Genomic DNA, 288,358 nt, shown 5'->3' on the forward strand with positions numbered 1-288,358 from the left:
CCAAATGTGGTAAGGAGAGTGCTCAGGACACAGAGGAGCAACGTGGCATGAGGTATCAGTGCCTAGGTGGAGTGAGAAGGGATTTCACATGGGAGAGCTGCCTGGCATGTTTGATCAGAGCCTGAGACAGGTGAGGAAAGCCTCTCCACGGAGAGAGCAGCCTGGCTTGAGGTGTCAGAGACTGAGGGTTTTTTTCTTTTCTTTTTTTTAATAAATTTATTTATTTTATTTCATTCATTTTTTAATTTTTGGCTGCATTGGGTCTTCATTGCTGCGTGCAGGCTTTTCTCTGGTTGCAGCGAGCAGGGGTTACTCTTCATTGTGGTGCGCAGGCTTCTCATTGAGGTGGCTTCTCTTGTTGTGGAGCATGGGCTCTAGGCATGCGGGCTTCAGTAGTTGTGGCACACGGGCTCGGTAGTTGTGGCTCATGGCTAGAGCACAGGCTCAGTAGTTGTGGCACACGGGCTTAGTTGCTCCATGGCATGTGGGATCTTCCCAGACCAGGGCTCGAACTTGTGTCCCCTGCATTGGCAGGAGTATTCTTAACCACTGCGTCACCAGGGAAGCCCATGAGGGGTTTTTTAACAGACCTTCAGGGGCTGTAGATAATGTGATGTCAAATATAGCCTAAAATTAACTATCTAACTCATTTAAAGACATGAGAGACAAGATTTAAAATTTCAGGAAAGAGGGACTTCCCTGGCAGTCCAGTGGTTAAGACTCCGCGCTTCCACTGCAGGGGGCACAGGTTACATCCCTGGTTGGGGAACTAAGGTCCTGCATGCCATGTGGCACGACAAAAAAAAAAAAAAAAAGAATAAAATTTCAGGAAAGAACTAGAAACTATTAAGCAAAAAAGAGCATAACAGATTTGAAAAGAAGCACATAGAAATTCTAAAATTGAAAAACACATGTACCACAATGTTCATCGCAGCTCTATTTACAATAGCCAGGACATGGAAGCAACCTAAGTGTCCATCGACAGACGAATGGATAAAAAAGATGTGGCACATATATACAATGGAATATTACTCAGCCATAAAAAGAAATGAAATTGAGTTATTTGTAGTGAGGTGGATGGACCTAGAGACTGTCATACAGAGTGAAGTGAGTCAGAAAGCGAAAAATAAATACTGTATGCTAACACATATATACAGAATCTAAAAAAAAGGAAAAATGGTTCTGATGAACATAGGGGCAGGACAGGAATAAAGACGCAGACGTAGAGAATGGACTTGAGGACACGGGGAGGGGGAAGGGTAAGCTGGGACAAAGTGAGAGAGTGGCATGGACATATATACACTACCAAATGTAAAATAGATAGCTAGTGGGAAGCAGCTGCATAGCACAGGGAGGTCAGCTCGGTGCTTTGTGTCCACCTAGAGGGGTGGGATAGGGAGGGTGGGAGGGAGATGCAAGAGGGAGGAGATACGGGGATGTATGTGTACGTATAGCTGATTCACTTTTTTATAAAGCAGAAACTAACACACCCTTGTAAAGCAATTATACTCCAATAAAGATGTTAAATAAATAAATAAATAAATAAATAAAATACAAAGAAAAAAGAAAAACACATTACGGGTAATTGAAATTGATAAGTTGATGGGTAGTTTTAATAGCAAATTAGACACAGCTGGGTAAACTGGAAAATCAAAAGAAATATCTAGAAAGAAGCACGGAGAAATAAGAAGAAAAGAAAAGATAAAGAGTACAGGGTAAGGCACATAGAGGCTGTAAAGGTCCAACATGTATTTAATTAGATTTCCAGAAGGAGAGAAGAAAGAGAATGTAGCAGAAGTAATATATGAAGAAATAATGACTGATAATTTTTGCTTTATTTCCAACAATAATCCTCAGAATCAAAGAGACCAAGTACCCCAACAAGGAAATAAAAAAGCCATACCTAAACATATCATAGTGAAACCATAGGTCACTCCATTTCTTCTGAGGTGATTCCATGACATTATCTTCTATACACAAAATATTTAGGAACTGTAATCCACATGGAAATGATCACCCTCCAACCTTCCTGCCAACAACCAGGACTTTTGGCAATGCACTAAAGAGGCATGACATTCATGATATATCCTACTGCACACTTATGAAGTTCATGCCTCCATTAAGTGCAGGAAGTGACCCTTACAAGTATCCTGAGGTTGCCATTCCTACATGGCTTTTTTTTTTTTTTCTGGCCACACTGCACGGCTTGCAGGATCTTAGTTCCCCAAGCAGGGATCAAACCCTCGCGCCCTGCAACAGATGCATGGAGTCCTAACCACTGGACCTCCAGGGACTTCCCCCTACATGGCTTTTTGAAAAGTGCTCTGCTCAACATAGATGGACGAAGAGGAAATAATGTGCGCTGATGACAAGTGTTGAAGATGCTGAGTTCAAAGCTGCTCATCACTCTCAACTGTAGCTTCAACTGTCTGCTTTATGGGTTAGCCATAGTAAGTTGGACTTTCTTCTCCTGTAATAAATTAATAACAGAAGAATATCTAAAATCTATGGAGGGGGCTTCCCTGGTGGCACAGTGGTTAAGAATCTGCCTGCCAATGCAGGGGACACAGGTTCCATCCCTGGCCCAGGAAGAGCCCACATGCCGCGGAGCAACTAAGCCCGCGTGCCACAACTACTGAGCGTGTGCTCTAGAGTCCACGAGCCACAACTACTGAAGCCTGCGTGCCTAGAGCCCGTGCTCCGCAATAAGAGAAGCCACTGCAATAAGAAGCCCGCACACCACAACGAAGAGTAGCCCCCGCTCGCCACAACTAGAGAAAGCCCACGCGCAGCAACAAAGACCCAATGCAGACATAAATAAATAAATAAATAAATAAATAAATAAATAAAATTAAAATTAATAAATAAAATAAAATCTATGGAGGGCTTAGTATGTACTAGACACTGTTCTAGGTGATGGAAATAAAGTAGGGAACAAAACAGATCAAAATCCCTGTCCTTATGGAGCAAGCCAGTGCATTGTAGTAAAATATACACACAGTATGTTAGATAGTGATAAGTTTAAGGGGGAGAATATGATGCATGGAAAATGGCATCAGGTGTTGGGGGGTACAAATTTTATATAAGATTTTTGAAGAAAATCTTGGAGAAGTTGAGGAAGCAAGCGAATGCCCTGGGGAAGACCATTCCACACCAAGCGCAAAGCGAGTGCAAAGGCAGTGAGAGGAGAACACATCTGAAAAGTTCAAGAAACAGAATAGAGGCCAATGTGCTGGAGCAGCAAGCATGAGGGGGGGCAGTGGAAGGAGATGAGGACACGGAAGTGATAGGACCCAGTTTATGAGGACTGGTAGGTCGTGGTAAGGACTAGGCTGTTCATTCTGTGTAGGGTGGTAAGCCACCAGAGTGTTGGAGTATCACGGGCTGATTGACTGCTGAACTGAGAACTGACTTCAGGGGGCCCCCAGCAGGAGTACCTTTTTGGAGAGTTGATTGGACCAAGATAGTGGTAGGTTGGGAAGACTGATTGAGAAATGATTAAATTCAGGAAATGGTAGGTGTTGCTGACAGAATTCCTAACAAGTTGGCCATGGGGTGTAAAAGGGTGAGCTACTTATGACACCAGCATTTTTGCCTTGAGAAGTTGGAAGAGGGAAGATTGGTGATGTTGCTGGTGAGGGGAGAATATCAGGAGCTTGACATTGGCCATGTAAGCCTGAGATGTCTATTAAGCATCCAAATGTAAATGTCAGTTAGTTAGACAGATGAGTGTAGAGTTAAAGAGAGGTCCGGGGACTTCCTTGGTGGCGCAGTGGTTAAGAATCCGCCTGTCAATGCAAGGGACACGGGTTCAAGCCCTGGTCCGGGAAGATCCCACATGCCGCGGAGCAACTAAGCCCGTGCGCCACAACTACTGAGTCTGTGCTCTAGAGCCCGCGAGACACAGCTACTGAGGCCCGCGCACCTAGAGCCTGTGCTCTGCAACAAGAGAAGCCACCACAATGAGAAGCCCGCGCACCGCAACGAAGAGTAGCCCCCGCTCACTGCAACTAGAGAAAGCCCGCGTGCGGCAATGAAGACCCAGCACAGCCAAAAATAAATAAATAAAATAAATAAAAGATTTATTTAAAAAAAAAAAAAAAGAGAGGTCCGGGCTTGACATAAAAATGTGGTAATCACGAATGTATCTGAGTGTCCTCACCATCCCAACTCCTGAAACCCAAACACAGGAACTGAAGAGATTCCCACTTATTTTTCAAGACTCAGAAACCAAAATGATGTTGGATAACAATGGCACCCCTCACTATCTGAAATTTCACTGTTCAAATTCGGAATTTAAGTGATTTGGCTATCAAAGGACACTTATTTTTGGATAGCAAAGGATACTTGTTGCTTGATGAGAAGATATTTATAGCCATGAGATTCTATGTCTGAATGCAGATAGAAAAGAAATTAAGTCCGTAGGGCTTTCCAATATTTCATGGTCATAAAGATGAAAAGATGCTTAAAAAAAAAAAGAGGAGTGGCCAGGGAAAAATCAGGAAAATCAGATTAATATGGTGTTGTGGAAGCAGAGATAAGAAAATTTCAAGGAAAAGAAAGTTATGAGGGGACTTCCCTGGTGGCGCAGTGGTTGAGAATCTGCCTGCCAATGCAGGGGCCACGGGTTCGAGACCTGGTCTGGGAAGATCCCACATGCCGCGGAGCAACTAAGCCCGTGCGCCACAACTACTGAGTCTGCGCTCTAGAGCCCACGAGCCACAACTACTGAAGCCTGCGTGCCACAACTACTGAAGCCTGCGTGTCTAGAGCCCATGCTCCACAGCAAGAGAAGCCACTGCAATGAGAAGCCCGTGCACTGCAATGAAGACCCAACAACAAAGACCCAATGCAGCCAAAAATAAATTAATTAATTAAAAAAAAAGAAAGTTATGATATGTATTACATACTAAGAGCAGTCAAATAAAATGAGAACTGAGAAATGACCATTGGATTTAGCAACAATGGAGGGCACTGGTGACCTTGAGAAGGGCAATTATGGTGGTTTAGTGAAAATAAAACATGATTAGTTAATCTGATGAAAACTATGAATCTTCTTCCCCTCAAAATGTCTGTGTGTGTGCATCCATAATTTCACATAGAATTTCACTGGGGTTTCATGGACTTCAGGAGCCTATTCATGGCCCCATTAGGTATCCATCAATCTCAATTTAAAAATCCTTGGAAACAATTAATTGTGGGGAGTGGAGTGTGGATTACAAAACTGGATGGAAGGGTAGATCATGGGCAGGAAAGAAACAATTTGTACCTTACACCTTTATGCTATTCAAATATTTTAAACATCGGCATATCTTACTTTTTCAATAAAAACGTTAATTAAAACAAAACTTTATTGAAGCTTCTATCAATACATCTTTAATACTTAACTGTGTGTGTGTGTGTGTGTGTGAGAGAGAGAGAGAGAGAGTTTATGTTATTTTATTTCCTCTAACACATAAAGCTCTTTAGTGCTTTAGAACCTTTGCACTAGAACCTTTGCACATTTTTTTTCTCTCTGCCTGGGATGTTTCTCCCCACCCCACCCTTGCATTGCATGCTAATTCCTTCTCCTTTAGGTCTCAGTTCAAATGTTACCAGTTTAGAGAGGTTTCCTTGTCAGACATTGTCTCCCAACAGCCATTCTCTGTTTCTGGCCTGATGACAGAACACGCATTTTGTGAGCACAGCTCCAGAAGTTCTTCCTGTTCCCCAGTCCCAGCGGATGAACCTTCATTGTTTTAAGACTGTCACGGTCATCCCTTGGGATTGGGTAAGGGGTGGTTATGTGGCCAAGTTCTGGTGAGTGAGAAGTTGGGGAAGTATGCTGGGATTTCTGGGGAAAATAATTCTCCCTGATAAAAAGGAGCAGCAGGGAGAAGACCTCCATGTGGTTGAGTTAGTTTCGGATGTCTGGAGTTGTAGCAGCCATGTAGAAAACCATGGGAATTGCAGAGAAGCCAACCAAGGTTCCAACATCCTCATAGTTAATTAAATGATCCAACCCTGCTACCACCTATGTCCAGACTTCTTTTAGGTGAGTTAATGAATGTCTTCCCTGCTTACACCATCTTTGGTGAAAAAGTTCCTACTGACCCACTCTCCCTAACCACTCAATTCAAAGGAGATTATGTTTTCCCCACTCCCTGTCTGCAGCTGGTGCTCTCTCTGACCCTTACCTGCTTCTTTTATGACACATATCATGACTTTCAATTTACATATGTACATATGCATATTTATATTCAAATATACTGTGTATATATACATATACATATTTGCCTGTCATTATCTTGTCTCTTTCTCAAGGAATACAAGTTCCTTAAGGACAGGGACTTTTCTGTCTTGTTCACCGTTGTACTCTAGCACCTAGCATGTTGCCTGGCTCAATAAACATCTGTTGAATAAATGAAAAACTGAAGGAATGATGGGATGGATGAACAAACATACCAGTCCTCCCCTGCTAACTGAACATTCCTTGAGGATGGTGTACATGTCCCATATCCTCAAAATGTAAAACACAATACCTGGCACTTAACCTATACATAATAAATCATTGTTAAATTAGTTAATACTGTCTCAGATTGCCAACAGTATCTCTATGTTGTGCAGGCTTCTGGCCTAACCAAAGAGTAGAAGGGAAGGTTTAAAAAAACAGGAAAACCAAAGATGTACAATTGATAGACCAATTTCCATTCCACTGCAGCTGTTTTCCTTTATTCCATTTGGTTATACATATTAGTGAACTTGAACTGATTCATACAACTTTAGGTAACTGGAGTATAATATACTATGATATCTAAGAAAAAAATATTTGTACTCATGCATAATCTCTTATTCTTCATTTCAGTATTTTTCTTATTTTATGTAAGGATTTTAAACTCTGTATATATAAACACTATATTTTCAAAAAAGGAAAAAAAAAAAAAAAGACAGCTACAAAGGAAGCAGAAGAAACATATACTTCTCTCCCAGGATTTTAAGATTCATGAAATGGTCTAAGTCAGCTCTATTTTAAATTTCAAACAAACGACCACACAAAACCAACCAGGTCCAATAGCAAACTGTCTATTGGTTAACAGTACAAACTCTGGGGATGGACTGACTCAATTCAAAGGCTCCACAACTAAAAATATCAGCAGCCTTCAGCAAATTACTTAACCCTGCTCTGAGCCTCAGTTTCCCCATTTGTAAAACAGAGACACTGATAGTGGATACAACTAGAATTACTGAGGAGATAAATGACATAACAAACCTACAGTACTTAGTGACAGACCCATAGTAAGAGCTCAAAAATGTGAACTGTATTATTTTTATTCAAATGTAAGTTTTTATCACTCATCAAATTTCTCCTCAAATCTAGTATATATTTTTTGTTTATATTTACCTAGAACTCTACTTAGCTAAGAAATTATTCATATTCATGAGACAAATTATCTGTAATTAACTATAATATAACTACATTTTTATGATATAAACTCTCAAGAATATCTTCAACAGTTTACCGATTACTGACCTTGTTAAAAGAATCAATAAACCTTAGATGACTCTTCCCCAATATTTATTGCAGTCAGCCAGCAGCATCATGGCCAAGCGAGGAGGTAGCTAGCACAGTCAAGTTCGAGGAAGTAGTCAGCATGCCCAAAGATTGGTTACTTACAGGGGAATGGAGCAAGTAAGTAAATATATTGAGGGTAATATAAGCCAGGTTTCTCACTGTTAGAGAAGGAAGTTACAAATATAAAAAGGGGAACCTTGTGGTGTTTGACAGGAATTGAAGGTATTGGTGTGAACACATGGCTTTCAATAGATTAAAAAAAAATTAGAGATATATAGTTGTGAGTGTGTGCATTTATATGTGTGTGTGAGTATATAGTGATAGCTCATTAGCAGTGAATACACATAGTGTCCAGATCTTGGTTTCTAAACACCAAACTCCACTAAAAGGAAGCAGAGCTCCTTGGAGAAATGGCTGGTTCCAGGGCTGGGGCATGGAAAGTACAAGATGAGAATGGTACATCTTGTTATGTTACAAAGTAAGGAAATACTCAAAGAATGATGGGAACATGTCAAAAGGACAGAGAACCCAGTCTGGAGGGGGCACCACTGGGCAAATCTGGGACAAACTGAGCATCAAATAAATAATGATGGTAATGGATCATAACCCATTGAACAAAATAGGAATCCATGGACACATAATGATATAAATACATGAATTAAGGGGAAAGTGGAGGGAAGAGAAAGTGCTTCTCTATGTCAACTATAAATGTAGAGAGAGTGATGGAATCAGAAAAATCACCATTTGACAACCACCATAGTAACAATTGATTCAAACAAGAATCATCAATAGATGCTAAAAATAGCAGAGGAGTTTTGTAGAGGACTGAGATATCCACCTGGTTTCAAAGCATCTTCCCATTAGATACCTACTAATTACAAAAGGGATAGTAATAACTTCATAGTGAAGGAAACATGCAGACACCACCTTAACCAAGTGATCAAAGGCAACAACGCCTTGGGGCTTCCCTGGTGGCGCAGTGGTTAAGAATCCGACTGCTAATGCAGGGGACACGGGTTTGAGCCCTGGTCCAAGAAGATCCCACATGCTGCGGAGCAACTAAGCCCGTGCACCACAACTACTGAGCCTGTGCTCTAGAGCCTGAGAGCCACAACTACTGAAGCCCACGTGCCTAGAACTCATGTTCCACAAGAAGAGAAGCCACCGCAATGAGAAGCCAGTGCACTGCAATGAAGAGTAGCCCCCGCTCACTACAACTAGAGAAAGCCCGTGCGCAGCAACAAAGACCCAATGCAGCCAAAAATAAATAAATAAATAAATAAATATATAAATAAATCTTGTTTTTAAAAAAAGGGCAACAATGCCAATTATGGGATAAATCAGCATGGCGTGCCACACGATGAGGATAGTTCACTTCTGTGACATTCCTGCCAAAATGCTTGACTTAAATCTGATCACGTGGAAACGTCAGACAAATCCAAGATGAGAAGCAGTCTACAAAGTCACTGGCCTGTGCTTTTAAAATCTATTCAGGTTGTGACAGATAAGGAAAGACTTAGGAACTGTTCCAGATTGAAGGAGACTAAAGAGACATGGCAAACATATGTAACACATGATCCTGTACATTATTGGGACAACTGGCAGAATTTGAATAGCGTTTGCGGATTAGATGATAGTATTACATCAATGTGAAATCAAAATTCTTCATTTTGATGGTTATGTGGAGGAGATCTTCCTTATTTTTAGGAAATACACACTGAAGTATTTAGGGGTAATTGGGCATCACATCTGCCAACTTTCAGAAGAGAAAGAAAATATAAAGTAAATGTGATAAAGTATCAACAAGAGGGGAAATTGGTAAATGACATACAGGAATTCTTTGCACTCTTTTTAAAAAATTTTATTTATTTATTACTTATTTTTGGCTGCGTTGGGTCTTCGTTGCTGGACACAGGCTTTCTCTAGTTGCGGCAAGCAGGGGCTACTCTTCATTGCGGTGCGTGGACTTCTCATTGCGGTGGCTTCTCTTGTTGTGGAGCACGGGCTCTAGGCACGCAGGCTCAGTAGTTGTGGCGCACGGGCTTAGTTGTTCCGCAGCATGTGGGATCTTCCCGGACCAGGGCTCAAACCTGTGTCCCCTGCATTGGCAGGCGGATTCTTAACCACTGCACCACCAGGGAAGCCCTGCACTCTTCTTTATACTTTTCTGTTACTGAAATTATTTCAACAATTTAAAAAACATACTTATAGTTCACACTACAGTCGAAGCCTTATGACAATTTTTTATATAACAGTAGGGATAAAGATCAAACCAGGTTTAATAATTTGTTAATTTGTTAATATGTGCTGACCAGAGTTATGACTCCAAGGTCATTTCCAGTCATTCTCTAATAAAACTACAGAGGACAGTGACATTGAAACATACACTACAATACATTCAGAAGGATAGTGGTGACATTACTTCTGGGTCCCTTGTGAGTCTTATTGAGCTGGCCAAAACGTGACTTAGGTTTCTAAGTAAAAATAAAAGACACATTTTTTATTTTCACCAAGAACTTTATTGAACAACGTATTCACCTTTTTGTTCCACTACCTTCTGCCATTTTTCAGGCAACTTCATAATTCCATCTCCCCCGAACTTTTTATCTTTTTGAGCAAAGAACTGTTCCAGGTGCCTTTTACAGTCTTCCAGGGAATTGAAATTTTTTCCATTAAGAGAATTTTGTAAAGACCGAAATAAATGGACATACGAAGGTACAATGTTTGGTGAATACAGCCGATGAATCAGAACTTCCCAGCCAAGCTGTAACAGTTTTTGCCTGGTCATCAAAGAAACATGCAGTCTTGCATTAACCTGATGAAGAGTATGTGTTTTCTGTTGACTAATTCCAGACGCTTTTCGTCAAGTGCTGCTTTCAGTTGGTCTAATTAGGAGCAGTACTTGTTGGAATTAATCATTTGGTTTTCCAGAAGGAGCTCATAATAGAGGACTGCCTTCCAATCCCACCATATACACAACATCACCTTCTTTGGATGAAGACCGGCTTTTGGTGTGGTTGGGGGTGGTTCATTTCACTTGCCCCACAATCTCTTCCATTCCACATTACTGTACAGTACCCACTTTTCATCGCCTTTCACAATTTGTTTTAAAAATGGAATGTTTTCATTACATTTAAGTAGAGAATCACGTGCGGAAATATGGTCAAGAAGGTTTTCTTTGCTTAACTTATGCAGAACCCAAACATCAAAGCAATTCACATAACCAAGCTGGTGCAAATGATTTTCAATGCTTGATTTGGATATTTTGAATATGTTGGCTATCTCCTGTGTAGTATAACGTTGATTGTTCTCAATTAATGTCCCGATGTGATTGTTATCAACTTCAACTGGTCTACCTGACAGTGAAGCACCATGCAGCGAGAAATCTCCAGCACAAAACTTCACAAACTAGTTTTGACACGTTTGATCAGTCATAGCACCTTCTCCATACACTGTATAAATCTCTTTTTGTGTTCCAGTTGCACTTTTACCTTTCTTGAAATAATAAAGCATAATATGCCAAAAATGTTGTTTTCTTCCATCTTCAATATTAAAATGGCTACACAAAAATTCACCAATTTTGATAAGTTTTTTTCTAAATGCATGCTGATATGACAGTTGTCACAATACAATCTAACAAAATTGTTTCAAATGAAGTTAAAGACAACTAAGCGCCACTAGAGCCATCTTATGGAAAACACCAAACGAACTTTTTGGCCAACTAAATAGTTGGAAGAAACTGGGGAAGACTCACTGCTCAGTAGGCCTCCTGGAACCCAAAGGAACCAAAGTCTTGACAAGACAGGCTAAAGACCAGGGACCTGGAGAAGTTTCCTTCACCTGAGGAACTTTAGGATGCAGTTTGGATTAAAGTAGAATTCAGTAAATATCAGTTTAAAAAAAATTTACTGGAGGGTGATGTACTTACAGAAATGCATATAAATTATAAGTGTAGAGCTCGCCAGATTATGCCAAAGTGGACCCCCTGTGTAACCACCACCCAGCTTATGAACTGGAGACAGCCAGAAGCTCCTCTCCACACCTTCTCCAATCATTACTGCTTCCCAGAGATTCTCTGACTTACTGCACCAGAGATTTGTTTTACCAGTTCTAATAATACTTTCAACTGCTCAGGGGTTTCAGCATTAAATTTTACTTTTAAAATTCAATTTTCTTTTGTTTTTCTGCATACAAATAATTCACACCCAAGGTAGAAATTCTGAACATTCACTATGTCTTTTAAAGCTTTAATAAATGGCATAGTTCAGTTCTGGAAAAGCCATTTAACAAGGATGAATTTCACAGCTCAACTTTAAAAGTTCTTTCCCTTGGCAGTCACTCTGGAAAGAAAAGACTCCATTAGCCAATTCATACTCATTCCATAAAGTTATTAGACATCTACAATGGGCCATAGTAATATACTAAGGTCTTAGTAGCATAAGGAAATTATTCTGTTCCCACGTGACAACATCAGCTAAATGAAGTTAAAATGAGCCATTGCCTACTTAAACACAAGTTAAACATAATTACTGGTTTCAAACTCAGCCTAAGTAACCAAGTATTATTTGCAGTCAGTGACTCTTGACTAACAGCCACTACCACTAATTAACGTAGTAAAGATGAAAATGGCAAAATTGGACAACTGGTCACAGCAGACGGGTGTTCCCACATATGAATCCCTCCTGGTTCTCTGCTTCTCCTAGGAAGGGTTAAGACAAAGCCCCATAAACTTTTGAGCAAATATAAAGGCAAGAGTCAGAAAAAGAATCCTATCTGGTAGTACACCACCAAGAGAGTGAACCAACCATATGATTTTTCAAGGTTAACTGTTAGCCAGAAAGATTCATAACAGTCTTCAACAACAGTAAAGACAATATCTTGTATAAATCTATTTGTCCTAAGATCCAGTGAAGGCTCTCTAGCTACGTATATCCTGCTCGAAGCCTCATTCTGCAGCTATACAGCCATATTCACAGAACATCTAACCAATGCCCATCAATGAAGAAGTACGATCTGTAAAAAAATCTGGCTCCCTAGATCTACCAGGCAGTTAAATACATCCTTGGCAACTATTTTGAGCAGCTGAAATTCTAAGGACCATACTTTTTTTTTTTTTTTTTAATTTGGGAATGAGCCTTAGATGAAAGATAAGTCAGGTCTAAAAGAAACGCATTCCTGCTTCGTGAGAATCTGACCGAAGTACTATAGAGAGTCCTAGGGGAAAGAAATACAGTAGTGAACGCTGCTGACCTCTAGTGCTGAATAGAAGAATTACATGTCCCACTCAAAAGACCCAAAGGGCAGAGGCCTGGCACCAAAAAACCTGAGTGGCTGGTCACTGATTTCCCCAGTGTGAGGGCAAAAAGGAGCAAAGTTTAAATCTTTTACATTCATTGTGATCATTGCTATGTTTTGATGTACTGTTATCATCTCATATATATGTATTTTTTCTGTTTACCATGCTTTTTCTTTGCTTCTCTTATACCCTGCCTTCTGTTCAATGAATAGTTTTATTTCCCTTTGACTGACTTGGAGTTATATTTACATTCCTTTTATACTCTAAATAAAAATTTCTAACAAAATCCTAAATTATTCACCTTCTTATCTTCCTCCTAAATAAGACCTTAGTCCTCCTTCTGAATCAGGGGTGGGCATTATTGCCCTAAGGGTTGGTTCATTTGCTCATGATGTGCTTATTCAATAACCGCATTTTTATTTTCTAGGATTTCTAACTGGTTCTTTAAATATCTACCTTTACCATTTCATTTCTGACCACTTTTATTTCACAATTTCTTATTCTTCTAGAAAGAAAAGTTATCCTTCCTTTATGTCTTTGAGTGTTCTAAACATATTTTAGGGTTTTTTTTAACTTTATTTTTTGGCCACACCACGAGGCATGTGGGTTCTTAGTTCCCCGATCAGTGATCGAACCCACACCCCCTGCACTGGAAGTGCAGAGTCATAGCCGCTGGACTGCCGGGGAAGTCCCTGAACATATTTATTTTAAAGTTATTATCAGTTCGCTCCATTATTTTCATTTCAATTACAGTGAATTCATCTCCTGATGCAGATTTTGTTGGTTATCTTTCTTTTGGCTAGGTTTTCTTGTATGTTTTGGAAGCTTAACTTCTAAGCTTTTCATGAATGGAAAAAGTTTCCCCATACATGTTATCTTTCCTTCCCTCATGGTTTTGTGGTAACCTCTACCCAATTCTCCAGGAACGTCAACCAGAAACAAGTCTTACATTAGTAATCTGAGACTCTGTTTGCACCATGAAATTTGGGAGACAGGAGTTTCCAGGCACTAAGTGAGAGGGTAGCTGGACTTAGGTCTGGATTCAATGTTGTGTCTGCTTCCTAAGTATTCAACTTCATATAAACTATGTCTTCATGCACAGATGGGATGTAGTTTTTTTCAATCTCTATTGAGTTTAGGGAGCCCTACCTAAATTCCTAATTGCAAGCAGCAATCCAGGCCCCAGTTAGCCACATTCCATGGTTCTACCCACCCCTTCAATCTGTTACCTTTTAAGTTACAAACTCCAGACTGCCTCTATTTCTGGATCCATAGCCCAGCAAGATTACAGCTCCTTGTTCCTGGTCAACAAAAGAGTTTATCTTGTTTTTGAATATGGATATGTAATTTCAATCTTTTCTTGTTAATTCTACCATGTGTTTGGAGCAAAGGGAGTGGCATCAAAGTGTGTACTATCTTGACCAGAAGTCAGTTTCATTCACTTTTCTGAAAAAGCCTATATGTTGGTCCTTTGACAGTACCATGGTTAACAGTGATGGCTAAAAAGCAGCCTGGGAGCTACACATTCTCTTTCTAGTTTTACCAATAAATATTTTATAAGGTTGGGGATAACTGACTTGTACAATTTGGCCAATGACATTAACTAGAGCTTCTGTCAGAAATAATTGATTTTATAACTGTGTTTACTGCATATCTAAACACGTGATACTTCATTACCCAAATTCCCCTATCTTTGCACTTTGAGGTCCAAAAAATTAACCCATGGGAAGTCAACAAATAAATAAACTACATTCATGCTTTGATGTTGCAATGACACCAAACTTAAAATATTGGTGCAAAGGACAGGGATAAGATTCAAATTTACCCAAAATAATTTATCTATAGTTAAGAATTATAAAAATTATATTAAGGATTTACCAGCTTTTTGAAAGTATGATATTTGTTTTGTGACTGTGCTGAATAAAAGGAGTCTTATAGAGGTGCACCCCGGAATTTTTACAGATGAAATGGTATAATCTGATTAAAAGAATCTGGGGTGGTGGACATTGGCTGATGGGGATTTATAGATGAAGCAGTTTTGGCCTTGGGTTAATAATTGTTAAAACTAGGTGGGAAAGATGGGGACTATGGGTGTTCATTGTACTGACAGGAACTATGCAGGTGCAGGTCTGGAATTTTAACCTACACAAGCTAAACTGGTAGCTACCCTATTACTGTTCCATTGATGATGGCAGAAGACACAAGCCCCCGGGTCAGACACAAAGGATGTTAATCACAGCAAAAGCAGTTGCCAGACATTCATATTGGTTTGCAACAGTTCTCCTGCCCCAAGTTTCCTGGGTGTGACACAAAGGGCTGACCACCTTTGTCTGCTCACATAATGGATTTCATTATCAGAGAGGAACACTGAGCTTGGTAGATTCAGTTTTTATAGCAAGTGGAAGCTAAGTCTGCCCTTTGTCATGGGGGAGGTAATACTTCTTCCCTCAAGGTTGCTTGCTGAAAACACAATCCTGAGAAATAGCCCAGGTAAAGAGCAGTCAGGGCCTTGCACTCTTGATATACCCAACAAGAACTTGCAGGGGCGCTCAGGGTCCATGGCAGATTGCCTCACCTAACACACACTATCTCTTTACTTCTGTATGTTTGAAATTATTCATAATAGAAAGTAAATTTTAAAAAGAAATGTACATCTGAGTTGAATATATTTGAAAAGGTATGCACAGCTGCCAGCATAGGTGTGTTAACAGCTACCATTATAACCACATTTCTTTCTCAGAAGCCCTACATATTCCAAATACTTCATTTCTACTTTTTATTATCATGAAAGGAATGCATACTTTTGGCTCCCCAAAAGCAAACCACATAGAAGAGTATTAACTGAAAACTGAGAGACTCTGACCTAGCTGTACAGTTAAGAATTCTGATATATCCTTTCAGAAATGTCCTGTGCTTACATAAGCATATGTATAAACATGTTTTTTTTAAAAAATGCCACTTGGTGGAATCTAAAGAAATGGTACAAATCAACTTATTTGCAAAACGGAAACAGAGTCACAGATGTAGAGAGCAGACTTACGGTTGCCAAGGGGGAAAGTGGCGGGGAGGGATGAATTGGGATACTGACATATACAAACTACTATGTAATATAAAAGAGATAACTAATAAGAACCTACTGTATAGCACAGGGAACTCAACACTCTGTAATGACCTATAATGGGAAAAGAATCTAAAAAAGAGTAGATATGTGTATGTGTATAGCTGATTCACTGTGCTGCACAGCAGAAACTGACACAGCATTGTAAATCAACTATACTCCAATAAAAATTGATAAAAAGATAAAAATAAAAAATGCACTTGAGGACTTCCCTGGTGGCGCGGTGTTAAGAATCCACCTGCCAATGCAGAGGACACGGGTTCGAGCCCTGGTCTGGGAAGATCCCACATGCCGCGGAGCAACTAAGTCCATGCGCCACAACTACTGAGCCTACGCTCTAGAGCCCGCGTGCCTAGAGCCCATGCTCCGCTACAAGAGACGCCACTGAGATGAGAAGCCCGAGCACTGCATCGAAGAGTAGCCCTCACTTGCCACAAGTAGAGAAAGCCCAAGCACAGCAACAAAGACCCAACGCACCCAAAAAAAAAAAAAATGTACTTGGAATCATAAACGTACTGGTTATAGCAGTTGCTTTTTTTACTCGACATTTCCTGTATATTTTCCATGTCTGTACACTAGATCTAACTCATCCTTTTAAACTGCTGCTTCCTCCTTCATTTAATTAATGTTATTATGGACTGAATTGTGTCCATATGTTTAAATTTATATGTTGAATACCTAACCTTCAATGTGACTGTGTTTGGATATGGGGCCTTTAGGGAGGTAACTGAGGTTAAATGAGGGCCTATGATTGGGGCCCTAATATGATAGGACTGGTGTCCTTACATGAGGAAGCAACACTGGAGACCTCTCTCTCTCCAAGCAACCACAGAAGAAAAACCATGTGAGGACACTGTCTACAGGTTGTGAGTAGAGGTCTCACCAGAAACCAACTCTGATGGCACATTGATCTTGGACCCATAGGCTCCAGAACTATGAGAAAATAAATTTCTGTTGTTTAAGTCACCCAGTCTTTGGTACTTTGCTCTGACAGCCCAAGCAGACTAATACAGATTTTTTTTTTTTTTTTTGGCCGTGCCGCACAGCATGTGGGATCTTAGTTCCCCAACCAGGGATTGAACCTGCGCCCCCTGCATTGGAAGTGTGGAGTCTTAACCACTGGACCGCCAGGGAAGTCCCAAATATATTCTATTTCATTCAATTAGTCTCCTAATAAGAGATGTGTAGGGTTTTTTTTAACATTAAATATAAGGCACCAATGATTTTCTCACACATTCATGATGATGGTTAGATACACTCTTAGAAATGAAATGGGTCAAAGGGCACGCACATCTTAAATCTGATACTGCCAAACCACCCTTTAAAAAAGTACTACCAATTTCTGTCCCCCCAATAGGACTGCTTGTTTCCCTAAACTGGAACCAGCCTCCCAGGTGAAAGTGCTCACTCATTCAACAACACTTATTCAGTACTTATTTCTAAATAGGACCAGGCACTGTGCAATTTTCTTAGTATACAGTGGTGAACAAAGGATTAAGTTCTTGCTCTCAAGGATCTGTATTCTAGGGAGAAACAGTTGGTAAGTAAGAATACACACATAAATCCACAAGGTCTGGGAAGCTGTCTCTGAGATAACATCTGAGCAGAGACCCAGATGGAGAAAGAAAACAAATCTTACCAATACTTGAAGAAAGAATGCTAAGAGTGTTTCATGGTTTTAATTGTCTTTTAAAAATAAGCAAAGTTGGGGGACTTCCCTGGCAGTTTGGTGGTTAAGACTCCGCACTTCCAGTGCAGGAGCGTGTTCTATCCCTGTTCGGGGAACTATGATCCCACACGCCACGCAGAGTGGCCAAAAACAAAAAACAAAAAACAAAAAACCCGCAAAGTTGGAGTTCCCTGGTGGGCTAGTGGTTAGGATTTGGTGCTTTCACTGCCATGGCCTGGGTTCAGTCCACGGTCCACGGTCGGGAAACTGAGATCCTGCAAGCCTGAGAGGCGCGGCCAAAAAGAAAAAAAAGCAAAGTTGCAATTCTATTCTTCAGTATACACCAAAAGAATTGGAAACAAACAGGTATTCAAATACTTGTACACCAATGTTCACAGCACCACTATTCTCAATAGGGCTACCACACACGGAAGAATAAACTGCTAATAGAAGCTCAAAGTAGCGCCTTGAAGAATGAGTAGGAAACATCAGAAGAAGTGGAGAAGTTTCTAGACAGAGATGTTAGCAAAGAATGAAATCTAGGGACTGGACAGGGATGAGAAAAATAAGGCAGTTAAAGTAATGACTAGGAAATAAGAGATGAAATATATGGGAGGGAAGGGAAAAGATAGACACTAACTGGTACTCACTTTGATATAAAATGGATCATTCTATCAGCCTCACCAGATACAGCCATTCATTAAGAAGAGTCCAAGGTTCAAGAATAGGAAAAGACCTTCAGGGACAAAACTAAAAACATAAAATGTTCAAGAAGGAAAAAGTTTAGAATGTTCTACTTGTGCCTCTTGCAGTGCCGCCTCTAGCTTTTGATTTAACACTTATTTGCATGCTTTTCTCATCCTCTCTTGCAGATTAGAACTTCCTTTGGAGCAGAGACCACGTCTTTATCACTTAACATTCACAACAGCACTTCAAACACAATCTGAATGAGGCTGAATCTATCATCTCCAACTTAATCATATTAACAGTGCATAATCCCTCCAGTCACTCGGGTACAGTCAGGTCTCCACATACCTGTGGCCAGGGACCAGCCTGGAGCTCTACAATCACCCTCTCCTTATCTTTCTTGTCTTTTTCACCGCTGAGCACAGTTCAACCCCTCATTACACTCATCTAATTAGTATCCTAGCTAATATTTTCCCAGCCAACTCTACCCTCACACTTCCAGAATAACGTCCCTAAAATACAGTATTTTACTCTCCTACTTAGAACCATAAAAATGTCTTACAAAAAATAATTGATTAAAAATAAAGTCAGGGCTTCCCCGGTGGCGCAATGGTTGAGAATCTGCCTGCCAATGCAGGGGACACGGGTTCGAGCCCTGGTCTGGGAAGATCCCACATGCCGCGGAGCAACTAGGCCCGTGAGCCACAACTACTGAGCCTGCGCATCTGGAGCCTGTGCTCTGCAACAAGAGAGGCCGCGATAGTGAGAGGCCCGCGCACCGCGATGAAGAGTGGCCCCCGCTTGCCACAACTAGAGAAAGCCCTTGCACAGAAACGAAGACCCAACACAGCCAAAAATAAATAGATAAATAAGTTAATTAAAAAAAAAAACCCTATCTGTAAAAAAATAAAAATAAAAATAAAGTCAAAATCCTAGCGTAGCGTTCCTGACTCTGCTTTTTCTGCTCTATCTCCTCTAAAGAACATTCACATACCCAGCCCTCTCCTCACACTGAACTATTGAATAGTTTTAGGATTTGCCCTTTGTTCCACCTGGATGCCTTTGCTCACATGGTTCGCTCTGCCCCTGGAATACTTTATACTTCCTCCCCAGCATTTATAACTTTCTTTTTGCTTTACGCAGGTTTTCATCTTCTCTACTAGGCCCTAAGCCCCTTGGGGGCAGGGTCTTTGCATCCTCCACACCTGCCTATCACCTGATATATATCAATATCCGTGCAGGGGTCATCCCCACACGTCATAGCACCACGCCCTGCTCAAAATAGAGAATAATTATTTAAATGAATGATGGTCCATGCTCACTTCCCTCACCCTTCTGTCCAACGCAGAAAGTAAATAACAAATACTTGTTGAATTTAATTGGACAAAAATGAAGGGATATGGCCACATCTTAAAAGCATATTCTAGGTCTTTCCAGCTGTAAAATCCTGACCCAGCTTCCGAGGTATCCCCCACCGAGATCTCTCCTTTTGAAGTTGGATTCCACTGAACGCACACAGGAGCCTCACCTGGAGGACTGTTGCATATAACGGGGATAAGGCCCTTTCTCACTTCTGAGACGCGAGGGCGGAGGGGGAGGGGGCGGGACCTCCAGACCCGCCCAGCAGCACTCCGAGCTGCAAGTGCCACCTTGTCCTTTTCCTAACGTTGTACCGTTTACGATGCGCCATCACGTAGATTTCATCCTCGTAACAATCTCGTGAGGCAGAAATTCTCATCTCCCTAAAGAAACAAAATCAGAGGGGAGATGGAGAAGAGAAGAGGCGTGGCAACGAGCCGCGGCGAGGAAGGCGGGTGGAAGCCCGGGGCGCGAGCTGGATTTCGTTCCTGGCTCAGCCCTGATCCGGCCTGCTCACTCGCAGCGGGAGGAACGGGTCACGCGCGCAGACGACCTGAAGGCCCTGCCGCTCTCACACTCCGGATGCTAACCCTCTGCGAGAGCCCAGCTGCTCAGACTCGCTCCCTCGGCACCCCCAGGGCCCCCCGCGCGCCCGCCCCATTCGCGACCCTGCCGGAAGTCCCGCCTCACCCGCCGCGGCCGTCCCCCATTGGGCCCCGCGCCGGGGTCTCGCCGCCGGTTGGCTGCCCGGCGGCGTGAGCCCTGGGCGGCCACTGCGGGCCCCACGCGAGGTACCACATCGAGACCCGCGGAGACACGGGGTCCAGCGCGGGAGGCGGGGCTGGGGCCGCGGGGCGGGGAGCGCCGCCGGCCGGCGGGACTTCCGCCACGGGACCTGGAAGGGGCCGCGCCGCCGCTGGTGGGAGTTGTAGTCCGGCCGTGGTTGGGGGGGGCCCGCGGCTCATGCGCGGTGCACCGAGGCTTGTTTCACATCTGTAACAACAGGTGAATTGGGCTTTTGATTCTCCCTTTTCGTGCCCCATTGAGGAGCTTCCCGCGGCCGGGGGTGGTCAGCGCGAGGAGGGGTCCGGGTCCGACCGCCGGCTTGGCGGAGAGTGGGGCGGAGAAGCGGGCGGGCCGGAGGAGCAGGCCGGGCATCCGAGGCCTGCCCGGGAAGCCGGCCGGGCCGAGCCGTGAGCAACCAGGCCTCGGCCTGCCGTTGCCATGGAGCCGGGGCGGGGGCGGGGGCGGGGGCCAGACCGGTCCGCCAGGGCGGGCCTCGTAGCCAGGGGCACCGCGGGGGCCGCGGGAGAGGCCGCTTCATTGGCGCAACGACGCCTCCGCCTCAGGGGATGCTCTGTTTCCCGAGGCAGGGCCTGGAGGAAGCCCCCGGAGTGCCCTGGGACCTTTGTCTGCCCCCGTGCCGCCTGGACCGTTCGTCCACAAAGAGGCCTGGTGCATTCTGGACCCCTTGGTTTGCCCCCTTTTGCACCGACCTTGTCACTGGGGGAGGCCAAGGGGTGAGGTGTTCTTTGTTTGATGGTGGTGACTTGCCCCATTTCGCAGGGGAAGACCTAATGCATGTTGGGTCCTTTGTTTGCAGTGAACTGGAGTCCCAGGGGTCCTCAGAGCCCCTGAGCCAGGAGTATGGCGTTAGCATGCTGTCTAATTAGTCATCGTAGAGCAACACTGGTCACCTTAATTGTGATTTTGCAAGGCAGAGGTTGTCCACTTTGCAACCCCCATCCACAGGGGTTTGTCATACGCTGTAGCAAGTGGACTGCAGATGGCCACTTGCAGATTCTCAACCTGTTTTTGGTTGCAACTTACTGGCCAGAGCGAAATGAGACTTTGATAGTTTCCCTTGCAGTTTCTTTAAAGGCGGTAATCCCGCCGTCATTGTGGGTCTTGACTACATTTTATAATTTACACTTAAATTTTGGAGTCTTGGAGTTTCCAGGAGGGAGAATTTTTTTTCCTGATGTAGTATTTGGGATTTATATAGTGGTCTTTATTTATGTAACTGTTTTAGGTGCAGGAAGTACATCCTTTGCTGCATTTTCTTCCTATGTAGGTTGTCCCTTTACCCAAAAGATACTTACTCTCAAAGTGTTTTAATTTATGGAATTGTGGTCCAGAGTTTATCAAAGTTCTTTCCTCTTTCAACCTTTGAAGATGTCAGTATAAAATATTATTTCAAAGAATGAATAGGCAACAGCATGATATCATGGAAATAAGTGGTATAGTATAAGCATGGAAAACTTTGGAGCTCAGTACCTTAACTGCAGGTTTGCATTCTGCCCTGGGCAGTTATAGCATCTTGGGAAAGTTGTGTAAACTCCTCTGGGAAAATCTGCTTCAATTTCCTTCTCTGGGAAGGATATTTCCTACCTCACTGGGTAGTTGCATAGGTTAAGTGAGATGAAGTCTGTGGAAGTACTTTGTAAACTATAAAAATGGTACTTAGCATTTAATTTTGTTATTTTCCCAATCTGGAAGAGCTTCTTTATCTACCTTAGATAGATTCATATTATAGTCAGATGGGAGTAGAACTCAAAACTGAAGTAAGTTTTGCTCTGGGCTTGGAGAAAATGCTTTCGGGACTACACATCCCTCTTCACCATGACATATCTTTCTTGGTATCTTACAGGTGCGGATGTAGGGCAGCTCACAATTTGATGGGTATAGAGTGGGTCATGGCAGGTCCTGAAGTGAGGCCAAAGTGTACTGTGTGTGTTTCATGCCACTAACATAATTTGTCCTTGTTGTCAGAGTTAGTAGATGAATTTCAGTGGTCCGGAGCAACTGTCTTTCCCTGCGGGGGCCGTCACTTTAGTGACCCAGCATTGTACTTCCCAGGAGGAGGCCCAGCCTCGTGATGAGGAATAGCAAAGAGAGAATTCAGCTCCAGTTCAAAAGCCCACAAAATCTGAGACTGTCACTGCCCTTGTAAGGTAAGTTGATTTATCCATGCACACAAAGCAGTGGTGGGTCTCATGCCCAGCCACACTGTAAAGCAAAAGGCATGTATTGAATCCATTTGTGACTGTCTTGGAAGAAGGGCATCATTTTAAGTTATACCCTCTCTCTGTCCTTGAATCATCTCATAGTGATTCTGTCTGGAGTTAGGTTTCATTATGCAAGAAATCTCGACATAATATTATTTAACTTATCTCTAGATTATTTTAGAGAAACTCTAAACCATAAAGGTTTCTAACATAATACTGTATAACCAGGAAGGCGGTTTTCTTTTAGATCTCTTATGAAATTTTCTAGAGCTCTGTAAAATATCTCTAAAAGATCCTATCTTGAATCTCATAGTATATTTTTTAAGACTGATACATGAAAAGATAGTATTATATGAGCCTTGGTTGGCGTGGAGAGGATCAGGGGCTTTTAAAAAAAGCAAAACCAAGAGTCTGTTTACGAGCAAATGAACTTAAAACATCTTAGCAAGAAAGTATTGTTTCTTAAATAATAATCGCTTAGATGTTTTAGATTTTATAATATTCAGAGTTTCTTTAAAATTAGAATCTCAAATTACACCCCTTTTCTTTTAATTTGGATAGAAGGAGTCTATAGAATGTAACTTATTAAAGTAAATTGTATTATTGTTGATATTGTATTGAAGTTTTCTCTCTGAGCTACCATATCCTATCGGCTGAAATTTCCGGCATCCCTGGGGGAGAGGAGGCCATCAGGGCAGACCTGCTATGGACCTGAAAGATTCGTCCCCAGGTCAGCCCTCCACCCCCACCTCCCCATGATTTGAGAATGAGAGGGAATAGCACTCAGGAACAGGAGTGTAGGCCCCATTAGACTCCTAGTAATGTTGGACATCATCATGATTTGCTAAAATGTTGTGTAGATGTTTTTAAACTAATGCCACATAGGATTACTGCACCAACCCAAGAGTACTACAGTATTAGAAACATCTGTAGGGACTTCCCTGGTGGTCCAGTGGTTAAGACTCCGTGCTTCCACTGCAGGGAGCATGGGTTCAATCCTTGGTTGGGTAACTAAGGTCCTGCATGCTGCATGGGGCAGCCAAAACAAAACAAAACAAACGAACAAAAAAATCTGTAAGTGTGCGTTGGAGTGTTTTTTAAAACAAAATTGTTAAACCAGAGGTGTTACTTATTTGTGTGTGTGTGTGTGTGTGTGTGTGTGTGTGTGTGTTTAAGTCTCTAGGTATATTCCTCACTTAAATGTACTAATGAGCAAAATGCAGCAAAATTTTTGGCCAACAGTTGAACCTTAACTTAATATTTGTTATTTCATAGAGACTCCGCCATGAAAAGCTTTTTATTTTGAATCACTCTACAGTTACTCTTTGATACTGTCAGTCAAGTCCCATTCCTAGGGGCCTGACTAGGTTTTATGAAAGCCCAGTACACCAGTTTGTCCATAAGGCAATCATCAGTCCCATTTCCTGACGCCACATGAAAAAAGGGGTCCATGTAGGATTTCATTTCTTCCTACACGTCCCAGGATAACTGCAAGTATTGTGATGAGGTGGAAATATATGTCTCTCACGATGAAATGCATCCCTTTCTGTTTAGCAGGGATCAGGGAGTTTAGGACAGAGAAAAGAAGAAAGCTCTCAATTAGAAACAAAGACATGTAATTACTTTGTAGTGGAGATGGCCCTTCCATCCTTAAGACTGGGAGCAGTTGGGGCTCATTAGTGAAGAGCTTCATTTTTCTTGTCTTCTGGACAGTGCTCTCTGTGTTATTGAAATCTTCTCTGTGGGTTCCTAGACCATGAATATTAACCATTGCCTCTCGGCCCTCCTTCTTCTTAGGATTCCAGCTTTCCCTCCTGGCCAGAAATGTTCAGCCTGGACTCATTCAGAAAAGGTAAGAATGTAATTGTGCTTGTGGCCTCAGGCCCTTCCTCCCTGTGACAGGCAGCTATGAAGGCTGTGAAAGTCCCTCACCAGTGTGTAGTCCTTGGACCCCCCGCTTTGGGTGGCTTTCCAAAGTCCTTTCTCAGCCTTCCTCTTGCATGGTGTTTTTAACCCTTGCCACCCCTTGTCTAGGCCTTTGTGTACATTTGCCACCCCTCTCCCTGAATACCCTCTCCTGCATATTCGCTGCTTATTGAAATCCTACTGTTTTTCTAGGCCAGTGTTTTACACCATTTCCTCCGTGAGCCATTCTTGATTCTGTCAACCAAAGACAATTTCTCTTCTCTCTGATTTCCTCAGCACCACATCTGTACTTTCTCGTGCTTAGTCTATCTGAATTACTCATTGCATCACTAGATTAGAAGCTCCCCGCAGCCGGGGCCTGTTGTGCTCTTTTATCATCCATGGTACCTGGCATAGCATTTTGTACACGATAGATCTCAGTAAAAGCCGGTAGAAATGGATTGAGTCATTGTTTTATATTAGTGGTTAGAGAAATTGTAGCAAGTCTTGAAATCAGTACCCTCCAGCAGCTGAGGTGAGAGGATTGCATAAGCAGTAGCAGAACTGAGCCATGGCAGGGCGAGAGGGTAGCATTCAAGGGCTGCTTACAGGAAGAGATATAGGTGGTGAAGACTTGAAGGGGCCAGATCCCAAGGGCATTGTATATCTTAGATAGGAGCAGGACTTTTCTTCTTTAAGGAAATAAAGAGTAAAAGGCCTGTGTCACCTGTATTGAAGCTGACTGTGAGCCTCCTAAGCTGGGCATATTTTACAAATAAATGAGAACCACAACAGGCCATCCATAACTGCTGATGAAAAAGATCCTCCCTGTTGTGTCTCTTCTCCAACTTATGTTCGCAGAGGCCTGGAAAACCTTGGCCAGGTGGTGCCCTATGTAAGTAACCCACTGAATGGGGCCAGAAGGAGGCTGGATGTTCCAGGTCTCAGAGCAGCCTCCTCCTGTCTCCTTCTTTCTCTTCAGCCACTCGATCTGTTTACATAGTGCATGAAAAAATTAATCTGTCATCCTCGTTGTGTTGGTTAACTGTGTCTGAAAAGGGAAACATTGAACTTGAGATTAGTGTGGATAGCGCATTTTGAGCTGAAAATTAAGTACATTTAATTGCTTTGTGTTTATCTCCTCATCAGTGGGCTTTGTTGTCCACCCAGTTGTAAAAGGATGAAGACAGGTTCTCTCCTGGTGGGAGTGTCTAAATTAACAGTACTGATTTCGTAAAGGGATGGAGAGCCCAGTAAAATCACGGTCCTCCTCCTCCCTGTGATAGGGAAATGGTACCAGATGAGAGAGTTTTCGGGACAAAATTCCTTTCTAGCATTTGTGATTTTGCTTTCTAGGCTGGAAATTGATTTGTTCAAGAGGTTTTCCTTCAGGGGTGACACTGCCAGCACTCAGCTTAGTGGGAGGCAGCAGGACCTCCCTGAGCCAAAGATGCAGACCCAGGTGCCTGGTTCACATCTCACTTCTGCCTCTCGCTGGCCAAGGAGGCTTGGGTGGTGACTGAGCCTCGCTGTGCCTCCTTCCTTACTATTTAAGTGGGCATAGGGTTGTTCCAAGGATCAGATGAGTTACTATGTGTAAAGAGCTTAGAACAGGGCCTGACACGTGGTAAATTCACAAATCCATGGTATTAAGTAGCTTCAGGACATAATAATCGGACAGAGTCTGATTTTGGACCTCGCTTTCCACACAGGTAAATGTTTTGTGTTTCTACCAAGAACCATTTTATGCTTGAAGGTCTCCGGGAAAACCATTAATCAGAAAGAGTTGCTGATTTGAATATTTTCCTTCAGGCAGAGCTGTCTTTTCATGGCTCTAAGGCTGAATGCCTTCTCCTGTCTTATGAATGCTGGTCTCTTTTGTGGTTTGCATCATGACCTTGGCAATTGGTCATGGGTGGCCTTGTGACACTTTATTGTTGTATAGGACTTCTTTATCTCTTATGGAGTTTTTATGTATTTCTTTGTTCCTCATGGTGAAATTATGAGCTCCCTAGGGCGTTGTGAATCTTGAGAGAAAATTTAACATGGTATAAAGCTTGATTCAGACTGGCTAGGGTTCGAATCGGGTCCCCACTAACACTAACAAGGTGTTAACTTACCTGTTTCCCAGTCCCTATCTTCAGGGGTATAGTGAAGTTTAGAGATGATATAGGAAAAGCACTTGGCTGTAGTCTGTCCCCAGCCCTTAGCCATGGGTTGGCAGGCCTTTAATAAATGAGAGTAGGTTGATCTATTTGGGGTACAGCCCTGTAGCCCATGTTTTTCTGGAGAGTGACAGCCTGGCCTCAACATGCAGTGTGCTGTGTGGCTGCAAAATTGAGCACCTGCTGTGTACAAGCCACTAGGGTGGAGATAGTTGTGTTTCAGAGATGCTTTCTGGCACTCAGGGCTTTACGATCTTAATGGAATGGGCCATTTGATGGTTCTGAAGGTAATGGCCCTAGCAATTCCCTGCAGCATTGTGGACTGTGGCCCACTGGGTCTTGGGGCTACCATCTTTCCTATTATGTAGTTAAACAGAGCTGCCAACGCCTCCCAACTAGAACACTTGTGTGCCTGGTAAGTAACCTGTTATTGCCTTCTCCAGCATCTTAACACAGGTTTCTTGTCTCTCAGCTGTAATGCCATCAGAATCAGGCCACAAAGAGTGAGCTGAGTCTTTTACAGTCAGCACAAAACTTTGAAAAATACTGTATCAACCACAAGAATGTGCAGTTTTCCTCCAGCTCCAGTGGTCAGAAGGGGGCTCAGTGATGTTGTTGTGGAATTGTAGCAACCTTCCCCCAGTTACTGAAAATGTTTAATGAAATAAAATAATCATCAAATCATTTATTCTCTTTTTTTTCAAGCCAGCATCCTTGGATATGAATGAAGACCTTCCTCAAACAGGAAAGGAGAGGTTGAGCTGGTCATTTACAACCTTAGCTTCAAGGCAGAGCTAGAATTAGTTCCAAGATAACCTTGATCTTAGGCACTTTGTTCCAGAAGTAACAACATTTCTGCTGTAACAGTATATATGTTTTCTGCAAAATCACACACCTGCAATGTTTTAAGAGGGCTTATGGGAAAAATAGAGTTGAGGCTGTACACCTGCAACTTTATGACCAGAAGATGACAAAAACAGTCATTGGTACCTGGGAAGGAGCTTTGGACCACCAAAGCAGGCAGCTCAGTGTGATGCTACAAATGTACATTGAGCCTTCTAATGAGAATGGAGCTGGCAGTTGCTGAGACAGCGCAGGTGGAGGTGGAGCTCTGAGCCAGTGGGGCAGCCATTAACGAGTGTGTGCAGCTGGGAATGTGGGGGAAGGGGACCTGAGTGCAAGTACATGCTTTCCCCTAACATTTTATTATGAAAAAATTTCAGAAATAGTGAAATGTTGAAGAAGTTGTATAGTGACCACCCATGTATCTACCACCTCGATTCCCTACAGGCACTTGATTTTAATTTTTTAAAAATATAGCTGAAGGGGCTTTTTCTTTTCCTGCCGAAAATTATCATTCCACTCCTGCTTTTTAGTTCCCTTGCCTTAGAAAAATCAGATTTGAACCAAGGGTTCTTATGTTTACTGATATCATTCCCCCATTTACCAATTGTACATGAGCTAATTTGCATTATAGAAAGGGGCATCATTTTAGCACTACAGGCTGTTGCTCAAGTGTGTAGAGTGTGTATGACTGTCTCTCCCTGCTCCTCTCCTGCCCCATTTATTATACCAAAACGTGTGGGGCAGAGAGAGCAGTGAGCTCTTGCACCTTTTCCCCCAGACCAGTGACTATCTGATGTTTTCACCATTTTGGTGCTTTTAAAGACCTTAAACCTTTCTTAGCCATACATTTCCACCTTCCTATGGAACACTCAGTGAGTGTCTTAATTTTAGTTCATGTATATCAAAATTTTGGAACTCCTTAAAAATGTACTTTATGTACCCACTGATGGGTAGTATTTAGTCTCCCAATGAATGGAAATATTTGGAATAGTAAATCATTAACTTTTAGAAAGAAGGAGAAGGCTGGTAAGGGTGGATCTGATATTGGCTCTTGGGGAGGACACCAGCAGTCAATTAGTCCCTATCTCACCAGTTCTTAGAGGGGGAGAATAATTTGAGATCTGGTGGCTTATCTGGGGAACCCATAGCAGATACAGGGGTAGCTTACGTAAGTGGAGGACAGATAAGTGGAAGAACCCCGGTGATGTGCATGGTACCATGAGACTGTAGAGAAGCACATGGGATGGGCGTTACACTCATGGAGGGTGGCTAAAAGAACAGGGAGAGTTTGAGGGCTTTTTTGAGAGCCAAGAAGGGATCTGTACGAGGCTGTCACATATCACGTCTGTATAAGACAATGCCTTCTTTCTGTATGGCATTGGTGGCACTGTTTCTCAGAACCTGTGACTGGCTCCAGATACGGTCCAGCAGCTCTGCTGCCCAGAGCTCCTCACGGGTGCTCTGGGGTGAGTCAGTCCAGGGGTCTGTAACTGTGAGGGGTGAGAACATGTCACCCTGATGCCCTTTCTCTTTCCCCAGATCGGGCCCAGCACAGGCAGCGTCAGTGCAAACTTCCCCCACCCCGTCTTCCACCCATGTGTGTCAACCCTGCCCCTGGAGGGACCATTTCTCGAGGTAAGGGAGGAGCCATGCCTCCAGCACCAGGTTGGTCCAGGGACTGTGGGGAGGCGGGTGGCAGCAGGACCCCAGGTGCCAGGGCCATAGGCCTCTGGAAAGTGAGTGAGGAGGAGTGGGGTTAGCAGAGCTCTCGGAGCCCTCAGGGAGACATCATTTGGAAAGGTCTGGGTTATTTCATGATGCTTGGCCACTTGGCTTAGACCCTACAGTCTCATCGGGCCTCCTGGTGTGACCAGGAATAAAGCCTAGGCTCATTCTGCGTGTCTGGCACCAGTGTGCAGAATCAGAGGGCTTGGACCTTCTAGGCAGTCTCTGGCTCAGGTGCCTCAGAAAGTTCAGGGCGCTTGTAGCAGGGCCAGAACAGAGAGCCTGACTCGGCCTAGTGCCCTCCATCTTGGAGGCTTTGGGGATGCCCGACAAATCACTTCCCTATCTCCCCCAGCACCTCAAAGCACTTTACTGACATTAGAATCTGTCTCTCAGTCCATTTGGCAAGGTAGGCTCTCCTTTTGATTGGGGAGAATGTCAGAGCTCCCCGACAGGTGACAGCTGACCTCAGATCCCACTGGTACCCAGGGATGGGGCCAGTAATAGGACCCAGGGAAGCATCTTTGCCCGTGAGTTTCTCTTCTCTTCCCTCAGACTTAGATCTTTTCCAGGTCTGCTAAGACCAGTGCTCCTGGCGGCCTCTTCCTTGTCCTGACAGCTGCTCTTCCCAACTCCATTGGCCACCTGTTCACACCCCTCCCTCAGTTTTTTAGTGGAAGAACACTATTATAGTTCATAGAGTCTTTGCCTTATTTGGAGACAGCATGTCCACTTTAGGCTCTGTCTGTAAAGTGCTTTGAAGGGCAAGAGCTCAGGAAGGGTGCGGGGAACACACAGCACCCCAGTTTCTGCAGCACACACTGCTGCCGTGTTCCCATGTGGTTTCTACATGCACTGCCCTCCTGCCGCAGTGGCCCTGACTATAGACAGCAGTATAGAAATAAGTACTTCTGGCCCCTGTGACCATTTGACTTAGGTATTAAAGAAATGCCACCCCCTACCGTTGCCAAAACAAGAGTTGATTGCCCTTTTTTCTTTCTTTCTTAAAATGCCCTGTAACTCGAAAAGGCTGAACGTTAACATTTCCAACATGGCAGGTGAGTGGCTCTGAGAGTGTCAGATGTGCTTTGGCTAAGCTTAAAGATGGTTAGTTGGGATTAACCAGGCAGCATGGCTAGGCAGTGCCTCCTTGAGCACATGCAGAGGAGAAGGCCGCTGCTCTTGGGAGGGGCAGCTGCTCCCTGTGGGGCAGCCCAACAGGCCTGCACTGTCTTCCCCAGAGGAAGACAGACACCCCCCTCCCCCTGCCCCCCAGCCTGATTGTCTCCTCACAGTTCCACCTCCAGAAGGTATCTGGGTGTATGCATCTTTGCCGTCTCTTTCTTTTTTAAGCTATAAAGCGTTCTTGCCTCTGTTCCTTTATCACAGAAGCAACAATCTCTTAGTCCACATGACTCTTGGACCTTTCTGCCATGCTTTCTGATTCCCTGCAGGCTTTGCTGGTACCTCTGTCCGGAAGAAGGAAGTGCAGGGCAGAAAAATCTCTCTGGTGTTCAAATAGGAAAACAATGCTCAGAAAATGGTGGCCACTTAAATAGGTTACAGTGCCCATCAGAGTCAGATTTGGAATTGGAAAAAAATATCATCTCCTTTCCCAATCTACCCTTCCCTCTACGGCCAACCTCTTACCAAGGCCACATTCCAAAGTAAAGGGTGAATAAATTAAGAAACTTGCCCCCAACCGTCCCCTGCGAATCTTCCCCACCCATGCAGATCTGAGATGTAGAGCAGCTAGAAAGCAACATGGGATAACACGCCTTCTGGCAGGATTCTGGGGACCACAGGACTGGTCCTGTCCATTCCCTGATATAGACGTGTCACCTCTTGGTGTGGTGGTTTTCTTCAAGGGACCTTGGGGCTATACATACGTGGATGGGAGAGCCGTGAGAATGTGTCGGGTGGTCAGGGTGGCCACCCAGCCCCTGTAGGTCCCCTTACCTTTCTTTTTCTTTTTTCTTTCTTTTTTTTTGTTCCCCTTACTTTTCTTGTTGCCAACCAGGTGGACCATTTCTTGCCATTTTGACCATCCATAAAATATCTAACTGTGATTAAGTTGACAGAACTTTGGCTGAGACGTCTGGTTTTTTCAGCTGTCAGTGGTCCCTCTCACTTTCCCTCCAGAAGTTCGCTGGTCTGCCCGAAGTCTGGACTGTCTTGGGCTTCCTCCTGTTGCTTTTTCCTGGGGCCTCCAAAGTTTAGAATCCTACAACATCCTCCTGTGTATTCAGCAGATCCTTTAACCTTAATTCCATGCTTCTAGATGTCATTGTTTAGCACTTTGAGTACCAGACATTGTGCTTGATCCAGAAGTGATGGCAAGATCTCTGAGCCAGTAAACCCTTCCTTTTTTCAGAACTTCCCTCCTTTTTCACAGGCAGAAGAGTCAACTTTCTCTCCCCAAAGAATGGAGAGTGGAAGAGAAAGCTTAATGTTGGTGGAAAGGAACCAGGAACATGCTTGAGCCTCTTTAACTTTCTTCAAGGTCCTCTAAAGCAGGAGCCAGCAAACTTTCTTTAAGGATCAGAGAGTACACATTCCAGGCTTTGCAGGCCATATGGTTTCCCTTGCAGCTACTTAACTCTGCCATTATAGCATGAAAGCAGTAATAGATAATACAGAAACAAGTGAGCATGGCTATGTTCCAATAAAACTTTATTTTTAAAAACAGGCAGTGGGTGGGTTTGGTCTTCAGGCTACACTTTGGCCACCCCTGCTCTAGACCAATGGGGAGATCACAGAACCAGAAGGGTTCCAAGAGCTGGTCTAAGAGTTGCCCTCATTTTACAAAAGGCAATGAGGTTTGCGGAGGTGAAATATATGCTCAAGGTGACACCAGCTGTTAGAACCCAGATGAAGTAAATGAATAGGAAAAGGGGACAAAGAGCTCCCAGAGAACGAACTAGTTGGTTGGCATCACCTGACCTTTTTTTTTTTTTTTTTACATAAAATCTCAAATATCTGTTTGAAATATGTTTTCTAAAATAGAGAAAATTGTATAGTAAATCCCTATGTACCTATCACCTGGCTTGAACAATGAACAGCTCATGGACAATCTTACTTTGTGTATATTTTTCCACTTTGGCCGCTTTGGAAGCAAATCCATGAAATCATAGCATTTCAACCTTAGCCTAAGTGGCTGTCAGAGCAGAGTGCTATTCTGAGGGCTTCCTGAAACACCAAGATAGACCCAGGCCCTGCTTTCCAGGTGAGGTTTAGGCTGTTGCCTCCTTCAGCTTTCAGACACCATAATTTTCAAAATTTGGCCTCAGCTACTGCTGCCACTCCCAGGCTTGCTAAGCTTCTGGATTCTTTTGAGGGAATTTGGGCTGCTAACAATCCTTGAAAAGTACTCCTGAAGCTGGGTGGATGCCTTAGGTTTTGGCAAATTAAAGTGCCACTTGGCCAAATTCAGAGCCCTTGTAAATCACGTTCTGCCCCAAGGGTCTTGCCATCCCTATATGGACGATCTGGGTAGGGGTGTTTGACATGGATGGTGATGTCCCTTTGTGACGTCAGACCATTGCTGCCGGGGCCACCTTCCCTTTTTTGCCCTTTCCTGGTTAAAAACCCACTAAGGAGGGAATGGAGGAGCAGGAGTTGAAGCTGCCCCATTTTGCCCTGGGTCTGCTTCTAAGGGACCTGTCCCCTGTTGTCTCAGATCTCAGAGGGCAGAGGCGTCTCTATCAGAGCACTCTGCAAAGCCCCCTTCCAAACATTCCCATTTTATATTAACCACAGCCATACCAAATGAGTAGAGCAAGTTTGTCCTAATTTTCCCCAGTGATAAAATGGCCCAAGGTTCACAGCTGGCACGTGGTAGACTTGGGGCTAAGCCCAAGTGTTAGGACTCAAATTCCATGTTCTTGCCATAGGCCAGCAGTTCTGAGTGTGATCCCAGACCAGCAACCTCAGTATTATCTGGAAACTTGTTAAAAATGCAGATCTTGGGCCCTATTCCAGACCTAGTGACTAAGAAACTCTGGGGGGGTGGCTCCCAGTAATGTTTTAACAAGCTCTTCAGGGGATCGTCGGAATCACATCTAGAATTATAAGACAAACAACAAACAGCCCCCCACCGCCAGCTGCACCCAAACTGCACTGCCAACCTCTGACCAAGGCCTCCTTCCAAGGGATTGAGACCTTGAGGCCCTTGCTGTCACCGCTGCTGCCCCAACATGCAGATCCAGTCTGATTCCCACCTGACCCAAAACCCTGCTCCTCAGTGCCAGAAGAGGAAGAGGAATGAGCCTGGCCAGAACCCAGGTGTAATAGTTTGGAAGCAGAATCCCATCTGGCTTTCAAACAAGCACAGAACAGCAGCTTCAGACTTTCACTGCTGGAACAGCTCAGTTCTTGGGCACAGTGTCCAAGTTGGGTACTTTACATCTTTGACTCCAGCTCTGGAGAGTAAACCTGGTTTGCTTATGTTCAAGAGGTCTTCCCTGTCCTGGCTCCAGGTTCTTCACCAGGTTTACTTTGTAAGCCATTAAATGAGGTGGCTGTGCCCCACCTTAGCAATGATCTTAGGCTCTGCTGGCCGGGAGTGCAGGCCACTTTGCAAGGGCACGTGGGAGGTATTTACCCGCAATGGGTAGGACCTAGAGGGAACTTCAAGTTCATTTCCTTGGATGGACATTAAGCTAAGGCCTGTACTATTTCCCAAGAAGCCCCCCTCTCTCTTCCTGCCTCAGCTTCAGATGACGAGTCTGTGGGTTGGATTTACTGGGGGAGTGATTTCGGCAGGGTTCCAGCCCTGGTCTGGTCGGCCCACCGGTTGACTGGAGCGTGCCGCGCTGGAGGCCCTGGGCTGCGTGGGGCGGGAGCCATCTCGGCTCGGTCCCGGGTCCGCCCGTCCGGCAGGGGGCGCCCGGCGTCCGGGCCGCCCGCTCCTGCCCTTCTACCCTGTCCCTGCCGGGATCCGGAGTCGCGGGGGCGGGCGGGAGCGAGATGGCGGCCGCCAGGAGACTCATGGCGCTGGCCGCCGGCGTCTCTCCGCGCCTGCGGCCGCTGGCTCCCTACATCCCCGGGCGACAGGGATGCCCGCGCGGCCTCTCGACAGGCTGCATCCACCCTGACAGCACGAAGGCGGCCGCCGAGGCTGAGGCGGGGGCGGCCCCCGACGGGCCTGGGGAAGGCGACGGGAGCATGGTGAACGGTGAGGGCGGGGGCGGCCAGGCTGCGACGCCCTTGACTTCGGGGGATGACAGAGCTAGAGGCGCGGGCTGGGGTCGGGTCCTCTCTTGTATGGCTGAGACCGCCATTCAGTGGCGGGCCGGAGCCCTGCTGTTGTAAAGCTCAGTGCGGCTCAGGCCCAAATGGTCTCCAAGCGCGGAGGTTCTGGGACTGGAGCGCTTGCACCTGGCAACAATAGGTGATAGGGGCGTACCCAAGGGAGTTGGGGAAAACAGGTAAACGTCCCGTTCCTGCCACGTCGGTGGTCAAGGGTTAGAGCATCAAGGTTAAGCACATCCTCGCTGTTGTGAGAAAGGCAAAGAGCTCAAAATACACCTGAGACTTCAGAATCTCGAATAGAGACAGAATGATTGCTCTAGTGGACCCCAGCGCGGTACCTCCTGAATGGTGCAGGAAATGAAACTGGTAAGAGCATCCCTGCCCATCCAGGAGGGACAGAGAGAGCCAGCCTCTGTCCTGTAGAGCTGGAGGGGGTACCAGTGCACGTCTGCTGTTACATGTGTGTCTAGTGGGCTACTTAAAGTTGGGTCCTTCTGTGGGATGGAACGCCTTTGAGTCTCCTTACATACTGTTTCTCGACTACTCGATTCTCAGTTGCTTTACAAGTTAACCTTTAGAGGGAGACAGGGCCAGGCAGAATCCTCCCTCTTGGCGAGTTGACACAGGAGTCTGCTCCAAGGAAATAGCCTCAACCCAGGCAACAGAGTTACAGCAGAACTCCTGGAGGAGCTTTTTCAAAATACAGACTTCCCTAACATCATTGCCATTCTCAAGTGCCCTGTGGGGATCAGGGTGGGCAGTGCTGTGATGAAGCTCCCCAGGTGACTTATGATTGATGCATGCAGGTGCACAGGTGCATATATGTACCCCCTACAAAATTACTTTTTGGAGCTGAATTATAATGCCAGAGACTGTGGGTGGAGAATGAAAAGGCTTCCCATCCTTTCTGCTGGTCTCCGACTGCATTTCTTGAAGGTCCACTGTGGTGCTTTGGGGCTCTTCCTTTAGTTTTCAGCCACTCTCAGCAGGCTTCTTCATGGTCTAAGTCCTGTGTTTGGCACAAGCTGCTTCTAGGTGGACATCTCACCCATTTGTGCTCTGGGATTGATCCAAAGTGCAAGTAAAAAATAGTAAGTTACCTCTCACGGTGTTTGATGCATCCTGCCTCCACTTGGTTCACTGCAGTGAACTCCCGGGAGGAATAGCTCATGCCCGTGTCTAAGCTAAGGAGGTCTCTAATCAGTGTCCCTACACATAATCTGGCTCTGGGGAGGCCTTTTGCACGGTGTTGAGGTAGAGTTGAGAACTGGGGCCTGGTATTCAGACTCCGCGGCCAATCCTCCCTGTTGTGTGTCTGTTATTTTAGGAGGGGCCTTGCATTGTCTTGATCTCCACTGTGTGTGTGTGGTTGATTTTGTTTTTTGTTTAATGCGTTCTTTCAGACATCAGATTGGGGGGGTTGTTGTCATGTAGGCTTCTGTAGCTGATGTGTTAAGTCGGGAGTTTGGGTGGGGAAGAGGATCCTGGCTGGTTCCCCTCTGTGGTGTGGGGGGCGTTGGCCCTTCTATTTCAGGAGATGATCGTGCATTGGCTCTAGCCCCACTGTCCCCTGTAAACCCTGAAGTCATCCTCCCTCCTTCTTAAGATGCTCCTGGGTGGTTTGGGATCATGAGCCAACATCCTCAGTATCCAGTCCAGGGTTGTCCTGATACACACCCCATGGAGTTTTTAGAAGAAAAAGCACAGCTATAATGCTTTTGTTCTTATTCTCTTAGCTTCTAGGGACCTATTAAAAGAGTTTCCACAGCCCAAAAATCTTCTCAACAGTGTGATTGGAAGAGCCCTTGGCATCTCACATGCAAAAGACAAATTGGTCTACGTGCACACAAATGGACCAAAGAAAAAGGTAACTCTGCTGGTGGCAAGGAGACATGTTGGTCTGATTCTCAGGAAGGAGACTGGCTGCTCTTTTTCTCTCAGATTTCTTGTCAGGGAGGCCATAGAGTGGGTTTTCTGAATTGAGAATGGTTAGCAGAGAATCTCAGAGCAAAGCTAAGTCTGGAGAAGAGCCTGGTTTAGGGAAGGGGAACACGGGCAAGTGAAGTGAGACATTCTCATCTTGTGTAAGACAGGCCTCTGTACTGGGCCCTGGATTTGGTCCCTTCCAACTAACTGGAACTGTAGAGGGTTAGAATTGATGATAATTCCTGCTCCCAGAGTCTTGTAGGTCCTGGGACCCACAGGGAGCATGCAGGCAAACCATTCTGAATGAAAATTTTTAAGGATAAAGATGGGTCCCACCTTGCCCTCTGGCTAGAACATGGCACTTTGAAGAAGCAAAACAGCTTGAGGTGGGACAGTGGCTTGAGGGTGGGGGAGTCTGAGCCTTCCAAGGAGTTAATGATGGGGTTGGGGTTCTGTCTTGCACTCAGCCCTGCTGCCATGAGGTCTACAGCTTTGCTGTTGATTCTCCATGTGGTTTGTTATATCTTTGTAGTCTAGAGAGGCAAGAGTCCTGATTCTCTCTTCTCTTCCTCAGAAAGTCACCCTCCACATAAAGTGGCCCAAGAGCGTGGAGGTAGAAGGCTATGGCAGCAAGAAGATCGACGCTGAGAGGCAGGCTGCAGCTGCGGCCTGCCAGCTGTTCAAGGTGACCCTCCCGTAGTGAAAACGATGCAGACCTCCCTCCTGAGAACTCCTTGAAGTGACGGTCTTTCTGGTGTCAGCTGCACCTAGGTTTAGGTTGGCAGGGTGTTCAACCACTCACCTGTCCTAGGCCCTTCCCACCTTGTGGTTCCTTTTTTGTTTCAGCCAGTGACGGAATAGATTAATATTATTTTCTTGCCACTGTAGTTATCTACTTTTTGTGGTTTCAAAAACCACAGAGAAGAACTCCTTTATGGAGAACAGTCCCTCTGTACAGCACCATGGTGAGACTTCTATTTTGGTTTCTGTTTTTCTTTCCCTGTTATTTCATGTATTTAGGTTTTTCCTTGTAGCCACATAGTCCTCTCTTACTTACAGTGGAAGAATAATAGTCACTCCTCTCACTTCCCAGTGGTGGGACGTGGGTTGCTTTCAGTTTTTGGTTGCGCAGCATTTCCTCGACCTTCATTGTTGCTCCCAGCCTTTCTTTCCATCCCTAATTGGCTCCCTTCATGGCTGTGCCAACCTTGAATCTTCCTCACATTCCTAGGTCTTTGCTCTTGACAAGGACAAAGCTGTATTCCTTCAGCTTCTCTCCTGCTCATGGTCTGCAGACCTTCATTGTCACTGCTTCTGTCTGAGGAGGCAAGGTCCCTCTTCCTATCCTGGGCTCCCACACGACCCTTCTCTTTTCTCTGTCCTCTCTGTCTCTCTTCTCCATCTTGTCTCCCACGCTTTTATTTAATTTTCAGATCTTTCCTCATCTGATTCTTTTCTGTAAGCATCAAAAATTCTTCAGTGTTGGGGAATTCCCTGGCAGTCCAGTGGTTAGGATGCCACACTTTCACTGCCGAGGGCACGGGTTCGATCCCTGGTTGGGGAACTAGGGTGCCGCGAGCGACGCAGCACAGCCAAAAAAAATTCTTCAGTGTTCTAATCCCTTCCCCAGGCCCTGCTTCCCTGCACACAGCTCTCCGTGCTTGTGGTTTGCATTCTTTCCACTCCAGCATCATAGCCCATGCCGTGGTTGCTGGTTCCCTTCACATCCTCATAGCGCCTGGTGATTGTTGGCTGACTGGGGCAGCTTTGCCAGGCTCACTAGCCTCTCCTCAGTCCTTTCTCTGATTGAATGGTCTGTGGCTTTGGCACTGCTGGGCATCTTTTCCTCAGCCCCTGGGTTATACCTGCTTTCCTTGTCTCTGGGTCACTCCAGGCTCCTCTTCCTCTCCCACTCTCTATAAACATCTTCTTTTTCTGTACTCCTTCTGCCTGGGGAAATCTTCTCTCTCAGAAATTCAACCATCCTTTCTGTGTTTAATGTCTTGGAAATCGCCGTCTCCCTTAGAGCACCTCTACCTCAGGGGTTCTCAATTTGGGGGGGATTTTGCCCCCCAGGGGACATTTGGTAACATCTAGAGACATTTTTGGCGGCCACAAGGAGAAGAGTGCTACCTGCTGTGACGCCAGGGATGCTGCTAAACGCCCCACAGTGCACAGGCCAGCCCCTCACCCAAAGAATTACCTGGTCCAAAATGTCTCTAGTGCCAAGGGTGAGGATACTTTTCTGCCTGGATGTAGAAGGCACTTTAAACCGAGACCATGTGAGCAAGTTGTCATCACATTCCTCCCCAGCCCGTTCTCTGTTCTCTATCTATGCTCATAGCCTTTTTTGTTTGTATGTTTGTTTAATTGTGGTAAAATACACAAAATATAAAATTTACCATCTTAGCCACTTTTAAGTGTACAGTTCAATAGTATTAAGTGCAGCCACGTTGTTGAGCACCCAGTCTCTAGAACTTCTTCATCTTGGAAAACTGAATCTCTATACCCGGTAAGCAACTCCCCATCCTCCCTTCCCCCGCAGCCCCTGGCAGCCACCATTCTGCTTTCTGTTTCTGCGAATTTGACTACTCGTCACATAAGTGAAATCACACAGTGTTTGTCCTTTTGTGACTGGTTTATGTCACTTAGCATAATGTCCTCAAGGTTCATTCATGTTGTAGCAAGTGTCAGAGTTTCTCTCTTTGTAAAGGCTGATAATATTCAATTGTATGTATGTATCACATTTTGTTTATCCATTCATCCATTGATGGACTCTTGGGTCCACTTTTTGGCCATTGTGAAATAAGGCTGCAGTGAACAAATATCTCTTCAAGACCCTGCTTTTAATCCCCAGAATTGGAATTGCTAGATCATATGGTAATTCTATTCTTAATTTTTTGAGGAACTGCCACACTGTTTCCATAGTGTACTATTATACATTCCCACCAACAGTGCACAAGTGTTCTAATTTCTCCACAGCCTCACTAACGGTTGTTGTTTTCTTTCATTTTATTTATTTATTTTATAGTAGTCATCCTAATGGGTATGAGGTCGTATCTCACTGTGGTTTTTTTTTAATTTTTTTTAAATTTTTTAAATTTTTTCAATTTTTTTTATCTTTGGCTGTGTTGGGTCTTCGTTTCTGTGCAAGGGCTTTCTCTAGTTGCGGCGAGCGGGGGCCACTCTTCATCACGGTGCGTGGGCCTGTCACTATCGTGGCCTCTCTTGTTGCGGAGCACAGGCTCCAGACGTGCAGGCTCAGTAGTTGTGGCTCACGGGCCCAGTCGCTCCGCGGCATGTGGGATCTTCCCAGACCAGGGCTCGAACCCGTGTCCCCTGCATTGGCAGGCAGATTCTCAACCACTGCGCCACCAGGGAAGCCCTCACTGTGGTTTTGATTTGCAGTTCCCTAATGATTAGAGATGTTGAGCATCTTTTCTTGTGCTTATTGGCCATTTATGTATCTTCTTTGTGGAAATGTCTGTTTAAGTCCTTTGCCCAATTTTTAGTCAGATTGTTTTGTTGTTGAGTTATGGGAGTTCTGTATATATTCTGGAGTGTATAGCCCATTCATTCCCAACATTTGTACTCAAATTTGTTCAGCTTTTTTCCTCCCAAACTAGATGTGTTTGTTAAGCATTGCCCTCAGGCTTGGTGTGAGGTGCTGGCAGCACAGAGGTGACTGAGCGTGCTCTTGGGGCAGCCACAGCCCAGAGAGGAAGCACCCACATGAGGGGAGAGGTGCACCTCAGCCTCCTGAATAAAGCAGGCTATTCTTGAAGAGTGAGTAGAAGTTTTCCAGGGACAGGGATGGAGAGGACACTCCAGATAGAGGACGCAGAGGCATGGGACCTGGGTGCACGCGAGCAACTAGAGGATGTGAACGTGGGTCTGAGTGCTTGGCGATGGTGCGAACAGCTGGGCAGGAGCCAGAACACCAAGCCCTTAGGTATCTCAGGTAGGAGTCTTGATTGATCCTGTGGATGCTAGGTCTGCTGACCGGTGGTAATTGGTGGAATGACACAGCTGAGTTTGCCTTTAGGAATAGTCCCTAATAGCAGTGGGGTCAGGCAAGACCAGAGTTGGGGGCACAGGATAGGTGAGAATGCCAGTAGCAGCAGTGCAGGAGTTTTCTTCTGGGGTTATTAAAGAGCTGGAAAAGACAGTGACTCGTCAGATGGAGGAGGGAGGAAGAGCGGGTTGGTGGGGAAGCATGAGCCAGCACGGGGAGCCCTGGAAGGGAAGCGGGTTGGGTGGGTGTTCATCATCAGGAACATCTCATGGCCTTGTTGGGGGGGGGGTGTGAGTGGGAGGCAGGGAGGTAAAGCATGCTGGCGTCCTGGGGAAGGCCAAGGGGGAGTGTGCTCTATTTGTTTTCTGTATAATCAGATCGTCCTTGTAAGCAGGCGGTGATGTGACGCAGAAGCACGGAGGCTGAGCCTTGGGCCAGGCACCCGTACTGCCCTGCCCTGGGTGGCTGTGCTTTCATGCATGTGGATGTGTGTGGCGTGCCCTTTTCACATTCTCTGTCACAGAATCCTACTGTTCTCATGCATCTGTTCTTCCACACAGATTTGACAATCAATTTGTCAAGTGCCCAGAAAGTCTATCCAGACTTTGATTGGAGTTATGTTACACGGGTTAATTTAGGAGGCTTTTGTCTCTTTACGCAAAAAAGTTTCATCATCAGGAACTCCCATATTTTGTGTTCTTTTACCAAGTTTTATACTTTAAAAAAATATGTAAATCTATTCCTTTAAGTTCATTTTAGGTAGGCTATGGTTATTGTTGCTGTTGTGAATAGAATTTTCCTGATTACATTTTATTGTTTTTTTAGATTTTTTTGATGTGGACCGTTTTTAAAGTCTTTATTGAATTTGTTACAATATTGCTTCTGTTTTATGTTTTGGTTTTTTGGCTGCGAGGCATGTGGGATCTTAGCTCCCCGACCTGGGATCAAACCCGCACGCCCTGCATTGGAAGGTGAAGTCTTAACCACTGGACTGCCAGGGAAGTCCCTTCCTGATTACTTTTTTTTTTTTTTTAACATCTTTATTAGAGTATAATTGCTTTACAATGTTGTGTTAGTTTCTGCTGTATAACAAAGTGAATCAGCTATATGTATACATATATCCCCGTATCTCCTCCCTCTTGCGTCTCCCTCCCACCCTCCCTATCCCACCACTCTAGGTGGACACAAAGCACCGAGCTGACCTCCCTGTGCTATGTGGCTGCTTCCCACTAGCTACCTGATTACATTTTAAATTACAGTTGGTTCTTTCAGAAATCTGAGGAGAGAGTTGTTGTTGTTGTTGTTTTTTAAAGATTTAATTTTATTTATTTTTGGCTGCGTTGAGTCTTCGTTGCTGCGCACGGGCTTTCTCTAGTTGCAGCGAGTGGGGGCTACTCTTTGTTGCAGTGCATGGGCTTCTCCTTACGGTGGCTTCTCGTTGCGGAGCACGGGCTCTAGGTGTGCGGGCTTCAGTAGTTGTAGCACATGGGCTCAGTAGTTGTGGCTCTTGGGCTCTAGAGCGCCAGCTCAGTAGTTGTGGTTCATGGGCTTATTTGCTCCGTGGCATACAGGATCTTCCCAGACCAGGGATTGAACCCATGTCCCCTGCATTGGCAGGCGGATTCTTAACCACTGAGCCACCAGGGAAGTCCCCGAGGAGAGAGTTTTAAGAAGTGAGTGGTCACTCCTCGGCTTGTCACGAGTCAGGTGGGGCTGAAGCCGCACTGTGGAGCAGTGCCTGGATTCTGGCACCTGCCGTCCACTGTCACATGGCTGTAATGTCTGAAACCCTCTTGATGTGCCTGGCTCACCCGTGTTGTCTTTACCACTCCCAACTTGAATTTCTTGACCTTGTGCTCTATTCACGTGCTACTCCTGTTCTTCTAGCTTCTTGCTTATTTTTTTGTTCTTTAGACTCTGTTTTTCTGCATTTTTCTTCTGCCTCTTAGATTTTGAGCTTCTTGAGGGCAGAGACCAGGTCTCATCTCTCCTGATGGTGCCCAGGGTGGCAAGCATGCTGCTTTGTACATGCTAGAGACTCGGCAAATGTCTTACTTGATTTTCTCTAGAAAAGAATGAAACTGTAATATATTTTAAAATAATATTTTTGTATAACTGGCTTTAAAAACGTTTGGTGTTATTTCTAGAGTATGTTCCCAGCATAGGATTCTTGTGTCAGAGGTATATCTGTTTTATGGTGTAGACGACATATTTCCTAATTGCTACACTCACTGAAGCTTTCTAGATCACTTTGTGAATGCATCTGCTTCCCGTTGCCCTGTGGGGTTTTTGTGGGGTTTTTCTTTGTTTTGTTTTGTTTCTTTGGTCTTTTGTCTTAATAGCTGTAAGAATTTACCTTGTCATTTTCATCTGTTGAAGCTAGACATGTTAAGTGCTCTCTCTGTGCCCAGTTCTGGACTAGGGCCTGAGGTGAGTAGACAGGTGAAAAAGCATGGCTCCCACACATGAGGGACTTACGGTGTAACTGGGCAGGTTCCGAGCAGCCTGAGGTGTGAGGGTGGTATGGGCCCTCACAACGCCCCTTTTTTCCCCAGGGCTGGGGTCTGCTGGGTCCCCGGAATGAGCTGTTTGATGCAGCCAAATACCGCGTGCTAGCCGATCGCTTTGGCTCTCCGGCTGACAGCTGGTGGCGCCCAGAACCCACCATGCCACCTACTTCCTGGCGGCAGCTGAATCCTGAGAGCATCCGGCCAGGGGGACCTGGGGGCCTATCCCGCTCCTTGGGCCGGGAAGAAGAGGAGGATGAGGAGGAAGAGCTAGAAGAGGGGACCATTGATGTCACTGAATTTTTGTCTATGACCCAGCAGGACTCCCATACCCCACTCAGGGATTCGAGGTACAGCCAGGGGCAGGGAATGCAGGGGAAGCTGGCTGCACCTTGACATGGGGTGGGGGGTGTTCCCAGGGAGTCTTCTCTGAGATGGGAGGGTCCCTGCCCCACATCTCAGTCCGTGTCTCTGTTATTCATTGGTACATCTACCTGTTCTTGGGGAAAGCCATTTGTGGCCATATACTGTATGGCTGGGCTTTTGCGAAACAGCAGCACGGACCCTCCCTCCAGCTCACACTGGGGTCCTTCAGAGGCCCAGTAACTACTCTGCCTGCCCCCTGCCCCTACCCTCCTATCTGTTTGGGGGAACTGAGTGAGCGCCAGGTGTGCTTTGTGTCTGTGAGAGGATCACAGGCCAAGTGGAAATGCCCCAGCCTCCTGGCTGCCTACTGCAACTATGCAATATATCCTAGCCCCTGGGTCTCAGAGCAGGTGAAATTGGCCCAGGAAGAGAGAGTGCTTTTTCACCTAAACTTTCGGTCCTCCCAGGGGGGGTTCCTTTGAAATGACAGATGACGACAGTGCTATTAGGGCTCTGACCCAGTTTCCACTTCCCAAGAACCTTCTGGCCAAGGTGATTCAGATAGCGACATCGTCCTCCACAGCCAAGGTGAGCTGGGTCTCCTATAAGTGTGTGTGACTGGGGAGCTGGCTTGGTCAAGGCTGGTTTTCCTCCAGACCAGGTGGGAGGGAGACTACAGGTATATGGGAGGGCCGAAGATGCCCATTCTCCAAGCCCAGCCTGGGCCAGCTGGGGGAACTCCCGGTCCTTGGAGGGTTGAAGCAGCAGGGACAGATTGGAAGTCAGAACACTGGAGCACAGGGAGGGGGCTGGGGACTGTAGGAGTGGAAGACCTATATCTGTTCAAGGGTTGCGGGCAGGAAAGGAGGGTTTGGGGAGGGGGTGGCTGACTTGCTGAGGTTTTCATCTTTGTTGTCAAGCTGAGGGGGCTTTGGTTAAGCAGAGCTTCTCTCCAGGTGCAAGGCCTTTTTGATCCCCCAGGATGTGCTTGGTTTTTAGCTTATGTTGACAGCTTCAACCCGCAGCTACCATCACACCTGTTTGCTTTGAAAGTGCTGAGAGGACAGTGGGCTAGGAGGCAGGTAGTGGCGTTGCCCAGATGCCGTTTCCTGCTGTGAAATCGTGGTACCACAGGAGAAGCAAGGCCAGGATCCGGGAGCTGCAGCCCCACAGGGCTGGCTTCTGCCTGTCCAGTGGCACTTCGTTTGTGGCTGATGCTTGGTACCTGCTCAGATGGGGGTTAAATCCATCTCTGCGTTCCTCGGCATTCTGAGAACTCCTGGATGTTTTCATTCCCTGCTTTTTTGTAACCATCTCTCTTGCCCTTTGTGTAGAACCTCATGCAGTTCCATACTGTGGGCACCAAGACCAAGCTGTCCACCCTCACCCTACTCTGGCCCTGTCCCATGACCTTTGTCGCCAAAGGGCGTCGCAAAGCAGAGGCAGAGAATAAGGCGGCAGCCCTGGCTTGTAAGAAACTGAAGGTGAGTGCGTGATCCCTGGTGTGATGCATGAGATGTCTTGGAGCTCCCTGCTACCCTTGGCAAATGGTCCACTTTTCCAGGAAATGAAATCTACCACTGCCAGGCTTTTGGCCTGGGCACATAAGTATCTGGTATCCCAGCCTTGCTTGTCAGGCTGTGGGGTGCTGTTTCCAGGGCTTCTGCACAGTCCCTGTGGAGGTGCTTTGCCCGTGAGCTCAGCCGTTTCAGCACTGTTGGCTGGAACCTGGGTGAAGCCAGGAGGAGACCTGCTCATCATTCTGAATGGTATGGAGCTGGAGAAATGCTGTCTCTGTTGAGGGACAGACTTGGTATCTAGAAAGATCTTGATAACTTGGGCTTTGTGGCCAAAGCAAACTATGCGACGTTCATCTAGGATGAAGATTGAAGGGATCAACATCCAGGTGAAGGCAGTGGGGCTTACAGCTAGCAATCATTTTATTTATTTTTATATTTATTTTTGGCTGTGTTGGGTCTTCGTTTCTGTGCGAGGGCTTTCTCTAGTTGCAGCACGCGGGGGCCACTCTTCATCGCGGTGTGCGGGCCTCTTCACTACCGCGGCCTCTCTTCTTGCGGAGCATGGGCTCCAGATGCGCAGGCTCAGTAGTTGTGGCTCACGGGCCTAGTTGCTCCGTGGCATGTGGGATCTTCCCAGACCAGGGCTCGAACCCGTGTCCCCTGCATTAGCAGGCAGATTCTCAACCACTGCGCCACCAGGGAAGCCCTACTAGCAATCATTTTGAAGCGGCTTTGGAGGTCAGCTGATACCCCAGTTGTGGGAGTTAACCTGAACCCGTGGGGGTCTGGTTTGCAGAATAAGAGAGGAAGGAGGCCCTGTTTCACTCTGAATGGTCGGATATACCTTTGGTGTACATTTGGCTCTGGGAACTGAATTTTAGATAGAGCTGATAGGGGTAACAAGATCCTGGAGAACTGAAGAGGGATGGGCTCAGGTAAATGGTGAGAGGGAATGGATGTGTCATTACCTGTGGCCCAAGAGGACAGAACTAGGGCTAACTGGGAGAACTTTGAGGAAGTCTGAATTTTAATTTGATAGACAAAAACAGTGATGAACTTGTTCCCAAGAACTCTTGTTTTAGGAGGGTATTTCCACTGTCCTGGGAGCATTTAATTCAAATTTGTGAAAACTAACGTTGGAATAAGATTGCGCCTGTCACCATTGTTCAATCTGCTAATGTCCACATTTGTCCCCAGAAAATCACTTTTCGTTGACTTATTTTATTAAGCAACCGTTAGATTGAAACTGAAAAATAAATGCATTGACAAAAAACAAAAACAAACAAAAAAGTGATGAGAAGACCCTCAGCATGGTAGAGGCCTGTCTCAGGAAGGAACAAGCTTCCAGGTGGCAGCAGTGTTCTGAGAGCAGCTGCCTGCCCCCGGTCAGAGAGGCTGTAGGTAAATTCTCACAGTCCTGGGAAAGGACAGAGGCCTCCCCTGCAGCAAGGTGGCCCTGTTGGCACCTCTTCTGTTCTGGCACGAGGAGGCCGGGGGAAGGGGATTGGTCCCTGTGCAGGTAGACTTCTTAAAGGAGGGAGTGTTTGCTCTGGGTTTTGGAGGGTGTGCGGAATCCGGACATGACAGACTATAGGGGAAAATGACTGGTTTTCCACACTTGCCCAATGTGTTGGAATGCTTTGTCTTATTTCTGGTGGGGTGGCTTTGGGCATATAGGGAAATAAAACAGAGAATTTCCCTTCCAGTGGCTTATTTTATCAAGTTGCATAAGTAGGTATTTACGGGAACTTCCATGTATGTTTGTACTGTGGACTGGGTGTCATGCAGAGACAGGTGGAGGTGTGGCAGCTGGATGTGAAATGCGGCGGGGGTGGGCAGGCAGCGAAGGCAGAGGAGCCTGCGACTGGGTTCCGGGGTGGCTCAGGGCCTGGCCCCCCTGTCTCAGGTGAGGATTCATGGAGGTGAGCCTGGGCTGCTGTGGGGACTCTGGCCGCTCGGGGAGAGGATTCTCTGTGGCGCCCGTCTGCGTGGGTGGGGGCTGTAACACTCAGACACGCCAGGTCTGGTTTTTCTTGAATCATTTTTAACTTTGTTTTTTTTTTTTTTTTTTTTTTGGTGGAGACTTAACATTTTCCTGGTTCCTAATTTCTCCCTCCTGCACCATATCGGCCCAAACCCAAAAATGTCTTAGAAAAGAGGTTGCTCTGCACGACTTCTCTCAAGCTCCTGAGCAGGTCTGGGCCAGTTCTGGGGAGACAGGCATAGACCAGCCGCCCGTGTCCCCTCTGCAGAGCCTGGGCCTGGTGGACCGGAACAACGAGCCGCTCACCCACGCCATGTATAACCTGGCCTCCTTACGCGAGCTGGGTGAGACCCAGCGCCGGCCGTGTACCATCCAGGTGCCTGAACCCATCCTCCGCAAGATAGAGACTTTCCTGAACCACGTAAGAGAAGCCCCACATTCTTCCTTACCTGCCCGCCTTCATCTACCCATACCAAAAGCTTTCACCTGCAGCAGGTGGTAGTGACTCCCCGCTTTCCCCACTGGGGATGGAGCCTGGGTGCACCCTTGCCCTGAGCAGTCCCGTCTTGCCCACGAGGGTCCCAGGGCAGTTGAGGACTGAGTTCTGCCCAGTGGGTGGGCCATAGCCTCTGGCCAAGGTGAATTGTGTGGAGGGTCTGGCTGGCTGTGGGTAAATGAGAAGAAGGTATTTCTCTTCACCATTTTGTTTGCCTCTCCCGTCCCCCAGTACCCCATGGACAGTTCATGGATCTCCCCAGAGCTCCGGCTGCAGAGTGATGACATCTTGCCCTTGGGCAAGGACTCGGGGCCGCTGGGTGACCCTATCACAGGCAAGCCCTACGTGCCCCTGTCAGAAACAGAGGAGCTGCGTCTGAGCCAGAGCCTGCTGGAGCTGTGGCGGCGGCGAGGGCCGGTCTGGCAGGAGGCCCCCCAGCTCCCTGTGGACCCTCATCGGGACACCATCCTCAGTGCCATCGAGCAGCACCCGGTGGTGGTCATCGCCGGGGACACGGGCTGTGGGAAGACCACGCGCATCCCCCAGCTGCTGCTGGAGCGCTACGTGACCGAGGGCCGAGGTGCTCGCTGCAACGTGATCATCACTCAGCCACGCCGCATCTCGGCTGTGTCCGTGGCACAGCGGGTCAGCCATGAACTGGGCCCCTCCCTGCGCCGGAACGTGGGCTTCCAGGTGCGGCTGGAAAGCAAGCCTCCAACCCGAGGCGGGGCTCTGCTCTTCTGTACAGTGGGCATCCTGCTACGGAAGCTGCAGAGCAACCCCAGCCTGGAGGGCGTGAGCCACGTCATCGTGGACGAGGTGCACGAGCGGGACGTGAACACAGACTTCCTGCTGATTCTGCTCAAGGGCCTGCAGCGGCTCAACCCGGCCCTGCGCCTGGTGCTCATGAGTGCCACAGGCGATAACGAGCGCTTCTCCCGCTACTTTGGTGGCTGCCCTGTCATCAAGGTGCCTGGCTTCATGTACCCTGTCAAGGAGCACTACCTGGAGGATATCCTGGCCAAGCTGGGCAAGCACCAGTACCCACACCGGCATCGGCACCACGAGGTGAGGGGATACGCCCGCCCCGTCCTGCCCACGGCTCCTGGCCTTTTCTCCATGGATTCCCCTCCTCCTTCCCAAGCCTTGGTTTCCTTGCTAGAAATGGGAATGATCAGGCCTGCTTGACAAGGGTGTGGTGAGGGTTGGAGGTGATGTGTCACGTGCCTTGACCTCACCAAGTCGCGGTGGCCGTGTCCTGTGCACGACCCCTGGCCCCGGGGCTGTGACTGGCCTCTCTTCCCCCACCCCAGTCTGAGGATGAATGCGCTCTCGATTTGGACCTCGTGACTGATCTGGTTCTGCACATTGATGCCCGCGGGGAACCAGGTGGGTGCTTTCTTCTCTGCCCCGTGCCCCCCCTGCTCTCCATCTGCCGGGAGCCACTAGCTCATGCCTACAGGGCCCTTTACAGGTGGGATCCTCTGCTTCCTGCCTGGGTGGCAGGAGATCAAAGGAGTGCAGCAACGCCTCCAGGAGGCCCTGGGCATGCATGAGAGCAAGTACCTCATCCTGCCAGGTGAGAGCGTGTGCGCAAGGACGGTGGCCCCCGACACCAGGCTTGCCCTCTGTCTTGGGGAGTGACTCACCTGGGGCTCAGGGCCTTGGGTTTCTTAACAGGCTGCACTAGTTTTTTGCTGGCTTTGTGACCTCTACTGGGCATATTACTGATCTGGACTTCAGTTTCATCAAAATCCTTGCCTGCCCTCATATGGGGAGGTTTTGGCTGGAGCAGTGCCCGTGACCATTGTGTTCTTGCTGCCCGCCAGTGCACTCCAACATCCCCATGATGGACCAGAAGGCCATATTCCAGCAGCCTCCCGTTGGGGTGCGCAAGATTGTCTTGGCCACCAACATCGCTGAGACCTCCATCACAATCAATGACATTGTGCACGTGGTGGACAGCGGTCTGCACAAGGAGGAACGCTACGACCTGAAGACCAAGGTGGCACCCATCTCCTGGCCCCGCCCCAGCCCAGATCTACCCTGGGTCTGTGTATCTGGAGAAGGCCACACCTCTGGGATCTCAGTGTCCCTGCTGTGGGGGGCAGTTGAGGAGCTGAGTGAGGTGAAGGCCAGGCACAGGGGAGCATGGAGGAAGGCATGTGGTCTGTGTGGCTGCTCACCTGCCCCCTCCCCCAGGTGTCCTGCCTGGAGACCGTGTGGGTGTCACGAGCCAACGTGATCCAGCGCCGGGGCCGGGCGGGCCGCTGCCAGTCAGGCTTTGCCTACCACCTCTTCCCGCGGAGCCGGCTGGAGAAGATGGCCCCTTTCCAGGTGCCGGAGATCCTGCGCACGCCCCTCGAGAACCTGGTGCTGCAAGCCAAGATCCACATGCCAGAGAAGACGGTGCGGCAGAGGTGGGCGGGGTGGGCCCTGGGAAGGTGCAGGTGGGGTGCGGGCTAACGGGCTCCGCCTTGTTCGTGCTGTAGGCAGTGGAGTTCCTCTCCAAGGCCGTGGACAGTCCAAACATCAAGGCGGTGGACGAGGCTGTGATCTTGCTCCAGGAGATCGGTGAGTGGTGCAGGGCTGGGCCGGGCTGCGGAATGGCCGTCAGGGGCGGGACTGACAGCTGAACTTGCAGGGGTGCTGGACCAGCGGGAGTACCTGACCACTCTGGGGCAGCGCCTGGCCCACATCTCCACTGACCCACGGCTGGCCAAGGCCATAGTGTTGGCTGCCATCTTCCGTTGCCTGCACCCGCTGCTAGTGGTCGTTTCCTGCCTCACCCGGGACCCCTTCAGCAGCAGCCTGCAGAACCGGGCGGAGGTGGACAAGGTCAGACCCAGTGCCTTTGCGTGGCCCTCTGCTCTCCCTTCCGGCCCTCCGCTCCCTTCGGTCCCGAGGTGGCTTCCTCTGGTCCCTGCCCTGTGACCCTGGCACCCTCCTCCCCTCCCAGGTGAAGGCACTGTTGAGCCACGACAGTGGCAGTGACCACCTGGCGTTCGTGCGGGCTGTGTCCGGCTGGGAGGAGGTGCTGCGCTGGCAGGACCGCAGCTCTCGTGAGAACTACCTGGAGGAAAACCTGCTCTATGCGCCCAGCCTGCGCTTCATCCACGGTCAGCGGGTCCCGAGCTGCCCTGAGCCCCTCCACCCTTCCCACTCGCACTGGGCCGGTGCACAGTGAGCTGTGAACCAGGGGCCCTAGGTTCACCCTGACTTTGCCTCCCCAGGACTCATCAAGCAGTTCTCAGAGAACATTTATGAGGCTTTCCTGGTGGGGAAGCCCTCGGACTGCACCCTGGCCTCTGCCCAGTGCAACGAGTACAGTGAGGAGGAGGAGCTGGTGAAGGGTGTGCTGATGGCGGGTCTCTACCCCAACCTCATCCAGGTGCTGCCTCGGGGAGGGGGCCCCAGGCCGTGACCTCTCTTTCCATCCCAGCTCCTTGCTCAACCCACCCACCTTTTCCTTCATCCTTGCAGGTGAGGCAGGGCAAGGTGACCCGGCAGGGCAAATTCAAGCCCAACAGTGTCACGTATAGGACCAAATCCGGCAACATCTTGCTGCACAAGTCGACCATTAACAGGTGGGGGACTGTCAGGCTGGGGCAGGGCAGCTGGGGTGGTTGAGCAGGGGGGCCTCACCCAGCTCTTTGTTCCCTAGGGAGGCCACCCGGCTACGGAGCCGATGGCTGACGTATTTCATGGCTGTCAAGTCCAATGGCAGCGTCTTTGTCCGGGACTCCTCCCAGGTGCACCCACTAGCTGTGCTGCTACTGACCGACGGGGACGTCCACATCCGTGGTGGGTACCTGTACACCCCCCGCCCCACCGCTCCTCCGGCTGCTCTGTCTCCTCAGGGGTCTGGCTTCACTCACCCGGGCTTCCCGCGTCTTTCCCTTCCTCTAGATGATGGGCGCCGGGCCACCATCTCCCTTAGTGACAGTGACCTGCTGCGGCTGGAGGGCGACTCACGCACCGTGCGGCTGCTGCGGGAGCTGCGCCGGGCCCTGGGCCGCATGGTGGAGCGGAGCCTGCGCAGCGAGCTGGCTGCACTGCCGCCCTGCGTGCAGGAGGAGCACGGGCAGCTGCTTGCGCTGCTGGCAGAGCTGCTGCGCGGGCCCTGTGGCAGCTTTGACGTGCGCAAGACAGCTGACGACTAAGCCCCGTCTCCGCTGGGGCCATGTACAGAGTGCAAATGTTTATTTAAAATAAAGTTCTATTTATCCCTTGTGAGCATCGCTATCCGCTGGGGCTCCCCAAACCAAGAGGAAGAGCGAAGGCTCAGAAGGGAGGGCCCCAAAGTCTTTCTTAGGAGAGCAAGGGGCTTAGAACCCAGCCCTCAGGAGCTTGAACCACTCATGCGGTTCTTGGCTTGTGCTGCTTGGCCCAGTCTAGTCGTCTTTGTCACAGCCGCGGTGGGAGGCAGTGTCCTTGCGCGTGCGGCAGGGCCCGCAGCGTGGATCCTCTCTGGCTGGCTGCCACCTCCTAACCCAGGCAAACGGGGGAGGGAGAAGTTCCACAAGCAGCCTTAAACTTTGGTCACAGCCACAGATTCACAGACTGCACGCTGCACCCCAGTCCCTCGATGCGAGGGGACAAGCTGGGGGCTGTGGGGGCCTCGGATGCTGAAGACGTAGACAACCAGGACGTATACAGAAGACAGGGCCTGCGTGGTGGGACATACGAGCTTTATTCTGGAAATCGCAACAACAATCACAGATCGACATGGTTAACGGCTGAGCCATAAGCAAATGGGGAAGTACAGAAACGTTCCAGCCCCAACGGCTGCAGAATAGAACACAGCACACGCGGCCTCTGGTCCCACCTGTCAGGGCGGCCTTAGCTTCTCTGGCTTGTGGGACCCTTCAAGGGAGCTGTGACCAAACCACCTTTCAGAACACTGATCACTCCAGCGCCCCCTAGAGTGCTCTCTGCCGGGGTCACCTCTCCCACCCCTACCTTTGGCCAACGGAGTAAAAGGACTGAGAGCTTGTCCACCCCAGCATCAACACAGGTGCAGGTACCTTTAGGCCCAGCACTGTCACCCCACTGCATCTGGCACCCCACCTCCCACTGCGTCCTCCCAGTTTCATCTCACCCTTTCTTGCAGACAAAACACGGATGCCCTGATGTCCCTGGCGCCGTTGAAGCACTGTGTGGACAGTCTCTGGCCCTGGGAGCGCTTTTTCCACAAGACCCCTGCAATTTCTTGGTATGTGCATGGGGAGCTGGGGAGATGGTGTCAAACCTCCCTGGAGAAAATGCTACCTCAGAAAGGGAGAGCACCTGCCCAGCCCAGACACCCTCCCTCTACATGGACTTCGAATCTGATCCTAGGTCAGCAGCTCCCACCTTCTCAGCGCCAAGGGATGCCAGAGGAGAAGGTGGGGAGTGTGAGGGGCCAAGTCTGCACTGCAGAAAATGCTCTTCCAGAGGAGAAGCCTTGGAAACTCCCAGGCCATTTCACTACAAACTGTTACGTTTTAATCCTTTATTAGAAACCATGCAAACTTTAATACAAAAAATACAAGTGCAATAAGAATCTTCGTGTCAATACAATTCCCGGGACTTATCATTGCAGCCATCCCAAGACCAGGCCTAACCAGGACACACCCCTTAGGCTGGCCTCGCCTCTCCTCTCTCCCCTCTCCAGTCAGGCCGCAAGGGAGCCTGGATGGGTCATCTCATGTACTTATTTTTTTTTTAATTTCCAGACTTGATTCCCCACTATCCACATGAGTTCTGAACACATCGGGCTCCCTGGCAACTGAGGGCTCGAGTGTCCTAGGTTGCAGGCTTGGAGGAATTTGACCTCCATGGCCCTTTCCAGCCCAACCTTGTCTCCCACCAGATCCCAGGGAATGAGACAGACATAGATGCCAAAACCAGCCTCTTGGTTAGAAAAGAAAAGCAGCATACACACAAAATGCCAGAACCACCAGTCCACACTCTGACCAGCCCCTAGCGGTCCCTGCCTGCCCTCTAGCCCACAGCCCCCCACTGCGCCTGCCCTGCCCACACCACCTCCGGGGCCAGGGCCCCGAGCTGCCCAAGACAGGGCAGCCTCCAATGCCTCACCTCCCAGCTGGAGGCTTCAGGATCTCCCCTCCCTGTTTCCTTTAACACCTACCAACGACTTTCATTCATACATGGCTTCAACCTGCAAAACTACTCCACTGGTTTTCAGGTTATTAAAAAAAAAAAAAAAAAAAAAAAGATAAAGTGTGACAGCAGCTAGGTAGGTACGGGAAGCAGCGGGGACAGGCAGCATTGCCCCTGACTAACTTGGGGGAGGGCAGCAAGAGGTGCCTGGCGCCACCTGCGAGGTGGGCACCACTGTGGGGTCAAAGGAAGAGGCAGTGGCTTAGCAGGCTCCAGGGTGCGCAGTCAGCGCCCAGCTGTCACGTGGACATCCACTTCCACTCTTCCCTCCAGATGGACCAACGAGGAGGGAGGGTATGTCAGTTTCTCTTGGGTTTGGTCCAAAAAACCCAAACGAACAAAGAGGAGGTTGGACTTCGGCTCCCCCCACCCAGATCCCAGGAGGTCCCAAACTAGCCTCCCTCACCCAACTTTCCACCCAACCTTCTCCGCGGAGCAGCGGCGCAATGGTGAGGATGGGAGCCAAGCAGGGAGCTGGGTCTGGGGCCAGGAATGGAGGGAGCACGGGGACGGGGCTGCTGCCACCCTGGGCAAGTGAGGCAGGAGGGAGGGAGGGAGGGAGGGGCCTAGAGGGCAGCCCAGGAGAGGGAGCTAGGGGCCCAGGTGCCTGAGCTGGGGCCGCCAGGGAAGTGGAGGGGGGCGGGAGACAATGTCGGCCCCGTGGTCGGTGCGGGCCCTGGCGTTTGCCCGGAACGTCAGCCTGTAGGTCTCAATCTGCAGTGACACGGGAGGAGGGAAGGGAGAGGGTGACGGGGGAGACAAGAGGGGGGGACACGGGGGACGGAAGACGAGACCAGAATGTCATCATTAGATGCCTGGAAAATAAAAGGTTCCTTCGTTAAAATTCAGGCCACACTCTGGTCAGGAAACAAAGGAGTTTCAATCTGCAGCCAGTGGCAGGGCCCCTGGCTGGCCCTTAGGCCGAGCCCAGCCACTTACTTGTCTCCTGGATCTGGCTGTCCAAGGTCTGGGCCTCCCTTTGGTCACCACCCCCTGCCAGGGTGGTGTGGCCACTGAGGCCACTGGCTGAAGTGGGGGCGCCAGCTTCGGGCGCTGCCTCAGGGACGGCCAGCTCCTCCCCAGCGGGGGGGCCCGGACACGGAGGGGCCTCGCTGCCACCGCCCTCAGTCTACAAATGAAACAGTGGGGAGACAGTGCAGGGTCAGTCGGGGAGGGCGTGTGATGGTGATGGTGGTGGGTTTCACACACAGTCCCCACCCCCGCTGCTGCCGCTCCCCATTGGCTCAAGGTACAGTCACCTGGGAGTCTAGACCAGGTGCCCCCCCGCCGCCCCCCCTGCCGCCCCCCCCTCCCGCCCCTGCCCCCAGACCAACTCCTGGCCTGGGTGGCAGGGTGCTGGGTAAGAACTCAGGCTCTGGAGCAGGAGAGCAGTGCAGCCTGGCCAGTGACACGCTCTGAGAGCCTCCTCTGGGAGACGAAAGGCTTCGTGAAGCCTCTGACATGAGAGGTGAAAGGTGCCTGGCTTCTCAACAAGGCTGATGCCAGATCAAAACACTTACGACAGCAGATTGTTAGCAAACAAGCTAAGGAACGATCTCAAATTGTGGGTCTGGAGCCACTAGGGCTAGGGAGCTCCGGGAGCTTGAACCAGTTCCCGAGGGGTGCAGGCCGCCACCTCAGACCTAAGGGACCCCGGGGCACTCCCTGCACGTGTGAGTGTTAGGAGAGGCTTTCTCGGCCGTTCCTGGGGCAGCCCTGCCCGTGTATCCATCATTCATGCACCCCTGACACAGGCCTCCTCTGTGCTGGGCACCTTTCTGGGGCCTGGGGACACAGAGGAGGGAAGAAGGTGTCCAAGGAGGTGTGAGGGAGACTGTGGGGGCCTGGCGAGGAAGGCCTTGAGGCGGCTGTGGACACCCAGTGTGAGTCCAGAGCACAAGAGGGAGGGCTGCTGGGAGGCACTGGCGAGCTGGCACGCCTGTGCTGGGAACGCCCAAAGGCGACAACAGGAGAAATCAGAGCAGTGAAAGAAACAGGCCTCTGTGTTAGAAAAATAGTTCCAGAAGTGATAAGAAAGGGAGGTGATGTGAGTAAAGAAAAGACTTGCGGTCAGAAAGGCCCAGGCATGAGCCCTGGTCTGCGTGCGCCTGTCGTGTGGCCTGGGACAAGTGACTACACCCAAGTTAGTGCCCGGGGGATGCTGACCAGAGAACGGCCCCTCACAAGGTGTGGAGCACGTCCTGAGAGGCTGCGACAGAGGGAGCTAGTCTGGGCTTGAACAGAGCACTGAGAGGGGTGGGACAAAGTGCGGGCTGGGATGGAGCCGCGCTGCGCGGTCAGATGCAGGGGGAAGGCCCGCAGCGCTGCTCACGTCCCCTCTCCCTCGCCCACCCTTCCCTGAGCAGCTGCAGCCGCCCTCAGGCCTGGAAGCCGGCAAGGCGCTGCCCCCACGGCCCTGCTACCCAATGACACGGAACAAAGGACAGACAGCATCTTGGCAGACAAAAGGTCTCACGGTACTGTGGAAGGAGTGCGAAGGGACGAGAGGGAGGGAAGGGAGGAGAGGCCCAACCAGGATGGGAAGCCCGCCGCCCGAGTGCTCTCCAGAGCCCGGCCGCACAGGCCTCCAGAGCGGGTGGATGCCGGGCCTGCCATCACGGGCAGCTAAAAATGCACCATTCCGCTCCCAGGACCGGAACAGAGCAGGTACCGAACACTCCCGTCTCAGGAGGTGCTGCGAGAACTGTACCACACAGACCCCGGCCTTGTGGGGACCTGCACTCCAGCCCTGTCCCTCTGAACATGGCTGAGATGGGCTCAAAAAGGCAGGCCATGGCTCTCAGGAGAACGTTCCGTCTCCAGCTGGACAGCTGAGAGGGGACCGGGCTGGGGCCTCTTCACCTCTCCTGCCTTGCTCAGGACTGATGACAGATGATGGAAACAGCAATGGTGTGGGTGAAACATGACCCCTGAAGAGACTGAGGGGCGGTGACAGGTGCCCACCTGCTGGGACCCAGACTCCAGCCGCACAACCCCACCCCCCAGCTGTGTCCCCGCCAGGACCCACTCACTACCTTCACGGCGCCTCCTGCGGGCAGGTGGCCCACGTTATCAAGGGATCCCACCTTCGCCTGGGCCTTCTCCTTGAAGTTCAGCTTCTGACTTTCGATCTTGACATCTCCTCCACCTGGAACCAAACATAAATGGGTCACTATGGGTGACAGAGAAATACCCCTACAGGCAAAGCCAGGAGGCTGGCCAAGGACTGGGATGTGCCCAGTATAGAAATGGGGAAAACGTGACCTGCTCTGAGGACAAAGGAAGAGGCACAGTGAACACATGCTTTCAGCCTCATAAACACCCTGTTGGTCAGGGTCAGGATCCTGGAATCCTGGTTTTCCAGCTGCCAGCACTGATACTGGAGGAGAGGAGTGACTTGCCCAAAGTCACCAGCGAGCCAGTGACTCACAGGATGGAGTATGGTCTAGGTGACCAGTTTAACTGAATCTCACTGCCATGAAAAGAAGGGAAGGCAAGAGGCGGGAGCAGAGGGGAGGCAGTCGGTACACAGGCAACGCTCACAGCTCAGCCAGAGTGAGGCCACGGGATCAAGGGCCAGAGCACTGTCACTGGCCACCCGGCCCCTCAGCTTGGCTTTCCCTTGAGCCCTTCTTCATTCTCCCATCTCCTCTTGGCTCATATCACCAACCTCAACACCTAGCTTCCTGTCAAATCCTCCAGGTATCCTACCCACTGGATTTCTGGCCCCTTGCAAAAACTGGACCTCAAGTCACTCAGTGTCACTAGGGAAGGAGGTTATCTCACAAGAGTGGATTTTCCAGATAGAAGGAAAAATGAAGGTTAGTTAAGGGCCAAAGTGTTTTGATCCTTTTAAACAGAACACCTTCTAAAATGGATGACACTTTTTGCTGAGAGGGAAGGGAGTTTTCTTTGCCTTCACCTTAACTGGCCCGTGGCGAATGATCTCTGAGACACCAGACCTGTCAGCCAGTGTGCCTGCCGCTACAGATACGGCCCTGCCCCAAATCTGCTGCCGACCCAGGGTCCAGGACACACGAGGCTCTTAGGGTACAGCCGAGGCAAGAACGCAGGCCCTGCTCAGACAACATTGCCAGCGGCTCAGAGGCCTCCGCGGGGGTGCCAGGCCACCTGTGCTGCTGGCAGGAGAGTCTGCATTGCTGTAATGGCAAGATCCACATGGGCAGGCCGAGGTGGCATTATTGAATGGCTCCCTATCTCCTGCTGGAGCTGCTGGTGGATGCTTCACTGCTCGGGTATACCCTTTGCTCCTGAGTCTGACAGGCAAGGCCCGGCCACCACTCTCCAGAGCTCCTTCAGCACCAGCTCCTGAACGCTTGCCTGGGAGGCCAAGAAGGGTTCTTAGCCCATAGCGCACCTTTCCCCTAGGCCTAGGTCAACAGTGCCGTGCACACGGCAGGTCCTCAAGACGCTGCTGGTGCAAATGGCAGCCCTTACACACTGTTCCTCCTCCAACTAAAAGGTTAGTGCCCAGAATCCCCCCTCCCTGACAGGGACTGAGGACTACGTTGTTTCTACTGCTATGCCCTGGGTGTGTGGCTCCAGGAATCTTCATGGAAGGACAGAGACATAGGGGTGAAACCTGGGACAAGGGAGGCACCACTCACCAGGCTTGTGCTTAATGTTAGCCTTGGACCCACACTTGGAGGAGACCTTAGAGATGTCCACCTTCTTGTTCTGAATCTGAACCTGAGGAGAAAAACACACAAAAAAATGACTGCCTCAGAGACAGAGTGTATATTGCCAGGTCCAAACCCATGCTCTCTTTATAGTCTCCAAACCCGAGCTCAGAGGCCGCCTTCTCCAAAGCCTTCCCTGGCTCTAACCTCACTCCATCTCTTCTTCATACCATCTCTTGAAAGGACCTCAGCATCAGCTCTACGCTAATCGCTTCATGTGCTCAATCATCATCTATAGCGCACCTACTACCATCAAAACAGCAGCCTCTACTCTGGCTCATCTTTCCAACAAGGCTGCAATTCTCCCTAAACAGGAGCATGGGGAAATGCACTTTTCCCAGCCACAGATCTGGCAGCTGCTAAAGCCACCACGTGGCCTCGGCAAAGGTGACAGGCTCATCTTGCGCCATGCCTGAGATGACCTGTGAGGAGTCAACAGAGGTCACTCGCCACGGCTGGGCTCTTGCCAGGCTGTGGAGCCCACACATCTGTTGACAGTGTGCCACAGCTGAACCTAGTCCCCAAAAAAAGAATAGTTGATGAGGGGAAGTTTTGCTGTATAGGTGTATTCCAGCCAATAAATGAAGAAGGGACAGGAGAATTAGAGTCTCACCACAGTGCACCTTCACTGAACTCATGGTTTTGGGCATCAACAGCCGCCAGCATCACGAGGAGCGAGACGACGAGAAGGGTGAGACATTACGTTTCCTGACAGAAACACCACCACTGCCTATGAACGTCTTGCAAAAATGTGGGGAAAAAATCGAGTCTGAATCAATCTAAAGAAAACTGTGGAACTAATGAATATGTTAAGTGAAACCATGGGGACATCCTCAGCAGAATCCAAATTCTAGGACAAACCACTCAGTTTACTCTTGAAAAATATTACCGTGAAAAAAGAAAAAATGAACAGGGAACTTGTAGAGTAAGAGAAACCTAAGATTATAAGATGCAAATCAACCAATCACAACTTACGGACCTTACTTGTTTCCTGATTAAGCAAACCTGTTTAACATGCTATGGGATTTTATATTATATACATATGTATATTAGAGTTCTTTTAAAGTTACATACTGGAATATTTGCAGATAAAAGATATAACTAGAACTGGCTTCAAAATAACTGGGGTGGGCATTTATAGATAAGACTGGCCACAAAGATAATAAATGAAGCTGGGTAAAAAAGTACATCCAGTTAACGTTACCATTTCTTCTACTTTTCTATATGTTTGAAAATTTCTATAATTAAAAGTTTTAGGGACTTCCCTGGTGGCACAGTGGTTAAGAATCCGCCTGTCAATGCAGGGGACACGGGTTCAAGCCCTGGGCCGGAAGATCCCACATGCCGCGGAGCAAGTAAGCCCGTGCACCACAACTACTGAGCCTGTGCTCTAGAGCCCGCGAGCCACAACTACTGAAGCCCGCGTGCCACAACTACTGAAGCCTGCGTGGCCTAGAGCCCACGCACCACAACGAAGAGTAGCCCCCGCTCGCCGCAACTAGAGAAAGCCCGCACACAGCAACGAAGACCCAACGCAGCCAAAAATAAATAAATAAATAAATAAATAAATAAATAAATTTATATATCTATAAAAAAGTTTTAAAAAGCTTAATTGCATCTCACTGAGTTAACAAAGCCTCTGAGACAAGGCTCTGCCTTCCCAGGCTGGTACATAGAGTAGCCACAATCTGCTTCCAAAAGATCCCCCCACCCGCTCCCCTAGCCACTGGCCTCCACTGACGGCTTCGGCTTCAGGGAGCCACGTGCTGCTGCTCTGGCCTAGGAAGTGTGTTTCTCGTGCTGGGCCCAAAGTCACCCGCAGTGACGCCCGGCAGCCAGCACCAGCCTGTTCACCACCAACCCGGCATTCCTGCACCTCGCTCCAGCCGTGTGCTCACGTGATCTGCCCCTGGCCTGCAGGCCACTGCAGGTGTCAATACTGCTACTGAAGCGACACTGCGAACAGGTCTCAGAACCCATTAGCATGCACACCCCTCCTTGCAAGGGTGAAATGGAACTAAAACTGCTGCAACATTTAAACTGGGATCAGCCACAGAAGTAGCTGCTATGTTCTCCCCCGACGGCCTCTCAGTTCTCAACAAGAGGCATGTGTATGTGTACGTGGGGACATGTGGGGAGTACTGACCAGGATCCTGTTCCAAGCCACTAATCCCTGTGGTAACCCCAGAGTTTCTCTCTGGGGGGAAGGCGGGCCCTGTGGGGGAATGGGGTTAGACGCGTACAGCTGGCAGCCACCCTTCTTACATGCAGGTATATTTATGGTGGCTTTATGGAGGGGCTGATGGAAGGCACGACAGCGCCTTAGTCCAGGCTGTTTACCCTCATCTTCCCACCTGGAAACACTGTCACAGGCATTTTCCTAATGCTCTGCTGTTTAAGGAAACCTCCTAAAATGAAAACTCTTTTAAAAAGTACATTCCCTCGCCAAAAAAATCTTGTTTGAAGTCATGTGTAGGCAGTGTGGGAAGACCATACTAGGTGACAGATAAACGAGGACTTATTTTCAGAGCTCTGACATACACCACAGAACATATATAAATGCATTTCTGTGTCACACACACACACACACACACACACACACACACACACACACACACACGCAACCCAATTCCCTCAGAATCCCTGTTCACCTTCTGTTTGCATCTAGGCCAAAGCCTGAGAGGAAAAGCTAGGGCCGGTGCCTACCTGCGCCCTTCACGGGTTGGATCTTTCTCACCTTAACCAGACACTGCCTTTAAAAGCTTCACCCACCTCTGCCTTCCCACACTGGGATGGCTGATCTCTGGCCAACTTCCAAGATGGCCAAGAACCGGCCACCCAAGTGCCAAGGATGCAGTTTCTACCCACGCCAGGAAGAGCCAGTGGTGGGGAGATGACCAGGAAGGACGTGCAGTAGGGGAGTTGTGCGGGGGGAAGAAAGAGGTGTTCTATGTTTGCACCCTCACAGCAGAACTGCAGGGTCGAGCCCTCTGTAAGCCATGGGCAGGATGACATGACCACCGAGGGGGCAGGGGGACAGAGCCTAAAAATGAAGAAGGTAAGCAGAGCGGGACTTAATCCAGGTCAGGAAAGAGAGGAGAAGGAACTGAATGAACCCAAGGGAGACCAGGACAGGGCAGCTCTCTCCCTCTTGGGGTGGGAGAGAAGCGAGGGGAGAGGCGGTGAGGGCAGGGCTCTGTCACAGGGACGTGGAAAATGCAAGTGTGTTCTCCACATGCCAGATGACAATGGTGATCTACCCGGTCTCTCCCTAGACCAGGACCTCCCTATGAGCTCCAGTCACCTGTGTCCCCAACACAGATCTAAAGGGTGGCACAGAGTAGCAGCATGATAAACAGGATGTCTGGATGGGAGAGGGAAAGAGCCAAAAAGAAAAGGAAATAGGAGGAGGAAGGGGTTGGAAAAGGGAAACAGTGGGGGAAGGAGAGCAGAAGGAAAAGCAGGGGAAGGAAGCAGGGAGAGCAGAGGAGAAAGAGCAGAGTCACAGAGATGAAGTGAGGGCACAGGAGGCGGGGGCGCATGTGGAACACAAACGCCCTGCTCTACAACAGCAAGGGCTCGAGGATGGGCTCTGGAGAAGTCCGGACATCTGTCTCCAGGTCAGGACCACTGCATCCCCAAGAGCGGACTCGAGACAGACTACGTCCCTCAGACCAGGTCTCTGAACCCCTAAGGCCTCCCACCCACAGGGGCAAAAGATGCTAAGTGGGTGTCACCCAGCTGTCATTTAGGGCTCACCAGAAACACTCAGTCTGAACACATTTGAGCATCGGGGTCCCCCCGACTCCGCTCGCCCACCAGCGCAGGGCGGCCCTCTCTCCAGGGTGCCTCAGACGCCAGCGGCCCCGAGCGCATACTTACATTACCACCTCCAGGGACATGCTTAATATTGTCCTTGGAACCACACTTGGACTGAATATGGCTGTAGCTCACTTTTTTGGAGACTATCTGGACCTGGAGTGTTAGAGAACAGAAAAAACAACACAAAGGGAGAGGGCTGGTTAGAACCGACACGGGGCAGGCAGTGAGTCCACACGTGACCACGATGAGCGGCAGGGAGTGCTGTTAAAACCCCACCTTCAGCAGAACGGCTGTGGAAAAGCACAGGCCAAGGAACTGGAAGGAGCAGGAAAGGGAGGGAAAACACGAACAAACAACACAAGGACAGAAGATGTCGCCAGAGCGCTACATGGTCATCCTCACTGCTCCTGGGGGCCGGCTGCAGTTCACAGGGTGCAGACAGCAGTGGCCCCAATGCCCACTCGGCCACGGCCCACCCCCGCCTGCTCTCTCCCCGACGCTCCTCTCTGCAAGGGTCCTGCTCATCCGGACACATCCTCACCCAAGGATGGCACTTCCCTTAAATCTGGGGCCTGGAATCGCTGCAGCCAGACCTGCTCTAGGAAGAAAAGGCTGCGTGGAGAAGCCCAGGAACGCTGGCTCACGGCCCAGATCTGACGCTGATGGGAAGGTAGGGACCAGAGGCCGCTGGACCTGCTATGCAGAACCCTGGGCACCAGGGGGCACAGGCCGAAGCCACACTTCCACACAGAGCCCACTTGTCTCAGGACTCAAGAAAGCACAGTACAATTGAGGTTTAAGTCTAGTCTTCTTTTTGATTCCAGGGTAAAACCCCTTCCACAATCCTCCAGATGTCCAATCCTGTGCCCTGTTTCATGTGTAAAGAGACTAGGCTCTGGGCAGGGCTGCAGTGAGGCACAATCTGGGGGGGCACCTGCACAGTGTGTTGTATATAAACGGCTCCCCCTGGAACGGAGCAACACAAAGGCTCAGGATCCAAGATCTGGGACAAAGAATTCTTTTTGAGCCTTCTCAAGAAGGAATAGTTGCCAGCGTCCTTCCTTCCTTTTCTTAGAGCACCTCACAAATGATGTAGCCCCCAAACTGAAGAGTTCTCCCCAGAGTAGAGAAATCTACCCTGAGAAACTCCAACTGTTTCTTGCCTTCTTTACAACATCAGTGATGAGTAACTGGTGAGCAAACCACTTTCCTAATGAACCAGAGACCTACAGGACCTCTAGAAGCTCCCAGGAACCATGGCGCAGCCTTCCCCACCTGCCAACCATACAAAGTCATTGCCCTGGCCACCTACCTGCCACAGATAAGGACAGAAGGTTCCCAGGGCAAGAGGAGGGCCCTGGCTCCAGGGTGTGGAGACAAGGGGAAAGAACCTAGCATTTCCCCGCTGCATCCAGGTGACAGTGCAATCCCTATGCTGAGTGGGTTTTCGCTGGGAATCAGCATCCTAACTTTCAGTACAGAGGTCCTTGGAGAACCAGGACAAATGAAGCTATCTCCACACCCAGAGGTGCTGAGAGGGGCCTTCAGCTGAACTTGAAGCACAGGGGCTGCAGGGTTCCTATTGCTGGAAGGTTACCAGTGCCATGTCTTACTGAGGAAGAAGCTGGGTACTCTGTGTGTGTTTGTGTACATAATGGGTGTGTTTCAGATCAAGGTCAGAGTGAAGGAAGTGACTGAAAGTGTTTGGATCCATTTTATCCAGCTAAATAAATATTCCCTAAAGGGCTAGTGGGCTCCTACCTCTGTTAACTTTCAGGTTAATAGAGAATATTTTCTGATGCCTGAGTCATCAAACACAGAGGAAGGAACACGGGGAGAAGTAGAAACTAGTTAAGGACAGGAAAAAAGTGCAATAGAAGGGAAAGTGACTGAGGCTGGAAGAAACAGTTGACCATCTTTTACCTTCAAGAGGTAAAAGTCTAAATAAAACTCACTTTCCCAGCAGGCGGTTTCTGTGCACTGCCAATTGGGCCGGCTGCTTTAGTGACTGCGTTAGGTTCAGGCTTTCGAGCTGGAGCAGCTGCCTCTGTTTTTTTCTCTATTTTGGCCTGGATGGAGATAAAGGGAGGGCAAATTTCAAACCAAGAGGACAAGAGCCCAGATACTAAGAAGGGAAGAAGGCTGAAGGGGACTCGCATCCAGGCCAGGCCACCATGCAGAAGCAGGTCACCCTTGCTCCTAGAAAAAAACCACCGATTTGCCAGGGCAGACCAAGCTGGAGGGAGAGGGGCTACAGACCAGACTTGAGACACGAGGAAGAGATCAAGACACCATTCGTGAAGAAGAGGCAAGAAGGAGGCTAAATGAGCGATTCTCTTCTGAGTGTGTACTGGGGTTTTCAAATCACAATGTCCCACCCCCATGCCCCATGTTCTGATATGCCCCAAGCAAGCAGCCATGGTCACAGGGAGCCACTACTGATGATGGGAAGTGTCACACCCTCGGGTACGTTGGAACAGAAAATACTTTCATCACCAGACTGAGTTACTCAACTCTCCACCAAGACCTCCTGCCACTTTTGCATCATGAAAACATAAGAAGAGCATGGGCAGGGGTGGGGAACGGGCAGGCCATCAGCACCACAGCCCCAGATGCCTGGCTGGGTATGTTAGAGCCATAATCTCTTGTCAAAAGCAACTCTTGGGCCCTTATCCCAGTTTTCCATCAGCACCAGGATTCTGCTTCATTTTGGACCCTCTTCAATTTTTTAGCAGCTCTGGATTGAAGCAACTTAAGTATCCTATCCTGAGTGGCGGGTGGGCGGGGGGGAGGCGCACGCCGGTGGTGGTGGTTTAAGTGCTAGAGAATGAGGCAGGAGGTGAGAAGGTTGCTGCTCCTGGGACTTTGAACTTGGACTTTTGCCACCACCTTTTCACACATAAAATCCCCGTGGTTGCTAACAGTTAACAAATAATTCTGGGGTGGATGCACCCAGAAAGTCCTTAAAGTGAAGCGCTGTGGCCAGCCATGCTTCTCCATCTCAACACTCTATCGTGGTCCTTTGTTTAGGAAAGCCAGGGGCTCGCAGCAAGTCACCCTGGCCACAAGAGGACACTAGTCCTCGTTCAGACAGACTCTCCACCCAAGACACAGCTTCGGGAACAAAGAGGCGGTCCATCTTCTGCCTATCCTGCTGTTCACAGTGCAGGGGTAAGAAACAGAACCAACCAGGTTCCCGCCCAGTGTCTCTCACCTGTTCAAGGCTCAGAGTCCTCCTCTGTTTGATTTGTAAAGCAGAACCCTTTTGCCTCCAAAAATGTAAGCCTAAACCCCAAAATGCAGAACAGGTGAGGAAAAGAGAAAGCTCAGAGCCACCTGCTTGCTGCTGCTGGGAGGCGGAGCCCAGGATGAAATTCCCTGACACTGAATCCAACGTCCTGACTGCTCCCTGCATGGTGGGCCCCTTGGGCCGATGCAAGGACATGCCTGGGAACGGAGCTTAGATGTGGCCGGGGAAGAAGCGGGGCCAGCATGCCGAGGACCCCAAGCCCCCTGGACTCACCCGGCCTCCTCCAGGCTGATGCTTGATGTTTTCCGTGGAGCCAACCTTGGAACGGACATTCTTCAGATCAGGGGCAGAAGCATTGGTAGCCACGCGGCCCAGCCTTGGGGCAGAGGAGCTGGGCTTGGCTGACGTGAGCTTCTTGTCCACGGAAGGAGTCCCAGAGGGCCGGGGAGGCGTGGCTGTGGGCTTCATGCGGCTGGGAGTCACCCCTGCTGGGGGTGCCGCCCCAGGGACGGCGGCGCTTTTCTTCACGGAACTGGTGGAGGTGCTCTTTGGGCGACTCACGTCAGCTGCAAAGGTGGGAGTGAGAGATAACAGGTGTGCAGGGGAGAAAGCAAAGGGAGCCTTAAAGCCATGGAAGAGGTGGGGGTTTAAATTTGGGATCCATGAAGCGGGGGATGGGGTCTTACCTGGTGCAGACTTCGTAGCCATCTTCTTGATGTCTGCAGGTTTCCCCTCAGTCTTGACCGCTGCACAAACGTATACTTTTTAACATCACGTTTAACAAAATAACCTACTGAATGGCTCATCCAAAACTGAGATTCATGCATTCATTCAACAATTACTAACCTGTTTGAGCCAGGGGCTGTGCTAGTATCTGAGAACAAACTAGTAAATCAGACAGCCAAGTAAAGACCACACCCTGATGTAGCGTCCAAGGCCAAGCACTGTGTCTTACTCTTTTCTACAGTCTTGACAATGCCTTCCTTCTACGTGGCCTTTCTTTGAATGGCCTATTTCTTATCATCAAAGTCCATGAACACAACGTGCTGGGTGCTGTGGAGTTACTAAGAAAGGAATAGTAAATTCTACCTTGGAATTCTTGAGAATCCCCTTCACTCAGGACTTTTCCGGATGCACATATCTACTAACCTCACATGGGGATCGAGGCTACCACTTTTCAATGGACCTCATTAAGGGCTGGTGCACAAGCAGGTCTGCACAGCTGTCTGTGATGCTGGCTGGCGCTATGGCTGGGGCAAAGAGCCAAGGCCCCACCCTCCTCCCCACTGGTTCCCATGGGAGGGAAGCGCAGTACTCACCAGTGGGCCTCTTGGGTAGCGGTGTAGAGGGGCTCCTACTGCTTGGCCCAGCTGAGGCAAGAGTGGCAGCTGCTGTGGCTTTTGGAACAGTCTGGGTGCTCTTGGAGCCAGGCCTACCGGCCAGGGCAGAAGCCACCTTGGATGGTGAGGCTGGCTTGGATGGTGAGGCCCGCTTCTCAGGAATCTTTGCCTCTGCAACAGGCTGCTAATAGGAAAGTGGGAATAAGAGCTGCAGGTCAGCAATAGGCCGAGGAATTCATGCCAAAGGATGGTTCCATATACGCTTATGCCAGAAAGCAGGGGTACTGTGGGTTTGGCACCCACTGATAGGAAATGTATGTGGCTATACAATCAAAGTCCACACAACATGGGAAATGGCCATGTAGGGTGCCATGTGATCGGGGATCAGGAAACAGGGAGTCAAACCACCTCAATCCAACCTGAACCAATGAGAATGAACAGCCCTGAAAATACACCACACCACAAACTACGTCTGCCTCAGGATCCACTGCATTAAATACTTATGTATTTAAGGTATTAATATTTGACCAGAGATCAGACAAATACATAAACAAAACAAAAAATTTAAAATGTTCAGTCAAATTCAGCCATTCTTTTTTTTTTTTGAGGAGAGAGTTTAATTATTATTATTCTTATTATTTTTTATTTATGGCTGTGTTGGGTCTTCGTTTCTGTGCGAGGGCTTTCTCCAGTTGCAGAGAGCGGGGGCCACTCTTCATCGCGGTGCGCAGGCCTCTCACTGCCGCGGCCTCTCTTGTTGCGGAGCACAGGCTCCAGACGCGCAGGCTCAGTGGTTGTGGCTCACGGGCCCAGTCGCTCCGCAACATGTGGGATCCTCCCAGACCAGGGTTCGAACCCGTGTCCCCTGCACTGGCAGGCGGATTCTCAACCACTGCGCCACCAGGGAAGCCCAAATTCAGCCATTCTTTTGGCTAAGATGCACCCAGTGAATTCTGAACAGGATGGAGCTGCAGCTGGAAACTGCATTGGCCAAATCAGTCAGGTCTAAGCTCCAGCCCCAGGCAGGCCCCCAACTCACAGTGTGATCTTGGGCAAATCACTGAGCCTCTCTGGGCTTTATTTCCTCATCTGGACAAAGGAGGCTGGAACAAAGGATCGCTACAGACCAGCTTTGATAATAAGTGACGTTAGGGACGGGAGGATGAGGATTCTGTAAGAGCACAGGGACAATGAGAAGGGGCAGTGGAGGGTGCAGGCCTGACCAACAGAGGGAATGAGCAGGCCGATGCCACAGCTCTGACTGAAAGCAAAAGGGAAAAGCCTCTCAAGTGCAGACACAGGCCATCTGGGTCACTCTAGCTCCTCTTCCATGGAGGCTGGGCATGCAGTCACTATCAAGGAAGGGAAGGAATCAATACAGCCTGGTTTCTACAGGAATAGGCAATGAACAGACTGTTTTGATAAGCAAATATACCATGTTACTCAAGAGAGTAAGCCAAACCACAGACAAAGGGGATCCAGCTCTTGTACTCCAAGAGAAATGGCCACACAGAGGGTAATATGTTGGTGGAGACAAGCAGGATATTGCTTAAATGGAAAATCAGCTAAGCAGGATCTCAGAAATTAAGGGCTGGCAGCCATTTAAATAAAATCTAACCCTGCAAATGCAGGGTAATGACCATTCCTACAAATGAAGGGCCCAAGCATGGTGTAAAGAACCCTAAGGTTGGAACCAGGGGAAGGTCCAGCTACCAGCTCTGTCTCGAGCATGACATGGGAGTCTGTGCAGAGGGACTCCTGCTCTGTTTGCTCTAAAATGTAAAGATTAAACCAGATGCTCTCTGGGGTCTCCTTCAAATTTTCAATACTGTGAGTCAGAATAATCGGGTGGGGTCTTATATTTTGCTAGTAAGAGTAATAATAATAAAATAAGTTAGAAAAAAGTTGCTTGAGATAGAAATCTCTAAAGGACGTGATGTTCTTTAGACGTCAGGCTTTTGGCCTCAGCAGGCTGCAGAACCAGCCTGCTCTCAGAGTTGGAGTCACTCTCCTGTTTTCTCAATTATATTTTCTCCTCTGCCAGAATCACAGATCTTGTTTTTTCTGAATAGTTTTTTCCCCTTTGTTTGCTCCTATAAATCTTTCTACCAAATAAGGAAAAAAACAAATTTCATTAGGCTTTAGTTTTTATCCATCTCTCAAAATGTTTCCATCTGTTTCTTATCTAAAAGATAAACAACGGTAATCATTATGAGGCACATCACCTCTTCAGGTCAGCAGTATCTCAAAATGCTGTCTAAAAGCTGCATGGCAAAAAGACAGGAAACAAGAGTGTTGATAGAGGCCCTGCGCACCAGCGTTGGAGTTAGACCCAAGTTCAAATACGGTCTCTGCCGCTTATTAGCACTGGACTACAGAAAGGTTATTTAACTGAGCTCTGAAATGAGGATACTAAGATCCACATTATGGGTTGTTGAGAGAGAGAATTAATAAGAGTTAACATCTATAAAGAAACCACTACAGTATGCTTCATTTTTGTTATTATTACAGAGTGAACTTCACTAGACAGCACCCCCTCCTTCCCATGGCCTCCTCTGTCTCCCCCAGGATTTGCTGCTAAGAAAGTGTCAGGGAGGAGCTGCTGTCACGGCTCCAGCCACCTTCCCTCCGCCCTCTTATTCAAATAAATTGTTTTCTAAACATCAAGAAAAGCAGTGTCAACTGGGTAAATGAGGATCAGAAAGCTTCATGAGATTTTATAATTCCTAGTCTATATTAGGATTTCTCAGTTTCTTGGCCAGGGCTTCAACCTAGCCTACAATTCCTAGGTTCCACCAGTTTTCTTTACAAGATTAAATGAAAACACTGACATTTTAACATGGTAAACTATTCCTCATCATGATTTTAAAGAGTAATATCAGGCTGACCTAAAGACCCTCCTCAAAGAAAACAAGATGTTAGAAAAGGCAGTCACAGATTCTACCCACCCTCTCCTCCAAGAACAATCCTGTGAAGCTACTGCTGTTCCAAACTGACCAGTTTCTAAGCAATAATGTGTGGGTGACCCGGAAAACTGAAAAACTGCAGAAGGAGCCCGGTGAGAGGTAGCCTAATGCCAAAAGCAAAGTAAGTTACCACCTGATGCTGGAATCTGCTGGAAGAGCTTATCACTAATCAACTAATGGAGGAAATTCACTTCTGCAGGATGATTAAGAAGAAAGACAAAGAATTGAATTTGACTGGGAATTTGATGGCGGAATTACACCAAAAATGAGTATATGATTGGCATGTGGAGTGGGGAAAGTGGTTAACCAGTATGTAAATAGACGAAGAGTGAGGAGGAGCTGGGAGAAAGGAGGAGCCAGAGCAGAGGCAAGAGTGCCTCCAGCCAGGGCAGAAAAGGCACAAAGGAAAACAGGCCATCGAATTTCATGGCTGCATCAAGAGCTCCCAAAATGATCTGAGTTACCCTTCCCCCTTTGCCCTTTCCTTTCCCCTAGTCCACCAGCCTGCTTCCATATCTGGAAGCAACAGAGCCTGACTACCTGACGCTCGGAGGGGAAAACTTTTCCCTGGCACGGTGCTCAGGTGACTACTTACCTTGGGCTTCCCGTCTTTTGAAGGTAAGGTGGAAGGCCTGGCAGTGGCAGCAGCTGGGCGTTTGGGTGGGGCAGCCGGTGCTGAGCCTGAAGCAAGGCTCATGGGTTTTTTATTCAACCCACCAAAGGTGGTGGGAGCTGGCTGCTTAGGGAGAGAAGTGGGCTGTGTTTTGGCTTTCGATGTTGAAGTCTTTGCAGGTTGAGTGGTGGCCAAAGGCTTTAAGTTGATTTGTTGGTTTTTTTTAAAGGTCAACATCAAACACACAGACAGAATAAAAACAAATTAAAAAAAAAGTATAAATTGCACAATTCAAAGTAAAATTATAAGCAATGAGGGTAGATGCAACTGAAAATTTGCACTCCTTTCTTCTGAGCTCAGTAAATAGTGGAAAGACATCAGGATGCAGATAAAGAAAACTGGGAATTGTTTCTTAATGACAGTGTCACAAATTCCAGCAGTTTGGCACCTGAAGATTTAAATTCAGTAATAACTTTAAACAATTAACTAACTTTTGAAGCCTGCAATAATTCTGTGAAGAAAGTCACCAGCAGGTGATTAGGCTATTTATTATCTGCACCTCTATGAGGCAATATCAACGTCCTGTTTTAAGCCCACACTAAAATGTGGCATTTGTACTTTGCAATAAGTACCAATAAATGTCTGGAGCTATGATCCACCTTAAAAATCTGTGCTCCTTTTTCATTAACAGAGACTTCAGAATGGATTTCTGAATAATTCTGTAATTCCCTTTATTATTGTTGTTAAGGGAAGCAGAAACAACATCTACAGAACAGATATTCAAGACAATACGGTCAAAAGCAAAGATTTAAAGGATTGAGTTAGGCCACCATAGTAAAATGGGAATATAAAATATTTTCTAAGCATGTCCAAACTTGAGGAAGGACTAATAGCTCAGAAAAAAGAAATTTCATTTGCATGATTCAAGCAATAATAAGCAGAAGATAGTTTTTAAAAAGTACAGCAGAAGACAACCCACCATTCTGGCACCTACCTTTGTTTTCTTCTCTGGGCTTGGTGGGAGCTCCTTGTTTGGAGGGGCGGTGATGTCATTTCCGGTCACACTCCCAGTAAGCCGTCCTTCTTCTAGTTTGGCTATTCCTAAAGGGGGAAAAGTTATGCTAAGCAAATGTTTTTCACACCCATTGAGAAAATGCAAGTCTTTGCAGAGACACACCACTAACTAGCACTCCATTCTGAGAAAATCCAGAGCTATGCTGCTGAAAGTAGACAAGACTCCCAAGTCCCCCTCACTGTGACAAAGGACAGTTTTAGACTCCAGAGATTCAAGCAGCCTGTCCCTGTGGAGAAGCAACTTAACTAGGATTTGCACGAATGATCAGTGGAAGGAAATGGCCCTTGAAGTTTGGTTTCCCTTCCCTGGAGACCGGCAAAGGGGTTCTGTCACCCAACCACTAACTCCCAGAGCACATAGGGGACAAAAACCACTTCTACTAGAGTTTATCTCTTGGAATAAAGGTTGCTGAGAGATGGGATAAGAGCCAGAAGATCATCCAATGTCCTCCCCTTCCTTCCTTTCCCTGTAAAGAACCACTTTATGGAGGATGTGAGATGAACTTGATCTGGTTCTAGCAGTGACCCAGATTTCCAACAAGGCCGAGGAGACCCATGAAATCAGATCCAGGGCCAGAAATAAAGTCTACAGCCTAAGGCTACGCCCAGCAGCACCACTGGGAGGTGACTCCAGATTTCAGTAGGGCTGTACCAGAAAGCACTAAAATACCATGAAATTTATAACCTGGTTGTGGGGAACAACTTTCTAACTGGCACAAAATCTAGAAGTCACAAAAGATAAGTTGGACTACAGAAAAATAAAAAGTTTCCATGTGCCCCAAAAAACAATACGAAAAGTCAAAAGGCAAATGATAAACAGGAAAAAAGTACTGAACCTCACATCAAAGACACAGAGCTTATTACATAAACTACTCCTACAAATCAACCAACTCCTATAAAGGCCAAAAAGAAAATGAACAGGAAAAATGGCCAAAAGAATATGAACACAGTTTACAGAAAAAGAAATACAAATCACTTTTGAAAATATGAAAAGATACTATTACTAACCTAACATATTGTCAAAAAGTCCTAAAATCTCAAAGTAGCTGCTGGGGATAATGTGAGGACATACACTGCTGGGAAGTGTGTGAAATGGTACAAATCAGATGCAGGGCAGTCTAGCAGTATCTCCAAAAATTACAAGTGCAGATAAATTCTAATCCAGAATTACAATTTCTGGAAATTTATCTTAGAGATATATTCATATACCTGCAAAATAGCAAATGTGTATGGTCTTTTACCAGAGCATTGTTTCTAAAAGCAAAGGACTGAACCCAGAAGTCTGTTAACTGAAAACTGGTTAAAGCATATGGCAGAAATATCAATGTTATCTCTGAATTTGAAAAAATAAACCATGACTGATAGGGAACGATCTCTACTCTGTGAAAAGAAAAGCAAGGCACAGAACAGTAGGTATAACATGAAACCATTGTCTAGAAAAGACAATACACTTGTACATGCATTTTTTAAAAGTCTTTGGAAGAACGATGATGAAACAAAACAATGGTGACTTAATTTTGGGATGGGGTGGAGGACCAGGCACAAAACTAGGGAGAGTTAGGAGGCTTTATTTTAAAACTGCTTGTTTTGAAGTAAAGATTCAGAGGAAGTTACAAAGAAATGTACAGGGAGGTTCTGTGTACCCTTTACCCAGTCTCCCCCAATGACACCCTGCATAACTAAAGTACACCGGGAAACTGATATTGGTACAATCCAGAGAGCTTATCAGACTTTTCCAGTTTTACATGCATTCATTTGTGTGTGTGTGTGTGTGCACGCACATGCAGGTGTGCAGGTATGTAAGCAGTTCTATGACATTTTATCACATGTGTAGCTTTATGTAACCACTACTAAGAATCAAAACACATTAATTGTTCCATCACCACAGAGCTCCCTCATGTTACCCTTTTTTTTTTATAGCCACCCCACTCCCTCTGCCTTTCCAATCCCTTAATCTCTGGCAGCTATTAATCTGCTTGCCATCTCTAAAATATTATTTCAAGAATATTATATAAGTGGAATCACACAGTGTCCGTCCTACTTTCTGTAGCTGGCCTCTTTCACCGAGCAACACGCTTCTGAGGTGCATCCATGCTGTACGTGGGAAGTCCATGGTGTGGCTGTACCACAGGTCAACTGTTCACCTACTGTAGGACATTTTGGTTGTTTCTGGCTGTTTGCCATTATAAGTAAAGCTGCTACGAATATTTATTACAGGATTTTGAATAAAATAGTTTCATTGTTACTAAATGGAAATGCAATTAATTGTTTCTTACATGTTGATAGTGTATCCTGTGACACTGATAAACTCACTAATTAGTTCTAGGGGTTGTGAGGGTAGATTCCTTGGAATTTTCTACATAAACAATCATGTCATCTACAAATACAGCCAGATTTTTTTCTTCCTTTCCAATCTATATGCCTTTTATTTCCTTCTCTTGCTTTACTGTGCTAACCAGAACCTCTAGTACTATGTTAAATAAGAGTGATGACAGCAAGTATCCTTGCCTTGTTCCCAACTTTAGGGTGAAAACATGAGTCTTTCACTATTAACTATGATGTCAGCTGTAGGTTTTTTGTAGATGTTCTTCATCAAGTTGAGGAAGTTCTCCCTCTATTCTTTGATGAGTTTATCATAAACGGGTGTTGGATTTTGTTGAATGAATTTTACGTGTTTATGATTTTTCTTCTTTAGACTTTTGATATGGATTACAGTGATTGGTTTTTGATTATTGAACCAGCCTTGCATACCTGGAATAAATTCCACTTGGCTGTTGTGTATAATCATCTTAATATACTGCTGGGTGTGATTTGTTAGTACTTTGTTAAAAATTTTTGCATCTAAGTTCATGGGAGATATCAGTCTGTAGTTTGTTTGGTACTGTCTTTGCCTGATTTTGGTTATCAGGATAATACAGACATCATATAATGAGCTAGGAAGTGTTCCTTCCTCTTACATTTCTGGCAAAGAATGTGTAAAACTGGTGTTAATTATTCTTTAAATGTATGGTAAAATTCTCCACTGAAACCATCAGAAGCTTTTTAATTAAAAAATTCAATTTCCTGGGCATATACCCAGACAAAACTATAATTTGAAAAGATATATGCACCCCTATGTTCATAGCAGCACTATTTACAATAGCCAAGACATGGAAACAACCTATATGTCCATCAACAGATGAATGGATAAAGAAGATGTGGTGTGTATATATACAACAGAATATTACTCAGCCATAAAAAAGAATGAAATAATGCCATTTGCAGCAACATGGATGGACCTAGAGATGATCATACTAAGTGAAGTCAGTCAGAAAGAGAACGACAAATATCATGATATCACTTATATGTGAAATCTAAAATATGACCCAAATGAACATATCTACAAAATATAAACAGACTCACAAACACAGAGAACAGACCTGTGATGGCCAAAGGGGAGGGAAGGATTGGGAATTTGGGATTAGCAGATGCAAACTCATATATTTGGGATGAATAAACAAGGCCCTACTGTATAGCACAGGGAACTACATTCAATATCCTATGATAAACCATAATGGAAAAGAATATTAAAAAAAGAATATATGTATATATATGTATAATGGAATCACTTTGCTGTACAGCAGAAATTAAAACAACATTGTAAGTCAACTATACTTCAATAAAATAAAAAATTTCAGTTTCATTAATGGCTCTTCAGGTTACCTATTTCATCGTGGTTGAGTTATGGTAATTTGTGGGGTTTAAGGAATTGGTACATTTCTTTGACGTTACTGAATTTATGAGGGTAAAGGTGCTCCTAGTATTCCCCTATTATACTTTTAATGTCTGTAGTGATATCCCGTGTTCCTGTTATTGGTTGGCTGTGTCTCTTTTTCACCTTTGTCAGTTTTGTTAAAAGTTTATCAGCTGTGTTGGTTTTAAGAACCAGCTTTTGGTTTAATAAATTTTCTTTTCTGTTTTATTGTTTATAATTTCACTGATCTCTGCCTGTTTTGGATTTATTTCGTTCTTTTTTTAGTTTCAGAGTATTGATTTGAGACCTTTTCTCTTTTCTAATGTAAGCACTTAGTGCCACAAATTCCCCTCTCAGTACTGCTATAGCTGCATTCGACAAATTTTGACATGTTCCTTTTTCTTTTTCTTTTTCTTTGGCTGTGCCACAAGGCTTGTGGGATCATCCCCCAACCAGGGATGGAACCCCGGCCCTGGCAGTGAAATCGCCGAGTCCTAACCACTGTACCGCCAGGGAACTCCTGATATGTTCATTTTCATTCAGTTCATTGTATTTTTAAAATGTCCTCTGAAAACTTCCTCTCTGACCCATGGATTATTTAGAAGTATACTGTTTAATTTCCAAGTGATTGAAGATTTTCCTGTGGTCTTTCTATTATTGGTTTCTCATTTGTTCCATTATGGTCAGACAATATATTCTGCATCATTTCAATCGTTTAAATGTATTGAAGTTTGTTTTATGACCCAGGATCCATCTTGATGCATGTTCCACGGGCACTTGAAAAGAATCTACAAACAATAAATGCCGGAGAGGGTGTGGAGAAGAGGGAACCCTCTTGCACTGTTGGTAGGAATGTAAATTGATACAGCCACTATGGAGAACAGTATGGACATTCATTAAAAAACTAAAAATAGAATTACCATATGACCCAGCAAGCCCACTACGGGGCATATACCCTGAAAAAACCATAATTCAAAAAGAGACATGGGGCTTCCCTGGTGGCGCAGTGGTTAAGAATCCGCCTGCCAATGCAGGGGACATGGGTTCGAGCCCTGGTCCGGGAAGATCCCACATGTCACGGAGCAACTAAGCCCGTGCGCCACAACTACTGAGCCTGTGCTCTAGAGCCCGCGAACCACAACTACTGAGCCTGCATGCAACAACTACTGAAGCCCACGCACCTAGAGCCGGTGCTCTGCAACAAGAGAAGCCACCTCAGTGAGAAGCCCGCACACCGCAACAAAGAGTAGCCCCCGCTCACCGCAACGATGAGTAGCCCCCACTCCCCACAACTAGAGAAAAGCCTGCGCACAGCAACGAAGATCCAACGCAGCCAAAAAAAAAAAAAAAAAAAAAGACACATGTACCGAAATGTTCACTGCAGCTCTATTCATTACAGCCAGGACATGGAAGCATCCTAAATGTCCACTGACAGATGAATGGATAAAGATGATGTGGTACATACATCACACACTGTGGTACATATATACCACATCCATATATGGCTGGAATATTACTCAGCCATAAAAAGGAATGAAATTCGGTCATTTGTAGAGATGTGGATGGACCTAGAGTTGGTCATACAGAGTGAAGTAAGTCAGAAAGAGAAAAACAAATATTGTATATTACCGCATATATGTGGTATCTAGAAAAATGGTACAGATGAACGTATTTGCTGGGCAGGAATAGAGAACGGGAGGGTGGGATGAACTGGGAGATTAGGATGGACATATATACACTACCATGTGTAAAATAAATAGCTGGTGGGAACCTGCTGTATAGCACAGGGAGCTCAGCTCGGTGCTCTATGATGACCTGGATGAGTAGGAAGGGTGGGGCGGTGGTGGGGGGGGTGGTTGGGAGAGAGGTCCAAAAGGGAGGGGATATATGTATACATATAGCTGATTCACTTTGTTGTACAGCAGAAACTAACACAACATTGTAAAGCAATTATATTCCAATAAAAAAAAAAGAATATTCTGCTGTTGTTAGGTGGAATTTCTATAAATGTCAATTGGATGCTGTTGTTTGATATTACTGTTAAATTCTTCTTTACCTTTACTAATATTCTGTCCAGTAGTTCTATCAATTGCTTAGAGTGGGATGTAGAAGTCCCCAACTACAACTGTGGATTTGTCTATTTCTTCTTTCAGCTCTACCAGTTTTTGTTCATTGTAGTGTGTGTGTGTGTGTGTGTGTGTGTGTGTGTGTGTGCGCGCGCGCGCGCGCGCGCGTGCTGTGTTGGGTCTTTGTTGCGGTGCGCGGGCTTCTCATTGTGGTGGCTTCTCTTGTTGTGGAGCGTGGGCTCTAGGGTGCATGGGCTTCAGTAGTTGCAGCAGGCAGGCTCAGTAGTTGTGGCTCACAGACTCTAGAGTGCAGGCTCAGTAGCTGTGGTGCACGGGCTTAGTTGCTCCACGGCATGTGGGATCTTCCAGGACCAGGGCTCGAACCCATGTCCCCTGCATTGGCAGGCAGATTCGTAACAACTGTGCCACCAGGGAAGCCCATAACTTCTATTTCTTTGCTGAGATTTTCTAGTTCCATTTGTTTCAAGAGAATTCATAACTTCTTCTTGAAACAGTTTTATGATGGATTTTAAAAAGGGATTTTAAAATCCTTTTTGTATGTTAGCAGGTAATCACTGTTTAAATTTAGTGTGCAGGTAGTTTCAATAACAATTTAGTTCCCAGGGCCCTTGTAATGCAATACAGGCCTGCTGTGTTCTTCTGGTTCCATGAGGCTGTCACTCAATCCCTGCTGGTATTGCCTGCAAGGGCTCAAGGCATTTCCCTGGGACAGATGGTTTCACTGGGTGGGGGATGAGTGATGCTGGACCCACGGAATGAAGACTTTCTCCTGGCCTGTTTTCTGGCTGCCTGATGCTGGCGGACTTCCTGTTTTGATGCCACTGGGAGCAGGAAGCACCTAACTGGCCTGATGATGGAGGAAAGAGTGTAGCAGGAAACCTACCTACCTTTCCTTCTGCTACTGGGTAGAAGGCTGGTGCCGCTGGTGCTGTCACCTAGTGGGGACAGGGGATGAGCTTCCCTGCCACTGTGGGTGGATCAGGCCTGCAACTGCTGCCAGGTGTGAAGTGCACAACAGGTAGGCCCTGATGACCTCTGCTGACACTGTACCTGCAAGAGGTATCCACCACCACTGCTGGATATGGGGATGGAAATAGGGCTTCCCCGTTCCTGGTCTTTGGTCAAAAGAGAACAGATTTTTCTTTCTTTCTTTTAGCCTTTTCTTCTTCTTTTATCTATGCTTGTTGGTGATTCCAGGTTGTAGACACTCTCCAGTGCCCAGACCAGGACACATGGGAGATTAAAAAGAAAAGCCAGGGAACTCACTGCACTGTCCTTCCTCAAGTCCTGAGCCCTACCCAGCCTGCCCTCTCCCTTCTACCTTTCAGATTCCTTTTCTGATTATCTGGCACATTCTTTCCAGAGTATTTAGCTGTATTTAGAAGAGAGGAACAGGAAAAAGTGAATCAACGTCACCTTCTCTTGGAAGGAGATTTTCTAATGTATAGCATTTTGTACTTTTTGATGCTTGAAACCATATGCATTTCTAGTTGAAAACGGAATTTTTTTAGTTTTAAAAATATGAAGAAAGAAAACCACCCCCACCATGCAAGGTATTGGTAACACCTCTGTTCTAGAGCAAGCTGAAAGAATATCTCACCAAATGTCTGACTTGTTGCCACTGGCCACTGGCTTCAGACCACCAAGAACATTTTTCAATAAGCACAGGATTTTTCAGCAAACAACATGAACACTTCATGAAGTCTCACTGCTTATGATATAAACATGCAACATCTCAACCTGCACAAGTAAGTGTCACCCAGTGAAAAACGCCTGACCGCCACATAAGCAGAAACCACAGTCTTCCTCCCAGATGGTGCTTCTCACCATGACCCTCCTCCTTTGCTTCCGGGGTATATGCCAGCCAACTGCTAGAGACCCCCCACCCAAATGTCCCTACAGTTCCACAGAAGAATGTTCAAAAAGAACACAACACTGCTCTACAAAACTGCTCCCTTCTGTTGCATCTTTCCATTATTTGTACTACTACTTGCTGGAAAACCCAGGCTCAAAATCACAGCATAATTTTCAACTCCCCTCTCTCTCTCCCTCTCCCTCTCCCTCTCCTTCTCCGCCCCCCTCTCCCTCCCCCTCCCCCCCTCACCTTCCACACCCAGTTTTCAAGTCCAGTTGATTTCGCCTCAGGTATACTTCCCCTATCACGTCCTCAGTAGTTCACCTTTTACTATTAAATGAATCCAATTGTCATCATGGGAGTTTTTGCCTTCAATCCTCCGTCTTCCAGTTTATCTTTTCTACGAGAACAGGTGACTCTTCTCAAAGCCAAATTTGGGCCACTTTATTTATTGTCATAGGCAGTCAGGACAGTTTTTTGAAAATGGGAGTAAGGTTTAAACAACTCAGGCAACAACTAAGCTTGGGTTCCAAACAACTTTCTAGATTTGTTATCCCATTATTTCTGGCCACAGATGTACAGATGGCTTTGGCATATTTGCTCAACCCACATCCTTCTCCAGAGGAGCCCCAGATGAAGTGGGCAGCTCAAAATGGCCAAGACTGGTGAAGAAGGCTTTGGTACCTGGCACACAGGTGACTGGACCAAGCTGAGACAACAAGATATATTTACTCATTCTTTCCCTAAAAGAAAGAAAATATGAAAACTATAGCCAAGCAACCTTGGGTTCCTGAGATACAAAGTAGGGCACAGAACCCAAAACCATGGCAACCAATGTCCTGTGCAGACCAGAGACACAAACGAAGCAAAAAGTAAGAGACGGCAGAGAACAGTTTCCAAAAGGGAAGAGAATGGAACACATGTTTAGGGCAAAGCAGAGGTCCTAAGAGAGACACACAATGGCTGTAGCTGGGCTACACTTCCTGCAATAGGATTCCATGAGATTGTCAACAAATAGCTTTTTACAAATTTGAGTTCCTATGAGTGTGTTTCTGTTCTTTGAAACTAAATAATCATTAAGAGAAGCCCCACAAATACTCGTCATTGTTCTTTTACCTAATGTGAGCTGTCTGAGCTTCATACCTTTGCCTGGACGGCTTTCCCTCCACGTTGTTAGGCTTCCAAGGCCACCTCCTCCCGAAAGTTTTCATGATTCACAATCCTCTCATACAACCCCCACCCCCTGACCCCTGCCACCCCAACTAGAGCACAAGTCGCTCGAGGATAAGGACAATATCCAGGGCCTAGGTAGTGGCATATGATAGGTATGGTGAACAATGAATCCTTATATAGCTTTATCTACATAGAGTTTAGCAGTCAGCATTCAAACATTTATTAGGTGAACAGATCAGTGAGGTTTGTCAGTCATCTGACATTTTTTTCCTACCAGCGTGAAATTCTCTTAGTGTGAACTAGGACAAACTTGTTCTGAAATAAACAAAAATCTTCACTCATTACCACTTAGAAGGTATATGGCACTGAACTGGGCACCTGGGGATCAAGCAAAAAAAGATGAGACAATCCTATCCAGGAGGACCTTACAGTTCTGCTACAGTTAGAAGGAAGTGACAGCATAGAACACCTGAGTCTTATCATCTTGGAGTCATAAGAAGTCAGAGGAAATATGACGCTTTTTTGCCCACCTCTATTTAAAAAACAACAAAAAAAACACACGCCACACACCTGCCGGTCTTCAAGGGTCCTTTCCACTTACCCTTACCCCTAGAAAATACCACTTCTAATATTAAGAAAAAATGAGTAAAACATTTTTGTAAAAATGTACTGAGAGGTATAAATACTAGAGGAAACGGTTCCTAGGAAAAGAGGCTATTTTTATAACAAACAAAACACATATTGTAAATCTCCATTAACTAGCTTGTGAATCATGGTCCTTTGTGCACAAACTGGACTCAGAGGAAAACAAGCTTTTGTAAGACCACCAACAATAAGACCCGTGGAGGGCTGGGGGTGGGGAAGAGAAGAAAGGGCCAGGAAGAAAGACAAAGGGGCAGCCGCAAGGACCGCAACATTTAGCTGTTTATTAACCACAAGTCTTTCCACTGTCCACTTTCCCCTTCTTCCCCTTCTCCCCACAAATCCTCCTAACACACATACACAGAGAGGAAACTAGAAGCAAGACCGGGTCAAACATGAAGAACAGCAAAAGAATATTAAATAGCCAGCTTTAAAAGGCTCTTTTTCAGCTTGAACAAAAGTAAAACGTTCTCAAAAGCAAAACGGAAAACAGAGCTTGCACCCAGACTGCGCTACTTAATGAGAGGAGGTTAGTGCTGATAAAGCCATTGTGAATCCACACAGCGACAGATTTTCAAGCAAGGAAATCAATCAGTTGTGATTGGATGATTTAGGGCTCGGGAATCATCTGGTTCAAACCAACAGGGAGCTGAGGGGTGGGAGGATGGGGGGGGTGGGCAGGGTGACATGAGGTCAAGTGAGGGGCTCTATGTCTTATGCCCACCCCTCTCTGACGGGATTCGGCCCACGCCCTCAGCCCACACCATCTGTCACACCAGCAGACGTGCAGGCTGACCCAGCTAGAGTCACTTTGTGCACTCTCTCGCTTCACTCTCCTCAACCTTCCGATGCAAGGGAATTCAGCTTTCCCTGGGCAGTCACAGACTCCAAGCAGGAACGAGCCGCCTAACGCTCCTGCCGGTTATCTGTCACTTTGGTTCCTTCCTTGCTGTCTGCTTGTTCCCCATGGAGGCAAAATTTAGAAACATACCATCACGTGGGGTCTCTTCACACAGGAACGATGGAGTGCTCTGGGTTGTGGTGACCTCAATTTCCTTCTTCCCTGCCAGAACTGTCTGTCCTGGCCGTTTCTCACCTCCCCGGCAGACTTGGAAGCATGAATCCGCTCTAGTTTCACTAGTATCTTCTTGTCCTTTTTCCTTGCTGCTTACTTCAGGAATCTGCTCCAGCTTACCATGGAGATAGAACCCAGCAGTGCCCAGTTCCCTCTTCCCAGAGCTGCTGCTGCTGCTGTTGTTGTTGAAGTGGGTCAATTCTTCTCTCCTCTTGGCCACTGGTTCCTCGCAGTTGAAAGGAGGTATCTCTTCAGTAGACAGAATGGGCCGTTCTCCAGGGTTCAATTTGTGGCTGGCTGTCTGTTCCTCAGCCACTGTCATGGAGCGCCTAATGGCAGGAGCCCCCAGTTTTCTGGGTGTGGGACTCAGCATTGGGCTACTGGTGAGGAGTAGCAGGCCAGAAGAAAGCTCTTCTTGGGTGGGAAGTTCAGGATATTTATCTGCAAGGTTGACAGCTGGGGGGACTGAGAGATGAGAGCACTCAGACAGGGCCCGGCGCATTGCCTTTTTCTGCTGGGGGGCTTGGTCAAGCAAAGCCCCCTCCTCCGTAGAACTCAATTTCTCCAACTCCTTATCATGGTCTTTGATATGAGAGCTGGCATTCAAATAGTCCGGGGTGAACTCGACCCTAGTGATTGGTGGAATGGCAGTGGGTGAGTGCTCAACAGTGGGGGCTGGGTGGGCTACAGCCACCACTAGGGAGGACGCATATTCGAGCTGCCCAGAGCTATCACTCACCACCCCAATCACCCGGCAGCCAGCAGGGATGCCACCTTGAGCCACTGACAATGGATGAAAGTTGGGGTCCCAAACACTGGTTTCCTGCTCCTTAACATACTGGGTGGGCATGTCAGCAGCCCCAGGGAAATGCAGATCTGGCTGGCTCTCTATCTCCGGCACATTCTTCCCTGCCACCGTCCCCGGAACTATAGTGGCTTTGTTTTTGTCTGGCCCCTCTCTGGGTCCCAGATGTAATTCGGCCGTCTTCTGGTGCAATGAGTTCCCCTCCAAGGGATGGCAGCTGTCTGCAATCACATACCTGCTCGCAAGGTGACCCGAGGTGGCTTGATACTCCTTGTCCTGCGCTTCAATGCCGAGCTCTTTGTCTAGCTTCCCCTCAAAGAAGCAGAGCTTATTCTGCTCCAGGAAGCTGGCATTCTTCACAAGCCCGTCTTTCAGCTGCCCTTCCATGCTGACATTCAGCCCGATCTCATTCAGCTTGCCCTCTGTCCTCTGCCACTCAAACCCAGCTTGGCTCATTTCTTTTGTGGAATCCACCCAGCACTGTGCAGGCTGGCCCTGACAGAGCTGGCCGGGAACGGCAGTGCATGAGGCTGGCTGCCTGTGTGAGAGCGACATCGCCTCTTCCACGGCTCTCCCCGCCGCTCCTGGAGCTCTAACACCACCTATGATCACAGAGCTGGCAGTGACATCACACCAAGTCCCCAGCATTCATGACTAAACCTGTCTTTCGCCCAACACTCCTCTCTCCTCAAGCAGTTGGATGATAAATGTATTTACTAGTGTGAAAGGAACCAAGGAAGAAAGAAGGAATGAATGAAAAAGAAAGAGAAAGCAAGGAACCTGCTCCTTTCTGCACAATCGAATGCCACTGTTAAACTGAAAATGTAATTTCCTGTTAACTGGCACCGTGTTTAGATCTGCAATTTAAAACACGGGATGGTGCTAATCTGGGTACTGAGGATAGTAATGATGCCAGCTTTCACCAGTATAGACACGTGTGTACCCACACACTCGCTTATGTGACACTATGCCCACACTTCCACAGTCACCTACTCAAAAAACTGTTTTAAAAATAAGACTCATTTGCCAATCCTAAGCCATAACCCTTAAAGAACAATGACTCCAAAAAATTGCTCAAAATTTCACTTAAAAAAAAGAACCTTAATGTAATATCAAAATTGGAGGCATTCATTTCTCAGAGGAAGAGTAGGTTTGCTGTCATAACAACTTATCAAATTCACTTGAAAACTGACTTGACCGAGTCCCCAAAGCCCAATGAGAGCTCCACCTTGTAGCTCTGCATTGTGCAAGAGTCTAATAAGTGGTTCATTTAAAGGTTTCAGTGATCAGCACTTTGGGGACATGTATCCAAGTTGTAAGACACTTGTGTGACAATACATCCTCGTACTTTTACTCCTGCTCCTGATCCCTCTTAGTTTCTTGGACAAGATGTGTCTCTCCCTCCTGCACCAGCCCTGCCTGCTCTTTCCAGCCTGCTGATCACTTAGTTGCCACGGGAACACACTGCAGCAGTTCATCTTCCTCCGACCTCTAGGACTTAGGGACCTTGGCTATCTGTGGCTTGGGGTTTTAGCCGCCCACCAGAGCCCACTGCCCCCATTTAATTCAGCATAGTCCTTTGCTGCCCTGAGCTTTGAGTTTACAAACTGTACTTTCAGGATTGAGGGACCCACGAGAGAAAATTCTTGAAAAAAAAGTTACACTGAAAGGATAGGAAAAACTCTGCCTTGAACAAAGCTGATTTTTGTTGCCTAGCTTGAAAGTCACTAATTGAAGTAACATAGCATATTGTGAAGTAGTCTATCAAGAATACAAGAGATGGATTTCCCTCGTGGCACAGTGGTTAAGAATCCGCCTGCCAATGCAGGGGACACAGGTTCGAGCCCTGGTCCAGGAAGATCCCACATGCCGCGGAGCAACTAAGCCCGTACGCTACAATTACTGAGCCCGCGAGCCACAACTACTGAAGCCCGCGTGCCTAGAGCCCGTGCTCCGCAACAAGAGAAGCCACCGGAATGAGAAGCCCGCACACCTTGCCGCAACTAGAGAAAGTCCACGTGCAGCAATGAAGACCCAATGCAGCCAAAAAAAAAAAAAAAGTGAAGAGATTACCAAGGCCCAGCCCAAGAAAGCTTCCTTAACTGGAGCCTCTGTCCCCATTACTCACCTTCTCTACTTGCTATTCATACCCTTCACATAATTTTCTCAAGTTCCCAACTAGAGCGCAAGAACCAACCCTAATATGTTTCCTGCGTTAGCATTAGTACCTAACACAGAGCTATGTTCATGGTCAGGAGTGGCAGTGTTGCAATGCTGGAAAAAATGTGAACTTAACCTCTGTCCTGAACGTTAACTGAACTCGTATATATCTCTCCTTCCCCTTGACCTTAAGTAGCTTAGCAGCAATACATGCGAAAGCACAATAAAGGTTCATTAGCAAGAAACTAGGGCTACCTTACTCTACAGCAAAGCTCTCACCAAGGAAAAGCAAGGAAGGATGTATAATAAAATGAAAAATGAAGGTGGTGCCAGGAGGGTCATGATTCTAATTAGTAATGGGAAAAAATAAGAGATGAGCCTTGGGTATATAAAGGCTTGGTGATAAAACATGGTCAAATTCTGGCTTTCAAAGAATGAGGAAGGTGTGTCTTATTCCTTAGCAACTGTCTGCTACTGTTTTCCATTCTCAAGTGGACTTGCATTTATGCTGGTGTCCTGTTACAGTGCTCAGCACTGTGGGCATCCTTCACTGCTGCTTCTGAGTGGGCAAGCAGGTCCTCCTGCTTCACTAAGAAAACATGGAGATCCAGAGGCTTTTACAGAGGGGAGGGGACAGAGTGGCTTAGAGTTTGATTACACTATTGCTTTGCAACACATACCACGGAAGAGATCACATGGAACAAGAATTAATGTGTTTATTTCTCTCCCAATGAGGTGACTGCTACCTGGATGACAAACAATGAGAAAAATCTAGTACAGAATAATTAGTAAAACCTGAGGATGACCGTGTCAGTGCCCTAGTCCAATTCAGAATTACAAACACAATCTCACTCAGGAATGCACATTCACCCACGGGAGAGAGCTGCATCAAGGAACTCAAACGCCACCCCCCCCAGTCACTGTGATATTTTATCAAGTTGGCGGATGAGGAACTTACATGAAGTCTTAGAAAGTTGAGCATGCCCAGGTAAAAAGAAATGTACTTAAGAACCCGAAGACTTAAATTCTAGACTCAGTTGCCACTAGAATTCCTTGCCTCTGGGTTCTGCTTCTACTCATTCAGAACTCACAGAAATGTCACCTCCTCTGTAAAGTCTCCTAGACCCCCAACTCCCAAACTGAATCCTTAATGTTTACACAGAACTATACTTGTTCTACTTCTTCTTAGGATTTGGAAACTACACCATAATCTTTTCTGTATGTGCCTTTCCTGGAAGCTTCTAGAAGGCAGGAATAAGACCTGTCCACCTCTGCTATGCAGATGCCCAGCACACTGCTTGAAACAGTGCTTAAGTAGGCTCTCAAAAAAGTTCTGCTCAAGTTGGATTCCTTTCACGGACTTCTATCATTTGACCTGATCTCTCCCATCGTTAAACTCATGTAGACAGGTGCCGATTTGGAATGTCCTTTGCGCTGAAGGTTTTTAAGTTCCATTCTGTCTGAGTCTGAGGAAAGTGCATGGACTCCCATGTGTCTGGTCAGAAGGCGACCTCTCTTTTATCAGACTGTATAACAACTTGTCAAGCTTCCAAGGGCTCTGGCACAGCTTGCAGGTCTCTGATCTCAGCAGATGCACTGGCAGATGTTTCTGTTTTTGCCTTGTGCCTTGAGCTAGTACTCAACCTGTTCAGGGCCTTGGTTTTGATACGCTCCACAACTGGTTTCTCTGCATTCTTTCAGTTACCGAGGCAACAAAGCTACTTTCCAGATTGACCAAATGTTCCCTGTTACTGTGTCTAGGAAACAATTTCTAATAGATTATCATTACAATGAAAGTCGATAAGTCTACTGATTACAATGATGGATGACACTCTACTAATAAAAGCTGAAGACTATGAAGCTGCAATCTAGTTTCTTACCTGGAAGAAAATGATGTTTGTTTATATACAAATATACATGTATGCAAAAACATTTCAAAACCATATTCTACTAAATCTTAGAAAAATTTCTTAGTACATGTTTAACTCAAGAAAATCGTGATTCTTCCTGATAAACTTTCAAAAGTTGGGAGGCAGACAGAATGAAAAAACTGAAGCTAGTAATCTGATTTATGTGACCCTTGATAAAGGTAATTCATTTACCAGGACTCACAAAATGGAGGCCGCCCCAGTGGCTTGGCCCACAAATCTAAGTCAGCCTGCACTTTACTGTCAAGGAAAGCACCTCACTGTCAAGGAAACCTAAAACACACCAAACAATCCTACGACTCAGCTTCAGCTAGCTCACCTTACCCCAGAAAATTGGACCTGTTAGCCTTATAAGGAAACCCCAGGCCTTCTAGCCAGTCATGCCTTATTTCCCCCAGTTGCCACTTATAACGCTCTATAAAACTCGCTCTTGCCCAGAATCCCTCGGTAAGAGCGGTCCACTGCTCTCTGCTGTACTCCCCTAATCCGTGGATTGTTCTCCCTTAAGTAAAGGACATCACACTCATTACTAAATTGCATTATTTTTGTCATTTAACAGGCAAAAGCATTAAAATGCTTACAGATGAAAAGTCCCCCAAGAAGTACAACTTGGAAATTCCAGGCCTTTTGAGTATTGAGCCTAGCATAGCCTCCCTGAAAAAGATAAGAGATTCATGCAAGGAAACTAGGTAAAAGCCTAACTCCCTCCACCAATTACCTCCAGTGTAAAGTTTAAGATCCTCTGCTCATGGAGGTACACACGACTCTCAGGACCCTTGAAGAGCTTACCTTCTTTTCTCCCCAGTCTTGTCTCAGAATGTTTCTCCCTGCTCCCCACATGATGTATATACCAGTCACACCCAAATGTTTGCTAGTCCTCAAATATTCCATGCACTTGCACTTCACTGTGCCTCTATGCAGTCTATCCCCTAGAATGCCTTACCCTGCTTATCAGCTCTTCAAACTTCCAGACCCACCAAATGTCACCTCCTCCAGTAAGCTTTCTTTTGCTCTCCTAAGAGGACTTAGTTACTTTCTGCTCTGTATTCCCATGGCATATAGCTCATCCTTCTATTATAGAACTTCTCTCACTAGAGTAAAATTATCTGTTTATGTGTTTATCTCCCTACTCTGGAATCCTTGAGGAGTAAAAGCTATGGCTTCTTGATCTACCCTTAGAATGTGGGAATAATGTTACCTGGTGTTTGCTGAATGAATGAATGAATGAACTAAATACTAAAAAATCCAAATCATGTTGAGTGTTCACTATCTGCAGAGCAATAGAAAATGTTTATAATTACATCATTGCTGAACAGTTTAAAAACTAGCAATTTCAATCTGCTCACAGCTGAGATGACCTACTCAATGTCACAGGTAAAAATAAGCACAGAAGTCCCCTCTACTGTCCACTTCATCTTTTTTTTTTTTTTTTTGTCCACTTCATCTTTTAGAGTAAAAATTTCTGCAACACCAAAAGTAAGAAGCAAGTTGCTTTTGCTTTTCATTTGCTTTCTTAATCTTCCAATGCTGTCAGCCAGAGGGTAAAAGTGAGGTAGTGTCAGGGGAAGAAATTCCTTTTAAAGTAGAACAACCAATATTTGCTGGACTTGTTTCACAGAACATTTAGATGCTCTGGCTCAAATAAGGTGAACAGTAGCACAGAACTGTTTGAGGGTTAAGAGTTTAAGAGAGTGCTGAGCGTATAGTAAGTTTCAATAAACAATGACTGTTTTCAGTTATTGAACATATAGAATCTCCCAATAAATTTCATTAATATACAGCTAGTAAGAAGAAAACAAGCCAGAGAATGAGAGGGTAAGTGGGAAGAAAGCAATTAGGAAACTTCACAAATGGCACTACATTTAAGATGTGGCGCAGTGGTTAAGAATCCGCCTGCCAATGCAGGGGACACGGGTTCAAGCCCTGTTCCGGGAAGATCCCACATGCCACGGAGCAACTAAGCCCAATCACCATAACTACGGAGCCTGCGCTCTAGAGCCCGCGCACCTAGAGCCCGAGCTCCGCAACAAGAGAAGCCACCGCGATGAGAAGCCCGCTCACCCCAACGAAGAGTAGCCCCTGCTCGCCGCAACTAGAAAAAAGCCCGCGCGCAGCAACAAAGGCCCAACGCAGCCAAAAATAAATAAATAAATAGATAAATTTTTTAAAAAAGGATATTACCAAATGGGCACTTCTCCAGTTGTAAGACTGTAGTGAGCTCTAAGATTACAAATGATTTTTTCATCTGCTGAGCATATTTTATTTATGTACAAGGGCCTTGAAACTGCTAGCATTTGAGGTTTATAAATTACTCCAAGTTTCACACCAAAAGAATTTCCCACCATAAACTGATATCCCCAGCTGTTGGAAGACTGTTGATGGGCTCAAGAAAACTGAAGAAAAAGAAATGAAGCCAGATAAAAGGGAGAAATGGCTCTCACTACGGCAAAGGGAAGGGCTTATCTATGGAGACCCATGATAACTGTCCCTCCCACAGAACAACATGCCAAGTGCACTGCCACTCACAGCTCTCCTTGGCTTCCTTCCAGGGGAGCGACTACTGTGGAGCCATCGCATATACCAGAGTCCAGTAAGGATCGCCCTTTCAACCTTGCTCTTCCCTGCACAAAACACACGGTCCCAAAAGAAGTCCTTTTCGGACTAGTTGAGCTCAGATTTCCTGAAGTATCTCAATGTTCCCTAGTTAGAACAATAGCATAATATGTGAAGAAACCTTCTGCTAAAGCTTCCCTAAACTTTAGACATGAAAAAAATAACAGGAGAGGAATCATTAAGTTGGAAGAGACTTTAGCAGTATATTCACTTTCCCTTCTTCCAAAGAAGATAAGCGTAGCAAAAGGTAACTCATTTATAATTTAAAAACTGTCATCAGACATCATATACAGTAAAGCTCTATGCTGGGTGGTAGGGAGAACACAGGAATAAATCAAACACAGTCTCTGCCTAGAGAATAAAATGCTAGACAGACTTAAAAGACCTAGATTCTAATCCTAAATTAGCCTCTGATTAGTTTATGTCCTCATGATGTGTCTCCATTTTCCAACTAGAAAAGTGCTTAGTTATAGAACTTGGATATTAAAAATTTTAAAATATAATTATTAATCATCGACCTTCATCTTTTTCTTTTTAAGAACCTAAAACTTCTGGAAGGTTCCTCTGAGGCAAGAATGAGGAAAGCATGGGCCTTAGAGTCAGAAAGACTTGGGTTTAAATTCTATTTCTGCCACTTCACTATCAGTGTGACCTTAACACGGAGAGCCTCCATTTCCTCACGTGTAAAATGGAGAGAATCCTTCAAAGTACTGTTGTGTGTGTGTGTGTGTGTGTGTGTGTGTGTGTACACGACTATCCACCTACCTATCTACAGACAACTAGACACTGAGTATTCACTCAATAGGTGGCAGATGCTATTATTTTTATGGACACCACTAATAATATCTTTACTGTCCAAACACTGAAAACCATGGGTAACACCATCCGACCACAGGAGAGTTAACATGAATGATTCGAAGTGAGGAACAAAAATAAAATTTACCAAGGCCAGGTCTATTACCAGTCATGCATGAAACATCAGAGCCCATATGAATCCATAAGGGGTCACCCTGCCTAGTTCCCTATCACAAATCCAGGCACTCCCCATTCCACTCAGTCCCCTGCCTCAGAGCCCAGGCTTGCCTAAAGCTCTGCATCTGCACATTCGCCTGCCTTCTGAACATCTCTGAATAAGCATTATTAGAAACACAAGATCTTGGGAATTCCCTGGCGGTCCAGTGGTTAGGACTCCGCATTTTCACTGCCGAGGGCGGGGGTTCAATCCCTAGTCAGGGAACTAAGATCCCACAAGCCGTGAGGCCAAAGAAAAGAGAAGAAACATATAAGATCTGCACAAAGAAAACACCAGCGAGGGACTAAGACATGTAAACCTGAACATGTGATGTTATTGAATATGGCATGTATTACATATTGGACAGAAAAACTCAACATACGCAACAACTCTCCCTAGGGTAATCTATACATTTAACGTGATTTCAAGAACAAGACTGACTGGATTTTCCCCCCGCAAACCTATGAGCCAACTGTCAAGTTTATATGAAATAATAAACAAGCAAGAATAGTCAGGAAAACTCTGAAAAATAGGGTGACATGTGGGGCAAAACCTATTAGATATTAAAATATATTATTAAGCCATACTGTGTTACTTAGAGCATGACAAAGGTGGCATTTCAGAGGGAGACAGAATATACAAATATAGTGAGACAATCAAGTAATCATATCTCACATTTCATAAACAAAGTACACACACACACACACACACAAATAAGCAAATTCTAGACTGATCAAAGATTAAAAAAGTGAAAAATTTAAAATATTTTTATAAACTCAGAGCAAGGATGGCTTTTATAAACTGGATAATAAAGGAAGTCACTTAAGAAGTAAAACACAAAATACATTTATACCAAGTAATAATTTTTTACCTATTAGATCAGCACACCTTAACAAAAAAGAAAAACCACACTAGTAGGAGAAAGTACAGGGGAACAGGTACTGGTCTACGCTCAGGGTGGGAGTATAGTTCTGATGCATCTCTGTGCCCCTATGAGGAACAATTTGGCAACACCTATCAAAAAGATAAACATATATTCTTCAAACCAGAGGTTCTAATTCAGAGCCCCTTTTTATTATACAGATGTATTTGTATAAGTATGTACGTACGTAAGTATGACATTCTGTATATACAAGATTAGTTTATGCACCTTGTTTCTAATAGAGAAAAAAAGGAAAACACCTGAACATCCATCAATAAAGAAGTGGTAAAATACATTAGGGTATCTCCATACAATGAAATACTATACAGCTATTTAAAAAGACTGAGGCCCCTTTCTTTGTACTGATTTGTAAAGAGCTCTAAAATAATTAGGTTTACAAATCAAGGTACACACCAGTATGTATGATATGTCTCACTTTTATAAAATCAGGAAATATATATATCATTGATTCTTTATGCATAAATTGTCTGGAAGGACGTGTAAGACTTTGTTAACACTGGTTGCTTGTGGAGAGGGAAACCTGGATGGGGGTTAACAGAGGGAGGCAGACTTACATTTTACTGCATATCTCGTTCTACCATGTGAATGTATTAACCTATTCAAAAATTAATTTTTGAACATTTTAATTTTACCTACCAAAATAAAAAAAGTATAGATTGTCCTTAGGAAAAGGGTGTGATAGAATTTAGAGAAGATATTTTCTAATATCTTAGAAATGATATGTCTAAGATACATTACTCCCTCCTCAGCCACTCTACAAGGCTACTCCTAACACATGTCGCTGAGGGTGGCCTGGCCAAGGCAGGAGCCCAAAAGTTCTACAGCACCTGGACTGCTTCCTCAAGAATCAGAATAAATCCTCTTCCTACATTTTTCAGTAATACTGAGCTAAAAGAGATGCCTAAGTTTCAGAAAACTTACATGTTATACTTTAATTACCACTGAAACCAAAGGACTGGTCTAGAACCTAAAACTAATGAACTGGAGAGAGGGCTGGGAATCTTAATGAAAGCTGGAAAGCACTTTACATACAACATCATTTTCTGCCTTGGCAACAGGGTAGCTAATGGAAGATAAAAACAGAAAAGATCAGAATGTCTTATGCAAATAATAGCTTCTAGCATTCTCTACTCACATGACACACGTTCCTTACTGGGTACATATTCATGCATAGCACAAGCTTTACCCAAAACAAGTCCATACCATGCAGAACACCATCTCATGATGAAGCCTCTCCAAAAGCCTAACTGGCTACACCAAGGCCAACCAGTGTTTTTTCATTTCTGGAGTTAGTAGCTGCATCATGCAAGCTGGGAAACAGTGATTAAGAAATAGCATCATTTGTAGGCTGTGAACACCTCAAAGGGCATGATTAGATGTATACTTTTCAGGGGAAAAGAAAAACTTAACATTTCTAAATCTTAAAGAAATCATCATCTTCTCAGTCGCCTCTCAATTACTTCACTGATTAGAGGCAAAAAGGGCAAAATTATGAGGAATCCTATATGGGCAAGTTTTACAGACTTGCCCATGGATATGGACTATGTTTCATGGGCACAGGCTATGCCCAAACTCTAACCCCTGTGAAACTGTGGGCCAATGGCTGCAAGCAACAAACTGGTAAAAGATAGAGCTGCACCACTGAAAGATCATTTCCCACTTCTAGAAACACAAATAAAGTCTGTGCCTAACAATCTGGGTGGAGGCTACCATAAGGGATCCATTTTCATTCAATCCAAAAGCAATTTGGATATTTAGTCCCACCAGCACAAGTTACATACGTATACTGGAAAAAAAAAAAAATCCCACACACACAGCTGGACATGAAATGTTTTCTTTCCTCTTGTGAATCCTTATACAAAATAATGATATGATTAAAATTTGGCTGTAAACTTTACACATAGGAGGCACACTTTTTTTTTTTTTTTTAAATTTAAGAATATCGTGGATGGTGATAGGCTTTCTGCTAAACAATTTATTGTTTGAAATTCAACTTCCCCTGAAAGTCAAGGTTCAGTGCTGGCTAAAAAGGCATGCAACCAAGTCACCAGCCTCCCAAGCTGGACACAAGGCGTGCCTTCGCTGCAGAAAACACATAATTAGCAGTTACAGGTCTTCATGCCAACAAACCAATGGTTAACAAGAATGATTAGAGTCTGGATGGAACCAAAGCACAAGCTCTTTGCCTTTCTGATGCTGACCAAAAGCCACAAGCACACACATTTCCCCACGGCAGGTTCATACCACTGGACTTGAGTTGCTTGGATCGCTCTCGTTCCTGGACTGTAGATTTTGGTAAAAGTGGAGTGAGTCCTCGGGACTTGGTGGGTCTCATGTAGCCTTTCATGGGTTCTGCCGCTCTGCTTTTATCTTCCTTCTTCCCTTGTCCCAGTGCCTTTGGTTCAGATTTTTCTGTCATTTTCTCAGGTGCCTCCAAGATCTTGTCTTTGGGTTCTGGGAGCTGAAGAGCCTTGGAAGCCATCACTACTAACTCATCTACCACCCTTGAAGGAGTCACTTCAAGTTTGCTATCTAAGACACCTGACTGGAGTTCTGGTGGTGCCAAGGAAACACATGCCATTGCTCTGATTTCAGAATCCAGACTGATTTCTTCCAATTTATCCTTTTCACTTTCTGGAGGCAAAAGAGTCGTATCTACCTCCTTATTCAAACTATCTGGGCCCTGGGAATCTCTATTTTCAGCACGTTGGTCCTCACAGAAACTGGGCTTTTGTGCTTTGTCTCCCATTAGGTCAAGAATTGGAACTGGAGCAGAACCTTCCTCAGACTCTTTCTGCTTGTTTACTGGACATGTTGGAAAATTACTGCTATCTGCACATGCTTCTAGGACTCTGACCTCACCTGCCAGGTTTTGGTCTTCTATGAGCACGCCAGAAAGAAGGTGCCCCCCTGCTGGCTCTGTGGTTTTCTCTACTGAGTGCTTTGATGCACCACTGGGCACTGACTCAGATTCTCCTATCACATGCCCTTCGTCTATCCCTGCTTCGTTTTTCATGGGACCAGCAAGCTCACCTTTATTCTGAAGACAGCTACCTCCATGGTTGTTAACTGTTTCTATGGCTGCTGTCAGAGTTGGGGCAACTCCTCCTGTGCTCGTAGAGGGCATTACAGCACAGGGAGCCTTGGGTCTTTCTTCATCTGGGACTCCATCTTTGCTGCAATTATCTACCTCTAATACTTCGGAAATCTGGGCTGGAGCTGTCCCTTGCCCACTTTCTGCCAAGGTGTCTGGAAATGAATCACTTTCCTTTACTACTTGAGAAGTAGAAGGGGGCAGTTTTTCACAGGCTGCTGATTCCTGAGCCTCTAGGGGGGCTGTCTTATTCATCAACCCTGGTGGTGTTCTAGGGCAGGTAAATGTAATATTTCTATTTTCATCCACATAGCCCATTCCTTCAATTCTGTGGTCCCCTATGGTTTCCATGGGAACATGTATTTTTGTTGCATCTATCTTATTCCCCAGAATGTGCTTCTCAGGGAAACTATTTTTAATCTTTTTGCTTTTTCCATCATTACTCCTTTTATTTGGTTTGTCAGCAACTGCAGTATGCCCCTTGGCCACATCTGTCTTATTCTGCTCAGACGGTACTGAAGGAACAAATCCTGCCCCCTGGATTTGGTCTTGGCAGCTCACATCTGTCACCTTGGTAGCTGGTTCAGTAACAGCAAAATCCTTGCCTGCGTTTGTTTTGATCCTGCCAAGAGCCTCAAGCTTAGAAGAATTAACCTCAACATTTCTACCCTTTTGGCCAACTCCTTCCATTGTGGGTGTATCTGATATACGTGAGAACAAAGGGTCACGATTTACGGGGAAAGTAAGTTCTAATTCTCTGTTTTGATGGGGAGTGCTACCAATATCCCCACCCTTCCCTAGAAAAGGTGGGTTGATGATTTCTTCCTTCCTCTCCATTCTAGCAGGCTGTGTGGAATAACTATTTTTAAACTTTTTGTTTTTGTCTTCACTGCCTCTTTTTGTAGGCTTTTCAGAAAACCAGGGAGCTGCCTCATGATCCATCCAAGGACATTTTTCCTCCTCGCTCTGGTTGCCGACACGCATGTCTATGGCTACAGCTCCTCTTTCTGTTCTAGCACCGGAAGTCTGAATCATGCCTGACCCATTTCCCAAAGGAATCAATGCCTGCAAGGTGCCTGCCACCCTCAGGTCAGTCATCTCCTTAGGGTCCCGCATCACCACTGCCTCAGTGAGTTCAGCCACGGTCCCTGGTTGCTCTGAAGAACCCAGCCCCAGCTCCTCACTTTTATCCATTCTTTCCATTTTAGGCGCTGGCTCACTTGGCACAAGAACAGCTCTGCTGTCCTTCTGGCTGTCCGCAAGCAACAGCAGCTCAGACCTTGCTCTCACCTTCCCAGAACTTGCTCTCATCTTCCCAGAACTTCCCTTTCCCTTCCTGATTCTGCCATCACCTGCCATTCTCTTAAATGGTTCATTCCCTAGTCCAGGAACCTGAGCTAACACCGTGTCCTGCGGCTGCTCAGAAGCAAAGATACTGTTCTCCTGTCTTTCCTTGGGAATACTTTCCTTTTTTAGTTCTTTAACCTCTTCAGCTCCCTCAGAAAACTCTTTCTGTTTGTCATTTTGCAGTTTAGTCATTTTACTTTCATCATTCCCTTCTTTTAGACTACTTACTAATGGATTACCTGTTGTCAAAGTGGGTATGGAATTAGGCAGTTCTTTTGCTGCTTTGGGTTTTGAAACTCCACCCACAGCCTCTTGGTCCAAGACAGGAGAGCAACCCTCTTTGGGTCTGATCTCCAAAGGAATTTCTACTTTGTGTGAAAAAACTTCTGTCAGGGGTCCTTTCAGATTGAGGGAGCCTACTGTCTGGCTTTTATCCACAGGAGTCTTGAGGTGGGGTGCAGGCTGTGGTCTGCACTCATCTTGCTGCAGCAATTTCTTGTCTTGGCTCTGGGGTGCTGACTTGTTACCTTTCACCTCTGCCTCTACTCTCAGTTTGGGCTGAGAATTTACTGCAGTTTTCGGGGGTTCTTCCAAAGGACACAAAGGAATGCTGAGACCCTCTGAGAAAAAGTTCTCAGCTACCAGTTTGGCTGCTCTGGAGTCAATTTCACACCCCTTTTTCAAGTTTTCTCTGGATACCAGTCCACGTTCTGTGCCCACAGTGGTAGGCTGGCTGGGGGGAACACCTGACTTTTCTGGGTCAGTGGCAAAGGGATGACCTTTAGGCTCATCTGCATTGTCATCATCCCAAGGTCCCCCAGCCCGGGGCTGAGAGTATCTCTTTTGCTTTGGTTTCTTCTTTTTTTTCTTCATCATCATTGGTGTTCTTTCTATATCCCAGGACTCCCTGCCAAGATCCCTCTGGGGTTCAAGGAAGTCACCATGAATAGTTTTCCTCTGGTTCCCAGGCTCACCACAGGAAGACGAACCAGAAACCCAACCCAACTCAGACAAAGGGCAGGGGCCCAGCCCAGGATCAAGAGTCTTCCGTGGAGAAGAGCCTCCCAGCAGCTCAGGAGGAACCCTGGCAAGCCTGGGTCGGGCAGGCCGGGCGGACCTGCGATCACTGGGTCTGCACGCTTTTTTGGCTTGTGTGGGAGGGGTACCTGTAATACATGAAGTTGGCCAAAATTCCAAACAGAAAACCCCTTGTTATTGTTTCTTTAAAAAAGTGTCCATTTAGTGACTCATTTAAGTAGTCTGTTTTCACCAACCCACATACTGATTCATTTAGGAAAACAGTTTTTTTCCAAAACATCTCTCACTCTTAACTGGGATTAGTAAATATTTAACAAAGATCAGAGATCATCACCTTGGGTAAAGACTTTTTTTTTACAAAACGTATTTACAAAATATTCGAAACTTAATAAAAGAAATTCAAACAGAGATCTTCTAATCTGTATCATAAGCACCTACTGCCTATAAATCTCCTCTGATACTTATTTATATTTGTTATTATTTTTAATAGGTACATAATTCCCAGGATAGTAACAAGATGGTAAGCTCCTCTTTTTGGTGACATTGATTAATTGATTCATTGAAATATGTATGATTTTACAATTCTAAGAGTCTGTCACCAATATTATACTAATTACTTATCAATATTATACCAATTACTTGTGAAACAGACCAGAAGGACAGAATTATACTGCTTTTTAAAAAAAAGAAAAGATACTGAATTAGTATTTTGTCCAGAGAAAAAGTCACATTATTTCAGAACCAGAGCCTCCTACTTTGAAACACAAATGTGCTAGATTTCAATGTTCTGTTGCTAAAGGTACTTCCCAAAAGACAGAGAAATATACACAATGCCAAGTATAGGATAATGAATTAAAACAATCAGGATGAGCACCCTTGGAAAAGTTTCAGGAAGTCAATTAGTCCAACCTCCTGCCTCTAAGTCAATGAATGCAGTATGGATCCAAGATCCTGGAAAAAGACACGGTGAGAGCAGGTCTAGGACAACTCTTGTCAAGTTTGATGTAATAAATGACCTCACAGAATATTAAAATACTCAAATAGTGACTTTTGTCCTTATCTTTATCCCTCCAATATCCTCCAAATCCTACCCTTTACTTAATACCTCAGGCCAATTATTGTTTTTCCTGAAAAACTGCTAGGTTTTAGCAACCCACAGCATTTATAACATTTAACTTGGCAATTAATCAGCAGCTATTTGGTGCCATCTCTAATACTATTTAATTCAATTATTATATAAATCTTTGGTTCCAGAGTTCACGCCTGGGAACTTCTCTCACCATCCAGGCTAGAAAAGGACCAGGATCCAGGCCTAAGTATGTGTGTGCCTTAGCGTGGTGTATACACAATAAGGACTTGAGAAATCTTTAATGATATGTTGAGTCACTAAAACAACATTTTAAAAATCATACATTTATTTAGCTCCCACTTGGTGCTAGACAGTGTTCAAAGCAGTAGAGATTCCAAGTGTAGTAAATCTTGGTCCCTGCCCTCAAGTTCACGATCTCACCACAATCACAGAAAAGGAGGCAGAGAATCACTAAGTTGATAATCACGTGCACGTGCTTCTGGCTTACCATCAAAAATGTGTAAAGCTCACTGAAATCTGTTTAAGAAAGAGAGCTGACTTCGTAAACGGTCCTGCTGATCACTACCTTATAACCAGGAACAATGTCTTCCACCATCTCCCCATCTTTCCCAGTTTAAGCGGTTTCAAACAGGCCACTTTGTTTTCCTGACTTACCTGAGGTCTCTGAAGGAAGTTCAGAAGGTTGACTACTGAACAGTTTCTTTTGCTCTAGTTCCTCTGACACAGAATCCTCATCTGTTGGCAAGTTGTGCTTTTGGCTCATGGCTGTGACTGCTTCTAAAGGTAAAAGTAAAAACCACACAGGTTTCAGAGAAGCACCATTTCAGCTGCTTCTACACCTTCCAGAAATTGGAAACGGACACAGTTTCTGAGGAATGAGGGACGCTCCTATGAGGGCAGAAGAGAAATGGAGTGGCAGTTGGAAGGGGGAGGGAAGGGGGAGTTGGGAGGGTTGTTTTTTTTTTTTTTTTTAAAAGAAGGGAAAGGGCTTCCCTGGTGGCGCAGCGGTTGGGAGTCTGCCTGCCAATGCAGAGGACGCGGGTTCGAGCCCTGGTCTGGGAAGATCCCACGCGTCGCGGAGCAACTGGGCCCGTGAGCCACAACTACTGAGCCTGCGCGTCTGGAGCCTGTGCTCCGCAACAGGAGGGGCCGCGAGAGTGAGAGGCCCGCGCACCGCGATGAAGAGTGGCCCCCGCTTGCCGGGACTGGAGGGGGCCCTCGCACAGAGGCGAAGACCCAACACAGCCAGGGATGGGTAAATAAATTAATTAAAAAAAAAAAAAAAAAAAAAAGAAGGGAAAAATAACAAATGTTTTTATGGTGGTGGGAATGATCCAATGTAAAGGGGAAAAAACATGGTGAGAGGCAGGAGAAGAGAATGGCCAGGGCAATGTATGTAAGTAGACAAGAGAAGACGGGATCTAGTGCAAGACAAAGATGCTGCCCCTCATGACTAGGAGGAGGGACTGTTTGCTGATGGCAACAGGAGGGAAGGCAGAGTCTATGGATAAAGATACAAGTAGTTAGGTAGACGAGCGAGTGGAAGTTTGTGAATGTTCTCTTGCTTCAATCATCTGTAAGAAAAACAGGAAGATGAGCAGAGAACAAGGATGGAGAAGGTGTTGGTGGTTGGAGGAGGGTAAAGGTGAGAAAGAACTGTTTAGGGGAGCAGGAATGTGTATAGACTTGCAAAGTACAGTGTGACTGTCTTTATTTTACCTGGCATGACATTTGTCCCTTACCCTTCTGGAGACTACACCCTTGTAGACAAATACTACCAGTAAGCGTAAGCCCATACCTGCTGAAATCATGAGAGGAGGTACAGCTGACTGTCCTTCATCCTGGAGAGATTCTAACTGGGAATCCTCACTTGTTTCTTCCTGTGTCCGTGCAGTTTCCATGTCATTAACAGGAACTGGTGCCACCTCTGCTTCTGAGGATGCTGCAACATCCTTGGCTGGAGCCACACTATTGGCCAGGGTCACCTCCGTTTCTGGGGGTAGATTCACATTCTTGCCCAGGGCCATCTCTGTTTCTGGAGATGAAACCACGTCCTTGCCCAGGGCCACCTCTGTTTCTTGAGGTGGAGCCACGTCCTTGCTCAGGGCCATCTCTACTTCTGGGGGTGGAGCCATGTCCTTGACTGGGGTGACTTCTGTTTCTGGAGGTGCAGCCATGTTCTTGACTAGGGCCACCTCTGTTTCTGGGGGTAGTACCATATCCCCAGTCAGGGCCACCTCTGTTTCTGAGGACAGGGCTACCTCCTTGGCTGAGGATATTTCTGTGGATGACACAACGTCCTCATCCAGTGGCGCCTCTATTTCTGAAAGTGATGCTACACCCTTGGGTGGGGCCACCTCTCGGTCTGTAGGTGGTACCATGCCCTCAGCTGGGGCCAAATCCATTTTCACAGGTGGTGTCCTCTCTGTTTCTTTGAATAGTAGTATGTCCTTGGCTGGGGTTACCTCTGTATCTGTGGGCAGTACCATGTCCTTGGCCAAAGACACATCTGTTTCTGCGGGCAATACATCATCCTTAACTGGGATTGCCTCTGTTTCTAGGGGTAGTACAATGTCCTTGACTAAGGCCATATCTGGTTCGATGGATGATTCCATGTCCTTGGCCAGTGCCACATCTGGTTCGGTAGGTGGTTCCGTGTCTTTAGCCAATGCCACCTCTGTTTCTGTGGCTGGCGCCATACCCTTGGCCAGGACCATCTCTGATTCTCGAGATGGTGCCATGTTAGCAGCCTTCAGTCCCATCATCATTTCCAATGTTTTTGTTGGTGCTCTCTCTTCTGCTGATGCCATTTCTACCTCCTCAGCAGGCTCTAAGGGAAATAAATTGGACATATAGGATCCATCACTGTCTGCTCATAGCTCTTCATTCAAAACTTACTTTCTTAGGGCACGAGAGTATCTGGCTTTTGTGACCATAACATCCTAAACATAACTAAAAAGCTGTCCACTTAATGCATTTGTGCCTACTCTTCGACAGTCCTAATACTTAGAAGAACAGAATACTGGCAGAACAAAGAGTGGAGGAGGAAAGGCAAAGGAGAGAAAAAAACACAGGTCCAAAAAATCAACACAGGTACACAATTAGTGTCAGAAAGGGAACCTGTGGGACATCAAGAAAACCCCCCCGAGTTCTAAATCTGCCCTGAATTACAGAGGGATTGTCTTTGCCCATTGGCCCTTAAGTGTTGTATTTCAACTACAACTTAATTCCTCCAGCTTTGAAATCAGTAATTTAAATTTAAAAACATCTGTGACAGTTGTGAAAATTTTACCTACCTATACTGCTGCACAAGGCTCAAAAATGTCTGATGCTTTATACTGATTATTGATACTGTAACTATTAAGTGATAAACAGGGATCCTAATAACATACCTGCTGTAGGCTGCAGAGGCTGTGTAATGGCCTCAGGGGAAATGAAGGATTCTGAATGTGGAGGGTTTGGAGCTTCCACAGACCACCCATGAGGAACAAGAGCTGCAGGAGCGAATGTGTCACAGGGAAACACACCTAATATTGTAACACAAATACATTTTTCAGACTCAGTCAACATTGGGGAAAAAAGACATTTGATATTTAAAACCAGCTTTATATATTGCCATAAAGACACAGGCCAAAAGGACCAATGAGAAACAAAGCAAGAAAGTTTTAAAGTAAAAACCGTTGACATTCTCCAGGTTTTGGCTAATTGTTAGGCTGTTGCGCTGCTGATTGACACTGACTGGCCACCTTCTACAATGTTTTACAAAGATTCAAAAACACCAAAGGATAGGGAGGGTGGGAGGGAGACGCAAGAGGGAGGAGATATGGGGATATATGTATTTGTATAGCTGATTCACTTTGTTATAAAGCAGAAACTAACACACCATTGTAAAGCAATTATACTCCAATAAAGATATTTTAAAAATAAATAAATAAAAAAATACCAAAGGACGAGCTCTTGCTCCTACATTACAACCGATAGAACGTAACATACAGTAAGGGACAGTGAATCAATTTCCTCATCTGTACAGTGAGATTAACATACAACCCTTTCCAACATTAGAAGACACTTTTGTGAAAATGCTTTGTAAATTATTAAGAACTAGACAGATGTAAAAGCATTATTATTATGCTGTCCTCTGCCAGATCTAATATCACATGGGATTTAGTATCGCCTGGTCCTTGCCATCAAGATTATTACAATTTAGCTAGAGAGGCAAGATAGACATATATCAAATAAGGTAAACTGTGTAGTATGGACTAAATGCTATAAGAATTTCAAAAGAACCATGAGACCAGCACAGTCACAGAAGGCTTCAGAGGAGAAGCAAGGGCAGGAAGAGAGGAGAGAGTACTCAATTTCAAGGATGGAGAGCTCACTGAGCAAAGAAAAGAACGAGGATGCCAACAGGACAAGAATGTTTCTGGGACTATGAGATTAGTCTGATTCAAACAGATCTTGTATACCAGAGAGGGAAAATGGGATTAGAACAAACAGTAGAAGAAAGAATCCAGAAAACCAGAGAATTTAGAGAAAAAAAAGGGGGGGGGGGTTGCTGTCTTAAGGTCTTAATCATAAAAATGAGACAATGAATACAGAACAGGGAGTCAGGTGATCAGGTATATTCAGAATTAATTTTAAAGGGGAGCAGGAAGTCTGATAGGCGGCTATTGAGGTGGTCTAGGTATGAAGTGATAGGGGCTTGCACTGGGGTAAAGCAGAGGGAGCACAAAGGAAGAGAAGAAAGATGCTGTAAAGAAAGAAGTCAATGCAACTAAGTGACTGCCTAGGTAGTGAGCTGAAAAAACAGGAGTCAAAGCCAAAATCAAATCAGGAGACTAGATGGATAGCATCAAAGTCAACTCATTTAACATCCTTCTTGCAAGAGATCAACAGGCCAAAGAAAAGCATAAATGAAACATATTACTACTAGCCAGGATCTTTACAAATACAAAATTATAAGCATTATTTGAAGTGGGACTTACTGATGATGGGTACTGAAGGAAACCAGAACATGTTACCCCAAAATATGCCTCTTTGACATAAAAATTTTGAGCTGAAGGCAATTAAGCAAACAGCAAATTGAGAAAAAGCTCCTCCCTGTCTGCTTAAAGGCAGGATATAAATTTTCTTTTCACTGGCAAGAGACGCTTATCAGGCCAGAGGGGGCACCAGAGGAATATGCAAACAAACCTGACTCCATTAGTTCCCTCCCATATACTTACCTTCGCGAAGTATGACTCTTGGAAGTGTAAAATTGCTTTCCTTTATCCTGTCATTTCTCTACAAATTTAATATTCTTTGTTGAGGATGCTACACAAACTGAATTTCTTTCTTTTTTTAAATAAATTTATTTATTTTGTTTTTTTATTTATATATTTTTGACTGCGTTGGGTCTTTGTTGCTGCACGCGGACTTTCTCTAGTTGCAGCGAGCAGGGGCTACTCTTTGTTGAGGTGCGCCGGCTTCTCACTGCGAAGCATGGGCTCTAGGCACGTGGGCTTCAGTAGTTGTGGCATGCGGGCTCAGTAGTTGTGGCTCGCAGGCTCTAGAGCGCAGGGTCAGTGATTGTGGTGCAAGGGCTTAGCTGCTCCGCGGCATGCGGGATCTTCCCAGACCAGGGCTTGAACCCGTGTCCCCTGCATTGGCAGGCGGATTCTCAACCACTGTGCCACCAGAGAAGTCCCAAACTGAATTTCTAAGCTACACCTTTGAGTTACTTTCCTCCCATGTGATGTATGTTGCATGCGTTAATAAACTATTTGTTTTTTTCTTATTAACCTGGCTATAGAGTCTCAACTGAACACCAAAGACGGGTAGAAGTAAAGTTTTGCCTGCCCTACAGTACCTTGGCCACATTCATGTTAAGTTATACAAAACCAGGAATGAGGAAACTACTAATTGATAACTAAGATCTGTTTAACATTTAGTTTACCATGTACCAGAAACTATGTGAAGTACTTTTACATGAATTTTATTTAATCAACACCACATCTTTAAGGTAAGAACAAGTGGTGGCCCCATTTTATAAAGAAACCAAAGTTTAGGGAGGACATAACTTGCATAAGGCCATGAGCTAATAAAAATGTGGACACAGAACCTGGCCCTAGGATATAGGATTCAAGATCCCATGAGAGGAGGTGAGCTGACCCTGAGCAGCCCAACTGTGAATTCTCTGTGACTAATCTAGAAGGAGCCTTGTCAGAGCCAGAGCCCCTAAACATGACTTTGCCTAGCGATTCACTTCAAAGGTGATGGGTGAAAGGCCAAATTAACTGATGGAGTTAAGAAATAAATCCAGCTGGAGAAGTCATACCATAACTGTCTTTCAGGGGATCATTTTGTTCTTCAGATGCTGAAGCACTGGTTGTTCCACTGGGGAGAAAGAGCAAATCTTCCAGGCTGTCATCATGGTGCATCTTAAAGGGATCTGGAATAAAGAAGGAATTTAAAACTCATTCCCAGTGAACACAACTAGAAAGATTACCATTCCTTATTATCCTCTGATGAATACTGACTAGCTACATGTGTGTCGTCAACAGTGAGTTAAATATGTTGAGATAATATGTGACTGAATGTGGTAGGGAATCAAATATTCACTAATTCATTTGTGACAAGTTAAAAATACATAATCTCATATTCTCTAAGATTTAATTATCTAAATCAGACAGCCAACAAATACATAAAACTAAAACTACAACTAATGCTCGAGTCTATAATATATTAGGAGATGAGAGTACAAATATAATTAAACTTTCAATATGTATTTACAGAGCAGACATTCATTTTAGGTTATTAAAAAAGAAAACAAAACACAGAACAAGTAAAAGAGACATTTTCACCTCCTGTGGAGAGCGTGAAGAAAACTGCATTTCAAAAGCTGTCTGGAAAAAAAAAAAAAAAAAAAGCTGTCTGAATGAGACAAGGTGAACTGCTGGCACCTGGAAAGAACGAACTCTAGACTCAGGAGTTGGCGTGAGTAAAGGCACTGAAAACATCAGGTAAACTCTGTACCTTCTTACATGAAAAAAGAGCAAAGCCATTCAGGCCAAGCAAGAATTCTGCTCTCTAAGGAGGCCATCTCGAAATGCAACACACATCTGAATTAGCCTGAAAGCTTATAAAAACAGACTGCTGGGCCCTAAGAATCTGCATTTCTAACTAGTTTCTCAGGGAATGCTAATTCCCTTCAGGCACTTCCATTGTCAGAGGCAGCTGCACTGAAGTCCAGGCTTTAAGTGAATGTTCGTTCCTGTGGCTCTGAGGCAGCTGCCCCTCCCTCTTCTAGTAAGGGATTTCAGGCTTAGGGGAGAGCGCGGCACTGCAGAATATGAACGAGCAGAAAGGAAACTGAGACATTGCTGTGGCTGGAGGAGGCCCCAGTGCTGCTGCTTCAGAACAGCAGAGGAGCTAGAATCTAGACAGATTAGAAAGCTTCATTCTCCCCAGTCTTAACTTGGTTTGGGGTACCTGATGCTTGCTCTGCCTCTCACACTTCCGCTGAAGGAAAACAGGACACTTAAACCAGCAACGAGAATAACTGTTGTATGGTTCACACATTAGGAGGGGAAGAATGCTAAATCACATGTAAAAATCAAAGATTTCTACAAAGTTCTGTCATGTATTCATTACTATTTTACTGGGTGCGTATGATATGGCAGACCCTGTGTGCTCTAAAAACCCAAAGATGTATAAGATCAGGGTTGAAAACATTTAGGAGATGGATATACCTTAGTTCAAGTCAAGGAAGGTCTTCACTTGACAAATATTTAAGCTGAGCACTAAAGAACTGAGTGGCTGCGGGATGGAGGAAGACCTTTTCTTTCTCTACCTACATTCCCTCTCTTAGTGATCTCATCCAGTCTCACAGTTTAAAATTCCATCTATAAGATGATGACACTCGAATGTGTATCTTCAGTCACCTCGACCTCTCCCTTTATTTCCTGACTTTTGTATCAAACTGCCAACACTTAATGTATAAAATAAAGCCCAAATGTAACCTGTTTCCCAAATCACTCCTCCTACAGTCTTCCCATCTCTGATGGCATTCTATCTTTTGAGTCCAAAACCCTGAAGTCATCCTTGATTTCTCTCTTTCATACACCACATCCAAGTCGTCAGGAAATCCAGCTGACTTGACCTTCAAAATGTCCCCCAGGGGGCTTCCCTGGTGGCGCAGTGGATAAGAATCTGCCTACCAATGCAGGGGACACAGGTTCGAGCCCTGGCCCAGGAAGATCCTACATGCCGTGGAGCAACTAAGCCCATGAGCCACAACTGCTGAGCCCGCATGCCACAACTACTGAAGCCTGAGCTCCACAACAAGAGAAGCCACCGCAATGAGAAGCCCGCACACCGCAACAAAGAGTAGCCCCCGTTTGCCGCAACTAGAGAAAGCCCGTGTGCGGCAACGAAGACCCAACACAGCCAAAAAATAAATAAATAAAATGAAAAAAAAAATGTCCCCCAGAATCTATTTCTTCCCCACCTCCACTACAGTTTCTCACAAGGCTGCAGTGAAGGCACTGCCCAGGGCTTTGATCATTTGGAGACTTGACTGGGGCTGGAGAACCTGCCTACATGATGATGGCTTACTCACATGGCTGTTAACTGGAGGCTTCTGTTCCTCCCCACGTGTGCCTCTCCACAGCAGCAGCTATCGCCAGGGTGAGTAAACCCAGTGTGACCAAGACAGAAACTGTAGTGTCTTTTGTAATTTAATCTTAGAAATGGCATACCATTATTTCTGCCATCTATTCTATTGGTCACATAGCCCAAGCATGGTACAATGTGGAAGGTGACTACACAAGGGTGTGAACACTAGGAGGTGGGGATCACTGGAGCCATCGCCCTGAATTAGTAATTAAAAACTACTCACAAAAAAACGCCCTGGCTGAGACGGCTTCCCTGATGAAATCTACCAAACATTTAAAGAAGAATGAAAATCAATTCTTCACAAACACTTTCAAAAATATTCAAGAGAGGAGGATACTTCCCAACTCATTGTATGAGACTAATATAAAACTAGACAAAGACATCTCAAGAAAAGAAAACTACTGACCAGTATCTTTTCTGAATATGGATGCAAAAATCCTCAACAAATGTTTACATATGTGCCAGCATATAAAACTCATTATATACCATGACCAAATGGGATCCATCTCAGGAATGCAACATTGGTTTAACATCCAAAAATCAATTAATGGAATACATACATAACAACAGAATTAAAAAAATAAAACCACATGATCATCAATAGATGCAGAAAAATCACTTGGCAAAATCCAACACCCTTTCACGATAAATCAAACACTCAACAAATTAGGAAGAGAAGGCATTTTCCTTAATCTGATAAACGACATCAACAAAAACCGCACAGCTAAGACCATGCTTAATGGTAAAAGACTGGATGCTTTTCCCTAACTAAGACCAGGAACAAACAAGGAAGTCTGCTCTTCCACTTCTATTTAACATTGTACTGAAGGTTCTAGTCAGGACAATTAAGCAAGGAAAAGAAATAAAAGGCACCCTGATTAGAAAGGAAGAAGTAAAACTTTATTGTAGAGGACATGGTCTTATATGCAGAAAATCCTACGGAATCAGCTAAAAAGCTATTAGAACTAATGAGTTCAGCAAGGTTGGAAGATACAAGATCAATACACAAAAACCAATTCAGATTCAGAACAAACTGAAAATGAAATTAAGAAAACAATTCCATTCATAAGAATAAAGAAGAATAAAATATTAGGAATAAATGTTACAAAAGGGAGTATAAAACTTACACTCTGAAAACTACAAAAATATTGCTGAAAGAAGATATAAACACATGGAAAAACATTCTAAGTTTAAGGATTGGAAGACTTAATATTGTTGAGATGGCAAAACTCCCCAAATTGATCTACAGATTTAACACAATTCCTATCAAAAATCCCAGCTGATTTCTTTTTTTAAAAAAATTAATTAATTAATTAATTAATTTTTGGCTGCATTGGGTCTTCATTGCTGCGTGCGGGTTTTCTCTAGTTGCGGTGAGCAGGGTCTACTCTTTGCAGCGGTGAGCAGGCTTCTCATTGCGGTGGCTTCTCTTTTGCAGAACACAGGCTCTAGGTGTGTGGGCTTCAGTAGTTGTGGCACGAGGGCTCAGCAGTTGTGGCTCGCGGGCTCTAGAGCGCAGGCTCAGTAGTTGTGGTGCACAGGCTTAGTAGTTCCATGGCATGTGGGATCTTCCCAGACCAGGGATCGAACCCATGTCCCCTGAATTGGCAGACAGATTCTTAACCACTGCGCCACAGGGAAGTCCCCCAGCTGATTTCTTTATAGAAATTCACAAGCTGACTCTAAAATTAATATGGAATTGCAAAGGATACAAAATAGCCAAAACAATCACCAAAAAGAAGACCAAAGTAGGTAGACTCATACTACCGAACTGCAAAACTTACCACAAAGGAACAGGAACTATGACAGTGTAGCACTGGCATAAGGACAGACATACAGAACAATGGAACAGAACTAAGAGCTGAGAAACAAAACTGTATATCTATGGTCAACAAATTTTCAACAAGGGTGCCAAGACAATTCAATGGGGAAAGAATAGACTTTTCAAAAAATGGAGCTGGGACAACTGGATATCCACATGAAGAACAATGAATCTGGATCCCTACACCTTTCACCATACACAAAAATTAACCCACAGTGGATCAAAGACCTCAATATAAGAGCTAAAACTATATAAAATTTTTAGAAGAAAACATAAGGATTTAAATCTTCAGGACGTCAGATTTGGCGATGGATTCTTAGATATGACACCAAAGCTTGAGCAACAAAAGAAAAACTAGATAAACTGGACATCATCAAAATTAAAAACTGGGCTTCCCTGGTGGCACAGTGGTTGAGAATCCGCCTGCCGATGCAGGGGATACGGGTTCGAGCCCTGGTCTGGGAGGATCCCACGTCCCGCGGAGCAGCTGAGCCTGTGCGCCACAACTACTGAGCCCACATGCCACAGCTACTGAGGCCCGCGCACCTGGAGCCCGTGCTCCACAACGGAAGAAGCCACTGCAATGAGAGGCCTGCGCACCGCAGCCAGGAGCGGCCCCCGCTCGCTGCAGCTGGAGAAGGCCCATGCGCAACAACAAAGACCCAACGCAGCCAAAAATAAATAAATTTAATTAATTAATTATTAAAAACTTTTGTGCTCCAAGGACACTACCAAGAAAATCAGAAGACAACCCACAAAATGGGAGAAAATATTTGCAAATCATAAATCTGATAAGCGTCTAGTATGTGGAATATATAAAGAATTCTTACAGCACAACAAAAAGATCAACCAATTAGAAAATGGTCAAAGGATCTGAATACACATTTCTCCAAGGAAGATACACAAATAGCCAATAAGCACATGAAAAGATAAAAAGATAATCAACATCATCAGCCATTAGGAAAATGCAAATCAAAATCACCACAAGATACCATTTCACACCCATTAGGTTAGCTATAATTGTTTAAAAAGGGACAAGTGTTGTCAAGGATGTAGTGATTACAAACCTCATAGGTTACTGGTGGGAATATAAAATGTTGCAGTTGCTTTGGAAAACAGCTTGGCAATTCCTCAAATGATTAAACAGTTACCATATGATCAGCAATTCCAATCCAGGTTACATTCCTTCATCTACACAAAATCTTGCACACGAATGCTTTAGAAAGCATTATTTACAATAGTTTGAAAAAAAAAAAAAGGGGGTGACTAACCCAAATGTCCGTCGACTGATGAATAAACAAAATGCAGTGTATCCATACAAAATATTACATGCCCATTTAAAGAACGAAGCTCTAATCCATGCCAAAAAATGCATGTACCTTGTAAACACTGGGCCAAATGAAAAAAGCCAGTCACAAAAGACCACATATTAACATGATGATTCCATTTATACGAAATGTCCTGAATAGGTAAATTTATAGAGACAGAAAGTAGATTTAGTGGTTGCTTAGGACTGGGGTGGATAAGGAGATGGGGGTGAAATCTAAGGAGTACTGAGTTTCTTTATGAGGTGACAAAAAATATTCTAAAATGGACTCTGGTGATGGCTGTACATATATGTAAATATACTAAAATCCACTCAATTGTACATTTTAAATGGGTGAATTGTATGGTATGTGAATTACATCTCATTAAAGCTTTCTTGGGCTTCCCTGGTGGAGCAGTGGTTGGGAGTCTGCCTGCTAGTGCAGGGGACACGGGTTCGAGCCCTGGTCTGGGAAGATCCCACATGCCGCGGAGCAACTGGGCCCGTGAGCCACAACTACTGAGCCTGCGCGTCTGGAGCCTGTGCTCCGCAGCAAGAGAGGCCGCAATAGTGAGAGGCCCGCGCACCGCGATGAAGAGTGGTCCCCGCTTGCCACAACTGGAAGAAGCCCTCGCACAGAAACGAAGACCCAACACAGCCAAAATAAATAAATAAATAATAATTAAAAATGAATAATACACAAAATTGAAAAAAAAAATTTAAAAAAAAAAAAAAAAGCTTTCTTTAAAAATTACGGACATCTGGGACAGCCAATGACTGGAGAGTGGTACAGAACATCAAGTACTAGATCATCTGGAACCAGTTATGGGCATCTTATAAGTTAGATAGCAAAAAAGAAACCATATATAAGTGGAAACAAATAACATGAGCTCTCAACCTGATTAACTCTGACATGGAGGTATCGACTACTGCTTTGAGGTGCTTCTGCAGTCCATCCCTCCCACCACTTCCAGCTCTAGGCAACTACAAATACGCTTTTTTTGTCTCTATAAATTAGTTTGAATTTTATACAAATTGGGTAAAAGTTATAGTTTTCTTTTTTTTTGTCAAATGAGGATAATATATACTTGGCAGAGTTAGGTAAGAAATGCAGATAATATGTATATTGAGGCTCTAGTACTGTGCCTGGCACAAAATAGGCATTTGACAAATGGTGCTATTAGTACTATAATAATTCCTTTTGGAAGAATTAAGGTTCTAAGGTACTATTGATCATTTAGTCCTCAATGAATATGAATTTCAGCTTATTTACTCAAAACAGGTTTTGAAGGGGAGAAAAGAAAGGGGCACCTGCCTCAGAAGAAGGGATAAATAGAGAGGAGAAAGGGTCAACTAAATGTTCAGGGGAAATAATTATACCTTGGTTGTGCTTTACAAGCTATATTTAGGCTGAAATGTTTTATCTGAGTGGTGATTGTGGCTTTTCCATGTTTATGTCATAGTTCACATTCAGCAGTCACAAGCAAGCCTTGCACTTACCAGTCTGGATAGGATTCACCACTTGCTCGGGTTCAAAGCAAAAGTTTGTATTTTCTGGCCAGTTCTGGCTGTTCTGATATCCCTGGTAGGCCATTTTCTCTTCAAGGAATTCAGCTGGAGACCCTTCAAATAGAAACAGGAAACAAAAGTTATAAGGTACCACTGTTGACATCTGATTATTTTTGGCTTTTGTAAATAATGCTGCTATGAACATTCAAGTACAGGTTTTTGTGTGGACATACGTTTTCAATTCTATTGGGTATATATGCTCAGCAGTTGAACTGCTAGGTGATACAGCAATTCTATGTTTAACATTTTGAGGATCTGCCAAACTTTTCCATAAATGTATATAAATGGCTGCACCAGTTTATAATCTCAACAGTAATGTCTGAGGGCTTCAATTTCTCCACATCTTCACCAACACCTGCTATTATCTTTTTTTATTTCAGCCATTCTAGATATGGGTGTGATGTGGTATCTCATCATGGTTTTGATTTGCATTTCCCTGATGACTAATGATGTTATGTATTATTTCATGTGCTTATCTAAGGTCACTTTTATGTTTTTTTTTCCCCCAAAGAAAGGTTTATTCAAATAATTTACCCAATTTTAAATTAAGCCACTTGGTTTTTTTTATTACTGAAATGTAAGATTCACTTTCTTGATGATGTCCTTGGAACACAAAAGTTTTTAATTTCAATGAAGTCCAGTTTATCTACTTTTTTGGTCATCTGTGCTTTCGGTGTCATATCTAAGAAACCACTGACTAATCTAAGGTTACAAAGATTTATGCCCATGTTTTCTTGTAAGAGTCTTATAGTTTTACCTCTTACATATACGTATATGATCCATTTTGGGTTAATTTTTTATATGGTGTTACGTAGGGGGCTTAACTTCACTCCTTTGCATACAGCTATCCAGTTTTCCCAGCACCATTTCTTGGAAAGACTGTGCTTCCCCCATTAATTTATCTTGGCACCCTTGCTGAAAAATGTAAGAGTTTACATCTAGACTTTGACAGTTTCTTAAAATGTTAGACTTAGACTTATCACACGACCCAGCAATTCCACTCCTAGGTGTCTACCCGAGAGAAAAGAAACAAATATCTATACAAAGACTAATATATGAATGTTCACAGCCATGTTATTCATAATAGCTAAAGACTGGAAACAAACCCAAAATTCATCAACTGATGAATGGATAAACAAAATATGGTACATATACTGGAATATTATTCAGCTGTAAACGGGAATGAAATACTGATAAACACCTCAACATGGATGGATGAACTTTACAAGCATTAAGCTAAGTAAGAAAAGCACGACATGAAAGACTATATGCTGTATGATTCTGTTTATATGAGTTTTCTAGAAAAGATAACTATAAAGATAAGAAGCAACTCAGTGGTTGCTTAGACTGTAAATAGAGATGGGGACTGAATGTAAATGGACTCAAGATAACTTTAAGGGTGGTAAAAAATATTTTTGAAAAATGGATTGTGGTGATGAATGCACAACTCTATAAATTTACAATGGGTGAATTTTATAGTATGTAAATTATATCTCAATAAAGTGGTTAAAAAAAAAATCTAGGACTCCCAGGTATGTGCCTTTAGCGTATACTTCCCCTGTTGGGGGTTATGAATTTTTGTGGAGAAGGGTATGGAAGTGAGTGAGCAAAGAAGTTTTGAAAGGCTGAATAGCTACAGTACAAACACGGTTGAAGTTTCCCTACTGCCCTGTTTCTGGAAAAAAGACTAGGACTTTAAAAAGATGTACCTGGGAGAAGGAGAAGGCTCAGCCACAGGGTACTTCAAAAAAATCCACATACCTGCTGCTAATCTCAAGACAAACTTCGAGGGTAAGTGGCAGAACTGTCCCTCCTTTATTACTAGCTAACTCATCAGGTTGCCTTGAAGTGCAAATTTTCCCCTTCAAGACTGTCCTTTATTTTCATGTTTCACAGAATCACCTAAATCTGATTTCAACTACATGAAGCGTTTGAGGGAAGAGGAGGAAGAGGAATGAAACAAAAAAATTTATCCTAGATTACATTCCCTGAAATGTTTCTTCAGGAACACATCCCAAGAGAATGTTAGATATCTGAGGCTATTTCTTTTTCTATAAACATTTTTACTTAAGCATAATAAATCTGTGGACTTTAAGTTATCTTCCATGCCTGCGAGAATGGAAGGGGGATAATATACTGTATTTGTACTTAAGATATTTCAATTATAATTTTATAATTAAAACTCTTCTTATGTAAGTGAAATGCCTAATCTCTGAGAAACTTATCTACTGAAGGTAGAGTGTACATGACAAAGCCTCCCAAGTTCTACCTGTCAAAGAGAGCCTCTAGCAGTTGTTCTTCTCTGAAGGTTCCAGGCCTCCAGACCTGCACACAACTAAGAAACTTCTGCTATAAGTTATAAGAGAAGGGAGCAAATCAATTCTTCAGGAGAGACTTTTTCTAAAATTTAGGCAGTATCTGTCATGAATATCTTTTTAAGACGGAAACTGATCATCATAATCATCTTTCATCAATAACAGTTTACAATGGATGTAGAGGATGTTCCACACATAGCTATTCCCTAGGTCAACTATCAATAAATGACAAAGGTACAGAAGTAAATACACCATTAGTTATGGTACAACCTGGGGACAGGGAGAAGAGAAAAACTCAGCAATACAGCTCAGCTATGGCATCTAGTACCAGAAGGGACTTAAAACATCCTGCAATGTGGCCCTGGCAAACTCATGTCTAAGACCTCCAGAGGTTGAAATGCAACCTCTCCATCCCCTCAAAACACTCCCTCCCTCCCCATTTTGGTCTCTCCCCAGGATTCTTTCTCTTTTCTGTCCCTCCTTTGGCTTTAAGAGAGCCAACTTTAAATGGCATTTCAACACAAGGAAGTTCTCCAGAGCTGACTATAGTCCAACTGGGTTAACTGTGTGATTTAATATTCTGTAGTAGCTTATATGTACTCATCATTATTTCAGCAGATATATAGGGCCAGTTTGATAACTGCCACATTCTGATTTTTAGATGGTGCTGGAGAAAAAGTCTCAAGCCTGACGGAAACAAAAGACGTAAAATCTTCAGGAGAGCAATAAGACAGCAAGAATGAATCAACTGGTGATTATGCAGCTCCGAATTAACAGCACCAAGAAATATGAAATATTAAAGAAAAAAACAGAGATTGAGGTTCTCCACTTCAGTTTTCCCCAGGCAAACTTCCCACCTTTTCAATACTTTCTGATCTCTTTCCCTATCTTCTGTACACTGCTGGTGTACATGATTTGGGTTATTTACAGGGAGTCCAAAAAAAGAAATAGAAAAACAAGAAGCACCAATAAGAATTATTTTACTCTGAATTATTAATTGACAGATAGATTTCTTATAAACAGTATTAGTGGTCATAATTTGCATATTACTAACAAAAAAAACAAATCTGTGACTGCTTCTATTTCATGTCCTTGGCTCTTTCCTTATCCGTCCCCCCTCCCCTGCCCCAGCAGCAACCTTAGAATTTTAGAGAAGAAGGCACCTAGGAGATCACCTAGTCCAAGCCCCTGAAGTTTAAACCATATCTCATTCAATTATCTATTTAAGCACCTGTTATGTGCCAGTCACTGTTCTAGGTATTAGTGATACAGCAGCAAAACCAAACGGTGAAAGGTCTTGCTCTCACGGACACTGATCACTATCATCACCATTACACTGTACTTGGGCACGACAAAAACTGAGCAGCAAGTATTAGTCTAGCTGAGGGTTTAAGATATACCCAACAATGCAAATCTCTGCAAGCCTCAGTTTTCACATCTGGTACCTGCCTTACTTACTTCATAAGGCTGAGGGAGGATATGTGAAAGTGCTTAGAAAACTATGAAGAACATGATAGTCCCACAACTATAATGGGTCATATAGGATAAGTGTCTACAATAACACGTACTAAGTGTTGCTACCGGAGTTTAAAGGTCACATAATATGGTCATGGGATGATCTGGAATATTTTCCACAGGAGATTAGAATTTAACTGGACCTGGAAGGATAGTTAGGAGGATATAATTAAGTGGAGCTGGGAGACTGAGAAAGAGACAAAGTGGAGAAGATATCCAGCAGAGGAAAATATGAGTTAAGACCACAGGCAAGAATGGGAAAGTAAGGAGCACACCAATTTGGCTGTAACACACTTACTGGGGGCAGCAGTTCTCCATAGAGGGCAGCTAGAGAATAGCTAGGGTGTCAAAGGCCAAACAGAGTGGCATCCAAGAGTTGTCTGCCTGTATCCCATCTAAAGGGAACCACCCCCAGTCCCTTCCAGGTGATCCTGGTATGGCTGCCCATCGTGGTACTTTGCTTTCCTGGCCAAACGAGTATACTTGTGATTCAGGCAGACCCAAAGTCCTTTGGGGAAATCTGATATACAGACATTTTGGATCTTGAGCCATAAGGCTACACTACACCTGGGCTGCCAGTAATCATTCTTCCCACCTTGAAAGAGTCTGCCTGAGAATGAAGCCAAAGAGGGGGCAGGGATGACAGAGGGAGAGAAGGAAGAATGGAAAAGAGGGAGGAAGAGTGGGAGAGAGGAGAAAATGGAGGAGTAAGGGAGAAAGAGAGGTAGAGGAAGAGAGAAAAAAGGGGGAGGTGAGGAAAGCAAGAGAGAAGAAAGAGACTTTTGAGCCAAATACGTTATTATAAAAGCTTTACATGTTTAAAAAACAACAACTAGCTGTAGGCAGCCAACAAAGATGTAAATGCAATGCCCAGTTCCTTTAATTGAGAAAAAGTCTAAAAAGTAAGAAATACGTATTTTGCCTAGAGCTGTCTAAAGGTTTCTTCACATGCTAGAAATCTAAATCAGAAAGAAATATGATATTAAAGAAAGAAAACTGGACTGCAAATCAGGAGATCTAGATTCCAGTCCTGGCTCTGTCACTTAACTTTGGGTGTGACCTTGAGACTTTTAGAACCACAAACCATTCATCTATAGTAAAACACCAAACCAAACCAAAACAAATCCACAAAAAAAACATGAAACACAATAGGGTTGTGCTATATAATTTTTAAAATGCATTTTAATTCTAAAATTAAATTTTAAGACCTTTGATTTATCTATTCATTTTTATATTCCCCCAAAACCTGGCAAGATATAATTTGTGCATAAGTACTCAGCAGGAAGTACTGGTCATTTGCTTAAGCCAGAAAAATTACAATGAATCAAAGAACAAACCACAGTGTCATTGGGAAGGTTCACAAGCATATGGAGGAGGGAAGAAGAAAAAGTGGTAAAAACTTGGATAAATAAAGGGGAAGGGGGGGAAGGGATAAATTAGGAGGTTGGGATTAACATATACACACTACTGTATAGCAAAGGGAGCTATACTTAGTATTTTGTAATAAACTATAAGGGAAAAGAATCTGAAAAAGAATATATATCCGTGTGTGTGTGTGTGTGTGTGTGTGTGTGTGTGTGTGTGTGTATATATATATATATACACACACACACACACACACACACATATGTATAAACTGAATCACTGTGCTGTACGCTGGAAACTAACACAACACTGTAAATCAATTATACTTCAATTAAAAAAAAAAAAAAGAAGATTCTCTGTTGGTTTGATTTCTCCCAAGTCCCTGGTGTTTTAATAGAATATATGCTTAATAATTCTCTTTGGAAAAAAAAAACTTGGATAAATAAATAGTTCTTAAAATTAGTAAAAACAGGGACTTCCGGGGGCTTCCCTGGTGGCGCAGTGGTTGAGAATCTGCCTGCCAATGCAGGGGACACGGGTTCGAGCCCTGGTCTGGGAAGATCCCACATGCCGCGGAGCAACTAGGCCCGTGAGCCACAATTACTGAGCCTGCGCGTCTGGAGCCTGTGCTCCGCAACAAGAGAGGCCACGATAGTGAGAGGCCCGCGCACCGCGATGAAGAGCGGCCCCCACTTGCCGCAACTAGAGAAAGCCCTCGCACAGAAACGAAGACCCAGCACAGCCATGAATAAATAAATAAATAAAATAAATAAACCCAAAGTTTAAAAAAAAAACAAAACAGGGACTTCCCTGGTGGTGCAGTGGATAAGAATCCGCATGCCAACGCAGGGGACACGGGTTCAATCCCTGGTCCGAGAAGATCCCACATGCCGCGGAGCAACTAAGCCCATGCGCCACAGCTACTGAGTCTGCGCTCTACAGCCTGTGAGCCACAACTACTGAGCCCACATGCCACAACTACTGAAGCCCGCGTGCCTAGAGCTCATGCTCCGCAACGAGAGAAGCCAACACAATGAGAAGCCCGCTACAATTAAGAGTAGCCCTCGCTCACCGCAACTAGAGAAAGTCTGCGCGCAGCAGTGAAGACCCAACGCAGCCATAATAAATTTAAAAAATATTTATTTAAAAAACTTTTTAAAAATTAGTAAAAATATTTTTAAAACAGTAAGATTTCATAGGATTAATTTATCTCAGTTCTAAAATAAACTTTAAAAGGCTGTGATTCTCCTTACATTTCTTACCCTTTTGGAAAAAAGTAGTTTTTAATCAGAGAAGTGGGTACATTTTGCCAGCACATTCTGGAGAAGGAACATGCAACTCTGGTTATCTCCCCTCCACACTGGTGCCGCAGCACAGCCTAGAGAGGCTCTTCTGGGAGCAACATTCAGAACAGCCTCCGGCCAACAGTGTTATTTTTAAACAGCATGTTTGACAGAGGCTCACTTCCACATCTTCATTCAGTGTTACTGACCTAGATTTCCTTCTTAAAACTCAAGCAAAAGCAGGAAAACTCCCTTGCACGAACAACAGCCTTCAGAATAAACGTGGTGGTTTTTCTTTTAGCATAATTGCAATCTACTCAGAGAGTCTATTTCAGTAAAAGAATGAAAAATGAAATTCAAAACAAGAAGCAATTTACTTAATGCAGTGGAAACAACCCTAGATACCTTGGTTCTCCTATAAACGTAGAATGGGAAAAAATAGTGGCCAGTTTCTATTTCTGTGAAATTGGAAGCATTTAACAGAAGGGGCAAATGGCTAAATATTTTAAAAGTATCAATTAATCAAGTAGTAGTATCTGTATATATATCAAAGCCAGAATAATTCTATCAGGTAACACCCATTCCAAGTCTAAGACAGACCAAGAGATCTTAATGTTTAAGAGAATATAAAAAGTTCATTGATATGGTTTCAGATTCTACATTGCAAATAACTTTTAAGAAACTACCACTTGTCCAGTTTTGATGTCAAATCAAAGAATATCCACAGTTATCGGAAAAAAAAACTATCTTTCTCTTAGCTTACATATATATGTGAAATGGATTTTCTTCATATACTTCAACTCAAACAACATATTGTGACAGATTGAATGCAGCTGTCTTCTATTAAACCAGACAGTTCACCAGAACTAAACTTCTTAAAAGAACTATACTTACTAAACTTTTTAAAAGAAGTATACTTATTAAACTTACTAAACTTACTAAACTTTTACTAAAGTTTTACTTACTAACTTTAAGTTAGTAAGTTTTTACTAAACTTTTTTTAAAGAAGTATACTTATTAAAAACATTGGGAGGGGAGAATGTTAACATTAACGTATAATGAATTTATTGTTATTTTAACGAATACTTTTTTAAAGTTTCTCAGTTGTAATATCTAATTTGAAAAATATTGATAGATATAACCCATATAAACAAAAGCTCTTTGGGGTCCTTAAAAATTCTGTAAATAGCTTTACTGAGGTACAATTAACATACAACAAGCTCCACATATTTAAACTGTATACTTTGATTAGTCTTGACTATGTATGCCATCACCACAAGAGAGAGAACCTATTCATCACCCTCAAAAGTTTCCCAATTTTTAAGAGTGAAAAGTGGTCTTGATACCAAAAAGTTTGAGAGCTGATGCCTTAAGAGTATTTAGAGACATTCTCCCTCTGGAGAATTCTGCTATTTACCTGGAGAGTCAAGTAAAAAGATAAAGAAGCAAAAAAGAGCATAGATTGGGGCAGTAGACTAAGGTTCTAGTCCAGCTCTTTGGAGAGACCTTAGTTATTAACTCATTTAATTCCTTCAAACCTCAATGTTCTCACCCATATCACCAAAACATTGTACCAATATCTGGTATCTAAGCTCCTTTCCACTTATAAAAGTCTATTATATTAGTCCACACCTCTCCATACTACACTGTAGGCTTATGTATTACCACTATCATTCTTCTAGCCCCCTCCCCCAACACCTCCCCCCTCTCTCCCCCCAGAGTCAAGAAGTCGAAGAAAAAGTTCAGGCTTCACTATGTTTTTGTGATAGAAATTAAGCCATCTGAGAAATGAGAAAATAATACAATATCTCACTAAGGGCTAAACTGTACGATGAAGATGTTTAAAGTACACACGTAAAGAGAAGTAAGAAAATTAATGCTGGCAAGAGGGCTTCACAGATAAGACAGGAGGCAATCTTTGAATATGCTATTTTCAATTACTGTTGACACTATAACACATGTGAGAATGTCTTAGATTATTATTACAAATATAAAACAAAATTGGCCAGGGAAATAATGTGTATATCCATACATACATTGATTGTAGAAAGACAAAGCAGTCGTGGCAAAATGCTATTGATTGGTGAATCTGGAAAAACATACAAAAGTTCTTTGTTTTATTTGTTCTTTTCTTTCATTTGTCTGTATATTTGCAATTATTTCAAAATAAAAATTTAAGTACTTCTATTTTCTAAAAATAGAAAAAAAAGTGACAGAAGAAAGCTAACTCCTTTCTCAGATTTTCCACCAACTCTACTTTCTTTAATAAAATAGATTTAAATGCTCATATCCAACTATATTAGGATGTCTTTCTCCTCTGTACTAAACAGGTAAAAAGCCCACCAACCTTCCTGATTTGAATAATATTTGACCATCCCTAAAATGGCCGGAGACTTTTTTTAAAGACTTCCAGAGCTCTAACAATATTTGAAAACAATGAAGCATTGAAGGTCTCAAGCAGGAAAGAGATGATGACTTTGAGTTAACAGTTTCTTTTCGGTTTGCTGTAAAACAAACCAGCATGCTTGTCTTGGAAATGTCATTAAAAAAAAAGCCACACAGTATGCTCGTTTTGCTTAAACCGGAAATCCTGCAGGATGCTCCCCAGAGTGGGCTCAGGTGAAGGATACCACCATGAGGCCACAATACACCTTAAGTTAGCAATAGTTTAGCTATAAACACTACACTGTTTTCAGCTGTTCCTTTTACCTCCCATGACACTCGACTATCATACTGAATGTACACTGTTCCTATAAAAACATGTATCTCTACACAACTTCCTTTCTTGTTCTCCAAAGAGGTTGTTACATATACTCTCTTCTCCAGCATTTTCCATCCCAACATATAAACTCTTACTTTATAGAAAATAATATTCTTCCACTGCCCTGTCCTCTATTGCAAACTTACCTACATGAGTCCACCATTACTCCTTTCCTTCCTATTTATGAGGGAGGTATAATCTTCCACCTTTTTTTTAATTAAAAAAAAAAAAAACCTGCCCAACCAGAGAATATAAGAAATGCATTCTTATATTCTCCTTTCCAAGGACAGCATTTATGCAAGTACACCTTTCATACTGTCCCTTGCCATTCAGTCCTCCAGCCTCCTGGACTTGCTTTTTAATCTCTACTCTCCTCCTCTGGTTATAAGCACAATTAAATCTCAAGCATCTTTAAAACATAAAATCCAAACTGTATTAAAGAAAAAAAATCCCCTATAGAAGAATCTATGGATTAAAAGAAATTTAGATTCTAATTCTAACAAACCAGTCATTAAAAAACAAACAAATGAGATAACTGGGCAAAATACTGGTGAACTGAATACTGACTGGACATCTGATGTTATGAATTGGGGTGTGTGTGTGAATGGGTAATTATGTTTTAAAAAGGAATCGATTTTTAGAGATACAGACAGGTATAAAGATAGGATAATATGATGCCTGGAATTTGCTTCCAAAAAACATCTAGGGTTGGGTGGAGGGACAGATTGTCCATCTGTTTGAAAAGCTGAACAACCAACTAAAGAGTCTCTGCCTCTAGTCTGACGCTCCTCTTCTTAGCATAAAACATGTTCATATTAGTCCCTGGTTTAAAACCCTTTAATGTTTCCCCATAACCTAGAGATTACAGAGCAAATTTATCACATAAGATCCTATATAAGCCAGTCTTAATGTTTCAGTGTCGTTCCCAGCTAACCATACTATTCCTTACCCACATCCCTCTACTCTTTCACATGAGCTGCTCTATCCATCTAGAATACTTTACTTTGCTCCCCCATACTGTCTGCCTGCCCTAAGCTTACTCATCCTCCCAGGGTCACTCTCTAGGAAACATCTGCGTGTACCACTCCTCTTAAACACAGGGACTTCTTTCCTCAGTGTTTGCATGGCAGCCTGTGCTTACACTAAACACGTGATACAAGACATTGCTCAATGGCTCTGTGGCTGGCCAACTGAGAGCAAGGAGTGTGTCTTCCCATTCAGTATTCCCAGCCCCATATGCTGTGCCTGACACCTAGATGGTGCCCAATAAATGGTTGTTGAATGAACAAATGACTGCAATTTGGAGGGGAAAAAAGTAATCTGGACATAAAAATACTGATAACTCTGGTGGGCTTTTCTTAAGAGATACAACCTGCAAATTAAGATTCTACTTTTTGCAATACCTTTGTTCCATTTAATTTTATTCACATTATATTTTTTGCTGAATACTAAAATATAATCAGTATATAATTTACTTTTTCTAAATGTTCAGGGCTATTAAACAATAGAAATTTATGTTTAAATCAGCCTATTCAAACACTTAAGTCTGCCTGGTCAGAGCAGATTAATACACTTGAGAGTAAAAACAGTACAATTAATTATGTCAGGGCAACAGACATCATAAACCATGACTGTTGTGTACCTGTGACATGACAGACAGCTACCCTAAGTACAGAGAGATAAAAACTAGGCTCTTTCTTCAGACAACATAGGAATTAAAATATTCCCTCAAAATAGCAGTAACTCATAATAAGCCCCATTTCTATTTTCACATTCTGCTAAACAGGGTATATAAATGGAAGTATTTAAATTATTTTGGTTTACAGCCAGAAAACATTTTACAAGTAGCCATAATCAAAATTCAACTGTGGTAGAAATCACATGTGAACATTAAACTGCATTCATGTCCATAGCCCATATTTCACTGACTTCTACTCATTCTGCCAATTTGTTCCAGACAACTATGGATACTTGACATTCCAGCTCTAAACTGAGAATGAAAAAACACTTTCCCAAGTAGGGCAAATTATTCATGGATATTTAACATTCTCATTATAGAATATGATCTGGAACACTACAACACACACGAATCAAGAAGGAAATTAATGTCCAAACAATTTACTCTCTTACTGTTTCTGGTTCCCTCAGATTCAAAAAGATTTCTTCATACTCTGATAACAAGTCTGTCAGCAGTGTGGGGTCTTGGAAGGGTTTGGTTTCCCACGACTTTTGTACCCCTTCCTCTTCCGGACATAGAGCTAACATGTAGTGAGATCTTCTATCGGGGCAGCACAGAGAGGCAGCCAGTTAGGTGCAGGGTGAGGTTTCAATCCCCCTCCCCTCCACACACAACCGGAGGCACGTTTCTTTCCTACTCTGCCTAACTACCATACAACGACAACATACAACGACAACATCGAGGGAGGCAAGGCCAAATAATCTGCCAGAATCCTCCTAGACCCAACACACCTCTGTTTCTTTGGTTTACTAATGCCTGATAAAAGGATTATGACTGCAGGCACTTGATGCGGTAGCTTCCTCTCTGCTCTGAAAAAAATGCAACGAAAACTCACTTTTGTGCCCTCAAGTCGTAACCGTGGCCCATTCTTCTAAAGAAGGGTGTGTTAACAGTGCATGCAAACACACACCAAATCTTCAGAAGAGGGGTCCATCAGTGCCCTAGCAGGTGATCAATTTTCTTTAAGCCAAATGAAGGTATCCTTTAACTCAGCCATTCAGAATTTCACATTTAACAATTTCAATTGGTGGACCAGGTCAAATTACAATTTTTCTTTAAGTTGAATGAATCAAACGTAACAAAGGTACCAACAATTTAATGTTATCTTGAGCTGTACTCGTTTATTCCTTCAACAACCATTTAAGTATCCATACTATGTTCCAGGGATAAAGCAATGAATAAAATGTGCCTGGTTCCAATGTGTTTTCTTCTCTTTTTGTTCCCGCGGTGCTCTGCTGCTGTGTGGGACACTGAATGGTGCTCACCCCCACGAGTTTCAGTGTCACCCCACAGGTTACTTCGCATTAGTTCAGCTGTCACCCCGGCCAACTCCTAGTGAGTTTCCTAGAGAGTTTTGTTGGTACCCCAGCAAGTGGTAGTCCTCAGCCTGTGGCATCTCAGGAACTTCTCCACGCTCCAGTGGACTTCAAAGATATCTGAATCTCAGCCTTGGGTGGGCTCTCTTTTACATATATCCCTTTCTTATATACCCTGCCTCAGTTCCCATATCTGCTATTCCTCTATTCTTCAGAGTTCTCTTTACCCTTTCGTGGGTAATCTCTATGTGTTAGTAATTCTTCATATTAACTTTCCCTTGTTCAAATTACTATGTTTCTGTTTCCTGACTGGACCTAACACAGAATTGGTACCAAAAGCAGGGTAATTCCAGAAGACAGACTTACAAACATGGGATGTGGGAACTGATTTTTGTCACACCTTTGGGTTTAAGTGCAATGCTAACAAGCACATTACCAATGGGAAATAGGATGCTAGTAATCCATGGCACACAGTGGCAATACAATTAGTTGAGCTATCAGCTGTGATTGTGTTGAAGTATAAACTAAAGCAAGTACCTGGGGAGCCCAAGCAGCTGTTGTACTTGAATGTTATGGTGGCAACGATGACTACAATAACTGTAGTATGGATAGATCCTACTGAACACACCGAGTGCTCACAGAAAGAAAATGACACACTCAGGTCTCTCAAGCCCTGAGAGTTAGCCTGAAAACCAGAGAGTATATATCACAGCCCCAAAGAATCTCTTATTTCCTGTAGCCACAGGTCTAAAATTGTTTACAATAAATTTTTTTTCATTACAAAATTTGTTGAACTCACAGTCTCACCAAGTTTCTCATGTGAAGTTAGGACACTGACTGGAAAAGAATGGAATAATGACACTTGGAATGGAGACAACTAGTTATAGCTAGATGAAATTTATAATCTTGATGCCCCAAGTCACTCTGGGCCACACCAGAGAAGGAGCTGGCCCTTTGGTGCCTGAGATACCAGCCTTCCTGATTAAAATCCTTGAGAAAACTTCACCCGGGGCAGATGCTTTGAAAGAGGATGCTTATTTCCCTCGTCGCCCACCACAACCACCCTCTGTTGCCGGAGACCCATAACCAGGTCAAATCTCAGCATGCTCTAGGGCAGGGTTTGGTAAGCTACAGTCCATGGGCCAAATCCACCCAGCCACCTGTTTTTGTACAGCTCACAACCCAAGACTTTAGACTAGTTTTAGGTTCACAGCAAAACTGAACAGAGGGTACACAGATTTCCCAAATACCCCCTGTACCACCATCCACCCCCCTGCATCAACATCCACACCACTGTGGTACACTTTGTTACAATCAATGAACCTACACTAACACATAGGGTTATTACATTTTTTAATGGTTTAAAAAAATTAAAAGAGGATAGGGTTATTACATTTTTTAATGGTTTAAAAAATTAAAAGAGGAAAGAAAATTTGTGAAATTCACATTTCAGTGTCCACAAACAAATGGACACAGACACACTCGTTTGCTTACGTACTGTCTAGGGCTGCTTTGTTGCTACAGCAGCAGAGTTGAGTATTTGTGACAGAGACCAAATGCCAACCCAGGTCTAGGGGAACAGGTACACACTATGATCCTGAAGGAAATAGCTTGCACAGCAAAAAAAGACTCTGGTAATAATATATTGGCAGAAACCTGGGGAACATGTGTAGACATAGATTCTAAGGACATCTGACCAAGGAGGGTAGACTATAATTCTATATTGGGCCTACTTTATTGATACAGGTTCACCTACTAGATATTCCAAATTTAATTAACTTATGCAGCTAGAAGTGGCTCTAACAGCTCACTCAGTTGGCTGACTAAAATTTGGACTCAACAGTGACCTACGTTTAATGAGAGAGAGATGCCAAAGTTTCCACGGCAGGGAATCCAAAGGCTTAGGAAGACGGAAATGTTCAATAGATTTTTCATCTGTGATCTAAGTTGTACAAGAATTCCCAGGAGGCACTGAGAAATACATTAGTCAGGGGGAGCACCTGCATCCTTGAAAAGCTCTGTGGTTGTTCTCCTGTGCAGTATGTACCTGTTCCCCTAGACCTGGGTTGGCAAACTTTATCTGTAAAGGGCCAGATGTAAATATTTATGCTTTGCAGTCCATCAGGCTCTGTCACAACCCCCAGGTATGACCATGGGGGATGTCATCACTGAAGTGGATTCTCTGATTCCAACAGGGATCATGGGATCCTAGAATAGCAGAGGCCAAGTGGCAGCACTTACTTGCCAAAGACAAGGTGGGTACATCTGCCATAAAAGGCAGCAGGGCTGTATTAGTAATCAGAATGCCTTGGCCCACCAGGAGCTTTAGTTGTAGTTAATTGATTTCAGTGTTCCATAGGGAGCTTGCTAGAAAGTTTTTTCCTGTTGTATAGATCGATCTGTATAATAGGAAAAAACTTTACCCCTGGTAGTAAAAACTGTTCTTGATAAGTCAGAATCAAGATCTCTCATCCAGTTTCCAGACCCAAGTCAATTCACAAACCCAGGACCCCTTACGGAAGGATCCTGCATTGTTCCCACAAGTACATACTGTGAATCCTACCTGTACGCTTCCCCAAAGGCCACTTACAAGAGTGACTATTGATTAGAGAAAAGGAAATGCCCAGACCTTTTAGGGATAACTAATTCCTGAGGTTCCAAAGTGCCACTGTGGCCGACCAGTCAAAGTGAGGGCTTATGGTAGTCAGGTAACAGATGGAGTGCTTAACTCAAGTCCAACTCACAGTGGACCCAATTGTTCCATGGACCCATTTTGCGGTTATTTCCTTAGTTCCTAGATGAATAATTGAGAACAGACATAATTGACAAGGGTCTTTAAAATAGGGAGAGCTGAGTGGGAATCACCTAGAACATCCCCTCCCTACTAAGATATTAAACCAGAAACAATACTCCGTACCTAGGAGATTTAAAGAGATTAATACCACTACCACAGACCTGAAAGAAACAAAGGTGGGTGATATCTACCACATTCCCATTTAACTCATCAGTTTGGCCAGTGCAGAGGTTGGATGGATCTTGGAGAATGACTATGGATAATCCTAAACTTAATTAGATTTTTCCATCTGGCAGCTGATACACCAGCATCTTTACTGGAGTAAATTAACATGGTCCTGGCACTTGGCATACTGCTACTGACCCAGCTAGTGTCTTTTTTTTCTATACTCATTTGCAAGGACCACCAGAAGCACTTTGCTTTTACCTGCCCTTTATATGCCTCTGAGTCTTGCCTCGGGCCTACATCAGTTCTCCTATAATATAGCCCACAGTGATGCTGAACAAAAAATATCACACAGGCCCACTATATATTGTTGGCATTATGCTAATTGGGTCTGATTAGTAGGACATAGCAAATATATGATCCAGTAGGTCCAATGATAGTTGAAGTGTCCATGGCAAATAGGGATGCTGAATAGGGCCTCTAGCAATCAAAAATAACAGAATTAGAGAGCCCAAACCTCTATATTTTGGGAGAAAATCTATACTCTATTCTGCAGACAACTATTCACCTTTAAAAAAAAAATAGCTTCACGCTTGCTATTGGGCCTTGCTAGAGACTAAATGCCTAACCATGGGGCATAATGTGATCACACGACCATGAGCTACTTATCATGAACTAGATGTTGTCTAACTCACGCAACCATAATGGTGGGCATGTGCAATACCAACCCATCATCAGGAGGAAACATGTAAGAGACCAAATTCAAGCAGGTCCAAAGATATGAGTAAGTTACCTAAGCAGGTGGCTCAGACTCCCTCAACTCTGACTCCTGTTGCAAAGCCCCCCCTCCCTTAACCCAAGCCAAGAGCCTCCTAAGAGTTCCATATGACCAGCTGAATGGGGAAGTCTGGTTTACATATGGATCTGCACAATATGCTGGTACAGATGCAGCACTACAGACCCACTTAAAGGTAACCCTGAAGGACAGTGTTGACAGAAAATCCTCCAAGCGGGTGGAACTTTGAGCAGCACATCTGGTTGCCCCTCTGCCTGCAGTGAGAGATGGTCAGAGCACAGATTTACATTGTTTATACTAACATATTTGTGCCCCATGTGACTAATCATTAAAGAGCACTCATTGTAAAGGAAGCCCTTAATAAGCAGGTTGACAAAATGACATGCTCTATGGATATCAGTCAGCCTCTTGCCCCAGCCACCAGAGTGCTTCCTCAATGGCAGGGAGAGAGGCTATGTATTGGATCAACAACATGGACTTCCCCTAAACAAGGCTGATCTGGCTAAAGTTACTGCCAAGTGTGTCTAATCTGCCAATAGAACAGACCCAAACTCAGCCTCCTATAGGGTACCATTCCCAGAGAGACCAGCTAGTTGATTACACTAAACTTACATCATGGGGGGACTGTGGGAGCAGCTAGGGAGGGGCAGAGATTTGTCCTCAGTGGACTAGACATGTATTCTGGATATAGATTTGCCTTCTCTGCCTACCTTGCTTCTGCCAGTGCTCATAAAATGCCTGATCCACCATCATAACATTCCACACAGCACTGCTTCCAATCAATAGTCATTTCACAGCAAAGTGAAAAAAAAAAAAAAGGGCTCAAGCCCATGGAATTAACTGGTATTGTCACACCCCATCACCCAGGATGGCTGGCCTAATTAAAAGATGGAATAATCACCTACTGAAGACTCAGTTACAGTTTCAGCTGGGAGAAAACACCCTAAAAGAATGGGGTAATGCTTTGCATCAGAGACCCTTATAGGGTGCTATCTCCCCAACAGCCATAATATGTGAGTCTGGGAATCAAGAGGAATCAGTACAATATCCAATAATCCACTCATCAAATTTTCACTTCAACTCCTGACAACTTTGAGTTCTGCTAGTTTGAAGGTCTTAGTCCCCAAGGAGGAAATATACCTACCAGCATATACAACGGTTCAACCAAATTAGAAAATGAGACTCCTACATGGCCATTTGGGACTCCTTATTCCACTGAACTAACAGGCAGAAGAAAGAGGGTTACTTTACTGGCTGGGATGATTGAGCCTCATTATCAAGGGAAAACTGGGTTGCTGCAACACAATAAAAAGCAAGGAGGACTATATCTGGAACCCAAGGGATTCTCTGAGGTACCTCTTAATACTTCCATGCCAATAATAAAGGTTCATGGAAATCTAGGGCAACTAAAAAAAGGGCCAGACTACTGAAGAAATGAAAATTTGAAATTCTGGATCATTTCACCAGGTAAAGAATTTCTACCAGCTGAGGTTCTGGCTGAGGGCAAGGGAAACATAAAATGGGTAGCTGAAGAAAGAACTCACAGATATCAATTCTGGTCTTGTGACTAATTACAGAAATGAGAACTCTGATGGCTTTGTATATTTTCTCTTTGTTATATTCTGTTTATTTGTACATTCTAACCATTTTCTTTTCCTCCTTCTTCCCATTATTATAAGTTGTCAAAGGTTAACTTTACAAGCAGTCTCTTGACAAAAGAATATTCAGTGGGACTGTGATTTGAGGAGTGATTAATATATCCAGCAATGAATACCATGACTACAGGTACTGAGCATCTCATTTTGGGGAAAGGATGAAAGCTGCTTCATCATATGAGAGACAGCTATATCTTGTTAGATGTAAACAAAAGAGTTGTTCTGTTGATATGTGAAAGCTCAAATATATGTAGACAAGTACATAGGGATGCTAAGTAGCCAAAGGGGTAGATTGTGTCAGTTATCAATTTATTGCTTCTCAGCTCCAAATCGCCCCTTCACTGCCCTGCTTGTGATAATGGAGCTGGACCCTGTAAACGTTTCTCCTTTGCCAGTTGGCATGATACTAAGGTTACTAGAGGGTGATGGAGGCAGGGGCTTCTCTTCCTGCTTCCAGGGTGCTTTTCCATCTTCTTGCTCCTGTGGTGCTCCGCTGGCATGCAGAACACCCAATGGTACTCATCCCAACATGTTTTAGTGGGCACTCCTGTGAGCATCTTCTCAGGCAAGTTCTGCCAGTGCCCCAAGCTGGCTTCCCGGTGATTCAGCAGCACCTCCATGTACAGTTTCCTGTTTGCCAACCTTGGTCTACATCTCCTCAGCAAACATCCAGTGAAGATATCCAAGATAAGAAACTGGCTTTGGAGGAGGAGGGTATTCTTCCAAATTTTTCTTTCCTTTGTACTCTGCCTCAGTCCTGGGGTAGTAACTGCTCCCCTATATCTGCCATTCTTGTATTCTTTAGAGTTCTCTCTACCCCTCAGTAGTTAATTCCCTGTTCAAACTACTGTGTGGTTTCTGTCTCCTGACTAGGCCCTGATTGATACAGATACTGAGAATAAATCAGCGAGATGGCTAAAAGAGTAAAAAGTTCTCATCACAAGGAAAAAAAAAACTCTGTAACTAAGTGTGGTGATGGATATTAACTAGACTTTTTGTGGTGATCATTTCACAACATGTACAAATACCAAATCATTATGTTGTACACCTGAAACTAATAGTGTTTTATGTCAATTATACCTCAATAAAAAATAAATAAATAACCAACGCGTGAGATGGCTTAAATCCATATTATAGGAAAAAATGGGGAAAAGAATGAGCGACGTTTAACGCAAAAAAAATAAATCATAAGGCACGTGCTAAGCTCTAGTTAAAAGGCTATCATGTGCACGAGAGAACACACTGCAACTTTGCTGCTCACGACCAACAACTACAGCAGCTGCAACAGCAGACTAGCTCTTTATTTTACACGGAAAAGCAAAGACCAGAAATATTAACTTTTACTAACCAGAGAGCAGAACTCTTCAGTGAAGATCTCTAAGAAGTCTAATGTCAATACTTAAATTTGTAATTTACACATCTTTGCATCTTCTCAGCACATTTCAAACTGCTGTAATCCCCATTGGAGGATCAGCTGTCCCAGGTTTTTGCAGTAACAAAGTCCTAAGTTAATTTTCTCACAAGAAACAAAACAAAGGCTCTTCCTTCAGTTTGCCTGGAGTCTTTTTAAAGTTTCGCCTTCAATTCTGTCCTCTAGAAATAGAGAATCTCCAAAGACAAAGGACACCAAATGCGCTCTAGTTACATCCAATTAAAATACTGTTATACACTCATTTAAATAGGAAAAGGGGCTGATGGCCAAACAAAGAATGATTTACTGGCAGAACTATTTACTAGGATGAACCTGTAAGAACTTTCTATGTGGACATTAATCATTATCCCAATATCATTTTACATTTATTAACCCCTTCAACCAGGTTACAAAGCACTGAAAATATTTTCTGTCCCTTAACACAAACAATTCTTTTATTACTAGTTCTCCTTTTATAGAGGAAGAACTTTGGGCTTAAAGAGGGCAAATAACTTGCCTAAGATACCAAAGCTAGCAGGTGGTAGATCTAGGCTTGCTCTTTACACAGCTTTCTCAAATTTAAACAAACCACTAAGGGGATTTATTTCCAGAAAGACATGTACCAATAACCTGTCAAAAATTACTGCAATTATATCTGACCTTGCTCTTAACGTTCTTTGCCTACATGAGGCCTGAAACAAACAGAAAGAACCACCTACTCAGAGAAAAATGCTGGTGAAGAGAAAGGAAGAAAACATAATCAAACTGCTTATGCAACTTCACAATATACAAAAATTTAAGCTAGATTATCTGTTTATACACAAGATAGCAAGGTGGCCCACTCCTCTTCAACGTTAAACAAAACAGCTGTTATGGTCTAGGACAGAAGTTTGTAATTTTCTCAATAGCACAAAAAGATCATAGCGCAAGTCTTTATTTAAAAAGTTTTTGTTTTGTTTTTTTACCTCAGTAAAATGTTATAGCCATGAAAATGTATTAGGTAAAGAGGGAGATGGAAAACCATAATAGACTTAACACTGTCAGGGATACGAGAGTAACATCAGAGCAAATGGGCTGAATGGCACATGCTCAGGCTTTGCCACGGGAGAGGGGAAAGGATATGTCTGTTCCAAGGATGAATGTAAAATTCCCTGCCACGTCTCTTAAATGCTACAGAAACACAGCAAGGGATCTATGGGCCAAAGTCTTGATATGCTTTAGAATGACCCAGAAATCCCCTCCTTCACTGCTAGAGGGGCTCTGCCATGGCTCCTCCCCCAGAGCTCCCCTCTCTGCTCCCATCAGTGCCTCCTCCCAGCCTTTCACCTACCTAACTTCCATCTTAGCAGACATAACACTGCCAGTTTAGAACAGACTCCTTCCTTAGAACCCCATTTCTTTCCTCCACCTTTTTTTTTTTTAAACACATTCAACAAGATTATTCATTCAATAGCTACTGTGCATCTACTCTATGCCAGACACTGGTCTAGGTGCTGGGCCACAGCAGTGACCAAAACAAAAGCCCCACCTTCTCATAACATTTATCTTCTAGTGGGGAAAGTCAGACAGTAAACAAGATAAATAACGTGTACAAATAATAAAGCGACAGGTGCCATGGAGAAAAATTAAAGCAGAGAAGTAGGAGAGAAAATTGGAAGGGGTACAATTTTAGGTAAGATAGAAAAGACCTCGCTGAGAGGGTGGAGAGCGAACTACGAATATATATGAGGGAAGAGTATTCCAGACAGAGAAAACAGCTAGTGCTCAGAGCCCAAGGCAGAGGCCCACCTGGCTTGTCCAGGAACAGTGGTGAGAACACCAGTGAAGCAAAGTTAGCAAAGGGGAAAATCAGGAGATGTGGTCAGAGAGGTGACAGGGGTATCATATGGCCTTATGATATCTGGTAAGGACTTTGGCTCTTAGTCTGAAATAGGAAACTACTGGAAGACTCTGAGCAAAAGAATAACATGATCTATGTGCAGGACCACTCTGGATACTTTTGAGAATATACTATAAGGAGCAAATGAATGCAAGGAGGGAGACTAATTTGGGAAGTTACTGCAATAGTCACAGTGAGAGCTGGTGGCTCAAATCAGAGAGAGAGCAGGGGGTTGGTGAGGAGTGGTCAGGTTCCAGATCTATTTTTCTGACAACATAGATGTGGGATGCAAGAGAAAGAAAGGATAGGGGAAGGCAAACATTTAGCCTGAGCAACTAGAAGAACATTCTATTTCTATTTAATGAGCTGGAGAAGGTTTTAGTTTTTTTGGTTGTTTTAGTTGCAGGGGTGGGATCAGAAGTACAGTTTAGGACACCTCAAATTTGAGATGTCAACTCTACATCTAAATGGAGATTTCAAGCTCTAATTTCAAATTTTCTTAGTTCTCATCCAACCTCCTCATGGAATTTAGCTAATATTACATATGTTCTTACAAAATGTTCCTTTAAACTCTGGTTCGCATTTAAATAATGTTTATAAATTTGTGCATTTCTCTCTGCAACTGGAAAAATTAGAACAAACCCACAAGGCAGCTAACATACAAAGCAACACTTTAATTCTAAAGAGGTCTGTACATGCACGATGGTTAATTTGAAAGTCACCTTTTTTTTATTTTAAATGAGCTAGCTTTATTTATTTATGTTTACCATTTTAAACGTGCAGTTCAGTGGCATTAGGTACATTCACACTGTTAGGCAAACATCACGGCCATCCATCTCCAGAACTTTTTTTCATCTTGCAAAACTGAAACTCTGTACCCATTGAAAAATAACTTCCCATTCCCCCCACTCCCAATTCCTGTCAACCACCATTCTACTTTCTGTCTCTATGAATTTGATTACTTATATGCAGTACCTCATATAAATGGAATCATATAAGTGGCATCAGCATTTGTCCGTTTGTGACTGGCTTATTTCACTTAGCATAATGTCTTCAAGGCTCATCCAGGTTGGAGCACATGTTGGAATTTCCTTCCTTTTTAAGGCTGAATAACACTCCATTGTATGTATATATAACTTAGGTTGCTTCCACCTTTTGACTATTGTGAATAATGCTGCTATAAACAAGGTTGTACAAAGTCCCTGCTTTCATTTGGGTACATATCCAAAAGTGGGACTGCTGGATTACACAGTAATTCTATTTTTAATTTTTTGAGGACCTCCCATACTGTTTCCTATAATGGTTGCACCATTTTACATTCCTACCAGCAGTGCGCAAGAGTTCCAATTTTTCCACATCCTCACCAATACTTGTTATTTTCTGTTTGTTTGTTTTAAAATAATAGCCTAGATCCTAATGGGTGTGAAGTAGTATCTCATTGTGCTTTTGATTTGCCTTTTCCTAATGATTAGTGATGTTAAGCATCTTTTCATGTGCTTATTGGCTTATATATCTTCTTTGGAGAAGTATCTATTGAAGTCCCTTGCTCTTTTTTAATCAAGTTGTTTGTTTTCATGTGGCTGAAATGTAGGAGTGCTTTATATAATCTGGATATTAACCCCTTGTCAGATGCATGTTTTGCAAATATCTTTTCCCATTCCATGAGTTGCCTTTTTACTCTATTGATAGTGCCTTTTGATGCACAAAAGTTTTTAACTTTGGTGGAGTCCAATTTATCTATTTTTACTTTTGTTGCCTGTGCTTTTGGTGTCACATCCAACAAATCATTGCCAAATCTAATTTCATGAAGATTTTGCCCTATGTTGTCTTCTAAGAGTTTTACAGTTTTAGCTCTTACATTTAGGTCCTTGATCCATTTTGAGTTAATTTTTGTATATGGTGTAAAGTAAGGATCCACCTTCATCCTAACACCAAGACTATCTTTTCCCCACTGGACGGTCTTAGCGCCTTTGTCTAAAATCATTTGACCATATATACAAGGGTTTATTTCTGGGCTCCCTGTTCTATTCCTTAGTCTATATGTCTGTCTTTATGCCAGTATCACCACTGTTTTAATTACTGTAGCATTTTGTAAATTCTGAAATCAGGAAGACTGAGAGCTCTAACTTTATCTTTTTCAAGATTGCTTTGACTATTCGGGATCCTCTGAGATTCCATATGAGTTTTAGGACAGATTTTTCTATTTCTACAAAAAAAGGTAGTTGATATTTTAAGGGAAAAAATCCTTTGAAAAAGCATTTTTTTTCTTTTCCATAATGGTTCATTATAGGATATTGAATATAGTTCCCTATGCTATACAGTAGGACCTTGTTGTTTATCCATTCTATATATAATAGTTTGCATCTGCTAATCCCAAACTCCCAATCCATCCCTTCCCCCGCCCCCCCTTGGCAACCATAGTCTGTTCTCTATGTCTGTGAGTCTGTTTCTATTTCATAGGTAAGTTCATTTGTGTCATATTTTAGATTCCACATATAAATGAGATCATATGGCATTTGTGTTTCTCTTTCCGACTTACTTCACTTACTATGATCATCTCTAGGTCCATCCATGTTGCTGCAAATGGCATGATTTCGTTCTCTTTTACGGCTCAGTAATATTCCATTGTATATATGTACCACATCTTTATCCATTCATGTGTCAATGGACATTTAGGTTGTTTCCATGTCTTGGCTATTGTAAACAGTGCTGCTATAAACACAGGGGTGCATGTATCTTTTTGAATTACAGTTTTGTCTGGATACATGCCCAGGAATGGGACTGCTGGATCATATGGCAACTCTATTTTTAGTTCTTTAAAGAGCCTCCATACTGTTTTCCATAGTGGCTGCAGCAACTTACATTCCCACCAACAGTGTAGGAAGGTTCCCTTTTCCCCCATACCCTCTCCAGCATTTGTTATTTGTTGACTTTTCAACGATAGCCATTCTGACCAATGGGAGGTGGTAACCTCAACTGTAGTTTTGATTTGTGATAATTAGCAATGATGAGCATCCTGAAAAAGCACTTTGAATCTTCTACCAGTGACTGATATTTCCCTACCGTTGCTGGAAGCTCATAGTTGGAATAATCATTTGTATACATCCTCTTATCCACACCCCAGAATTTTTCACAAGGCATTAATCCTTGAACAATGTAAAAAGCATATAAAAATTAGTATTATTCAAATTTCTCCTTAAAACATTACAATGGGAGCCCTAAAATATATGAAACAAAAACTAACAAAATTGAGAAATAGATAATTCATCAGTGATTGTTGGAGACTTCAATACACCACTTTTAATACTGGATAGAACAACTAGTAAGAATACCAACAAGAAACAGAAGAACCGAACAATATTATAAACCAAGCAGACCTACCAGACATTTTTAGAACACTCCACCCAACAACAGAAGAACATACATACACATGGAACATTCTCTAGGACAGACCATATGTTAGGCAATAAAACAAGCCTGAATATATTCAAAAGGATTGAAATTACACAAAGTATGTTCTCCAACCACCATGAAATGAAATTAGGAAATGACAACAGTAAGTAATTTGGCAAATTCATAAATATGTGGAAATTAACAACACCCTCCTAAATCACCAATAGGTCAAAGAAATCACAAAGGATATTAGAAAATACTTTGAGACGAATGAAAGTGAAAACACAACACTTAGGAAAACCAAAACTTATGAGATGCAGCTAAAGCACTGCTCAGAGGGAAATTTATACCTGTAAATACCTACAATAACAGGGAAGGAAAAAAAAAATCCCAAGTCAATAACATAACCTTCCACCTTAAAGAACTAGAAAAAGAAGAGCAAACCAAACCCAAAGCAAGCAGAAGGAAAGAAATAACACAGATTAGAGAGGAAATAAATGAAATAGAGAAATGAAATAAAAAAGAGAAAAACAGAGAAAACCAAAGTTGACTCTTTGAAAGGCTCAATGAAACTGACAAATCTTTAGCTAGACTGATCAAGAGAGATGACTCAAATTACTCAATTCAGGAATAAAAGAGAAGACATCAACGCCAATGTTACAGAAATAAAAAGGTTTCTAAAGGAACACCAAGAACTACAGTATGTCAACAAAATACATAACCTAATTGAAATGGACAAACATTCTAGAAAGACAGAAATTACTGAAACTGATTCATAAAGAAAACATTAGGATGGAAAATTCCAAAACTAAAATTGTGGTTGGTTACACAGTTTCTAACAATTAGGCTTGGAAATTAGTTCCATGATAGATGGAGTTGAGTCAAATTTCCCAGTATAGAACTCAAAGATCTCATATTCCATGATAAAGTACAGGCAGACAAATCTTTTGTTGAATTAACCTCTTGGTTAATTGGACACCACTTGTGGCCCCTGCCTCTCAACCTTTAAATCCCACCCAATAGGACTAAGCTCTCTTTGTCCACAGCAGTGACTAAGTTAGTAATACTTTACTGTATTGGTTTTTCATCTTTCCGTTTTCACTTTTTTCAGTCTCCCACTCTTGTTTCCTGAGATCACTTCTCAAAATAAACTACCTACATGCAAAACCCTTGCCTCAGCCTAGATTTTCTCCCAGAAAATAGTGCCTAAGAAAGGCTTTAAATAGGCCTTCAAACTTCCGTTCCTTCCGACTACCTTTCTGATGATTAGTTAGCACTTAAGAAGATCCACTGAGACATGACACTGTGGTAGAAAGAGCACAGCACTTCTTCCCAGACTGGGTACAGCCTGGAGCTCTCTTATTAACCTAAGTTCAACCTCTTCAAATGAAAAATGGATACTGTTATCCATTCAAAAGCACTTTACAAACGCTAATGTGTTATACAAATGACAGTTACCCTTATTACCAATGAGATGTATCAGGCAGAAGAACCTGTTCATGTCTAGATTCAGGTAAAAATACAAGATCAACTTATAGTAGCTTTGTGTGAATGTTAGTTCTATGAGTAAAAATCTTCTGATCTCTGATAGAGTGTGGCTCTATCTACAATGCTTTAGTTTTTCTTAGAAAGGAGAATGTATTCGTATATTACTTACAGAATTACAAATAAAAATAGAAAATATTCTATATCAACAAATGCCTTTTGACATAGGGTAGAGTATCATTCCACAAAGAGAAGCAAATCATATAAACGAGGTTACCGTTTAAAAGTATTTCAGAATTATGGACTCACTCAAAGCTCAGGAAGAAGCTATTTTGTTTCATTTAACACAAAACTCCAACAGAAATAGAAATCGAATGGCTCACAGTATAATTAAATGCTTTGCTTAGATGAAGGTTCTTAAGCTCAGTCCCTGAGCTGGTTTCAAGGGAGTCCTAAACACCCTAGAAGTAAATATAACATGTTGCGTTAATGGGTACATGTGGATTTTTCTGAGAAGTTTTATATTTTTACCAGAAAACAATAAACCAAAAAAAAAAAAAAAACTTTAATGGTATTTTACTGATATATTTCCAAAATGCAATGCATATCTGAAAAAAGAAAGGAAAAAAAAAACTAAAGCTTTGTTTTCAGGATTTGAGGAGGGGCAGGGGGAATGGCTGCCTTGCTGTGTCTACATCTAGGAACACAGTGTGCAGCTTTATATGTTCAGGCTTCATTTACGAGCTATAATGTCAGCATATGGGTTGGTTACAATAGCTGTTCAGAAACTCTAACATTACAGATTTTTCTGTTAAGATTTCACATTTTTGACACCTTAAATTTTGCCTAATACAAAATCCTTTGCATACCATCTGATGATACAAGTGACAGGGATGAAACACATAGGATACTTTCTGTGTCATGACATTCTAACAAAGCAGTTTTACTGTTTCACTGCTGTGCTGACCTGAGGGAATGATAACACATCCCATTCAGAAGAGTTATCACAATAAAAAGCCATCGACTCTGATCACAATGGAAACCACTAGTAACACTGCCATTTGTGGAGCACTTAGTGTATTGCATCTAGCCCCAGTGTAAATAACAGCAATTTGGCTCCATGGCAGCAGAGAGGTTTATTTGTGGTTAAGTCTTGTTAAGCCTTCACTGTAATGAAAACAGCATCAAAATAAAATGGAGGATAATCCAGTTTTACGCATGACTTAGAAATAAAACTAACACTCTGTTCCTGCCCCACCAGTCCTGTGTCTTTGTCCAGAACCCTCTCTAGCCTCCCAGCCCCACCATATTACCAGGCCAACAAGGAGGAAGAATCCACCTGAAGCCGGGTTTCATCTCACTTTCACCAAAATGAATACACTAATAAAACCCAACAGTTGTTCCCATCACCAAAGGTTTAATCCTAGGGTAACTATAAGGTTAGTCAAGATTGAGAATTATTCTTTACAGTACTTAAATTATTGCGCTTCAAACCTAAGAATAGATTATTGAGCTCTCTTAATGAAAAGAAACCTAAGAACATTTAATAGAGCTTTCTTAATAAAAAGAAATGTTTGCCAAGCTAAAAAAGTTCTTTATGCCATGCAAATTACCTTAGGTATTCAGTCTTTTCAACATCTTAATTCAGTCAACATACTGCGTTTGCAAATCTATCTACTGTAAAGACACACTAACCCAGAATGGCTAGGAAATTGGGCATTCCATTGAATTCTTCCCAGATACAGCCTACTGGATTATCAAACAATAAGGTTACAAAATTAAAATGTTATTGAATGTAACACATTTTATATTAATTCAAAAGGCATTTTAGGAAGACTGTGAATGTGAATTTTAATTGGACTAAACAAAACATAAGTGTAGTGTTAGAAAGTATCTAACAGTAATTGATAGGCCATGGAAACTGTCTTGGAATAACTTCTTATTGCTACTCTGCCAACTGTCTTTCTCATCAGATGCTATAAAATATCAAATAGTCATTTGGGCTTCTTAACTCTTACAGATTCCAGATAAAAGGGAGTTCACTCTGATAATCCAAAGTGACAACGTAAGTGAAGGTGCCTGGCAAAAAGTAAAAAGCCCATATAATTATGGAATTACTATGAATCGTATTAGAAGCTTTGTTAGACCAAGAGCTCATGTCTCAAGGGTCTTTATTTAGAAAACTCATGTTTTGGTCACATTATACTTCAATAATTAAGACCCCAACCAAAATCCAGTCCATACGGTGTTGGTGTAAGATGTTTATTAGTGTAATTTATTTAGCACAATGATCACATTAAAATGTCCCAATATACAAAACTGTTGAAATCTAAAGTCACAAAAAATACAAACTTAGGTGAGTGAATAAAGTTATAAAAATATTATTTAAAAACAAAGTTCTACATCTTCAACATTGGGCCAAAGAAGGAAAAAAACAAGAGAGAGAGAGTGAAAGAGAAAGAGAGAGATTGCATATAAGAAACAACACATTTTCAATAAAGCAACCCTGACCGGTCTTGGCTGCCTCACCAGTGAGATCCTGGGCCACTGGGTGTGACCATGATGGCAATACAGCATTTCACTGCAGGACTGGCTACTTCATATGAAGCTCTATGTGAAACGTTACATTTATTTCCTTCAAAATGAAACATCCAAGTGAAACAGAGCTAACAATATACACTAAATTTTAGCTGGCTGATAGTAGAAATTTTCAAAAATTCCATAAATTCAAAAAGAAACATATTTGGAAAAAAACAAATTTCAAAGAGAAATAAACAAGACAAAATGGAAATTAAAATGGAATAAATCAATGTCAATAATGAAGTGTGAGTGTATGTTTCTGACCACAGCTATACCACAGGGGTCACACCCAGGCTTTTCTACCCACCTGTCACCTAGACAAGCTGCAGAGATTAGTTAGAAGTGATAGAAAGATGTCAAGCATGATTTTTTAAAGTTAGCACTAACAGCTGTGAAAAGTTCCTTGGCTAGAAAAAAAAAAGGCACAAAAAAACATATGAAACAACTACATACCAAATGAAAAGAGCTATGTTTTATTTGATGGTGTGCTCTCCTATGGTATTTTTCATATTTTTCTCCTTTGCTAAGAGTTTTCATATTTACCAACTGCTTAGAATGTTAGCATAAGCACTTCCCTCTAAAATGTGCCTCCCTTAGTGTCTTCTCTCCAGAACCCACAGAAGGAATTCCCGGCAGACAAACAAACCCTTGTTACCACAGGAGGGAACGCTTCCTAAATTCCAGAAGTCATTGCAGGGTCTTGGTTTAAACTTTCATAATATTCTAACTTTCCCATCCCCAAAGTAGTTTTGTATCAGGGGATCTAAAACAATGTACATCTCAAATCTTCCTCATAACATGGTGGCAAATATTTAATCTGAAATAATCAGTAGCTTAGTGATTATACAAACCTGCAAAGTCAGTAAGAGGATAGAAACTTTTAAAGAGTATCTCACATTCCAGATCTTAAACCAGAACTCCTCTACAATTTCAAAACACGGCCCATGTTTTATATTCTATTTCTAAAAATCCAATCAAAGCTTATCATTTGAAAAGTTCCACAGTATTTGTCCCAGATGGTTTCAGATTTTTTTAGCTTTTAGTTTGGGAAAATGAGAAATGAGAAAAACAAAGTCCTACTGGGACAATCCTCAGAATGTGTGAAAGTAAATCCCAAGGTTCGTGGTAAAGGACTTGACACACAGGTATTTATATGTGACCCACCAATCCCACCTCAGGCTGCACAAAGGCACCTCCACAGTTCATAGGGAGGCTAACACTGAACAGAGCTCCAGGAGTCCAGTCAGATAATCATTTCATTAGAAACCTAATAATTGGTTGTAGTTCTTCAATGTGTTGCAATTTAACTTCATTCTCAGGTTGCTACAGAAAAAGTTATTTTCTATCTGTATCAACATCCCAGTATTTAACAATACAGGATTCCATTTTCCTTAACTTCCCAATTATTACCTTGATAGTTCATGATCATGTTAAGAAATTTGGGATATGAAATTCCACACACAATAATAAGGCTGTCAAATTTTCAGAATCTAAGCCTGGAAAAATAGATCATAATTTCGTAATAGAAACAATTTCAGCCCAAGTTGCAAATAACAAAGGATGATTTCATTTTGGGAAATATTTTTCAAAGTTTAATCAGAACTACTCTAAATTAGAAAACTTTAAATTAAAATAGCTATCATTATTCAGATGTTAGTAAGGTAGAGAGAAACACAGGTAGCCTGAAAGATGAATCTACCCTAAAAGCGAGCTCACAGAGGGAGGGAGGAGGGAGAGAAGAAGGGAGGTTCACGGCAGTGCTGGTGGCCTCGATCCCTTTATGAAAGCACACCTTCTCATTTGCTGCTACATTACCCTGATTCAGGTTGAAGATCTGAAAACCAAATGAAAAAGGCCAACTAAAAATGTTTAAAGAAAAGAAAAATGTGAGACTGAACTAAATAAAAAAATGAGTTTTAAAAGAGAACAAGAAATAAAAGACATTAGATGACCTTTATAAAAATACTAAAATTAAAAAGAATTCATCTGGTACTTTGTGCTCACAAAGGGAAACGAGATTCCATCAAGCCCTGCGGAGCACAAAAGGAAGCAGGTGGTTTGCTCAGGCATCGGCAGAAATGGGCCCCGAAGAACTACCCTCAGCTTCTTCTATATCGTGTCCAGGAAGGAAAGCAAAGCTCTGCAAAATGCTGAAGGTTTTACAAGTGTAACGGTGCTTAGGAAAGATCACTGGTCTGGTGTTGCAGCAGCCCCAGTGTTGAGAGACACGCTAGGCTTCTAGGAGGAGAAAAATAGAAAGAGAGGAAGAAGTAGGAAAGGGAAGGAAAGGGTGGAAAAGCACAGATCATTAGTAAACAGCAAGTTCAACATTGCAAGATGCTCATAAACCCTTTATACACTGTCAGCAGAGCGGGTCTGCTCTTACGACTATAGATAACACCCTGAAGGAAACAGAAGTGGGAATTTTCAAAAGAGCACGGAGCTACGTGCTCCAGTTAGTGATGGCCAAATTAGAATGATGTCACAACATGCTCTGAAAACATGCACTCTTGGCCCCCTCCCTACTCCTTTCCACCCCCAATGAAACATGCATATTTTCAGTAAAGCACCTGCTTTAATATAGTCAAGAGGTCAGGTTGGGAACACAACATTTCCCCAGGTGTGCAAACTATATTCTACACGATGGTGGAGAGGTGTCCAAGAGCAGAAAGACCTGCTCTCATAATGGCACTGGGCAGTTCATAAACAGCTGGGTTCTTTTTTGCAGCCAGAGAACTGAAGTCTTCAAACAGTAAGGGCCAGGCTGCATGTTCTTCCTGTTCTTTTTTCCTGCACAATTAAGCTGTGGCAGTGGGAAACAATTGCTACATAAAGTCTGAGTCTCCTCTGGTCAGACCTGACATCCTGCTGGAGAAGAAACCTACTCTAGTGTGGTAGTCGTTTCCTTCCCGGATGAAAATGGCATTCATTCTTCCAAATGGCTAACCAAATCAATCCCTTCAAGCCTTTCCTTCCCCTAGCACTGCCTCCTCATTAAAGAAAGCTGAATTTATTCATTTTTCAAAAGTTTGTGTTCAAGCTTCTTCTCCTTTCATCATGGGGATATTTCTACAAATATTTTCTTAAAACCAAAATTATATAGACCTTTGTTTTCAAAGCAGAAACAGTGAACACTACATACGAACTAAGATTACCAAAAAAACCAAAAAAAACAAAAAAATTTCAGTTCACAAAACTGGAAGATAAATAAGGTCACACTTCAGGTTGTTTCTAGCCTTTGAAGTAAAGAGTTCCTAATTAATGAGTTGCTAATAAGGATTTATTGTCACTGGGTAAAACTAACATTCACAACTAATAGAACCTAGTCATCAGTAAACCTAACATACAAAGATATATACAACATTTCTAAAGGTCACAGAATAAAGAGTAAATCCTGGAATAACTGCTATTGCTAACAGAAGGCTTTTTGGAAGCCTTAGAAACCGAGAAATCCTATGGTGGCTCAAGGAAAGGCTTCTCAAGGCTGAGGTATGCGTGAAAGAAGAGGAACACAGACATGGCTAGCACTTGCCTCCCTGCAGTAATGTGAAGCAAACGTTATGCCCAGTTAAAAGTCTTTTCAGTTGGGTCAACAGTATCAGCCTGATTGTGCACTTAAGCTAATTAAGTGCAGTTATTTTTAAAAATTCAACATGGCTCTCATATTAGCTACCTAAACAAAGATTTACATAGTATTGTACATCCCTGTGGACCCTGCTACTGCTTCAAGAATTTTGCTCACTACAAAGACACTGGGGGAACCCACAGGAGCTCAGTGTTAGCCCTGGTAATGGGCTAGGCATCAGAGACAGATTTCAAAAGTAACAGTTAAGGGAAAAATAAAGGAAAAACAGACTGAGGGCACAACAGAAAGGAAAGAACTTTTAATTTCCAGCTCACAAGTTTCCTAACATTGAGCCATGAAAAGCAAACTGAGTGCAGTGTGCATTCAGGGATGAGACCTGCCCAAAGAAATGTAGCAGCCAAAGGACTCCATTATAACATTTTTTTGATGGTCATTCTGCATCAAAAGCATATTGTTAAGATTGATCCAGCTCCTATGTGGTACAACTACAAAAGATATTCAAGGAATATCAAATGAAATTCTCTCTTTCCATTGTTGGAAATGTTATGGGGCAGATGCCCTGGGTTTAAATACAACCACCAAGAACAAGAGTACCCTCAGAAATAATCTATATGCTTCCACTAACAATCCTCCTCAAAGGAGCTGATCAAGGTGTTTACTGTGACTGTTTCACCCACACATTTGGGGACTCCTGGGAATCACTTACCAGTGGCATCATTCCCTTCTATTCCGTGGTCACCGTTGGCAAGCACTGTTGCTTGAGAAGATGAAGTACCTGCAATGACCACAAAGAATAATTACCCGCTGTGACAGATAGAAAAATGAAAAACAGACGCAATTACTGTCTAACTAGTAGAATTTTTGTCACTCTTCATAGTATTAGCTTAAAGCAGATAAAATCTGTCCAAAATTTAAAGATCCAATAAAAGGAAATCCAGGGCTTCCCTGGTGGCACAGTGGTTGAGAGTCTGCCTGCCAATGCAGGGGACACAGGTTCGAGCCCTGGTCTGGGAGGGTCCCACATGCCGCGGAGCAGCTGGGCCCGTGAGCCATAATTACTGAGCCTGTGCGTCTGGAGCCTGTGCTCCGCAACAAGAGAGGCTGCGATAGTGAGAGGCCCGAGCACCGCGATGAAGAGTGGCCCCTACTTGCCGCAACCAGAGAAAGCCCTCGCACAGAAACGAAGACCCAACACAGCCATAAAGAAAAATAAATAAATAAATAATTTTAAAAAATGTTATTAAAAAAAAAAAAAAAGGAAATCCAGAAACACAGAACAGAACTGAGTCATTGATTTCTATGGCATCCAAACTCTGATAAGCACCACGACTACAGGAGAAGCTTTCCTAATACCAAGTCTAAGTCTTTCCTGCTCTGTACATTGTCAAAGGTTACTATTATACTCAATAAAACCATCATGAAGCACCACAGGTTTAGAACCTGTGATTCAAACCAAATGGTCCAAGGATACAGAGCCGCTTAAAACAACCCCCATGTGGGACTTCGCTGGTGGTCCAGTGGTTGGGAATCCACCTTCCAATGCAGGGGATGCGAGTTCAATCCCTGGTCGGGGAACCAGGATCCCACATGCCGTGGGACAACTAAGCCCACGCACCACAACTAGAGAGCCCATGAGCTCTGGAGCCTGAGTGCCACAACTAGAGAGAAGCCCGCGTGCTGCAACAAAAGATCCCGCATACTGCAACACAGCCAAATAAATAAATATTAAAAAAAAAAGAAAACCAACAACCACCACCCATGTAGAAAGTCCAGGGCACCATCACTGCTCCTGTACATGAGGATTACCTGGAAGTCACCAGCAGCACTTCTGGAAGCAGAGGGCTTTTTTTTTTTTTTTTTTTTAAAGCTATCCTAATAGACTATAGTTGTATCTTATTTCCTAATAACTAAGGATGTTGAGCAACTTTTCATTTGTTTACTTGCCATTCTTTTATTTTCTTTGGTGAATTGAATGGTCAAATTTTTTGAACTATTTTTTTTAATTGGGTTATGTATTTTCTTATTATTGAATTTTGAAGATTCTTTATTGTTCTGAATACCAACCCTTATCAGATGAGTTCTGCAAATATATTCTCCCATAAATGTATTTTCCAAGAAAATACATCCAAGAAATGTATTTTTGTTTTCTTAACTGTCTTTTGAACAGCAAAAGCTTTCGATTTTGATAAAGTCTAATTTATCATTTTTTCCTTCATGCTTCCATGCTTTTGGTGGGATATCTAAGAAATTTCTGCCTAACCCAAGGTCACAGGATTTTCTCCTATGTTTTCCTCTAGAAGTTTTATAGTTTTCATTTAGGTTTCCCATTGAGGTCTATGACATATTTGGAGTTAAATTTTTTACGTGGTATAAGATATGGGTCTATTCATATTTTTGTACATTGACATCTAATTGTTCCTTTACTCCACTGATTCCTTTGCACCTTTCTTGAAAATCAACTGACCATATTACGTGTAGGTGTTTCTGGACTCTCCTGTTCCATCAACCTATAAATCTATCCATTTTGCCAGTACCACAATATTTGGATTACTGTATTTGCATAAAGTCTTGAAATGATGTCACACAAGTCTTACAAATTAGGTCTTTTCCAAAATTGTCTTGGTTATATTTTAGTGTCTTTGCTTTTCCATATAAGTTTTAGAATCAGTTGTTGATTTATACAAAAAAATCCTGATGGGATCTTGACTGCACTGACTGTATAGGTCAATTTGAGGACATATAACCTTTTCTGAAAGGCTCTGACGATATCTAACATTTCAGCAACCTGCCTAGCTCTGCAGTCAGCCTGCCAACCCAAGAGGTTCCTACAAATCACTCTTACTTAACAACCTCACAGGGATTTCCCTAGTGGCGAAGTGGTTAAGAATCCGCCTGCCAATGCAGGGGACATGGGTTTGAGCTCTGGTACAGGAAGATCCCACATGCTGTGGAGCAACAAAGCCTGTGCGCCACAACTACTGAGCCTGCGCTTCTAGAGCCTGCGAGCCACAACTACTGAAGCCCGCGTGCCTAGAGCCCATGCTCCGCAACAAGAGAAGCCACCACAATGATAAGCCTGTGCACTGCAACGAAGAGTAGCCCCCGCTCTCTGCAACTAGAGAAAGCCCGCGCACAGCAACAAAGACCCAATGCAGCCAAAAATAAATAAATTAATTAATTAATTAATTAATTTTAAAACAGATTAGGGAACTAAGTCAAATAATGCTGGGCTTCCCTGGTGGCGCAGTGGTTGAGAATCTGCCTGCCAACGCAGGGGACACAGGTTCGAGCCCTGGTCTGGGAAGATCCCACATGCCGTGGAGCAACTGGGCCCGTGAGCCACAACTACGGAGCCTGCGCATCTGGAGCCTGTGCTCTGCAATAAGAGAGGCCGCGACAGTGAGAGGCTTGCGCACCGCGATGAAGAGTGGCCCCCACTCGCTGCAACTAGAGAAAGACTTTGCACAGAAACGAAGACCCAACACAGCCAAAAATAAATAAATAAATAAAGTAGGTGACTTTTTTAAAAAATAAATAAATAAATAATGCTTAGTTCCCTTAGTAGGAAAAAAAAAAAAAAACCTCACAGACATATTTTTCATAAGACAAGTAAAAATCTAGAACATATGCTACTAAAATATAAAATGCAAGATTTTACTTTGGAAGACAGCAAACTACAATGTCCAAGCTTCTGGGTCCCACAAATCCAAGGCAGAAATCTTTCATATAAACTCACTGAAAAGATCATTCATTCTGTAATCTCAGGTAACAGAGGAACAACTAAAGAGAACCACCTAAAAGAACAAGGCAGACTGAAAAGAAAATATCAAGTAACTGTTAGAAGAGAGGAAAATAAAGGAATGAAAGATAACAGACTTTTATTAAATACCCAGTATGCACCATGCACCATGCTAGGGTTTCACATATTGTTTTACTTATCCAGAGAGATAGAACAAATATGAGCTAGAACATATTTGGCTTAAATAAATTCCCTTTTACCCTCACACAGTAAGCTTATAAAATTTATTCTTCCTAGCTCAAGAAAGAATGCATATTTTCAAAAATCTGCCTCACATGAAAATGCAAATTGCAAAAAAATAAAATAAAATGCAGACTATAGGAAAATGCGAATTACAAAAATGATACCGTCTTCTGGCCATGAGAGTAATAAAATCTTTTTTTAAATTTGATAATAGCCTGTGTTGGCAAAGGTGTAGAAAAATGGGTAATCTGATACTCCACTGGAGGAATATAAATTGAAACAACTTTTTAATGAGAAAATCTGGCAGTCTATCAAATTTTGAAATACCAGCTTAACTCAAGAATCCATTTTAGGTGCTGGAGAGGGTGTGGAGAAAAGGGAACCCTCTTGCACTGTTGGTGGGAATGTAACTTGATACAGCCACTATGGAGAACAATATGGAGCTTCCTTAAAAAACTAAAAATAGAACTACCATATGACCCAGCAATCCCACTACTGGCCATATACCCTGAGAAAACCATAATTCAAAAAGAGTCATGTACCACAATGTTCATTGCAGCACTATTTACAATAGCCAGGACATGGAAGCAACCTAAGTGTCCATCGACAGATGAATGGATAAAGAAGATGTGGCACATATATACAATGGAATATTACTCAGCCATAAAAAGAAATGAAATTGAGTTATTTGTAGTGAGGTGGATGGACCTAGAGTCTGTCATACAGAGTGAAGTAAGTCAAAAAAAGAAAAACAAATACCATATGCTAACACATATATTTGGAATCTAAAAAAAAAAATGGTTCTGATGAACATAGGGGCAGGACAGGAATAAAGACGCAGAGGTAGAGAATGGACTTGAGGACACGGGGCGGGGGAAGGGTAAGCTGGGACAAAGTGATAGAGTAACACTGACATATATACACTACCAAATGTAAGACAGATAGCTAGTGGGAAGCAGCTGTACAGCACAAGGGAGATCAGCCCCATGCTTTGCAACCACCTAGAGGGGTGGGATAAGGAGGGTAGGAGGGAGACGCAAAAGGGAGGAGTTATGGGGATATACGTATGCATATAGTTGATTCACTTTGTTATACAGCAGAAACTAACACAATATTGTAAAGCAATTATACTCCAATAAAGATGTTAAAAAAAAAAAAGAATCCATTTTAGGTATGTAGTTCACAAAAAGACATACAACACACACAAATAGTAAGAAAAGGTGTGGGGAAAAAAATATACCAAACACCACTGGTAACTGCTAAGGAATGTAGTGCAGGGAAACAGAGATGGGGATAAAAAGGAAGATTTTCACAGATGTAAAGTCCTGTTTTAACTGAGCACCTTAAATAGTGGATAGATAGCCAACTGAAGCACACAGGCCAGCTTCAACATACTATCACAAGCAGTTAGAAGCAGCAGGAAAGACTGCTAAAAAAATTAATAAAAGATCTATAAATCAAGAAGGGTACCCCCTTCTGTAATTTCTGGAAGAGAAATTACAACGAATATCCAAGAAAATGAAGCAAATAGACCACACTAAGGAGAAACCCCAGCCCAAAGAAGGCATAGGAAAACAGGACTCCAAGATACTCTAGGCTTAGAGACAGCAGCGATGATGGGACTCAGTTAAAAGCTGTCAGGTGAGCCCTCACTTCCCCTATGCTTTCCTTCCCTCACCCCACAACAGTCAGCTTTGTGCCAAACCCAAGATGGGAACAGAGACTGAATGCTTTGGCACAAGAGGAAGCCAACGGGTGAATGGTGATACCCAGAGGAGCTGGGGGGGAGCCCTACACCACACCTGGCAGCACTGTCACACCCCTGCCAGAGGCAGGTGGTAGAAAAGTCATGTTATCACAGGGACTCTCAAGTATTGCCAAATAACTGAGGAAAACTACTACCAAAAAAGAAAGGCATCACGTTCAAAGAGAATAAATGTCACCCAGCGAAACAATGTTGATACGGCAAATAGGAGACTTTTAAAAAGAAATATGCCATTTTCCTCATACGGATGAAAGAAAATATCACACATCTGTGAAACAAAAGCAAACCCCTAAACAAAGTGAATTATCTAATGACTAACAAATCCTTTCCAGGTTAGGTAGTTTTCAATTCTTTGCTTTTCCAAAATTCAAAGAGGTCATAATGTTTAATAATACTGAGTAATGGAATGCTTAGCATGTAACTCAAAGATCTGAAGACATTACCATAATAAAGCTTCCATTCCCACATACTTAGCTGAGTGAATAAGGTTTTTTGGCTATTATTAGCTATAAAAACAATAGGACTAAATATTGTTAAAACCTTTCCATCCTAACAAAAAATAGTTATCCAGATTTATGGTCTAATCAAGGAAAATAATAGCCCCCATAATCTCATTAGAAAAACATTTCCAATCAGATTCAACTTTTATGGTTGTTAATAATTTGTCAAAAACAACTGTGATAAATGTGATCAACTGGGTACTACTAATATCGATAATTGTGATGATAAATCTCCTAATATCGATAATTGTGATGATAAATCTCCTCTGGACCAAGTTAATGCGTAGGAGCCTTTGGTTACAGAAACTTTTTAAATTAAAATTTAAGTGTTTTTTTTTGATGTGGACCATTTTTATTTATTTATTTTTTATCTATCTATCTATCTTTGGCTGCATTGGGTCTTCATTGCTGTGTACGGGCTTTCTCTAGCTGCGGCGAGTGGGTGCTACTCTTTGTTGTGGTGCGCGGGCTTCTCATTGCGGTGGCTTCTCTTGTTGTGGAGCACGGGCTCTAGGCACGCGGGCTTTAGTAGTTGTGGCTCGTGGACTCTAGAACGCAGGCTCAGTAGTTGTGGTGCACCGGCTTAGTTGTTTCGTGGCATGTGGGATCTTCCCAGACCAGAGATCGAACCCATGTCCCCTGCATTGGCAAGTGGATTTTTTTTTTTTAAACATCTGTATTAGAGTATAATTGCTTTACAATGCTGTGTTAGTTTCTGCGGTATTACAAAATGAATCAGCTATATATCCCCATATCCCCTCCCTCCTGCGTCTCCCTCCCACCCTTCCTATGTCTAGGTGATCACAAAGCTCCAAGCTGATCTCCCTGTGCTATGCAGATGCTTCCCACTAGCTATCTATCTTACATTTGGTAGTGTATATATGTCAATGCCACTCTCTCACTACATCCCAGCTTACCCTTCCCCCTCCCCGTGTCCTCAAGTCCATTCTCTACATCTGCGTCTTTATTCCTGTCCTGCCCCTACGTTCATCAGAACCTTTTTTTTCTTTTTTTTTAGATTCCATATATATGTGTTAGCATACGATATTTGTTTTTCTCTTTCTGACTTATTCACTCTGTATGACAGACTCTAGGTCCATCCTCCTCACTACAAATAACTCAATTTCATTTCTTTTTATGGCTGAGTAATATTCCATTGTATATATGTGCCACATCTTCTTTATCCATTCATCTGTCGATGGACACTTAGGTTGCTTCCATGTCCTGGCTATTGTAAATAGTGCTGCAATGAACATTGTGGTACATGACTCTTTTTGAATTATGGTTTTCTCAGGGTATATGGCCAGTAGTGGGATTGCTGGGTCATATGGTAGTTCTATTTTTAGTTTTTTAAGGAACCTCCATACTGTTCTCCATAGTGGCTGTATCAATTTACATTCCCACCAACAGTGCAAGAGGGTTCCCTTTTCTCCACACCCTCTCCAGCATTTATTGTTTGTAGATTTTTTGATGATGGCCATTCTGACCGGTGTGAGGTGATACCTCCTTGTAGTTTTGATTTGCATTTCTCTAATGATTAGTGATGTTGAGCATTGGCAGGCGGATTCTTAACCACTGCGCCACCAGGGAAGTCCCAAGACCTACCACTTTAGTTTGCAGACATTCATTACTTGTTAGTCTGCATATTAACATAACCCAAACCTGAACGAAATGATTCTAGTTCAATAACAGATAAAATGACTTCAATTCAGTTTACCGAGCAATGATTGTATATCTACCATGTGCCAAGAGCAGTGATCTCTCTTTAACGCATATCTGACCAAGTTTCCCAGTCCCACCTTATCTCCCCACAGACTGTGAGACTCTGCATGATGTCACTGGATGTGCTTCTCCATGGTTCCACCCTGTCACTTGTTTCACTTGTCATTGTGACCTCTGGTTTCTTATCACTGAGCAACTTGAGGTTGCTGGTACACTTTGAACTATTCTGTGCCTCTTTGCTTTTCCTAAATGTGTCATTCTGCAGGAATATAGAAATAAACAAAACACTATCCCTCCTCTAGAGTAGCTTAAGTGTGAGACAACAGATAGCTTAACTATGACCTTACAAGTGCCATGAGAAAGGAAGGTTCAAGGAAGAAAGGCACTTACCAAGGGGAAAACGAAAAGATAAAGGGGGTTGTGGGAGAAGATGGGAGAGGGAAGTCAGGGAATGTTCTTGGAAGATTACATCTAAACCCATTCGTAAAGGATTTTTTGTAGAAGACCACTTTTAGCCAATGCTTTATCATCAACCTCCAGATGTGTATCTTTAGCCCAGAACTCTCCTCTCAGTTCCAGACTCTTTTATCTAGCTGCCTACTGCTCTTGACTAGGTATCTTCTCCACTATCAGATAAGCTGAAATTCTTACCTTTCCCTCAAAATCTACTCCTTTTACAGCCTTCCCAATCTCACAAGATGATAATTCCTTCCTTTCAGTTGCTCAGGCCAAAACCTTGAGTCATCCTGGATTCATCCTTGGCAATGTAAAGTCTTATACCTTCAAAGGAGCAGTTGGGTGACATGGTGTGGGTTAAAGTCAGATGGGAGTGGGTTCAAGGGAGAATGAAAGGGGGGCTTCCCTGGTGGTGCAGTGGTTAAGACTCCGCGTTCCCAATGCAGGCGACCCAGGTTCAATCCCTGGTCAGGGAACTAGATCCCACATGCATGCCACAACTAAGAGTTCGCATGCCACAACTAAGAGTTCGCATGCCACAATTAAGACTCCGCATGCCACAACTAAGACCCGGCAAAACCAAATAAATAAATAAATATTTTTTTTAAAAAAAGAGAGAATGAGAGGAAAGGAATTGGGATTAGGGAGTAGATACACCTTTTTCAAAGAAGGAGCAGAATAAAAGAAAGTAAATGAGATGGACATAGATTGAGATAGGATTTTTTATGAAGGAAAAAATTATGGTACGTTTGATGCTGATGAATGGCCCAGTTGAAGAGAGGAACTGATGATGCAGGAGACGAGACAATTGCTATAGCAGTACCCTTGAGTGAGAGCATGAGCAGTTCACTGATGACAATAAAAGTAATACCAGAGTAAAGGGCACAGATAAAAGTAGTTTAGGAGATGGGGGGGTGCATAAACTCTCTTTTGATTGAGTTTACTGATTATCTGTTCTAAAAGTCATCAACTGAGAATATGAACAGGAAAGCAAGTGCTGGAGCTTTGAACAGAGAGAAGATGTGAAACAGCTGTCTAGGAAAGCGGAAGGTTTTATAAATTCATATGAATTAGTAGCAGAGTCCTCAAGTACATGCTCTTTATGCAAATAAGACTCTCATTTACATTTCCTGAACATAATGTTTATAGGTCTAATAATTCTACCTTTTGATCTAAATAAGTGAACCTTTAGTTTTGAAAAACAGTTATCTATGAGACATTAAATCAATCAGAAAGTATGCATTCATGAAGATGGTAAGGGTTCACAGAAAGAACACGGGGTTTAAAAATCATAAGATCTGGGTTCAGGTTGTGGTTCTGTCACTATAAACTAAATGATCAAATGCAATTCCCTTGTGCTCCCTAAGCCTGAATAGCCTCACCTGAAAGACGGGATAATATCTACTTCCCATGGTCACCAAGAGGACTAAACACAGTAACACTGGAGGCAGCACCCGTGGCAATTGCACAGTGTTAAGTACATGTTAACTATTATTATTCTCATTGTTGTTTAACTGTAGATTGATCAACTATATTGACTTACCTATAGAACAACTATAGATTGTTGACTGTAGATTGATCACTAAACTACAAAGTAACCTCAAGAGAACACTGAAATTAATTTACTTTTGCCTTATATAAAACTCATTTACATGACATTACCAGACTAGGTAATAACTGCAAGACTAAGAAATAAGCAATTTACCAGAATAAAATAAAAGCAACACAAGGTTAGAAGAAAATAAAAGGGAGACGGAGATTCTACCATACACATAACACCTAACGATCTCAAAATCTACGCTCAGAAGAGAAGAATAAAAACACTACAACACAAAAACAAATAGGTTTTAGAGTAGGAAAAAGCTTTGCATACTTCTCTGGAGATAAGGCTTGGGCTCTAATCATTGGAAATGATTAGACGTACCCTACTGGACGTACCCAGTAGGGTACGTCCTCATTCGAAAGGTGCTATACTGTCTTCTTTCTGATTTCCCAGAGGGACAGACTCCCATTTCACGAAGTGAAAACTTTCTCAGCTAAATACATACAGCACTGAAAACAACACAAGTTTTTTAAACTAATCACATGCTCTGAGATATAAGGATATTGAAATTTACTGTTTTTTTTATCTCTTCTCCTGCAATCTCTTCTCTTTCCCAGCAGTGGGATTTCAGAGTCCCACTGCTGACAAATCAATTTGGCAGAGAAGGGAAGTAGCAAGAAGGTGAGTGGGCGTGTGTGCTGTGAAGAAGAGACCCACAGTGAGTGCGCTTTGGGCAAAATGGGGAGGATTCAGCATGGTCTCAATGCATGGCCTTCTTGTGTAAAAGTCAGGCTTGTGCCAACATCGCCCTCTGGTGGCCAATGAAGGTAGTTACAAAGCTCCACAATAGAAAGCCCCAGTCAGTTGAACAATGAAAAGTTCTGTAGTATCTAGTTATCATCCTTCCCAGGACTTACTTAGGCCCTTTCTCCAGGATCAATGTTTCTCAGTCATGGACGTGCATCCAAGTCACTTCCAAAAAGGGCTTGTTAAAAAACAGATTGCTGGGACTTCCCTGGTGGCTCAGTGGTTAAGAATCCGCCTGCCAACGCAGGGGACGCCGGTTCGAGTCCTGGTCCAGCAAGATCCCACATGCCGCGGAGCAACTAAGCCCGAGCACCATAATTAGGGAGCCTGTGCTCTAGAGCCCGCGCGCCACAACTACTGAGCCCATGTGCCACAACTACTGAAGCCCACGCACCTAGAGCCCGAGCTCCACAACGAGAAGCCACCGCGATGAGAAGCCTGCGCACAGCAACGAAGAGTAGCCCCCTGCTCTCCGCAATTAGAGAAAGCCCGCGTGCAGCAATGAAGAACCAACGCAGCCGTAAATAAATAAATAAATATAAATTTAAAAAATAAAAAGCCAATTGCTGAGTCCTATCCCCAGCGTTTGCCTAAGAATTGCATTTTGAACAAGGTCCCAAGTGATACTGCTGGTCCAAGAACCACACTTTGAGAACCACTGTCTTAAGATTAAAACATTCTGTAGAAATAAGTTCTTAGCCTCCTCTCAATATCATAAGTGCTCTATCTAAGCACATGGAGTACAGAAAAATTAAGTGGCTTACCCACAAATTTGCCAACTATTTGTGTTTAAGGGTCAACAATATGTTAGATGTTCATTCAAACATCTGTGACAATGTTTTGAATGAACAAGAGTGACAGAAGTTATATTGTTACATCTAAGAGAAAGCTTCTGTCTTTTGTCTTCCTAGCCTTGAAAATAGAGCCATATAGAGCTGATATTGAACAAGTATTAGGAAGACAACATTTTTGAAGGAAAGAAAAAAAGTAATACATATGTTCTGAAAAAGTATCTTGAGAGTTGTTTCCCAAGGAGACAGGCATTTTAGAAGAAGTTTAAAAACAGTTTCATTTCTAGGTATTTGGTTATTTAGGTATTTTATGGAGGCAATGCTATGGGAAAATACTTGTAGACGCACAACTAAATGGGGGTAAAATGGGAAAGAGTATAGTACAGAAAAGGTATCCCTAGCACCCACACTGTGAACTTGAAATACCATAGTTTCTTGGAGAAATCATTTTTTCCAGATTTGGGGCAAGAACTATACCTGGGGGGAAAAAAGCAACATTTCCTACTTTGTGCTAAGTGCCATAAAGGCAGTCTCACTTTCCTTCCCCCTCATTTTAAAGCTAAGGGCAATTACAGTAGGTGTATAATAATTAAAAGAAATAAAAACACCATTGCCCAGAGAGTTCCATTATGTGTAACCCACTTAACTAACCTTTCTATATCTAGATGCAGGAAGCTGGTTGATAAATTTCCAGTAGTTGGCCTAAGTTAGCCTGCTGTAAAATCATATCAAGAGCACCAGTGATGGGGCTTCCCTGGTGGCGCAGTGGTTAAGAAGGTTAATTACAGGTTATTCAAATATTTAAAATATCAGCAGGAAAAATTTAATAATTTTTATAAGCAAAACAGTTTCTTAAAAACTCTCCTCCTCTTGGGTCAAGTTCATGGTACATAGATCAAGTCACCCAAGATGAACCACAAGAAAATCTACTGCTACCATCTCATTATCCTCACCCACCTAAGCTGAGTCCCAGGTGGTAGGAGCCACGCACAGCTAAAGGAAGATTTTAAATGAAAAGCAGCAAGCTTCCTCCACCTATGACTGATGAGGGTAAGTTAATGCGGATGGGAAGAGTATCTTAGCCATGACTCAAGTTATTAAAATATTTACTCTGTACCATTTCCTTTCTTCCAACTAAAATGTTCCTTTTAGGTTAATCAAAGGACAAATAACTCCACTGACCGTTATGGATTAAAAGAGAACAGACATTTCCATTTTCCATTAACGAATCCAATTTTTTTCTGGGAGTAAATATTTATACGGATATAATTTGATTTTAAACTCTCAATAATATTTCTTTTGATCATTTGTGGTTACCCTCCCACCCCCCAAATAAAGCACATATACAAAAAGCAGGAGTTCCTCTTCCACTCAGGCTACAGAAAGCCAGAAGAAATGTCACTCCCACCCTATCAACAACAAAAAACCCAGATCAACTACAAAATCGAACTCAACTACAACAACTCAACTACAAAAACAAACTCACCAGAGAGCTGAGGTTTTAGGGCAACCAAGTAGTGTGGAATCCAAAGAAAGACATTCCCCTCAAGGAGATATGGGAGGTAAGCAATAGTTCTCCTGTGTCTCACGTGCCATGCAAGCAGGTGAGAAGAATTCAACTAAAGAGTTTAACGATTTGCTAAAGGCTAAGTGAAGGCTAGCGTGAGAGTAAAGGGTCCCTGGGATCCACAGACACAAAAGGAGTTCATACCCACTCGCAGGTTAGAAAGACTGGAGGCAGAGGGGGGACCAGAGAGCTGCTCTAGGTGGTGCAGACCTGGAAAAAGCTGCCACTAAAAGCAAAGGCAAGAAGCCCTGACCCCCAGGACTCCTCTCTCCTACGCAAACAGAAGCTTTAAGCTGCTGGGGGAGGAGTATCAAACCCTGTCAGCCCCAGGGCCCGGGTGAAGACCCACCGCAGCTGGGGAAGAAGTTAACAAGAAAACCCCCTCTTACCCTAGGGGAGGAGCCAGAAAGAGTCCTAGCCCAGGATCCTATGCCAATACCTTTAGAAAACGCTATCCATGTAAGAGGGATAGTGTGACTGAGAAAAAGACTCAACCACAAGACGCATGCACACAGGCCTGAGCCTAAACCAAGACCAAAAAACAAAAATAAAATAACTCCTGCCCGCTACCAGGCTATCCCTCTTCTGATAAGGGAGGGGAGAGCATGGAGAGAGATCCTTCTGAGACACAGGTGCACAGCAGGGCCAAAAGCTGGGAGTGGAACAAGAACTTTGAGAAAAGAACTTTTGAGAAAAGCTTTCCAGCACCTCAGTCCCTACTCTACACACCAGAAATGGAAGAATTTGAAGCCAGTAGTGCACTGAAGATCATCATAGCAACAACAAAGCCCAACCCTAGCTCAGCCCTGGCCTAAATTGACTCAACCCTTTCAACCCTTTGAAAGTATTAATTAACTAGTAAAAGAAGAGAGTTGCCCATTGTTGGGTTGTACCCCGCAGGCCTACAAGGTCTGTGCTTGCCCAGCTCTAAAACTGAAGAAAGAGCCCAGAGTCAGCAACAGAGACATCAACGGTGTAATGGATGGGGGACCTTACACAGCTGAAGCAAGGTCCTGGAGCGACACCCCACCGTGTGCAGCAGACAGCAGGCAGGACATGGCAGCAGTCTTCACTGCCGGCGGGGGGTGGGGGGGACTACCAGTTATAGGAGAATTACGTCAGGTGGGTTCATTAGTTACCAGGGAAACCAGCAGAGGTGCACGCCCCTCACTACCCCTTTGATAAAAATAGTCACCAGCTGGGGCGGGGGCAAGAGTGTAGGAAGGTCGGGCATGTGAGTAGGGTACAGGTGAAGCAGGCACTGGTCAAGAAGGGGATGTACAGAGAGCAAGAGAACAGCCATCTTGAGTGGCCTGACCATACACTCATTTCCAGGCATAAATATTTTATTTCAGTCTCTACTGCTTTACATGTGAGGTCCAGCATTCACTCAAAAATTAAGATACACATAAAAAGTACCAGAAAAAAACAGTAAAGAGACAAAATAATCAGACTGAGAGATGACCCAGATGTTCAAATTACCAGACAGACATTTAAAATAATTATGATTAATGTGTTAAAGTCTATAGTGGAAGAGATAGAAATATGCATTAACAGATGGATAATTTCAGCAGAGAGATGGAAACTCTAAAAGTCAAACAGAAATGCTAGAAGTTAAAAACAGTAAAGATATTAAAGATAAAGAATGCCACTGAGTGCTCATCATTAGACTCAACGCAACCAGGAAAAAAATCGGGGAATTTGAAGATAGATGAAAAGAAAGTACCCAAAATGAAACACAGAGCATCCAAGGACTGTGGGACAATACTCAAAAATCTAACAAAAATGTAACTGGAATCCCAGAAGGAGAAGAGAGAAAGAAAGAGGCAAAGCGCAGATCAAGCTCAGAGAAGCCAAGAAGGACAAATAACAAAATATCACCTAAACACAAGACATTCAAACTGAACAAAATATCACCTAAACACAACACGTTCAAACTGCTAAAAACCCAAGATAAAGATAGCCTTGAAGGTGGGGGGGTGGGGCAGAACAGTGATCAAGATTGTAACAGATTTCCCATAGGAAACCATGCAAGTAGGACAACTAATTTTCTTTTAAATTACTGAAAGAAAAAAGTAACACAGAATAGACACGTAGCAAAAAGTACCTTCCAAAACTTAAGGTTTGTTTTTCAAATAAAACAAAGCTGAGATAATTCACTGCTAAGCAGATTTGTACTATAAGAGAAGAAGTGTTACAAGTTTTTCAGGCAGAAGGACTATGGTGCTAGACAGAAATTTGGGTCTATACAAAGAAATGAAGAATGCCCAAAACGGTAAAAATTAGAGTAAAGGTATATTTTTCCCGTATTTTTATTCATTCTAAAAGGTAATTGACAAGCTAAAGCAAAAATAGTAACAAGGTAGGTAACTAACATAAGTCCAATTATGTGTATGACAATAATACAAAAAATGAAAGAGGAATTGGACATTTACTATCTTGCATGGAATTTTACAGTATACATGAAATGGTAGACTATTACTGGAAGGCAAACTGAAAGAAATTAACATACACAGTAAATTCTAGGTCAAATATAAAACAATTTTTAAAAGAAATATACATAATAAGCCAATGTTGGAGTTAAAACAATATTATAAAAAATATTCAGGGACTTCCCTGGCAGCACAGTGATTAGGAATCCACCTGCCAATGCAGGGGACATGAGTTCAAGCCCTGGTCTGGGAAGATACCACGTGCCGCAGAGCAACTAAGCCCGTGCGCCACAACTACTGAGCCTGAGCTCTAGAGCCCGCAAGCCACAACTACTGAGCCCACATGCTGCAACTACTGAAGCCCGCGCACCTAGAGTCCGAGCTCTGCAACAAGAGAAGCCACCGCAACGAGAAGCCGGCGCACTGCAACTAGAGAAAGCCCGTGCACCACAACGAACACCCAACACAGACAAAAATAAAATAAATAAAATAAGTAAATTTTTTTAAAAAAAGCCTATTTTAGGTGGTTGCCAAAGGTGAGGGGTGGGCAAATGGGTGAAAGGAGTCAAAATAAATAAGATAAAAAATTTATAAAATAAGTCCTGAGGATACACTGTATGGCGTGGTGTGTATAGTTAATAATAACACTGTACTATATTTGAAAGTTGCTAAGAGAGAGGATATTAGCAATTCTCATCACAAGAGGAAAAAAATTCAAACTATATGTGGTGATGGATGTTAACTAGACTTGTGTCATCATTTCACAATATATACAAATATTGAATCATTATGTTGTATACCTGAAACTAATATAATGTTTTATGTCAATTATATCTCAATTTTAAAAAAATGCTTATTTTAGAAAAGAAATGTTTCAAATCAATGATCTAAGCTGCCACCTTAAAAAACTAGAAAAAGAGCAAATCAACTAAAAGTAAGCAGAATGAAGGAAATATTAAAAGATACAAGCAGGCATTGAAAACAGAGAGGACATGACAAGAGATCCTACAGACATTAAAAGAATAAGGTAATATTATAATTTTATCTCCATTAATTCGATGACTTAAAGGAAATAGACCAATTCCTTGAAAGATACAAAACACCAAAGCTCACTTGAAAAGATAGAAAACTTGAACAGTTCTGTATCTCTTAAACGAACAGAATTCCCAGTTAAAAACTTGACAGAGAAAACTCCAGATCCAGATGACTTCACTGACAAAGTCTGTCACACATTAAAGAAAAAAACATCAATTCAACACAAACTGTTCTAGAAAACAGAACAGGAGGGAACACTTCACAACTCATTCTATGATGTCAGCATGACCTCAGTTCTAAAACCGGACAAAGGCCTCACAAGAAAACAACAGACCAATATCCCACATGCACATAGATGCAAAAATCCTCAATCAAATGTTAGCAAATCTGACCCAGCAATATATAAAGACAGCAAATCTCCTTTAAAGGATTTAACCCATTTTTTAATCCTGACCTAGGATTACTCTCAAAGACAGGTGGCATCTGACTCTGTTCCAAATTGTCTTGGTATAAATACAGAATTTAAAGTATCTAACTTTACAAAGCTACTTTCAAAGAAAAGGCACAGCAGACAGTTTAATTTAGGAAATTAAGAGGCAAATTATATAGCAGTTGAGACATTATAGAAGAAACTTTAGGGTTAAGAGTAATCTACAGCTTCAAGAACACATACTCTACTGAAGGGTAATGAACCTACCTCCTTGGTTTCCAAGAAATTTAGATAAAGAGAAAGTTGCTAGCCTATACTAAAAAACTCAGTTCAGTTTCCTCAAAGGTTTCTAAGATTATGACCCAAAGCGTAATCCCTTATCTACTTTCTGAACCTATCTATCCAGTCTGGCTTAATTACTTACCTTCAGCCTGGCTAGTGTCTGAGCATGGTTTCTTCTTTGACTCCGAATTCCCGGTTTTCTCATCAACATCCAGGAGAGGAATATAGTCTGTTTTTCCAACAGTTTCTCCCACAACATCATCAAAGGCCTCTGCCTCCAGTGTGGCAATAAAGTCCCGTTTTATCTCTTCCTCAATTTCTGGAGGTGGCTCTGTTAATGCATCTGCAAGACTGAGGTCTGCCATTCTGCACCACTGCAACTGCCTGGTTAAGGGGGAAAAAAATGTTTCATATGATGAGAACTGCAAAGGGAAAAACATTCCTAGAAACTCTTGTCATCATTTTTAACAAAAAAGGAATTAAAATCTAAAATTTTAGAGCTAAAAGAGACTCCCCCATTTTATAGATTAGAAAATCACAGCTCCGTAACAGTCTTACCCAAGGTAAACACTTTTTCTTGCATCTCTGGGAGGTAAACAGAGCAAGTGCCATTTTGTCCTTTTCAATAATAAGAAAAATGAAGTGCAAAAAAACCCCTCAATTTATCCAAGGTTACAGCCAGTAAGATTCAAATCAGTCTTTTGATTTCAAGCCTTAAAACCCTTTCAACTATTCCATTTATCTTAATTTCCAAATAATGTCACAGAATAATTCTTAAAAATATATACAAAAGGAGGTCAGATTAGGTTATATTCCCATTTTTTAAAAAAACGGTTAATTACTATCAGGCAAATGAAGTCACTTTTCTTTACCAGGGACTAGGAATATGGACCTTATCTTGTAGGGGTAAGTAGTGCTTCATGAATCACTTGGACATGGCTCTGTCAACCGAACTACACTTACTAGTTCCCTGCTGGCATGAAAATACAGAAAATGTTCCCTGAATTAGCTAGGGGAGGCAGTCCCTCTCTGTGGTCATGTACATTAGCATCTTTGCAGAACACCAGGCTTTCCATTTTTAAACATAACCTGAAATTAAAAACTATATGGGGGACTTCCCTGGTGGCGCAGTGGTCAAGAATCTGTCTGCCAATGCAGGGGACACGGGTCCAAGCCCTGGTCCGGGAAGATCCCACATGCCACGGAGCAATTAAGCCCGTGCGCCACAACTACTGAGCCTGCACTCTAGAGCCCGTGAGCCACAACTACTGAGCCTGCGCTCTAGAGCCCGTGAGCCACAACTACTGAAGCCCACGCGCCTAGAGCCCGTGCTCTGCAACAAAAGAAGCCACCGCAATGAGAAGTCCGTACGCTGCAACGAAGAGTAGCCCCCACCTGCCGCAACTAGAGAAAGCCCGTGCGCGGCAACGAAGACCCAATGCAGCCAAAAATAAATAAATAATTTATATTAAAAGAATAAATAAATAAATAAAATAATAAAACACATGCAAGAGAACTGGTAGAAATAAAAGGAGGAACAAATTACACAAAGCTTGCAACCTCTTGTCTCAGTAATCACTACAACAAACTTTCTTCCTTAGTATTAGCGTTTGTCTTGTGCAAGTAGTCCATTATGGTGGGAAAATGCATAACTGTAAAAGTTAAAAGCACTGTAGGTTTTTACAGCTTAGTAAAATCAATCTTTCAAGAGAAAAACTTAAGATTATTCTTAGGAATTTACTACAAATTACATGGATTTAAGCATGCAGTAAGAAAAATAGGAAGCTATGAAATATTGATTCATTTAAAGTTTTATTGGGACTTCCCTGGCGGTCCAGTGGTTAGGACTTGGCACTTTCCGTGCCGGGGCCTGGGTTTGACCTCTGATCGGGGAACTAAGATCCCACAAGCCGCGCGATGAAATAAAAAAAAAAAAAAGACTCATTTAAAGAACTTTGGGGCTTCCCTGGTGGCACAGTGGTTAAGAATCTGCCTGCCAATGCAGGAGAAGCGGGTTCGAGCCCTGGTCCAGGAAGATCCTACATGCCACGGAGCAACTAAGCCCGTGCGCCACAACTACTGAGCCTGCGCTCTAGAGCCCGCGAGCCACAACTACTGAGCCTGTGTGCCACAACTACTGAAGCCCACGTGCCTAGAGCCTGTGCTCCGCGACAAGAGAAGCCACCGCAATGAGAAGCCCGCGCATCACAACTAAGAGTAGCCCCAGCTCGCTGCAACCAGAGAAGAGCCCGCACGCAGAAACGAAGACCCAACGCAGCCAAAAATAAAATAAATAAAATAAAAATAAAGAACTTTGTAAAGGCCTGACATATGTCAAAGGGTTCCATAAAAAGGAACTGCTTTTCCCTTTTCTATCTATGATAGCTATCATTACCAGTTAGCCTTTGAAAGCTGTTATGAACAAAAACCAGTAATGTCTATAATTAAGCAGTTTCATTGTCAAAGAGAACTTGTAAGGACACCTGTACCATCTTTAACAACATACAATAAGAGCCCAACAGATTTATTTTTCCTGGAAATATGTAATTATGACACTTACTTCATGCAATCTTCTCAGACTTTTCCTAATTTAGGACACTGGTGAAAATACAGACAAAACCAGCAATACATTTTAAACCTCATTTATCTGAGTGCGGATTCTCAAAGGGCAACTTTTTATTCACTGTAATCTTTCCCCTCCTCCCCGCCTCCCAACCTCCCAAACCATTTTCTGGGCTGACATGTGTTTCATGGAATGTGAACAGCAGCTTAAATTCAGCCTAAGAGGGTAAAATTGATAGAAAATTAGACAGCTGGAAGTGGGAAGGTCACTTGACTCCCAGTACACGCAACCAACCACCCAGCATCTGCATCTCAAAACAGTTTAGCTATTCTTTTCATGTCATCACATATAAATAGAAGTATGATTTAAACACACACACACACACACACACACACACACACACACACAATCTACTTACGGAAAATGACCCTGTAAAAGCAATACTAGCTAGTGGAAGTGAAAGTACTGGCTTTTAGCCAAAAAGCCCCAGTTTTCAATAAATTAAAGAGAAGACTACTCAATTTTATAGTTATTCTATTCTAAAATATGTGTAAGTATAATAAATTCCTTAGGTGCTCTGCAGATCTGTTAAGCTGGTTCTGCAAGTGCTCCAGAATTGATCTTAATAACTTCATGACTGAATGTCATCCCACACTTAACAGAATCATTTAAGGTCACAATATTTATTCATGCCTTAAAACATTTAGTTATGTATTTTATGGACAAATGGATCTGACACAGTGTTCTTCTCAAATCTGGATATACAGGAAAATTCAAAAACATATCCTTGTGAATGAGAAGTATCTACTTTAAAAAAAATTCTCTCATTGACTATTTATGCTTTTCCTCCTCTATTTGTATAGATAATAGAGAAAATTAACTGAGTTTGGATTTTTTTAATTTAGTACAGTTGATTTACAATGTTTCAGGTGTACAGCAAAGTGATTCAGTTATATACATATTCTTTTTCAGATTCTTTTCCGTTATAGGTTATTACAAGATATTGAATATAGTTCCCTGTTCTGTTAACTTTAAATGGATTTGTTGATAGGAGGCAAGAAACGAAAGCTGGTTAAAGAAGTTTCCATGCTTCACTAGTTCAGTCTGATTCTCACTATGGCTTTGAGTGAGTCACCTTCCAGGGCTGAGTTCCCTAAGCTGTAAAATGAGAGTGGTATGTTAAATGATTCCTGAGGTTGACTATTCTATAAGCTACTTATAATTTAGTTTCATCACTTAAATTAGAAATAAACAAACAAACTTCATATAGATCCTCTGTGTGACTATTATTTTATACATCAAGTACTCTCAATTATAACTGGGTTCAGGTTTATTAAAAGGTAAAAAGCCTTTCGGCAAAGGGAGAGACTAAAAGCCAACTACCCAGTGCACAGTGCCTGCTTGAGCAAATCTGACTAGAGCTTAAGAAACTCCACCCAGTTCTGGCTAACATCAAAGGAGACTTGACACCACTCTGCCAGAAAATAAGCCCCATATTATTTAACCAGGCACCAAGAGCGTACCGTTTTCAAGCATAGCACTCTGGACATCTGATCTTTCATTCTGACTTCATGCCTGATGTGAAACTATCTGGTGAGAGCATTTTGAAAATACCTAGGTAAACCAAGGCAAGAGGAAATGACAGGACATGATGATGAAGCACAGAAGAGAATTTTGGCCTCTTGACTATTCTTTTACTATTAATAGCTATGTGCTCATAAAGAGTAAATAAGAATACATAATGAGATCACAAGTGCCTTCTCTGTTGTATGGTTTTCTTCAGATCACAAACTCTGGAATTAATTACTGAACTAAAAATATTTTCTAGGTCTATACAGATTAAATAGTGTTCATATCTAACGTAAATGCACAGAAGTATGGGCAAGTTTTCAAGCTCCCAGAAGTCCTTGTGAAAATTTTAGGTCAGTCATATCTATAGTCACTCAGTTGGGATCTGTGCTCATTCTGGCTGATGAGAAATTAGCATTCTAGTTTGCAAATGGCCTGTTGTTGCCTCTGTCCTCCCTTACTAACCTCCCCCCATCCCCACCCCTGACCAAAGGTGCTGCTTTGAAACTAAACTGGAGGAAGAAAACTCATGAGAAGGAAGAACACAAGCCTAATTCCCACCAACATACTCAAACGCTTTTCATAACCACTGTAATATTTTCATTTCACTCGGTCACATTAGTCAAACTTCTACCAAGATTCAAACTTCTACCAAGATTCATTCAATGCGGCAGCCAGCATTCTCTTTTAAAGCACAGAATCCTATTTCACAATTTAAAGGGGGGTAATAAGGGGACATACACCCCTTGAAGGACCATCATTCCACCTTATGTGAGTTTAGTTAGCAAGTAGCTTTCCTCCTAACCCCAGAGATAAATTCCATTGAAAGTGTCTGAATTTCTGGTTTTAGGGTAAAAAGGAAGAAACATAATTTAGCAACATGGAATATTTCAGGGAACAAAGCAGATCTGGATAAGGTACCAAAGTAGGGAGAAGGTATGTGGGCCCAGAGACCCTAGGAGGTAAGAGAAAGGGAGGTGACACAACGCCAAAGGCAAGCTCAACACCTTTCAAAACACTGCCTGTCAGTTTTAGAAAAAAGAAAGAAACTTTCTTCTCAGTAATTGGGACTAGTTTAGAACCAAAATTATCATTTATAACATTGTTTATCTAAGGAAAATGTATTCTGAGTTCCAAATAACCAATTTAAAAAAGAAACATTTAATAATAATTCTTAAAGGTAGGAGACTGTTCATAATACTCACTTAAATTGTACCCATGATGGATATTCTGTCCTGTCTGGGGGGTGGGGGTGGGGTGGAGGGGTGAGTTATGGACAAGACACAGAACTGTAAAGATATGTGGGCTAATATTTTCTTCTACACTTTTTTTTTCCATGACAGAGAATTCTGAAGCCAGCACTAAGCTGCTATCCCAGGAGAGTGCTGTGGCCAAAATGCAGGGCTTGTTCCTCAAGCTTGGAAGAAACCCAGCATCCCAGACAGTCCCAGAGACCATTTATAATCTAACATGCTTAAAGGTATAGTCTGCATCATAAAGATTTCATATTCAACATGAGATTTTTTTAGTTTGCCTAGCAAGCTTTCAGTTACTAAATGGGGACTTTATTCCTCAGATTTGTTTTAATGAATTTCTTTCAGAGGCCTATTACGTATCAAGCTGAACCTTATTTGTCTGGAGGCTGTGTTCTGTTTTCAATTTATTTAACTAGAAAACCTTGATTTATACTTTCAATTGAAACAGTATTTCACTCGAAGTAAAACCAAATATTTATTAAGGACCTCTAGAGGTCCTTATACAGCTCACAGGCACTTATGATCCCTGAAGCTAAGCTAAATTTCTCCTGCTCCTCCCCAGAACCAGACTGGAAACAGCAACAGACAGCTCAGCAACATCTTGACTGTCCTGAGCAATAAACTCCAAACCCCCTGTGGAATATATTAACTTTCCACCCCCAGGTGCCTCCCTACCCACTACAAGGACAACAGCTGTACTATGACCAAGTGATGGAATTTCCAGGCTCGGCGGGGTTCTGTTCATCACCACCATTTGTCCTGCTCATCATAGGATTAGCAACAGGAGAGAGCCCTTGATTACTAGAATAGCTGAGGCCATCAACCAGTGACATTCCTATATGAAAGAACACAGTGATACACATTTCTTCCATGTAGTCCCCAAAGCAAAGTGTTCCTTTTCCCACTGCTAGTTTAGGAAGCCCTGTCCTGTAAGTATAAAAACACTGCACACACATGCACACACATATTCACATACCTAAGACCTTGCAGCACAAGGCTTAAAGCCTAGCTTACTTACTTACAGGGACTATCCAGGCAGCTTAGATTCAGTCCTGACTGAATGCATTTTGCATCTCTAAACAAGCACCTGCCACATTTCTATCCAAGTGAATTTGAATCTATTTCCCCAAGAAGAAGAATCTACACTAGATACCTCCCACTGTTAGCCATGTGATACAGATGGCATGATGTCTGCTGAAGTCCGGTTATATGCGCCAAAACAAGAGATGACAATGACACAGCACTTACATTTCTGTTATAACTGTCCTCAAGACCAAATCTTCAATTTTATCTCAATTTTTTTAAAAGAAGAACGAACCTTAAGATGATTCTCAATACCTAATGCCCCCAAATTTTGAAAAAAGAAAGTATTTTTTAATACTTTCATCCCAGTTAGTCTAACCTCAGTCTAACAGACAAAAAAACATTCAGAGTTTGCTTACTCTTATCCATAAATTATTTCTAAGCACTTAAGATCTCTAAAGGCTTTTTAAAAAACACCAGTTCAAATAATCTAGGATTCAATTCCCTCACTTTAACAGATGACAAAAAAGGAATCAGAGAAAATGAATCACTTATAAATGAAACCAGGATTGAGGATCAGGCTAAGAGGAGACCCAGAGGACACCAGACACAGATGCAGGGTGTGACAAAACTGGCAAAATCTTGGAATTTTACAGTCTCTGCTTTAACCTGACACAATGATATCACTATACTTCAAAATCAATTTTTTTGCTCTACCTTTTCTTCTTAAAAGATGAAGGCAGTTGGGAAGAGTCCTGAATATCAGGAAAACATATCAGTTGATTTAAAAGGACCCCAATGCCTATTTAAAAACAAAACAAAACTCCTTAGTGTGATATCAAGGCCACACAATCCTAGAAGACCCAGTCCTACCACCTACTACAACCATCAGCAGTTTTCCACTTGGGGCTCCCTATATTTTAGTCACATGGGACCAGCTGCCATTTTACAAGCAGACCATTGACTTCATTACTGTATACTCTTGCTCATATTGCTCTCCACACTTCAAATTCTCTTTACTTCCTCCTTGTTAGTCTTGAAATTGAGGTCCACATCCTATCACCTTTTCTCTGATTCCTTTTTAGAATCTGTTCTCCCAGTACTATTCAGAACTAATACATCGTCTATACTTCTATTGTAACAAACAGTACAGTCTGATCTATACTGTAGTGAGCTGTATATACTAGCAGCTCCTGTAACCTACTAGGTCCCAAAGGGGAAAGACCATGTCTAAGTGATGTGTATATCTTCTCTTAGTGGATTACTTTATACAGAAGATGGGCCAAAACAGCAAAAGCCAACAAAACGAAGGGGCTAACTAAACAGACAGTTCTAAAATGGTAAATGGAAGTTAATTAAAACCATGTCTAATCTGAAATTAATCAGAGATGCCAAAGCTACAAAAAGTCAGAACTGGAAAAAGAATCAACAGCGACTTCCCTGGTGGCGCAGTGGTTAAGAATCCGCCTGCCAATGCAGGGCACACGGGTACGAGCCCTGGTCCAGGAAGATCCCACATACCTTGGAGCAACTAACCCTGTGAGCCACAACTACTGAGCCTGTGCTCTAGAGCCTGTGAGCCACAACTACTGAGCCCGCGTGCCACAACTACTGAAGCCCACATGCCTAGAGCCCACGCTCTGCAACAAGAGAAGCCACTGCAATGAGAAGCACATGCACCACAATGAAGAGTAGACCCCGCTCACCGCAACTAGAGAAAGCCCGCATGCAGCAACGAAGACCCAACACAGCCAAAAATAAATTAATAAAAATTAATTAATAAAAAAAAAAAACCTCAAAGAAAAAAAGAATAAACAGATTAAAGGTGGAAGGTCATCAGTAATTAAGAATATTCACCTCATTTCTCCTACTTTCTAAACATGGCCTGTGCCAGAGCAATCATGAAAAGAAAGCCAACAGGGAGTAACCAGACAAGCCAGCTCTCCGTGCTGGTCATCTTATCATTATTAGGCAGGGCAACAAAAATAGCTCTCTGCTTTTAGAAAAGCACAACAACATGATGCAATGTGACAAAAACAAATCGTTTTTTGTTCAAGAGATCAGCTACCACCATCATGTTACTATCACTTTTATAATTATTGCAATGTTAAATCTCTATAGTATCAGCTCACATGTCTCTGTCAAGGAGTAACAAATATATTATGGAATTTTAAGCTACTTAGGCTTGGGGAAATTGGATGAAGTAATCACAATTGATCAGCTCTTAGCTTTTTTTTTTTTTTTTAAAGATACCCTTGTTTTTTATTTATTATTATTATTTTTTTTTGGTTGCGTTGAGTCTTCGTTTCTGTGCGAGGCCTTTCTCTAGTTGTGGCAAGCGGGGGCCACTCTTCATCGCGGTGCGCGGGCCTCTCACTATCGCAGCCTCTCTTGTCGCGGAGCACAGGCTCCAGAGGCGCAGGCTCAGTAATTGTGGCTCACAGGCCTAGTTGCTCCGCGGCATGTGGGATCTTCCCAAAGCAGGGCTTGAACCCGTGTCCCCTGCATTGGCAGGCAGATTCTCAACCACTGCGCCACCAGGGAAGCCCTGGGGTCGACATTTGTCCAGCTAAAGGAGCCTGCTGGCTCTTCCTTCCACTGTTGGTCCTAGGCATGGAATCAGCATTGGGGCACAGTAGCTCAGCTCTTCTGAGCAGGAAAGAAGATGGCATAAACTCTATGGGAGTACTTAGTAGGCATTTTGTAGAACAACCTTAGTGGTGGTAAATGTCTTACCTTTAACATAAAAGTACCTTACAGATGCGTTCAAAAAGAGGGGGGAAAAAGCCTATAAGTAAAAAATAAAAACAATACTTTTAAGTGAAAACTGAACAAGCAAAGTAAAAAGTCAAAGGAATCTTTCAAGTTATTATTTACCATAACTTTGAACATTTTACCTGAAATAGAGGAAAAGATCTGAGTTAAAAGTGAAAAGCCACTGGAACAGAATCAATCAGAGACAGAGTTGAGCAATTTCAGTTTTTAAGAGTTAATTCTGAAGGACACCCACAATTGAGAGCTACTGAATTAAGCAATAGTCTACCTAATACACTAAAGATAAAGTTCATCAAAATGAAACATAAAACAGGATCTGTAAAACTTAACACTAGAAAGAGATAAAGTTCTCCCCTGTCGGGAGGGTAGATGCTTTAGATCCAGTTTACTAGAAGCAGAGCCTGAAACAGGGATTTTTATACGTAGAAGGAAGGGAGCCAGCACTGGTTTCAGCCGAGTCCCCCTCTCTGCCTCTTCCCTGGGAAGCTGTGGAGCACAAGAGCAGCACTGAGTCAGTGCCGCCATGAAGGAAAGGGGCCAGGTTTCTGTAACCCTCGTCAAGGCAGTCATTGGCTGAGGGACACACTGGCTGGTTAAGGGGATCCAGACAGGGCACCAGTAGCATCTACTGCAGAACGTTCAACTGTGTAACAAAAAGGCATACCAGATCGGTGTATATAAATATCAAGCAAAATCAACTCTAAGCAAAAAACCATTAGTAGAAATAAAATGACAAAAAGTTTAATTCACTAAGTTATCAATATTAAATATCAAACTTATACATACCTAACAACACAGATGTGCAAAAATACATAAAACTGATAGTAATGAGGAGAAATAGATGAATCCTCCTTCATAGGGGGATACTGTAATATACCTCTCCCAGCAAGTGACACATCAAGTAGACAAAAATCAGCAAATACAATATAAGCTTTGAGCAACTCAGTATACAGGTTTCAACTACTGGACTACAGAGTACACTGGAGAAGACACTTTCTCTTCTGGCACACATGAAACTTTCTTTTTAAAATAAATGTATCCAGGAAATAAAGTCTCATATTTTAAAAATTATTATACAATCCATTTATGAAACATATAAATAAGTTAGAAATAAAAACCTGAATTTTTTAATGTATTTAGGAAATTTTAAAACACTACAAATAACCCATGAGTTAAACCGTAATAGAAATGAAAAAATACTAGAACTGAATAATACCAAAAATATTATATAGCAAAGTTTGTGGAATACACCTAAAGAGGGAATTTAAGAATGTCTCCAGCCTTAAGTGCTTATATTAGAAAAAGAAGAACAAAATTAATTAGTTTACATCTTAAGAGTTAGATAAAAATAAATCTGAATAAAATCAAAGGAAGGGAATAAAATCATGAACAAAAGTAAAGCACAAAGAAACAGAAGAGGATGGACTTCCCTGGTGGCACAGTGGTTGAGAATCCACCTGCCAATGCAGGGGACATGGGTTTGAGCCCTGGTCCGGGAAGATCCCACATGCCGCGGAGCAACTAAGCCTGTGTGCCACAACTACTGAGCCTGTGCTCTAGAGCCTGTGTGCCACAACTACTGAGCCTGCGTGCCACAACTACTGAAGCCCGCGCGCCTAGAACCAGTGCTATGTAGCAGAACCTACCGCAATGAGAGGCCTGTGCACCGCAATGAAGATTAGCCCCCGCTTGCCGCAACTAGAAAAAGCCCGCGTTCAGCAACGAAGACCCAATGCAGCCAAATAAATAAATAAATACATTAAAAAAAAAAAAAAAAGATTGATCCTTTAAAAAAAAAAAAAAAAACAGAAGAGGAGATCAGCAAAGCAAAAGTCCTCTTTGAGGACTGATAAAGTTAACAAACCACTGGGAAGACTGACAAAAAAAGAAGAGAAGGCACAAATGAACAATTTTAGGAAGGAAAAAGAATAATGCCACAAATGCAGGAGAGAGAAAAAAAGAGAATATAAAACTATGCCAACAAATTTGAAGATCAGATAAAAAACATCAATTCCTAAAAGAGTATATATCACAAAAACTGATCCAAAATATAATAAATAGAAAACCTAAACAGTACAAAATCAATTAAAGAAATTGAAACAGTATTTTTAAATCTTCCAAATACACACACACACACGCACATACACACACAAACACACACACATCCCACAAAGGGTTTTATAGGAATTCTACTAAATATTTAAGGTGCTGATCTAACACAAACTCTAGAAATTAGAAAAAGAATGCTCCCCAACTCATTTTATGAGACTAATATCAATATAAGTATAATGTAGTAGAGGCCGGGATCCACACTGGACCACCAGAGGTTCAAATTTGGGTTCTACCATTTAGTATCTATGTGACCTTGGGCAAGTTTCTTAACTTCTTTACTTCAGCTTCCTCAAATGTAAGTTGGGGATAATAGAATTAACTACTTCTGGATCTGTTAATATTTAAAATGTTAGAACAGTGCCTGGAACACTGTATGTGCTTTAGGTATTTGCTAGTGATTACTATATGATTATTGGTAATATACCCCAATATCAAAACCAGACAAGAATACAGTAATGGAAAATTATAAGCAAAAGTAAACTTATGAACTTAGATCGCAGGTCAGCAAATATTTTCTGTAAAGAGCCAGATAATAAATTGTTTAAACTTTGAGGCCCATATAATCTGTGTCACAGATACAGGCAGTCCTTGCTTTGCAAGGTTCTAATATCCACAAATTTCAATTACCATAGTTTAGCTAAATAACACCAGTCCTTCAACAACCTGGTTCAAGTTCCAGTTACCACGGTATATTAACTGTGAGTAATTGCATAAAGCACAAAATTTGCTGCTAGCTCTTCAGTCTACAAATCACTACATAAATAACAGGTGTGCATCAAGATCAGTGACCTATCACATCACAAAGTATGTTAGTGACTGGTCACTGAGCATCTGTTATTCAGTTCATGCACAAACAGTTGTGCTGCCTCATCTCCCAGTGATAAACCGCTGTGACATTTTATAAAAAGGATAGTTGTAAGAGGGAACTGGTCAACAAAAACAAAAGTGCAGCAAAGAACTAAAAAGGAGTAACATTGGAAGTGAAATCCAAATCGAATATGAATGGAGTTACAGAAGTAACAGCTACGCTGTGGGATGTTGACTCTACCGTCATTCAAAAGACTCTGGATATGGTTAAGAATCCACCTGCCAATGCAGGGGACATGGGTTCGATCCCTGGTCCGGGAAGATCCCACATGCCATGGAGCCACTAAGCCCATGTGCCACAACTACTGAAGCCCGCGCACCTAGGGCCCGTGCTCCACAACAAGAGAAGCCACTGCAATGAGAAGCCTGCGCTCCTCAACGAAGAGTAGCCCCCGCTCACCACAACTAGAGAAAGCCCGTGCGCAGCAACAAAGACCCGACGCAGCCAAAAATAAATAAATAAAATAAATTAAAAAAAAAAAAAAAGACTCTGGATATGCAGCCGGAGGAATTTAGTGAAGGTGAGCTTATCTATGTGTGTTCGGTGAAAAAGATGAGGATATCCCGGAAGAAGTGATTTGGGCAAGAAACTTCACATTAAAAGAATTCTCAAAGATATTTTGTGACACTGAAAACCCAAACGATAAAATCCTGGAAGCAGATCCAAACTTAGAAAGGAGTATGACAACTTGTCAAGGCAGAGAAAAGATGCCCATTCCACATCATAAGTCACAAGAAGAGAAGAAACTACTCTTGATAAGTTTTTTACTAAGAAATAAAACATTTTCATTCTCAAAGTTTCTAATGTTTTAAATTAGTGTACTAAATATTAATCTTCCTATTTTTTTCATTTCCCTATGCATTTATAACAGGCAACAAGAGAACTTTTAAAGTTTCTGAGGACTTCCCTGGTGGCACAGTGGTTAAGAATCCGCCTGCCCATACAGGGCACACAGGTTCAAGCCCTGGTCCAGGAAGAACACACATGCCGCAGAGCAAGTAAGCCCGTGCGCCGCAACTACTGAGCCTGAGCTCTAGAGCCCACGAGCTACAACTACTGAGCCCACGGGCCACAACTACTGAAACCCGCACGACTAGAGCCCAAGCTCTGCAACAAGAGAAGCCACCGCAATGAGAAGCCCGCGCACCGCAACGAAGAGTAGCCCCCACTCGCGGCAGCTAGAGAAAGCCCACACGCAGCAACAAAGACCCAACGCAGCCAAAAAAACAAAAACAAAAAAAACCACTGTCATTATTTGCAGGAAACATAACTATAAAAATATAGAGAAAATCAAATAAACTATTAGAATCAGTAAACGAATTTATTTAGCAAGGTTGTTGAACTCCAGGTAAATTGCTAAAACTCCAACTGTATTTCCACATACAGCAAAAATAATTGGAAAACAAATTTTTCAAAAATACCACTGACAATGGTATTTTTGAAAAAAACTAAGAATAACTTTAATGAAAGATACCCATGACCACTAGAAAACATATAAAAAAAAAGAGAGAAATTAAAGACCTAAATAAATGGCAGGAGATATCACAATTATGTACTATATACTGGAAGACTCAGTATTTTTTAAAATGTCAACTATTTCCAAACTGATCTACAGAATGAACATTTCCAAGCAAAATTCCAATAGCTTTTTCTTTTTAATTCAAACTCAAAAGCCAATTCTAAATTTTATATAAAAATGCAAAAAGCCAAGAATAGCCAAGACAATGTTAGAGAACAAACTTAGAAGAACTTAAGGTACTGTATATCAAAACTTACTACTGGGTTGAATCATATGAAATTGCTAAAAACTGATGAACTAAAAATGTGCCCATTTCATATGTTTCAACCTACTACACATAAATACAATAATGAAGACACTGTGGTACTGGCACAACCACCAAGAAAGAGCCCAATACAAGAGAACAGTTTCAAAACAGAACCACTACATATGGACATGTAACTTATGACAAATGTGACAATGCAGAGCAGTAGGGAAAGAACTGTCTTTTCAATAAGTGGTGTTGAGTCGACTGGATATCCAACTATTGGGGGAAATATATCTTGAGTTCTACCTCACACCATACACAAAAATCAATTCCAGATGGATAGCAGGTCTAAATGTGAAAGATAAAACAATAGGGCTACCAGTCAGAATGGTCATCATCAAAGAATCTACAAACAATAAGTGCTGGAGAGGGTGTGGAGAAAAGGGAACCCTCTTGCACTGTTGGTGGGAATGCAAACTGATACAGCCACTATGGAGAACAGTATGGAGGTTCCTCAAAAACCTAAAAATAGAACTACCATACGACCCAGCAATCCCACTACTGGGCATATACCCTGAGAAAACCATAATTCAAAAAGAGTCATGTACCACAATGTTCGTTGCAGCTCTATTTACAATAGCCAGGACATGGAAGCAACTTAAGTGTCCATCAACAGATGAATGGATAAAGAAGATGTGGCACATATAGACAATGGAATATTACTCAGCCATAAAAAGAAACGAAAATGAGTTATTTGTAGTGAGGTGGATGGACCTAGAGACTGTCATACAGAGTGAAGTAAGTCAGAAAGAGAAAAACAAGTACCGTATGCTAACACATATATATGGAATTAAAAAAAAAAAAAAAAAAAGGTTCTGAAGAACCTAGAGGCAGGACAGGAATAAAGACGCAGACATAGAGAATGGACTTGAGGACACGGGGAGGGGAAACGGTAAGCTGGGACGAAGTGAGAGAGTGGCATGGACATATATACACTACCAAATGTAAAAGAGATAGCTAGTGGGAAGCAGCCGCATAGCACAGGGAGATCAGCTCCATGCTTTGTGTCCACCTAGAGGGGTGGAATAGGGAGGGTGGGAGGGAGACGCAAGAGGGAGGAGATATGGGATATATGTATATGTATAGCTGATTTACTTTGTTATACAGCAGAAACTAACACACCATTGTAAAGCAATTATACTCCAATAAAGATGTTAAAAAAAAAATAAGGCTTCTAGAAGATAATAGGAAGAGTATCTTCATGCTCATGTGGTAATAAGCAAAGATTTCTTAAACAGGTCACACAATTCACTAACCATAAAGGGCTAGAAATGATAAATTGGACAACATTAAAGGTAAGAATTTATATCCATCCAAATGTACCATTAAGAGAGTGAAAGCAAACCACAGAGTTGAAGATGATATCTGCAATATGTAAAAAGAAAGAACTCATATATGGGACATATTAAGAACTTCTACAAATAAAAAGCACAACAAAACATAACAGTCGCCTCTTATAGGAGCCTATCCAAAAATCCAATAAACATCAAAGGTGCTTACTTTTACTAATCACCAGGGATAGGTAAATTAAAACTACTCTGAGATCCAATAAATACTTGCCAGAATTGCTAAAATGAAAAAGTCAGACAATATCAAGCGTTAGGAAGGATGACCAGCAACTAGGCCTCTCCTGCACTGCTGTAAATTGATACAATCATTTTACACAACAGTATATCATTGTTTATAAGAATTTGTATATAAACTCTTGCATTCATGTACAAGAATGTCAAAGCAGTATTATTCATAATAACAAGAACCTGATAACAACCCAAATGTACATCAACAGAGAACAGATTAAATTTTACATTAATACATATAATAAAATCAATACAGCACTGAAAATGAATTAACTACAGATATAAATATCAACATGGTTGAATTTCAACACATAGTGTTAATGGAATCATACATTTGTACTCTATATTAAAATAAACACAAAGATTAATTCCTAGTGATATGTATATTGTAAGATATGAATTCAGCGTGAAAGGAGTTATAATGTGTGACACACTACAAGACGCATTCTTATAATCTTCTATGCATTTTATTTTGAATCTACTGTATTTAGCACAGAGTCTGGATGTGGCAGGAACATAATAAAACATTTATTAAATAAACAATAAAATAAACACAAAGAGAGGCACAAATTCAGAACAGCAATACTCTCTGGTGTGGAGAAAATCAAAAAGGAAGAGACAACAAGGGGTTTAGAAAAGTCCAATTTTGTAAGTTGGGTGGTAGATTCACAGATATTTATCTTTTTATTATCTTTAAATTTTGCACATATTTTACACACAAAAAGGTACATATAACATATCACAGCAAAAAAGGGGGTGGGGGAGACAGGGATGATGGAGGGAGCAGAGAGACAGGGACCCAAGGGAGAAAGGAGAAGAAAAGAAAATTCCCCAAGCAGTGTCTACCAAGTTATGAGAAACAGATTTGCTTCTGACTTCTAATAGCAACACTGGATGCTAGAAAGCAATGGAGTGATGCCTTGAGAACTGAGAGAAATTATTTTGAACCTAGAGTTTTATACCTGACCCATCTATGCAGTCAGGACCAAAGCAGGAAATTCAAACATGCAGTAAATCCAAAAAGTTTACTTTCCAGACACCCTTTCTAAAAATGAACTTCCAGCACAGACTCCAGGAAAATGACAAATGAACAAAGCATCCTAGGAAAGCCACAGTATCAAAGTAATAGCACAATTAACCTATGAGAAACAACAAGAAATCCCAGGATGATGGTTATGCACTAGGATCTAGAAACAACTCTGTACAAAATTAATCTTTCCAAAAACAGCATAATTTTTGTACTTTTTTTTTGGCCGCACCCTTGAGAATGCGAGATCTTAGTTCCTCGGCCAGGGATCAAACCCATGCCTGCTGCAGTGGAAGAGCAGAGTCTTAACCACTGGACCACCAGGGAAGTCCCCAAAAGCAGTATAATTTTTAAAAGCTAAAAGACTTAGACATTTGGTACAGATAGCATATATTTTTCTGCCAACAACAAAAAAAGGCAACTGGGATTTCCCTGGCGGTCCAGTGGTTAGGACTCTGCGCTTTCACTGCCAAGGGCCCGGGTTCAATCCTTGGTCCGGGAACTAAAAAAAGAAAAAAATACGGCAACTGCAGCGGGAGGGGCGGGTGTGATTTACCAGAGGGGTAACTACACAAGAAAGTATTGATTCAAATACAATGCAAACTGAACTGTGGCATTATTTTGAGATAATTATATATTTTAAGAAAAAAATGAATTTAATACTTAAGGCTTACAACATTCTCATCAGCTTTACTAACATAGGATGGATCCATGAGGAATGATATGTTTTGGTCTTAAGGACAAAATGGTATATATAATGGATCACAGAAAGGGGGTTGGGGGGATAACTAAAACAGCAGCTGAAATCAAAGCTGAAAGGCTTTTGCTGACTCTAAGTTTAATCTTAAGTGGGCAGAAGGCAAAGAGAACTTTGCCTCCTCACTGGAATGTGCTTCTTTATTGGTCTGCAAGTCTGCATGTGCTGACCTTTAAAAGACAGTGTAAGGTTTCTCTGTTCTCCCTTCTGCTAGTGGGCTGACAGACTGAACATGGGTGGACAATGACTTGGTGGCTCTGGTGTTGGCTGTGTTCAATATTCTAGTCTATTTCTTGTATAAGCAATGGGAGATTTTTGCCATAGATGCATTTTTAATCCTTCAAAAATAAGCAAGGCATAATGAGGTTTAAAAAAAGTTTAAGCAGAAATGAAATTACAAAAGAAAATAACATGATATAACCATCTTGGGGTAAAAAAACAAAAAACAAACAAACAAAAAAACTTTCCTAAATATAGCAAGCACCAAAGAGTTTACAAACTAAACTAACAAAGACTCCCAAACTAAATTTCTTCTAAGAAAATTTGGAAGTAAATTCTGAGTAATCAAAGGTACAAAAAGTAGCACGCAATAGGAGATTTTTGTGGTGAATATAGAATCTAAGAATGTATTATACAAACTGAATGGGAGTACAGCACAGATGCTCAATGCTCAACCAATCCGCTTTCTTCTTCCTAGGCACTCAGAAAAACATCTCCCACCCACCTCCCTTGCAGTTGAGACCATACTAGGTTCCAGACAGCGGGATTCCAGCTGAAGTAATATGCTTCCCCACAAAACATTCAACGAGAGATCTTTCTTGCTGGTGCTCTTTGTTGTCAACCAAATGAATGCAAAGGAGCTGGAATTCTTCAATCACCACATGAAGCAAGAAATAAACTTTGTGTTAAAGCACTGAAATGCTAGATATATTAGACAGCATTAATTACACTAATACAGGGATCTTACATATCTAACATCCTCATTTTACAAATAAAATGAGAAAGAGACTTTCCAAAAATTACTCTAGTTGTTGAAAGAACCAGGTTCTTCTTTTGTTACAAGACCACAGAAAAGGCAGCAAGATAAACAGTTGCTCGCATAAACATGAGGGGTCTTAAACTTTTTAAAAATGTTTGTGAAAAAAAAAAAAAAAATGTTTGTGAAAATCTCAGAGGCATCCATCCCAAACAGTATGATTGACAATGGCTCTCACATCTGACTTGTATCTTAAAATATGGTTGAAATTATTAAAAACTTTGTATACCACAACAGACTAATAAATTACATAAAACATTATATAATTTGTTACTCTATTACCTCATTTTCTTTTTTTTACTAAATTTATTTATTTTATTTATTTATTTTGGCTGTGTTGGGTCTTTGTTGCTGCGCGGGCTTTCTCTAGTTGCAGCATGTGGGCTTCTCATTGCGGTGGCCTCTCTTGTTGCAGAGCACGGGCTCTAGGCGCGTGGGCTTCAGCAGTTGTGGCTCACGGGCTCTAGAGCACAGGCTCAGTAGTTGTGGCACACGGGCTTAGCTGCTCTGCAGCATGTGGGATCCTCCCGGACCAGGGCTCAAACCCGTGTCCCCTACATTGGCAGGCATATTCTTAACCACTGCACCACCAGGGAAGCCCCTTATTTTCTAAGAAGTAATTTTAATGTATTATAATATGTAAATAGACATCATGTGAAAACAGTATTTGTGATCATTTCTATGAAGTACCATGGGCCCTAGGTCTACGGTCAAATACATAGCTTCAGGTTATGCCTTTATTTCTACAGGAGAAAGAAAAAAAATCCAAGCTTTTAACAGTATCTCAAGTTAAATTTAAAATAATTTGCCATTGGCAGATCATCTGGCCTCTCTTTACCTCAGCCATAAACTGGATAAAAGGTCTCGGGCAAATCACCTCACTTTATTTGTAAAAAGAACTATCCAGGACTTCCCTGGTGGCGCAGTGGTTAAGAATCCGCCTGTCAATTCAGGGGACATGGGTTCAAGCCCTGGTCCGGGAAGATCCCACATGCCATGGAGCAACTAAGCCCATGCGCCACAACTACTGAGCCTGTGCTCTAGAGCCCACAAGCCACAACTACTGAAGCCCACACGCCTAGATCTCGTGCTCCGCAACAAAGAGAAGCCACCACAATGAGATGCCCACGCACCGCAATGAAGAGTAGCCCCTGCTCGCCACAACTAGAGAAAGCCCGCGCGCAGCAACGAAGACCCAACGCAGCCCCAACGTAGCCAAAAAATAAATAAATATATTAAAAAAAAAAAAAAAAAAAGAATTATCCAGAAGTCCTTTTTAAGCCTACCATTTTGACTATGATCTCACTCTGTTCAGGTCAACAAAATGTATTGAATATTTATTAAGTGGAACGACATAAAATTATTGATATTTGATTGGTTTTGGGGGGGTTTTAAATAAATTTATTTATTTATTTTTGGCTACGTTGGGTCTTCGCTGCAGTGCGCGGCCTTCTCATTGTGGTGACTTCTCTTGTTGTGGAGCATGGGCTCTAGGTGCGTGGGCTTCAGTAGTTGTGGCACACGGGCTCAGTAGTTGTGGCTCACAGGTTCTAGAGCGCAGGCTCAGTAGTTGCAGCGCACAGGCTTAGTTGCTCCGCGGCATGTGGGATCTTCCCGGGTCAGGGACGGAACCCGTGTCACCTGCACTGGCAGGCGGATTCTTAAGCACTGCGCCACCAGGGAAGCCCAATATTTGGTTGTTTTCGACCTAGAAAAACTGCATTTATGTATGGCTTAACCTAATACTAAGCGTTATGCACTATGTTAAAAAATACTAATTTTTTTAGGTATGTATACAAACATACATTTTTTTAGAAAAAAACTAGTATGTTGATTTAGGGGGCTCCTGACTGCTGTCATTAGATCTAAAGAGCAAAGTCTATACATCTGAGGAGAAAAACCTTTCACATACTCTCTTCTCCTGAGTACTTATAGCTATGTGCTATTTACAAAGAAGGGACACAATTTCTGTTAATTAGTATACTGTATCAGAATACTAATTCAAATGTTTTGGCCAAAATTGCTGCAGTAACTGGGTAAACATAAATCCCACCTGTCTATTATGCCATCAGTTTAGACTGCTACTTAAAGATTTAGGATTAAGTTCGCCTTGTGAGGCTCACAGAGGATTAAATTACTTGTAAATAGCCATTCTCATGAAAGACTAAGTCATGAATGCTCATGTTACAACCTAATCAAATACAAAAACTTTGGCAATCCATACAAAACAGGAATTTAGACTGGCCCTTAGGATAGAGGTATGTTTGTTAACCAAATCGCCTAACATCAAGATACTTTATTCCAAAGACAACACTTAGAGCCAAATGAACATATTTTTACAAAAATCCTACAGCTGGGGACTTCCCTGGTGGCACAGTGGTTCAGAATCCACCTGCCAATGCAGGGGACACGGGTTTGAGCCCTGGTCCGGGAAGATCCCACATGCCGCGGAGCAGCTAAGCCCATGAGCCACAACTACTGAGCCTGCATTCTAGAGCCCGCGAGCCACAACTACTGAGCCCACGTGCCACAACTACTGAAGCCCGCACGCCTAGAGCCCATGCTCTACAACAAGAGAAGCTATCACAATGAGAAGCCCACGCACCACAACGAGGAGTAGCCCCCGCTCGCCGCAACTAGAGACAGCCCGCGTGCAGCAACAAAGACCCAACGCAGCCAATAATAAATAAAATAAATTTTTTAAAAAATGTCTTACTTTCCTAGAAGTAACAACCACTAACTCCTTTGAAGAGATTTAATCAGTGACATGAAAAGCTCTGTCCTGATACCTCTGCTTTAAGGAAAGAGCAAGAATGCATACCCCTATTTCCTAAGGCAGTAATCTAATGGTTTAAAATTCTATATATTACAGCTACAGACCACTAGTTTAGTGGTATTTTACATGATACATATTTTAAGATTTAGTACTATATTGCAATAAAACCACAGCAAAAGGAGGTAGACAGAAAAGAGAAAAGAATGGGAGAAAGAAGTCTAAATTAGGAACAAGCCTAAATATTTTCCCATAAATATGACATTTCCATTCCGTTCAAATGGATAGAGACTTCCCTGGTGGCGCGGTGGTTAAGAATCCACCTGCCAATTCAGGGGACACGGGTTTGAGCCCTCGTCGGGGAAGATCCCACATGCCACGAAGCAACTAAGCCTGTGTGCCACAACTACTGAGCCTGCGCTCTAGAACCTGTGAGCCACAACTACTGAGCCCGTGTGCCACAACTACTGAAGCTCATGCGCCCTAGAGCCCACACGCCCCAACTATTGAGCCCACACATCGCAACTACTGAAGCCTGCGCACTCTAGGGCCCATGTACTGCAACTACTGAAGCCCACACACCCTAGAGCCCGCGCACCACAACTACTGAAGCCCACGCACCTAGAGCCCGTGCCCCGCAGCAAGAGAAGCCACTACAGTGAGAAGCTCACGCACCGCAACCAAGAGTAGCCCCCGCTCGCCGCAACTAGAGAAAAAGCCCATGTGCAGCAATGAAGACACAATGCAGCCAAAAATAAATAAATTAATTAATTTTTTAAAAACACAGATAAAGTTTAATTAAAATCTTCAGGGGCATTCCAGTAAGCAACAAGCACACCTGGTGTCCAGGGCTTGGTTTCTAATACCACCTTTTACACAGGAAACAGGGCTCCTTGGAGAAATGACTAATTCTAGGACCAGGACAGAAAATATACAAGCAAAGCCTGGGACATCTTGTAATGCCAGAAAGTTAGGAAATGCCATAAAAATAATAATTAATTAATTAATGAGGGAATGTGAAAGGCACACAGGGGTCAAATGAAAGAGCTTCCAATGACCAAAGCTGGAACAATTTGAGCAACAAAATACAGTATTGGATTGTAACCCAAAATACAAAATAAGTATTCATGAATCCATACTGGTATAAATAATGATTGAATAAATTAGTGATGGAGCATAAATAAATCTACCATGAAGAAGAATTCCAAAGAATTAGTCTAGACATTCCAGCTTCTAGGTGGTAGAACTTAACCCTGATTCCTTAAGTGTGGGTGGGTCACATAGTGACCTCCTTCCAAAGAGTACAATATGAAAAGGGAGACAAAAGAGAAACCTGACAAACACTACCTAAACCAGGTGATCAAGATTAACATTAACAGTGATGAGTTGTGTTGATAGTATGTGCCCTTGCTATGTGATAAGAATGGCATTTTACCTCTATAATCTTCCTCTCAAAAACTGTAGCCCTGGTCTAGTCATAAGAAAAAGATCAGATAAATCCCAGTTGAAGGCATTCTACAAAATATCAGACTAGTACTCCTCAAAACTGTCAAGATCATGAAAAAAAAATCATCAAAAATCAAGTCTGAGAAAGTGTCCTAGCCAACAGAAGCCTAAGCATAACAACTAAATGCAATACGGTATCCTGGATGAGACCCAGAACAGAAAAGGGCTGTTAGGTAAAAACTAAATCCAAACAAAGTATGAACTTTAATTAATAATAATGTATCAAAATTGGTTCATTAATTGTAACAAATATACCATACTAATGTAAGATGTTAATAATAATAGGAGGAGATCCTAACAACTTTTCTGTAAATCTAAATCTATTTTCCATAAGTTACAAAATTAATTTTAAAAATACTTAGATGGGCTTATTTACATAAATTTATAAGTTGTCTTTATTTCTGAACATGGTCAAAATGTACACTTCCAAAGTGATCAGGGAGTTTGCTCTACGACTGTAGGTAAGCACTTGAATGGCTAGTGCCGTTTTAGTATTTAACATTGTTTAAGCATCAAAAATCATGAACCTGGGCCTTATTTACAGAAATTTCTGAAATACAGAAAAATATAAATTGCCCACAATATATCCCCTATTTTCCCCAGGACAGGTATTCAGAAACAGATCTAAAGAAAAGAACAGTACAGTACTACACAATCCACGGTCGGCTGAATCCATGGACGTGGAACCATGGATATGGAGGGCTGGCTACGGAACTTAAGCACCAGGGGATTTTGGAATCTGAAGTGGGTCCTAGAACAAATCCCCTATGAATACCGAGGGACAACTGTATACAACGTCTGTCTTTAACATTCTAGTAACAAACTGTATTCACTTCCAACTTAAATCTGACCCATGACCAAAAACTGCACTCTCACACAATCTACAATTCCATGGAGAAACTTACTATGGAAGAAAGTCTGTATAAGTAACGTCCAAGTCTCTAATCACTGAAAACTAGCTGGCTCTCCATTAAAGCTTCAAATCTGAAGTTCTACCACTGGTACTACTGAAACAGGAGAGAAGGGAGCAGGGCATAACCTCTGAAAGAATGACATAGCCTGAGGACATGACATAAACGGATTAGAACCAAATGGGTCCAAGATGGTGGACAAGTCGACTCCCACTAGACCTTGAACCTCAGTATATGCTCACTGTAACACATCAGCAAGCTAAATGACACACCCACAGGCACCATGACAGTTCTAAGGCAACCATAAGGATCAAAAAGTGGGCTGTGGCCCAATTCCTGAAAATCCCTGCCCCTTCCTGAAATAGCTGCAATACTCCTCCCACTCACTAGCCTATGAAATTACCCACCACTATAAAAACTGACAACCCCATACCCTGATTCCTTTCTCACCTTCTGAGATGGCCCACTCTCTCTGTCTGTGGAGTGTGTTTCTCTCTAAATAAATCCACTTATTACCTATCACTTTGTCTCTCACTGAATTCTTTCTGTGATGAGACATCAAGAACCTGAGCTTCATTAAGTCCTGAAACCAGGTGTGTGATCTCAGTTGGAAGACTGTGGGTTTTGGCCACGTTCGAGTCCCAGCCACGTGGGTTCAAGTCCCAGTCAGGGTTTTGGCCGGGTTCGAGTCCCTGCCACATGGGTTCAAGTCCCAATCTGGGTTTTGGCTGGGTTCGAGTGCCAGCTGTGTGCGTTCAAGTCCCAATCTGAGGTGCACGGTTTCACTATTAACTCTAACTTAATTTTGTAGATTCACAGTGACCAACTCAATAAGGACTTATTTATTACACTCAGAGAAACAAAACAAAATAATTTAGCAATGTGTGTCTGATATTTCCAACCAAATCACAAAAAAGGAGCATTTGAATCCAAACTCCTTATTTTATAAGTGAGAAAAGAGCCAAGGGGATTAACAAAGATACTTATTCAAGGCTATCTTGAATCTCAACTAGAACCAGGATTTCCTCTCAGCCCTATACTATTCCAAAGAAGGAAACAAGGGCAAGATAAAGGGTATTATAATTCTGACCATTTCCTAGCTAGGTTAGAAAGCTTTAGTTTTCTCAGAGGTCAACAAAATAAGCCAGCCTACCTACTGGAAATAGCACCAAATAGCTATCCTTTTTTTAAGTGACATGCCCTCCTGACACAGTTTCTTGTCTCCTATTTATCAATTCTTGAATTGTGCCACTATTCAATATCCATGATGTGAAAGTTGAAGCCTTGGTTAAAGCTTGTAAGTGTTCAATTTAATTTGGTACAAACAGAAGAGTGAGTATATTAGTTTTCCTCCCAGTTATCCTTAATAATTTTTCTTTTTCTTTTGTTATTGAGATAAAATTTACAGAACATACACTTAAGCATTTTATTTAAAAAAAAAATTTTTTAAAGCATTTTGAAGTATACAATTCCATGGCATCAACCTTTCTTTAGTTTCAAAATGCCAAATATTTTTCATTAGAGATGCACTAATCCAAATGTAGAAGGACTACTGTTTTCAATTAATTCATCACATCTCAAGGAAAGCCTAAACCCAGGTTCCAACCTTAAGTGTGGCCTGAGCCCCTTTATCATTCTAATCTCTTTCCACACGTGGCCAGCCACAGTGCAGAGGTATTGTGCCAAGCACCTTTCACCTTCTTCCACATATTAGTAGTATTCTGTCACACTCTCCTGCCCTGAACATACCCACAAAGTCAGGCTTATTGTGTGGTTAGCCAACCCGGCAGGCTTTTGTTTCAGCAAATACTTCAAACTTTGCAAACTAGTTAGGAAGGAATGATCTCATCCCACTGACCCAACAGCCAACTTTATCAAAAAAGCTTTTTGTTACAAGCTGTGATAACCTAGGAAACCAGATCTATTTTTACTGTACAGGCATGGAAAAGGAAAAGAAGAAATCATAAGGAAAAAAACAGCTCACATGTTGACCATTTTTAAAAAATCACTTATTCTCCAGAATTTCCCCCATTCTTTGATATCTGGCTGCAAGTGAACAAAAAGAAAGACTTTTAGAATTTTTCAATGCCCCCCAAAAAATCATCATTGTGACAATTAAAAAGCAAACTTCATATTCTAGACCAAATATTGAACCTACGCTGGGTCAGATTTGTAAGAAAAAATAAGGATTCCTCTCCAGCATCACCTCAACATTTACTGAGTGCTTATGTTCCAGGTACTATTCTAATCACTTTACATATATCAATTCAATGAATATGTTGAGGACTTCCCTGATGGCGCAGTGGTTAAGAATCCGCCTGCCAATGCAGGGGACATGGGTTCGAGCCCTGGTCTGGGAAGACCCCACATGCCATGAAGCAACTAAGCCCGTGCGCCACAACTACTGAGCCTGCGCTCTAGAGCCCGCAAGCCACAACTACTGAGGCCTCATGCCACAATTACTGAAGCCTGCGCGCCTAGAGCCCGTTCTCCGCAACAAGAGAAGCTACCGCAACAAGAAGCCTGTGCACTGCAACAAAGAGTAACCCCTGCTTGCAGCAACTAGAGAAAGCCCACACACAGCAACAAAGACCCAACGCAGCCAAAAATAAATAAATTAAATAAATTAAAAAAAAAAAAAAAAGAATATGTTGAACAATTCTAGTATGTAGGTATATTATTATCCCCATTTAAAATATGGACACTATGGTACTTAGAGGTTAAGTAACTTGCCTGAGGTCACTCGCCTAGTAAAGTAGTGGACCCCAACTCTTAACTGTTACCCCACACTGTCTCTCCCAGCAACTTTTTAAAAAATAAATAAATTTATTTATTTATTTATTTATTTATGGCTGCGTTGGGTCTTCGTTGCTGTGCACGGGCTTTCTCTAGTTGCAGCGAGCGGGGGCTACTCTTTCATTGCAGTGCATGGGCTCCTCAATGCGGTGGTTTCTCTTGTTACAGAGCACGGGCTTTAGGCGTGCAGGCTTCAGTAGTTGCAGCCCACGGGCTTAGTTGCTCCGTGGCATGTGGGATCTTCCTGGACCAGAGCTCGAACCCGTGTCCCCTGCATTGGCAGGTGGATTCTTAACCACTGCGCCACGAGGGAAGTCCCTATTTTTTTAATTCTTAAAAAAAGTTGTGATTCATCATCTACTATACAGCTGGGTATTCAAATCACATGGATGTGCCCTTTCTCTGCTTGGTCTCCAAGCAGCATACTGTCACAGGTGGAGCTATGGCCAAATGCTGTGACACAGGGTGCGCACCTCTAGAGCCTTGCCCAGGCAGTTCCTTCTGCTTAGGTAGTAGGTGATCAGCCTCTACTCTAAAACATTCAAGAAAAACAAATTAGATCAAGAGCACTATTTAGAGTGAATCGTCCTAAATCTGTATGTGTCAGTATGAATGTGAGAATCAGGTGACTAAAGGTGGCTGATGTAAACAAAGGATTCTACAGCAGACAACTATAAGGAACAAAAGCTAACAATCTCTGATAGTTTGTGGAGCAGCTGTGGGACATTCTAAAGGTGAATGTTGGCCTACCTTAAGATAAAACAAAAAAAAAGGTTATAAAGTCTACTGAGAGATAAAGGCTAAAGCTAGATTACTGGCCTAGAGCCTGAAGACAGAAGTACACACAGTTTACCCTTCTGAAATGCATAAAGCTTTCCCCAGGTCTCAACTAGACCTCCCCCACTGTCCTCGACTCTTAGTGGGTCCAAGTACATCTAATGAGGACAGTAATACAAGCACTAACATGAAATAAAATTTGAAAAGGAAACAAGTAAACTCCAGTAAAGAAAGTTCCAAGAGCAGGAAAGAAAGAGTGCCTCCAGAAAAGAGGAAAGCTGTGACAAGAGCTATAGAACCTCCCTTAAGCTCCTCCCTTAAGCTCCCTTAAGATCCCCATGCACTCGTGTGCTACACCAGAATGAGTGTAGGCAGTATATGAATAAGAGTGGATAAGTACATCACTGCACTGAATTAGAAATAATTTACACAGATATACAGATATAGATATCAATTCTTCCTCTTCAATCCTAAAATCATTCTCTCTCACTTAATAACTAAAATGTCATTTTTCTTTTCCACCTTTTCAAGGCCTACCTCTACTCTCTCAGTCCGTCTCTATGAAAGCCTCTGTGGCTTCCAGAGCACTCTAGCTATATGATGTGTGCTACTAGTACACCACCGACCAACTTTATTATTTATATGCCTATTACCCACTATAAACTGTGAGCTCAAGAGCAATAATGTTCAGTAATCTCTGGTTATTCTCTAGCACCTATCCCAGTTCCATGAACATGGTAGATACAAAATAATGCAAAATATGTTGCACATTTTTCTAATTCTGAGGACTTCAATCTTTTTCTCTTTATATCACAACCCATGCGGGAAAATTCATTTCATAAAATGACCCATATTCACACACATACAGTTACACACACACACATACACATAAATGAAACCGAAGTATGTAAAATGTACTGATATCTTCTGTTCCTGTTTTTTAAGGGCTTCCTGTGAAAATTTCAATTTCTGGTAAAAATAATCTCTTAAGAGAAGGAGGTACACAATTAAAAGCAGTTTTCAAACTTTAATGTGGACATCCCTTGGGAAGATGGTTTAAAATAGATTACAGAGAACTATACCCAGAATCTGATTTAGTAAGTCTGGGTAGAAGCCCAGGAATCTGCCTTTCAAATTACCCCAAATCATTCTGATGTAGATGATAAAACTATACTTATCAGACACATGCCCATATAATTTAAGATTTAATCTCAAAAGACATAGTTTCAACTCTTCTTACACTAGCTACGGGTTAACCAAACTATCTGCAAGAGGTTCCTGCCTTGCTAATAGACTGGTTTTTCATCTGAAAGCTGTCTGGCTCAACAATCCTTTTATAGACTTTCTCTAACGCAATTGGTAAACCACTAAAATCTAACTGTTCTCTTAACTACAGCTCTTCGCAGCAAGAAAATGAAAGGCATTTCTGTTGCCAAGTCATTTGCTTTATAACTGAAAGGGCTTTTGAAAACCAGTCACATTGGCCATACAAGTGGCATACGTAGTCATCAGTTTGGAACTCCTAAGTACAAGTGGCCTATAGCTCAAAAGTGATCACTAAATAACTCAAAGTCTGACCACAAACTGCTTGAAAGCTACAATACAAGCCTCCATGTCTTGTAATTATAAGCCAATAAGAAGACCCTTGATTCCTGAAAGTTTTAAATTCAACAAAGTCAATATTAAAACAGCACCAAACACTTGCAATGAACAATCCAAAAATGAAATTAAGAAAACAATTCCATTTACAACAGCATCAAAAAGAACACTTAACAATAAATTTAACAAAAGAAGCACAAAACTTATAGTACACCGAAAAAAACAAAAAATGGAGAAAGAAGATCTTCCAAATTCATGGATGGGAAGACTTAACATTGTTAAGAAGAGGGAATTCCCCATCGGTACAATGGAAGAAGGCAATACTCCTCCCAAACTCATCTACAGATTCGATGCAATCCCCATCAAAATCCCAATTAGCTTCTTTGCAGAAATTGACAAGCTAAATCTAAAAGTCATATGGAGGGACTTCCCTGGTGGTGCAGTTGTTAAGAATCCACCTGCCAATGCAGGGAACATGGGTTCAATCCCTGGTCTGGGAAGATCCCACATGCCATGGAGCAACTAAGCCCGTGTGCCACAACTACTGAGCCTGCGCTCTAGAGCCCACAAGCCACAACTACTGAGCCCGCGTGCCTAGAGCCCGTGCTCCACAACAACAGAAGCCACAGCAATGAGACCCCAGCACACCACGATGAAGAGTAGCCCCCGCTCACCGCAACTAGAGAAAGCCTGCGCACAGCAATGAAGACCCAATGCAGCCAAAAATAAATAAATGAATAAATAAATTTATAAAAAATTTAAAAATAAAAGTCATAGGGAAATTCAAAGGACCCAGAACAGCCAAAACAATCTTGAAATAAGAACAACACAGTTGGAAGACTCACACTTCCTCATTTCAAAACATACTACAAAGTCATAGCAATCAAGACAATGTGGTACTAGTACGAGCACAGACATAAAGATCAATGGAACAGAATAGAAAGTTCAAAAATAAATCTTCACATTTAGTCAATGTTCAAGAAAGGTGCCAATACAATTCAATAGGGAAAGAACAGTCTTTTTGACAAATGGTGCTGGGACAACTGGATATCCAGAAGCAAAAAAGTGAAGTCAGACCCCCTACTCACACCATATACAAAAATTAACTCAAGATGGAACAAAGGGGGCTTCCCTGGTGGCGCAGCGGTTAAGAATCCACCTGCCAATGCAGAGGACACGTGTTCGAGCCCTGGTCCAGGAAGATCCCACATGCCGCAGGGCAACTAAGCCCGTGTGCCACAACTACTGAGCTTGTGCTCTAGAGCCCACGAGCCGCACCTACTGAGCCCATGTGCCACAACTACTGAAGCCCGTGCATCTAGAGCCCGTGCTCCACAACAAGAGAAGCCACCTTAATGAGAGGCCTGCGCACCGCAACAAAGAGTAGCCCCCGCTCACCGCAACTAGAGAAAGTCCGCACACAGCAATAAAGACCCAACACAGCCAAAAATAAATAAATAAATTTTAAAAAAAAAAAGATGGAACAAAGACCTAATCCAACTGCTAAAACTATAAATCTCTTAGAGGAAAACATGGGATAAATCTTCATGACCCTGGATTTGGCAATAGTTTCTTAAATTTAGCACCAAAAGTGCAAGCAACAAGGGAAGTAGATTAAACTGGACTTTATCAAAATTTTAAATTTTTTGGCTTCAAAGGACACCATCAAGAAAGTGAAAAGACAGACACAATCCAACACATAGACTAGGAGAAAATATTTACAAATCATATATCTATGATAAGGAACTTATATCTAGACTATATTAAAAAAAAAAAAAAACTCTTACAAAGCAGTCATAAGAAGACAAAATAACCTAATTTTTAAATAGGCAGGGACTTCCCTGGCAGTCCAGTGGTTAAGACTCCGCACTTCCAATGCAGGGGGTGTGGGCTCGATCCCTGGTCAGAGAATTAAGTTCCCACATGCCGCAGGGTGCAACCAAAAAAAGAAAAAAATGGGCAAATAATCTGAACAGACATTTCTCCAAAGATGATATACAAATAGCTAGTAAGTACATTAGTCATCAGGGAAATGAAAGTCAATACCACAATGAGATACCACTTCATACCCACTAGGATGATGATAATCACAAGGACAGAAATTGGAACCCTCATATAGTGCTAATGGAAATGTAAAATGGTGTGGCCATTTTATTAATAGAAAACAGTATGGCAGTTCCTCAACAGGTTAAACATACGACCCAACAATTCCACTCCTAGGTATAAACCCAAGAGAAGTGAAACCCTATGTCCACACAAAAACTTGAACACAAATGTTCACAGCGGCATTATTCATAATAGCGAAAAAGTGGAAACATAAATGTCCATCTACAGATGAATGAATAAACAAAATGTGGTCTATCCAAACTGTAGAATGTTATATGTCCATAAAAAGGAATGAAGTAGTAATAAAAGCTACAAGACAGATGAACCTTGAAAATATTATGCTAAGTGAAAGAAACCAGTCACAAAAGACTACATACTGTATCACTCCATTTATATGAAATGTCCAGAACAGGCAAATCTAGAGGGACAGAAAGATTAGTGGTTCTCAAGGGCTTGGGAAGAAGGGGTGCTGAAAAGATTAGGGAGTCATGGCTATAGAGTATGGGGTTTCTTTTGGGAGTGATGAAAATGTTCTAAAACTGTGGTAATAGTGACACATATCTGTGAATATACTAAAAACCATTGATTTCTATACTTTAAATGGGTGAACTGTATGGTATGTGAATAATACCTCAATAAAACTGTTACCCCCCAAAAAAGAGAGACAGAGCACCAAACACATGAAACTAACATTTTCTTTCCTATGAGATTGCCCTTAATACCAACTTAAAGGATATTTCCTTTCTTGTTATCACAAGATAGATATGTTATTTCTTTTCCAGTAAGTACAATTTTTTTTTAAAAAAAAGCAAAGCTCGCTCAAAGAAACATGCTTTGTTGTTAGATGCATATAAAAACTTCTGCAAGAAAAGGCTAGAGGGAGCCACTAGAAGATGAAGAGAAAAACTAAACTTTCAACAGTTAAGTATAGGCAGTCTTCGTTTTGCATAGTGGTGTGAGACCAAAAAAGTGACAATGCAAGTTGAAACCATGCAAAATGATAGTAATAATAAATGGGGAAAATTACAATTGTTCTGTTATCTTTAAAAATTTTTGTTGACACATTAAAAATTCTGTCATTTATAATTGTATAAGAATAAAAAAACAGGAAAACTAACATTTATTTAGTATGCTGTAAAAGATTGGAAACATTGAAAATTATTTATAATTTCTTTGAAAAAACTTAGCAAGAGTAGTTAACTTATGATGTGGAATGGATCAGCTTCCAGCATTTTATCCTTTGTGTTTTCAATGTCACAAAGTATCTTTGAGAATTCTTTTAATAAAAGTGAAATTTCTTGCCCATGTCACTTTCGCCTCTGGGATATCTTCATCTTTTTCACCAAACCATTTTCCTCATTTACATAGATAAGCTCACCTTCACTGAGCTTCTCTAGCTGCATATCCAGAGTCTTTTGAATGACAGTAGTGTCAACATTCCCACAGTGAAGTTATTTCTTCTGTAACTCCATTCACATATGATTTGCATATGATTTTTGGTTCTTTGCTGCACCTTCTTCTTTGTTCTTTCTTTCTTTCAATTATCCATTTTTGTAAAATGTCACATGGGTTTACCACTGGGTGACATGGAGGCAACGGAACTGCATGCTTTGCTATCTGTGCATGAACTGAATAACAGATGTGCAGTGAACAGTCACCAACAGGCTTTGAAAGAAGTGAGATGACAGATCACTGATACTGATGTACACCTGTTATTTACACAGTAATTTGTAGACAGAAGAGCTAGCAGCAATTTTGTCGTTTATGCAATTACAGGTAGTATATGTTATTAGGGAATGGGTGTTATTTAACTGAATCATGGTAAGTAAAATTTGTGCATATCAGAACCATGCAAACCAAGGAGTCCCTGTATATCAAATCACAGAATCTTGGCATTTCTAGAAAGCTCCCTCAGGGTAATCTAACCAAACCACCCTTGATGTAGATGATTGATGACCATCACATGACACACATTATGTCAAAGGGTAGCTCTTCCACCAATGAACAGCTCTAATGATTAGAAAAATAAACCCCCAAGCAGTCAAGAGCACAGGTTCTAGAATCAGACTGCCTGACTTCCCATCCTGGCTTTTCCTTTTGTAGAGCTAGGTAAACTTGGGCAAGTTATGTAATCTCTCCGTGACTCAGTTTCCTCATTTGTAAAATAAAAATGTTATGACCTGCAATCATGGGACTGTTATGAGAGTTAAATGAGAATTAAATTCATAGAGAGTACTTACTAATTCTAGCACATAGTAAGTGTTCAATAAATGGTAGCCTCTATAATTAATCATATGACCATCATGAACTGTACAGTGCTTGACCTTCCTCATTCAAACCCTTTCCCTCACCTGGACTCTGCAGCAGCCTCTTAACAGAGCCCTCGGACACAGTCTCTCACCCAACTCTCCATATGGTCATAAGAATTATACCCCTCAAAATCGAATCTGACCCTCTTCCTCTTGCCAAACAATTCAGCCTAAAGCATCAGGTAGGGCAGAGCAAAGTCAGAGTCCTTGTTTTGGGGTGGGGAGGGAGCCATAGTGGCCCAGAGCAGGGTGTCAAAGACCAAGTTAGGGTAAGGCAGGAATTCACATGGTGAGGTGGCCTGGCCCAATTTATTTAACTTATAAGGGGTCAGAAGATAGCTACCATTTTAGAAGTTCAAATGAATTTCAAAACTGAGGAAACATAAATAATAGTCCAAAAGGGAATAATTAAGCTTAACTTTAAAAAGAAAACAACTTATCGCAAGTAGACATAATGACAATACACAACTGGTAACCCTGATTCCTTGGAAGTAGGTTGGCATTTCAATGTTTGTTCATTATTTTCTCAGTGCCAATGTTCACTGCATTCACTTTCAAAATAAAATTTCATTTGGAATGGTGGTCTCTCTTGAAGTTGTTAACAAAAGGAAACTCCTGGTGAAGCCTACTCATCAAGTACATAAATATTAGGTATTTGAAAATATGCTAGGTCTTCAACAACACATCCCTGGTTTCCTGTCTCTTAAAAGCAAAGAGAGAGAAAGGAAAAAGTTAAAACAAAAGGATGAAGGAGAAAAGAAAAAAACAAGGACAAAGAACAAGGCAGACAATAATAACTCTGAAACTAAAATAGGTTGTAGAGTTGCTCCTGAGCTGTAAACTGATCATGATGCACTGATCCTCTCCCATTACACCAACACACGAAAGCCACAGGATAACAGAGCAAGCCATCACCTCCTTGTATTACAATCTCATACACTTGCTTTTGATGCTGTGCCTCCTAATCACACCTAGTTTAAGTAGCATCATATATCTGGCAACATCTAGTATTTAAGAACCAAGTAAAAACCTGAAAGGAATTACCAAGCAAGGCTGCATGGTACTATGCAAGAACACACACTCTATCGTCAAAAAGATTGAGATTTGAACCTGTCTTTTTACTGTCTGTGCAACCTTGGGCCTTACCTTCTCTAACGTCTATCATTCCCAACTTTATAGATAAGGAAAGTGTCTACACAGAAGTATCATAAGGACTGAATGAAACAATACATGAAACACCCAGTACAAGCCTGCCTTGGACCAGACAAAAGTATGTCATTAAACCCCTCAAACTCAATTCTAAAATCTGGTTTCCTAAACCACAGCAGCTTATAAGAAAAAAATTAGAAAAGAAAAATAAAGATTTTTTCCCCCCACAAAATAAAGTGCAGAGACAGAAGCACTACAAAGCAAGCACTCAAAATCATAGCCATGTGAGGCACTTAGGGGTAAAACCTACACGATTCAGCAAGTGTGAAGGATATGATTCTACATTATGAGCCATCATATTTGTTGTACGAAATGATGACTAACAAGTCACTGGAAAATATTATATTTAGGTTATAATAATCACTTGCTATATATGAATTCCTTTTATGCAAAGTTCAAATATACATAGATTACATTTTACTTGATAAAATGGATTCAACTTAAGCATAAGAAATTCCTAAGTCACTCCTACTAGGATACATAAAAATAGGGAACTGGGCAATTGGGTAAAGAAAATGAACATAAATGGACAACACAGCTAAAGACATATTTGTAATGCAGTCTTAGAAGAGATGGAGACAGCTGGCTGTGGAACTGCAGTTATATAGGAAGAAGAGGTGAATAAATAGGGTAAACAATGCCAGATCAGTGTTATTACCTTCTTGTGAACATGAAATTAGTATGGATCATAATCCTTATATACTATATTAAGTGGGGGGGACTTCCCTGGTGGTCCAGCAGTAAAGAATCCACCTTGCAATGCAGGGGACGTGGGTTCAATACCTGGTCAGGGAACTAAGATCCCACATGCCGCAGAGCAACTAAGCCCGCGTGCCACAACTACTGAGCCTGCGTGCCTCAGCTAGAGACCCTGCGTGCCACAAACCACAGAGCCCACGTGCTCTGGAACCCACTCGCCACAACTACAGAGCCCACGCACCCAAGCCTGTGCACCATTACTAGAGAAGAGAAAACCTGCACGCCACAACTAGAGAGAAACCCACCTGTCACAACGAAAGATCCCGCATGCCTCAACGAAGATCCCACACGCCGCAACTAAGACCTGATGCAGCACCCCCCCAAAAAAATAATAATAAATAAATAAATAAATATATTAAATGGGGAAAGTTGAGAAATTATCCCAGAATACATGTGGATTTGCTCAGTAATGGGTTTAACTTATGTTTTATCCATCTCAAGAATCCAGGTCACTTTGCATCTCCCTATCAATTTGATCCAGGATAGACCGTAGTAGTTAAAAAACAACAAATTTTAGGGGGATTTCCATGGTGGCACAGTGGTTAAGAATCTGCCTGACAATGCAGGGGACACGGGTTCGAGCCCTGGTCCGGGAAGATCCCCCATGCCGCGGAGCAACTAAGCCTGCGCGCCACAACTACTGAGCCTCTGCTCTAGAGCCCACGCACCACAACTACTGAAGCCCACGTGCCTAGAGCCCGTGCTCCACAACAAGAGAAGCCACCACAATGAGAAGCCCGCGCACCGCAACGAAGAGTAGCCCCCACTTGCCGCAACTAGAGAAAGCCCGCACACAGCAACGAAGACCCAATGCAGCCAAAAAATAATTAATTAATTAATTAATTTTAAAAAGAAACAACAAATTTTAAAAGTAATTAAATATAATTAAATGAAAGACCATACAGAAAATAGTGTTAGTATGCACACATGCAATAAAAACATGCAACATGCAATAAAACATTGAAATTTTAAATGCAAATACAGAAAGTACAAACAACTGAAAGTAAAAAATTATGAATTTAAGGTATTTGAAGTTCTTTTATTATGAGCTGTCTGCTCTTTTTTTTGAAGAAACTATAAAAAATAAAGGCACAGCGGGGCAACTGGGCCCGTGTGCCACAATTACTGAGCCTGCGCGTCTGGAGCCTGTGCTCCGCAACAAGAGAGGCCGCGACAGTGAGAGGCCCGCGCACCGTGATGAAGAGTGGCCCCCGCTTGCCACAACTCTTGCCCTCGCACAGAAACGAAGACCCAACACAGCCATAAATAAATAAAAATAAATAATAAATTGCCATATCTTTAAAAAATAAAATAAAAATTAAAAAAAATAAAGGCACATCTATTAAAGGAGCTAAAATAAAAATACTGACTGTACCAAATGCCGGTGAAGATGCAGAAAAACTGGACCTCTCCTACAATGCTGGTTGGAATGTAATGGAACTGCCAATCCAGAAAACAGTTGGACAGTTTCTTGAAAAATCAAACATACTCTTACCATACAACCCAGCAATCACACTCTTGGGTATTTATTCCAAAGAAAAGAAAACACATGTTCACTCAAAAACCTATACACAAATGTGCATAGCAGCTTTATTCACAACAAAACATGAGCCAACCCAAATAACTGTCAACAGTGTAAAGCTAAACACATGACATCCATACCATCTAACATTACTTAGCTATAAAAAGGAACAAATTATTGATACATACAATGGGCCACAAGGGCATTATGCTTAGTAAAAAAGGCTAATCTCCAAAGATCACATACTGTATGATTCCAATTTGATGTCATTCTCAAAATGACAGAGAGAGAACAAATTAGTGGTTGCCAGAGGACCAAGACAGGTTGAAGAAAGGGGTTCACAAAAACTACACACACATGCACACGCACACACACACACACACAAATGCAGGTTAAAAAAATTAGGGAAAACTGAAAAAGGTCTGCAGTGTAGTTAACAGTAATGTACCAATCAATGTCAGTTTCCTGGTTTTGATATTATACTACAGCTATTTAAGACGTCACTATTGGGGGAAGCTGGGTGAAGGGTACACAAGACTACTATTTTCAACTTTCTGTGAGTTCAAAATATTTACAAATAAAAAGTTAAAAAATAGGACTTCCCTGGTGGCGCAGTGGTTAAGAATCCGCCTGCCAATGCAGGCGACACGGGTTCGAGCCCTGGGCCGGGAAGATCCCACATGCCGCGGAGCAACTGAGCCCGTGTGCCACAGCTACTGAGCCTGCGCTCTAGAGCTCGCGAGCCACAACTACTGAAGCCCATGTGCCACAACTACTGAAGCCTGCATGCCTAGAGCCCATGCTCCGCAACGGGAGAGGCCACCGCAGTGGGAGGCCCGCGCACCGTAATGAAGAGTGGCCCCCACTCGCTGCAACTAGAGAAAGCCCGCGCGTAGCAACAAAGACCCAACGCAGCCATAAATAAATAAATAAATATTTAAAAAAAAAAAAAAAAAAAGTTAAAAAATAAAATAAGGGCCTTCATGGATTCATTTTTTCATGGATTCACTTTCAAGTTCTACTGAAAAGCATTACACAGTGGCTAAAAGCATGAAGTGACCACCATTTACTGTTTGGTGATCTCTTGATACCTCAGTTTCCTCATCGATATAAAGAAGATAATTATTAAAATCTTACTAAATTTCTCACATGCAAACTTCCCTATCAAGAAGGCTCTCCAGGGCTTCCCTGGTGGCGCAGTGGTTGAGAATCTGCCTCCCAATGCAGGGGACACGGGTTCGAGCCCTGGTCTGGGAAGATCCCACATGCCGCGGAGCAACTAGGCCCGTGAGCCACAACTACTGAGCCTGCGCCTCTGCAGCCTGTGCTCCGCAACAAGAGAGGCCACGACAGTGAGAGGCCCGCGCACCGCGATGAAGAGTGGCCCCCACTCGCCGCAACTAGAGAAAGCCCTCGCACAGAAACGAAGACCCAACACAGCCAAAAATAATAAATAAATAAATAAAAATTAAAAAAAAAAAAAAAGAAGGCTCTCCAGGACTTATTACCTTTGTGTATATGGAGGAAATACTTTATTACTAAAGTTCAAAAGCCCAGAAATCAAAGTAAAATATTGAAATCTCATTTTAAAAACTAACTTAAGTCAAAAGGCAAACAACACACAAGGGGAAAAATATCTGTATTACAAATAATACATAAAGGGCTAATTTTTATAATATACTAAGAGCTCTCACAAATAAATAAGAAAAATATCAACAACCCAATAGAAAAATAAGCCCAGGATACAAACTCTTCACAGAAATTCAAATGATTAATAAATTTATGAAAAGATATTCAGACTCTCTCACATTACAAAAAATACAAATTAAACAATGAGAAACCAATTTTCACTTGCCAGGAAGAAAGTTTTGGTTTTCATTTAATACTCCTGTACTAAATTTTCTTAGTATTGTTTGTCTTAATTTATTATAAACTTTTTAAAAAACACTCAACATGTGCCACATTCTAGAAAATTTTTTTTAAATTTGGAAAACTCCACATTTGTGAAGACTTTAAAAAGAGTTTAACTGAAAAATTCACTTCAATTAATCACTGTATTTTCTCTACAAGAAAAAAGTTGTTAGAATATCCACAAATTACATGTCTGATTTTTCTCAAAAATATTATATTACATGTCCGATTTTCCTCAAAAATATTATATTACATGTCTGATTTTCCTCAAAAATATTATACATTTAAGGGGCTTCCCTGGTGGCACAGTGGTTAAGAATACTCCTGCCAATGCAGGAGACAGGGGTTTGAGCCCTGGTCTGGGAAGATCCCACATGCCACAGAGCCACTAAGCCTGTGCGCCACAACTACTGAGCCTGCGCTCTAGAGCCCGCGAGCCACAACTACTGAAGCCCATGCACCTAGAGAACCCGTGCACCGGAACAAGAGAAGCCCCCGCTCACTGCAACTAGAGAAAGCCCATGCGCAGCAATGAAGACCCAATCAGCTAATAAATTAATTAATTAATAATTAAAAAAAAATAATAATATAATACATTTAAGAGAGGGATTACCTTTCTTTAATCCTTCATATCACCAAACATAATACAGGACAAAAAATGACAAACACGGAGGAAAAAAAATGGAGACATAAGGGGAGAGAAGACAAACAGATCTTGGATTCACGTTTAGTCTCATTAAATAGCACCACCTCTGGAAAGCACAAGATTTCAAAATACACACACATATCCTCTGCCAGTAAGCCATACCACAGCCAGTCTCTAATTTCATTTATAGGGCTATTGAGACTTTTAAAATGACTTCCATTAAAATATTTTCTTTGAAACAAACTATAAAATCAGACCCTATGTACACTCTTTTATGCAATCATTGATTTTGGTAGGGTAGAGGAATTCAAGAGAGGAAACACAGTCAATATAGCTACGTGGAGGCTACCAATCTAGACATTCATTATAAAATAACTAAGAATAATTTTAGTTCAAACTACCACCACATATCTTTTCATTCAACAAATACATACCAAATCAGGCTCTGGGCTAGGACCCACTGCTCTCAGTGAGCACATATTATACTAAACTAGACTGAGGCTCTTAGGTCCCTAAGGTTCCCTTTTCTAGATTTGATATACAGATCTTGCATGGAAAATAATGTCCTACTGCCAATATGTGGGCTAAAAATTTGATCTGTAATTGTTTAATTCTCTTCTGGACCAGAGTTTCTCAACCCATGTCCTATTCACATTTTGTACCGGATCATTCTTTGTAGTGGGGTGTTATCCTGTGCATAGCAGCATCCCTGGCCTCTACCTACTAGATGCCACAAGTACCCTCCCAGTTGTGACAATGAAAAACATCTCCATACATTGTCAAATGTCCCCTAGGGGGCAAAACCACATCTCTACCCCAACCCCCACTGAGAACTACTATTCTATAGACCACCAAAATCATTTGAGAAACTTTTGTTTTTAAATTCAGATTCTGCAACTTCACACCCACTAGGATAGATATAACCAAAAGACAGATTAAGTGTTGACGAGAATATGGAGAAACACGAAGCCTCATATGTTGTTAAAGGGACTGAAAAATGGTACAGACACTTTGGAAAACCAATATAGCAGCTCCCCAGAAGGTTACACCTAGAGTTACCATTAGACCCAGCAATTCCACCCCTAAGCACATACCCAAGAAAAATTAAAACAAATGTCCACACAAAAACGTGTACTCAAATGTTCACAGTAGTATAATTCATAACAGCCAAAAAGTACAAACAACCCTAATGTCCATCAACTTATGAATGTATAAACAAAATACAGTATATTCATACAATATTATGTGTCCATAAAAAGGAATGAAGTACTGATACATGCTATAATACAGATTAACCTTAAAAACATTATGCTAAATGAAAGAGGCCAGTCACAAAAGACTATATGTTGTATGATTCTATTTATATGAAACATCCAGAATAGGCAAATCTATAGAGATAGAAAGTAGATTAGTGGTTGCCTAGGGCTGGGGCACAGGGGTTGCGGGGTAGATAGAGGAATTAAGGGGGTAATGGCTAAGAGGGGCAGGGGTTTTGTACGGTCTAACAAAACCATCTAAAATCGACTGTGGTGATAAATACACAACTCTGAAAATACTAAAAACCACTGAAATGTACACTTTCAATGGCTGAATTGTAAGGTTCTAGACTCCACCTCAGATCTAATAAATGAGAATAAAAGGCAGAAAGCCAAAACTATTTTAAAAGACCCTCCAGGTGATCCCAATGAAGCTGGTGTGGGACATTTGGGGTTCACTACCAGATAGTGATGAACATCGCAAACCACAAGCTGCAGAGACTGGCAAAGAGGAAACAGCTTCCTGAGCACTTCTCAATGGTAAACTGCTTGTAAAAGAATATGAAAACTAGTAACTTGGTAACTTTTTTTCCTTTTTCTAAATTTATATTTTTTTTCATAGCATTACTTATCCCTTTTGGAAAGGAAAAAGTAAATAAATATGATTATTAAGTTTTAAAAATATGATCAATAACATCTCAATTTCATGTCTAATTAATGACTCCATGTTAAGTTGAAAGATTGCTTGCTAAACAAATTATGACATATGCACCTTCATATTTCAAGAAATAGAATCTAAAACAACTATATATTACATACTTCTACATCTATGCTCATTTGTAAAGTGATTTTATAATTATTAGTTTCAGTTTGACACACAGTGCAACTATTCACATGATACTAAGAAAAAGATTATATAAAGTGGAAAAAAATGAAAGAGTAATAATTTTTAATTAGATCCGCTACATGAACCTGGACATCTAATACTAAAAATTCCAATCTATGAAATTTAAACTTCCCAATAAATCTGAACATCTGGAATTATACTGCACAGCAATTATAAAAAGTTGCACTATGGAAAACGATTTAAATCATTCTGGTTTATGTTTTGCAAACTCCAGCAGAAAACTAATGCTAGGGTTCACTGAAACAAACACTGCTGGTATCTCCTATTTCCTCCAAGAAAAAACAAGAAAGCCATTATTATCTCTGATTTTCTCCTGAAAAGTATAATGACCCCTCTTATGACATAATGGAAAATATGAACAAGAATTTTAATCAAAATAGCATTTATAAAGACATGTGGATACTTTTAAACTTTAAAATATAAATATCTACCCATACACCCAGAGTTTCTAAAACTAATGGCTAAATCTGGTTTACTTCAGACTCCCTTTTGTAAAAAAGCAATGTCTAAACACTGAGATTCACGTGAAACAGTACATCCTTTATTTGTACAGGAACTCTCTCTCAGGTACTTAACCTAGCAGAGTAATACATACGGATCACCTCCTGAATGTGATTACATTACAACTTAATTGATACCACAAAAAATGGCATTATACATAAGTATTTATTGACAAGGAATGATGCTTATAATAGTTAAGTGGAAAGTTCTTAAATAGTATAAACAGTTCATACTTTAGCAAGGAAAATATGTATGCATATTCACAGAAAACAGCTGAAAGAATATATGTCAAAATGTTATTCTTTTATAATTTTTGTATGTTCTAAATTTTCTACATTATATATATATTCTCATCAACAGAAAAATAAATGTCATTTTAAAAACAATATAAAAACTTTTCTGCTTTTATGAAAATAGAGAAGATCTACTTTTTCCTCTTCCTTCCACTAGATACAACTAAAAACCCTGGACATGATACATACATAAAACAAACGTTAAGACTCTGAAAGGTGGAGAGAATAAGTTAGAAAGGCAAGGGACCTTGGGAACCTGAGGAACAAAAAAGTGACGAGTTCCCTGGGGTTTCCTTTTTGCCTTATAGATCTCAATATTGGAAATGACGAGCCTGGCAACCTAGAAACACCTAAGAGTACAGACAAGAAAAACTCCAACAAAAGCCTGCTCACTTTAGCCAAAGGACCAGGAAAGGGGCAGCTTAGTAAGACAGAAAACTTTTAGACAATAACCATTTTACTCCAGCCAAACACCACAGAAAACACAGTGGGCCCAACACCACCCATACAGTAAAGGCCAAGCCCTCTCCAGGCTGGAATGAGGCACCCAACACCCTCTCCAGGGTGGAGTCAGCGGCCAAGGAGGGGAGCCAGGACTTCACCCCTGCAGTCGGCAAAGGCACCGCAGTGTCAGTGAAGACCACTTGCAGAGCCTGGACTACCACCATATTATATCAATGTAAATGGCGTTTCTCTAAAAAGTAAACATGCAACTACCATATGACCCAGCAATTACACTCTCAGGCAAACTGCCAAACTGTTTTCCAGAGGAGCTGTACCATTTACTGTTAACTGTTTCTATGTCAATACCCTGGTTGTTATACGGTTTTGCAAAATACTACCACAGCGGGGACACTGGACAAGGGGTACAAGGGATCTCTCTGTATTGTTTTCTTACAACTGCATATGTATCTACAATTATCTCCAAGTTAAAAGTTTAATTGAAAAACAGAATTTAAAAATTATATAAAAAACTACTATTGATACTATGTATAAAATAGATAACTAATGAGAACCTACCGTATAGCACAGGGAACTCTACTCAATGCTCTGTGGTGACCTAAATGGGAAGGAAATCCAAATAAGAAAGGATATGTGTATATGTATAGCTGATTCATTTTGCTGTACAGTACAAACTAACACAACATTGTAAAGCAACTATACTCCAATAAAAATTAATTTTTAAAAAAACCTGACAAACATACTAAATATTTGGACTTCTTAAGGCAGGACTTAACATAGTCTTATAGCCATAGCACCTAAACTGAACCTAGAACATATCAAATACTCAAGAAACACTTATTGGGGAGTTCCCTGGTGGCCTAGTGGATTAGGATTCTCAGCCTTCACCACTGTGGCCTAGGTTCAATCCCTGGTCATGGAACTGAGATCCCACAAGCTACACGGCACAGCCAAAAAAAAAAAGGAAAGAAAAAAAATAAAAGAAACACTTATTGAATTAGATTGAATAATATAAGCAACATTTCAAAAATAAGATGCTTAAAAAACCCAACAGCTCCATATCATTGGCTTTAAACAAAACAACCTTAAAACAAGTGCCAAAAAAAAAAAAGTCTCTTTCAAGAAAATAAAGTATCCCGGAATTTTTCCACAAAGAGAACAGTAACTCAGACTTAGACTACAATGAGCTAGAAAGATATTACCTCATCATTTTAGTCAATTTATCACTGGCTTGTTAGGGAAAATAAAAACAAAGAAGAAGAAAGAGAAAGAAAGCTTTCAGGGCTTAAAAGTACCATGTATGTCCACCCCAATGCTCATAGCAACACTATTTACAATAGCCAAGGGACTTCCCTGGTGGTCCAGTGGGTAAGACACCATGCTCCCAATGCAGGGGGCCAGGTTCGATCCCTGGTCGGGGAACTAGGTCCCACATGCATGCTGCAACTAAGAAGCCCGCTGCCACTACTAAGATCTGGAGCAGCCAAATTAAAAAAAAAAAAAAAACAGCCAAGACATGGAAGCAACCTAAACGTCCATCGACAGATGAATGGATAAAGTAGATGCGGTACATATATACAATGGAATATTACTCAGCCATAAGAAAAAGAATGAAATAATGTTATTTGCAGCAACATGGATGGACCTAGAGATTATCATACTAAGTGAAGTAAGTCAGAAAGACAAATACCATATGATATCATTTATATGTGGAATCTAAAATATGATGCAGGGCTTCCCTGGTGGTGCAGTGGTTAAGAATCCACCTGCCAATGCAGGGGACACAGATTCGAACCCTGGTCTGGGAAGATCCCACGTGCCGCAGAGCAACTAAGTCCATGTGCCACAACTACTGAGCCTGTGCTCTAGAGCCCGCGAGCCACAACTACTGAGCCTGCGTGCTGCAACTACTGAAGCCCACGCACCTAAAGCCCGTGCTCTGCAACGAGAGAAGCCACCGCAATGAGAAGCCTGTGCACCTCAACAAAGAGTAGCCCCAGCTCGCCACAACTAGAGAAAGCCCGCGTGCAGCAATGAAGATCCAACACAGCCAAAAATAAATAAATTAAATAAATAAATTTTAAAAATAATATATGATACAAATGAACTTATTTAAGAAACAGAAACAGACTCACAGACATAGAAAACAAACTTATGGTTACCAAAGGGGAAAGGGGGAAGGGGAGAGAACAATTAGGAGTTTGGGATTAGCAGATACAAAGAACTATATATAAAACAGATCAACAACAAGATCCTACTGTGTAGCACAGGGAAACTATATTCAATATCCTGTTTAAACCATAATGGAAGAGAATATGGAAAAGAATATATATATATATTTATGTATAACTAAATCACTTTGCTATACACTAGAGACTAACACAACATTGTAAATCAAGTATACTTCAATAAAAATAATAAAATATAAACCTAAATTGAAAAAAAGAGTACCACATATGAAATTTGAAATTACCATATAGCAGAGATTCTTTAGAAACCAAGACGCACACATAAATACTATGTATACCCACCCACTTTCAAATGTCCTTAGGCCAAAAATCTTATATTCTACTCGCCTAACTCTTCGTCAGTATGTCTGATTTTAACTGGGTCTGGCTAAATGGGATGTATCTTGAACAGAATGTCTTTAAGATTAACTGTCACAATTGGTGACCATCTCCTTTTACCTGACAAAACCTTTTACCTGACAAAACCGTCATTCAATAACAAGACAGTCTCTTATTCTACCAGAAAGACCCAATCAATTCATTAATGAAAGGAAAAAAATGTATACAGGGACCTGTGTTGTCACTTCACTTAAAACCAATAAAACAGCCGTCTTTTCTGACATAAGTTCCCCTGCATGGACACCTGATCTGAAAATAAAGGTGCAGCATCAGCAGCCTTCATGATTAGTAATGAAAGTGAAAGTAGAGTTAACAGCCAATTAACAGACTTCGTGACTGAATAATGCAAGTAAAAGTACAGGGTTACAGCCAAAACTACATAAACTAAGTTGATAATGATAAAAACTACCCAGGATATCAACTTTAGAATAATGGCCAACTATCCTTACTTTGATTCTTTATGGTCCATTAAATCTATGGACATATGAAGCCTTAATTATTTCAGAATTAAACTACTCTTGAATAGCTCTCTTAAACCTCTGGTCTTTAAAATCCCAATCATACAGCCTTTTTTCTTTTTTCCCCCAATCATATAGTTTTTAATATACACAGGTTCAGGAAGTGTCAGTTTGCAGCAGAACTCTGCAGTAAACAATAAACAGTTCCATCACCAAAAGGTACCTGGGTCACATCCCAACTAGTACAAACTCAGGCATTCATAACATTACTAATCCATTTTCTTTGGAATGTTATATAACACAAGGCAAGTCATTATGCTGACCTTTCTTGCCTACTAAAAAGTCTTAACAGTTATGCTCCTGAATGCTGCAGAAACTGCAACAGAACAAAGTCCTAGAGAACCCATCAAAACTAAGGAAGACTAGGGAATTCCCTGGCAGTCCAGTGGTTAGGACTTTGCGCTTTCACTGCCGCGAGCCCAGGTTCAATCCCTGGTCAGGGAACTAAGATCCCACAAGCCGTGCAGCACAGCCAAAGAAATTTTAAAAATAAATAAAAATAAAATTAAAACTTCTCATTTGTAAAATGCGCCGTTAAGAAAATGAAAAGACAAGTTACAGACTGGGAGAAAATATTTGCAAAACACAAATCTGATAAAGGACTGGTACCCAAAATATACAAAAAACTCTTAAAACTCAACAATGAGAAATGAACAGGACTTCCCTGGTGGCGCAGTGGTTAAGAATCCACCTGCCAATGCAGGGGACACGGGTTCGATACCTGGTCCGGGAAGATCCCACATGCCGCAGAGCAACCAGCCCGTGCGCCACAACTACTGAGCCTGTGCTCTGGAGCCCGCGAGCCACAACTACTGAAGCCCATGTGCCACAACTACTGAAGCCCAGGCACCTAAAGGCCGTGCTCCACAACAAGAGAAGCCGCCTCAATGAGAAGCCTGTGCACCGCAACAAAGAGTAGCCCCCGCTCACCGCAACTAGAGAAAGCCCACGTGCAGCAACAAAGACCAAATGTAGCCAAAAATAATATATAAATAAATAAATTTATAAAAATTTTTTAAACAAGAAAGAAAAAGATGAACAAATAGATTTTTTTAAATGGGCAAAAGATCTGAACAGACACCTCACAAGAGAAGAAACATAATGGCAAATAAGAAACATAATGGCAAATAAGAGTATGAAAAGATGCTCAACATCATGTCATTAGGGAATTGCAAATTAAAACAATGAGATAGCACCAAATATCTATTAGAAAGGCCAAAATCCAAAACACTGACATCATCAAATGCCGACTAGGATGTGGAGCAACAGGAACTTTGATTCATTGCTAATGGGAATATTAAATGGTACAGCCACTTTGGAAAACAATTTGGCAGCTTCTTACAAAACACAGTCTTACCATCCAATCCAGCAATCGTGGTCTCTGGTATTTACCCAAATGAGTTGAAAACTTACGTCCATGCAGAAACCTGCCCGTTAGTGTTTATAGCAGCTTTATTCATAATTGTCAAAACTTGGAAGCAACCAAGATATTCTTCAATAGGTGAATTTGGTTCCTCAGAATCAGAATCTCCATTATAACCAGATCCTCTACATACACACTAAAATCTGAGAAGCCCTAAACTAGAGCTTCAGTTCAAGGGCCACACAGAGCAAGGCAGACAGAAATCAGGGCCCTCCCAAGGTTAAGTCTTATAAAGAGACACCCCACTTTACCTCTGAAAGTGAACCAGATTTAAACCAAGACCCAATTTTCCACAACCCCAGGGGACACAAAGAAGCCTGCGGTAGTGGCAAAAGAACCAAAAATTCCTGAGAAATTACTGCCACAGAATATCCCTTATGTGCACTGGCACCCAAGGTTCTCATAATCTGGATAAGCCAAGTACCCTCAAATTGTACACAGTTTTAGGTAATCAACTACTAGGACTGCCATAGAATACTTGACAGAAACGAACACCAAGAGTAACTTCCCAACAGTAATAGTGTAAGCCAAAAGATAATGGAATGACTAATTCAATATGAAAGAAAATATAAGCAAACATACAATTCTATACCCAGAAAAAGTACTTTTCAAGGATGAGAGCAAAATAGACATATGCATACATAGAAGGTGTTAGATTCTCAAAGGGATCTGTACTCAATAATATTAAAAACCACTTACAAAGACCTTGAAGGTGATTCAACCTAACCACCTTCTCAGTATCTCTAGACCACGACCCAGGCTCTGCTCTAACATTAGTAGTCAAAGGAAACTCACTGTCTTCTAAGGAAGTTTCATTCCACTTTTCTCCTTAACTTGACTTGATGGTTCTGTTCTGCCAAAGCAACAAAATACTAAATCTAATCCCTCTTCCACTTGCCAGATCTTGATATATTTGAAAATAGTTGCCCCCACCTATTTCTTCTCCAAAGGAAATAGCTCTAATTCCTTAAATAGTACGTCAAATCATTTGATGTCTACCTTCATCACAAGCCAGACTGCTTTCTTCTGGATAGGCTCTAGATCATCCATGTCTCTGAAAATGTGGTTCTTAAAACTGAACACAATACCTAAGGTATGGTGTATTACATTCCTCTCTAAGGGTCCTTATATTTTTAATCCTAAGAATCTATAATCTTTATGCTTCTGATTGCCTGAATAATACCATCTCTTCATTACCACCTCAAGGCCAAGAAAGAAGCATTTGAAGAACTGTTTTAAAGAACAGTATATTTAACTGTATGATATCACTTATATGTGGAATCTAAAAAATACAACAGGCTAGTGAATATAACAAAAAAGCAGACTCACAGATATAGAGAACAAACTAGTGGTTACCAGTGGGGAGAGGGAAGTGGGGAGGGGCAAAATAGGGGTAGGGGATTAAGTGGCACAAACTATTACATATAAAATAAGCTACAAGGATATATTGTACAACACAGGGAATACAGCCAATATCTTATAGTAACTAAAAATGGACTATAAGCTTTAAAAATTGTGGGAAGAAAAAAGTGTAACAACATAGCAAAAAAAAAAAAAAAAAGGAAATTCCCTGGCAGTCCAGCGGTTAGGACTCAGTGCTTTCACCACTGTGGCCCCGGGGTTCAATCCCTGGTCGGGAACTAAGAGCCCTCAAGCTGCAAGCTGTGGCCAAAAACAAACAAACAAACAAAACAAAACAAAAGGGCTTCCCTGGTGGCGCAGTGGTTGAGAATCTGCCTGCCAATCTGGGAAGATCCCACATGTTGCAGGGCAACTGGGCCCATGAGCCACAACTACTGAGCCTGCGCGTCTGGAGCCTGTGCTCCGTAACAAGAGAGGCCGCGATAGTGAGAGGCCCGCGCACGATGAAGAGTGGCCCCCGCTTGCCGCAACTGGAGAAAGCCCTCGCACAGAAACGAAGACCCAACACAGCCAAAAATAAATAAATAAATAATTTTTAATTAAAAAAAAAAAAAAAAAGTTTGAAGCAAATGTAGGATAATATATGAGCACTACTGGTATAATTTTCTAAAAAAACAAAACCAAACAAAACCAAACAAATAAATAAAATTAAAATTAAAAATTAAAAAATCACCTGCAGCACTTATCACAGTGCTATGCACAAAGAAGATAACAGAAGTACCTGTGGTATTAAGCTGAACATAGTAAAAAGAATGCTAGAGATTAAACTTCAAGTCCTGACTCAGCTACAAATGTGGCATGTGACCTCAAAGAAGACAATTATTCTGGGCCTCAAAGTGGTTTCATGAGTCCATGAATTTCACGTTTCATAGCCAATTTACTATATATATGATAAAAATGAAACTTAGAGACAATGCAATTTCCATTGAAAACACCAATACACCACCAATTCCATATCCACCAAGACTATACTTTGATATGGATCACTAGGCAATATCTCGCTAGCATTTTAAAGAGTACTTTCCCATTCACATATCTCTTAATTCTCACAACAGCCCTGTGAGACAGATTAGTTGAAAGGCACCCCTATTCCTGACTGATGAACTGGCTTGTTTGCCCCTGAGGCATTTCAGCAAGCCTCAGCTACACTATGCATATAAAATTGTTCAGAATATCCTTCAAACATTTATTTTGTCTCCGTTATTAATGTTACCCCCATTTTAGTTTGCTAAAGAACAGCTGTCTGGGTAGCCTGCTGACATTCACTTTAAATTATACCCAACCCAAGAGACTCACGCTAAAATGGACAGTGATTGAGTACTAGGCAACCAGCTATTTCAGAGAACCTCATTCTTAGTGATCCAATCTTACCCTTGATTATTAGGTATATGACTATGCAATACTTTTTCTGTCACCGTTTAAAAAAAAGACAGATGTGAGATTTTTTTTCCTATTTAACCTATTAAATCAGCAATTTTTAATGTACAATTTTTTAATGATAAAATTTTCTTAATGATAATTCTCAATGCTACCAAGGGTATGATGAAATGGGCGTTGGTAAGAATGTACAATCTTCCAGAAAGCAATTTTGCAAAATGTATCAAAAGCCTTAAATTTACACACTGTCTGACTCAGTAATTAAATATATATTTAAGAATCTAGGGCTTCCCTGGTGGCGCAGTGGTTAAGAATCCGCCTGCCAATGCAGGGGACATGGGCTCGAGCCTTGGTCCGGGAAGATCCCACATGCCGCGGAGCAACTAAGCCCATGCGCCACAACTACTGAGCCTGCGCTCTAGAGCCCGCGAGCCACAACTACTGAAGCCCACGAGCCACAACTACCGAAGCCCGCGCACTAGAGCCCGTGCTCCACAAGAGAAGCCACTGCAATGAGAAGCCCGTGCACCACAAGGAAGAGTAGCCCCCGCTCATCGCAACTAGAGAAAGCCCGCGCGCAACAACAAAGACACAACGCAGCCAAAAATAATAAATAAAATAAATGAATTTGAAAAAAAAAAAAGAATCTATCATAATATTTTTTTTTTTTTTTTTTTTTTTTTACCATATTGTGCAGCTTGCAGGATCTGAATTCCCCGACCAGGGATTGAACCAGGGCCCTCTGCAGTGACAGCGTGGAGTCTTAACCACTGGACCACCAGGGAATTCCCCCAAGGATGCTTTTTTAAAAGAATTTCTTGCGAGTTCCCTGGCGATCCAGTGGTTAAGACTCTGAGATCCCATTAAAGGGGGTTTGGGTTCAATCCCTGGTCAGGGAACTAAGATTCCACATGCCAGGCAGCATGGCCAAAAAAAAAAAAAATTTCTTCATGTCTGGTAATGAAAGGTAGACAAAACAATAACAAAAGAACAGGGGACTTCCCTGGTGGTCCAGTGGCTAAGACTCCCAATATTGGAGGCCCAGGTTCGATCCCTGGTCAGGGAACTAGATCCCACATGCATGCCGCAACTAAGGGTTTGCATGACACAACTAAGGAGCCCATGGACCACAACTGAGAAGCCCACCTGCCACAACTAAGGAGCCCGCCTGCCACAATTAAGACCCGGTGCAACCAAATAAGTAAATAATTTTTTTTTTAGGTTCCGTCCCCGCTGGGCTGTCGCCCCCGTTGGGCTGCCACAATGGAACTCAGCGCCGAGTATCTCCGGGAGAAGCTGCAGCGGGACCTGGAGGCGGAACACGTGGAAGTGGAGGACACGACTCCCAACCGTTGCGCATCCAGCTTCCGAGTCCTCGTGGTGTCGGCCAAGTTTGAGGGAAAGCCGCTGCTTCAGAGACACCGGCTTGTGAACAGTTGCCTAGCAGAAGAGCTCCTGCACATCCATGCCTTTGAGCAGAAAACCCTGACTCCAGAGCAGTGGACCCGTGAGCAGCAGAAATAAGGGACCCGGACCTATACACCTATTAAATTATGAGTCAGGCCCAAAAAAAAAAAAAAGAAGTAAGGAGAAAATAAAGCACGAAGTTTTATTTCTAATTACCTACTACTAGGATCTGATCTTGGCATTCTCTAGGTGAATATTTTCTTAATCTATTCAAGGAAAAATAAAGAAAGAACATATCAAAGTTATAGACATAGAAAGGATAACAAAGGCAAAGGATAACAGAATCAGGATTCCCCTTTGGAACAATGGACAGAAATCAGGAGTTACAGAAGGAATATAGGAGTGTAAAAAAGTCCAACACATAGATTCAAAAAACCAACCAGGGGCTTCCCTGGTGGCGCAGTGGTTAAGAATCCGCCTGCCAGTGCAGGGGACATAGGTTCGAGCCCTGGGCCAGATCCCACATGCCGCGGAGCAACTAAGCCCGTGTGCCACAACTACTGAGCCTGCGCTCTAGAGCCCACGAGCCACAACTACTGAAGCCTACGTGCCACAACTACTGAAGGCTGCATGCCTAGAGCCTGTGCTCTGCAACAAGAGAAGCCACCGCAATGAGAGGCTGACGCACCACAAGGAAGAGTAGTCTCCGCCCTCCGCAACTAGAGAAAGCCCGCGCACAGCACCAGACGCAGCCAAAAATTATTTATTTATTTATTTATTTATTCATTTTTAAATGGGTTTTACGGTGAGAAGATTAACTTTTCAACCTGTAAAGAATCACAAAAGTAAATTCGGTTGACTTTCAAGCTTAAAATTTTAATGACATACAAAGTAGTTCCCCTAAGGTCTGCGTTGAGAAATTAGCCTACAATGCTCTAAGAAGGTAGTGTGTACAAACCCCTCATATATATCAGTTTGCTCTATCCCCTTTCTTGACCCTAACTGTCCTCAACATACTCACTCCTAGCAATAAGGCCACAGTAACCTGGTTCTAAGAGCGCCATTTAGAAGGACAAAGTGAAATCAGTTGATATCTACTCGGTTTCCTTTTCACACTGAGCAAGTCAAATGAACTACACCAAGATGACTTCAAAATGTTCCTCTCAGATTTTCTCGCTTTTTAAAGAAAAATAAAACCTACATGTCAACGACTGATGCTTAATATTTAAAAAGGAGGAGGAGAAGGAGGAGGAGGAAAATAGTGATGTCAAAAATTTGAAGTATCGAGGCTTCCCTGGTGGCGCAGTGGTTGAGAATCTGCCTGCCAATGCAGAGGACACGGGTTCTGAGCCCTGGTCTGGGAAGATCCCACATACCGCGGAGCAACTAGGCCCGTGAGCCACAACTACTGAGCCTGCGCGTCTGGAGCCTGTGCTCCGCAACAAGAGAGGCCGCGACAATGAGAGGCCCGCGCACCGAGATGAAGAGTGGCCCCCACTCGCCGCAACTAGAGAAAGCCCTCGCACAGAAACGAAGACCCAACACAGCCAAAAATAAATAAATAAATAAATAAATAAATTTATAAAAAAAAAAATTTGAAGTATCAACAGCAAAAGTTTACGAAGCCAAAGGATGGACCACCAAATTCAGAAACAAGATTAGGAAAAAGAACAAGACCCTAAGATCAATAGGAACCATATCTCTAAAACTAAGCAACCTATCTTGATGCAGGTGGGACATTCAAACCACACAAGGGAACACTCACTCCCACCCCCCACCCTACAACCAAAATTAAAACTGCAAGCAAGTATCTTTCCTTGTTCTCAAGCCATTTTGAAAAAGTATGACAAACTTGTCCTACTCTCCCCTGAAAGCCAATTAATTAATAAAAGTTTTCATACCCTCTAAAAAGTAAAGCTAAGCCACTAGGCATAAGAAAGACAGGTGTTTCCTTCACTGTCAGCAAACAATGGAAAATGACTTTTTAAATATGTAATATAAACTTATTTATAAATTTGGGAATTTTAACTCAAGTAAGTATATGCTGGTATGACAAATATATGAAGAGACGACTTAAAAAACTGAGACAGTGGGGAAATGTGTTAGAATCTCCCCAGCACTGTCCAACATACGTATTCCATAAGTTACGGAAAAAAACCCAAAGGAACTTTTTGGCCAACCCAATAGGAGTTTGCACAGTGGAGAAAGAAGGCAGACCCACTAGGCTTCTGTGACTTGATTAAAACATCCCCTAAGAACATCCTGTGCCCTTAGTTTCAATTCTATAATCAACCGCATCCTTATTACTGATTTGGCTGCCCAGAAACAAAGGAGGTGCCCTGGCCAGTGGATAATTAATTCCCATGTGCATATGGCACTTAAAACTTTGGACATAAATTTCTTAAATTTTTAAATATTTATTTATAAAAACTTTGGACATAAATTTTTTAAATTTTTAAATATTTATTTATTTATTTATTTCGGCTGCACTGGGTCTTCGCTGTGGCATGCGGGATCTTCATTGCGGCATGTGGACTCTTAGTTGTGGCATGCATGCATACAGAATCTAGTTCCCCAACCAGGGATTGAACCCGGGCCCCCTGCATTGGGAGCACAGAGTCTTACCCATGGACCACCAGGGAAGTCCCTGATGTAAATAAACTGATATCTGGCTTATCAGTCTCCAGTGAGATTACTCTGCATGAATAAATTCTTAAGTGCTTAAATCACCCCTGTGTGAACCAAAAATGTCCAGTTTCTGAAATGTCCAGTTTCTGAACTACTGTGGGAGTCAGAGGGACCTTGGTGTGGATGACACTTTATCTGTGTGACCTTGATTCCTGTCAGTCTAAATTTCCTCATCTGTAAATAAACACCAACAGCTAGTGCCTGGAAGATGGCAAGTGCTCAAAAAGTGATAGCTTTACTATATTTAAGGCAAATTTGAAAGGAAGTGTATAATTGAGGTAAAAACATTTCATTTAAAAAGCAGCGGTATGGGGCTTCCCTGGTGGCACAGTGGTTAAGAATCCGCCTGCCAATGCCGGGGACACGGGTTGGAGCCCTGGTCCGGGAAGATCCCACATGCCGCGGAGCAACTAAACCTGTGCACCACAACTACTGAGCCTGTGCTCTAGAGCCCGTGAGCCACAATTACTGAAGCCCGCACGCCTAGAGCCCGTGCTCCACAACAAGAGAAGCCACCGCAACGAGAAGCCTGCGCACCGCCATGAAGAGTAGCTCCTGCTCGCTGCAACTAGAGAAAGCCCGCACGCAGCAACGAAGATCCAACGCAGCCAAAAATAAATAAATTCATTAAAAAAAAAAAGCAGCGGTATGGACCATCAAACCACATCAATTTAAAAGACATCCCCTGACAAGAGATGTCCCATGCAAGAGAGTTGAGAAGCGCAGTTAAAATGCTACAAGTACCCCCTGCACTGTACAGATGGAGTCTCTTGCTTAGCAACTCTAGTGTTGTCTACCAAACACCCAGCCCATAATAGTTAGAGCATGACAACTGTTCACTCTAAATCCATGTGCTCAGCTTGGATTCAGAACTGATTTATAAAAATAGCTGCTGCTGCCGCTCTTTGAATCTCTTTGAGCTGATGACTGGGCAGTGTTACCCTATAGGCCTAGAGCAGCTGTATTCCCTCACCACACCCATTTCTCTGTCTGCCCAGCCGAGCTGACGGCACACCCCCCCCCCACCCCACCCCCATCTCTGCAGCATACTATTCTCCCTCTTCCCGGGCTGAGTGAGCAAATTACAAGCACAAATATCCCCTGATGCAATGCCACAACCATCCCTGGGAAAGAGCAGAGGCAGTTGCCAAAAGCGCAGCAGCAGGAAAATGGGCGGGAGACACAGACACGCAGAGCAAGAAACACTGCAATCCTAGGGAGCCAGGGAGAGGGAATCGAGAGGCCCTGGGGAGCAATACTGTAACTGGACCGAGGAGGGTGAGGAGAAAAGGGGGTTCCCAGGAGAAAGCTGGGTAACACTAACCATCCCGAGAAGTACGTTTCACTCTGGGTCTGGGTCCTAAAACACAGACCTAAGCGTAATCACTGTCTCCTCCCCAAAGCAGTAAATGCATTTAATTTACCCATTCCTGGATGCAAGCAAAACCCTAACATCCCCCGCCACCCCCGCCACCTCCCCCCCACGGGGTAATTTCACCGAAGAGCTCAAGCAACATACCAGCGGAGAACCTGGTCCATGTGCTAAATCACAATCTCTGTTCTGGGTAACATTTCCAACTGCCCCCCAGGTGCCTGTCCTATCCTCGCATCCCCACCCTTTACAGCGACCCTGAGCACTCCCGCAGCCAGAAACATGCTTAGTCCCCAAACAGTGCTAGGGCCACGCACGCAGGGAGAGCCCTGCCTGGGGCCCCGTTCTCCCGACCACCCTGCAGCCCCTCCCGTAACCCCTGACCCTGCACCCTCTCTAAGGCTCGCCTCAGCCCCACCTCAACTGACCCCCCAAAGCCTCACGGGACAACCTTTGAGTTCTCCTACGTCCCCGAGCCCCACCCAGGGCCCCAGGCTGCAGCCGACCCTCGCTCCCCAGGCTCAGCCCCATCCCGCGCCCAAGGCGTGCCTCTCGGCCCCACCGCTCCAGACCCCAGCAGCTGGACCTCTCAGCCCGCCCCGCCCGGCGGGTCCCCGGATCGCGCCTCGAAGACTTGGAAGATCACGCCCGCAGGCCCCCCGCCCGGCCGCCCCCGCGTCCCGAAGCCGGCGGCCACCGCCCTTCCCCGCCTCGGGCGGGCCTGGTGGGGTCCCGGGCGGCCGCGGGGCGAGGCTCGGGCAGTCCCGGGGGCACTAGGAAGGCCACCCCTCTGACCGGGCCCCGCCTGCCGCTGCACCTACCCGCCGCCGCCGCCGCCACGCCGGAGCCTGAGCCGGAGCCGGAGGGAGCCGGGAGAGGGCCGAGAGCAGCCGGGAGGAGCCGGGAGCCAGCGAGCGAGCCCGAGGGGCGGGACGCAGGGAGAGGCCGCTTCCTCGTCGCCCTCTTGAGGGCCGGCGTGAGGGAGGGACGCCGCCACCGCCTATCCCGCGGGCGCCGCGGCTCCGGCCAATAAGCGCGGTGAGGGGGCGGGCGGACGACAGCGGCGGACCAATAGGCGCCGGCCCCGCCGCCTCGACCCCGCTGGGGTAGCGGCCAAGCGGAGGGCCGTTGGGGGTGAGGTACGCATGGGGGCTTCAGACGCCCGCCTCCCGCCCGCCTGCTGCCGCCAGAGCGGCGGGAGGACAGACTGGCCTACTCCGCTGCTCTGTGCATTGGTCGTCGCTTCCTTTTAGAACTTGGTGCCTGGAGCAGGGAGGATGCGAGCGGCGGGGAACACGCGGCCGGGCCTGTGGCTCTATGACGTAAACTGGGAGGGGCGCGGGGCGGGGCCTGGGGCGCTGGCCAGCTGGTCGCTGGAAAGAACCCTAGCGGGATGAGGACGCAGCTGGGGGGCCTCTCCTGGGCTGCTCTGCCACCAGCCACAAGTGACGTGGCTGTTCCAAGTTGAGATACTTTATAAGTGTAGAATACACACCGAATTTCCGAGACTTAAAAAATATATAAGATAGCTCATTCATAATCATTGATTACAATTTGGGTCATTACAAAATTGATTGCAGGTTTGAATATCTTTGGTTAAATAAAATATATTTAAAACAATTTCATGTTTCTTTTTTACTACTTTTTAAATGTAACTACTAGAGGGACTTCCCTGGTGGCGCAGTGGTTAAGAATCCGCCTGCCAATGCAGGGGACACGGGTTCGATCCCTGCAGAGCAACTAAGCCCGCGAGCCACACGACTGAGCCCATGTGCCACAACTACTGAAGCCCGCGCGCCTAGAGCCTGTGCTCTGCAACAAGAGAAACCACCGCAATGAGAAGCCCGCGCACCGCAACGAAGAGTAGCCCCTGCTTGCTGCAACTAGAGAAAGCCCGCGCGCAGCAACAAAGACCCAATACAGCCAAATAAAGAAAATAAATTAAAAAAATAAAATGTAACTACCAGAAAAAGAATTACTGTTTGGTTCACGTTGTATTTCTGCTGGATAACGCTGGTCCAGAAGTTAAAAGTGATAGCTGACACTGTATTGAATGCTCACTATATTCCAGGCACTCTCTAAGTATGTGATACCTAATAACTCATTTAAATCATCACAACAATCCTATATGGTTGGTATTCATGTTCTTATTATCATTTTATAGATGAGAAAACAAACAGAACCTTAGTGACTTACCTAACTGGTGGTTGCTTGAGAGGAGGAGGGTGAGGAGTTGGGCAAAATAGGTGAAGGGGGTTAAGAGGTACAAACTTCCAATTATAAGTAAGTCACAGGGATGTAATATACAGCATAAAGAATATAGTTGATAATACTAAATACTGTAATAATTTTGTATGGTGACATGGTTACTAGACATTGTGGTGATCATTTTGTAATGTATTTAAATGTTGAATCACTGTGAATTCTCTGGTGGTCCAGTGGTTAGGACTCTACACTTTCACTGCTGAGGACGCGGGTTCAATCCCTGGTCGGGGAACTAAGATCCCACAAGCGTTGGGGTGCGGCCATAAATAAATAAATAAATAAATATTGACTCACTATGTTGTACACTTGAAACTAACATAATATTGCATATCAACTGTACTTAATAAAATTAAAGAAATTAAAGGATAAGTGGAAAAGGGATAGCACTGTGAATTTGGAGCCCTGGAAAGGACTTTAAGCCAATCACAGAAAACTGAAATGACTGATCTGGATCACACACCAATTAATAAGACAGGTGTCTTGGCCCAAACCCAGAGATTTCCCCCTCTCACCTTACCCAGACTCCAAAGTAGGAGAACTACCATTGCAAGCCTGAATTCATTCATCCAACAGATGTTGACTGAGTACTTGCACATCAGGAAGGGCCACACAGTGAGGGGCACATGTACAAAGATAAAAAAGATAGGTTTCCTGTCTGGTGAAATTAGCATTACTTCACACCAAAGCCCACTGACTTGGTCTAAGCATGAACTTACTATTGAAGAAAAACACACAGGTGGGAGCTAAAAAAGTTACTTTGCTCCTTCTCCCTGCTGCCTGGAATAACCAGCCCCTAGGCCTGTCCCAGGCTTTATGAATAGAATTGGCTTTGAAATCCTTAGAAGACAGATGGCTAGGAAGATTCAGAAGTGTTGGAATCCTCCACTTCTTCCTTAATGTAATAGAATCACCAAGTTCTGTGTATCCCAAGCTAGACAACCATCTCAGTTATTCCCTTCCTCCTCCCTTCTCAGGCCTACCAGATGCCCCTTCTGCCTCAGAAACATCTCCATCAACACGGATGCTGTTCCCTGTTCTCTTTCCTGTGTACTGCCACGGCTACTTCCAAGCCCTCTGCCAAGCTTGACAACCTTCTGGACCGCCCCCCCCTCCAATTCATATACACCCTCCTGCACCCCTTATATACCTCTCTATTAACAGCACTCACCACATATGTGGTAATTATTTGTGTAAACACAGATCTGCCCTAATTGTTTCTCAAGGTATAGGTACTTTCTGTTTTCCCACCTGCAATAGGAAAGAACATTCCCTTCAGTTCCAGGGTACCCAGGATGAAAACATAGAGCCCCAGGGAATTCCCTGGCCATCCAGTGGTTAGGACTCTGAGGTTCCACTGCTGGAGGCTGGGGGTTCCATCCCTGGTTGGGGAACTAAGATCCTGCAAGCCACATGGAATGGCCAAAAAAAACAAAAAAACAAAAACAAAACAAAACATAGATCCCCAGCATCTCAGAGTTGGAAGGGAATCTTAGCAAACATCTAGTCCCATGTCTAAGGATATATTCTTGAAGCTCTACAAGTTCACAAGAAGACATTTTAGGGTTATCCAATATATTTATTACCCATGAAAAGCCTGCTTTATATTTATTCATCCAGTTTTTTTTTAAGGCGGAGCCAGGTGGCACGTGGGCACGTGGGATCTTAGTTCCCCGACCAAGGATCGAACCCAGCCCCCTGCATTGGAAGCGTGGCATCTGAATCACTGGACCTCCAGGGAAGGCCCTATTCATCCAAATTTTGATCAAAATGTTGGCCAGGACACAAACATGGGCAGAGTCCAATGGCTTACCATAGAGCCTTCCCTCTAGTTTTAACCTAAACTACTTCAGTAGCTTTCCTTTGCATTACAATCCTGAAAATGGCGTCCAAGATCCTGTGCAATGATGCTGTCTCTGTTACCCCTCATCATCGGCCTTGTTTCTCAATATGTCCAGCATTATCTGCCTTCTTTGTTTCCTGAACTTTCCCCTCTCAGGACCTTCCTCAGGCTGTTTTCTCTGCCTATCCTGATTTGTAGGTAATATGAATTTCTGCATAGAAAATTAGGGAAGATCTACAAACTATTAGAATTAATAAGAATTCAGCAAGGTTACTGGATACGAAGTTAATATACAAAAAGAATAGCTTTCCTAAATACCAATAATCACCAATTACAAAATGGGATAGAAAAAAAATCTCATTCATCACAGTGAAACAATAAAATTGTTATGGAACCTAGGAATAAACCTAACAACAGAATTGTAAGACCCCGATAGAAAAATGTTATAAAACTTTACAACTTTTAGTAGAAAATATAGAGAGATATCTTGATGCTCTCAAGGTAGGAATCTCTGGCTGAAATTTCTTGGTACCAACACTTGTCAGATAAATACACAATTTTTACATACCAGTTTTTATCATAATTTATGATGTGTATGTTAGAATTCCATGAAGAGAGGGAAATATAATTACGTGGATTCAAATTCAGATAGGATAGAGAAATAGAACTTAAGAGCCAGAAGGGTCTTTTGGGGTCATTTAGCCCAAACCTTATTCAGATGAGGTAATTGGAACATGCCAAAGACCCACAAAAAAGTGGCAGAATCCAGACTTAAACCAATTTTCCGACTCTCAGGCGGGTGCTTTTTGCCCCCACCCCTTCTTTCATCTTTAAAATGGTGTAGCATAGTGATTCAGCAAATATATGTATGTATGTGTGTATATATATATATTTAAAACATGTATATGTACATACATATATACTCATTAATCTATATTACATGCTATATATAATACAACATATTAATATGTAACATAGAATATTTTATATATGTATTATATATATTATATGGAGTTTTCAGGTAAGCCTTTATAAAAAGACAAACTCAGCTGCATTTCTTCCACCTGTCCAGAATATGGACACAATGCCTAGAGGTAAAGCAGCCATCTTATGACAATAAAGACAAAAGCTATGGGCTATGGGCTGAGGGTGAAAATAGGAAGATAGGAGGAGACTAGGTCCTTAACATCTTCCAGCAGCTACACTAATCTTTGACTGCCCACCTCCGGACTTCCTATGAAGTGAGAAAAGTAACCCCTATCTCTTAAAGTCATCATTAGTCAATAAATCTCCATTGGTGTTAGCCACCATTGGTCTCTGCCATTTGCAGTGAAATGCAACCCCAAATGGCACATGGAGTAAAAGCCCTGGACTTCAAATTGAGAAACCCCGTTACAGTCCCAGCTCTGCCAGGAACAAGCTGTATGGCCTTGGGCAAGCCATTTCCCATCCCTGGGCCTCAGGTTGCTCATCTCTATCAGGGGAAGTAGAACAAGATGGCCTCACCTCTCTCTTCACTCACTTGCATGCTGTGTAATGTACAGGGTGGGACTTCCTCTCCCTTGAAATAAGACTACTTCTTTCAAGGTTCACTAAGTGTTTCCTTGTTCCTGTGACCTCTGGAGTAATTACAAGGGCCTATTCCTTTTGAGTGCATGTGATACAACACGCAACTTTGGGGTATTCCCTGAACACAAAGTCCCCCTAGCTAGGTCCTCGCTCTCTCTTCCTTTGGTGAGTTTCATTTACCTACACCTAGAGGGAGCACAAAGGGGGTTTTATTCTGAAACTAATGGAGCACTGTGCCCACCTCTGCCCTACAGTTGCTGTGTAATTTCTCCTCTTGGGGTCTCAAATTCATCGTTTGTGAAATGAGAGGGTTGCAGATGTTCAAAGGGCCCTTCGAGCCCTGACATTCTAAGACTGTATTACACCTTCTGAATTTCATCTCACATTGGGATGGTACTTCCCTGGTTGCTAAATGATTTGCTCTCTGGTATTACAGTTAAGCTTTCTATAACTCTGAGATAGGCAGGGCTAGTATTATCATCCCTATTTGGAAACTGAGGAAACAGATGCAGGGATGTGGAGTGATATGCCCACCATCAAACACTTAGTAAGTGGTAGATCTGGAACTAGAAGCCCCATCCTTTGATTCCTTGCTCAGTGCTCTTTCCACTACACCTTGATTATTTTGTTTCCTCTTTCCTTTTTCTCTCCAGGATCCACTTCCTAGCTACAAGTCAAAACTGCTCTCAACTGTGACCCTATCACTGTGACTGCTCAGAGTAATGCCCTCAGTTCCAGGCACTTGGCCAGCTCAGCAGACACCTGGCTTTCCCCCAATTCTTCTTCCATTTTCCATTCTGAACCCTCAGTCTCAATAAAACCTCCTAGCTTCTCCCCAACTCTGACTCCAAGCATCACATCCCATCTAGAGCTCCACTGGATATATCACCATGTTGAACCAGAATCTGGCCCTTTGTCTCAATATGCTTGAGACAACTCTCATCCTGGTTCTGTTATTGCTTCTTCAGCTCGCTTTTCACTCCATCCAACCTCTTGTTCAGCATCTGAAGTCCCTAAAGAGATAAGCCATGGTCAGAGAAGATGTGAACTGGAAGGCCCTTAGAGATCTTCCAGTCCAAAGGCCCAGCAGAAGTTGAAAATGAGGAAATTGATTAGTCACAATATAAAAGAGTGGGGTGGGGGCCGTGAGGAGCAGGAGGGCGCTGACCCCAACTCCAGCCAGTTCCTGGAAATGTGGGCCCAGTGTGGTCACACTGGAGCCAAACGTTTATGTACAGTATCCTGGGTGTTGAGTGTCGACAACTAATTAAGCCTTTTTGAAAATACTGTCTAGGCCAAACACAGCTCTGGACCAGTGGCTCTTGGGTTGCCAATTTGCAACCTGTGCTCTGGTCCAAATCCTTCACCCACAGATAAGAGGCCAACATCATGCACCAGATCAGCAGGAGAGGAGGAGGCAGGACCCAGACTTCAGACCCTCTATTCAGAGCTCACCATCCGTCACTCTGAAGCCAGAAAGCAGATTTGGCCAATTTAACAAGGCTCTGGTGAGAGTCTGCTCTAGAAAGATGTTCTGAGAGGAGACAAAGATGAAGGGATTCTTTTAAAAGATGCCTGCCTTAGCTCCATGGCACTTCTTCACTTAGCTTGGGATCAAAGATTTGGCAGGTTGGGACAAACTAACTTATATTTAGGAAAGAGCTGCCCACGTTCATGGAATTCCTGTGGGCACAGTCCACACTGATTGAATTAGGATTCCAGGGACTTTGCGGGGGAGCATTTTCTAAAATTTTTATTTGGAAATAATTTCAAACATACGAAGTTGCAAGGATAAAAATAGTGCATAGCACTCTCATGTACCCTTTACCAAAATTCACCTCTTTTTCAGATTTTTCCCAGTTGCTTGATTATGTGCTGCACACACACACACCACACACAAATAATATATTTGGAGTTTGAGTGTAGATCACATGCATCATAGCTTTTTACCCCTAAATAGTTCAGCATGTGTTCCTAATGATGCTATTTCTTATAACCACAATACAGATTTAAACCTCAGCAAATTTATTTATTTATTTATTATTTTTAGTTGCGGCATGCGGGCTCATAGTTGTGGCATGCAGGCTTCTTAGTTGCAGCATGTGGACTTCTTAGTTGTGGCATGTGCACTCTTAGTTGCGGCGTGAATGCAGGATCTAGTTCCCTGACCAGGGATCGAACCCGGGCCCCCTGCATTGGGAGTGCAGAGTCTTAACTACTACTGCACTACCAGGGAAGTCCCAACCTCAGTAAATTTACATTGACTCAGTTCTATCTAATCTACCGTTCATATTCCAGTTTTGTCAATTGACCCAGTAATGTCCCTTAAAGTATTTTTTTTCTTCCTCCAAAACAGGACCCAGTCCAGGATCAAACGTCACATTTCATTGTCATGTCTCTTTAGTTTCCTTTAATGTGGAATATTTTCACAGCCTTTGTGTGTGTGTATATGTGTATTTTTTTTATGACATTAACATTTTTGAAGAATACAAATTCTTCAAAATTCCCCCTTTTTTTTAATTAGAATGTATCTCATCTGGGGAGTCTGATGTTTTCTTGTGGTTAGATTCAGCTTATATCAATACATCCCAGTCAGAATACTGCATGAACAATGGCATGTCCTCAGAATATCATACTAGGAGGCATGCCGTGGCCATCTGCCCATCACTGGTGATGTTAATTTTGATCATTGAGACAAGATGTGTTCTGATTTCTCCGGTGTACTGTTACTATTTTTTCCCTTGCAACTAATATGCAATCTGTGGAGAGATGCTTTACCACATGCTCAGATCCTGCTCCTCATCAAAGTTATTCCCCAGATTTGTCATCCATTGATGATTCTTGCCTAAACCAACCTTTCCTATGATGACTGCACAGTGCTGTATTTTCCATTCCACCTCTCCTTCCACAGTTACCTGTTGACACTCAGCATTTTGTTGTCAACTATATCCCTCCCTCCTGGAGGGGTGCAGTGTTGATCTCTATCAAGGTAAGCGAGATCTGGAGTTCCACTAGAAAACAATCATTCATGTCGAATGGAGGGAAAGGAGATAGCCAACATTGCCCATCCCCTAAGAGCAGATAAAGGTGAACTGGAACAGTAACTCCAAGGGTTTCAGCTAAAGGAGCTGAGACCCTCAGAGAAGTAAAGTGGCACAGAGATTCCTCTATGGAGGGGCTTTACACAAACAGTGTCTGTTTCAGGACTTCCCTGGTGATCCAGTGGGTAAGACTCCACACTCCCAATGCAGGGGGCCTGGGTTCAGTCCCTGGTCAGGGAACTAGATCCCACATGCATGCCACAACTAAGAGTCTGCGTGCTGCAACTAAGACCCAGCGCAGCCTAAATAAATAAATATTTTTTAAAAAATTATAAAACAAAACAAAACAAAACAAAAAAACAGTGTCTCTTTCAAATTCTGTCTCTGTCTCTTCCCCTCACCTGCTCTGTGACCTCCAACAGCTCACCTAACTTCTTTCAGCCTCTGGTTCCTAATTCTTACCTTAGAGGCTCATTGGGAAGATTAAGAAACAATGCTCATCTTACTGGGCCCGTAGAGTGCTAAATGAGAGGTACATATTATACAGAATATAGGAAAATTAGGTTGTGCTTGAATTATGTTTCATTTCAACAAACATCTGCTGAGACTCTACCACGTACCAAGGCACTATGGTGGAGACTAAAGACTAGCCTATAGGTAGAGACTAAATACATCAGCCCTCAAAAAGCTCACAATCTGGGGCTTCCCTGGTGGCGCAGTGGTTGAGAATCTGCCTGCTAATGCAGCGGACATGAGTTCGAGCCCTGGTCCGGGAATATCCCACATGCCACGGAGCAACTAAGCCCATGTGCCACAACTACTGAGCCTGCACGTCTGGAGCTTGTGCTCCACAACAAGAGAGGCCGCGACAGTGAGAGGCCCGCGCACCACGATGAAGAGTGGCTCCCGCTTGCCGCAACTAGAGAAAGCCCTCGCACAGAAACGAAGACCCAACACAGCTAAAAATAAATAAATAAATAAATAATTTTTTTTTAAAAAAGCTCACAATCTAGAGGAAGAAAAAGACAAACTTAATTCCACTCCTAGTACTTACCCCTCCCCAAATTAAAACATACATTCACACAAAGATTTCTTCAAGAATGTTTATGGCAGGACTTCCCTGGTGGCTCAGTGGTTAAGAATCCGCCTGCCAACGCAGGGGACACCGGTTCGAGCCCTGGTCCGGGAAGATTCCCACATGCCGCGGAGCAACTAAGCCCGTGCACCACAGCTACTGAGCCTGCGCTCTAGAGCCCACGAGCCACAGCTACTGAGCCCAAGGGCCACAACTACTGAAGCCCACGCGCCTAGAGCCCACACTCCTCAACAAGAGAAGCCACCGCAATGAGAAGCCCGTGCACCACAATGAAGACCCAGGACAGCCAAAAATAAAATAAATTAATAAAAAAAAAATGTTTATGGCAACTATATTCTTAATAGCCCCAAACTGGAAATAGCCCAGGCATTCATCAACAGATTCATAGATAAACAAAAATTACAGTACATCCACACAATGGAATACTACTCAGCAATAAAGAGGAACAAACAACTGATTTTATGTAACCTGTCTGAATCTCAAAAACACGCTGAGTGGAAGAAGTCTTACCCAAGAGTACATATTCTATGATGTCATTTATATGAAGTTCCAAGACAGGAAAAACAGGAAAAACCATCAGAAGAGTGGTTGCCTAGGACAGAGGCAGGGCAGGAGGTTGCTGGGAAGGGGCAGGAGGGAACATTCTGAGTGATGATCGTGTGCTATATGTTGATAGGGGTCAGATTGCACAGGTGCATGCACATGTCCAAATTCAGTAATTGTTCACTTAAGATTTGTGTATTTCATTGTATATAAATTTCACATCAAAATAGAAAAAAAATTGTAAAAAACAATTGAACTCTGATTAATGGTATACTTCTAGGGGTATTTAGGGAGAAGTGTACTGATGTCTAGAATTTACTTTGAAATGTATCAAAAATAATATGGATTAATAGATGGATAGCAGGGCTTCCCTGGTGGCGCAGTGGTTAAGAATCCGCCTGCCAATGCAGGGGACACGGGTTTGAGCCCTGGTCCGGGAAGATCTCACATGCTGCGGAGCAACTAATCCCGTGTGCCACAACTACTGAGCCTGCGCTCTAGAGCCTGCGAGCCACAACTACTGAGCCTGCGTGCCGCAACTATTGAAGCTTGCATGCCTAGAGCCCATGCTTCACAACAAGAGAAGCCACCACAATGAGAAGCCCACGCACCGCAACAAAGAGTAGCCCCCGCTCGCCGCAGCTAGAGAAAGCTCGTATGCAGCAACGAAGACCCAATGCAGCCAAATATAAATAAAATAAAATAAATAAATTTATTTTTAAAAATAGATGGATAGCAGCATGGAGAGATGGACAGATATGTGATAAAACAAGGATGATAAAGTGTTAACGGTAGAAACAAGATGTCAGAGAAATGGGAGTTAACTGGAAAATTCTCTCAGCTTTGCTGTACATGTGAAATATTTCATAATAAAATGTTGGAGTGGAAAGCCAGTACTGTACAGTGCAAGTCAGAGTTTGATAAATGATGTGGTTGAGAAATAACCAGCTTTCTCTGCTGTGGGAGTGGAGAGGAGAAAGTGATTACTTCTGCTGGGGATGGATGGTGGCAGGGGTCAAGCAGAGTCTCAGAGAGGAGGAGCCCTAGGAAATGGGCCTAAAAGATAAGATTTTAAAGGCAGAAGAGGGAAAGGGGGAAAAGGGCATCCCAGTAGATAAAACAGGGCAGCGTGAAAATGCTAGGCTCTTTTGGGAAGCTGCAAGGGAGCAGAGAGACTTTGGGGGCAGAATGGCAAGAGAGGAGGCCGATGAGTTGAACTGTGCTCAGGCTGGGATGGGAATTAAAAGACAGACAAGAGCATGTGGTTTTGACTCAGTAAACAATGGGGAGCCACTGAGTGTGTGTATGTGTCAGGCTTTGACATCTGACAGCCAGAGTAGAGGAAGGCAGTGGAGAGAGCCAGCAATGTGAAGAACGGCCAGCAGTGGGGAGAACAGCAACTCAAAGTTTTCTATTGCTTTTATTAGCCAGCTGACAAGGAGGGCAATTTTTGTGACAGAAAAGTGGTCAAGACATGACCTTCCCGGAGGTGAGAAGTCTGAAAGTGAATCAGGGAGATAATTCAGTTTGTCTTAATTCCCAGCTCTCTAGTCACTTTGATCTCCCTGAAGACTTCCTGTTCCCTTTGAAGGTCTAGGCTGCCCGTTGACCTCTCCTCTGGCCCTCAGCCACAGCCCAGAAGCTGCAGCTCACCCTCAGCACCCTCCGGAATGAACACACTGGGAGTCGGGAAGCCTGCTTTCCAGTCCTGCTGTTGCCACCATCCCTCTCTGCGGCCCAGATTCCTCATCTGTAAATCAGTTGTGCTGGCCCCAGTTCCCTGTGGTTCCTTCCAGTTTTGAGACTTCTCTACTCCAGTCTTTTTCTTTTCTTTCTTTTTTTTTTTTTTGGCTTTGCCACACAGCTTGCAGGATCTCAGTTGCCCGACCAGGGATCAAACCCATGCCCCCTGCTGTGGAAGCGCGGAGTCCTAACCACTGGACCACCAGGGAATTCCCTACTCCAGGCTTCTTGCAACCAGCCTGCCAGGCTCTCTCTCAAATGTTAATTTTCCCCTTGACGTGCAGGTGTCTTTCTGATCACAGCCCCCACTGTCTTTTTCCCATCTTCCTCTTTCCTCCCCTGTCAGGGGTGTCACTGTGGTGTCCAGCTCCAGCTCCTGGCTGATCTGGGCTGAGGCTTGAAAGAGCCCTGCTGGCAGGTCAGGAGTCTCTGAGCTTCAGGGGCTGAAAGTGTGAAAGGGGTAACAATTCCCACTGCCCTGGTTGTAAGAATAACAAGAAAGTGATGTGTGAATGCACAGACTGGGGACTCATCCTCTCTCCTTCACACCTTCCCTCCATTTCCCCAAGTTCACAGAGGACAGGTAGTGATTTACCTGAAAAGGATACAGGACAGTCACAGCCCTCCTTGGTCCAGCACCCACGACACCTGTTTCCAATCGTCACACCAGCCCTGCAAGCAAGACAGGACAGAAATGCCCCATTTCCCCAACCCTTACTGAGTTCTAGGAAAAGCTCAAAGTTTCACACACATAATCTCCTTTAATTCTCACAGTGAGGCTGGTATCTGTTCCCCTTCTGACAGTTAAGGAACTGAAGGCTCAGAGAAGCTACATAACTTGTCCAAGGTCACACAGCCAAATCCCAGAAATTCACAACCAAAGTATCAAAAGGAAGAGTTACTTGGTGTCCTATATGCCCAGCACTGACTTTTAAAAATATATACTATAATCCCCACAGCTAGAGTCCACTCAGGCCCTGAGAAGCCTGCCCTGGGGTCCTGGCGCACACATGGGAAGGTGGAGGTGGGCAGGGTTGCTCACCAGTCTTGGGTGGCAAAAGGAAAAGGCCTAGAGGTGGCATTTGCTGCTTCCTGAGGGACAGTAGGAGTTCCCCAGACTCATCCTTTCACTGAGCTAATCCTGAAGCTTCACCTGAGAGTCAACTGGTGGGAAAGAGGCAAGGGAGGGCCTTCCAGGGTCTCTCAAAGATGCAGTCAGGAAGCTGAGAAATGGCAAGGCACATGCAGGGCGGGCATGTTCAGAGAAGTAGGAGCAGAGAGGAGAGTAGACTCCTTTTGGTGGGTAGAGGTCCCTCTAGGCCTCGGCTCCCAGGAGCAGCTTCCCATGCTATCTGAGCAGGCAGGCCATGTGCAGTCAACCTTCCACGGATACCCCCAGCACCACACTTGTGGGCTCAATAAAAGCTTTGGAAGAATGCAGCTCAGATGCCACCCCTGGCAGCCCTTCCCTGACTCTACTCGGGGGAAGAGGTTCATGTCCTCGGGTTATGTGTTCACCAGATGATGAGCACCTTCTGCCCTGGTCCAAGCCACTTCTGATTCCTCCATCCACAGCAAGCGGTGCTGTGTCTTCACTGGGTTGTGTACTTATACTGCCTCAACTACTGCCAGGGTTCATGGTCCCCTAAATAGATGACATGGGGGCAGGACTGCTGGATCCCCATGGGAGGCTGGGTCCCTTGGAGTCCCACTCAGCTCGGAGAGCCCATGACTTCTGAACAGACAAACCTTCCCATCCTCATTATCTGTGGTTACTTAAAAATATGTCCAAAAATTCTTAGACACTTTTCCCTTTCAAAGGTGAAGCCTCATTCTTCTCCCCTTGAATGCGGGCCATACTTAGCGACTTGCTTCTACTGCATAGAATGTGGCAGAAGCAGTGCTCTGACTTTGGAGGCCAACACATAAAAAGTTATAGCTTCCTCCTGGTTCCTTCCTCTCGGACCGCTCACTCTGGAGGACGTCAGTCACCATGTCTTTAGGACACTTATGCAGCTCTGTGGAGGACCCCTGCGGGAAGGAAAGGAGGTCTCCCACCACCAAAGCCAGCACCAGCTGGCCAGGTGAATGAGTGAGCCCCGTGGAAGGGGATGCCCCAGCCTTAGTCAAGCCTTCTTGACTACAGCCCCTGCCCATGCATGACCACAATGCTTGAGACTTCAAGCCAGGACTGGCCAGCCAAGCCATTCTCGAATTCCTGATCCACAGCAAATGTGAGAGATAATGAATGTTTCTTGCTGAATTAAGCCACTAAGTTTTGGGTAATTTGTTGCACAGCAGTGGATAACTAAGACATTATCCTCCTCCCCATTGCCTCTCAGAAAGCTCCCTCTGCTCCAGCCATACTGAACCACTCAATGTTCAAAGCAACACATTTCTGCTGAGTACCTTGTGTGCCAGCCCAGGCCAGACACTGGGGATAGGGCAGTGAACCGGCTAGATCAGCATGGCCACTGTCCTGAGGAGCTTAAGGGGTCACGCACTCCAAACATTTACAGATCCTGCTTTGGCCCACATTGTGCCCTCACCCAGAAAGCTTGCCCCAGCCCACCCCTTATAGCTAGATCCTGAACATTTTTGAATTGACCATTCTCCTTCAGCCCTGAACCTCCTCCATGAAGCCTTTTCTGATTGCCCCATTGGAAATGAGCTTTCTCATCTCTGAACTCCTATAAGGCTTTATCTCAACCTTAGCTTGACCACTTAACATCTTCCTTGTACTATGATTATTCATGTTTATTACCTCTCAGGTTAGCTGCTGTAGTCCCCTTGGGGAAGATGTCTTATATGTGTCTGTATTCCCCACATAACTAGTATACAAAGTGTCATGTGCATAGTTATCATTCAAGAAATGTACATTATGCAAATGAACACGTGAATGAAGCTTTCCAAACCTCTCCTTTAGAATTTTTATGGAGGCTGCTTTACACAGATGGGATCTATTAAATCTCTGGCGATTGATTCAACCTCCAGCCCCTCTGCCCTCCCCAGAGGTCAAGGGGGTGGGATGAAAGTTCCAACCTCCAATCACCTGGTTAGTTTCCCTGGCAACCAGCCTCCATCCTTAGGTGCTTTCCAAAAGTCACTAGGTTAACATAAACTTGGGTGTGGTTGACCAGAGTTTGTTATGAATATCAAGATATCTTTATTGATCTTTCCGCTTAGGAAATTTCAAGAGATTTAGGAATTCTGTGCCAGGAATGGAGATGAAGGCCAAATATATATTTATTATAAATCACAATATCACAGTGAAAAGTCTCATTGGGCGGTGGGATTTCAAACAAGTACAGAGCAGCATTTTACTTGCCAAACTTACTTGACGAAGTAACAGCTTATCTTCCTGAACTTTCTCAGTGGTAGAGTTTGGATTCAAGCATTAAGCTCTCTTAACACTTTTTTTTTAAGTTATTGTAAAATACATGTAGCATAAAACTTAGCATTTTAATAATTTTTACGTGTACAGTTCAGTGGCATTAAGTACCCTCACATTCTTCTGCAATCCACACCACCATCCATCTCCAGAACTTTTTCATCATCCCATATTGGAATTCTCTACCCATTGAACACTAACTCCCCAGTCTCCCTGCCCCAGTCCCTGGTAACCATTGTTCTATCTTCTATCTATGAATTTGACTACTCTAGGTATCACATATAAGTAGAATCATACAGTATTTGTTTTTTATGGCTGGCTTATTTCAGTTAGCATAATGTCTTTCAATGTTCATCCATGTTGTAGCATACAACAGAACTGCATTCTTTTTTTTTTAATGTCTTTTTTAAAAGAATATATCTATTTATTTATTTATTTGGCTGCACCAGGTCTTAGTTGCAGCACTTGGGATCTTCGGTGCAGCATGCAGGATCTTTCAGTTGCGGCATGCGGGATCTAGTTCCCCGACTAGGGATCAAACCCGAGCCCCCGGCAGTGGAAGCATGGAGTCCTAACCACTGGACCACCAGGGAAGTCTCAAATGCTTTTTGATAAAAATGATTGTGTTATGAGCATCCTTACTTTGAGCATAATGAGTGTTTGTTGATGCTTCAGCATTGACATGCTAAATCCTTCTACCTCTGTCAGTGCCTGTTTCTCTCTACAATGAAAGGGCTCACTTGGGTCTTCTTTATAGCTATGACTGTGGCTTTTGCCTTCCTTGAAGTCTTGGGCCCTGACTCCATCTGTCCCTTGGGCAGGAGTGAGTGGACTGTGTGTTCTCTAGACAGAGGAGGGATATGACCTTGGTCAGCACACTTTCTTGGCCTGGAAAGCCCATCGTAAGGGGCGGGTAAGCACAGTATAATAAATATAAACAAGAATATTGTACTATCATTATAAATGAGATAAATATTGCTGTATCAGCAGTCATATCACAATATCTAAATGTATCAAAGTAACACCTTGTATACCTTAAAATTATACAATGTTACACAACAAATTTATTCAACTAAAATTGTTTTTAATAATAAAAATAAAAGGGGGCACAAGTAAGTCAAAGGAGATGAACTCAGGGAGTCTGAAGCCATAGCTAGGAACACACATCTGACTCTTGCATCATGACAGGCCACACCCCTCTCTGCTCAAGCAGGTTGGTGAAAACCACCTCCAGGCATTTCTCCTGGCACATATCACCCCAGAACCCAGCCAGAGATCAGTACTGATGTCAATGGGGAATCCCAGGCAATCGGCACTCATGTCCAACACCCAGCCTGAAGAGAGGGACATGGCAGCCTAGTCTGGCTCGTCAGGACACCCAGGTGAGAAAAACACTGCCTAGAGGCATGGTTAACAGTTTATGTATGGAAGGAAGTCTCTGCCCCAGAGAACTTCTCTGAGATCCCACAAGGGGATACAGCACCCACATCCTGTACCTGCCTGCCCCAGACCTGAGACTCATGGGTGTGTTCAGCATCCTTCCTTAAAAGCATGGGAGAGAAGTATGATGCTGTATGATACATGCCAGCATCACCCTGTTTCTGGGCTCCAGTCCTGGCTCCTTCATAATGAGCTGTGAGGACTTTAGATGATGTATAAAAGTACCAGAACCCAGCATGCCCTTGGTAAGTGGAATCAAGGCTCATCATCATCATGTTTCAGCTCTGTTGGAGGGGAGAGTAGGTTGACCATGAGAGGTTGTGGGTTTTGTCATCTACAGCATGCGAAAAACCAGAGAAGACCGATGGAAAGGAACACAGTGGGCAGGAGCAGAGGGCTGTTTCCAGGCTGCCATGGACCTGGGGGGCAGGTCACACACTCACCAGTCCAGTCTCATTCTCAGCAGTCAGAAGAAGCTCTTGCCCAGGTCACTTGCTCAAGCTGGGGACTCACCTGCCCAGTTTAGACTGGAAAGTCACTGGAGAAGACCCTGTTCAGCCAATGGGCAAGAAAAAGACCCACACTTTGTTCCAAGAGAGACCCTAAGGGGCTGTGCTTCATGCGACTCCCCTGGCTCTTCCCTGGGCGCTGCTGGTGTTGCTCACATCATCAGGAATGAAGCGCTGCACAAATCATTTGGGGCCAAAGCACCTGGCTATGAGCGCTGGCTTTGTCACTCAACAGGGAGTGATCTTGGGCAAGTCAGTTAAGTTCCATAAACCCCAAGTTGCTCATCTATAAATCAAGCACAGTGTTAGTGAGAGGGTCAAGGGAGATAGATAACACATGAAAGTGCTTTGTAAATGATCAAACTCTACACAAATGATAGGTATTATTATTATTAAATAACTCCATGGCCAGAGATTCTGGATTCTGGTATTGGCCCTGCCTTTACCTAGAATAAGTCCCTAGCCTCTCTGCCCATTTAAATAGTTGGGCTAAGGACTTCCCTGGTGGCGCAGTGGTTAAGATTCTGTGCTGCCAATGCAGGGGGCCTGGGTTCAATCCCTGGTCTAGAAACTAGATCCCACATGCATGCTGCAACTAAGAGTTCGCATGCCACAACTAAGGAACCCTCCTACCGCAACTAAGACCCGGCAAAACCAAAAAAATAATTGGGCTAGAAGAGTTTCTCTATTTGATTCAGTCTAACAGTCAACAGGATCAGAGTAGGAAAGGCAGGGGTTGTGAACCTTGCGTGGGAGGGCCATGCAAAGGCAAACGGACAGCAGCAACAAGCACTGAAAGACCACAGGAAGAGACCTCATGTGGGGTGGCCTAAAGTAGGGCACTGAGCCAAGCTTCTGGCAGTGCTGGGTTTAAACAGGGAGGCCTCAGCTCAACCTCAGTTTCCTGAGCAGCTCCAGGACAAAGTTGGCACCACTGTTTGGAAGGGCCACTCCGTGCAGGACTGGTGTCTGCAGGCCAGGCAGACATGATGTCATCTGTGCATCTGGAAACCACAGACCAGCCCTCCTGGGTCTCCAGCGGCTCTCATGTTCTCTGGCCAGGATCCCCAAGTTCCGTTCTCTCTATATCCCCAACCCTGTGCATTCCAGGCTCCCAAGGAACTGAGCTAGGACCTCCTGGGCTTCCATCCAAGCATCTAGTTCCAAATTCCCCCACCCCTTCGTCCCTTGGGAGTAAACAATATAACTTTAAACAAAGACTGCTGCCTCAGCCTTGAGGAAAATACTGGGCCAATTTCAGTGCTCTGCTGACTGTTTATTTCTTCATACCCACACTTAGTGCCAAGATAGAACCTGAGGGGCTGTGTTTATTGCGATTCTCCTGTCTCCTCCCTGGGCTTCCAGGTGCTGGGAAAGGTGCTCACATTCACAAGGTCCACACAAGTGCAGCAGGTGTGTTTCAAGTCAGAAACTTGGTTGTTTGATCCCACTTCTGTCCTTTAGTTAACTGGCAAGTCTGTCAGCCTCTCTGAACCTTAGTTTCTTTGTCTGAAAAATGGGGCCAATAATATTGATGTCACACGGCTGCTGTGAGGATGGTATCACTCCGGGCATGTCCGGTGGCTGCACACAGTGGGTGCTCAACATCAATGACCTTTCTGCTCTCCTCTCCCCCTTCCATTAGACCATGGTTCTCACTCCCCTGGAGGGGAGTTCAAGTTCCCATTTCTGGGCCTCACCACCACAGTATCTGATTCAGCAGTTCTGAGATTTGCATTGCTAACAAGCCCCCAGAGGCTGCTGCTCCGGTGGTCCAGAGGCTACTCTTGGAGAACCCTCATCTCCCTTGTGAGGAGGAGGTGGAGGGTCTCTACTCCCAGCCTGGCACACAGGGGAGCTCCAGGATGGACTTGTCAAAAGTGAAAGACCTCAAGTATTTATTATATTATAATTGACATATCAAAAAATTCACCCATTTTAAGGTGTACGGTTTGATAAGCTTTAGTAAATTTACAGAACTGTGCAACCATCTCCACAATCCAGTTTTCCAATATTCCCACCACTCCAAAAAGTTCCCTTGGGCCATCTGCGGTCAATCCATGTCCGCTCCAAGCTCCAGGCAACCACTGTTCTGCTTTCTGTCTCTAAGTTTTGTTTTTACAAGACATTTCACATACATGGACTCATATAATTTGTGGTCTTTTGTGGCCAGCTTCTTCTGGTCAGCATAATGTTTTTGAAGTTCATCCATGTCGTAGCATGTGTCGGGAGTTCATTCCTCTTTACTGCTGAGTACTATTCCATCGTGTGGGTGCATCACAATTGGTTTATCCACTCGCCAACGATGGACACCTGAATTGTTTCCAGTTTTTGGTATTATGAATAATGTTGTTATGAACATTCACATACATGCCCTTGTGTGGACATGTGTTTCCAAATGGTTTACCTTCTTTAAAGGTAAACCGTAATTTACCAAGTCTCTCCTCCCCAGTCCTTGGAGCGTCTGCAGCCAATACTGTTAGCGACTAAGGGCTAATGGGAGGCCCAGGCTCAGCTCAGCAGCTAAGATCAAACTCAGACCCCTCCCCAGGCCCTGTCTCCCTGCAGCCTCACCTTACCCACTGGTCACGGCCCTCCCCCCCTCCATTACCCCAAATGTCATGCCTTGATTTAGAGCTGGTGATTAAAGGATTTTGCCTTTCAGTGAAATTAAACTGCTCAAAGCAGCCAGCAGGGAAGAGAATGAAAACAGGATTGACCCAGATCTCTTAAAAGTCCTGGGGTTTCTCATCTCTCCTGAGCATCACTAGGCCTAGATGTCCCCATGGATGCAGCACTGTCTGGTCCAAAAGTAGCATCCTCTGTATGTGCACAGCGGTCAGAGCAAACCGAGGACCCAGACACTGGCCTTCCACCCCAACGCCCCTGATTCTTGCTGCTATTCGGCTCCCCTTGGTTTGGCTGACTTCATGTCTGACACACCTAGACTCTGTTCCTTCTCTCCCAGGGACATCCCAGCCGCTGTATGGGAAAGTATTTTTCCTGCTCCACTTCCGAGTCCTTCCATCAGCCACACGAGGGAGGCACCAAAGCTGTTATCCTGGACACACATACTGTCCCTTGCAAGGGCCCCAAAAGAATCGATTGAGCAAAGGCTGACTGCCTAAGACCCTTTGCCCTGAGCCAGTTCCCCTCTCCCATTCCAATAAACCTCTCCCATGCCCAGGTAGTTTCCGGGCTCAAATCTTAAGCCATGCCATTTGGTAGAGGAGGTTCTGGCCTCAGAGCTCAAAGATCTGAGTTTGCATACCTGTGCGGACTTGCGGCAGCAGTGACCTCGGGCTCTTTACCACGAGGAAGGTGATGTTTTTCATCCCGCCGGCCTCTGGGTGCAGATGAGATAACAGGAAGAGATTTTTTGGGTGCACCGCTCTGGAAACCCGTGGGGCACACGTAGGCCCCAGGTCAAAAGGATTCAGAGAGCAGGAAAGACTTCACTCCTGTCACCAGTGAGTGTAGAAACAAGGACCTTTTCAGAGAAATGGCCTCTCAGGAACTGCCATCCTTGACTTGCTGTCCGGATTTGCCAAGTCAAATGGTGGCCCTGACAGGAGTTAAAGAGGTGCATCAAAGTGGTGGATTATAGTTGTGTTTTTATCTAGTAATGAGAGGTTGGGTGACTTAGGTTGGGAAATGTCTGTGCGTATACTGCAGAAGGGATTATAACGACTAGCTGAGAACGAAGGCCTGGAGTGTGAATCCTAGCCCTGCTACCTACTAGCTGTATGACCTTAGGCAAATTACTTAACATCTCTGGGCCTCAGTTTCCTCATCTATAAAATGGGAGTAGGGCTTCCCTGGTGGCGCAGTGGTTAAGAATCCACCTGCCAATGCAGGGGACACGGGTTCAAGCCCCGGTCCAGGAAGATCCCACATGCTGCAGAGCAAATAAGCCCGTGCACAACTACTGAGCCTGCGCTCTAGAGCCCAAGAGCCACAACTACTGAAGCCCACGTGCCACAATTACTGAAGGCTGCGTGCCTAGAGCCTGTGCTCTGCAACAAGAGAAGCCACTGCAATGAGAAGCCCATGCACCGCAACGAAGAGTAGCTCCTGCTCGCCGCAACTAGAGAAAGCCCGCGCGCAGCAACAAAGACCCAATGCAGCCAAAAATAAATAAATTAATTAATTAATTTTAAAAAAAATGGGAGTAATCATCTTACAAGGTTACTGTGAAAATTAAGTGAGGGAATGTGTGTGAAATTCTCAGCTCATTAGCTAATAGTAAGTATGTCAAGAGTGGCAATTTTCTTGTTTATGTTTTATTTTTAATAAAGCATTTCCTGAGTGCCTCTTATCCATTCGGTCATCCATTCGTTTGTTCATTCATTTGTTTGTTCATCTAGTCAACAGAAACCTTCAAGTGCCAACAGTGTGCCAGAATCTATGAAATGCACTGGAAAAAAAAATAATACAGTGCTTGACCATTTTTAAAGCTCTTTTACATGCATTGCCTTGTTTTACCTTCCCACTACCTTCAGGGCGACATTAAGAGAACAGAGGCTCTGAGGATGTGGTGATTTGCCTAAGATAGCAACTAAACAGTGGCACAACTCCCTCCAACTCATGTTTTCATTTCTTTTTTTCAATTAAAAACATTTTTTAAAAAAATATTTATTTATTTATTTATTTACTTTGGCTGCACCAGGTCTTCGTTGTGGCATGCATGTGGGATCTAGTTCCCTGACCGGGGATCGAACCCAGGCCCCCTGCATTGGGAGCATTGGGAGCTTGGTGTCTTACTCACTGGACCACCAGGGAAGTCCCCCAACTCATGTTTTCAGACATTCAATCCAGTTTAGTTTATAGGACACCTCACTGCCAGAAGGACAGGGTCATTAATAAATGAGTAAGACGGGGCCTCTCCCTGCCAGTCTCCATAGTCTCTGCTCCCAGAACTCAGGACACCTCCCCTCACTGTAGTCTTTTCCCCAGGGCTCTATTAGAGTTGCTTGTTCTGATTCATCTCCGGACACCAGGAGTCTGCCCAGAACACAGTATGGCATCTGGATGATGCCTGTGTCCATCTGGGTTCTCAGTTGCCAACAATGGGGCAGCGCCCAGGGCCCAGGCGGTGCCCCAGCTGTAAAGAGGCTGGTAAAGCTTAGGTCTGGCTTCTACCTGGAGGAGTGGGACTCAGAGTGGGGGAGTCCACAACACAGGAGAATGTTCAAAGTTTCTGGGAAGCCAAAGAGAATCCACTTGTGCTGTGTCCTGGCCTGAAACTGAATCTGGGTGGCTGGGGAGACCTATATACGTTTACCCTAATTAAAGAGTAAGGAATCCTTCCAGCAGAGCCTCAGTGCCTCTACGGGGGTTTAGGGCCAGGATCCAAGACTTCTGATGGCCAAAGGTACTCAGACGGATTCCTGGCCAAGGAGGCCTCACGCTGCACAGGCTCAGAGACACACAGCCTCTTGGCCTTGCCCCACCCACGTTCAGGGGCAGGATTCACTGGCATGTGGCCACTCCCAGGCGAGGTGGGAACCTCAATACTGAGGGGCCCGATGCAGCTCCTTCCTGGACACCAGCTTTGGGAGCAGTCATCGAGTCTGACACTGAGCATTCCACAAACTGCGTCCAGCTGAGCTATGGGTTCCAGGGGTGATCCCGTTCTCCATGCTCTGATACCCTATGATACCCTAAAAAGTACACAACTCCTCTACCCAGCTCAGTTTCTCTAAGGCCAACTCTGTTGAGAATAGGGAGAGCCAGAGAAACACGAAGAGAATAAGAGAAATGGCAGCTAAGATAAACATGAAATAAGCGCATGGAAAAGCCCCTGGGAGAGCAGAGGAAGAGGTGATTAATGCTGCCTGTGGGGCCTGAGAACGCTGGGGAGGAGGACCGAACCCAGTGAAAAGGATCGGCAAAGCGGGGGAAGGAAAGGTGTTTCACGCGAGGGAACAGAGTTCAGGGACACAGAGCTGTGAACAGGCAAATCACTGAGGCTCACTGAGGATGCATGGGAGGCAGGAAGCAGGGAGGAAAGGCCAGCAGGGCAAACCGGAACGTGAGACCTTGCTGTGACCTTCAGACAGAGACCAAACTGCTTGGGAAGTTGAGGCATTTTGCATTTGAAAGGAAAATGAACATTTGGGCTGAGAAATAAAGCTGTGTATGGAGTGCCTCCTCTGTGCCCAGTGGCTTACAGGCATTTTCTCCACATCACGCAATGTGCACATTTTATAGGGGCAGACACGACAGAGCCATGGTTTTTCTACGGTATAAGCCCTGTTCGAGGAGGGGGCAGGGCAGAAGGGAGCTCGGCAGAGCCATAGCAGCTCCTTAAGGGTGACGACCCCCCTTACACGGAAGGAAGCAAGTTGGAGCTTATTTAAGAGTTCACTATTCTGATCTTAAGACCTGAAACCTGGGTCCGCACTCTGGGCCACCATAGCGCCGTCCAAGGTCACCACGCCCAACACCATGAATGAGCCACCTGTCAAGGAACACCCACACTGAGGTTTCTCAGTGGCAGGGCCCACGTGCCTGGTGCCTGGCAGGTGCTCAGTGATAGCTGTTGGATGAAGCTTTCTGTAAAGAATTCTTTTGGTTGTCTCCTGGCTTTGGCCAACACCTCAGGAAGTAACTCCCAGTCTCTCTGGTTCACCAAAGTCATTCAGAAGAGGAAGGGGCCCCTCCACTTCCACGGGGCCGCCCAGCGTGGGAGTGCCGCCAGAGCCCTGCAGGCAGCTGAGTCAGGGTGGGGGAAAACTTCCTGGAGCAGGAGAGGCCTAGGTGACCCCACCGGGGTGGGGACGGGGTAAGTGGAGGGGGCAGTGGGAGGTGGGCTCAGGAGTGAGGACCGGTCTGGTGGAAGCCACCTGGGGAGGCCTCTTGGAGGAAGGAATGTCGGCGCCGCCCCACCTCTCAGGGCTTCGTTTCCCTCTGTGAACGGCAGCTTCTGCCTCAGCAGCCTTCTCCAAGGTGTTGGGTTTAAGGAGAGGGTGGAGGGAGGGAAGGAACCAGCTGAGCTGGGGTATGGACCAGGTCCTCTTGCTATGTGCCAGCCTCAGGTGTTATCTGTGGTGACTCACAGCCCCTCCAGGCCTGTTTACCCATCTACAAAATGGGCTCCATTATGGGGTTTCCTGAGGACTTGGTGTTAGGTGATTTTGTTGCTCTCTTGATTTTGTCTGTTGTTTTTGAGTTCTGTGGAGGATAAGAGATGAACTAACTGGACCCTCTGTGTTGGACTCACCATAGTCAGACCTGGCATTTTTGAGTACTTGCTAGAAATATTCTAAGTTCCTTATATGTATTGTCATTTCATTCTCAAACCACCCTGCTATTATCCGCATTTTGCAGATAATGAATGTGAGCTTTCCATCCACCCATTCCCTCACCCAGCACTGCTCATCAGGTGCCTAGTGGCCTGGGCTCCAGGTCAGCCCACACTTGTCAGCACACCCGGCCTCCCGAGACAGCCAGATGTCTGGGCAGGACTTGCAACTCTTAGACCTGTCGCCACACCCTGTTTCAGCCCCGACTGGCCTCCTTCCCTACCTGCCTGGATAGCTCGGCAGCTGCCAAGGCTTGTCATGCTTCCCCCCCAACCCAGTTGTTTGGGTGCCGGCAAATGCCAGGCAGGTGAGGAGCACCAGCTTCCACCGGCCCAGCTGCCCTCACCTTCCAGGTGCAGGGTAGGTGTGGGGCAGGGAGTAGGGGAGAGACAGGGTATCTCCCAGGCTCAGAATTGCTGAGATGGAACCTCAACTGAATCACAGCATTAACTCATCTAGAACTGGGGCTCAGGAAAACAAAACACCTGTGCGTGTCCAGGGAGAGACCCGGCATCCTTGGAACATGAGTGGCCAGGAGGTGTCCTCCGCCCAGGTGCAGGCGCAATTTACTTTCCTCTTCAAACTTAAATCAAGTGGTCCCAACTTCTCCCTTTTTTCAGAACCATTTGTTCAGGACCCATCACGAGCCCAGGAAAGAGAGGGAAAGTGGGGCTTCCTGCATAAATTAGGAAATTAAGTCTCACAGGAATTCAGCAATGTTGCAATCACCCAGAGGTGGCTTCTGGGCTCAAGAAGCTGAAGCCCAGATCCAGAACTGATGGTCTTAGGAAGGGGGCTTGGACGTAGTAGGAGAAAGTCAGGAAAGAGTCTTGGACTTGGAACCTGAAGCACAAACGTCTACTCCCACCTCTGCTGTTTGGTGGCCAAGTAAGCGAAAATGACTCACCCATCGATGAGCACGAGTGTCCGCATCCCTGAAATGGGGGCAACCCCACCTCATGAGAATCTAGCGAGAATGGCCACACAGGAGAGAAACCAGCGTCCACAAAGCCAGTCCTCAGGAACCCAGCTCCATGGAAGAAGGGCTCTGTGGGCAAATAGGTTTGGAAAATGCTCTCTCCTCTCCTGAAATGTGTGCCACAGGTGAAGGATTCGGAGAAGCCCTGCAATAAGGAAAGCAGGTGGAAATTGTTTAACACAGCGTTTCCCAAACTTGGCCCAGGAAAGAAGTGTTCTGTGGGGTGGTGCTGTGAGTGCCCTGAACGCGAACATTAAGTGGCTGTGGTGTTTGGAAAACGGCAAGTAGCCCACTTTCTTGGGGGAGAGGATTCAACCAAGAGAAGGATGACAGCAACCTGGAAACCAGGTAGGCCTTCAACACGCTCCTAAACAGTGGGTGGAAGTGGACATGAACATGGCTGCGTTGAAGACAGTTCGACTACACTGATTAAAATGTCAAAGTCTCTACCGCTTGATCTGGTAATTCCACTTCTAGGAAATTATCTTGCATAAGTACTTGCACTTAATTATATGTACAAGAATGTTCACTGAAGCATCACATGTAAATATAAAAAGAAAAAAGAAAAGAAGTAAACAATCTAGACATCCAGCCCTAGGGGAGCATTTGAGTGATGACTGTTCTGTGCATATGGCAGCCTGGGCCGCTACCACGGATAAAGCGTGGCTGAGCACTCTGACATGCAAGACCTCCTAGATATGCGTTTCAGCAGAAAAATAACTTTGTTTTCCTCTCTCTCTCTCTCTATGTATATACACATAGATATAATATATGTCTGGCTTTTTATATTTATGAATAACACTTCAGTGGACATTCTTGTACATATAGCCCATGTAAGTATTTATATAGGATAAATTCCTAGAAGTGAAATTGCCATATCAAAAAAATTTTAAGATATATATATATAGAGAGAGAGAGAGACAGACAGAGAGACAGAGAGAGATACAGACATATAGATACAGATGCATGTATGTATCCATATATCTACACATATTTATTTGTGTAATATGTATATATACACATATGTAATATATATGTAAATACACATATACACATGCAAATATGTATATATACATATATTTATACAAAGATATATGTGTGTATATGTATCTAAATAGAAATGACACATCCATATCCATATGTACCATATATCATATATTATAAATACATAGAAAAGTGTCCAGAAAGGGACATGACAAAGTTAACAGGGGCTTTCTCTTCAGAGGGATGTGGGATTAGGAAGAAGGGTGGGAAGGACAATGAGACTTACCAGCATTTCCATGCTGTTTTTATTTTTTACAGTGAACGTGCATTACTTTTGAAATTTTGAAAAATATGTCTTTTATTTTTTATTTTTTTTAAAATTAATTAATTTATTTATTTTTGGCTGCATTGGGTCTTCGTTGCTGCACGAGGGCTTTCTCTCATTGCGGCGAGCGGGGGCTTCTCTTCATTGCAATGCATGGGCTTCTCAATGCGGTGGCTTCTCTTGTTGCAGAGCAAGGGCTCTAGGTGCGGGGGCTTCTCTTCATTGCAATGTGTGGGCTTCTCAATGCGGTGGCTTCTCTTGTTGCAGAGCAAGGGCTCTAGGTGCGCGGGCTTCAGTAGTTGTGGCACGAGGGCTCAGTAGTTGTGGTTCATGGGCTCTAGAGCGCAGGCTCAGTAGTTGTGGCACACGGGCTTAGCTGCTCTGTGGCATGTGGGATCTTCCCGGACCAGGGCTCGAACCCGTGTCCCCTGTACTGGCAGGCGGATTCTCAACCACTGCGCCACCAGGGAAGTCCAGATGTCTTTTAATTGGTAGAAAAAAACACTAAAACAAGGCTCAGGAGGATAGCTTTTCTTTTGTAGCCAACTCAAAACCTTTGTGTTTTTGTAACCTGAAGCCATGGGTGTTTGTTATGAATATAAGCACTGAATGACTGTTGGATCCCCAGATTCACTGCTTTTGGTTTCAAAATAAAAACACTTTTTTTTGCTTGTTTGTATTTGAAAAATACTGAAGATTGCAATAATGTATAACACACCACTTAAAAAATATCTTGAAAGAAAGATGTCAGAGCTACCTTCGTTAACCTGACCAGTCCTCTCTCTGGAAATAACCCTAGTAATAATCTCCAGTGAATAGGGTGGCGCAGATTCTGCAGTGGATTTTGAATGGAAGTATTGTGATGCTGTGGGGCACCCTCAGAGTCAGTTTGTCTGTTTTTCATTCATAGTCCCCGGTCTCTGGAGCACACAGCCTAGAGGGGGCGTGTGAGCCAGCAATGCCCACCTACCCTGTTCCCACACTCACATCTGTATGTTTATTATTGTGCTTTTCCTCGGCCCCTGTTGCATTACTGACCTTCTGGGATCCTTTCCCATGCTTTTGAAGTGTATCCTTTAGAAGTTCACCTAGTTCAGTTCTCTTGGTGGGGAACTCATTTCTTTTGTTTATCTGTGATTCTCTTTGTTTTACTCTCATTCTTGCAAGGTGGTTTTGCCAGTTACACCATTCTAACTTGACTTTCAACAGGTTGTGCACAGCCTCCCAGAGTCTTAAGTCTCCCATTGTTGCTGGTGAGCAGCTGCTGAGTTGTCCCTGTGTTAAGGGCTCTAGTCTTCGATTCAGTGTGTGCTTAAGATCCTTTGTCTTTGGTATTCTGCCCACATTACATGCCCAGCAGCGGATTTCTTCTTATTTACTCTGCTTAGGATTCATGGGGTTTTCTTGATTTTGTGGATTCCAATTTTTCATCAGGCACTCTTTCTTTAAAAATTAACATTCCTCCATTTTCTCTCTTCTTTCCTTCTGGGACTCAAATTTGATGTAGAGAGACCTTTCCATTATGTTTTATTTCTTCTCTTTCCACCTCTTTCCTACTCTCCTGATCAGTGTAAGTATGATAAATACCTGTTTTACAGTTACATTCTAAATAATTTCCTAGCACATTTCTCCAGTGCATTATCTTTTCAATTGGGTCTAATCTGTAGCTTAACCCATCAATTGAGTTTTAAATTTCAATGATTATATTACTCATTTTTACAAAAATAAATGAATTCTCTGGAAAAAGAAGGGCATTCCCCAGAGGTGTCAGCAAAGGTGAGAACATGAGTGCAAGAATGGGAGAGGAGTCCTGGGTTGGAGCGATGGGGGTGCTATCCAAGCCCATTCTTTATTGATAAGACCTCTGAAGTCCAGAGAGTCACACAGGGGTCACACAGCTAGCTAAGGGCAGAGCCAGGATTGGAACATAGGCCTTGTTCTTTCTTTCTTTCTTTCTTTGGCTGCATCAGGTCTTAATTGCAGCATGCGGGATCTTCGTTGTGGCATTTGGGATCTTTTGTTGCGGCACGCGGGCTTCTCTCTACTTGTGAGCTTCTCTAGCTGCCACGCGCAGGCTCTAGAGCACACGGGGTCAGTAGTAGCGGCACCCAGGCTTAGTTGCATGTGGGATCTTAGTTCCCCCACCAGGAATCGAACTTGCATCCCCTGCATTGGAAGGCGGACTCTTAACCACTGGACCACCAGGGAAGTTCCCGCCTTCTTATTTCTTGATTAGAGTCTAGCAATTGGTCAGAACCATCCAAGAGGGAAGGAATTAGGTATTGAAAAGACTGAGATGGATTCCACCCTGTGTCGTCCAAAATAAACTACGAATGAAGTATAGAGAAACGCAACAAAAGTCAGTTGTTCTTCCATGATAACTACTTTGACGTATTTATTAAAAATATACACTGATAGGGCTTCCCTGGTGGCGCAGTGGTTGAGAGTCTGCCTGCCAATGCGGGGGACATGGGTTCGAGCCCTGGTCCGGGAGGATCCCACATGCCGCGGAGCAACTGGGCCCGTGAGCCACAATTACTGAGCCTGCGCGTCTGGAGCCTGTGCTCTGCAACGAGAGGCCACGATAGTGAGAGGCCCGCGCACCGCGATGAAGAGTGGCCCCCGCTTGCCGCAACTAGAGAAAGCCCTAGCACAGAAACGAAGACCCAACATAGCAATCAATCAATCAATAAATAAATAAATCTTAAAAAAAAAAAAATACACTGATAAACCACCCGAATCCTCCTCTTTTTGTTTCCCTTTTTGGTGCCCCTGCTGTGTGGTACATGAAACACACGCTTAAACTAGGCTACTGGGAACTGCAGCCTGAAAAAGAAGCCACAGCTTTGCCTGCACTGGGACAGGCAGGATGTCCTTGAATGCAGCTGTAAGGCAGGGCGCGGTGCGGGGCTCCGGGGGACACCCCCAACTCCTCCCAGTTGCTGATTCCGGGAAGAGAGGCTGGAGGGCAGATGCTTGAGGAGGCTAACATTGGGGCACCGTCGCCACCTGGTGACGTACTCCGGTTCTTGCAGTGGTCGCGCCTGCAAGCGAAAGGCAGAGAACAAAGAAAGGCGAAAGGAGAGAACAGAGGCGAAAGGAGAGAACAAAGAAAATGTGGGCGGAGGGGCCAGGGTGGGCTATTTGACTTTGCCCGAAGACCTGACCCGCTTTGTCCATCACTGGAAGGTGATGCGCCCCCCGGAAGGGCTGAGCTCCCTGTCCTGAGAGTGTGCAAACAGGGAGCCCTAGACTGGGCTTTACACTACTTCCAGGAGTCATCACTTGGAAATTAGAAAGGCCAAAGTCTTAAGATCTTAGAATCATCGAGGAGGTAATCCCCACTCCCACCCCTGCTGCCAGGTCACAGTCACTGAGAACTGCCCGAGATCACTCAGCTCCTGCTGTTCCTCCGCCCCCGCCCCAGTGTGGGCAGCCTTTGTTCATCAAGGTCTCAGAGACATTCCGGCCACAGGCAGCAGAGTTTACCTTATCTCTGTGATCCTCCCTGGGGCACTTGGCCTGCAGCTCCACGCCCTCTCCTTCCCCCTCTCCCTGAGATCTGACCTCCCTCCCGCCTCCGGCTCCCCTTCCCTCGGGTCCCCGCCCTCACTGGGACCTCTCTCCACCTGTCCCTTCAACTGCCATTTGCATGCCTGGGACAAGTTGCTGTCACCAGCCTGGATATTTCTCCAGAGGAATCCCCGCACGTTCACCCCCTGACCACCCAGGAATCTGGACAGTCCACTGTCCAAATCTGCCCTGTCCACATAGGAGGAGCTCAGCACTGCTGTCCCCTCCTCCTAAAATGTTTTCTTTTGAAATATAGTACTTACAGAAAAGCTGCAAGAGTAGTACAAAGAACTCCCCTACCCACTTACCAAGTCATTTATTTTTTAACATTTGCCTCATTTGCTTTCTCCTCTCTCTGTTCTTGTCTCTATACCCCACACACACACACACACACACACACACACACACACACAGAGTTTCTTTTGTGAAACCATTTGGAAGTAGGTTACATCATAGTCCTTAACCTTAACCTCAGTGTGTTATTTCCTGAAAATAAGGATATCCTTCTATAATTATCAAATTCAGGAAATTTAACATCGAGACAATATTTTAACCTAATCAATAGTCCATATTTCCACTTGGTCAGTTGTCCCCAAAATGTCCTATCTAGCACTTTTTGCTTTTTTGTTTGGTCCCAGATCCCATCCAGGATCACGTATTTCATTTACTTGTCATGTCTCTTGAGTCTCCTTAATCTGAACAGTTCCTTAGCCTCTCCGTTGTGTATGACACTGACATGTGTGAAGAATCTAGGCTGGTAATTTTATATAGTTCCTCAGTGCAGATACTTCCTTTCCTCCTGCATTTTTCTGCTCTAAGTGCCAAGGGTCTACCCAGTTCCTCAGGTTAGGAACCTAGGTCCCTCCCTCCCTCCCGCCCAGCCCTCATCAGGTCCTCATGCCCACTGCCCTTCTCTTCATCGCCCTCATCCTTCCTCACCAACCAGCCATCCTCCACCCTGCCATCAGCGACTGTACTGCTTCACACAAGCTGGCTGTTTAAAGTGTGGTCCAAGGACCTGCAGCATCAGGAGCTTGTTAGAAATGCAGAATCTCAGGCCCCAGCCCTACAGAATCAGAACCTGCATTTTAACATGTTCCCCAAGTGTTTCTTCTGCTAAGTCTGAGAAGTCCTGCTCTCAGAGATCCCTGAAGCAGACCCCTCAGCTCCATATTGAAGGAGTGTCCCTCTCTACCACCCCTGACCCCCAAACTTCATTCTTACCTCACCTACGTTCATGAGGGTATGCTGTCACCTTTGTACCATTTAGTCCTTCTTCCTGGAATGCCCTCTCTCTCCTGAGACTTCTACTCGAGATTAGGCTTAATGGTCACTTCTGTGGTGTGCTTCCTGCCACTCCTCTTGGGCGCCATTTCCTCTGAACCTGTCTCTTATCCTAGCTTCAGTTACATGCAAGTGTTACTCCCAAGGGCTCCTAATCTTTAAGGAGCTCCTCCTCCCATTAGTTGGTGAGCTCCTTGAGGGAAAGCCTGCATCTCACACACCTACTTATCTGCAGTGGTGGGAACAATTTGAATGTCTGTTGAATGGGCATGTAAAAAACCAGCTCTTCTTCCACAGAGGTACTTCTTCCCAGTAGATCCTGAAGTGGGTACTGGGGTATCCAAAGGGCCATCCAAATACCTGAGCCACAGAATGTTGGGACAGGGGTGGCCACAGGGAAACATCTACTTCAAATGCCCTTTGTGATCCATGAGAAAAGGCCCCAGAGAAGGAGAAGTGGCTTACTTGCAGTTTCATCCCCTGGAGTGGTTGGCCCAGCGAGTCACTATTGACCCATGTTTTGACCTTCCTGGAGCAAAGTGCCCTCATGTGGTTTAGTGTGAGAAGCAGAGTAGTAAAAACCAGAGTTGCAGATGAATGCGCACAAAATGGAGAGACTTATGTATAAGTTTTAAACATGAAAAACTATTCTGTATCTTCTTGCTTAGGAAACAGTCATGCCAGTGAAGGATAATGGTTACCTTGAGGAGGATGCAGGAAGACTAGAGGGTTTATAACCAAGCTGGGGTAGGCAGGGGGGGGGGCGGGCTTCAGCCATGCTGTTTACTCCTAAGCTGTGTGCGGAATATGAGTGTTTAATTATTTTTTATACATCCTTATGTCCTTTAAAAATTCTTATCTGAACCAAGGGATCACGCCTTGCACACAGTTGTCCTCAAATTTTTTAATGAGTTTTTTTGCTGAAGGTTTTCAGTTAACCAGCCCATAACCTTGTGGGTGCCCATTAGGTTTTTTTTTTTTTTTAATAGTAAATGTAAACTTTCTGCATGGCAGGCTTCCAGCTCTAACAAGCAAGGTTCAGAGGGCAGGGTGCATTCTGGAAAACAGAATACCACCCTGTTATTGGAGCTTAATATGAACACAGATAAGGCTGGGGTTATATCTTAGCACATGGGCTAGAGTTCAGGTTTCATTTTATAGGCAAAGAAACACTAAATTCTCAAGGAAGAATGGTTTGAACGAATTATTCATTTTAGCAAGGTGACTGTGGCAACAACGGGCCAGACAGGAGACCAGCTAGCTTTGGCAACAATCCAGAAGTATTACTGTGTGGCTTGCGGGATCTTAGTTCTCCAACCAGGGATCGTACCCCTGACCCCTGCAGTGGAAATGCGGAGCCCTAACCACTGGACCACCAGGGAATTCCCTCAAAGTAAATTTAAAAAGCAAAATGGGGTGAGGTGAAGAAGAGAAACAAGACTTGCTCTGAGTAGATGTTGAAGCTGTGTGATGCGCAGAAAAGGGGCTTCTTATTCTACTTTTATGTTTGAAATTCCTCATGATTAAAAAAGGTAGTGATCTTGTAGAAATCATAAATATACACTGACGTGACAAATGAAAAAACCCTAATTACAAGAAAGGATAGTTGGTTTTGGCATAAAGTTTTTCATAAATGAATTAGAAAAGTACTGTATCACCTCAAATACACGATACAGAAATAGCCCATGATACAGAAATAGATGTTGAAGAGTTTAAATAACAATTCATTCTGAAAGATTGAGAAAAAGCAGCATATCTAAATTAACATTTATATGCTTTTAAATGTGTACAAATAATATATTTATAGCTATAGTAAATATTTAGCTATTTCCGCCATGAAACTTAGTTTGTGGTCTAACTAATCAAAACTTTCGAATCTTCTCATTAGGAATATGGAGTCTTGTCTTTGGGAAGGTACTGTGATATGGGATGGGTTAAACAGAGTACAGCCATGTGATTTTATATGCAGTTGAAAATCACCTCTAGATATTGTACATAACTCTCTTTATATATGTACATGTATATATACCTACATATATATACTGTTTAAAAAAATGGTGTGACGAAAGTTGAGTGGAGAGTAGGGTGGCCGTGCTTAGACATGCAGTGTCTCTTTGGAAGGGTTAATAAACCATCTGGGAGAGGAAGTGGGGAGATGAGGGAGATAGTGCTCTCCCCTCCAAATCTTTATGAGCACGTTAACAGTAACACTCACTGGAGGTTGGTATCACAGGGGACTTCCTTTCTTCACACATTGTCTTATAATTTTTTTTAAAGGCTGGAATAATGCCTCTACTATAGAGGCAAATCAGAAGGGGACTATGTCTAAATGAAGCTTGAGGGAATTCCCTGGTGTCCAGTGGTTAGGACTCCACGCTTTCACTGCTGAGGGCCTGTGTTCCATCCCTGGTCGGGAAACTAAGATCGCACAAGCCTCGTGGTACAGCCCCCCCCAAAAAAAAGAACACAAATTACTTGCTATCTCGGCACCACTCTATTTTGTAATAGACTTTTGCTCCAGCTGGTATCCACTCTGGCAATAGCCCCCAGCATTACAGGTCCAAGTTTCTCTGGTTGCATGTGGGCCCGTGACTCACCATCTGCCTGATTTCCTTCTGCAGTATCCTCTCTGGCTCCTTCAGAACACAACTGAAACTCCTATGTCCTTTACAGTGGTCCCTCCTTTGGTCTGTTGCTCAATCCTATGAATTAATACATCTTGTAAGAGAATGTCAGAGGTTCAGGCAGGCTTTTCATGTCCCTACTGCATCTTGTAAATCAACCTGAATCACAAGTTTGTTTTTGGACTCAAGAGTAATAAGTGAAGGTCATCTGGCCATCCCTGACGCCAGGCCACATGACAGCTCTTTGGCCTCTTAAGGAAATGTCGCTGCCCCAGCCTCTGGTTTTAGTCAAGTGTGGTCCCAGAACTTTTAAAGGGACTCACAATTCCCTTTAAATACATTATGAAGTAGGCAGAGAGCATGGGTTCAAGATTGTTTTTATTTTCAGAGCCTGCAACAGTTGGTTACCAATGTTACTAAGCTGGTACATTCTAAAGGCCATCCCACCTCCCTTTTCAGGCATTCAACCAACAGAATCCTTACAATAAAGATTACAGACTAATTAAGATGTGTCTCAATGTGTGTGGGGGAAGAGGCCTTCTCCCCCTGCTCCCCTCCTTCCCACATACTTTTTCTAACAAGATTGTTTTATAGTCAAATGCAACTCAAACCCATAACACAGCAACCAGTCATCTCCAGTATCACTGAGTCTCTCCCCGCCCCCAGAACAGGAAGCCGGGGCAAGAGGGGAGACTGAATCTGCTATATAAGAAAAACTTCGCTATACCCCAATGGAACAAAGATGGTGAGGAAGCCAGCACCTAAGGGTGCGGATGAAAAGGAACCAAACAGGCCTGTCTATAATCAATCAACTCAGCCCCAGCTCCCTGGGAGGTGTTCCTTTGAGACCCCCACTTCTGTGGGATGAGATGAGGGGCAACTGGTGATGATCCATCTCTCCCTGTCCCTCAAATTGAAACATGATAAACTCAAAGTTTTACCTTCAAAATCCACCACACTGCCTCCTGAGAAACACATTCTATAGTCATCTCTGCCAGCACCCACTCCCTTCTAATGCCCAGGGCTTCCAGCCCCTCTCCCCAGCCTTGGGTGGCCCAGCCAACACTGATTTGATACTCCTTGATCATAAAATGACTATTTTTAAAAAATTAAAATAGAAGCGATCAAAGAGTATCAGAGTAATAGAAGAAAGACACTCAATATATACTCCCTTCCCTTATAGGGCAGAGCCCCCCATCCCTGCCCGCCTACACTGGGATCCCTGCTCTACCATGTTCCAACACTGACCTGGGGGTGGCCCAATGGAAGCCGCCTCAAGTGCTTTCCTGACCGTGACTCCTAGACCAGCAACATCACAGCGAGCAGGGTCACCCAGTAGATCTCAGGGGCCTTCGAGGTAGGTCTGGGAGGTTTAGCTTATGTCCTGTAGCCAAGCCTGAGTCTGGGGCCTGCTCCCACCAGTGTCTCAGTCCTTGGCTGTAAATAGCAGCAGCCCCAGTACTGCAGCGCCTCCTGGGGGTGACAGAGTGCCTAGTTCTCTGTCCCACAACTCATGTCCCTCTTCTTCCCCCTCCCTTTTTCTTTTTTTTTTAAAAATTAAAGGCAGAGGTAGTCCCTGGGATGATAAAACCCCACCTAGGATGGCAGTATTGTAACTTAAAGAAGCAGTTAAATAAAAGTCTCCAGGAGTTGATTACAAAAAAAGAAAGAAAAGAAAGTGACTGATGAAGTTGAATAAATTAATGATATGGGTTATCCCACAAAGACCTTTCCTTCACAGGCCGTCTTTGGTATTTGGCCAGCAGCATTTGTGAGTCTTCTCTCCACTCAGACTCTCCTACCCCTCCCCTCAGGAGAGAAGGCCAGTACCCAACGAGGCCCAGGCAGCTCATCCAGCTGTGGGGGATGAGGAGTCAGAACATCTTGACTTGGTGCTTGGAACTGTGCTGTGGCACGTGACAGCCTTGGCAGACCGTCCTGTTGCAGAAGGAGGACGACTTACAGGGACAGAAGAGCCAGCAGGATGCTCTGGGCTCCAACCCTGGGAGAGTGGGAGGTAGGTTTAAGACATGGAAGCCTCAGGCCTTCTCTCCAAATGTCACACGGCTGGCCCCTTTGCTCAAGTTTCTCTGCAGCAAAGAGGGGAGGGGGGTAGGGAGGGAGGCTCAGGCTGCTGCTGTCTGGCACTGAGACCTTCAGAGCTTCTTCAGACGGCTATACATCTCTCTCTTGCTCTTTTCCCCGGCCCAGGTCCGGCTCTTGGTGCGAAACTTCTTCAGGTCTTCTTTAAAGTCCTCGTGGTGCATGGGCCGGTAACTGGGGGGCTCGCAGTGAGACTGGCGGGAAGACAGGACGAAGTCAGGGCACACCTGCTTCATACGCACACTCCTGCTCCCTCCCTGAGGGGGGCTGCAAGGCTCTGCTCAGCAAGTTCTAGGGCCCTTCTGTGTGCAGGGCAAATCCCCAGACCCCTGGCAAGAAACACCCATGACCACCAGACATCTGGGTGGAGGGGCGGCCACTGCCCTCCAGAGAGTCCATCTTACCTGGCATTTCAGGAAGAACTCCTTATATCCGCCCTTCAGGACATACAGCTCCGGGTAGTGGAGTTTGGGGTACTCGTTACCAAGCCTATCTCTCTCTCTCACATATCGGCACCTATAAAGGGGAAGGAAAGCCAAAGCATGGTTAGCTCTACACAGTGAAAGCAGTGTTCCTTACACACATCTCCCCAACTTTACCTTCATTCTTGGAAACAATCAGTGTCGACTTGTGATTTCCTGGCCACCTGTTATCTTCAGGAATAGTGTTCACAGCCAGTGCCACTGCCTCGTATTGGCAGGTAGATGGTCTCTTCCCAACTTTTCAAGTTAAACAGCCCTAGCAACTGATCTCTGCCCAGCATCTTCCCTGCCACCACCAGCACCTAATCTTCGGTGACAGCTTCTCAGCCAGCTTCCCTCTGCATTCTCCACCCTCCACGACCAGTGTCTCTCCCTTACCTCCTTCTGAGCTTTGCTCCTGTCTCAGGGCGCCTACTTGCATCCTGTACTAAAATGGACTATTGTGTAGTGTACTGTATACTCCTATAGTTATATGTGTGCAAATGCAGCAAAATATCACCAGTCGATGAAATCAGGGGAAGCATGCACTCTTTCTGAGCTTGAAATGGTTCCAAAAAAGGTGGCACAAGAACTTGAACCATGAGAAAAGTCTCTCTTGGACCCTCCTAGTGAAGCTGCGCTGCTCCCTGCCACCTCTGTCCCCGTTTGCTCAGCATTTGTCACAACCATCTTCCGTCTCTCCACTGGGACCTCCCCTGCGGCAGGTCAGTCCTGTTTGCTCACTGCTGTACCTTCATTGCCTCAATAGCCCCTGACACGTCCAGGCTGGCAGTCCTTTCTGAAGGGACCTAGCACAGATGGGCAGCTGTTTGGCCTTCCCCCTAGTTTTTTAATACCACCACTCACTTCTGACCACATTTTCAGAACCAGTCCTGTCACCATTAGTGAGAGTGTGGAAAGATGTTGTTAGAGCATCAGAGTATTATTTTAAATCTGAAGTGATGTTGTTTTATTGTAATTATACTTTCACTTATTTTGGTATAAAACTTATCTTTGTAGTAAACTATAACAGGGCCTTAGTCACCAAAACCCTAACAGAAGTTCTTATTAATAAGGGGTGGGGATGGGGGGGCGGGCGGCATTTCTTTTCACCTCTAATGTGGCGATAATGTGAAGGTAACATAACCCACTCCTTTGCAAACGTGGATTTGACAAGTGTTCGAGAGCATCACATCAAGTTTTGCAGAGAGGACATCACACTTTTCTGGCATTTGCATAAGGAGCAACCACACTGTACCTGAAGGATGTCACCTGAGAACAGTAGCCCCATAGGTAGAAATAAGGACAGTGGGGGAAACTGGAAGAGCCAGAGTTTAATTCAATACAAAGGAAGGATGGACAGTGAGCCATGCCCAGCAGTAGCCAGGACTAACTCAGGAGTGGGGGTGATGAAGCAGAGGCCAGATCCTCGGGGGATGTTGCACAGGGAACACCTGTGTCACAGGCTGGACTGGGGAAGCCAGAAAGCCCTCCACGACGACTACTGTGAAACTGTTAGGGCAAGCCTATAAACTACACTCCAGGAAGCTGTTCATGAAATCAATTGACTGCAAAACAGGTTAAGGATTTGAGAGAATACCTGTTACACGTGAATTGATACTTTTACAAAACTAGGTATTTACACACCATGTGTGTAGGCTAAGGCATGGAAATGACTTTCGATGTGCAACAGGCTGTCCCACAAAAGTATGGGGGCCATGCCCTGGAGCCCACTCACATGCGAGGGCCTCGCTCAGAAGAAAACTCGCAGTGGAACACCACGATGACACGCTTGCCATCCGTAGGTACGATGGGCTTCTTGAGTAAGAAGTCTTCAACCTCCTCTTCCATGTGCAAGTTCACTGCACCCTGTGAAGGCACCAGAGACTCACGTTTCACACTCGCAGTAATGATTCTTCAAGAGTGGTCTTCAAATGGGCACCTCAAATTCTGTTATGACTGTGTGCACTGTATAAGTGATATTTGTGAATGCCCGGGACTTTCACGGCCATGACAGTGGCAAACACTAACACTGTATTTAAAGTACCTCCTTACCGTATTTCAACACTATATTATTGGTTAAAAGATTAAAAGGGCACAACCAATTACTTTCTTCCTGGGAAAGTATGTTCCAACACCCACCTAACCAGGCAACTATAAATGTAAGAGGCATCACTAGGCTTGGCACAGACTGGGACATGTTGCCAGAGACTGGCTTCTCCTCATGGCTTCATGTCCAGGCATGGCTTAGAAGTCAGTGGGTACCATTTAGAAATGCCCCTGATGGTGATGGTGATGGCCTGAGGGACAGAACAGGAAGCAGTTGCTGTACAGTGTGGTAGAGATTAGTGCAGACCAGGGAACATTCTTTCAGTGTACCAGGAGTCAAATGCCTTTCATGCCCACTGCTGCTTTTTACAATTCTCATAACCAGCATGTGAGCATTATAATGAGCAGCCAGGTGTCACCTCCCCCTTTAAAAAAAAAAAATCACAGATGCTGTCCAGGGCTCCTGCTATGCCTCCCACAACAGCAGGGCTCGCCCACAAGCCTCAGGAATCCATACCTTGATGTGGCCTCCCTCATATTCATATGGGTATCGGCAGTCAATGATAACAAACTCTTTAATGAGGTTGGCAAACTTGCCACTCAAAACAGACGCTATCTGTGGAGAGAGAGCCAAGGAGAATCAACTCTGGCTGCCAGGAACATGGAGATTCCATGTGTGGCAGGTTCCAAAAGGATGACTTACAATTTCTGGAGAGATGTATTTTAAATCCTGATGCTTTCCAGCAACTGTATGAAAGAGGTAACACTTAAAAAAAAGAGAGAGAGAGAGAGAGAAATACTTAGCAAATCCAAAAGCTTAAAAATGCAACATTTTTATATTGCTTGCCTTCCTGGTAAGAGTCAGCTTAAAAACAAAAACCAAACATTAATCTAATAGAATATGTTGGTTACTTGTCTAGGCACTTCATTAATATCCTGACATTGAATTTTCACACAGACCTATAAGGCACATTATCCCCATTTCTATATGTCAAAGCCAGGTACCTTGTCCAAGGTTAGCCAGCTAGTAAGCCAGACTTGAATACAGAAACCTCAGGTGATTTCCTTTTTCTCCCGCTTTTGGAAGGAACCCTCACCTCAGCAGCCAGACTGTGTGCAGCACATAAAGGACACAGAGAGGAATGACTTCATTGTTTACTGAGCACCTGCTATGTCCAGCATGGTGCTAGACATTGGAGGTGGAATGAGTGAGGCTGGGCCTAGCCTTGAGGGGGAAGGACGGGCACATCAGTAATTACTCACTAGGGCGGACTGGCCGAGTCAAGTGCTCACCCAATCCCGTGGCCATGTGTGGGGTCATTATGACAAACACAACCAACAGCTTCAATTCAGGTGCAAGCTTCTACTAGCAAGGACACACCACACCCAGGTCTTGGCTTGCTCTTCCCTTCAGACTAGAACTGTCTTCTATTTTTTTTTTAAATTTTATTTAATTTTATTTTTTAACATCTTTATTGGAGTATAATTGCCTTACAATGGTGTGTTAGTTTCTGCTGTACAATGAAGTGAATCAGCTATATGTATACATATATCCCCACATCCCCTCCCTCCTGCGTCTCCTTCCCACACTCCCTATCCCACCCCTCTAGGTGGTCACAAAGCACCAAGCTGATCTCCCTGTGCTATGCGGCTGCTTCCCACTAGCTATCTATTTTACATTTGGTAGTGTATATATGTCAGTGCTACTCTCTCACTTCATCCCAGCTTACCCTTCCCCCTCCCCGTTGTCTTCTATTTTTAATCCACTTATTTCTCCCACCTGGTTGAAATATCTAGCCCAGATCCAAACCTTCCCCAATCGCCTAGCTGAGACTGAGACAACCCTTTTATTTCTTAGTCTGCTGCTTTCATTGCACTGATGTTTACTTCAATCTACCATGTGATACATGTGGTACATGTCCATGTGGCATGATGTCTTACTGACCATACGTTAAGTGTTTTGAGGGAAGGAACTGTGTCTCATTTTGGAATCTTTGCCTTACACATAATAAGTGATTCCATAAATGTTAGCTACATTAATACGTAAAAGACTGGTCTGGGGACCTTCAAGTCATATGTGGCTAAACAAGCTACTACTGACACAGGAATGTGTCACATTTCACCACAGCTCAAAGGCAGCCAACCTGTATCAGGCCATCAGCAGACCTTCCTCTGGACCTCCCTGAGGGCCTTTTCCCTCGAGGGCCATGCTCCTCTGGACAATGGAGAAATTTAGTCTCAATCCTGGACATTCTAAGAGGACCTTTTGATATACAGACTTATATACAGTGAGGCTAGAGGTTTATTTCTGCTTCTTTACACTTTTCTGCAGTACTGCTTTTATAATCACAAACACAGTTCCCAGAGAGCCTGGTCTTTGGGTTGGTGTCAAGGTGGCTGGCGGGTGGCTCCCTACTTGAAACCTCTGACCAGCACCAGTAAGTTCTACAGTCCCACAGAGACTGAGATACACCTGATCATGAATGTGTTTCCTTATCTTAAAAAAAAATTTCAAACTGCGTCCCCTTGGCGGGGTGGGGTGGGGTGGGGGGAACCCCAGGAGCCACTTCAGGGAGGGAGGAAGGCTGAGCGGGGGCGTTTTAGGTACCCCCCTGCCAATCCTGCATCACAGAGCAGTTCTGCGTGCAATTACCTTGGAGAAGTCTCCTATAAGGTCCCTTGGGTCATTATCCAAAATATTCTCAATGGTCCCTTTTGGGGAAGATACCAGGGATAAAGACTGATGTAGAATCTGTAACAAATCAAAGGTGGAGAATGAGGCCAGGCTTCTGAACAGAACTTCTGAAAACATTCACCTGGAACATGTCAGGAAGAAGAGACTGAAATGTTAAAGTCCATATTTAGCAAAAAGATACCTTTCTTATTTGACTGACTCTAGAGTGAAGAAAAGAATATGGGTTACTGACTAGGTATACTATTATTTGAACTGAATTCAATTCTAACTGAATTGCTCTGAAACTTCCTTTTTTTTTTTTAAAAAAAAAGGAGGGTTAAAACTAGGGCTAAGTCTAAAAGAAGTATTTCTTAGCTCTACCCACTGAGAAGCTCCAGGGTTGCAGTAAGTAGCCCCTCGGTCAGTGTGCTCTCTAAATAATACAGCTGACCCCTGAACAACACGGGGGTTAGGGCCACCATCTCACATCCCCGAATTCAACCAACCACAGATCGTGCAGTACCACAGTATGTATTTATTGAAAAAAATCTGCGTATAAGGGGACCTTCACAGTTCAAACCCATGTTGTTCAAGGGTCAACTGTATTTTCCACTAAAAGAAACCAGAGCTTTTTGATTGACTCCAGGCTGGGACAAGAAATGTACAAGATAAACCTGGAACACTTTGTCATTAGTCAAGGAAGCACTCGTATTTCAAAGGACACGTCAAAAGGGCTAATCGGGGGGAAGTAAGGATTTCTTTTATACACTTAGTGTATTTTATATTTATTTATTTGGCTGCACCAGGTCTTAGTTGTGGCATGCAAACTCTTGGCTGCGGCATGTGGGATCTAGCTGCCTGACCAAGGATCGAACCCAGGCCCCCCGCATTGGGAACGTGGAGTCCTAGCCACTGGACCACCAGGGAAGTCCCAGGATTTCTTAAGCAGTACACAAAAAACACTAAACATAAAAAGACTGATAAATTAAAACATGTTTAAAAAAAAAAAAATCAAGAAATTCTGTTCATCAAAACAAGATTAGGTAAGAACAGGCAAGCCAGAGTGGGCAGATATGCATTCATCTCAATAAAAGATTCATCTCTGAATATATAAAACATTCCCACAAATAAGAGACAACCCAATAGAAATATGGGCTAGAAACTTGGCTGAGTAATAGAGAAGAAAATCTAAGACCAAGAAAAATAACTATCAGGGAAATGCAAGTTAGAATCAGATACTACACACTCACCAGAATGGCTAAAGTTAAAGGGATGAACAACACCGGATACTACTGGTAAGGATGTGGCAGAACTGGAACTCTCACACACTGTTGTGAGTACAGCCAGCCCTCGGTATCTGTGAGATTGGTTTCAGGACACCCAAGGATGCTCATGTAAAATGACACGTAGAACAGCTAGTGCTCAGTAAGAATGCATTGCAAAGTTGGTTAAATCCACGGATGCAGAGCCCCCAGATACAGAGAGCCGACTGGACAACCACTTTGGAAAGCTATATGGCAGTGTCTGCTAAAGCTAAACACATGTCTAGCCTAGGACCCAGCAAGTCCACAAGAAAAGTGAAAGTGCATGTTTACAAAATAAATTGTATAAATACCATCAACTAGTATTTGACAAGGGAGCTAAGAATGCTCAATGAAGAGAAGATCAGTCTTTTCAATAATAAATCATGCTGGAAAAATGGAATATAAACATGTGAAAGAATGAAATTAGACCCCTATCTTACACTACTCACAAAAAATAACTTGAAATGGCTTAAAGACTTACATGTGAGACAGGAAACCATAAAACTCCTAGAAGAAAACACAGGAAAAAAGCTCCTTGACATGGGTCTTGGCAATGATTTTTTTAGATTTGACCCCTAAGGCACAAGTAACAAAATAAAAAATAATTGAGACTACATCAAACTAAAAAGCTTCTGCCCATTAAAAGAAATCAACAAAATGCAAAGACAACTTACAGAAGTGGAAAAAATATTTGCAAACCATATTATCTGATAAGGGGTTAATATCCAAAATATATAAGGAATCCATACAACTTAATAGTGAAAACACAATCTTTTTTTTTTAACATCTTTATTGGAGTGTAATTGCTTTATAATGTTGTGTTAGTTTCTGCTGTACAACGAAGTGAATCAGCTATAGGTATACATATATCCCCATATCCCCTCCCTCTTGCGTCTCCCTCCCACCCTCCCTATCCCACCCCTCTAGGTGGTCACAAAGCACCGAGCTGATCTCCCTGTGCTATGCAGCTGCTTCCCACTAGCTAGCTATTTTACATTTGGTAGTGTATATATGTCAATGCTTGTCTCTCACTACATCCCAGCTTATCCTTCTCCTCCCCAGGTCAAGTCCATTCTCTACATCTGCATCTTTAAAATAATCTGGTTTTAAAAAGTAGGCAAAGGGGGCTTCCCTGGTGGCGCAGTGGTTGAGAATCTGCCTGCTAATGCAGGGGACACGGGTTCGAGCCCTGGTCTGGGAAGATCCCACATGCCAAGGAGCAACTGGGCCCGTGAGCCACAACTACTGAGCCTGCGCATCTGGAGCTTGTGCTCCGCAACAAGAGAGGCCGCGATAGTGAGAGGCCCGCGCACCGCGATGAAGAGTGGCACCCGCTTGCCGCAACTAGAGAAAGCCCTCGCACAGAAACGAAGACCCAACACAGCCAAAAATAAATAAATAAATAAATAAATAAAAAAAAAAAAAAAAAAAAAAGTAGGCAAAGGACCTGAATAGACATTTCCCCAAAGATACACAAATGGCCAACAGGTACATGAAAAGATGATCAATATCACTAATCACTTAGGGAAATGAAAATCAAACTATTGTACAATGAGATATCACTTCATGACTATAAGAATGGCTATCATCAAAAAGACAAGAGGGGGACTTCCCTGGTGCTGCAGTGGTTAAGAATCCACCTGCCAGTGCAGGGTACACAGGTTCGAGCCCTGGTCCAGGAAGAACACACAAGCCGCAGAGCAACTAAGCCCGTGTGCCACAACTACTGAGCCTGCGCTCCAGAGCCTGAGAGCCACAACTACTGAAGCCCGCGGGCCTAGAGCCTGTGCTCTGCAACAAGAGAAGCTACCGCAATGAGAAGCCCGAGCACCACAATGAAGAGTAGCCCCCACTTGACGCAACTAGAGAAAGCCTGCGCACATCAACAAAGACCCAACGGAGCCATAAATAAATAAATAAGTAAATAAATAAAAATGAAAAAAAAAAGAGGGAACTCCCTGGTGGTCCAGTGATTAGGACTCCGCACTTTCACTGCTGCGGGTCCGGGTTCAATCCGTGGTCAGGAACTAAGATCCCGCAGTCCCCGCGGTCATGCCAAAAACAAAAAACAACAACAACAAAAACAAGGAACAAGTGTTGGCAAGGATGTGAAGAAAAGGGAACCTTTGTACAATATTGGTGGGAATGTAAAGTGGGATGGCCACTATGGGAAACAGTATGGATGTTCCTCAAAAAAATTGAAAATAGGGACTTCCCTGGAGGTCTAGTGGTTAAGAATCTGCACTTCCAATGCAGGGGGCATGGGTTTGATCCCTGGTCAAGGAACTAACAGCCCACCTGCCGCGCGGTGCAGCAAACAGAAAAAAAAGAAAAAAAAAAAAATCAAAAACAGAACTAACTAGGAGCCAACAATTCCACATCTGGGAATATATTAGAAGGAAACGAAAACACTATGTCAGAGAGATATCTGCACCCCCATGTTTAGAGCAGCATTATTTATAATAGCCAAGAAGTGGAAATAACCTAAGTGTTCATTGACGGATGAATGGATTACAAAGCTGTGATACACACACACACACACACACACACACACACACACAATGGATTATTACTCAGCCTTACAAAAAGAAGGAAATCCTGCCATTTTCGACAACATGAATGGACCTTGAGGGCATTATGCCAAGTGAAACTGAAATAAGTCAGACAGAGAAAGACAAATAACTATGTGACATCACTTATATGGGGAATGAAAAAACTTAAAAAACACAATACAAACCATCACCACAACCACCAAAACAAAAACCAGACTCATAGAAAAAGAGGTCAGATTTGTGGTTACCAGAGGCAGGCAGTGGGGGAGGGGGATTGGATGAAGGTGGTCAAAACGTACAAACTTCCGGTTATAATATAAATAAGTACCAGGGATGTAATGTACAACATGATGACTATAGTTAAGCCTGCTGTATGGTATATATGAAAGTTGTTGAGAATAAATCCTAAGAGTTCTCATCACAAGGAAATAAAAGAACTAAAATACCTAGAACTAAATGACAATGAGAAACACTTCAAAGTTGTGAGACAAACCTAAAGTAGTGGGAATTTATAGATCTACATAGAACAGGACACAAAAAAAATTAAAACTAACACCAAGGAAAAAAATTTATGGCCCTACTCCATGGCCCGACAAGTAGGGAGCTTAGACTTCCACCCCTGCCCAGCTGTACTTAAGTGTCCCAATCTCTACTCCACTGGGATGGTGTCAGCGGAGGCCTAGAAGGGAGCCTGAACTCCGAATCCTGCCCAGCAAACATGAGGCTTGCCCCACCCTAGGTGGCATATCAAGGGAAACTGAACTTCCATCCCCACCTTCCTGCAGTACCAGAGGACTAACTGCTAAAACAGAAGAGTTACATAGCCTCATAATACCCAAAGAATATAGATATAATTGAAAAATCACTTGTCATACCAAGAACCAGGAAAATCTCAGCTTGAATAGGAAACGACAATCAACAGAAAGCCACACCAGAAACAGACGCTGGAATTGCCTGACAAGGATTTTAAAGTGGCCATTATAAAAATGCTTCAACAGGCAATTATGAACATGATTGAAACAAATGAGAAACAAGAACAGCAAGTCTCAGCAAAGAAAAAGAATCAAATGAACATTTTAGAACTGAAAGATACAATATCACAGTCCTTGAGCAAAAAAGAACCCACATAACTAACCTCCTGGGGCTTCTTTGGACTAGCTGCCTCTTCGGGACTGGCCCCAGCCACGCTCTTCCTCCGCTTCCTATTTCCACGTGGGGACTCCTCTTGCGATCGGTCTGTTCTTTTCAACGTTGACAGGATGGTGGAGCTACACGTGGAAGGGGAGTCAAACAGCTTGCAACGATTGCCCTTGGTGGGGGTGGGGGGGAAAGAGACCCATTTAATGTATTTCCTTAACATACACTCACTTGAATGGTAAAGAGAATAGACCAAGGACTTCCTGGGATGGTTTAAGACTGATCCATCCTAAATTAGGAAACAGACACTGTCCATTTATCTAGTCTCTGGCACATTGTAGACACCAAGTCCCTGGTGTTCAATGAACATGTTCTAAAGCTGACATTATATGGAAATGAGGAAGACTATCCATGCCCTCAAAAGCCTACTGTCTGCACAGGGTCCTAAGAGTCAAATAACTGTTACCTTCCAGCCAGGGACACATTTTTGGCTTCCTCTTCCCTTCTAGTTTATTACTTGCACTTTGCTCGAGCAGCTTGAACAGGCTTTAACAGCCCACCTTAATCCAGAAGGGTGTGAGGTAGCTGGATTATACTATAAATCAGAGCCAGTTAAGGTGGTAAAATAGAGTTGAGTCTAAGTTTGCAGGGGGCGGGGGTGCCTTCAAAACTGTGTTCAAAAGTCGTTCTCTCTACTTGGTTGTTTTTCTTTCTGGATTGTACCAGAGCATTTTAATTCAAGACTTACAAAGCCAAAGGAAATACAGGAAGATGTGCTATAGTACTTATCTTTTAAAGACTAATTTCTCAGTTTGAGGGCAGCCCACCTGACTAGTGGTAGAGACAGTCTGACTTCAGCTCTCTAAACTCATCTCAGCCCGTTCACAACACAGTGTTCCTTGGCAGGGCTTTTCCTTCTGTGCTGAATGCCCTTTCATACCCTGTAAACCACTCCCTTTCAAGCTGATACTAAAATTTCAGTGTTGCCTCTTCTTTGAAATGTTCCTGATAGTCCCCCAGCAAGTATGTCACTCCCACACTGGCTCTCCTAGAGACCAAGGATTTTCCCCTTATTTTTCTGAAGTTTATTTTAACAGAAGTTTATTTTAACAGTATGTTGTTCAGAAAAGTAAGGTCAGTTTTGTCTTGTTGTTGTTGTTTTTTACCTAGGAGAGCTGGAAGCATTTTTGGGAAGAGGGCCTACTGCTTTTAATAGGATCTCAGAGGAACTGTAAGCTCCTCAAGGGCAGAAACCCCAGTTCCAGCTCAGCCCCTGGCAATTGTAAGTCTACTATGATTGTGAAAGGAAACCCCCCACTGTGAAGGGCCCACACATACTATTCATGATTTTTAAATCCAACTTATAAAACTGATAGCCATTTCCTAAGCATTCTCACACTGTATATAATTTTGTCTTTCAAAAGGACCTAGTAAATTTCATCCTAACATTTGTATTGGGGTAGCCTATTCCCTCAAAGCTTTGCACATTAATCTACTATAATGTGTAAGTGGCTTCAAGACTGTAGTTCATTTGTTCCATATTTATAGTTCAGGGGCACTGATACTTAAAAATATACTTATCAATTTATATGTATACCTAAGGGTGTATAACTGTATTTGTATTGTGATACTATCTCACTTTCCCTAGGTGTTTGTATAAATGAGGATATGTTCCTGTACAGGCACAGCCTTGCGTCTGACTTTGTTTGAAAGTGTCCCTGATGGAAACAGAAGTCTATAGTCTATATAGATAGGTGGGTATTTAAAAAAATATATATATATATAGAGAGAGAGAAAGAGACATTTTGTGAGTTACTGTTGTTTGCCAAGTGTGCTGATGCTAAGGAATGTAAATAAATGAGAAGGATATAAAAAAGTAAACAAACAAACAACAAGAAAAAAAGTAAACAGTCTTCAGACTAAAGGCTTCAGATTGAGAAGGTTTTTTCAGGGAATTCCCTGGCAGTCTAGTGGTTAGGATTCGGCGCTTTCAATCCCTGGTCGGGGAACTAAGATCCTGCAAGCCGCGCAGCGAGGCCAAAAAAAAAGACTAATTAATTCCTCTTCAAACGAAGCCTTTCTGTCCCAACTTTTTCAACCAGTCCATAATATCTATCACAGTCTGAGTCTCCTCCTTCTACTGGGTGTTCTCTGAATGTGCTCCAGTCTCTCCACATTCTCTCAGCTGTGGAAAGTAAAACAATATGGTAGTCCAGTGTGTTCTCTCCTTCCCCATCAGAATAGGGCAGGGCTAGCATCTCCTTTTTCTGTTCTGGGCCAGGGTTCTCCAGTCAACACTCTTAAGGAAGGATAGCACTATCTGCTACAGAGCCATCGGCTGGGTGGGTACAGATGGTACCTGTAGCAGAAGTCTTTCTATTCCTGCTGCCTGAGATCAAATTCCTTGTCAGATACAAACTGCTCACCCATGAAGCTGTCAGTTAAAATCTAAGCTGATACCAAATCTGACAGAGTTTGAGAATAACTGAGTCTCTTAAGTTCAATTTAGCAGATATTTGCCAGCATTATCCAGTGATCTTAAAGAAGTTAATAGAGAGGTCAGAGTTGTATAGAAAAGACATTAACTGACCAAGAACAGTTGAGATGAACTAGAAATTATAAAAACAAGAACTGCATGCATTTTATATTACCCAGACTTCCTCACACACCAATGAGGACAAAAACAAAAACAAAAAAACTCCAAACAAACAAACTTGAAAAAACAGTGTGCATTAACACCAGGAAACACTAGCGACCAGTCAAGGGAAAGGCCCATAGACCCAACCACAGGATCTCAAAAGAAACAATTTTGATTCCTGTGGCTCCCTCTAGACACACCAGGACTTACCAGGTTTGTAGTTCTTCTCATGACAAGGGGAGCTGTCCAGAGGCTTGCCATGCAGGACGGCGTCTCTTCATCATTCTAAACAAAGAAAAACTGTCACAAAGGTCCAGCAGAGACAACATTAGTTTAAATGCTTTAGAATTCTTCCTGCAGAATACCAGAAAGACCTGGATAGGAAGCATTCTAATGTTCACCCCCTTCCCCGTCCCCAACATTTTAAGGTCAGAAAAGAGTAACACTTAACAGTCCCGGTATCTGAGCATAGCTAAAGGTATGCTCCTGAGGGGCCGTGAGGAGGCACCCTGTTCTCCTCAGCTTTACACCACGTGGCAGCTATTCTTCCACTGTTCCTGATTCATATCTCTTGCCAGAAAAATGGATTGTCAGCTCCTTCAGGGTAAGAAGGATCACATCAGTGTCTTCATTTGAACTCCTCCATAGGATTTAATCAGGCTAGAAGCAGAGTCTCAATAAATTCCCAACAAATGAATAAAAATATCCGCCAGTTGGGGGATCACTGTTCTTTTTCAGATGACTTCTCTCCAGGGTAGTTGTAAAATGGATGGGAAAACACACACACATAGTACCTTCAGATTCTCTCCATCGAGAAGATCCATGAAGCCATCATCCTCATCAGACAAAGTGGCAGTCACAGGTGACTGGGGCATAAAAAAAGGAGTGAAATGCCCTGGTTCACTGGCATCTCTTTCGTTTGAGGAAAGCTACAAGACAGAATTCATGGCTTGTTAATAAATAATCAGCTTTGATTTCCTTGGATGGGTCACTAGTTTTTAGAAGGAAAACATATTTCTTGTAAGAAGTTTTAGCAGCTCTAATCAAAGGAAAATGAAACCTAAGATTATAAATGAATTGATGTCCACACACAGTTCTGAGTAGAGTCAGGCCAAGTAGTCTTCACAAAGAACTCTCCCCAGGAGCAATTCACCTTACAGTGAGATCTGGGGCTAGCCTCTTGTGAAGGGCAAGGTTTGTTTTTTCTGAGGATTATAATTGGTGAACAGGGATCAGCATGGGGGTTGTGACAAAGTGATAATCTGCTAAAATGAGGAAGGGTGAGAAGATACCAAGTCTCTATGGAAACCACAAAATGGACTAGAGAATGCTTCTGTAACTCCAGTTCTGACAGAGGGATATAGAGTCAAGAAAGTTCTAGAAAGTCCATCCTAGGGACTTCTCTGGTGGTCCAGTGGTTAAGAATCCACCTTCCAATGCAGGGGATGCAAGTTCGATCCCTGGTTGGGGAACTAAGATCCCACATGCCATGGGGCAACTAAGCCCGAACACCACAACTAGAGAGCCCACGTCTCGCAAACTACAGAGCCCACGCGCTCTGGAGCCTGTGTGCTGCAACTAGAGAGAAGCCTGCAAGCTGCAACGAAAGATCCCACATGCCGCAACAAAGAAAGTCCATCCTAGACTTGGAACTGGAATTTAAATGACAGCTGCTCAGTTTTAACTGAGGAATTACTTGTGCCAGACACTAGGATATAACCTTTTATGTATAATCCCATTTAAGCCTCACAATACACTAAGGGTAGTTAATCCTTTTCTTTTTATTTAACAAATCAGGAAACCGATGCTTAAGAGAGGTTACCAAGATCACACAGCTCACCTGTTTGACCACAAAGCCCAAGCTTTTCTCCCCACTATACCCTCCCTAGGAGAGACCATTCCTGGAGTCAAAATATAGAGTATATCTCATTAGGCAACCCTATCTTGTTTTTCAGGTAAAACCCCCATTATAAAATGAATATATATTTAGTATAGAAAATTTATAAAAACCACTCAAAAATCTACCATCTAGAGATAAACACTGCTAATACAAACATTGATGATAATGAATTATTTCTTTTCCAGGTACTTCCCAAAGCCAGGAAAAAAGTTCAGAGATAGATTTTTTTCTCTCCCATAGCAACGAATCTCTTTGGGGTATGAATGCATTAATCCTCAAGCAGCCCTCTGGTTTTCTGAGTAGATACCTCACCTAGAGGTCCTCTCTGCAGCTGGCCTACTCTGGGTTCAGGCACTAGCTTTGCTTCACAATATAAAACAGTTCTGGGTTGCCTCTCATCCTCCACAAGTGTACCTGAGCACACCTTGGGCACACTGGCAGTTTTTCAGCGAGCAGAGCCTAGGAGCAGATAACTCTATCATGGGGCAGCATCCACTGAAGGCTCACACTATGGTATAATACCAATTTTTGTAACCCAGCTTCTGGCGTCCCCAGGTGCAGATATGCTATAGAAAATGACAATCTCTGGACAGGAACTAATTCTTTCTCCATGATTCCTACACCAAGAAGCCATTATGAGGAAATATAGATGGTGCTTGGAGACTAAAAGCAAGGATACAAAAGAACTACCCTCTGGGACTTCCCTGGTGGTCCAGTGGTTAAGAATCCACCTTCTAATGCAGGGGACTCAGGTTCAATGCCTGGTCCGGGAACTAACATCCCACATGCCACGGGGCAACTAACCCCGTACGCTCTAGAGCCCACGTGCCACAACTAGAGAGCTCACGTGCTACAACTACTGAGCTCACACACTCTGGAGCCTGTGTACCACAACTAGAGAGCCCACGTGCCGCAACTAGAGAGCCCACGTGCCATAACTAGAGAGTCTGTGCGCTGCAACTACTGAGCCCGCATGCCACAACTAGAGAGAAGCCCCGTGTGCCGCAACAAAAGATCCCACACGCCACAACAAAGATACTATATGTCGCAACTAAGACCCAATGCAGCCAAATGAATAAATACATATTTTTAAAAGAAGAAAGAAAGAAAGAAATACCCTCTGACATGATCAAAAGCCAAACCATTGAGCTTAGCACTGGCTTTCTTTCAGTTTGTACCTTCAGCACCTACAATTAGGGATGGCCAAGTGATCACAGGAAACCCTGGTGCTGTGTTCTTCAGGTGTACACTAGAGATATTTAGTTTTGGACACCCAGCTCTCAGAGGGTTACTGTGTACTTGGGAATCAGCAGACTGTTTAATTCTGGTCTTCATTTATCTGTGTCCTTTGGAAAATTACCCAACCTCCCTGACCACACTTTCCCAATCTGTAAAGTGGGGTAATTCCAGGTACTTCACAGGCTTATGAAGATTAAAGACAAGAAGACATAAATTGCTTTGTGCAAATGCTAGACAGAGTAGCAATACTAGCTGAACCTGAACCTCAGACCATAAGCCAGACTGGAAAGCTGTATTTTCAGATGCAAGTTCCCAGGAAAACCTGGAAACCGAATGTGGTCATTTTGCTCAAGTTGGGCCTCTCTAGTCCATAGCTGTCTGTCAGATCATCAGTAGGAAATTAGGAAGTAATGACAGTCTCTGGCAAGTAAATAACTGTGGGACAAGTGGCCCCAAATACTGTCAAGGAGCCTTATAGGCAATGGGTTCACTGGAATACATAATAGTTCTTAATAAACCAAGTTTGGAAGAAGACAAGTGCTCTCTCCAAACAAAATCACTCTGGGAAGTACCTCTCAGCATTCAGGACGCATCGTAAAAGACAAGTTTGAAGTAAGACGTATAATCCCACCATACATACATTCAGAAGAATGACCCAGGACGCCTGCAGAATTCCCATAATTGACAAGGTCAAATATTCCTTGCTCAAGTCCAATATTTCAAACATATCACCTCTCACTCTGCTCCTGCCTGTCTGCTCTCCAGACACAGCAGAAACACCAAAAATGTGAGTCTAGTTTCAAAAAACAAAGTCAAGGTAAAGACAGCAAGAGCTGCTGCTTCAACTCCAGGTTAAAGAGGGTGCTTTCATCTCTTCCCATCAGGAACTCCCAGGACTGTGAAAGCCAGAGCACGTACCATCCGAGCTGGGGCAGAGTTCTGCCTCTGTGTGAAGAGATCTTTACCCTCCTGCAGTCCATGAGCATGCAGGCAGCCTCGAGATGCAGGTCTTACTGGCTTCTTAAACTCAAAGGCTTCCTGCAAGACAGTATAAGTTGAGACATCATCCACTGTCTACGAAAACCAGCTCTAGGGTCTCGGCTATAGCTTCAGGAGACAAGCAAGGGAGTGGGTATTGATCACCTGCCTCCAAACCCATTTCTGATCTAATTCCAATACTGGATCTGTGTAATTAAGAATTTCAAAGATTCTGTCAAAAGCTAACTTCTAATACAGCACTTTTTTCTCTTACCACAAACACTTTATTTCCTAATAAACACATGAGTATCTGCCAGGTACACAAAACACTATGAGTTAAAAACTAAATCAACAACTTCCTATCAACTATACTTCAATTTAAAAAAACTTTCTAAAATCGAAAGCAATTTCATTTCAATATAATTGAATAGGAATAAAAACTTTTCAGTCTAAACTTAAAAGAGGCCTTTATATTTTCCATCTTCTTTCTACCAATAGGAGATAATTAAGTGGAAAACACTTAAAGTTACTGCTTTCCATACTAAAAGCAATGGGGAAAAAAACTAACGACAACATCATGACTATAGCTAACACTTCTGGGTGATAAGAGAGTAAATCCTAAGAGTCCTCATCACAAGGAGAAAAGTTTCCCTTTTTCCTTTCTTTTCCTTTTACTGTATCTATATGAGAAGATGGATGTTAGTTGAACCTACTGTGGTAATCATTTCGCAATACATGTAAATCAAGCCATCATACTGTATGCCTTAAATTTACAGTGATACATGTCAATTATTTCTCAATAAAATGAGAAAAAAAACCCAAAAACGCTTCTGGTTTATTCAACCACATGGATGAATCTCACATAATGTTGAGTGAAAGCCAGAAGTGATAGAATACATACTGTATGATTTCATTTACTTAAAGTTTAGCACTAATAATTCCCCCACCCTAAAATATCCACTGAAGAACTTGTTAAGCACAGCTAACATCAGAGTATTTACATGCCCATACAGTGCTTTCAGTGCATTAACTCATTTATCCATCCGATCATCCCCACTTTACAGATGAGGAAACTAGGCCCATAGGTTAAGTGATGTGCCAAGAGATCTGGCTTCGTAACCCGACTGGACAACTCCAGAGCAAGAGCTCTTTAACCTATGCTGTTTCCCCTCCAGAATGAAGCTCCAAGCAGGCAACCCTGGGAGAAGCCAACCTGGGGTTGTGGGGAGAGACCAGGCATGGGTACAATAGCGTTGGACTGTTTGGTTAAATGTACTACACAGAAGGAGACGTAGTGTTCTAAGCACTCAAGGCAGGAACTCATTTCTGTACTTCCCTCAGGACATCTTGCAAGTTGCCAAAGGAATCACTGGGAGAGTTCACGGAAGCAGTAGGTTCTGGAAGTATTAAGTCCAGAAGATTACAAGAAGTATGAAATGTGGCATTTTAGCAGGGGATGAAGAAGGGGAGAAAATAGATATGGAAATACAGTGAGAAAGAAGACTGGGAAAGTTGAGCTGATTCACTGAATTCTTTTGGTGCCTACTCTGTGCAAGGGGCCCCGCCAGGTGTGAGAAAAGCCAGGCCAGGGTGTTCTTGGACTTTTGGCTGCACTACCCCAACTCACCCTCTAAGCTACCATTTCAGTTACTCTGAGATCCCCTGGGACTTGTTGGCTCTGTTCTTTCAAATACTGTCAAGAAGCCTTTCCCTAAACTTCTAACTCATCCCAGGGTCAGCACAAAGAAGCAAGGAAGGCCTGGCCAGACCCTTCCAGATAAAGTGTTCATGGATATAATTCCTCCTCAGAGCTACCTTCTGAGCAACTCCTACCTGCCAGGAACCATTTGAAATGCTTTATCTACATTATCCTTATTTAATTCCCACAATAATCCTACAAGGGACTGTTACTCCTATTTCACAAAGAAACAAAGAAGCCTAAAAAAAAGCCAAGGTCACAGCTAGCAAGCAGTAGGATTCAAATCTAGGTTTTTCTGACTCCAAAGACCATCATGACTTTGGTGAAGGTTTAGTCTCCCAGGAAGCAGCCAGCCCAGCTACTTCTCCATAAGCCACAGACACTTGTGGGTTTGACCTCTGCCCCCAGGGGAGTAGATTAATGCCACACTCACGTTTTCCTTGTTCTCATCCTGGTCAATTAGCTGAAAGACATCATGGTCAAGAGAATCAGAATGGCTCCTCTTCAGAGCTGGGCTACACCCCAAGAGCTTCTGCTATCAAAGTGAAAAGAGGAATTAGGGTACATAAATGAAAATTCAATGGAAACTCAGTTCTAAAAGAAAAAACATATGGTGGTGGTGGGTTGGGGAGACCTAGCCCCTCATACACTGCAGTGGGTAACCAGTAAATGTGGCTAGGGCTCCACCTTGCGAGAACACAAGATAGAAGTTCCCACTACATGGATTTACACCTAACTTCACAACGTCTACAGCCCTCTCAGCAAGGACTTAGGTACCAAATCAACCCCAAAATAACATCACTTACATAAAAAGAACCCCCTTCCTGGTTGGATAAAACTCTAATAGTTAGAGATGGAAGAAAAAGCCCTCAAGAGTTAGCCACTATTGAAGTTGCTTTAGGTAGAGTGTTTTGAATGTTTATGAGACAAAGTAAGGAAAAGCAGTCTGTATAAATTAAGGTCTACTATCAAGGTTATACTGGTAGCTAAGGGGCAGATAATAGGTATTGGCTCAAAATAAACAAGGGAACTAACTTACAGGCAGGGAATTTATTCTCCTCATGGAATTTTCAAGGCTGCAATGAAATCAGAAAGTAAATAATGAGAACAAAGCAAGTAAAGAGGTATATATATTAGCAGATGCAAACCTACAGTTTGGTGGGGTGAGGGGAGAGTCAAACATTCCCATTTTAGGCAAGATGGAAGAATAGATTTCTGAAGCTGTCCTGTTCTCATAAGCATCCCCACTGCTGGGTTTCTAGTGAAAAAAGCAAGCCCAGGTCTTCTCTTAAAATATACACGTTCTAGGGCGTTCCCTGGTGGCCTAGTGGTTAGGATTCCGGGCTTTCACTGCCATGGTCCGGGTTCAATCCCTGGTCAGGAAACTGAGATCCAGCAAGCCCTGTGGCGCAGCAAAACAAAACAAAACAAAAAACAAACAAACAAAAGGTTCTCTTAAGACAATGATGTCAGAAGGCGGAGCAAGGATGTGGGTGAGACTGGAACAGAACACCAAAATTACAGCTAAAATAAAGGAAGGGAAGTTCTGAAAACCGCTGACACAAACTACTCATTCTCAAAAGATACCAGACTGTTTATAGAATCCAGGGGTCTTACTAGGGATAGCTAAATCCAGAGCTCCAGTCCAGAGCATGAAGAATTTCCTTAAAAAAATTAAACTTTCTCTAAGTACAAATATTTAAAAGCAGTAAATACATACTTTTCTTTACTATCCAAGGGCCCAGGAGAATCCAGACAGAAGCCTGTGGGAAATTAAAACAAACAAACAAACAAACAAACAAAAAACCTCTCAGGATTTAATACATGATACACCACTTTGTCATTGAAATAAATAAATAAAACTACTAGTACTGTTTCTTTAAGGCCATCAACAAAGGCTCATGGCTTGGACTTTTGCCAGAATTGAAGTTGAGTCTCCATGATTGCCAAAACTTCGTATTTGTAAAAGTCTAAATTTTCATAGTATATCTACTCATCCTTTCCTACTTGCAAATACCATCATGGAAAATAGAATTTGAGGAGAGTGAATTAAACCAAACCTCATGACTTATTTACAAAACAGAAACAGACTCACAGATGTAGAAAACAAACTTATGGTTACCAAAGAGGAAAGGAGGAGGTGGAGGGGATAAATTAGGAGTTTGGGATTAGCAGATACAAACTACATATAAAATAGATAAACAACAAGGTCCTACTGTATAGCACAGGGAACTATATACATTCAATATCTTGTAATAACCTATAATGAAAAAGAACTATATATATGTATAACTAAATCACTTTGCTGTACACCAGAAACTAACACAACATTGTAAATCAACTATACTTCAATCAAAAAAAAAAAAAAAAAGTTCCTAAACCAAACCTCATGATTGCTTCGTTATTCAGATAGAGGTTACCCAAGCTAACTTTCTGTGAGTTCCAACCATGGAAAGAATAGGTACCCGTTTTCTGGAATAGTTTTGATTTCAAATATCTTATATCCTGTCAGATCATGTGCACAACTCAGGGGGTTGGAAAATACAATTATGTCCTCTGACAAGCAAGGCAAGTATTTATTGCCTTCAACAAAATAACATCAAGTGAGGTGCTCAACTCACCAACAGCAGCAGAATAGAGGAGACACTGCTCAGCGTGGCCCAGAGCCACCAGGGCCTGCCTAGCGCACACCTTTCCTCCATGATGTCTAAATAATTGTACAGGAAGTTAGGTGTTACCGCTCCTGACATTCTCCCTTGCCACACTGCCACAATCCTATCCCTGGCTCTTAAGAAGCCTACATTTTAAGACTTTTGCTCTTGCAGTTCCCTAACCTAAAGCATCTGTGCAAATATACCTTGCAGTAACATGAACTTACAAATTACAATAAAATGCACTGGCACAGTTTCTCCATAGAAGGCTCAATGAAATAATTTCATTATACTTCCAATAATTTGACGCAGCATTTTAACCAATAAGATTTCCTGAATGCCACGTCGAGTGGTATGGTTAATTTCACACTACTACTTATCCTCAACACCAAGCACAAACCACCTCCTTGTGGCCACTTGACACGTTTCTTCTCTTCATAAACTGCCACAGGGGCTCCTTTGTACTGTTGTTAAGGGTGTTTGTCACTCAATGCCGGACTTTTCTGTTTACTATCTCAACTCACCAAACTAAGTTTCTAGGTGAAAGCGCACATTTCAGCAAATTCCAGTATTGCTTCCCACACGGCAGACACATGATAAAAATGTTTAAGACTAAAAGAATACCTGAATCAGTTGATTCGGAGGAGCCCATTCTCTGCAGATTGCTATTCCTCACCTCCAGTGGCTGTTCATACTCACTGAAAACAAGAAAAGTAACTCTCTCTATAGCTCTAGGACATAATTAAAAGGTTACATACAGGAGACAGGCCATGACATGGCAAGTGGCCATGCTGCCATCAACCATCATTACTTTTAGGCCACACCACGGAACACTTGGACACCCAGAACACCCAGTTAGCACTTGAGCATAAAAGGAGATGAGAAAAGAGTGGGTTGGCATGGCCTGGGTCACACTATAGGACAGGACGACAAAGATGACTATTGGAGTATTTCCTGAAATGAGAGCATGTGTTCTAGGTACTGAGCTAGCAGCAGGGGTGAATGGGACAAGTTCCTGCTTTTCAGAGATTGGAAAAGACATGTGCTTATTTAGAAAATGTGACGTCCAAGATTGAAGAGAAAGCAGTTTCACCAGAAAAACAGTGGGATGCATTTTTTGCAATAAGGAAAAGAGCAGGGAGATTTTGGGCATGGAAAGTTGAATAAAAAGACCTGGTCTTAGGAAAGCATCGGGGTGGACATCAGGAAGGTGCACGGGGCGAGGGATTGCGACGATTTTGCAAACGCCAGGAAAGAAAATGCCACGTCCCTTTGCTGAAAAGGAAACAAAGCTCACAGGAAACTAAGCTTCTACGAGGTGGTTCAGCAAAGGGTGGAAGTGAGCGCCTAGGAGGGCCTGCTCTTCCCGCGTGGAGGGAGATTTCAAAGAGCTTCCTGGGATAGGGACAGAAGAGCACAGGGCAATCTGAAAGGGGTGGCGAAGGTGGGGAGTCGGGGCCGACCCCACCCCCTACCGGGCCCGGCTCGGGGCTGAGGGCGGCCCTGGAGGGTCCGAACGGCCTCTCCCGCCCAACATTCGGCCTGGGCGGGGGGGGGGGGGGGGGGGCGGGTGCACATGGCAGGCCCCCGCCGGTGGGGCCGCCCCCAAGCGGCGGAAAGGCAGGTCTCGCTCTTCTCCCGGCCGGTTTCCCGGCCCGATCTACCCGAAAGCCGTCTGGGAGGCCAGAGGCCTGAGGCACCGCTCGTCGGTCCCTCCTCACCTGCCCAGTCCCTGCAGCTGGTCCATGGTGACCGTCAGGTTGGTGACAGGCGACAGGCCCCCGGCGGCTGGCGTGCTGAACAGCGCCTTCACGACGGGCTGAGGTGCGGGAGGGGGGCTGCAGGCGAAGAGCAGGCGACGGCGGTGCGGGGGCTCCGGGCCCAGTTCCATGGCGGCGCCCTGCCTCCCAGGGATCCTGCTCCCTCTTCCTCCGCCTCCGCCGCGCCCGCCCCGCCCCGCCCCGCCGGCACTGGCCTCGGCCGCGCGCCCCGCTGCCGGCGCCCGCGAGTCAAACACAAACACGACCCCGCGGTTCAGGGACGCGGCTGCCGCGGGCAAGCGAAGAGGACGGGTGGTGTCCGGACTCGGCAGGCACCAGCCACAGGCTCGGGTGCTTCCCCTCACTCCGCGAGGCCGGCGGGCGGGCGCCGGCAACCTGAAGATTAAATCCAAACAAGCGGGGCAGGTCGGGGAGGGAGAGCGGCTAGAGCCGCGAGGCAATGGCCCGGTCTCACACTCTCTTCACTCTTCTTTCACTCTCTTGCCCAGCCCGGGAGTGCAGAAAACCAGGCCGACCTTCACCTCCCTCCCGGGCTGTCGCTGCCGAGGTGGCCTTTCGCGGTAATAGCTGCTCACTGGGGCCTGCCAATGCCCCGCCCTCCCTTTCCTAGTTGGCGCCAAACGGAATCCACCAATCAGTAACCAGTTCTCCTCCTCGCACAGGAATGGCAGCTAGGCTGGACCAATCAGAGCGGAAGAAGGAAACAGCTCGCGGGACTCCGCGAGGTCACCCCTCCTCAGAAAGGGGAGGGGCCTAGAGGGCACCTGAGCTCCTCCGAACCAGAGGGGCTCGGAGGTCAATGAAAACTCCCAGCTGAACCTGCGAGGCTCCGGGGGAGACCGGAAGGCCCCTCTTGACCCATTGCATGCTGGGAAGCGTAGTTTCCACAGCCAGTGGCAGTCCAGTCACTTCTTACCGCCGTTAAGCCAAAGCTGTATCGGCCTCCCCGTCCCGTGCTCCACAAGCTGAGGAAATGTGGAGGGTGGAGAAGGCCGTCCGGGCCCCTCTCCCACCCTGGGCCTCCAAGTCTAATTTTATCACGAGAGAGGGAAGTGAATGACCCAAGGACTGGGCTCTGCCTCCTGAACACCAGGGCCCAACTCTGGACCGCTGACTCCTGTCCAGCCAGTAGTTCTGGCCATGAGCCGCTGACCACAAGACTTAACCCTACGGCCTGGACTGTGGGCCTCGGCACTGTTTGCTCACCTCCATTTTAGCTCTTGTATATTTTCTCAGAATCATTTCCTTCTCTCCCACCCTTTCTTACCTCATTGGGATAGCAATACCGTAAATATAATAATAGCTAACGCTTATGTAGTGCTTAGGTCCCCGTGTTCCAAGGGCTTTATCTATTAATTTGTTTAATCCTTTTAAAAACAATTTTTTTTATTTTTGGCTGCATTGAGTCTTCGTTGCTGCACGCGGGCTTTCTCTAGTTGTGGGGAGTGGGGGCTACTCTTCGTTGCGGTGCACAGGCTTCTCACTGCAGTGGCTTCTCTTGTTGCTCTAGAGCGCAGGCTCAGTAGTTGTGGCGCACGGGCTCAGTAGTTGTGGCTCATGGGCTCTAGAGCGCAGGCTCAGTAGTTGTGGCGCATGTGCTTAGTTGCTTCGCGGCATGTGGGATCTTCCTGGACCAGGGCTCGTACCCATGTCCCCTGCATTGGCAGACAGATTCTTAACCACTCTGCCACCAGGGAAGCCCTAATTCGTTTAATTCTTACAACAGTTCTATGAGAGAGGAATTGTCCCCATTTTATAGATGACCAGATTTGTTGTTATATCCCCTGTACCAGTGGCGACTCCTAGAATGAATGATTTTATGAGAGAGGCAGAGGTACAGCAATCAGTCCTTAAGAAGACTTGTCTTTAGATAGCATGTTTAGAGCAAATACTCTGCTTATTTAGATTGTATATTTATTTTAGGTGTCTGGTTGAGATTATGACCACTACCTCTGTTTTGGGCCTACCGTTAAATTCATTAAATATTTAAAAAGCTTTTGCTGGGGTGGAGGGATAAATTAGGAGGATGGGATTAACATATATATACTACTATATGTAAAATAGATAACCAACAAGGACCTACTGTATAGCACAGGAAACTATACTCAATATTTTGTAATAACCTGTAAGGGAAAAGAATATGAAAAAGAATATACATATGTGTAACTAAATCACTGTGCTGTACATCTGAAACTAACATAACATTGTAAATCAACTATACTTCAACTAAAAAAATAAAAAGCTTTTACTTTCAAAGTTTTGTATTATGCAAATAATACAAAATAATTACAGCCTTAGAAAATACAGATAGTTATAATTTTAAAAAATCATCCATAATTCTACCATCTTCAAAGAAACAATGGTCAACATTTTGAACTTTTTGTATGGACATACATTATAATTATACAGTCAATATTTGTTTCATGGTTAAAGGAATGGAAAGTCCTTGCCTGAGCAGACATTTCCTGAATGGGATTTGCCCAAGTAGGTTGACATACTGAAGCATTTCCACCAGCAATCCAAGTATTGGAATGAAAACAGTGTCAGAAATGTTAGAGAACCTTTTTTTTTTTTCCTTTTTAAATGTTGTTGGGGGCTTCCCTGGTGGCCCAGTGGCTAAGACTCCGTGCTCCCAACGCAGGGGGCCCAGGTTCGATCCCTGGTCAGGGAACTAGATCCCACATGCCACAACTAAGAGTTCACATGCCGAAACTAAAGATCCCGCACACAGCAACAAAGATCCCGTTTGCCGCAACTAACACCCAGTGCAGCCAAATAAATAAATAAATATATAAATATTAAAAAAAAAAAAGTTGATGAAGTGCTGAGGATGACTTTTTTTTTTTTTTTTTTTTTTTTAATGTTTGGGTCCATGGATTGTGAAATAAAAGCAAAAGAAAAGGAATAATTTAACCAAACCCTTTCCCCCATTCACTCAGGAATGCTCTCCAAAGTCCTGGAGCAGCTCTGGGGGGAAGGGAAGAGCCCTGCGCTGTGAATTGAGAGGTCTGAATTCTAATCTAGCTCTGCTTTGGGGCAAGTCAATTTTTGTTCACTCGTTCATTCAGTCTCTACTGTGAGCCTACCAATTTGCCAGATCCAAACAGACAGGGTTAATGCTTCCTTGGAGATTTGCCTGGAATACTCTTCTTCACTCAGCTAACACCCACCCTTTCGAGAAAGCTCTACCCTCAGATACCCTCACTGACACATTCCCCTGTTACCATCCACATTCCAGGCACCACGTGTTTACACTGGTTTCTGTGATAATTTAATCCCCCCCAAAAAAAGATTATAAACTCAAAAGGATAGGGACCCCCGCCTTTCCTTTTCTCTACTCTAGTGCCTGATTCAGGGAAACCCTCAGTACATATAGATCGAATACATGCTATGAAGAAAAAGTGTGACTGCTTTGCGAGTGTTTAAGAAGGGAATCTAATCTGGTCTGGTACTGTCAGGGAATTACCGAGGAAGTGTCCGGGAGGATAAGTCCTTAGGAGGTGGAAGAAAGCGTGTTCTGGGCAGAGGGACAGACCCTAAGCAAAGTCTCTGAGGCTGGGAGGAGGTCGCCCCCCACAACCTTGTGGCAGAGAACAAGTGGGAGGGGATGTTGCAGAGGGCGCAGACTCTGCAGGGGCTTGTAGACCACATTCTGCAAATTTATCTCAAGGGCAATGGGAAATAATTGAAAGGTTTACATTTATATTTGAAAAAGATAACCCTGGCTGATTTAATGTTTTACATGTGCCCATTCTTCTTTCACCCACCTGTGCTGTTAGCCAGATTGGATTTATTCTGCATGGTTACCTGAGTCAGCGTGAGCCTCCCTGGAGGCTACAAGGTTTCAGATTAACACTAAAAAGGAAAGTCAGAACTAACAAAGCTTTCCAAGATGGAATGAGCAGTCCACAAGTCTGTATAACCAGGGTCTTAGATGCTGTGGGGGTGAGGAGTACCTAGCATCGAGGGTTCCCAGATCCTAGTTCTACATTACAGTTATCTGGGGAGCTTTGACTTTTATTTAGTTATATATTTACTGAGTTCGCAATTCATTTACATGGGACAAATTCAAATGATACCAAAAAAGGCCTAGACTAAATCTCCCTCCCATCCCTGTCTACCCTGTTTCCTCCCCATTGGTCATCACTGGCCAGTTTTGTGTGTGTGTGTCTCCTAGACCCTGTGTCTGTGCTAACAAGTGCATGTACATATTCCGCCACACATACTTTTTATTTTTCACAGACGGTAACAACATGTTATAAACACTGTCCTGAATCTCGCTTTTTTCCACTTCATATATCTTGGAGTTGGTTCCATATTAGCAGATAAATTTCCTCTTTTTTTTTTTTTTTAATGGCTACCAGTTTGGGGAGCTTGTTTGAAAATAGAGATTCTCTGGTCTCCCTTGGATATTTTGATTTCATAGGCTTGGTGTAGGGCCCTGCCTGGAATCTGTATAATCAGAAAGCTCTATGAATTGTTCTGAAACACAGTTTTGGGAACCACTTAACTGAATGACTTTTAACGCCACTGAATTCCAGAGATCCCACACATTATTCTAATACATAATTTGTGTTTATCCTGGTTTGTGCTGGGTAACAAGCTCTGTAGGATGGTATTCTGAGCACAGGCTAAATCTTGTGGTTAAATGTCTGCTCTGGGATAACAAACTTTTCTAGCAGAAACCGCCCCCCCACCCCCATTCTTTCACGGGTGCTTCCCGAACAGTGAAACCCACCCCCAGTACTTTTTCGGCCTCCTGTCTTATGGCAGAGAACTCCCAAATTCCCGTTACTGATAGGAATATCTCGCCTGAATTCCTGCCCCACATCTGAATTCACCTAGAATGGCCCGCCGGCAAATCACAACTCTACTTACCTCAAGTCCACTTACTTCTCTCTCTTTCCTTCCTAACCGGACTTGTGACCCTCCCTAGTGCCCTTGGCAGGAAAAGGCACCGGCACCTTCACCTGCCTGTTTCCGCCCCCCCCCCCCCCCCCCCCCGCTGCTGACCTGATCTGGCTGGACTCCCAAGCCCTTGACTTGTAAATGCTCTTTCTAAATGCAAATCTGATCTCCTCTCACCCTCTGTTTGAAGCCCTTTCCTGTACCCCCCTACTGCTTAAAGCAGGGGCTCCCATACGTTTTGGACCCATGACCTGGAACACACATATCAAAAAGTTTTCAATACATCATTTACTCAATACTACCTGTAATACACTGTTTTCTCTTTTATTTTTGTGACTTAAAAAATCCTAGCTATGAAAAAATTTAAAACTTTTAAAAAATCCTAGCTATGAGTCCCTAAAATAAATGTGTTATGATGGCCTGTGACCTACACTTTGAAAAGCAGTGGCCGACAGGCTCAGTAAGCTAATAATGGTGTCAGCAGGACTCCTTTCATCTCAAAAGCTGTATGAGAAAATAATGTGGGAATTCCTGGGCAGTCCAGTGGTTAGGACTCGGTGCTTTCACTGCCGTGGCCTGGGTTCAATCCCTGGTCAGGAACTAAGATTCCTCAAGCTGCCCGCAGAGCGGCCAAAAAAAAAAAAAAAAATCTCAGAAAAATTCCTTCCCATTCCTCTTGTTTTGTGTAGTTTAGTACTTGGCTCAACATCCCTGTTCTTGCGTTCATTCACTCAACAAATGTTTATTCATTGCTTACTGGGACAAACCTTGTGCTAGAAATAAAATGCTACAATCCCTACCCTCAGCCAGCTTACATCTGCCAAATAATGTCTCACAGAGGAATCCTTACAGTGAAGAAAGCATTATCATGATAATGGATGCTGTCTGGGGCGGGCTGGTGGAGCTAGGAGGAGGGGTGGAGATGGAGACTCAGAAAGCTGGAGTGGGGAGGGAGGGGGCACTTCCCAAAGGAGATTAAAGCTACTGAAGCTTGAGGGTGTAGGTTGTTGGAAAAGGGGGATTCGGGGTGGGGTGAGGTGGGGTGATTTTTAAGGAGAGGAAAGAGGCCTCAGAAGCCAGGAGGTGGGGATACTACTTCTGCAGAATGGGCTCGTGGGAATGGCTGTGAGGACACAAGTGGGAGGAAGGGGACAATTCTTGAAAGATTGAGCATGCTGAAGGGATTGGCCTCATCCTGTGGACAGGGGAGGGTGTGGAGGGTGGATGAAAATTGCTGCAGGGTGGATCAGTGGGGGAGAGTGGAGAAGCCTGGGGAACAAGGAAGGGGCTGTCCAAATAGTTCCGGTGAGGAATGGCAAGATCCTGAACCGAGGCGGCGGGAAGCAGGGTGAGGGCTCAACAATGGGAAGAGGGGTGTGAGTGACTTCAGGAGCTGAGGAAGGAGATGGAGCCACTGGGTTTTCATAGCTGAGTCATTGAGGTGGGGGAGGGAACGGGAGGAGTCTAGAATGATTTCTAGGAAAGGACTTAAGCAGCTGGGTGGGTGGTGGCATTATTTCAACAATAGGAGGCACAGTTCTTGGAGGAATCTGATGAGCTCAGTTTTGGGCTTGTCTACTGTCTGGTGTTGGCACTCGGGAGAGAGATTTGGAGTTCATTAGCATAAGGATGATAATGTCCACTGAGAGTGTGCAAGGAGTGTTTTAGGAGGCTGGCTCTGGAGGGCACCAGCACTGAAGCCTGGATGCAGCAGGAGAGGCCCAGGAAGGTGGGGCTGGAGAAGCCACCGCAAGGCAGGAGTGGCCAGTCTATGGTTCAATCCTGGTGAATGAAGGGAGTCACTGAAGGGGGCCACGCAGAGGTCTTCATCGTGTTGAGTGAGTGGTAGAGGTGGGAGGTGAGGAAGAAGCCACAGGAAGGCTCTGGGATGGCAAGAGATGGCACAGAAGGTATAGTACGGTTCAAAGTGCACCAACAAGCACTTAAACAAATGTTCATAGCCATGTTATTCATTTTAGCCCCAGCAGAGAGCAACCCAAATGCCTATCAATCATAGAATGGGTACCTACAGGTTCTTCCATACGGCAATGAAAAGTAAAAACTACACCATTGGGACTTCCCTGGTGGCGCAGTGGTTAAGAATCTGCCTGCCAGTGCAGGGGACATGGGTTCGAGGCCTGGTCCACGAAGATCCCACATGCCGCAGAGCAACTAAGCCCGTGCGCCACAACTACTGAGCCTGTGTGCCACAACTACTGAAGCCCATGCGCCTAGAGCCCGTGCTCCGCAACAAGAGAAGCCACCCCAATGAGAAGCCCGGGCACTGCAACGAAGAGTAGCCTCCACTCTCCGCAACTAGAGAAAGCCCTCGCAAGACAACGAAGACCCAACGCAGCCAAAAATAAATAAATTTAAGAAAACAAAAAAACAAACTACATCATGGATGAATCTCACAATCGATGTTGAGCGTAAGCCAGACGTGGAAGAGGACATACTGTTTGTCTCCGTGGCATAAAGTTAAACAAAAAAGAAAGTCCTGCTTTTTAATCTTGGTGATAGAAGTTAAGGTCCTGGTGATCTCTGGGGGTGGTGGTGACTAGAAAAGGCCATGAGGAGGACTTTTTACATGAATGTGCTCACCTTGTGGAAATTCACTGAGCTGCATGCTCCTGATTTGTTCACTTTCCTGCATGAATAGTATATTTCAGTGAAATGTTTCCTGTTAGTAACAAAATAACTTTCCCTTGACCCCACTTTCCCCTCCAGCTATATTCCTTTCCTTCATAGTAAAATGCAAAAAAGTTGTCTCTAACTTCTCTCCTCCCATTTTCTTTTTTTTTTTTTTTTTGGAAAAGTATTTTTTTTATTAGTTATCTCTTTTATACATACTAGTGTATATATGTCAATCCCAATCTCCCAACCTCCCATTTTCTCTTCAACCCACTCCAACCAGACATTCACCCTGCCGACTCCGTGGAAATGGCATCTGGCAAGTTCTCCAGGGACCTTCATTTTGCTGAACCTAGTACCAATTCGTATGCCTGTCTTACTCTGCTCAGCAGCCATCTGTTATAGCACTGGATACAGTTCACTACTCCTTTCTAGAAATATTTGCTGCACTTGGATTTCAGGACACTCTACTCCAGATTTTCCACCTCTGTCCAGTTGCTCCTAAAAAAAAAATAAGATGCTTTAACAACATTATAAATCAACTATACTCCAATAAAAAATTAAAAAAAAAATTCTTTGGAGAGGTCATGACAGAGGAAGCCATTTGGCCACTCAAGGGTAGGAAGCAGGCACAGGGAGGGAAAACAGCCTTGAAGTTCTTCTGGGGCATGGCGGCCTCTTGTTCCAAGTAGCAGCAGCATAGAGCCTGGCTCGTAGCCAGAAGGAGAAATGTTTGTGGTGTAAATGAAAACTAAGGATGTGAATGTTATCCTGAAGGCAGTGGGGTTAGAAAGGGCCTCTGAGACACCATCATTCCTCTCCACTCCTCTCCCTGCAAGGAAGATGAACTGAACTTATGGCTTGGGGTGGTGAGGCAGGTCCCTGGGGTCCCTTTTCTCTTCTGAAAAGGTTGACTTTTTCTGCTGCTCTTCCCCGGTGGACATTGGCATAGCACCCAAAGAGGCCACCAGAGGGCACTTGTTTCCCAGGAGAATATTCTTGGGGACCGAATTGAGGAGTGTTGTTGGTAGAAAAGGCAGCTAGAGGGACTTGCCACGTGTGAAAAAGTGAATGCACCCCAGTCTCTGGGGCTCTGCTTCTAGAGCCTTTTTTTTTTTTTTTTGTCTGCGTTGGGTCTTCGTTGCTGCACATGGGCTTTCTCTAGTTGCGGAGAGCGGGGGCTACTCTTCATTGCGGTGCGTGGGCTTCTCATCGCAGTGGCTTCTCTTGTTGCGGAGCACGGGCTCTAGGCGCGTGGGCTTCAATAGTTGTGGCTCACGGGCTCAGTAGTTGTGGCTCTTGGGCTCCAGGTGCGCGGGCTCAGTAGTTATGGCTGACAGGCTTAGCTGCTCCACGACACGTGGAATCTTCCCGGACCAGGGCTTGAACCGTGTCCCCTGCATTGGCAGATGGATTCTTAACCACTGCGCCACCAGGAAGTCCCTCTAGAGCCTTTTTCAGGGTGGGACAAGCTCAGGGCCAGGAGCCCCAAACCTGTGTTGCTAGTCTTAGCTGGCCCTTTATCTTATGTATCAGCCTCTTGATCACTCTTGGTCTCGGATGCACCCCTCCAGGATATGGGAGGAATGACTCCTGATCAGTGTACCACACAGAGACATTAGCAAGAGAGAACAAAGCAAGTAGTGTAAACACTTCTCAGAAGTTTGAAATAAACTTCTGAAAAGTGAGTCTGACTCCCTCTGGAAGTCAGAGGTCCTGACTAGCAGCTGGGCCCTCCTTACAGCTTGCACCTGGGTGCTATTCACCTCACAGATTGTCCTGGGAAGAGAGGAAACACTTTGTGCCAGGGGCTGGAAGGGGCTGGAGACCAGGAAGCTGGACCTGTGGTAACATTGCCCTGTCCCAGTCTTTCTCAATCCCTGGGCCTCCGGGAGGTGAAATTGTTCCTGGGGTTCCCTCCTGTCCTGGTTGAGTTAGAGCCTCTTGTGCCATCCTGCTGCTGACTGGTTGACAAAGGCCCCCATTAGGCAAGGTGCCTTGTTGGGGGGTGGCAGATAGAGGAAGGGCTCATGGTTTTGATAAAAGAAATTTTCACATATTGAGGTATGGGGGAGTCATTCTGGCTTATACATGAGTTAACTTGAATTTTATGGTAACTGAGACAGCCTGTTTGTGGCCTATCAAACATACATTGTATATCTGTTTTAATTATTAAAGAAAAGGGCACATTGACCAGAAGTAAAGAATGCCCATGTTAAAAATAAAGCTTAGGGTTTATTAAAGTTCCCTGGTAGCCTAGTGGTTAGGATTCCAGGCTTTCACTGCCGCAGCCTGGGTTCAACCCCTGGTCGGGGAACTGAGATTCCGCAAGCCGTGTGTCCAGGGGTGGGGGGTGGGGGAAAGCTTAAATGCTTCCTTTCCTGGGACACCAATGCTGGTACTCCTCCTTTGATGATAAGGCTCCCTTCCCAGGTGCCAAGGCCATACTGACTCGCTGTGGACATGCTGGTCTGTTTTTTTTTGAAACCTTGAAGAAATGTATCCCTGACTTGTTTAATGTTCTTTGTTCTGAGAAGATGTAAAACTGTGCTGAGAGCCACGCTTCTCAGGAGCAGTTTCTCAGAGTAATCTGGGAAGCTGGTTTCCAGGCTATAGTCCTCAGTTTGGCTCAAATAAAACTCTCTTCTATTCTTTTTTTTTTTTTTAACTTTGGGTTTATTTATTTATTTATTTATGGCTGTGTTGGGTCTTCGTTTCTGTGTGAGGGCTTTCTCCAGTTGCGGCAAGTGGGGGCCATTCTTCATCGCAGTGCGCGGGCCCCTCATCATCGTGGCCTCTCTCGTTGCGGAGCACAGGCTCCAGACGCGCAGGCTCAGCAATTGTGGCTCACGGGCCCAGTCGCTACGCGGCATGCGGGATCTTCCCAGACCAGGGCTCGAACCCGTATCCTCCGCATTGGCAGGCAGACTCTCAACCACTGCGCCACCAGGGAAGCCCTCTTCTATTCTTATTATAGATTGTTTATTGATTATTTTCATTGACAGTTTCCAGGACCTAGACCTGAGCAATACCTGCCCTAGAGGACTTGGGGCTGGACCCATTCCAATCCTTTGAGCCTAAAATCCAGACTCCAAGGCGTGCCCTGGGCCTTCTGGGATGTTTGTGTGTTCTGTGAAAAAAGGGGCACAATTGAGGAAATCGGGGTTAATCAGAGTGAGACAGGTTCCTTTCCTGCAGGACTCTCACAGCCTTTAGTAAGCTAACGTGTATTGTGAGTCTCCGGGAAACAGCAAGGGAGGGTTCACATACTTCTTTGACCATGAGACCCTTTTCTTGGGAATCTTGCACGACCCCTAGTCCATGGAACATGCTCTGAGAAGTACCCACTTAATCCATGCAGCCCTCACATTCACTTCACAGAGGTGACGGAAACACAGAGTGGGCTAGGGGCTTGCCCCAGCCCCAGGTTGGTGGTCTCCAAGCGTGGCCGGGGCCTCCCTTCCCTGAGCGCACTCAGAGCCTTCCTGAGTGGGCAGGGAGGGGGCAGCTACAGGGCCACTGCTCTTCCTCACCTTCACCCCTTTCTCTCATCTTCAGTGGCTCAAGGGCCAGTTCATGTGAGCGTGGGCTCTGTGGCCACGGAGAGCTGGGGACACCGAACAATTGCCCACACATTGCCGGCACTTCCTTCCCTACTCTGCAACTTTTGAAACTGGGATATAAATTATCTACCATAAAATTCACAGTTTTAATGTAATTATTTCAGCTTTGGCAAACACACACAATCGTGTAACCATCACCACAATCAGGATGTAGAACATTTTCATTACCCCAAACGTTCCGTGGCCCTTTGCAGTCTATCTTGTCTTCCTAACCCTGGCCCCTGGCAGCCACTGATCTATTTCCTATCACGATAGTTTTTCCTTTTCTGGAGGTTTCATATAAATAGAATCATGCAATATGTGATCTTTTGCATCTGATTTCTTTCACTTACCATAATGTCTAGCATAACGTTTATGAGGTTCATTCGTGATGCGTATATCACCAGTTTGTTCTTTTTTACTGGCAAGTAGCATTCCATTGTGTGGATGTCCTGCAATTTGATGGACTTGCTGATGGACGTCTGGGTTGTTCCTGGGTTTTGACTATTATGAAGTTGCTATGCACGTTCTTGTACAAATTTTTGTGTGGAGGAAAGTTTTCATTTCTTGATGGTAAATACCTTGGAGTGGAATTTCTGGGATGTATGGTAAGTGTGAGAGCTTACCCTTTTCAAGATGGTTTCTGGTTGTCCTCCCATCATCTGCAAGGAGAAGAGGGGGATGAGAGGGTGAGCTGAAGCTGGGAGAGGTTGGAGACTCAGCCTTACATCTGTCTCTGAGTAGTTTGGTACCTTGGGCAAGTTGCTTTATCCTGGTCTGGGCTGGCCTCAGTTTATTCATCTGTGAAATGGCAATAGCACTATGATTCTCCCTTCCTGTCCCAGCGGATGTTCTGTGGATGAAAGGAGATGAGCAAAGTTTATCTCTAGAAGCTGTGAGAGGACTATACTCTGAGGGGTGGAGCGAAGGTCAGCGGTACTTGCAAGGAAGAACATGGTCCTGGGACAAAGGCCTCCCCTTTTTTTTTTTTTTTAAGGCTTCCCTTTGAGAGCTCTATTCCTTCTCAAGTCAGTATGGACAGGACAACAGTCAATTTCTGCAAATCCTAAGAGGTTCCTTTTGGTCCTGAGCTGAGTGGGCAAGACCTAACATTTTTGGGGTTGTCAAAGGCGATCCTCTTGCCACAAACACCTTGGAATATGGAGCTATAAAGAAGGAGAAAAATTATGCAAGGAGACCAAAGAAAAAAGGATCTTTACCACTGTCGTATACACATGTGGCCACTTAAATTTAAATTAATGAAAATTAAATTAAGAAGTCAGTTCCTCAGTTGCACAAGTCACATTTCAAGTGCTCAGTAGCCATGTGTGTTTAATGGCTGCCATACTGGATAGCACGGATATAGAATATTTCCTTCATCACAGAAAGTTCTGGTTGAGACTCCAAACCCTTCCCTTTGGGAGGGTCCGTATTATTAGGACATCTCTA

The 288,358-nt window shown here is 43.6% G+C and overlaps 4 protein-coding genes and 2 long non-coding RNA genes across 42 annotated transcripts; 3 read left to right on the forward strand and 3 right to left on the reverse strand.

The window, feature by feature from the left end:
* Positions 1-1,533: 1,533 nt before the first annotated feature.
* Positions 1,534-20,404, reverse strand: LOC309637422. Its single transcript, XR_014250526.1, has 2 exons — positions 19,851-20,404; positions 1,534-9,719 (listed from the first exon to the last, which is right to left on the reverse strand). It is a non-coding gene; the product is annotated as an uncharacterized lncRNA (long non-coding RNA).
* Positions 20,405-20,546: 142 nt separating this feature from the next.
* DHX30 (DExH-box helicase 30) lies at positions 20,547-53,616 on the forward strand. 10 transcript variants are annotated; one of them, XM_082411963.1, is made up of 24 exons: positions 20,547-20,686; positions 22,541-22,635; positions 23,313-23,419; positions 24,487-24,541; positions 29,145-29,240; positions 30,360-30,388; positions 36,320-36,450; positions 37,084-37,194; positions 43,080-43,381; positions 43,865-43,985; positions 44,732-44,881; positions 47,170-47,322; positions 47,629-48,465; positions 48,711-48,786; positions 48,872-48,976; positions 49,227-49,525; positions 49,600-49,806; positions 49,890-49,971; positions 50,042-50,235; positions 50,357-50,516; positions 50,631-50,788; positions 50,881-50,984; positions 51,062-51,201; positions 51,307-53,616. In XM_082411963.1, exons 3-24 carry the CDS (start codon positions 23,395-23,397, stop codon positions 51,558-51,560), a joined length of 3,789 nt encoding a protein of 1,262 aa, XP_082268089.1. In that variant the 5' UTR covers positions 20,547-20,686; positions 22,541-22,635; positions 23,313-23,394; the 3' UTR covers positions 51,561-53,616. The 10 variants fall into 10 exon arrangements, with proteins under 10 accessions (XP_082268089.1, XP_082268096.1, XP_082268091.1 ...); XM_082411970.1 differs by having other exon boundaries at positions 49,227-49,402; XM_082411964.1 differs by having other exon boundaries at positions 20,573-20,686; positions 22,454-22,635.
* A 516-nt stretch (positions 53,617-54,132) lies between these two features.
* On the reverse strand, positions 54,133-217,046 carry MAP4 (microtubule associated protein 4). 24 transcript variants are annotated; one of them, XM_082411930.1, is made up of 20 exons: positions 216,911-217,046; positions 160,766-161,007; positions 144,018-144,086; positions 111,206-111,328; positions 104,239-104,352; positions 101,315-101,449; positions 99,721-100,752; positions 98,577-98,699; positions 93,598-96,960; positions 71,248-71,354; positions 70,236-70,451; positions 66,654-66,858; positions 66,021-66,080; positions 65,608-65,900; positions 64,040-64,153; positions 62,145-62,237; positions 58,191-58,272; positions 56,598-56,710; positions 54,502-54,691; positions 54,133-54,377 (listed from the first exon to the last, which is right to left on the reverse strand). In XM_082411930.1, the coding sequence occupies exons 2-20, from the start codon at positions 160,986-160,988 to the stop codon at positions 54,370-54,372; spliced, it is 6,663 nt and encodes a 2,220-aa protein (XP_082268056.1). In that variant the 5' UTR covers positions 160,989-161,007; positions 216,911-217,046; the 3' UTR covers positions 54,133-54,369. The 24 variants fall into 24 exon arrangements, with proteins under 24 accessions (XP_082268056.1, XP_082268057.1, XP_082268035.1 ...); XM_082411931.1 differs by lacking the exon at positions 216,911-217,046 and adding an exon at positions 167,034-167,183; XM_082411909.1 differs by lacking the exon at positions 216,911-217,046 and adding an exon at positions 166,988-167,123.
* Positions 203,826-212,205, forward strand: LOC309637417 (bolA-like protein 2). The gene has a single exon (XM_082412029.1). It carries the CDS (start codon positions 211,886-211,888, stop codon positions 212,144-212,146), a length of 261 nt encoding a protein of 86 aa, XP_082268155.1. The 5' UTR covers positions 203,826-211,885; the 3' UTR covers positions 212,147-212,205.
* Positions 217,047-217,283: 237 nt separating the features above from the next.
* On the forward strand, positions 217,284-218,044 carry LOC309637420. Its single transcript, XR_014250524.1, has 2 exons — positions 217,284-217,411; positions 217,752-218,044. It is a non-coding gene; the product is annotated as an uncharacterized lncRNA (long non-coding RNA).
* A 27,294-nt stretch (positions 218,045-245,338) lies between these two features.
* On the reverse strand, positions 245,339-276,625 carry CDC25A (cell division cycle 25A). Of its 5 annotated transcripts, XM_082411995.1 has the most exons (18): positions 275,709-276,618; positions 274,612-274,685; positions 273,057-273,099; positions 272,376-272,412; positions 271,770-271,871; positions 269,578-269,697; positions 266,315-266,449; positions 265,731-265,805; positions 262,881-263,054; positions 257,869-257,967; positions 255,919-255,981; positions 255,733-255,831; positions 254,905-255,035; positions 253,110-253,221; positions 250,576-252,899; positions 248,680-248,772; positions 245,854-246,165; positions 245,339-245,541 (listed from the first exon to the last, which is right to left on the reverse strand). In XM_082411995.1, exons 1-15 carry the CDS (start codon positions 275,876-275,878, stop codon positions 252,759-252,761), a joined length of 1,575 nt encoding a protein of 524 aa, XP_082268121.1. In that variant the 5' UTR covers positions 275,879-276,618; the 3' UTR covers positions 245,339-245,541; positions 245,854-246,165; positions 248,680-248,772; positions 250,576-252,758. The 5 variants fall into 5 exon arrangements, with proteins under 5 accessions (XP_082268121.1, XP_082268123.1, XP_082268120.1 ...); XM_082411997.1 differs by having other exon boundaries at positions 248,680-252,899; positions 271,770-271,868; positions 275,709-276,625; XM_082411994.1 differs by lacking the exon at positions 248,680-248,772.
* Between the last annotated feature and the right edge of the window lie 11,733 nt (positions 276,626-288,358).

Source organism: Balaenoptera physalus, assembly GCF_965194825.1.
Source record: "Balaenoptera physalus genome assembly, chromosome: 11".
NCBI lineage: Eukaryota > Metazoa > Chordata > Mammalia > Artiodactyla > Balaenopteridae > Balaenoptera > Balaenoptera physalus.

Bases quoted from the DNA above. Each gene is read 5' to 3' on its own strand.
- DHX30 (XM_082411961.1), top strand. From the start codon at position 34,299: ATGGCGGCCGCCAGGAGACTCATGGCGCTGGCCGCCGGCGTCTCTCCG. The intron at 37,195-43,079 runs GTGACCCTCCCG...TTTTTTCCCCAG, and splicing joins CGGCCTGCCAGCTGTTCAAG to GGCTGGGGTCTGCTGGGTCC. The intron at 50,517-50,630 runs GTCAGCGGGTCC...TTGCCTCCCCAG, and splicing joins CAGCCTGCGCTTCATCCACG to GACTCATCAAGCAGTTCTCA.
- MAP4 (XM_082411930.1), bottom strand. From the start codon at position 160,988: ATGGCAGACCTCAGTCTTGCAGATGCATTAACAGAGCCACCTCCAGAA. The intron at 100,753-101,314 runs GTATGTTATTAG...TATTTCCCTTAG, and splicing joins GCCTCTGCAGCCTACAGCAG to AGCCTGCTGAGGAGGTAGAA. The intron at 66,081-66,653 runs GTGAGTACTGCG...ACGTTTGTGCAG, and splicing joins GCTACCCAAGAGGCCCACTG to CGGTCAAGACTGAGGGGAAA.
- LOC309637417 (XM_082412029.1), top strand. From the start codon at position 211,886: ATGGAACTCAGCGCCGAGTATCTCCGGGAGAAGCTGCAGCGGGACCTG.
- CDC25A (XM_082411996.1), bottom strand. From the start codon at position 275,878: ATGGAACTGGGCCCGGAGCCCCCGCACCGCCGTCGCCTGCTCTTCGCC. The intron at 274,686-275,708 runs GTGAGGAGGGAC...TCTTGTTTTCAG, and splicing joins CAGCTGCAGGGACTGGGCAG to TGAGTATGAACAGCCACTGG. The intron at 271,872-272,375 runs GTAAGTTAGTTC...TCACTTTGATAG, and splicing joins GGAGAATAAATTCCCTGCCT to CAGAAGCTCTTGGGGTGTAG.